Source organism: Balaenoptera ricei, chromosome 7 (genome assembly GCF_028023285.1).
Source record: "Balaenoptera ricei isolate mBalRic1 chromosome 7, mBalRic1.hap2, whole genome shotgun sequence".
NCBI classification, from domain to species: domain Eukaryota; kingdom Metazoa; phylum Chordata; class Mammalia; order Artiodactyla; family Balaenopteridae; genus Balaenoptera; species Balaenoptera ricei.
In genome coordinates this window covers 91,354,666-91,643,023 of record NC_082645.1, presented here as the reverse complement: position 1 = coordinate 91,643,023, position 288,358 = coordinate 91,354,666, and the positions used below count along the sequence as shown (strand labels likewise).

At 45.0% G+C, this 288,358-nt stretch overlaps 1 protein-coding gene, 1 non-coding gene and 1 pseudogene across 3 annotated transcripts; all 3 read right to left on the bottom strand.

Annotated features, from left to right (window-relative positions):
• Nucleotides 1-66,591: 66,591 nt before the first annotated feature.
• Nucleotides 66,592-66,695, bottom strand: LOC132369435 (U6 spliceosomal RNA). The gene has a single exon (XR_009504410.1). It is a non-coding gene; the product is annotated as a U6 spliceosomal RNA (small nuclear RNA).
• Nucleotides 66,696-107,057: 40,362 nt separating this feature from the next.
• LOC132368808 (mitochondrial import inner membrane translocase subunit TIM14-like) lies at nt 107,058-142,100 on the bottom strand (annotated as a pseudogene).
• A 1,477-nt stretch (nt 142,101-143,577) lies between these two features.
• On the bottom strand, nt 143,578-257,994 carry NRP2 (neuropilin 2). Of its 2 annotated transcripts, XM_059928523.1 has the most exons (17): nt 257,067-257,994; nt 243,126-243,303; nt 222,534-222,715; nt 216,455-216,685; nt 215,221-215,376; nt 213,415-213,584; nt 211,425-211,580; nt 198,912-199,056; nt 197,427-197,776; nt 195,404-195,548; nt 191,493-191,609; nt 188,410-188,550; nt 177,606-177,868; nt 175,947-176,043; nt 174,777-174,797; nt 149,115-149,165; nt 143,578-147,089 (listed from the first exon to the last, which is right to left on the bottom strand). In XM_059928523.1, exons 1-17 carry the CDS (start codon nt 257,137-257,139, stop codon nt 146,785-146,787), a joined length of 2,781 nt encoding a protein of 926 aa, XP_059784506.1. In that variant the 5' UTR covers nt 257,140-257,994; the 3' UTR covers nt 143,578-146,784. The 2 variants fall into 2 exon arrangements, with proteins under 2 accessions (XP_059784506.1, XP_059784507.1); XM_059928524.1 differs by lacking the exons at nt 143,578-147,089; nt 149,115-149,165 and adding an exon at nt 161,809-165,276.
• Between the last annotated feature and the right edge of the window lie 30,364 nt (nt 257,995-288,358).

Below are 288,358 nucleotides of genomic sequence, written 5' to 3'. Positions count from 1 at the left end.
TTCAGCCCACTTGAGTAAGAACCGCTGGGCTCCATCACCGATGAACCTGACCTTAGACACAGGGGCAAGGCAACAGCTGTTAAAGCTGGGAGTGGGCCTGTCCATGAAATTTGTGTATCTCCTCAAACATGAGAAATAATACAATGATTTAGTCACACAGGGAATCCATTAGACTTGGCAATTTAATTTCTTCTTCCTTAAGATCTTTTCTTGAGGGCTTGGGTCAGTAGTGTCTTTATAGTTAGCCTAATCTGATTAGATTCCCTGGGGATTCCTGACTTGTTCTTTGGGGCGATTTTAAGAATGTGATTTTTAAAAAAAATAATGTCAGTCTTGTCTGAAAAGAAAATAGGTTCTGAGCCTTGATAACCTATCGTTTCAGATTAACGTTGAAATGCTGGAAGTTGGAGATCTGTCCAATGGGGTAGCAGAAAATATGGTTATCTCCAAACAAGGGAAGTGCGGATTAACAAATTTCATATCCAATAATATTTACTGAGCGTTTGCTTTGCTAAACTGAAAATTCTCCATTCTGAGTCAGTGAGTGTTCAAAGCGTCACAGGATAAATCTGTATTAAATGAAAAATAAATCAATTGTCACACTCGTATGGCCCAGAAAATTTACAGCTGAAGTAAGACAGAGCAAAGTGACCCGCCTACCTCTTGCCTATGGCTTCCGCATCACTTCCCACCTCTGGGCTCTCCTGGGCACACAACAGTGGGTCAGCTCAGGATTACATAGGCACATCGGAGAAGGGTCATATGGGCTCATGCTTCACTTTGTTTTCTCAGGAGTCATCTGATGCTGAGGGATGGAGTTGGAAGCTCGGTGGCTTTATCCAGCCATCTCCTGGCCTCCTTCTCCCAGCAATGCTGTCTTGCTCTTGAAAACCTCAGCAATGTATTTTGTTTTATTTTATTTTATTTTTTAAGTTTATTTATTTATTTATTTTTTGGCTGTGCTGGGTCTTCGTTGCTGCACGCGGGCTTTCTCTAGTTGCGGCAAACAGGGGCCAGTCTTTGTTGCGGTGCGCAGGCTTCTCATTGCGGTGGCTTCTCTTGTTGTGGAGCACGGGCTCTAGGCATGCGGGCTCAGTAGTTGGGGCGCGCAGGCTCAGTGGCTGTGGCTCGCGGGCTCTAGAGCGCAGGCTCAGTAGTTGTGGCGCACGGGCTTAGTTGCTCCGCGGCATGTGGGATCTTCCCGGACCAGGGCTCGAACCCGTGTCCCCTGCATTGGCAGGCGGATTCTTAACCACTGCGCCACCAGGGACGTCCCAGCAATGTATTTTAGAAACACAAGAAAATAAACAGTAGTCTTTTTCCCCAAGTGCTTTAATGAATTCCATTTAAAGCTTAAAAGAAGAGGTCTTATGGAATTTTAGCCAGCACTGTTCTCAGCCACATTTCAAGGAGGGTGGGGGAAAGATGATTTCCTATTCTAGAGTTTGAAGTGGGTGGCATTTTATTTTAATGACTAAAAAAATGGTCTCACAGGGTAGCTTCTCTGAAGAATATAGGGATTTTGCTACCAAGGGCCTCAGGGGTGGGGGGCAAAACACTGGCTTAAGGATCTAGACACTCTGCCCTTGACCTGGAGTGGTCCCATGGGGCAGCCCACTTTCTCCAGTCTTCCCAGCTGGAGCTTTATGAGGTTGGCTTTCTGAGGTCTCTCCTGCTCTAACATTATATAAGTGGCACTTTTTCTGTAATCAGTAGCTGAACTAGCAACTCATTCTAGGAGGAAGGTGGAGCCAGCCCCAGGGTCTGATGGGGAGCTAGCCTATAGAAGCCTGAGGGTCCCAGAGGCTTTTCCTCTGTGGGCACATGTGCCCTCCTAGGGTGAATTTGGAAGAATGTTCTAACCTCTCAGGTTCAGAAGGCATTCCTTGTGAAATTCAACTCTTTCCTTTTGTATCTTGTGGGTCCCACAAGACTTCACTTATTTGAGGTCACGGTATGATCCTTGGACTAGAAGGTTCTAAAAATCTCAGTGCTCGTCCTGCCACTATGGTTGAGTCTTTTCAAGCCAAGTCAGTAGGGGAATAAGAACCATTCAAGTCCTTTGGGAGAAATTTTGGGGAAAAAACTAGTTTCTTTTTTTTTCTGATCGTCAAAGGTAGTGCCAGTGAAACAGTCTAGCTGCTTGTGACGTATACTCATCTAAAAAGAGGCGTTTTAAGCTCCAAATCTCACCTCCGACAAAGACTGAGCTTGTCGAATTCCTGTTTGGCATGTACAGCAGAAGCACTCTTATTATTTTATAGGTAACAATGACTGGCAGTTGGCTAGTTAATCAAAAAAAAACTGGTTCAAGTGGGGGAATCATAAAAAATGTTACATGCATGCCATAAACATTTGTTCTAACTTAAAGCGTATACCATATTTCATGGATGCACATTTTTTTTTTTTTACATTGACCTCTCTGAAATTGGGATTGTTTTCTAATCACTGTGTGCCAGGCAAAATTCAAGATGTAGCTGTCATTGCTAGCATGAGCATGTTAGTTTGCTACTCCTGATGGCACAACTAGACAACTGCAGATCCTCCATGGTTTAAGCCACAAAGCATCTAAGGGACTCCTTGAGGAAGAAACATGAGAACTGGCTGTTGTTGGCAAGCATTCCCATGACACCTTTTAGTAAGATCAAAAAAGGGACAGCATGAAAACTTGTTGATTGTGTGTCAGGGGATGGGGAGAATTCTTGGAAACAATTACGGAGAACTCTTTTAAGAAATGCTGCGTCACCATCACCTTGATGGTCTATTGAGCTAAAAGATACAGACTTTCATGACTCTAGAAGGAAAATGATGTATAAATCAGACTCTTCATGTCAGGTTTTAGGCATGCATTAACCAATTTATTTTGCATATATATGTATATTTAATGCACGCACAAAACTGATGAAGAACAATGTCTTCTATGTCTAAAATGATTTTTTCAAGAAGTGTAATACAAAAATTCTGAGCGATAAGAAAGTTTTGATTATGGTTTTGGCCGTATTTTTTCTTTCTTAGCGGCATGCATAAAATAATGTACATCTTACAGTCAATGGGATCTTAGATTTGATGAAACACAGTAAGCATAAATTTATCCTCCAATCTTGATACGTGGGCAATTTTCTTTGAACGTCAGTTGTACCCCATTGTCTTTCTTGCATCTTCTATGATTTTCAGTTGCAATATCTTTAAAGTGGAGTAAGAACTTAAAGATGGTGAAGAAGAGCGGATTTCAGAAATATTTAAGAGGTAAAATTGGCAGACTCATCTATTGATTGGATGTATGGGGTTAAAGAGAGAAGGAAAGATGGTGATTCCCAAGTTTCTGGTCAAAAGGGTGGACAAATTATGACTCTAGGGCCCCACCTGGACAACTACCTGTTTTTGTAAATAAAGTTTAATTGGAACACTGCCACACCATTCATTGATGTATTATCTGTGGCTGCTTTCACACTACAACAGTGGAACTGAGTAGTTGTGACAGAGACCATATGGCTCCAAAGCCTAAAATATTTATTATCTGGCCCTTTACAGAGTTTCCTAACCCTTGGACTGGGCAATGGCGGTGTCTTTGAGTTAGTATAAAGACTACGAGAGGAAGACCAGATTTATAGCGAAAGATGATGGGTTTGTGATATTGGGCTTCTTTTATGGGTATATCTACAGATGAGCAGTGTTTTTATTTAATGAGAAATCTGGAATTCAGAAAAACAAAGAACTGAACTGAAGGCACAGATATTTTTTTTTAACAGCCTGGAGGGAGGGTGTTAACATGAATACAGATACTTTTGACACTGGTTCTGAACCAGAAGCATGGGAGAGAGAAAACCTGATCTTTCAGGGGTTTCATTCTCAGCCCCCTATGAGGCATAAAGTGTACCAAACACACACACAGAGCACTTCTGCCAGGAGGACTGGAGACAGAAGGGAGACAGTCCCGTGATGTGGAAACTGGGATTGTGGTCTTATTTGAAGTAGTTATTTAGGGTGGTGCGGTGCCAGTGGTATGCTTGGCAGAGCTCTCCAATCAAACATTATCTTGATGAAAGTGATCTAATCAACACACAAAATTAATTCTGAAAGTTAGTTCCATGTATACTTTATCCTCTGAAGGTGAAACCAAAAGCTTTATTTTAGTTGGTTTTACTTGGAGCCTGAAAAAAAGTGAAGCTAAAAAAAACAATGTGAGAAAGCAATTTGTAAGAAGCAAGATGATCAGTTTAAAGGACTCTTTTGCCTTCTGGTTCCTCAGTTAGGATGTAGGAGTGGATTTTATGTATAACAAAAGGTCAGTCATTTCTGGGCTCCAGAAGGATTAGAGAGTTGTCTGATGACATCAGCCTCCGTGCTTCCTGCTGACCACCACCTTAATATTACAGCAAATGGGACGGTGGTGGTTGAGGTGGGGAAGAGCCGGCAGAGGGGGTGGGAGGCGGGGGGAGGAGTGGGAGGTTGAAACACTGAGTTTTAATCCCAGTTTGGAAATCGCTTGGAATGTCCGGGGGAGGGGAGGCCAGTTGGAAACCTAAATAAACTGGCAATTGAAATTCATTAGACAACTTGAGTGAGCTCTGATCAAACAGAGTAGAATTACCTGCATTGTGAAAAATCAAAGAACGCCAGGAAAAAAGAAAACACAGATGAGATAAAGAGATCAACATTAGCTCTCTTCTGGGGAGGCTTGCTAGGATATTAATAACCTGCTTGAGCTTTTGATTTTCATGACTGCCTCTGAAATGAACAATCTGTTCACTGTGGGATGAGGATTTGCCAAACCGAGTTCACCAATTCACCCCAGATAAGCAGCTCCACAAGCCTCAAAGGCTCTCTGCTGCCAGGGTGGGCCCTGCCGGGGGAGGGTCCGGATGGACATTTCAGTTGTTTAAGCTCTTTGCAGGTTTTGGATAAGGAAGGAGGTGCCAGGGACGAGTGAGGTATCCTGACTGCCGGGCCTCTGAGAAGCACAGTGAGGGTTCTAGACAGATGTCAACTGTGTCTTCATGGCATTTATTTCTCGGGGCTGGTTCTCAAAGACGGTTCCAATATTTGCCATGGGAAGGAGAGAGAGAGAAAATGAAGCACGTCAGCCAGCCATCTTTGTTAGACTAACGGGAGGCTGTGATCACCTCTTCAGGGTGACCTTTGAACACAGCTTTATGGAAGTGTAGAGAAATTCCGGGGCGCCTGGCAGCCCCTGTTCCTGTGTATGCGTGGCATGTTGGCGGGCAATTACTGAGCGTGGGGAAAGGGATTGCATTATTAATATATGAATTATTAATTATTATAATTGCATTTGTCATTTATTGAGCACAAGTCATGCACTAGAAGCGGAGCAGACCTTAAGAGTCCCTGCCCAGTGGGAGGTGACTGAGGTAATTACATTTGAAATAGCTGCGATCACAGGTGGCGTCTCCTCCGTGCAGGGTGTAACTCCTGTTCTTTTGCTCTCCCTAGATCCATATATCCTCATTTGGTTTTTCTAATTTGTTTATGTAAAGATGGGGGACGAGCTATTTGTCAAGATGAAAGATGCTGCATCAGGTTATTTTAATTAGTATTTATTACGTCTTCCTACCGGCGATAAAAAACCAAGTGAGAAAATGCTTCCATGACAAAACACGGGCAATCCTTTTTTTTCTGACCAGCTTTCTCTTGGATGACGGCTGATGGTCAGAAGGGGAGTCCATACAAGGGGGGAGGGACCAATCTTGCCCTGTTGGGAAACCTCTTCTGGGCTTACCTGAGCCATGAGCATTGTGTTTGCATGGTATGGGCAGCACATCTTTATAGTTTATTTATTTTTTATTTTTATTTATTTATTTTTTAAAAATAGCTGCATAAATTATTTTACCTGTTTACTTTTTAAATTTTTAAAAAAATTTTTAAAGAGCTCCTGACTTATTTATTTTATTTATTCTTTTGGCTGTGTTGGGTCTTCGTTTCTATGCGAGGGCTTTCTCTAGTTGTGGCAAGCGGGGGCCACTCTTCATCGCGGTGTGCGGGCCCCTCACTGTCGTGGCCTCTCTCGTTGCGGGGCACAGGCTCCAGACGCGCAGGCTCAGTAGTTGTGGCTCACGGGCCCAGCTGCTCCGCGGCATGTGGGATCCTCCCAGACCAGGGCTCGAACCCGTGTCCCCTGCATTGGCAGGCAGACTCTCAACCACTGCGCCACCAGGGAAGCCCTATAGTTTATTTTTAACATTTAAAATGTAGAGTCCTAGAAGTTAATGCTGGAAACCACTTTAGAAATCATCTCGTCAAAACTTCTTTTTTTGCAGATTTGGAAACTGAGCCTCCAGATGTCACACAATCTGCCTGAGGTTATACGTTCAAGGCAAAACTGGGACCACAACAGGGGTGTGTCAATCCCCAGGTCAGGGATCCCACTGCTAGCCCTTGTTCTACTTTCTTTGGAGAAGGAGCTAGTATAGAACTGGACTCATGAATTTGGGAAGGGAAAAACCAAGTTCAAGTCATGAGGGTCATTGTAAGAGTTTTCCAAGCAGACCCTTATCAGTGATTCCTCTTTCTTTTCTTTTTTTTTTTTTTTTTGATAAATTTATTAGTGATTCCTCTTTCTGCTTTCACTATGTTCACAAAGCAAGCCTCCATCACTAATATCATTCATACGTACAATGATTCTCCACCAGGGGGCGCCTGGAGCCTTATCCTTCCTTGGGCACCTTAGTGGGTCCAGGGAAAAGCTTGTGAAGGTTTGTCTCCACCCCATCCAAGTGGAATCTATCCAGACAGAGGAGTAGGTTTCCCACTCATTGTGTCACGGAGATGGTCAGGGGCCCTGGCTGTCAGGGCTCAACAGTGTGACTCCCTCTAGACTGCAACTTTGGCAAAGTTCCCAAAAGGCTCAGGGAAGCACATGAGATCCCGCCACATTTTAGTCTGAACCTCTGCAAATCATTTTGAGACCCCCAACTGCAGAACGTTGCAAGCTTGATACCTCAGAGGATGCATTCGTCTTTTCGTCCAGATGTGCTTGGGGACGGATGTCTGTATGTTTCACCTCTTCCTAGGCTGTCCCTGGACTGGCAAGGAAGAAGACAGCAAAATGATCATCTTTACCTGAGGAACGTTCTTTTTCTGAAAACTGGAGCAACGTAGACACTATGTGTTCCTATTAGTCTTATTGAGCACTCTGCTGGGCGTGGTGGACAGACTCCTGGGTGAACATTCACTTATTTCCTCTTCCTAAAGGAATGTAGTGGGGTATTTGAATAAAACATATGCAGCCTTCAGTAGATGAGTTATTTATTCACAATGAAAATTATAACATGGGAATATTACCTATAGCAGGGTTTTGCCATTCGTTTCTGGGAACACTCTGCATATGTCTCTAGACTTCATCTTCCAGGCAAAGAATGGTCAAGGAATCTCTGCATCAAACTGCTCATGTAACCTGGAAATGTTTGCATCGGTGGTGCAGATCCAAATTCAAGCCTCCAATTTCTTTACACTCAAGTACTACTTTTTTCCCAACTGGACTTTAAAAATCTTAGTTTGCCTGAACACCAGGCTCAGGCCTGCCATGTTGAATGTCTGTTTCTTTCTGCAACGGCGACTCATCACCAATGCCAGCTAAGACTCCTTTCTCAGTTGTATAAATGACCACGTTCCCATCTATTTTTGTAAGTGCTTTGGCATTCAGACTGCATATACGTTTTATTGAATTTCCCCATATTATGGCTTTTCCATTGGAGATTAAGCGGCTAATTCAGAGCCATGTGATTACAGGAAGATGTGTGAGGAAGGCAACAGGGATACGATTCTATAAGGTCCGCTGGGCCCAGACAAGGAATCCATATGTTTCCATTTCCCTAATAGGCAGAGAAAATAAAAAACAAAGAGGCCTAGAGACGTGCACCTGCACAAGCAGCCCAGCAGAAGTAACCTATAAACACATGAGAAGCAACTCTCAACAATTCCATCTGCATTTTATTGAAAGAAACCTTTGGAAAGGAGAGAGAGAAGGTATGATTTACAAGAACCGTGGTATAAATCCTGCCACAGTGCCAATTGCTAAAAGCATTGGAGCCTGGAAAGGAGGGAGAAATCCATTCATTCACTGCCCCCAGAAAATAGGCATCCAGACCAGCCACATACCTCATGCGTCCTGAGGGATTTACACCTCTGACTGATTGCATGAATCACCTTGGATTGATTGCTTCTACAGAGAATGTTCCTTTATAGCGTATATGCTTTCTCATTGCAGAGCTCAGCTCAATTCCATTCTGCAGAGCCTCTTTGGGACACTTTGCATGAGAGATGTGGGAGAAGGGAGTATTTTGTTTGTTGGTTTCTCTGGTACATTTCAAGACTGATTTACTCTTAAGCTGGGTGCAGAGGGAAATTCCATCATTCCCACCTCAAGTGAATCCCGAATCAAGTGGCCTCCTCCTCATTTCTACACAGGACCCTTCATTTTTCTCTTTCCCATATTGTTATTACCATTTAAAAAATCTCTCCTGGGCACATATGTATCTTTTTTTCTTTCCTCTCCTCTCCCTTCTTTTTTTTATTTCCATGGGAAAATAATTTTGTTCATTGGATCTGTCATTCAGCAGTGGCTAGTTTTAATGGTGTGCTCAGGGCAGCTGAATTCCAAGGTTTCTGTTTTTCTCTCTTTACCTCCTTTGCCTATCTCTTCCTGAAACACCGGGTTTCTCCCCGAGGGCTGTCCATCTGTCTCTGCCTCTTAAGGGTTTTGATAACTCTTGCAGTCATTTTGCTTTTTGTCGTCCTCATTCCCGGTGAACGTGTTCAGGCCACCGAAGACCCCTTTGGAAAATCTTTCACATCATCGGAACTGGCCACGTGGGACTGAAGATTTGAGAGAAACAAGGGTCTGAGAACGCTCCCGCGTCTGGCGGGCAGAAATCCATCGCCTCTGGGCGCCAGCTGCCCTCGCCGGAATGTGTTGGTGCCGGCGCCGAGCACCAGGGGGCGCTGCAGGCTCGCGCACGGAAGGGAGGGCGCCCCGCGGAGCAGGGAGGCGGCAGCGGTGCCAGGGTCCAGGGAAGACGCCCAGCTCCGACCCGACACCTGCGCAGCCAGCCCCGCTCTCACTGTCTGGGAGCCTCAGGGGCCGCCACCGCTGTGGCTCAGACTCTGACTTGTGTGAACCTGGCAGGGACCCTCCGGGATTGCGGAGGGCACGAGCCGGAGCAGGTGGGGAGCGTTTTAACAAACGTGGGTCTGGCCTCCACACCTGCAGAACCCCTCTTCAGTTCAGTTGGTTCCCCAGCCCGTTTGTGTGGAACACTCCCTCCTCCTGCAGTGACTTATTCTGACCATAAGAAGTAGTTACGGTTTTCATGAATAAACGAGTGAATGAATGAATGAATGAATGAACCTAAGATCTGCTCTGTAGGAGGTGGCCCTGGGGAATGAGGCCTGAGCTGGGCTGACACTGAAGACTTGGGTTGGAGCCTATTCTCTAAATGAAGAGCCTCGGACAGGTTGCTTACCTCCCTGACTCTCTGAACCTCAGTTTTCTTCTCTGTGAGATGGGAACAATGATGTTGCTATGAGAACGAATCAGACTCAGAGTACTTGAGGCCCCCTCCCTCCCTTCACTGTTTTCATGGCACCATTCTCCTGATTTTTTTTTTTCTTTTTCAGGTTTTTAAGAAGCCTTGTTTGTGGATTTTTCCCCCTTTTCTATAGTTTCTTAAATATAGGTGTCTCCTGGGTTCTCTCCACACCCTTGATTCTTTTGCTGTGCTTGTTGTTTAAGTAATCCTGTGTGCTTTCCCTGGGCAACATTACCCACCAGGATTCGGCTCGCCCTGCGGTTTCCCGGGTCCACAGCTCCACGTCCAGCCCGTGTCCAGGGCTCAGAGCCCAGAGGAGTTTCCGCACAGACCTGCCCGGGGTGTTATGCGAGCCCCTACCTGACTTGATGGCCAATTCCTTCTCTGACCCCCTCCCTGCTCCCGAATTCCTGGCCTCACAAATGACCCCAGTTTCTATCAGGCTTCTAAGGCAGACCCTAGGAATCAGCCTGACCTCCTGCACTCACCCTGGTCCAGGGGTCACAGAGGAGCCGTTGCTTTTCCGAACCGTTTCTCCATCTGTGTCCCTTCTCCTTACAGCCACCCAGGGAGTGGGTCCCCTGCTCTCCGACCTGCTTCCCCACCTCCGGCCTCCTCACACCCAGCCACGCTTCATCCCTTCCCACCTGCAGCCAGAAGGACCTTTCCCAAATGTGGATGCGGTGGTGTCATCCCTCTGCTTCGAATCCTGCCGTGATTTTTGTGACAGAAGCCAGACGTTTTGCCGGGGGCACAAGCCCCGTGAACTCAGACCCCTGCTGGCCTTGTCCTTCCACCTGTGCCCTCCCCAGGGCTGTGACGGTGACGCTCGCAGCCCCCGCTTAGCCGGCCCCGCGCTGCTCTGTGCTCACCTCTCCTTGCTGTCTAGAATCACAGCCGGCCCCAGGACTGGGCTGAGGGTCACCACCACAAAGCTTCCTCAGCTGGCCCCCGCCGGTCTGGGCGTGCACGGGGGCTTCTCTGTCGTGTGTCTGTCGCACTGTGTTCTAAGTTTCCTCCTCCCAGCACGGAGCTCTGTGGGGCAGGGGCACCAATGTCCTTCACTCCTGTGACCCAGCACAGTGCCTGGCACACACTAGGTGCCCAGAGGGTGTCGGGGACGAATGACTGATGGGGAGGGACCCTGCCGACGGTGAAATGCAGTGTAAGTGGAAGCGTGTTGTTGTTATGTGGAGCACCTGTGGTGGGAGAGAGAAAGATGAATTAGACGCGGAACTGGCCTCCGTGGAAACGCATTTTGAAAACCATCACAGAATGCAATGAACCGTTGACACGGCTCTCATTCAGGTTTTCAGATCCCATTGAAGAGCCATGTCATGTTACCTGCTTCCCCATTTACCTCTGCTCAAGTCGTTTTCATGCCCGGAAGCCACCAAGGGGCCCTCTGTTTCTCAGGGATCAGCCTGGGTCTCAAAGGACACGAGCGCCTCACTTACCTGAAATGGTCCGATTGCCTTGCTCAAGGACACCAAGCGCGGCGGGCAGATGACTTCGGCAGGAGAAGGGAGCACAGGAGGGGGGGAAGAAGAATCATTAACTCCTGGGAGACTCTGAAGCTGGGGATGGGGGAGATGTGGAGAGACCTGGACCTGCAGGGGCCTTTTCTATTCACCGTGGACTCAGGAGGGAAGAGGTGCTGGGAGTCTGGGTGATGGGGGCTACACGGTGGCCACAGGCTTATTGCCCTCTTGGGCCTTTGCTATATGGGGGCCGGGTCGTTCTCACTAAAGGGATGTGATACAGGGTCATCTTGCAAAAGTGTTGGTGCCTGAATGACCTCCACACGAGGCCCAAGGACTCAACATTTGTAGGACAACTTCCTGGGACCTCCTGCCGGTGGGAGCCATCTGCTGGCTGTGGGGGACCTCCTCTCGCCCCACTCGGTAGATGCTTAACGTCTGGATCACATTCCATTAAAACTGTTTGGAGTTGATTTTCTGGCAATGTCTCCCAAGTGGCTTGGTATCATCTATAGTTCAAGACTTTTCTTTATGCTCAGATTCTTTTAATCACAGCCAAGGGTCCCCTAGTTCACTAGGATCAATATCCTGACAGGATGCAATCCATCAGCTTGGGCAGCCTGCCGAGGGGAGGGTTCTGAGCATGATGGGGGCCAGGGTGGGCTTGGCTGTGCCCGGCAGCAGCCTGTGTCGCCTCACCAGGCCTCGGACAGCAGGGCCCGTCGGGCTGGGGAGAAGCTAAGGATGGTTATCGTAATGATGCCCGGTCCCCACGGCCCACGGTAGCTCGGCCTTCTCTGTGCACCTGCTGGGTGTGAGATGTTTCTCCTCTGTGCTGCTGTGTGTCTGGAGGGCTCAGCGCTCTTGGGTCATCTGGTCTCCCCTCCCACCAGGCAGCGAATTCCCCAGAGTGTCTTTCCTCCTCTCTGTTCAGCAGTTATACGAGCCTTATGCGCCAGAGTTTCGGCCACTTTCCATGTGGGAATAATTCCACACACATACACGGTTGATGGTTTCAGAAAGTCTGCAGCATCGTATGATGGATGCTGTGTGGGGCGGAGAGCATTCCCTGGTTGGGTATTTTACTTTTCAAAAAAAAAAGAAGAAAAGACCTTAACTTCCTCTCTCTTTTTTTCTCTTTTCAAAAATTAAGTAAACTGAATTGCCGTGAGCAATAGCTGACTCATTCCTAAGTAACCCTTTCGAGTCTCTTGTCTTGATTTTCCTCTAAACTCAGGGTCTTCTGCAATTTTAGGTCTCTTTCCAAAAGTGCTGTCCTCTTTTCCATGGTGCACTATGGTGAATCTAGTAAAAGCAAACCTATGGGGGGTGTTCCTTTTCTCTCTACCCCAGTCGATATAACTTGAAATTACTTGAAATCAGACTGACCTAGGTTGGAATCCGAGAACTCTTCCTTTTTACTGGCCTTGTGACCTTGAGACACTTACTTAACTTCCCTGAGCATCAAGCTTTTCACCTTGTGAATGAAGGGGGCAATGTGGGGTTGATATTATTTCACTGGGTGGTTGTGAGTTTTAATGTGACATTGCATGTCACATGCTTAGCAGAGAGCTTGGCACATTGCAAGGACACTTCTTAATATCTATTTAATTAGATATCAACTTACTATAAAAACGGTAACAATAGGCAGGCCTATAGAGGTGTCTACTGACCATTCTGGGATTGGGTTGCTATTATTTAAGGGGAGAGAGATTCTGAAGGAAGAGTCAGGAGCCCCAGCTCTGTCCCTTACCTCCCTCCCCCTCTTGGCAAGTTACATCACATCTTCAGCCTGTTTCCTCACTTAGCAAGTGGTGGTTGTAGGGATTCAATGAGGCAACGTCTGTAGGAGCAGGTGATTCTGTGCTTGGTACTTTGTGGGCTCTCCATTTCAACCACTAAGGAAAAGCTGTGAAATCAAGTGTTCATTCCTTCTCTTAACTCTCTTCACTTCCTCTTTTTCTCCCGGAAAGAGGCTGAACGACAGCAGCACTTGTCACATTTAGTCCTCACCACCATCCTGGGAGGTGGGGGAGATGAGGAAAGCTCCCTTGACTCGTATGCAGTAACATCCCGAGGGTCATCTCCACCGTGCCCCATGATTCCAAGACACCCCAACTACTGGATTTTGGCAGATGAGCCTTGAGAGTTATAAGCACTTTGAGGGCAGGCGGGGGGCAGAAGGTCTGAAGAAGATGCTCTAGACGGTACCACCGTTTTCTGCGGAAGATGCTTGGCTTACGTAAACTGACTGCGGATCAGAGTCCTGGTGAAATGTGGACCTGTGACTTGAACTCCCTGCGGAAGTGGGTTCAGCTGGGTAGAAGTCAGAAAGGAAAGTCTCTACGTTCATGCTCTCTATCTCCGCCACCTCTCCGACTTGGCTGAGGAAATACCAGACTTGTTCTGATGGAGGTAACGAACAACTGACCATGTTAAATGCATCAGCCCTTCCACAGGAATTTTCATTTTAACATCTGAAGGAAGCCTCAAGTTAGAGGAATGATTCCCTAATAAGTGAATCATAGACCCTATCCAGTGGAGGAGGTATTATTTCAGCCAGTTAAGCGATCCTAACATCACACCAGCAATTCCTGTAGACATACAATGCATTTCACCATTCAAGCTTCAACAAAATGCTTGGCGATGATAAGTATCAGTATTTCATGAATCCAGGACAGGCTTTTTGGAGAAAGTAAAGAGATAAATTAGAAATAGACGTGAATCTGTGCTGGGAATGAGCAGATTCCCTCTGCAGGTAGAATCAGCGAAACGTCCTAACCCACGATTTCAGGCAGGTGAGCCCTTCCCACTGAGCCGAGGAGCACAGCTTAGGGTGCGAGGGGACTGCTCTCTCCTTTTTCCTTCCCTCTCCCTCCCAACTTATTTATTTATTTTAAAAATTGAGGCATAATTGACCTATAACATTATATTAGTTTCAGGTGTACAACATAATGATTTGGTATTTGTCTATATTGTGAGATGATCATCACAATAAGTTTAGTTTAACATCTGTCACCATACACCCTGTTACAAAAATGTTTTTCTTGTGATGACAACTTCTAAGATCTAGTCTCTTAGCAACTTTGAAATATGCAATACAGTATTATTAACTAACATCACCAATGCTGTATGTTACATCCTTGTGACTTATTTATTTTATAACTGGAAGCTTGTACCTTTTGATTTCCTTCCCCCGTTTCACCCACCTCCTGGGACCTTTCTTTTGAGGGTCCTTTCTCTTTTTTTCATTGAGGTAGCATTGGTTTATAACATTATATAAGTTTCATGTGTACAAACTTATATTTCAACTTCTGTATACCCTATAGCTCACCACCAAAAGTTTAATTTCCATTGGTCACCATATAGTTGACCCTCTTTATCCATTTTGCTCTCCCCCCATACCCCTTCCCCTCTGGTAATCACTACTCTGTTCTCTGTATCTATAGGTTTGTTTTTGTTTTGTGTGAATTGTTTATTTTATTTATTTTAAAACTATTCCACATATGAGTGAAATCATATGGTGTTTTTCTCTTTCCATCTGACTTACTTCACTTAGCATAATACTCCCAAGGTCCATCCATGTTGTCAAAAATAACAAGATTTCATCTTTTTTGTGGCTAATATTCCAGTGTGTGTGTGTGTGTGTGTGTGTGTGTGTGTGTATCACATTTTCTTTATTCATTCATTCACTGATGGGCACTTAGGTTGTTTCCATATCTTGGCTGTTGTAAATAATGCTGTCATGAACATAACGGTGCAAGTATCTTTTTGAATTAGTGTTTTCATATTCTTCAGATCAATACTCAGAAGTGAAATTGCTGGGTCATATGGTAGTTCTACTTTTAATTTTTTGAGGAAACTCCACACTGTTTTCATAGCGGCTGCACCAATTTACATTTCTACCAGCAATGTGTGAGGGTTCCCTTTTCTCCATATCCTTGCCAACACTTGAAATTTATTGTCGCTTTGATAACAGCCATTCTAATGGGTGTGAGGTAATATCTTATCAAAGTTCTGATTTGCCTTTCCCTAATAATTAGTAATTTTGAACATCTTTTCATGAGCCTGCTGGCCATCTGTATGTCTTTTTTTTTTGAAAAACGTCTATTCAGATCTTCTGTTCATTTTTAATCACGTTGGTTTTTTGAAGTTGGATTGTATGAGTTCTTTATATATTTTGGATATTGTCTAGAGGGTCCTTTTTCTAAGTACAGTTCAGTTTGGTGCTCCATGGATTCCATGAAAGAAGTCATGGAGTTAGGAGTAGAAAAGAGGCTAAGGAACAGTTCGGCTGATAAAATTGATGGAAACGGATGGTATAATGAAAAGGCAAACCAATATGATAAACTGAATCTCTGTTAAAGACAAAGAGGAAATGCTGGCGAAGCCAGGAGCCCTGTGTAACCATCAAGTAAAGTAAACTATTGTCCTCTCCAAATGAGGATAACTAGTACTCTTGAGTGCAGGAGGAAATACTCCTGAGGAGGGACTAGAGTGAAGAAAGGGGGCATTGCAGACCCTCTGTGGTTGGCAGAATAATGGCCCCTCAGAGATGTCCAAGTCCTAATTCCTGGAACCGATGGGGAATTCAAGTTGGAATCAGCTGGCCTTAAAATTGGGAGATTATCCTCGATTATCCAGATGGGCCCCAGGTAATCACAAAGGTCTTTTCAGTGTAGAAGAGAGAGGATGAAGATCAGAGTAAGAGAGAGATTGCTCTGCTGCTGGCTTTGAAGATGGAGGATGGGGCCATGAGCCAAGGAATGCAGGAAGCCTCTCGAAGCTGAAAAAGGCAAGGAAATGGATTCTCCCCCAGAGCCTCTGGAAAGAAATGCAGCCTTTCCTGACAACCTTAATTTTAGTCCAGTGAGACCCATTTCAGACTTTTGATCTCCAGAGCTGTAAGATGATAAATTTGTATTGATTTAAAGCACTATATTTGTGGTAACTTGTTACACACATTTTGGTGAGCTCACCATTTTGCTCAGGGCCATCCCTGAGAATGCTGACGTCAGTTATTTACATACATGCTCTCTGTAAAGTCTTCACTGCTTTCATTGAAAAATGGGGCTGATACTCAGATGTTTTAAGCTTTAATGAAACACATAACTCGAAAACAACCCCACAGGTAATATTTCTTTGCTCATTTGGAAGGCATTGGCGGACCGAAGATGCCCCTGGATCCCCATTAGGGACATTGATAGCCAGTGGGCAAGCCTGCCAGCTCACAGAAGTTTCTGTTTGAAGGGAGGCCAGATGCACGTGCGCACACAGATTCAACCTTCCACATGAGAGATACTAACACACAGAGAAAGTGGACATCGGGCCCCTTTCCATGGAATGTAAACTCTGACAAGGCAAGACCATCATCATCTTGTGTGTCTCTCAGGCTGTGCTAAGTGGCAGATATGCTTCTTGAACTGTTCATCAAACTATCAAGAAGATCATGGCTTCCAAAGGCAGGCTTCTGAAAGGTCTTCACTTAAATATATATCTCTTGATTTATGGAGGAGAAGGGGAAGCATTAATTGGGGCTGGGACTGAGGTCATCTCCACTCTCCACCCCACGCTAATGCTCTTCCATGGGGCCAAAAGGGCAGCTGTAAAATCAGCAGCAGCCCGCAGTACACGCTCAGCCCTGGTTTTTAAATACACATAGCCTCCTGCATTAGTGCATTATCTGGCTGACCTGTTAATTAGTCCTCTGGTCCCCGTAAAGTCTTTTTACTTACAGGCCAGAATCTCTATTAGCACTCCCACAAAAATAGTCCCTTCATTTTGCCCATTTTATTTTGCTGTGAAAGAAAAAGCACAGGTTTTTCCCATATCTTTTTAAAGGGAAGGAAGAGCAAAAGCACACATACAAATAGGGCAGCTCAGGGTGTCAGCTATGGGCCATGTCTTGGAACACTTGATTAGGTCCAGTGGATGAGCGACTATCTCACGAAGTGACTGTACAAACTTCTTCTGTTCGAGCTTCCCTCTGGGGACTTGTTGGCAGAGAGAATGGAGTTTCTCAACAATAATACATTCTGAAGTCATTATGCGAGAAGAGGAAAAATACTGGGATTTGAGAGGGTGTTTTTATGATAGGCCAAGGTGCTAAAAAATAACTAAACTCAGGCAACCTCCAGACGCAATCAGCACTTCAAAGTCGGCTGAAATTTGGTTGACTGCAACACGACCGACTTACTTAGGTTGTAACCTGAGATACAGGTATGAAATGATGCAGGGACAGAGGTGGCACAGACAAAACCTTCTCTCTAAGAGAATTCCCCACAAATTGTAGAAAGTTTTGTCATGTTAATTTCTCCCTGGCATCTGCTTAGTGCCTCCTCATTTTTAAGGATGTGATTAATTGTCAAAATCAGTGAATTGTAGCGTTGCGAGTAGGTCAGAGTGTGGGGTAATTGGGTGTTTCTTTGAGCAGAGGGGGAGGCTGGGTGAGCGGAAGCCCCCTCGGTGAAGGCTGGGCAGAGCAGACTCGTTGGGTACAGCATGAAGCATTTGGTTAGAGGATAGATGCGCATGTCAATCCACAGGGCAGGAAAACACGAATCCAAACAACTTCTGAGTCTGAAGTGTAGAGGGCGCTGGGTGCCCATTCTGTTGAAGGATATCTGAGGAAAAGTTCTCGAGACTTTCTACCTGGCTGTGGAGTTGGGTCATTGAATGGTTTGATCTTTTCTGAGGTCAGGATGTAAGGTTAGTTAGCTGTATTGAACAATTCATTAGCTATTTTTGAGGACTTTATTAGCGTTGACCAAGTCATAGCTGTGCTTAACAAGAAAGATGAAAACACTTGAGTGTCATTCTGACTTTCTTTGGCACCAGGGACCCAAACTCTTTTTGTTGCCTTCCACTCTTTATCCATTTGTTCCCTGCTCTATTCATTCCTGCATGCCCATATGTGTTCATTCAACAAACATTTAATTTTCTCCTGTAAATATTGGGTCACAGTGGCACTCAATTGCTGAGTTGTCTAAACCCTTTAGAACATGGGCTTGCTGCTGGATTACGTACAAGAGCTCAGGATGGGAGCAGGAGGAAGATGTTAGGAAAGGCATGAGATTGTTCGGCTGGTCTCCATTATGTAGGTGCAGGGCTTCAGATGGGATTTCAATTAGCAGGGTTGTCAGTGACACTATGCACTGAACCTTATCCCAAGCACTTTGGGCCAACAAAAAAGTTACTGTGACCTAATGAATGGGAACAAGATGTTTCCCCCACTACCAGGGGACGTGATTAAATGGTCATTATCATTAATAAGGCATGCAAGGGGCAGGGAATGAACCCCTGCCCTGCTGGGGGGTGTTAAAAATTTCATTCCTTCAGCTTGGTATATATTAATTTTTCATGACACCTGTTACCAGATCATATGCTAATCTCTTTACTTATCTTTTTTGGGGGAGATGTGGAATGAGAGTGTAGGTATATATGTTATACATTCTTAGGGGCTGGATAATATTGAATGTAGTTAACACGACTGAACTGTACACGCAGAAATGTTAAATGGTAAATTTTATTTGTACAGTTCATTGTTTCTAGCCACAATTTAAAAAATTTTGAAGGAGATGACAACTTGTGTCATCCAGGTGGCAAGCTCATGATGGGACTCTGATCCATCCATCCGTCCACCTGTCTGTCCATCCATCCATCTATCTGTCCATCCATCCTTCCATTCATCCATTTTAGAATTAGAATACAGAACAAAGGGAATTTTCACGAGCGCTTTTATTAATACATTTGTTTGAGGTAAAATTAGACCTTTTCTGACTGCAAGTAAGTTTGATTTGGTAGTTGTTTCGATAATAAGGTTTGTTCTTTTTTCAAACTTTATTTTCCAAATAGGTTATGTGGGAGACATTTTTCCACACACTGAAGCTAAACCTTTAGCTCCAAGATTATGATAAAAATATATTTAAAGCATACATCTAATATATTGGAAAATGTGTCTTTTACAGCTATTTAAACAATATAAATTTGGGGTATTAATTTAATGATGTGCAAGAGGAAAATCAAACATGAGACCATGATTTAGAGGGGAAATATATTGGTCATTCCAGTGACCTGCCTCTTTATTTAGAAATTTAGCTGAAAATTAAGAGAAATTTCTTTAAACCTGTAAGAATTTTCCAAGTATTTCTTACACAAGAACAATACATCCAAGTGTAGTGATGATGGTTTGAGGTTTAATTTCTATGCTTTCATCAATAGAAAATGCTTACTAGGTAGCCCCTACTGACAGGGAGAAAGCATAAGACACTGCTTGTTCATTCTCCTAGTCTGTAGTTATCATGTTTAGCAAGGCAACCCAGTAGGCTGCTTATGTTTGTCCTCCTTAGCCTGAAGGCTTATCTTTTTGGCCATGACATGTGAAGGCAAGCCTGAAGGAGCCTCTGGCCATCCTAGTTACCCATAGTTAAGCTTATTTGTTCAGTAACATTTGGTTCTGGTTGAATGGCAGTGGCTGCTCTTATGGGACCCAGGGGCTTATTACCTTGACCCTGCCAGGTTGCTCACTGGCATGATCTCCACTTGAAAGGCAGGTTCCTGGGGTGCAGAGCAAGAAATCAGAGGCCAAACCTGAAAGACAGAATCTGAACCTGGAGGAGGATTCCCAGAACGCCCCCCGTCTTCACTGCACCCTCTCTGGGAGGCTGTGCAGGCATGGTGGCCATGAACCCTGGGGCTCTGTAGTCACACTTCCCGGGTTCGAATCCCAGCTCCTCCACTTTCTGCCTGTGCATCCCTGGGCAAGAGAGCTAGACATATTTGATTCTGCCCTTGTGGCATGGAAGTCAGTGTGAAGATTTCTAGATGAGGCTGGATTCCCTGGGATTGCTGGAGTTTTGAAAGTGTAGGCAGAGAGTCTTCTCTAGGTCTAGAATGGTGTCGGCTCATCAGTTATTTCTTGAACAGTAACCCAGCAATGCAAACGCCACGAACCCTTCCACCATCCCCCCCCTTATTTATGTCCGGGGGAATGGAGAGACAAGGGGGAGATAGGGTTGGGGGAGATGGGAGATTCTAGCTTCAGACAGAGAAAAGGCGTGGAGAATATTCTGAGATGGTTACAGTGAGTGCACACCCTGACATCTCAGCCATTAGAGGGTAGAAGACATCTGGTTTACTGAGAGCGAAAACAAAGGAAGCTTCCTAGGAGCATGAATGCACCTCCTAGTAAACACGAGGAATGTCAATAGGCCCAAAGGTCTTTTTCTCTTTTGTTTTATGATGAAAGTTGTTTCCTCAGGGCCAGTCCCTAAGTGAACTTGTTGAGGTTGTGTCTTCTTGCCAAAGCCACTGCACCTGGCTGTGCAGTCTGTGTACCCCACAAAGGCTCCTGGCTGAGGGGAAAAGTGGGAGCTGATCCCCAAGCCGTGTGCCCTGCTGCGGCCCTGAGTCAGCCAGGAGGAAGGGGGATGTTCCCCCCACCCACGAAAGCATCTTCTACTCTCCCAGCCTCGCTCACTGGACTGGATCCTGAACACCTGTCCAATTTTGGGTAGAGCCTCCATACAGGCCAACAGGGGGTCCCACCCCTGACCTCCATTTCTGTTGCCCTTACTCCACTTCATGGCCTTAAATCTTCTTGATTTCTCCTTTGCTGAAAAATTTGAAAGTATCGTGCATACTAACAAGCAAGGGATTTGACATATGACTTCTGCTGGAAGGAGTGTGTATTTTAAGAGAATGCCCAGGAGAAGGCCATTCTCAATACACAGAAATAAACTGGGACGAAGGATCATCAGGCATCATGGGGGAGGGTTTTTCTGGGGAGGGGGGAGGTGGCAGGAAGGATCAGCTCTTCCTTTTCTGTGTTTTTAAAAAGCCACTAGATTGTTTATAGAAGACCAGGTCTGTCTGCTGGACTTAATAGGGTGTGTTCTCTGTATAAATGTGCAAATATTTGGGATGAGAAGAATTATCTAACAAAGGCCAATGTATTTAGTCAGCAGCTTCCTTGAGACTTTGGATCTTTTCTTCTCCCCACACCTTCTGCTACTTCCCATCTCTCTCTCCCCTCTCTTCTTTCCTGTGAGTCCCTGCAGGAATACAGCATGCAGGGTAAGCACTGACATTTTCCGCTTTTGGTGAAATGGAAGACTCCTTTATTTGCATGATAAATAGATGTGACCAAGAAGGAACTAAAGAGTTTCATGTTCTCTAAGAGATGGATGAAACCCTCTATTTCCTCTATTCCAGTGAGTGAAGAAATTAATGTTAATGAATCGGGTTCTGAATTTCAGATCTTACTTTTAAACTGCTGAGGACATCATCTTTATTCTTTCAGCTAATAAAGATTTGTTCTGTGACTCAAAAGGTAAAAAGTTAGCATCCTTGAGTTTGTGAGTTTTAATGGAGCGGGCTGTGAAGATCTCTGCTTTCTCTCTTGCTCATACTAAGACGGAATTTGGTTATTGTGTTAACTTCACGTCCTTACATGCTGTTATTCGAAATCACAGGTTAGAGAAGGAGAGAATTGCCAACATGCCAAGTGGTATAAAATATAGCTCTATCCTAACCGAAACCTTCTTGGGATGCATAGATAAAGGATTTGGGAGAAAAACCTTTTGCTGTTTCAGGCTTGTCAGGCAAATCCATGTTCTGTGTAACAGTTGGATGACAGTGTCCCAGGAGAGGTGTCACGGCTGCCGAGTTTCCTCCAAGCGTGACATTGGAAGAGAAGCCGGGGCTGGCTCCTGATCAAAATGGCCATCCAGCCAGCAACCACTGAAATCCGCTCCTGGAGGGGACTTCCTGCCTCGCCCAGAGGGTCCGCAGGGAGCAGGTACTGCAGCTCTGGCTGCGTTTACTTAGACTTCCTGGACCGAGAGTAATAAACGTGGTTAACGGCCTGGCTGGCCAGTTAGTGCCAACCCAGCAGAAATAAAACAGAGTAGGTTGAACTGCCACCAAGAAAAGAAAGCTTTCTAATTCTATCAATTTTATCGAGCTGTTTGAAACAGAGAATGGATCAGAAAGGACCCCCTCCACGCCCCCCTCCGCCGCGCCCCTGGCTGCATCTCAGTGCAGAGAGAGCTGGTTTGGCTCATAAGGGCCAGAGTCTTGTCACTGGGGGCCGGTCAGCTCACGTTCGTGGTTGCGACTGAATTCTTAACGCTCAGCAGAGGTGGAAAAATCCTGATGTTTCCTCTCCATAATGGAGCAATGAAACCACAGAGAGTGTGTGTGTTTATGTGTCCGAGAGTTTTAGAAGGAGGGAGCGAATGCACGCGTGACTTATATGAAGGCGGGAAGGCAGGGATGCTGGCCAGAGAGAGGGAAGCTTAATAGCTATTTAACCGTTTTTAAATAAACCATAAAATCATATTGACCAAAGGCCTACTGGGCATTGTCCGTGTCTGAACATCTCCTAGTGAAGTTGTTTCCCAAAAAGAGGGTTTGTTAGCAAAGACTCACGCATCGAGGTTGTCAGAGGCCGGTGGGCTCCACGTAAGCGTGCGATTTCAGATTGGCCCTTGTTAAGATGCTTCTGTAACCCCCTCCGACAACAGCTGTCTGGGGTTTCTTCCACAGAGCCCTGATGTGCTTCATGCTCTCTGCTCTGAGATTCTCTGGGCCCCTAACAGAGGCGGAGCCGGCTGGTCACTGGAGGATGATATGCTATCCCTGCTGTTAGCACAGGCAACCTTGAGCTACATGGGAAAGAATTTTCTGAGACACTAGGGTAAGGAACGGGCCATGTTTACTTCTCATCTTGGCAGCAGGAGTGTTTCTTAAACAGTTTGTGTTGCACATAAGTGTAGTTTATGGAGAGCATTTTGTTGATTCAGCCATAAAAATGTGACCTACAATATGTTTGTTGAGGGGAGTGAGCTCTGTTTCTGTTTTCTATCGAAGACTATAGTTTTCATGATTGAAATCCAGCTTCTCCTAAAGTCCTTTGTGAGATTCTGGTTGTTTTTAGTGCTTCTCTGTACTTCAGGGACAGAGGAGGTGATTCCTACAAAGTCTAATTTCAGTTTGGAGCATGTTAATCTGTAAGAAAGATCAGCTGCCAATGGACACCTGTGACTTAGGAATAAGAACCAAGGTTGGGCATTATACTTGGATGAACAATGGCTCCCAAAGTTAACATGTTCTAATCTCTGGAACCTATAAACGCCACCTTTTTTGGAAAAAAGGATCTTTGTAGGTGTGATTAAGTGAAGGATCTTGAGATGACAACATTACCCTGGATTATCTGGGCGGGCCCTAAATGCAGTCACAAGTGTCCTTACATAAGCGAAGCAAGCAGAAATGAAGGCCATGTGACAGAGATGGGAGTGATGTTGTCACAAACCAGGCAATGCTCAGCAGCCTGAAGAGGCAAAGCACGGATTCTTCTCCAGAGCCTCCAGAGGGAGCATGGCCTTGCCAACCCCTTGATTTTGGCTCAGTGATAGCTATGTCAGGTTTCTGGCCTCCAGAAATGCAAGAGAAAAAATTTCTGTTTTTTAAGCCACCAAGCTTTTGGTAATTTGTTATGGCAGCCACAGGAAACTAATACATATTCTACTCATTAATTTTATTTATGTGAGATATATCTGTATCTAGTTACATGTAAATATAAAATAAATATTTATAAAAGTTGGATTTTGTGTGTGTGTGTGTGTTGTGTATGTGACTATTACAAATAGGGAAGGCACATTGTAAGGTCTGTAGAGCTGTTCTTCTTAAGAGCTTACGGTCTAGTCCCTTGGTTAAGTGCAAGACTCAAACTGCCTTAGGTTCAAATCTATGACTTATTAGCTCTATGATCTTAGACAAGTTAAATAACGTTTTTGGAACGTAGACAGTTCTTTGAGGATTAAGTGCACTAATCCATGTGAAAGCATGGTGCCTGCCCAAAGGTCCTCTGACACGTCCGCCCCAAGGTGATAGACATCTAGGCTGCTCCGGCTACAATCAAGGCAGAATCTGACAACTTCCATATTTATGGAATGAACTAAGTGCTTTAAGAAGAAAAGGGAAAGAAATCACTTTGGGCTGGGGGATTTATGAGAGCATGAGGGACCAGGGAGCACTCAGGTCTAGGACTTCGAGGATGGACAGGTTTTCAGTAGATGAGGTGGTGAGGTGAAGACCAAGGAGACGATCCAGGTAAAGGAGACAATGTAAAAAATGAACCAAGGAAAGAAAAGCCCATGGGGTTTTCATGGTCCAGAAGGAGGGTTTGAGGGATGCAGAAGATAAGTTAGGTAAGACAGGTCAGGACCTGGTAGAGAAGGGTTCTTGAAGACTCGTCAGAATATTTGCCACTCTGCACAGCTACAGCATGACCAGTTAAGTCACAGGTAATTAGACCTCCTGCTAGGAGCCTGAGTAAATTCTTGACATAGGACGCTTAGGGGAGTGGGAGGGAAAAAGAGTCCTCCACTTGTGAGGAGTGGGGTGAAGGAATGGCCAGACTCTCACCGCTAGTCGGGATGAAGGATTGCTTTGGGCCTGGCAATTCATGTCCAGGTTTTACAGTAATTGGAGTGGCGCCTTCTCTATCTACAAGGGAATCATTTTGCTCTGCCTTCAACCATAGTTTTGGAATCTGTGCTATTTAGTGCATTAAAGTATGCCCATTAAATAGGTAAGTTATGTTAGCCGGCCTGGAACAAACACAGAGGATAAATGGACTTTTCACAAAACAAATAGCAAACCCAGTGTCTCTCGCATAGCTTGCTGAAAGTTGGAATTCTCACTGCAGTCAGTTTTCTGGGATTTAGGGGCCTGTACAGCAGAAGTCAAGAAGGGAGGGCTTCAATGTGTAACATTGAAGGGTTTCAAAAGGCAATTGGGGCATGAGAAACAACTCTTCTAGGTTGATAGGATTGAGGCTGGAAGAGTAGCAGCCTATGAGTGGACATGGTGCCCAGAGCTGGCTTGTTATGACAAAGGGAAGTATACGTTTACAGGTATTGGGCTGGCCAAAAAGTTCATTTGGGTTTTTCCGTAAGATGTTACAAAACCCGAATGAACTATTTGGCCAACCCAATATTTCTTTATAGAGAGTAAAACTCAAAAGAAGCCTCCACTTGACAAGGCATCTATCCTTGGCTCCCTGGATAATATATTGGGATTAGCGTGCTTTCTAACGAATGGGTAATGTCCCCGAGTTGGGCTGAGGTCTCCGAGATGTGGTGGGGAAGGCAGATGAAGCCAGGCTCTGGCATCATTACATGGGGATTTGAAAAGGAAAGATTTGTCTCAAGTCACCGTGGATTCAAAATTCTAAACACAGCTTCAGTGGCGTTTCCAGTGAGATGGAGTAGGAGGAAATTTCACTTTTTCTCTTGCTCGGCTAAAGGTGGGTGATAAAAACAAAAGGCTTTATTTATAGCGGAGGTGGGATATTTGGAAGAAGAGGGAAGTGGAGATACTTTCAGTGAAAGATTAGGATGAATTGGTGACAGTGGATCGCAGGGGAGTACTGCGGGGGAGAGAGTTACAGACAGAAGGAAATTCAGGAGATGTTTCCAGCTCCTTCTCTCGGCTCTCTTAACTGTTCATCTCCATTTGTAATTTGCCCCTTTCCCGTTCTGAGTCTTTCCTTTTTGTTGGTTTCCTGCTGATATCAGGATTGCTACTTCTGGAACAAATCCAGGCAGTTTATGATATAAAATATCTGAGGAACCCAATCTTTTCCAATTTTTAGGAGACCCCTAAACTTTCAGGTTAGTTTTATAAAAACCTTATTTAAAAATAAACTAGTAGGGCTTCCCTGGTGGCGCAGTGGTTGAGAATCTGCCTGCCAATGCAGGGGACACGGGTTCGAGCCCTGGTCTGGGAAGATCCCACATGCCGCGGAGCAACTAGGCCCGTGAGCCACAACTACTGAGCCTGCGCGTCTGGAGCCTGTGCTCCGCAACAAGAGAGGCCGTGATAGTGAGAGACCCACGCACCGCGATGAAGAATGGCCCCAGCTTGCCGCAACTAGAGAAAGCCCTCGCACAGAAACGAAGACCCAACACAGTCAAAAATAAATAAATTAAAAAAAAAAAAAAAAACCATTAATATGTGCAACAACATGGATGGAGCTCAAAATAATTATGTGGAGTGAAAGAAGCCAGTCAACAAGATCACATACTGTATCATTCTATTTATATATAACTCAAGAAAATGCAAACTAATCGATAATAATAGAGCAGATCAGTGGATGCCTGAGAATAGAGAAGCTGGGAAGAGGGTGGGTAACAAAGGGACATGGGGAAACCTTGGGAGGTGACGAGTATGCCCACTATATTGATTGTGGTAGTGGTTTTATGAACACACACACACACACACACACATATAAAACTTACCAAATTGTACACTTAAAATATGTGCAATATTATATGTCTATTGTAACTCAATAAAGCTATTAAAAAAAACCCCAACCTTAGCTTTAGAACATCAGCTGGTTAAACATGGGTAAATGCACATGCAGGGAAATAATCAGGTGTCAGAATGCAGTGTGGGCAGTGCTGGGACAGAGCAACTGTGAGCGGAGAGGGGACTTGGACGCAGCTTGGTGGGGATGCAGGGCCAGGATACGCAGGCCAGGTGCCTCTGATTTACAGTGGTCTCCACCTTCTTGCTGACTTCATTGTTCTTGGTCAGGTCCACCTTCTGGAAAGAAGGAAGAAATTCACAAGCAAGAAAGCAGTGTTTATTAGCCTGGAATCCGTCACCCTTATGGTCCGTTCCCTTCTGTCTGGTTGGTCCACACCCACACCCTACATACTCCAGAGATGGCAACCAGGCCTGAGAATCTGGGCCCCTAAAGTGGTCCTTACATTTTGCTGAGTTTCTGTGGCTCATACTCTGAGAAATGGGGGAAAACAGAAGCTAATCTCTGAAGTTCTTAATCCAACTGTAATAGACCCTGGTAGAAAAATATGGGCATAGACATTTAATATCCTAAGATTTTTTCATTTATTCCTAAAGCACTTGTTGAATGTACACTTATAACTGGTAATAAGAGCCATGCTTATAATTGGTAATAAGATGAAAATCATCTCTCATAGCTCTTACTGTTTCAGGCTACAGAGATGACAAATCACCGGGTGATTATGACGTGAGCTCTCTGTATCTACAGCATCTATGTAAGAATGAAGAAGACGCCCCAGGTTGGAGTGGTGGGAAAGCTTCCCAGTATAAAGAGACGATACTTGAATTTCTCTTTATGAAAATATGGAGGATAACCTTTTCCAAGGAAGGCAATCGAGTCCCCTAAATACAGTGAAGATTCTGGAATAAAAACATGAATTTCACAGGCCTCTGAGGCTGCAGTGAGGTCCTAAAAGGACAGGGCCCTAAATGAGAGCCCACTGCAGGCACTGGATTGAATGACAGAAGGATGACAGTGCTTGGATGACAGAAAGATGACATTGTTGCAGTGCACGCAGGCCCGGTGCAATGGGTCTGAGGACCCAGTGGCAAGGAAGTGGATGCCGAGGTGACCCAAAGGAGGCGTGAATGAACACGCTCTCCCTTCTCACAAGCGGAATTGTGAAGACGTCTCAGGGAAAACAAGAGGTGTGGCCAAGACAGGCCATCAACTGGTAACGCAGACCCAGGGGGGAAATATCACAACTCAGCTGGTTTCCAGATCTGCGCTGGGGAGATGCACTCTCCAGGGTCCCTCCTTGGGGTGTAACTACAGTTCATAGCAATAACTGCCCAGTGGACTCAGAGGGGCTGTAGCTGGGAGATGATGGCAGGGACGTCGCTCACCCTCGGTCTGGATGCTGACGTGGCTTCCTGTAATATGCAGGGCTTTCAGCCTAATCCAGGCGGCCCAGGTAGGCTGCTCAGGCTGCCCCCGAGGATGCGGCTGTCTTACAGTTTTCCACAAGCTGCTGTTTCTCTTATCAGGATGGTCACTCTCTGGCTAATGAAAAACATCTCTCTGGTCCAAACATGACCTTGAGGTTTATCTAAATCGTTTGTTGCTCAGCAGAACAACATATATCAGAAGTGAAAGCTATGCCAAAAGACACTTCTAATGCACCATTTATCTTTTCTGTAATTGATTCTCATGCAGGACAAATACCCGGTGGGGATTCGCAGAGGGCTTAACACACTCTGCCATTATGATGACATCATCTCACATAAAGCAGCCCTTCTGGATGCCTGATAGATGACAGGGTCTTTTTTCTTTTTTAAGTGCTGTTCACAGTACCACATTTAACTATGGGATTACAAGGGGCAACTGTTCCTATCATACTTTCCAGCCTTTATTTCCAGCCGGCACTGTCAAGCTAGTCCCACACTCCAATCAAAATAAAATTATTTCAAAATCCATATCCAATTGACTACTCTTGTCAAAAGAAAGTATGGAACAATACATATCCATCGACTTTCAGTTTGGGTCCGTGTTGAGATTTATTGTCTCTAGGCAAATACTGAGCTGGGTGAAGTTTCGGTCAGTTATGTCCTTCTCAGTCAATAAATCTGAGTTGACTTTGGGAGGAGTCAATGCCCATGATGAAGCATTTGTGTAAACTGATGGTTTTAAAAACCACGAAGGGGACATAGAGCCACAAAACCTAGTTCAAAAACTTCCAGGACCCATGGATTTCAAAGAAAAGACTTAAAGATGCGCAATAAAAACTAGAAACAATGTTGCCAAAGGATGCCCCTGAATGTCACTCAGGAAGAGCCAGAAGCCACCTTGCTTTGACGAATAGCCTGGGATGAAAAGGTCTCTGTCTATGAAAACCATTACACGCAGTTATACATCATGATAATATTAATTACATAATCATTGCAAATGGGCCTCCAGGATGGCATTCTCTGACCCTGAGGGCTTCTGCGTGCAAGGCAGTTGAGCAGTGATTGGTAGTTTCTCTAGATTACGTGGAGGGGGTGGGCAGCTGAACCTTACCGCCCAAACTGATGTCTTAAAGTGGGCAGGGGCCCTTGGGAGATGCTATCAAGGCTATTATACCATCTGGGCTTCATGAATTCATTGCAAACTGCGAGAACATCACTCAGCAAAGCATATTTATTCCTTGAAACTTAAGCACACCGTTCCAAGTCCTAATATTGCCTTCAACTATACTTTTCAAGTTATGAAGAGAAGAGGGGAAAAGGAACATGTTGGTGGGACATGCAGAGATTCTCAGCAGAGCCCAAGTAGGTGCCGTATTAGTCAGGATAGGCTGGGCTGTACTGGGGGAACAAATAAGCCTGAACATCTAAGGGGCTCGGTTCAACTGTTTATTTCTCATTCACACCATGGTCTGGTGTGATCTGAGTGGCTTTCCTTGGTGGGCTCCTCCACGTGGGGACTCAGGGATAAATACTCCTTCTGACTTGTGTTCCTACCATATCGAGAGTTTAGCTAATTTCACTTCATGTTATTCCTGCCTCTGCATCCGTCAGCCTGCAAGGGCCTTAAACTGACACCAGCCCCTTCATGCAAGCACATGCCTTAGATTGCAGCCTGCAGAGTCACAGGCAAATGTAAGTTTCTTGGTATGTCTTCTCCAATAGCTCTTGTGATCAACAGTCTCCCTCCCCTCCCAACATCTGTGTGCCTTATGCTTACCAAGCCCGCACTCTTTTAGGTTGAATTGATTAATCCAGCCCTAACCTGGGAGCCTCAACCCATTCTACCCATGCACCCTAATAAAGGCATGTACCCCAGGTCCTGCCGCAGGTGCTCTCTGTGCTCTGCCTTGACCTCCCTGTGTGGTCCCTTGGGACCTGTGAGTGATAAACTTGTCTATTTCAATGTCTCTTGTGGTCTGTTGTTGAACCTTGTCTCACCATCCGGCGCCCCGTGCTCCACTTAACACATGTTAATTTAACAAAGTCATAACATACCATTTTAAACACATGGCCTTCCAGTTAGTCACGGAAGGGAAAGCAAACCGGAGGTTCACAGGGGATGTTCTTAAGGGCCAGACCTGGAAGTGACTTTATATCACTTCTGTCCATCTTATACGGGGCAGATGAGGTGGCTTAACTACAAGGGAGCCTGTGACATGTGGGCTTCCTGGGTGCCCAAGAAGAAATAGAATTGTGAACGCATAGTACTGTACTGTCTCTGCCACCGTCTTTTTTTAAATAAATTTATTTATTTATTTATTTATGGCTGTGTTGGGTCTTCGTTTCTGTGCGAGGGCTTTCTCCAGTTGCGGCGAGCGGGGGCCACTCTTCATCGCGGTGCGCGGGCCTCTCACTGTCGCGGCCTCTCTTGTTGCGGAGCACAGGCTCCAGACGCGCAGGCTCAGTAGCTGTGGCTCACGGGCCCAGTTGCTCCGCGGCACGTGGGATCTTCCCAGACCAGGGCTCGAACCCGTGTCCCCCGCATTGGCAGGCAGACTCTCAACCACTGCGCCACCAGGGAAGCCCCTGCCACCGTCTTTTTAAAAGGACACAAACGCCTGGTGGTGCAGGTGGTACAGAGGCCGCTGCTGCTGCCCTCATCCCCTTGCCACCTCTTAGATCCCCTGCAGCCACAGAGGCGGCCTCTGTGCACGCGGACAGCTCCCTCCTGCAGATGCCCACGTCTCTCTGCTTCTCTGTCTGAGGGCTCTGCCGGTCAGAGCGCAGGGCAGACCCCAGGTGCCTGGAATTTAATGCCCCCCCCCCCCCAATAATTCTTTGCCAAAGGGTTAGGAGTTGATGGGCTTTCTTGGCCTTCCCCGGGGACAATTCCGAGATTCAGTCTACAAGGTTCTCGTGGAGCTGAGCTGCAGCGCCTCACCGTGGTAGCTCACGCGCAGATCACCCTTTGTTGTTCGTTTTTCCCTTCTGTGTCTCGCTCTCCCCAGTGGCTGGCTTATTCTTTCCGGTCTCATTCCCAGCAACCCGTTTATTCTCAAGTCCTTGTCCCAGTGCCTGCTTCCAGGAGAATCCAGACTAGGAACTGATGGACAGAGCTTAAAAGCCAGCCAGAGACTAATCCCGCAGGTGGGCTCATACAGGTCTTTCTTCCCCACGAGAGGGACATGGCTCAGGAGAGCTTCTCAGCAGGGACGATGCAGACTGGATGGGAGGGGGAGGTGTTTGCTGTAGATACCACATGATTAAAGGCTTCAGGATTAAAGGCCTGGGGAGTGGTGGGGCTGGTGAGCTTTGCTAAGTGCTGCTTATCTGGGCTTTTCCAAAATGCAAACATTTTGCTCAAAATTTTTCACCTATAAGATAAAAATTCAAACTCTAGATTCCTTAAGATGGGGTACAAGTTCCTGCACCACCCAGCCTCGACCTACGTCTCCTTCTCTCCCAGCATCCAATCACACCACCTGCGTGGGCCCTGAGTGTTCCAGAAGGCTCTCTTCTACCACTGGGATGTTTGGACTCTTCCTTCAAGAAAGAATTTCTTTAAGACTCAGCTCAATCTAATGTCTTCTGTAAAGCTGTCTCCAACTTCCTCAGCAAGATTTTCATTATTTATTCATTCAACAAATATTTTATTTATTTATTTATTTAATATCTTTATTGGAGTATAATTGCTTTACGATGCTGTGTTACTTTCTATTGTACAACAAAGTGAATCTGCTATAAGTATACATATATCCCCATATGCCCTCCCGCTTGAGCCTCCCTCCCACCCTCCCTATCCCACCCCTCTAGGTGGTCACAAAGCACCGAGCTGATCTCCCTGTGCTATGCGGCTGCTTCCCACTAGCCATCCATTTTACATTTGGTAGTGTATATATGTCAATGCTACTCTCTCACTCTGTCCCAGCGTACCCTTCCCCCTCTGTGTCCTCAAGTCCATTCTCTACGCCTGCATCTTTATTCCTGCCCTGCCACTAGGTTCAGCAGAACCTTTTTTTTTTTTTTTTTTAGATTCCATATATATGTGTTAGCATACGGTATTTGTTTTTCTCTTTCTGACTTACTTCACTCTGTATGACAGACTCTAGGTCCATCCACCTCATTACAAATAACTCAATTTTGTTCCTTTTTATGGCTGAGGAATATTCCATTGTATATATGTGCCACATCTTCTTTATCCATTCATCTATCGATGGACACTTAGGTTGCTTCCATGTCCTGGTTATTGTAAATAGTGCTGCAATGAACATTGTGGGACATGTCTCTTTTTGAATTATGGTTTTCTCAGGGTATATGCCCAGTAGTGGGATTGCTGGGTCATATGGTAGTTCTATTTTTAGTTTTTTAAGGAACCTCCATACTGTTCTCCATAGTGGCTGTATCAATTTACATTCCCATCAACAGTGCAGGAGGGTTCCTTTTCTCCACACCCTCTCCAGCATTTATTTCAACAAATATTTTAAAAATGCGTACCATGTGCCAGGCACTGTCTGAAGTACTGAGGATACGGTAGTGGAAAACCTGACAAATATCCCTGCCCTTGTGAAGTTTGCCTTGCAGCATGGGGAATTAGAATAAGCACCCATCTCTTCTCTGGCGTTTAAGCCCCTCACAGGCAATGGGCACGTCTTTTCATCTATTTATTCCCAGTGTCTAGCAAAGGGCTCAGTGCATCTGCTTAGCGACTATGTTCTTAGCACTGGGAGAACTCTTATTGTTTGTTTGTTTACAATAAGAGGAGAATATTGGTGAAGGACTATTGTAGGATAGTACTTCCTGTGTGAAAGAGTGGGAAGGATTCTGAGAGTATGCATGGGATGTTTAGTGCCACGTTTGCTACTGTACCTGTGTTCCTTTTGGATGACACTGAGTGACAGGTCCCCCTTGAGGATGGTTTTTTTTTTTTTTTTTAATTGATTTTATTTATTTATTTATGGCTGTGTTGGGTCCTCGTTTCTGTGTGAGGGCTTTCTCTAGTTGTGGCAAGTGGGGGCCACTCTTCATGGCAGCGCGCAGGCCTCTCACCACCGCGGCCTCACCTGTTGCGGACCACAGGCTCCAGACGCGCAGGCTCAGTAACTGTGGCTCATGGGCCCAGCTGCTCCGCGGCATGTGGGATCCTCCCAGACCAGGGCTCGAACCCGTGTCCCCTGCATTGGCAGGCAGACTCTCAACCACTGCGCCACCAGGGAAGCCCGAGGATGGTTTTGCTGTGGGTGCCGATTCTTATAGTTTGAAGGGAGAGGAGCTCTCCTTGACAACATGTTTAACTGAAGTCAGTTTAATTGACATTCATTGAACTTAAATTCCATCTATATCAAAGGGGCAGACTTGTTCCTTTGAAGTCCTCCGATATCTCCCCAGATCAGCCATGTGGTGGCTTAGGGCAGATCCCTTAACTTGCCAGGGTCTCAGTTTCCACATCTATAAAATGGACCAGTTGGGCCAGCTGATTTCTTGGACATCTCTGGCTCTGCCCTACTTTTCAGCGATTAGTTCTATATAGATAATCCCATCCACCCAATTATACACCCAACTGGTGACTTGAGTCTATAATTACATTAATAAAGCCCAGAGGCCAAGACAAACACTGAGAACACCAACTGCGAGATCACTTGGAACAAGGAAGATAATGATATATTTTAGGGATGTGTTTTGTACACACATATCAACTCTGGAAATTTGTTTAAGTCCAAAGAGGGTGTAAGAAGCTCCGATTTGCTGCTAATGTTGATAAATATGAGTAATACAATAATAGTAAACATTTTTAGTTTTGAAACAATTACTTTTGTTTTTATGATGTTTAGCACTTTCTCTTTCAGTATTTTTTCATTCTATACTTATTACTTCAACATATATGCATTGAGCATCTCCCACATGTCAGGCACTGGTCTAGGTCCTGGGAATAGTGTAGTGAATCAGACAGACAAAAACCCTTGACCCCATGGAGCTTATATCATAGTGGGGGAGGGAGCTGTAGAACGAGCAATATTCATAATGACCACAACGAAAATAAAACGGGAATAAAAAGGAATAAAGTGAAAAGGAATGGCTGGGATGAAAGTGGTCAACTATAAACATGCAGGCCGAGAAAGGCCTCTCTGAGGAGGTGACATTTGAGCTGAATTCTAAATGGGAAAAATCTGTCCAGGCAAAGGGCATGGCAGGATCCTGAGCCCCACGAACCAAGCAGGAAGCAGATGGTGACCTCATCTCACAGAAGGAGAGACGGAGGCTCAAATGGATTTTCTGATTCCTTGCCCATTGTTCTTTTCCCTGAACCCTGTCGAGTAGGATGAATGCAGATGTTTGATCATCAGTAAAAATTTATGGAGAGTTCATTATACACTAGGTTCTCTTCTCTGGGATACAGCTGGGAACAAAACAGACAAAATCCCTGTTAGCATGGTGCTTATATGGCTATTATTCAAGGGCAACACACTTTGTACAAGTCTTTCCACATGAGTTTTTTTTAGGATTGTCCAGTTAACATCGATGGGGGGTTGTGAACCAGTTGGGTGGAACATTTGGTCTCTGAGCTCCCCTCTGCCACTGACTAGCTGTGGGGCTTGGAGTTAATTGGGAAATCTCTCTGGGGTTCAGTTTCCACATCTGAAGGTGGAGGTGTTGGAGTTAGACACCATCTAAGGCCCACCCACTTTTAATAGAGACTGACATGTGATTTGGGGTGGGGAGGAAGTTTTTATTGTTTTAAAATTAATTTTTATTAGAGTATAGTTGATTTACAATGTTGTGTTAGTCTCTGCTGTACAGCAAAGTGATTCAGTTATAAATATACATATATCCCCTCTTTTTTTTTTTAAACTTTGGGTTTATTTATTTATTTATTTATTTTTGGTTGTGTTGGGTCTTCGTTTCTGTGCAAGGGCTTTCTCTAATTGTGGCAAGTGGGGGCCACTCTTCATCGCGGCGCGCGGGCCTCTCTTGTTGCGGGGCACAGGCTCCAGACGCGCAGGCTCAGTAGCTGTGGCTCACGGGCCTAGTTGCTCCGCGGCACGTGGGATCTTCCCAGACCAGGGCTCGAACCCGTGTCCCCTGCATTAGCAGGCAGATTCTCAACCACTGCGCCACCAGGGAAGCCCCTATCCCCTCTTTTTTAGATTCTATTCCCATATAGGTCATTACAGAGTACTGAGTAGAGTTCCCTGTGCTCTACAGTAGCTTCTTATTAGTTATCTATTTTATATATACTAGTGTGTATATGTCAATCCCAATCTCCCAATTTATTGACTTCCCCCCCTTCCCCCTTGGTAACCATAAGTTTGTTTTCTACATCTGTGACTCTGTTTCTGTTTTGTAAATAGGTTCATTTGTACCATTTTTTTAGATTCCACATAAGCGATAGCATGTGATATTCCTCTTTCTCTGTGTGACTTACTTCACTCAGTATGACAATCTCTAGGTCCATCCATGTTGCTGCAGATGGCATTATTTCATTCTTTTTTATGGTGAGGAATATTCCATTGTATGCATGTACCACATCTTCTTTATCCATTCTTCCGTTGATGGACACTTAAGTTGCTTCCATGTCTTGGCTGTTGTAAACAATGCTGCAATGAACATTGGGGTGCATGTACCTTTTTCAATTATGGTTTTCTCTGGATGTATGCCCAGGAGTGGGATTGCTGGATCATATGGTAACTCTAATTTTAGTTTTTTAAGGAACCTCCATACTGTTCTCCATAGTGGCTGTACCAATTTACATTCCCACCGACAGTGTAGGAGGGTTCCCTGGGAGGAAGTTTTTAGATGACTGAGAGATTACCGAAGGTTTGTCTCTCGTGGACGTGGGGCTGTTCAGAACTTCTTGTTTTGTGTTTCCATAGACGTTGCCATTTCCCATGCCATTCTGCTTGGATAGGTCATGTGCTGTTTTACAGAGGAACCAAGCAAATGTTTTCCTCAATTTTTCTATCAGGATGCCTGGTTAATGCATAAGAGGGCCAGCCACAGGCATTCAGACGGTTGAGATGTGTGGAGACAAGTCTCCCTAAACAGAAGCCGTAAGTTTAATGAGTAGAATTAAAAATGCAAATGATGGGCACGATGGTGGGATAATTACATGATTAGAGCAGCTCCATCAGACAGGGGCTCCAATGGCCTATTTGTGGATCCGTGTCCTGTTTATGTCTAGGCAGCTAGCTGGAGACCTCCCCTTGCCTTGAGCTTGCCATGTCAGGGGGACGCGTTCACCACCTACCTCCTTCCCGGGGGGCTGCAGGGACTAATGAGGGACTTGGAGATTCCCTGATGAAAGGCGCTGTAAAAGTACAAAGTCTTATTACGCTATTACGAAACCACATTTCGGCATCGGTTACCCAGCGACACCCGAGTGAAACTCGACAGCCTCTCAGCCTATTTGTCAAGTTCTGGCAATTCCCCTCTCGTCACAGGTGAAACAACAATAAATAGAAATTGAATGTGTATCCCAGGTATTTTAATAAAGTCGATAAAACAGAGTTGTGCTGGCCCCTTTGGCTGTTGCTAACGCTCGCTCATAAATCGAAACCCCCATGGGGATAGTCACTGACTGGGGTGGGTGCGTGCAAGGTGCGAGCTCAGAGCCCCAGCTGGCTATTTCATTTGGAGGAAAGTGCTTGGTGGATGCGCCTGGGTTACCATGGCGACTGAGGGACAATGCTCTTGGGCGTGCAGACCCCATGTTTGCAGCACTATGCTTCAGAAGGGGGATTTAGAAATGCAGAACAAAACATAATAAAGGAGCGTCAAACCTAATAAGACTAGGGACTGAAAGAAAGCCAGGGACTTCTGTTTAGACACCACAGCATTCTCGCCTTGCGGGTCTGGGAACCAATCCAAGACTGAAGCTTGTTCATTATACCTCCCAGGCTGTGGGCATTCAGATGGGCTCTCTGCATTGAAATTGCAACTTTTTCTCACCTGGCTGAAAAGAGAACCCACTGAGTTTAGAACAGTACAGGAACGAAGAGATTTTCTCATTTAAACAACATCCTTTTGTACCTGGTCGATAAGATAGAAGGAAAAAAAAAAAAAGCTCAGTTCGAATATTGAGCAAGTTGCCAAAATTGAGCCGGGAACAACCCCATGGTGTCTTTATTGGGTAACATGAATATCACTCTCGGATATAGCCTCATTAATCAAAGCCACAAGTGCTCCAAGAGTTCTGATGGAAAGGATGTCGCAAAAGGCGGCTTTCATCATTTACATAATTTTAAAAAAATTCCTGGATTCTCTTTCCTTGTTTGATGCCTCTGGGTTATGTACAGCTGACACCTGCTTTCTGGGTGCATGTTGTTTCTTCTCACAACTTCTCTTTTGTTTCCAAGGAGGGGGACCACATTGCCTTGTGGTAGGGAAGGAAAAGGTAATGCATAATGAAGTGAAGGAATTAGAATGGAAGGTCCATTAATCAAGGAAGCATATGGTAAGAGGAAGAGATTGGGAGGCAAGATGGCTAGGCCTCTGTGGTCACTGACTTGGTGTGCGCAACTCTGGCCAACTCCTGGACCTTGTAGCCTGTGCTGCTCATCAGCTGAGGCTGGGTGATGGACTCTTCTCTCCTGCAAAGTCTCTGGAGATGAGCACTGTTTCTTATTCATCTCCGTGTCTCGCATTGCATGATATAAGTATTTCTTGAATGGCGGTCTTCTTAAGATTCTGTCCCATTTTGTAAGACTCTTGGCCTAGATTTGACCAACAGAAGTCATTTTGTAGCATCCTTTTGGGGAGGTCAGTGAATGGCATTTCCCATGGACCTACATCACCTGAAGCTGCTTCAGAGGTTCCTCAGGGCAGGTGCACGTGGGGACAGCTTAAGGTTGACCTTAGAACCTTAAAACCAATATTTAAATATTGAATTCCATCTTGGAAACTCTGCCTTCCTTCCTGGTTCATGTAACAAATTACTGATAGAGGGCTTCCCTGGTAATTCAGTGGTTAAGAATCCGCCTGCCAATGCAGGGGACATGGGTTTGAGCCCTGGTCCAGGAAGATCCCACATGCCGCGGAGCACTTAAGCCCGTGCACCACAACTACTGAGCCTGCGCTCTAGAGCCCACGAGCCACAACTGCTGAAGTCCGCGTGCCACAGCTACTGAAACCTGCGCGCCTAGAGCCCGTGCTCCGCAACAAGAGAAGCCACCGCAATGAGAAGCCCGTGCACCGCAATGAAGAGTAGCCCCAGCTGAAACTAGAGAAAGCCCGAATGCAGAAATGAAGACCCAACGCAGCCAAAAATAAATAAATAAAATAAATAAATTTATAAAAAACAAACAAACAAAAAACAAATTACTGATAGAACTTGGGCAGCGGGGCAGTTGGTATATTTAGAAGTAGACTTGAAATTATCCCCTCCAGAGGGAGCCTCCCAATTTTTTGACTAGGAAGTCTTCCTCATCGTAGTTCTACCTTTAGTATTTGCTGATTGAGAAAATCTACAAAGTTGTAGGTTGCATTACTGTTCATGATTCTTTGTTCCCTCTCCTAAGAGGCTTCCTGTGTCCCCTGTAGGTGACGTGGCCGCACTCTGTGGTGGGGACACAACATGGGCAGCAGCTTCGGATACAACTGCCTGGTGTGGCCAGGTCTCCTGCAGCATGTCACAGTAGGGGCTGCTCCTTCAGGACGAGTCCCAGAACGGGGAGACACACAGAGCAGAGCAGAACCCAGCTTCAACCAACCTGCAGCTTCCATGTAATTTGGGCAAGAAATAAATGTTGGCTGTTGTAAGCCACTGAAATTTGGGGCTTGCTTGTTACCACAGTAACCAGGCAACAATAGCAAGCAACAGTACAACAAATTGTATCTTAATCATCATAACATCCACAGATGTTTGAAAAATAGTGGGACATAACAGTTGGATTGATGAATGAATGGTTGATTAGGCACATCAGTCATACTTCTGTCTTTTCAAATTAATGGCCCACATTTGATGTCCCCTCTGAACGAGCAGATTCCTTGCCATAACTTGGAAATAGTCCTTGCCATCATTTGGTCTCTGACACCCTAGTTTGGGAATCTCCAATCTAGAACAATTATTCTCCTTCAGATTTGTGGCAATTTGGAAAGAGAATGGATTTTTTTTTTTTTTAACATCTTTACTGGAGTATAATTGCTTTACAACGGTGTGTTAGTTTCTGCTGTATAACAAAGTGAATCAGATATACATATATCCCCATATCTCCTCCCTCTTGCATCTCCCTCCCACCCTCCCTATCCCACCCCTCTAGGTGGTCACAAAGCACCGAGCTGATCTCCCTGTGCTATGCAGCTGCTTCCCACTAGCTAGCTATTTTACATTTGGTAGTGTATATCTGTCCATGCCACTCTCTCACTTCATCCCAGCTTCCCCTTCTCCCTCGCCGTGTCCTCAAGTCCATTCTCTATGTCTGCGTCTTTATTCCTGTTCTGCCCCTAGGTTCTTCAGAACCATTTGTTTTTGAGAATGGATTTTTGCAACAGTTTATGTGGGTTTGGGTCCTGGCTCTCTCACCTATTTCCTTGAACTTGGGAATGGCCCTCAGCTTTTCTGACCCCATATGTTCACTTACCGCTCTTACATACAGCGCTGTTTGGAGCATTAAAGGAAACAAGCCACGTAGATCTTCTTTTTAATGTGAATTGATGGTGCTATTCTTGAAGGAACTAACCCAAGGAGGAAAGAGCCTCCGACACCCTCACTCCTCCTCCTGACCCCCATCTTCCTTCTCCTGTAATGCCCAGCGCACCAGCTGTGTGCTCCTATTTAGATGGGAGTTTGAAGGATGGCACTGAGAAACCCAGAGTCCTTATCAGAGGGGCGGGGGCATCGGCAGCTCTGGCTGGAGCCTGCAGACCTTGTGTTAGAAAAGAACGTTGATTCAGAATCTGATATCTAAAGGAAACACCCAACTTTGTATTGCTCCCTGGCAACAAACGGCCCTAACTGTTTGACTAGTGGTGGCTTCCTCCTTCCCTGCGCCCCAGCAATGCCTCCAGTGGCTCCCCACTCCTTGGACTTGGTCTCTCAGCGCCCAGTGCAATGGAACTCACGGCAACTGAGCTAATTAGGGCCGAGGGGAGAACCACACCCAGGCTGCTTAAATCACAGCCTCTGCATCTTCTCCCCTTGAGAAGAAGCATATACTGCCACCTTGGCCCCTTGTGTCCAAAGGGAGATGGAGGTGGAGGGTTCAGGGTTCCTGTCCTGACGCCAGCCCTCTGGGGTCAAGAGGTGGGTCCCTTGGGGCTCAGATTGGATGGGGGAGTTCTGCCATGTGGAAGTAACTTTAATGAGGTCAGGAGGGTAAGGGGTGTGTCTGTGGGGGGGTTGGGAGGTGGCTTTGAGATGACAGGCGGGAGGCTGGGACCAGCTTTTGGCAATGCTGTGTTTCCAGAGCTTTCACCCCCCATTCACCTCGTTCCTCCCCAATAACCCCCCTGCAGCTCCCCTTTCTTCCCACTTTCCACCCTTACAACCCAATTTGTGAAATGGGGGTAAGATCACCCCAATGATGTGGAGCTCTGGCCACGAGCCGGCACTGTGCTAAGCCCTGGCCACGTGGAGGGTGAACCACGAGAAACTGCCATAGTTGCTCATCTTTGACCTGTAAACACAGCAATTTCAGACACTGCAGTCTAACACGTTTCCTTTCTCAGCCATCTTGAGAAGTCTGGTGATTATAGCTCTACTTTTCAGATGAGAGAATTGAGAAGTTAGGTCACTCGCTCCAAGTCGAGAGTTAGTCAGAGACAGAGTGAGGATGTATGTTGGGGGTCCTGACTGCAGGCCCAGCTCAGAAGCGTCACACTGCACCCATAAACCCACTTGTATTAGTCGATAAGCAATCATAACGGCTTCAGAGGTTACCTTCTCTGCTGGACCCAGCTGGTTCATTAGGCAGTTGCTCTAACGCTGGTACTGGAGGCCACTGGAAGCGAGGGATACTTTCTGCAACCAGCTGAACGTCCCACGATGTCTCTGATTTGATTGAAGAGGGTCGGCCTGTCCCACCTGGCCTGTGAGACAAGTGATGGGATGGGGGATGGCAGGGCTAGTGCAGAAACTCATTTCCTTTAAAACATTGACTGTTTTTCTGATTTAAGAAGTAATACCTATTCAGTGTAGAAAACACAGGAAATGTAAACAAAATTAAATAAATAAAATTAAAATGACCAGCAATCCCTAACTGGAGACGACAGCAATGTCGATGATTGTTGTATGGTCTTGTTCCTCTTTCCTCTCTCTCTCTCTCCACATGCATGTGTAAATTTTGGAGTGGGGCATCTATTATAAACATTATTTTCCTTACTTATTAATTCTCTATTTTATTCCAGAATGAATTTCACATGGTTTACAAGGACACATAAAATATGATATGACAGCACAAACGAAAAGTGAGGGTAAGAAAGAAAAATCCAAACCATAATGACATTCGGATTTTTTCCCAGCTTTATGGAGCTATAATTGACATATAAGATTGTATACAACATGTTGATTCGATCCTTTTATATATTGCGAAATGATTACCAACATAGCATTAGCTAACACCTCCATCCCCGTCACATAATCACCATTTATTTTTTGTGGTGAGAAAATTTAAGATTTGCTTTCTCAGCAACATTCGAGTACATAACACAGGGCATACTGGAATTTTTAAAATCTAACATTGCATTGAGAGTATTTACCCATGCCATTAAATATTTCACAGCATCATTTTTTAATGTAATCCTTTTTATGGAAGTAAAACATACAAACACAGAAAAGTGCACAGATTAGAAGCCAATGACTCCACACAGCATTTAAAAAAAAATAAATTTATTTATTTACTTTTGGCCGCGTTGGGTCTTTGTTGCTGCGTGTGGGCTTTCTCTAGTTGCCGCGAGCCGGGGCTGCTCTTAGTTGCGGTGTGCGGGCTTCTCATTGCGGTGGCTTCTCTTGTTGCGAGGCACGGGCTCTAGGCTTGTGGGCTTCAGTGCGTGTGGCACGTAGGCTCAGTAGTTGTGGCTCGCGGGCTCTAGAGCTCAGGCTCAGTAGTTGTGGCGCATGGGTTTAGTTGCTCCGCGGCACGTGGGATCTTCCCAGACCAGGGCTCGAACCCATGTCCCCTGCGTTGACAGGTGGATTCTTAACCACTGCGCCACCAGGGAAGTCCCCAGTATTGTTTTTAATGGATCCAAACCGGTCCACTGATTGGCGATGTGGCTCTTTAGTCTGTTACCAAATGTTCAGTATTATCAATAAAAGAGCAACAAAGAAACATATCTAGGACTATTTTCAGCAACGCCAGAAACCATGGAGGAATCCATAGGTCTGAATTCCACACTATCCTTGGAAAGAACACATCTTCTGCGGCCTGAATCCAGCTGCTGCCCCAACTGCTTCCTCCCCAAGTTTGAACACTTTTAATCCAAAGCCAAGTCAAGCCGCTTCCCATCTCTGTGGCGTTCCTCCCCCTTGGCCCCCCCCCAAACCCCCGGCTGCCCTTTCACGCCGGCAGCCCCCTGCCCCTGCCACAGTGTCCTCTGAGGGGCGCGCGGTTGGGCTGGCTGGAGGGAACCCTCCCTGTTGGAGAGCGCGCCCCTGAAGTCGGACATTTGGAAGAGAAACAGAGTCAGATACTTGCAGGAGTTGAATGATGGTGAGGGAAATCGCCAGGCCTTCCTTTCATTGTGCTTGAACCTCACTAAGTTTTCTAAAACGAAGATGCTTCACGCTCCTCTTTCTTAATTGCTGAAAAGTGTGTCCACTGTAGTGAAAAGGCAACGGGATTCAAAAGATCTGCAGCGCCGACAACTAAACTGCCCACAAGATGGCGCTGTTGCTCCATCGCAAAGGGCCTGCGGCGGGGCTCCTGAGTTACTGGCCAGGGAGGGGAGCCCAGACATAAGGCAGGGAAAGGGTCAGAGGGGGCCATCGTCTTTCCTGTCGTTCTCAGAGCCTCTGCTCTCTCTCACTGACTATCCCACCACCCCTCCCAGCTTCTCCTTGGGCATCTTTTGGGTGCCCCACAGTCAGCCCTGGCCTGTTCCGTCTCATCATTCCAAGTGTCTCTCCTTCCTGCGGATTTTTTTCCCTCTCATCCTTAACCAGCTGTAATAAAGAGTGATGTATATTTATTCTTATTTGTGTGTTTAATAAGGTTTTAGGTACCCTTCTAAAACTTAAAAAGTAGAAAAGTTGATCTTTTTGTGTTCCTTTATTAATTCTCCTATATAAACAGAAACCCACAAAACCAAGATTAAGGTTTTCCTCCCTGTTGCTTGCTATTTCTGTATTTCTTTTTTTGCAGCTCAGTGGCCCTGAGGAGAAAACCGATGAGACATACACCTAATAGTCATTTAGGTTCTTGATCTTTGAGTCCTTTATGTTCAGGGATGTAAACAAATCTGCACGTGGGGTGGAAATGAGGCAGCAGAATAATTCACAGACCATGGCTCTGATGCATCCAGCGAAGTACGTGGTCCTCCGAGTGCCAGGAAGGAGCCTGAAGGAGGCTCCGTGAGTAAGAGGACTTGGCCAAGGCAGCCTGGATGATGAGGAGGGTGCAGCTGGAGGTCGGTGCCAGGATTCGGTGGCTTCCAGCTCTGTCCTTCAGCTGCTCCAGTAACAACCCAGGAGGCTATACTGGGAGGCCTGGGAGCCCCCTGCCGACTGGAGCAACGTAAGGAAAAAAGGCTGGCTCTGAAGTAGTTTGCACACCCGGGGAATCCTGATTTCCTGACTCCGACTTGGCCTTGAGTCCAGCTGCTGACCCAGCCATGCCTCCCCCTCCCTTCCCAGGACTGGGGGTGTGATTGGATGTCCTGTGTGCATCAGAGAGGGCTAGGACGCTGTAACGCCCGGCTCCCCAAAGGAGATGTGGGGTGACCCCTCTGGGCCATTTAGTTTCCTCACCCAGGTGAGTGTGAGACTGCCCTTCCTTTCTAAGGCTGTGCAGAGAGTCCAGATTCATGCCTTCGCTGGAGGCAAGACAGCAGTTTTCTACAACTGCGCTGCCCCTCCCATGCCATGAGCCATCGCTGGCTGCTGGCTTTCCGTCAGGGAAATGGGAGAGGGGAATCAACCCACATGGCCCAGAGGGTGGTCCACGGGGCAAGAGTTAAGAGAGGAGGCCTAAGCTACTAAGTAGTGGACCGCTAGACGAAAAGGGTGCAGCCCAGCGAGATGTCAACCGTTTACACCGTGGTGTGATGTAGAGACAAGTCCTCCCACGCCTCTGGTCAAGCCCTTTGAACTTTAAGCTTTAGCTCATGGAAGTGAAATTCCTTATTCTCCGTTCAAAGTATTTTCGGCAGTTGCAGGGGGCAAGGGAGATCTTTCCAGGGCACTTGAAATGATGCCATGGAGGTAGCTGTAGCTGTCACGTCACAATTCTCTTTAATAATAATAATAATAACCATAATAACAACCTGGTTCCACAAGTAATTCATATCCATCCTAGAAAATTTGGAAAACACAGAAAAGCACGAAGGAAATAAATTACGACTCTTTTTCAGCTTAACACCTTCAATTTACTTCTCCAAAACAGAGAGAGCAGCAAGAAGGCAATTAGCTAAAAGGGCTATTAACATAACAAAACCACCCCCAGCCCCTGCTCTCTAACTCTGGAGATAGCGCAGACCTGGGGCTTGGAGCTGAGTTTCTCACTCAGGCCTGCCCTGTAGAGCCATCGTTTTTGCCCCACCAGTGACATTTTCTGAGATTCGAAAAATGATTCGCTTACTGGCAAACGCTGTGGTTGGGGAGAGAGAAGCACAGGGGCACGAAAATGGAAACATCACTCGATCTACCACCACACTCGGCATTTTTGTTTTGTTATATTCCGTTTGTTTCCAAAAATAATGTCTTCCTGCTTTGCTGTACTTGGTAAAGGACAATCACATCCAAATTTTTAAAAAATCTCTTTTTATAGGCATTTTCACGAGTTGTTGCATAGGCATTCCCCTAATCTGTCTTCACGAAGAGACGACCTTACTCCTGGGTGGCCTGGGATCCAGGCAGAGAAGGAAGGGTGGGTGTGACGCTGAGCTGGGCCCTGGGGTAGGGAGCAGCCTGGAGGGGGCGGCCCCAGGGGAGCAGGCTGGCCACAGGGTGCTAAGGGAGGGCTTCCTATCCTCTTCATTGGTCCTAAAAGTTGCTCAGCAGTTGTGAAAAATGACATAAGTTCTTTCAAGACACCTTTCAAAATATGTAAATCAAAGTGATTAACCAAGGGCTTATCGTAGCTGTAATTCCCACTGCCCAGAGACGCCTGCTCATAATATTTTAGTGTATCTGTAGCATCTTTTTCATATAGAATATTAAAAATTCCCCTCTGTTCTGAAACCAGCTTCTTAAACTTTAGAATATGTTGTGAGCATTTTCTCATGGAGTTAAATATGTCCTTCTAATACAACTGCCAATGACTGCAGGTATTCGATCATCATTTCTTTAATTCCCACTGTTGGATATTTAGATGTCCCCTCTCCTTGATTTTCGCTAATTATTTACAACGTTGCAGTTAACATACTTGGGTGTATGTCTTGGTACATATCCATAATTATTTCATTAGGTAAATTTGTCTAAGTAAAAGGGTTTGTACACTTTTAAGGTAATTGGTAGGTGTTGCCATAATTTGCTCCAGAAAATTTGCATCAACTCCTGTCATTGCATGAAAGAGCCCCTTTCCCCACATTCTCACCAATACTAGGAATTAGACATTTATTAGTATTTGTCAGTAGCAGTTAGGCAAAAAATAGCATCTCATTGGTTCAGTTTTGATTTTTAGATTATAAAATTGCATCTATTTCTAAGTAATCTCCACAACATCTTCAACCCCTAGCCCACACCATCCTCATTGCTAATATTTATTGAACTTTGTATCAAACACTCGCATGTATTGCTTAGGTTATTTCTTATAGGAGTCCTTATACAAATTGCCCTACGTTACAGAGGTAGTAAAAGACAAATCTGAAAATTGAACCCACACTTGTCTGATGCTAAAGTCCTGACTCACATTCTTTTTTATTTTTTTAACCTGCACCCAATTTCCTTGGGTGTTTGATTCTTATTCTTCACCCTCTTGCCTGCCTGCCTCTCTCCTAGAGCTCACCCGGCCTGAGAGTCGTGTGCCTTGTGTTGGGTTCAAATAACATCAGCCTGAGCGGGGAGAGAGGTGAATGACAGGGGAATGGAACCAGGCAGCAGAAACAAGAAGTGGTGAATATGTTACTTTTTTGGTCCCTTCTCAGGCATAGCCCTTGGCCATGATTAGCAAAGTAGAGTGTGTGTGTTTGTGGGTGTGTGTGTGTGTGTGTAGCTAGGGTCAGGAAGAGCTTTTTGTGACTTGCTGCTGCAGAATAAGGTGGGTGGGGTGATGAACAAGCCCAGGATGAGGATTCAGAACACTTACATGTTTTTCTAAATACTTTATAGATTTGATTCTATTTTTAAATAGTATTTAAAGTTAAAAATTCTTTTTGTTTTTGGTATTTATCAATAGAAATACAACGATTTTTGCATTTTGATTTGTGCCTCCAGCAATCTTGCTAGATTTTCTTGTTTTAATAATTTTAATAAATTATTTTAATAAATAAGTTTTAATAATTTATTGGTAAAATCTTTTAGAGTTTTCATTTAGACCATGATGTCAACTCTGAATAGTGACAGTTGAATTTCTTCCTTTCCCACTGTAGTACTGTTTATTCTTTTTCTTGACTTAGTGCTCTGGCTAGGACTTCCAATACAATGTTGGATAACCATGGCAATATTTCACCATTTCACCCTTGAGCATGAAGTTTACTGTAGATGTTTTGTGGATACATTTTGTCAGTTAAAGAAGTCCATCTGTATTCCTAGTTTGCCTCTATTTTTTTTTTTAATCATGAATGTGTGTTAAATTTTATCAAAAAAAACTTCTGTCGTTATTTAGGTGGTTATATGCTTTTACCCCTTGGATTTGTTAATGTTACTGTGTTGCATTGTTTTCTATACATACATTTTCCTTCATTTTCCCATCTTTTTGAAGATTGGTATTAAGCTCATTTTGCAGATGAGAAAATTGACATGCAGAGGTTAAGTCATTTCCCCCAGGGCACAGAGCTGTGCGTGGTAGGTTTAGATTTTGGGTCGAGCCCGAGACACCCTAAACCTCGTGCTCTTTATAACTCAGCACATAAAGTACATGCCCTTTAGTGAAGGGCAAGTAGTGTCATTTTAGGGCTCGGAGGAGATGCTTCTGCAGGATGGATGGTGAGTCCAGGGGGTCCTCAAAGGCTTTAATGCCTTTGGACTGACAGTGGCTGCCAGATGAGTGGGAGGAGAAAAAAGGATGTGAAAATGTTAAAAAGAAAAGAGAAAAAAAGGAATACCAAGCCACTGTGCTCAGGGCAACTTCCCAGGCCACTGGGAAGTAAGTGTGCGCGTGATGAATGGCTCCAGGTGTCCAGTGCCCTGTGGCTGATATAATTGGATCTGTTTGCCACCGTGCTCCCCCTGCATGGATCCAGGTAACTCAATGTATGCCTTTATTGCCTCAGGAGCACGAATGGTTTTTGGTGCACTGTCTTCTGAAGTCACAATAAAGACTCATTTGAGGTGGTTTGGGGATGGGCATTGGATAATCAAGTGATATCTGGTCCCAGGTGAGTTCCCCATCACATAAGACCATCAAGTAGAGACAGGTAGATGACTCACTGGGGAAAGGGTGGCTTGAAGGGCATTAAATGGGATGTTGGACTAGTTTACCTCTCAGGTCCTTCCAAAGCTAAGGTTTTCTGGTACTAGTGAGAATTAGTAGCATTTTCTATTTTCAGTGAAAACATGTATAAATTAGAAGCAACGTGACTTACACATTTCCCCAAAGTGGGGGGCAACATATGTTAACCATAAGTCAACAGTGTGAAGCTGGTTCCCGCCCTTGAAGAACCTGCTCCCTTCCTGAGCCCTCCCAGTGGGCTTCATGAGGGGACCTGGCATGAGGTAGAATGCACTCTGTCATCCAGGCTCTGGATGACACTTACTCCAAGTGACCACACCCATCTGGGGTGCCAGGCAGCTGTGATAACTCAGCTGAACAATGAACACAAAATGGAAAGTTGATTTGCTGCTCGGTGCCGAGGTGGCCCCTTGCCAGCGTCCCAGTCAGCAGGCCAATGACAAACACCTTGTCCCTCGTCCCTTGGTGCCTCACTCCACCACGGGACAGGGAATCGGAGGGGATGAGCTGACCACACAGAATGTCACAACCAGAATCTATCTTCTTCCCTCTCCATTGGGGCCTGTTCTCTGTAACCTGACGATTTTCCGGCAGCTGCTTGAGAGCCCTGCCCATCTCAAATTTGCCAGTAAGCAAAGTAAGTATATATATAAATAAAAAATTCATCATCAACTGCTGGCCTCCTGACCCAATCTTGAAATGGGTTGCAAATACGCTGACACTTGGATTCTTGTGTTTCATAGCAAACAGCGTTAACCGCCAATTCACACCTGGGCTTGGCTGGGCTGGCCTCCATGTTAAGATGCTCCAGGACCTTCCTCAGGCCCTGGACTCCACAACACATTCAGAATAATAAATCCAGAAGTGGAGGAGGCAGAGCAGGGAGAGAAGGGATCTGCCTTCCTCTTCTAATTCCTTACTTTCAACTTGAAGTGCTAATAATGGCAATGACCTCTCTCCCCTAGGAAGGATCTCAAGCGTACCAGATGCCATTATCTTATTAATCTTTATCTGTGGCTGATGAGCATTGAGTTTTCATTGAGAAGAGCTGCCAGGAGGGGAGAACATGTATCCAAGACTGAGGACAAGGTGACCAGGTAGGAAAGTGGCTCTAAGCCCTGGTTGCATATTAGAATCTCCTGGGAGAACTTTTAAAAAATACCTGGGTATTACCCCAGACCAGTTATTCTTGAACATATTTAAAAGTTTTCCAATAACTGAATTAAATATAATTTTTAAAATTTAAATTAATCCAGAATCCCTGGAATTGGGGCTTAATCAACCATATCTTTCAAAAACTCTCCAAATTAATTCTATTATGTAACCTCGGTTGCAGCCAGGGTTGAGAACCACTAATATATACATCCTGCAGGTGGCCTAAGCACCAGCCTTCCCTGCACTTACCAGTATGTATCACAACAAAATAAAGGTAATATCCAATTTACCCTAACTTAAGTGCCCTAGAAGACTTACCATTTAAGGTTTTGCTCTCTGGCCGCTAAGGAGAAGAGAGACCTATATTTTCCGATTGCTTACTCCATGCCAGGCACCATGTACATATTAGCTCATGTTGGTCTTCATAGCAATCCTATGAGGTGGATATAATTAATTTAACTTTATGCTTGGAAAAGAATTCAAGGCTTGGTAATGCTAAAGTCGTGGAGTGGGGAAGGGCAGAGAGATGTGGAATTTGAACCCAGGTCTGAGTCCATTGAAGCAAAACTGTAAAAGTGTACCGTTGTACATTCCATGTGAAAGCAATCTGTCTCTGAGCCTCTTTTCTGATAGGGATGGAAAAGAACACATTTGTCAAATCAAGCGCCACATAACACGAACCTACGACACCATTAATCAACTCTAGGAAAGAGATCACACCTGACATAATGATTGCACTTGGGGTCTCCACCTGCTGAGTTTGTGGTAGTCAATGGTTATTCTCTAGGCTCTGCCTGGCTTTTGCAGGGGCCAGACTGCTGAATTAAATGGAGATATGATTGGAACCACAGCTTCTGCATCCTTTAGACCAGTGTTTTCCACTGTATATATAATGTGAGCCACATATGTAATTTAAAAATGTTTAATAGCCACATTAAAAAAGTAAAAAAGCAGTGAAATTGAGTTTAGCAATATATTTTATTTAACTCAATCTATTAACAATATTTTCATATGTAATGAACATAAAACACTATTAATGAGATATTTTACACTCTTTTTTGGGGGTACTAAGTATATTTTATACTTACAGTACATTCCAACTCAGATGTCAAAATTTCATCAGAAATACCTGATCTATATTTAAGTTTCATAAAATTTACAATTGAGAAAGTAGACTCACGTACTCAAGTTGTTCCAAACATATTGAAAAGTTTTCAAATAACTAACTTGCGTATGTTTAAAAATTTTATTAATTAAAATAAAAAAATTCAATCGCTCAGTTACACCAATAACATTTCAAGTCCTCCATAACCGCATGTGGTTAGGGCTACCAATTGGACAGTGCACCTTTAGATCTTTGAAAGAGGCCCTGTTTTCTGGCACACTCCCTTGGTATGATTTTATTTTTTATGATGCTGTCAGGGATGTGGCAGGTAGAAGTTTCCACACTTTTGTAGCTCTTACTCTGCAGTCCAGAGATGCAATGTAAGGGTTGTGCTAACCACTGAGTATGTCTGCTCTGATATACATTCAGGGGTTGAGGAAATGACCACCAGATGGGCCAGCAGACTCAGTGGACCCATTGTGAATTAGACTTTGGCTAAGATTCCATTCATTATCTAGCTCCCATTGACCCCTACTCACAATGTCAACCTGGATCCTGTGTCCAAAAGTCCTCAAAATCTTTGGGTAGCCCCTCTCCTCAATTTGATTACCTGAATAAATGTTCAAGGATCCTTTTGGAGAAGAACTGTGGGAATCAGAAGTGTGCATACTTTCTGTGGTTTTGTAGGGTCCTTTTCCCTGGGGATCTGGCCTCTTCTTCATCCAGTGGGCTCTGGGTCGTAAAAACGGACAAGGGATTATGATATTGGAATAACCACCCCTAATCTCCTGACCATCCCTGTGACATTTCCTTAGCTGGTACAAACTGAGTAGTTACCCTTGTTGGCGGCCCACCTATTTTGCCTTTAGGTGCTTCATGTTTTATGAACCAACTGCATAAACTCTATGCAGGTCAACCCCCTCTCGCTGCCTCCCTCCAATCTTGCCACTCATTACAGTAACTGAATCCACCTAGCTCCTAATGGTTATGCTTTGCCAACTTGCCTCTATATTTCAGAGTCCTTTCATCCCATTACTATCAGTGAGCCTATCAGCAGGCCTTTCCTGCTGTCAGCCTTGGCCTAGAGAAGAGACCCACCACTGCATTTCTCAGTGATGCTGGTGCCCCTCTCACTAGCCATTCTTTAGAGTCCTCCCTTGGAACAAAATCACCATGTAGATTTTCTGGCCTTTCTTAGTATATTCACTCTAGCATCTCCACTTTTCTGAAACTTTTAATCCCTTCCTCCACCATCAACCATGGCAATTCTGGCATTTCAACCTCACTCAGCGTGAGCATTGCTTTTTCCATTTTTGCAGCAGCTGTCTAGTTGTAGGCTTATACCAGCTTCTAGGGCAGCAATCCCCAACCTCTTTGGCACCAGGGACCGGTTTCATGGAAGACAATTTTTCCACGGACTGGGGTGGGGGAGGGGGATGGTTTTGGGATGATTCAAGTGCATTACATTTACTGTGCACTTTATTTCTATTATTATTACATTGTAATATATAATGTAAGGGTTATACAACTCACCATAATGCTGACAGGAGGCGGGGCTCAGGTGGTAATGCGAGCGATGGGGAGCGGCTATAAATACAGATGAAGCTTTGCTCTCTCACCTGCTGCTCGCCTCCTGCTGTGTGGCCTAGTTCCTAACAGGCCGCGGACCGGTACTCGTCTGTGGCCCAGGGGCTGGGGACCCCTGTTCTAGTGGTCTTGCCAAGGTGTTAAATCTTTTATCCTGGGAGAGGGCTCTCAAATCGACAAACTCTTACTTATCCAACCTTATATTCCAACCTCCTTGATTAAGCACCTCCAGAAGACAATTCTGAGTGTACCCTCCCAGCTCTTGCTGGTACATGCTGGCTAGGTCTTGAAACTCCTTAAGGGTATAGTTCCTTTTCTTTTCCCTTGTCAGCTTGTCCCCAGTTGGGTTAGGTTGTGACTTAACTAAATCTAGTTACAAGTGACCAGGAAGGGACGTGAGGGCAGATCTTGGGTGGGGCACTTGTGGCCTTGCAGCGGAGAAGACTCTCATAATCTCCAGTCAATGGTGGAATGCAACTTCTTAATAGGGAGGGTGGGCCTCTTCAGCAGTCTCAGAAAGCTCAGGGGAGTCTGTGGATTCAAAATTTGGGAACGGGGGTTAACCCAGCTGTTCCCATTTCTTGTGTCAGGGTCCCATTTTATCCTAACCAAACTCTGGGCTCAGCTATTCTGACAAGTATATCTTGGTCCTGGTCTTCAGCTTTCCCTGCCCTCACACTGCAGGAAATGAGAGCTTCTTTGTATGCTACCAGGAAGGTCTTCTGGCTTTCACACCTAATTTTCAGTTGGGATTAATCCTCTCAGCTTTTTCTTATATTTTTTCAGAGTATCAGTGAAGCTTAATAATAGCCAACATTGGTCTTGTAATTACTACGGCCGCCATATTTCTCAAACACCTGATACACTGCAATAGCTAATATACCCCCTTCCACTGGTATTCATCACAATACAGCACCAGTGGCTGTTTTTTGACTGGACTTGACTGCTACGTTGTGCCATGGGCTAGAAGTGCTCCAGCTTCCATCAGTGTGATGGGGTCTCTGCCAGACAGATGGGAAGTGATGAAGCTCCAAAACCCCTATCTATTCCTCTGCTTTCTTTTAACACTTGTGCTACTAATTGTTGTAGGTTGGGCTCTCTGGGAAGCAGACTCTGAGATGGAGTTTAGCATGTAGGAGGTTTATTAAGAAAGGCTGTTGGGAAGGGAAGGAAAGGAAGCAGAAGTGTTCAGAGGAAGAAATCAAGCTTGGATGCAGGTCTAAGAACAGTCTCAGCTGAATTCTTGTGACCTCTGGAGCTAAAAGGCTTTTCAGATTTATCTAGAAGTGGTGCAAGATGACTGGGCCTTTATATTCCTGCATTGTCCAGGCATTGGATGAGGGCTATCAGAAGAAACTTGTGTTTGGAGTCTGTCTGCCAACAGCACTTCGAAGTGCTGGGACAACAGTTCCTTCACTGAAGGACTATCTGGGTGATGCAACCCGATGTCCACCATGATGTCCAATCCTGAGATTCTTTTTCTAAATTGAAGTATAATTGACATATAACATTTTATTAGTTTTAGGTGTATAACATAATGATTTGATATTTGTATACACTGTGAAATGATCACCACAACAAGTTTAGTTGACATCCGTCACCATTGTAGTTACAAAAATATTTTTCTTGTGATGAGAACAGAGATTCTTAAACTTTTAAAAATGGAGAACTATTGTATGCCTTCTTACATGCACTTCTATTGGAATTAACTGGCTTCTAGAATTAGAATTGATTGTGTTTCTCTGTTTCCTACTAAACTGTGAACTCTTGGAAGGGAGGGACTTTGTCTTAGGTATTCTGTATACAGGGTCCTGAGTAAATGGCCAAAGGCCTAGGATTAGACACACAGCAGGTATTTAAGACCTGTCTGTTGTTGCACATTGAGTGAGGTTTTATGATTGACCACCTTGGATGGGCAGATAGGCTTTTCGGAGTGAAGTTGTTGGTCGTGAGAGTTCAAGTCTATAACTTGAATACTCTTCCCTATTGGCAATTCTGGTAAATTAATTAAGTTAATGTTAATGAGCATTTGCTGAGTGCCAGGCAGGATTCTAGATGTCCTGAGAGATATGGTGATGAACAAGACATTATTCCTGTCCTCACGGGGGTGACAACTTTCAGCACCAGGGCAAGGGGATTGGCGATGTATCCGTTCAAACTTCGAGATTCATCAGTACATTTGGATCTCTCGATTGGGCATCTTTGGGCTGCTCCTTACCATTCTGAGTGAATTCAGGCCAGGTAGGTGTGATAAGTTAGGGCAAGGTCAGTGGAGGAGTTATGTTTAGCTGAGAAATGAGAGACGGTAGACCACCACTCATTTCACCCAACATAGGTGTCTTTATTACCTGGACAAGAAGAGTCTGTGCAGTTTGAGCCTACCTAGCGATGCCTTTGATGGTATTAGGTAGCAGTATACTGAGGTATAACATTGTGAGTAATGGACTACACCTGTATTGTCCACTATGGTAGCCACTAGCCATATGTAGCTATTTAAATATAAAATTAAAATCAATTAAAGTTACAAATCAGTTCTTCAGTTGCACTCGTCACATTTCAAGTATACAATAGTGACATGTGACTAATGGCTACTCTATTGGGCAGAACAAATTTTAGAACACTTCCATTCCCATAGAAAGTGCAAGTGGATGGCAATGGTTTAGGCTATTACTGGCTCATGCAATATTAGAACAGGAAATGCCTTGCTGATTTATTAGGTAAGGACATTGGGACCTATAAAGCTACTAGGACTGGGATCATCTGAGTCTCAGTTCAATGACTCCTTATTTACAGATTTCTTTCAGTTCATAGGCTTGGGAGATCCTCCTTAACCAAGATACCTAATATAATACAAATTATCTATCCATCTATCCATCCATCCTTCCATTTTCTTCCCATCCTCTAACATACTCTACATCTCCTTTTACCTATACTCGTTGCTTGAACTATACCAGCCAATTTGATACAACTCCTGCTGAGAAGAAAATCACCTTCCAACTAAACAGGAGACAGAAACATGATGATGTTACAGTATGATAAGTGGCATAGTTGAGTAGAAGCAGAGTGCAGAGAGTCCAGAGGAGGTAAGTTAAATTCTGCCAGAGGGCTTGGGACAGGCATTACATAGGAGGTGACATTTAAATTGGGTCTGAAGGATAACAAGAATTCTCAGGCAAGAAGGAAGAGGAAATGTTCTAGGAAGAGGGAACAGCATGAACCAAGGTCCGAAAGCATGAAAGTGCACTGACTGTGGGAACGGTGAGTAGTCTTTTGTGGTCCCCGTGTGGCTGGGGGAGGGTGGTAGGAGACAAGCCTGGAAGAGTAGGCTGGGCCCATCCGTGTAAGAACTCGCAGGCCAGGCTGAGAGGCATGGGCTTTATCTAGCAGGCAATGGGAGTCTTTGGAGGTGAATAAGAAGGGGAAGGATGTGACTGAATCTGTGTTTTCAGAAGATCAATCCATAGGGATGTAGGGAATGGATTAGGGTTCCAGGTGATTCAACTCCCTGACTTTGTCCGAGGTGGAGTAAGGCTCCTGAACCTAGTACAATAATGATATGGTTCTTTCTTCTCAGATTTAAGGAATAATTAATACTCCTCCAATTAAGACTTTTTGACATTTCCATCCTACTTTTGCTTCTCCTCTCCTTGACCGCCTTACCCAGCGTCCTCCCACTAAAGCACATTTTCTCCAGCATCAAATCACACAGAGGGGTGGAAGGGATATGGGAACGTGCCAGGGAACATCACCAGCATTGTCTGAGCTTCTCGGGGCCTCTGCAGCCTTAATGCCTCTGGGTCCCTGGTGTCCTCCATGAACCTTAATGAGAAATGCTGCTCCTGTGGTTGCATTTTCCTGACAGATCCTGGGATGAGTCATTCTAACTCCTGGCTGGCAAAGTCCTGAAGTTATGCACAGAGAGTGGAGCTTTCCCTTGATTTTATCCATGAAAATTGAAGGCAGGGAGCTGAGAGGGATTTAGAGAAACCACTTACCCAGTGGGAAAAGATTTGGCCGTGTCTGCATCCCCTTCTCCTGAGGATAGAATGCTTTGTTGGCCTAACAGTTACGTTGGATTAAGAGCTATGACAATATGCAATTAATAGTGAATTTCTTTGTAACAGATAATTGCCAAAACATATTGAAGCCCATTCAGAGAGACAACTTTGAAAGGAGCCTCGGCTGTCCACACACACATCCAACACTGTCATTAAGCCCTCCTGGCATGACAGCAGCTATAGTTCATTATCCTGGGTGGTAGCTGTGGGGGAACTCTATTCTTTACATTCTCTTTGGGAAAAAAATGTCTTTTAAACGTTCATTTGCAACACAACACAGGCAAATAAATGGAAGGGGATGTGGTCTGGTGATTCACGAAGGAACCCAAACTAGGAGGGGCTGTGCTCAATTTCTGACAGCCCAGTGATTTATTTAAAAAGAAAAGACACCTGCCACCCTGACCCCAATTGGATACTTCCGCCGGCCAGAGGAGTATAAGAATTTCTCAGTGGACTCTTAGGTAAATAAAATTGTCATCTTTACCTGTAGATAGAAATAAATGCCCAAGCACACCTTGTAAAAACTTTATTGATTTATTTTTATGAATAAAAACAGGCCTGGTCTTTTCATTTTGATCGTCAGACACGGGTTGCGGATCCAGCATCTATTCTGCCCTCTTCCTTACTAAGGAAGCCTATTTTGTTTAGGGCAATCAAATGCCTTGTTAAAAATCACCCCATTCCTGGCATGGATTCCTTTACTCAGGGGGTGACTAAGTGACTCAGTCTTGGACCATGAGCTGTAAAAATAGCCTACTGGGTGGATTTTTAGAATGGATAGATATATGTTTTTTTCTTGATAAAAGGAGGTGGATTTAGCTGGCACTTATTTTTTTTTTTTCTTCATCTTTTCTCCTTTCTCCTTCTTCCTGCCAGAGAACCAGATGAGATACCCAGGGTGAGGCAGCTAACAGGTGCCCCTCTGCTAGGCACTGGGGATGCGGGGTAAACAGGAGGATTCCTAGCCTTACAACATTCACTGGAGCATATAAACATACAGGTGGATAATCACAATCCAATATCCTGCGTCCTATAATAGGGAGAGGGAGGGATGTAAAATATGAGACTAGCTTGAACCATGAAAAAAAAAGCACCTCAAACTTCTAGGAAACCCCCCAAACTATGGAGTCAATGACCAGGGCAGGCACAGTCCTCATGCTTATCTGAATCCTGGGCATGGGGAATCTAGAAAAACATGGTCACCCAGTCCCTGGGGACTGGGAATAAGCATTGAGAGTGGGAAAGGTCCGAGTGTGGGGAGGCTGTATTTGCTTCTCTGAATTCCTCATTGTGTGGTTCCTGCCTATGTCAGAGCAGTGCTGAGCCCAGCTTGGATGTGTTCCTAGGAACACATGAGCTTTGGCCTTCAGGAAATGTCTCTTTTGGGGATGACATTCTAACCTAGGAGAATGAGTGAATTTGACAGCTCAAATTGGTGGAAGAAACACTTGGACCAGCCTTGAGCACTGCTTGGGCACTTGGCCAGCTGAAATTGGCATGACTGATCACGAAGCTCATTTGGTAACATGAAATGGACAGTTCTATTGGGGTCAAGTGAGAAGGCTGGCTAATGTTCCCAGGCGCATGCTTCCCAGAATCAAAAGCAAAATGATTTTTTAAACAATGACAAGAGGGGCTATGTGATCATTTCCACCATCGTTGGTTTCCTTTCCTCTCCCAATCTTTATAATTCCAAGGATGTTGGTAAAAATATTTAACCATCAATATGGCAATTGCACTAACCAATCAGAAGAGATGTGAGGTTTAATGACACTCAGTGCACCCTCTGAGTGTCATTTCTGCATTGTTCTTTGGCTTCTTTCAAAGGCTCATTTCATGTGTGCAACTCCCAGAGTGCACTGCTGTGTGCTGTGCTTCCAGAACAATGTGCACACAGCTGCCTACTGAACAGTTGTAAACCAAGACAGAAACACCAGTGTGAGCAAGTGGCTCGGATGCTCTGTGAAGTGCTAATCCTGCAAGATGGTACTTGGGACCAAAATACCTTTTTCATGATCTAATAGACTTGGGGAAATGCTTCATCTTCTGTTTTCTTCTTGATGATTCACAATGCACATTTATATACTCATAGCTTTGAGAAATCTTGCAAGAGTGAAACCTATTTACTTTTTACTTTTTACCAGCATTTCCCACCTTTTTTTTTTTTTTAAAACCATGGAGTTTTCTTGCCTTCCTCCCATCCTCAAGGACCACCTGTCCTTGGAACAAACCTTGGCCTTTATCCTCAGATATATAAATAAAAAAATAAAAACAAGAAAACAAGATATAAATAAGCAGCAAAAGTATATAATCATCTGCAAGTCAAGAAAACATCTATTTTCACGTTGGAGGTGGGTTGGATAATTAAGGTATATGTGAATTCCTGCCCATCCAGGCAGCAATCAAATCTTTAGGCACTGTTCAGGTAAGGGAAGTATTCCAGTGATCAATTTCCGAGGAACAAACAACCCTAAAACTAAGTGGCATTAAACAACATTTATTGTGCTTAGGATTTTGTGTGTCAGGAATTGGGATGAGGCTGAGAATAGCTTATCACTGTTCCATGATGATTGGGTGACTTAAATGGCAAGAGATGGTTGGGATGTTTAAACTGGGGCCATATATCTGAGGCTGTGATCTCAGCTGTCAGTTGGGTTTTTCGGTTTTTCTCCATGTCATGTCTGGTGGGACTGAAATGTCCAAGATGGCCTCTTCACTTCCATGTCTGGTACCTAGGTTGGAATGGCCAGAGAAGCTTGGGCTGGCGGGTCATTGTTCTCTATCCATGTGGCATCTTTGCTCACCTAACTTAGGCTACCTCACAGGATGGCAGTCTTAGAGTAGTCAGACTTGCATGATCATTGGCTTCTCCCAGATTGAGCATTCTAAGAATCATGGCAGAGGCTGCAAGGCTTCTATGACTTAGCCTTAGAAGTTCTAGAATATCACTGCCTCTGAATTCTATTGGTCAAGCAAGACATGGCCAGCTCAAGTTCCAGGGGATGGGAAATACATTCCACCTTTTTGAAGGGAGGAGAAACAAAGAATTTGTGGTCATCTTTAATCCACCACAGGTATCTTACTGGTTGGCTCTCCTAAGCATCAAACTTGAGATGCTTAATGTCATCTGAAATGTCAGTTGGGTCCCACCTGGCCTCAGGTTTACCTTAAGCAATGCCTGGAAAATTTCTTTTAGCGTGGGATGCCATTTGCAGAACATAAAAGATTAATTGAGATGACCAACCCATCTAGACACAGAGTACAAAACAGTAATTTAAATGCCTATAAGCACAACAAACAAAATTACTCTTGCATGTGGCTCTGGTATTAATGCCCGTCATCGTGTATGAAGGATGAACTGTTGGAACATTTCTCCAGACTGCAAAAGGGGTCATGGGAAATGGTCCTCTCTGGTTCTCCTCTCCTTTCAGCATCCTGCTCCCATGTTGGCTACTTTTCTGTGATCCTCATTAGTTTGCGTTAGATTTGTCACATTACGGTTTTTCTTTAATTTTAATTTTATTGGCGTATAGTTGATTTACAATGTTGTGTTAGTTTCCGGTGTACAGCAAAGTGATTCAGTTATACATATACACATATTCATTCTTTTTTAGATTCTTTTCTCATCAGGAGCTTGGGATAAACATACACACACTACTATATATAAGATAGATAAAAAACAAGGACTTACTGTGTAGAACAGGGAACTTTACTCAATATTCTGTGATAACCTACATTTAGAGGTTTTACATAAATTACTGAGAATGCTCAGTTTCTGTCTAGAATTGCTCAAGATTATCTATCTATCTATCATCTATCTATCTGATTTGGAGGGAAAAAATTCAGAAGTTTACAGAGAATATATAAACAACATCCATATTCTCACTTCCAAGAATTTACAAATATCAACGTGCTAATCTATTTTCTGAAAGGGTTTTTCTTTACTAAAAGAAATAAAAGATTACAGAGAAATTTGAAGTATCTTTTGATCAAATTTCCCTCCCCCCTGTCCCAGAAGCAACCAGTCATGAATTTACTAAGTAAGATGATATTTTAAGTATAGTGTTTTTGTCAACTATTTTACAGCTCCATCTTTCCCTGTTTCTAATTTACCGCCCTGAAGAAGTGCAGCTGAAATTTAAGGAGGCTGACCCTCTCAAAATTCCCCACTGCTTTATTATTTGTGATTAGCTTCCCTTTCTATACAGCATGCAAGTGAGGGGATATTATCCAGGCTTAGGTGGAAAGAACTACTTCTAGGAAGAGGCACTCTGTAAATATCCCCCTGTCTGAGCGGAAACAATGTTATGCTCGTTCTATTGTATATCATCCAACACCCTCACCACAAATGTTATCATCCAGGACTCCAGTAGTTATGTGTTTCGAGGCTGCCACACCTGTAACTTTTGGGCTATAGGTATGGAAACCACAGCGTTTTGTCAGACAAAATGTGTCAACACTGGCCTGGCCGGCAATTCCAGTATCAATGTCACCTTGTTTCTACAGATACAAAGTGCTGGCATGCAGTTCAACACCCTCTGTGCTATAGACTGAATGTTTGTGTCCCTCCCACCCCCAAATTCCTATGTTGAAACCTAACCCACAATGTGATGGTATTTGGAGTTAGGGACTTTGGGAAGTGATTAGGTCATGAGGGTGGAGCTCTCATGAATGGGATTAGTGCTCTTGTAAAAGAGACCCCAGAAAGCTCTCTCATGTGAAGACGCAGTGAGAAGACAGCTGTCTATGAACCAGGAAGCGAGGCTTCACTGGACACTGAATCTTCTCGTGCCTTGATCTTGGACTTCCCAGGCTCCAAAACTGTGAGGAATCAATTTCTGTTGTTTATAAGCCACCCAGTCTATGAGATTCTGTTACAGCAACTCAAACAGACTAAGACACTGTCGTAGTGATTCTTAACTCTACCAGATGTAACTCCTCCTTTCAAAAATGCTTATAATGCTCTTTATCCTATATCCTTTATAGATAAGATAACCTACCTACACAAATCATTAATAATAATTAATATAATGACCTGGCTACAGCACAAAAGGAAATAATATTTTCCAGTGTGTAAATGCCTGGCTGTAATAATTAACATAGTCAGGTGATAGCTCCTGCTTGTCAATCATCATGAGTGCCAGAGCCACAGATGTAGACTTGATCTAGGCATGGTCATCAGCAGGGTGATTTTCAGAAATAACGAGCAACTTTTGCTAGAGTTTCATACAAAACAAACTACGGATTCCTCAAAAAGCTAAACACAGAATTACTGTATGACCCAGCAATCCCACTCCTAGATATATATCCAAAAGGATGGAAAACAGCTACTCAACCAAACACCTGTACAGGAATGTTCATAGTAGCACTATTTACAACAGCAATTGGTGGACACAACACATATATCCATCAGTGGATGAACAGATAAGCAAAATGTGGAATATATGTACAACGGAATATTATTCAGCCTTACAAAGGAATGAAGTACTGATGCCTGCTACAGCATGGATGAACCTTGAAAACAGAAACCAGACACAAAAGTTTACATATTGTACGATTCCATTTACATGAGATAAAACATTCAGAATGAGTAAATCCATCCAGACACAAAGCAGATGGATGGTTGCCAGGGGCTGGAGGTGGGTGGGTGGCAGGTAGGAAGGGACTGCTTAATGGGTACAGGATTCTCTTCCGGGGAAATGAAAGGTTTTGAAACTAGGTAGGGATGGTGAATGCACAACAGTGTGAACATATATTCATGCCTTTAGCGCATTGAATTATTCACTTTAAGACAGCATGAGTTGTTAATTTCTGTTATGTGAATTTCACTGCAATAAAAAACAAAGTACAATCTTCCCTTGATTTACACGTTAAGTGCATTTTCAGAGTTCAGTGAATATTAAAATCATGCAAGTAATGCTTGAGGTTTTGTATGTAAATACAAGTTAGGGTCCAGGCTCAGATAAATTATAAATAGGTGTTTCTCCTCCAGGATTGTCTGGTGGGACAGTCAAATGTTGGGCAGGAATTTGTTGAGCAGAACAGCCCTGTCCATTACAGAAGGTCTGGAGTCTCCATGCCTGTTTCCAGCATGCGCTGCCCTTGGGGAAGTACAGCTGAGGCCGGTGGCCCAGGGGCGAGTGGCAGTGCTCTGTGTCTTCGTCCTTCCAGCAGCTGCCACAGTCTATGCCCCCACCTGCCAGGTCCCTGTGTTCAGCGCCTCTGTGCTACCTCGCTGTTCTGCTCCAGGAACGGCTAAAGGGAATCCCGGCGAGAGCTGTGGGATAGCATTAAACACTTTACACCCTCACCTCATTTAAAAGAGAAAGCTGGTACTTCATTCCCACGGTGACGATCCTAATGCTCTTAGCAAGCCATTGGCTTTGGGACCTTGTGACATTTTGTTTTTGTTTTCCAAAGCACTAGAGCCAAAGCCAGGGCAATTAATACGCTGTTTCTTTGGTGGTGGAGAAAGATGTTACCGCTAATGCTGTTTGGCCTGATCAGGCTGGCTAGTCTTTTAGAAACTGTGTTCTCTTTGCTTTCCCTGCTTCACCTCCCCAAAGGCACCTTTGGGCCAGACTTTCTCTGCGGTCAGCTGCAAGGCAGCTTACTGACAGCTTGGCTCTGGCAATGCCTCCTTGTTTAACCCACAAACCCTTGGGGAAGAATCTCCAAAATGGAGGTGCTAGGAGAGAGAACGGCCTGGAACGTGAAGAGTGAGACTGGTCAGTTCAGGCACACCCTCAGGAATATGCTCTTCTTTGGTTCCTTTAAGACCTGCACTGTGTCTCTAGCTGCACATCTGAGGCCCCCTGCGAAGGGCCAGGCTGGGAAGGGCTGGGCACATGAGCACCTCCTGAGGACACAGGTCTTGTGTTGATCCACTGGGACCAGGCCAGGGGGACCCTGGGTTGGCCAGAGGATCCAGGCAAGAGGAAGGGTGGAGAGAGAGGACCCTGAACCAGCCCTGAGCCTGCCACTCGGGAAGCGAGAGGGAGGAACCTGGAAAGACCACATGCAGCATCTGGGAGTGATTTCCTCTGTCAAAACCAAAAATGCGTGTCTCTGATGTTTTTTTCTCTGAGCCCAGCTCTCTGCCTCTTGCCATCATTTTCTTCAGATGTTTACCAGGAGCTCTAGGCCAGCCACGTGGCAGCAGCCTCATTTGTTTTTATTTAGTTTGTATGGATTTGCGCTGTTTTGTACATAAAAAGAACCAAACGAACATTAACTGCTAACCACTCGGAACCTGCCACTTGCATGTTCGAGCTTCATCTGCGCGCACGCTTCCTCGGTGGGAACAGACCGTGTGGGGTGCTTCTTCATTCGTTTGCATCATTTCACATACACCTGGCTTGCACTCTAACTGCCCAGGTAGGATTCTTTCATGAGAAAACATCACGGGCACCCTGGGCATCCTTCCATTGCCTGATGTCCAGGGGATCCCAAATCTCCTTTGATGTAAAGAACAATTTTCTAACCTTTCTTATCATACTTGTTATGTATATTCCTCCCAGAAGAAATTGCCAAGTTAAAGCGTATGAACTCTGCCGCTCTATTTAGACGTTCCCAAATAATTCCAGAAGGATGAGCCCATTACTCACTGCCCTTGGGGAACCAGGATACCTCTCTTGCTGTCATCGTTCAATCATTCACCCAGTACAGGTGTTTGCTGAGCGACTACTGTGAGCAAGCATCACGTCGAAGCTGGGGGAATGGTGGCAAACAAGAAGCAGGCCCTCGTCCTTGGCCTTGCTGTGCTCTGCCCCCTGCAGTGGTTTCTCGAGCTACGGTCCTGGAGCACCACACTGGAATCCCCTGGGGTGGGTACTTATCAAAAATGCAGATTCCTGGGCTTCCCTGGTGGCGCAGTGGTTGAGAATCTGCCTGCCAATGCAGGGGACACGGGTTCGAGCCCTGGCCCGGGAAGATCCCACATGCCGCAGAGCAGCTGGGCCCGTGAGCCACAACTACTGAGCCTGCGTGTCTGGAGCCTGTGCTCCGCAACAAGGGAGGCCACGATAGTGAGAGGCCCGCGCACTGCGATGAGGAGTGGCCCCCGCTTGTCACAACTGGAGAAAGCCCTCGCATAGAAACGAAGACCCAACACAGTCAAAAAAAAAAAAAAACACAGATTCCTGGGACTTGCCCCCCCACTACTGAATCAGAATCCCTAGGTACAGAGATCTGCATTTCCGATAAAATTCCCCCATGCACATTACATGTGAGCACAGCTGATCTAATGGAAACGAGCAAAAGTTCCCTTCTGCTCGGAAGGAAACAAGAAGGGCCCCGGATGGAATGTGGGAGACTGGGTTGATGGATCGGCTGGAGAAGGGAGATGACAGAACTGTGCAGGTCTCCTTGACAGAATGTCACCCCCTGCAGGACCCAGACAAAGCCACTGAACCGAGGGCAGGCTGTGACGAATGAGCCAACCGGGTAGATCATTTTATGCTGCAGTGGGGTAGGTCCCTGCTATGGGTGGAGCAGCCTGGGCCACAGAGCGGGATTAGAGCATTTTCTGGCGTCCAGATCACTGTTTCAAATTAGTTGGGTGAAGCCAAGCAGGGCTGGGGAGGGAGAACATGTGGCTCTGCTCAGCGATGGAGTCGTGAGGGGTGCGAGCGCCCACCAATTCTCTGTGCACAACCTGACCATTGTGCATGGTGGACCAGCCAGCCTGTCTAGGAGGATGGCTACGCGGGTCAGGATGGATGAGATGGAGAGATGGAGAGAGGCAGCAGCAGCTGAGGTATCATCAGGCTGCTCTGCCAACTCAGGGGAACGTCCAGACTGCACCGTGTAAACTGGGCCAGGCTTGGACCAGCTGTGTGGGAGTGGCTTGGGCATGCCACAAGCAGGATGGGCAGGGCTAATGCAAGCTGTGGCTCTGGGACAGAGGAGTTATAAACCTGAAATAGTCCAGTGTGGGGGTCCCAGGAATTGCCCCAGACTTGTGACAGCCAGTGGCCAAAATTGAGATGTGCTTATCTTTCTCCAGATAGGGCTGACCCCCTAAATGACATGCCAACCTGGAGAGTTGGTGTTTCCCATAGTGCACAGCTTCTGAATTGCATGGTTTCTGAATTGACCAGACACACACGCCCAAGATTCTTTCGGCATTTTTTTGGGACGCTGCCATTGAATGATGACCTTGGTCCCAGTGGTAGACTCAGCTTTGGTTTATTTCCCTATTTGGAACAGTCTCCTTGAGGTGGTGTAAGTTTGTGCCCCCAAACCAAAAGCAGGAGGGGGCCTTAGTGCATTGCCCTCAATAGATACCAGCATCCCTTTTGCATGGATGGCACGCAGCAAGCTGCGTTTCTGATTTTGCCCAGATTAGCAGTTAGTCCAGCATCCGTTTTCATTAAAGCCTGAGTTACTGCACATGGTACAGTTTGAGTTCCAGTTTGGAGATGCTCCATGTGTGCCTCTATTTCTTAATTCAGGAAAATGATCATCAGTTATTTTTTTCTGGCCTGACCCTATGGTCTGATCACGTAAGGGCAAATTAGTCAACCCAGCACAGGCCATGGATGGTCTTTGGATGTCAAAGTGACTTCTGGGGGCACTGAGGGGAAGGCCTCCAGACATACAATTCCCCAGGGCCTTTCTACCAAACACTGAGATCTGCTCACATCATCTCATCAGGGGCAGCTCACGTTTTCCATCCACTTGGGATGGTGGTGAGGATGAGCCTAGCTATACAAAGACCACGCCAGCACACAGGAGGTACCTGTGACCTCACTCATATGAACTCAGACTGCTTTCCATCTGTGCTGGGAAAGAGAGCATGTGTGTACGTGTGCAAGTAAGTGTATGTTTCCTCAAAGAGCACAGCTGTAGTCTTCGGTTGAAAAGTAGAGAGCTAACACAAACGACTGGGGAAGAACACCTATTGATCAATAGTGATGCTGCATTTGGTACCTGCTTGAAAGGAATCATTAATCGTAAGTCACCAAAAAGAGAACAGAGGAGAGAGCATACACTTTCCACCCTTGAATCTCTCACTGTTGCCTTTCACAGGAACAGTTTCTCATGCAGAAAAATCTGTTTTCAGTTGGACTGAAAAGCTGCCCCTTGAGTCATAAATGTCTCTATATTTGTAAGGCTCTTCACAGTTGACAAAGCATTTTTGCAAAGTTTTCTCATTTGATCCTACCCACAGGGGAGGAGTGGCTAACCCAGGGCTGCACAGCTAGAAAACGGCACAGTGGAGCTGGATTCCACCTCAGAGGAGTCCTTGTTCAGTTTGGGTGGCAGCTGAAGCTCTAAGACCAAGGCTGCCGTGGTAGTGGAGAGGCTGTTGAACTTGACGTAGGAGAGGCCCATAGTTTACATCTTGCCCTGCACTTTGACTCTAGGGAAACTCTCAGCCTCGTTTCACCTCCTGGGCTGAGGGTGGTGAACCAGACCTATCTCAGCAAACAAAAATGGTAAAGTGAGCTTTCTTATCCTTTGTACAAAGGGACTGTGCAAATATCAAAACAACAAAAAATGGAGTCCTGGAATAGTTTTTAGATACAACCACTCATCTGACCCTTTACTCTCAGAAGCAAGTCAGTTTCACCTCCCCCAAAGGTGAGTCATGTCCACAACACCTGTTAGCCCCCCACAAGGAGGGATGACCCCGCTGAACAGCCAAAATCGAGTATCAGCAGATTTGCTTCAGCAAGGATGTTTCCTGGTTTCTGGGCGATTGTTGCCACCCCTGGGACACAAGGGTCATCCTCAGAATCATGCAAGTTAATAATATTCATATGAATATGAAGCAAGGGCCTTTGTAGACTCAATGTTTCATTGTTTCAATGCATTTTGATATTAAATGAATAAGTAATGTGAATTACATCTAAACGACTGAAATATGCAAGTCGGCATCTGTTCTTTTTAAGTCAACAACTCGAGATTATTATTAATACTATTATTGTTAAAGGCTACAGACATAGTCTTTTTCCATAGTCATTTCTTCAATCAGGAAAGTAATCTTTTTAAAAAAAATTTTTTTAACATCTTTATTGGAGTATAATTGCTTTACAATGTTGTGTTAGTTTCTGCTGTATAACAAAGTGAATCAGCTGTACATATACATATATCCCCATATCTCCTCCTCTGACTGGTGTGAGGTGATACCTCATTGTAGTTTTGATTTGCATTTCTCTAATGATTAGTGATGTTGAGCATCCTTTCATGTGCAAAAATATGGAACACTTCATGAATTTGCGTGTCATCCTTGCGCAGGGGCCATGTTAAACTCTGTATCGTTCCAATTTTAGTATATGTGCTGCCGAAGTGAGCGCAAGAATGTAATCTTAATTTGTCACTATCTGATGATCACTGAGCTACATTATTGGTTTCCTATTGATACATGTATTCAATGCCTATCATCTCTGGACACAGGTGAACAGCTAATATTGCTAAGAATGTCACTCTGAGCGAAGCTTCCATTTCTTTTGTTTCCTTTGTAAATAATTATGCTAAATTTGTACCAACCATCTCCCCCATATTTCCCCGAATTTCCATACGTGGAACTGAGCTGATTTAATAAAATAGACCAAAGACGCAGGCACCTTTTTCTTCTTGCCTGGCTAAATTGACCACAGTGCACCTCAGAGGCAACTAGCCATACAGGGCGGAGAGTACTTGACTGCAATGTGCAAGCTGAACTTCAGAGCGCCGACTTCCCCGCTGTTAGACTGACAGAGAGCTCCTCCGCGGGCGAGAGGAGCAGCCCCCTTTCGCACACAATCAGCACCAGCTGTAGTCCAATTAAACTCAACAGTGAACAGGTGTTCACTGTAATGACTTCCACACAAAAGCACGCTTCCATTTAGTACTCTTTACATCCGATACACTCACAGCCCCACTGAAAGGGAGTAGTAGAAAACGAGATGGAATTCAGTGGAGGAAAAACAGCAACCCGCAAACTTGTCCATAATCAGCATCAGAAGCCTCAATTAGCCTCAACATTTCACAGGTGTCCACAGGAGGGTATTTTATGCAGAGCCTACTCGAGTCAATTGTCCCTTAAGAAGTTCTTTGAAAACATTTTGAAGTTTTTCAAATTCAGGTAGCTCACTCATATTACTACCCCAGTACTGTTATTACCACTATTTCTTTTTTTTTTTTTTAACATCTTTATTGGAGTATAATTGCTTTACAATGTTGTGTTAGTTTCTGCTGTATAACAAAGTGAACCAGCTATACATATACATATATCATCATATATCCTCCCTCTTGCGTCTCCCTCCCACCCTCCCTATCCCACCGCTCTAGGTGGTCACAAAGCACTGAGCTGATCTCCCTGTGCTATGTGGCTGCTTCCCACTAGCTATCTATTTTACATTTGGTAGTGTATATATGTCCATGCCACTCTCTCACTTCGTCCCAGCTTACCCTTCCGCCTCGCCATGTCCTCAAATCCATTCTCTACACCTGCATCTTTATTCCTGTCCTGCCCCTAGGTTCTTCAGAACCTTTTTTTTTTAGATTCCATATATATGTGTCAGCATATGGTATTAGTTTTTCTTTCTGACTTACTTCACTCTGTATGACAGTCTCTAGGTCCATCCACCTCACTACAAATAACTCAATTTTGTTCCTTTTTATGGCTGAGGAATATTCCATTGTATATATGTGCCACATCTTCTTTATCCATTCATCTGTTATGGACACTTAGGTGCTTCCATGTCCTGGCTATTGTAAATAGAGCTGCAATGAACATTGTGGTACATGAGTCTTTTTGAATTATGGTTTTCTCAGGGTATATGCCCAGTAGTGGGATTGCTGGGTCGTAGGGTAGTTCTATTTTTAGTTTTTTAAGGAACCTCCGTACCATTCTCCATAGTGGCTGTATCAATTTACATTCCCACCAACAGTGCAAGAGAGTTCCCTTTTCTCCACACCCTCTCCAGCATTGATTGTTTGTAGATTTCTTGATGATCGCCATTCTGATTGGTGTGAGGTGATACCTCATTGTAGTTTTGATTTGCATTTCTCTAACGATTAGTGATGTTGAGCATCCTTTCATGAATTTGTTGGCAATCTGTATATCTTCTTCAGAGAAATGTCTATTTAGGTCTTCTGCCCATATTACCACTATTTCATGGCTTTCAGGAGTCTACCCTGCTAGACATGCATGGGCAGAAATATTAATTACATTCATGTACACCCTAAAAATTTGTTTGGCCCATTGCATTTTCCCCAGAATTCTCTTATATCTGGTGCCTTTGCTGTATTTGAAATAGAGAAATCTAGAGAGCACTTCTTGGGGTAGGATGTTATTACTCCTACTGTATTTCAATCAATTATTGTATGTCCACAGTCTTCATTGCTGTGGAAAAGAGGAATGACAACAGGAAAATTTCATGCTACTGGGAATCAATGCCCTTTTAAGATTGGTTGGCAGCTCAGGACCCAATCAGTGTCACTCCTAGTGGCTCATCCCAGGCTTGATGAAGAATGACTAATTACCAGGGGACTCCAGTAAATGAGGTGGTGGCATTCTTTCTTCAGATCCCTCATCCCATATCTTGGTGATCATATAGCACTAATGATGCTCCTGGAGTTGGTACCTTCTTTGACTTTGCATTTACAGGGAGGACAGCGGAGAAAAGGGGTGAGTAGGTCTGAGGCAGAGACTTCAGAATTCTGCCTCTCAATTCAATTAGGGAGTAAGGCACACTGCTAAATGTAACACAGCCCATGGTGCAGAAAGCTATTTTTTTCTTTTGTCAGAAACAATTTGATAACTCACACCAGAAGGAAACCTGGGTAAAAACCAATCCCAGATGTGGAACAAATGTTGGTGAGGGTGTCAGTTGGTATAACATTGGAAAGCTAGTGGATTTCCATAACTGAAGCTGGACCTATGACCAGACAATTCCATTCTCAGTTATAATCCCAACAGAAATTGTGGTAAGCAGACACCAGTATGGCCCCTGGTGACCCCCACCTCCTGGGATTCATTGCCTTGTATAATCCCCTCTTCCTGAGGGTGGATGGGACCTGTGACCTTCTTCTAACCAATAGAATACCACAGCTGTGATAGGATATGACTTCCATAATTATAATACATAAAATTGTAATTTCTGTCTTGCTAGCAGACTCTATTGCCTTCTTGGCTTGCATGCTTTGATGTTGGAGAGGTCTCCATGGCAAGGAACTAAATGTAGCCTTTGGCCAATAGCCAGTTAGGAACTGAGTCCAGCACTCTTCCAGAAACTGAATTCTGCCAACCACAATGGGAGCTTGGAAGCAAATCCTTTCCCAGTTGAGACTTCAGATGAGACCCCAGCCCTGGCTGACACCTTGATTGCAGCCTTGTGAAAGCCCCTGAAACAGAGGACCTAGCTAAGCTCTTCAGACTCCTGACCCCAGAAATTGTAAGATAATGTGTGTTGTTTGAATTTTTTGGTAATTAGTTATACATTAATAGATAACAAATACAGAAATGCTTAAAAATGTGCCCCCAAGGACATGCATAAGTGTTTTCAGAGTAGCGTTCTTCATAATACCAAAGTAGGAAACAACACAAAGGTCCATGGGCAAGATTAAAGCTTCATAGACCACATACAGCCACCTAGCAAAAAGCTAGTAGTGCTGGAGTTGGAGATGAGGAGACAGGTGTTAGGTAGGAGTGTAGAAGAATCATCCACATAGATGTGATCATGGAAGCTACTGGAACGGGTGAGAACAATGAGATATAAATTATAAAGGGAGAATAATGAAGAGGGCTATAATGCTTATATGTTTCAATTGCAAATAACAGAAAATTCTACACATTATGATTTAAATAATACAAGGAACTTCAGGCTGAGCACAAGACCCCTGGAGCACTGCCCTGTTACCTCACCACCAACCTATCAGAAGAAAGTAACACACTCTGCATCCCTCACCCCAAATTTTGCCTATTAAAAACTTCTCATCAGGGACTTCCCTGATGGCGCAGAGGTTAAGAATCCGCCTGCCAATGCAGGGGACATGGCTTCGATCCCTGGTCTGGGAATATCCCACATGCCGCAGAGTAACTAAACCTGTGTGCCACAACTACTGAGCCTGTGCTCTAGAGCCCATGAGCCACAACTACTGAACCCACATGCCACAACTACTGAAGCCTGTGTGCCTAGAGCCTGTGCTCTGCAACAAGAGAAGACACCGCAATGACAAGCCTGCGCAATACAACGAAGAGTGGCCCCTGCTCGCCACAACTAGAGAAAGCCTGCACGCAGCAACGAAGATCCAATGCAGCCAAATAAATAAAATAAAATATATAAATAAATTTATTTAAAAAAAAAAACTTCTCCCCAAAAACCATGGGGGAGTTTGGGTTTTTTTGAGCATGAGCCACCTGTTCTCCTTGCTTGGCCCTGCGATAAACGTTTCTCTGCTCAAAATAATAATAATAATAATACATTATAAATAAATAAATAATACAAGGAAAAAAAAGTCCATGGGCAATAAGATGGATAAGTACATTGTGTATGTCCAGAGAGTGGACCACTGTAAGCGACAAAAAACGAACCAAACCTAGCCACGTGCAACCCCATGGGTGAATCTCACAAATAATTGAGTGAAAAAGCCAGACACAAAAGAGTACACACTGTATGATTCAATTACATAAAACTGTAAAACAGGCAAAACTAATCTATCATTCTGTTTGAAGCTTAGGATGGTGGTTGTTTGAGGATGGGGGGTGGTAGGTGGTGACAGGGAAGGGACATAGGGAAGCTTTTGAGACGTTGATAAATTGTTCTGTTTCTTAATCTGGAGCTGGTTACAGGGCTGTTTTGCAGCCTTTTCTGTATGTATGTTATAACTTCAAAAGTTAAAAGAAAAAAACAGCAGGTAATCTTTTCAGCCTAGGATATAAATAGATGTGTGGTTAGAGGGGTGCATTACCTTTGTAGGCACAGTATCATTGTACATTGGGGAAGGAGAGCACTGATTTCAAATGCCTCGTTTAACAGAGGAGGTAAACTGAGGTGCAGAAAGGCTCAGAGAGTAAAATGAGTTGCAGAAGTTCAATTTTTGTCAGAGCTGAAATGGCAAAGCAGGTCTTGTCTCTTTTGTACATTCTGGTTAGATGTGAGGGCAATCTGGCTGTGGACGGTCCTTCATGATTCTCTCTGCTTGAGTCCCTTTCTTTACCACCCTATGTGATTGCCTGCTGATGTTGCAGACTCAGTTAAAGAAGATTACTTTCCCAGATTGCCTGGTGTCTGGCTCAGTCTGGTGCCTTAAACAGGCCTATGCCCAATAAGGAAGAGCCTCCTGGTGCCTTGTTGTTTTCAAGCTTCCACCCTGCACCCTTTCACCTGACCCCTCCCTGCCATTTGTTTGCAGACCTGTTTCTTGCACCATGGCTAGTGATCTTTACCTGATCTCCTATCCACTGTCTCGTTCTCACTCAGGGCAACTGAAACTCAACACTCTTCCCTGGCACTGAACTTGGCCACCTTTCCTGGCTTTAATTGGGCCTAATCTTGCAGTGTGTATTTGCTGCCAGCAGCTCTGGGTTACAACCTTGACTGGGAAGACTGCTGCAAAAGAGGAGAGAAGCGTTGTTTTTTTTTTTTTTTTTTCAGGCAAAGATCTACAAATATCCAGTCTCTCCATGTTTCAAATAAGTTTTTAAATTCCATTTTAGAAAAACATCGGCTGGTGTAGGCAGAGATGAGTGAACTTCCTGTCCTTTCCCATTTTCTCCACTTCTAAGCTCTGAGCACTAGATTATAAAATTAACACAATGGATGAGGCCAGCTATACATAAATGTACCTTAGAGACAAAACATCTGCCAAGTCAGAAGAAGGCAGAAGATGAATGTGGCCATTACCCTATGGATAGTATGGATGTGTCTAGAGAAAGAAAGTGCCCATCGGAAAGGGAGTTGGTGATCATAGGACTTAGAGGACAGACCAGAGGGATCTCTGAGAAGTTGGTATGAATATTCCAGTGGTGATGGCTTCATCAGGCCACAGCCACCTGGTACTATTAAACTTTCAAGTCATCTAACTAAACTGCCCTTGCTCTGATTCCAGGCTCACTAAGGAACTTTCGGATTGTAATTGACTTCCTGGGTAGATTTTCTACAGGGAGAAAAAGTGCTGGAGAGAAGAGTGTGAACATTTGATCTTTCTGACAGCTGCACATCCCCTTGTCAACAGAGGTATTGACATTTTGGTGTGAAGTTTTGGTGTTTTGTGAATTTAGTTCACATAAGCCAGCCCTCTCAAGTCAGGCAAATCCTGGAACACTAACAAGATTGAATTTTTGGATCTGTAAGTCTTCTGGCCAGACTTTGGATTGTGAAAAATTCATTAAGATAATACCACTTTGGAAGGGCTCTTGGTAGATAGCCAGCCAGCCATTTCCTGGTAATATTCAACATGGCTTTGGGCCCACTTTCAAAATCCTGATGATACCTAACTAGATTGAGAGGAAGGGAAAGAGCGAGCAGAGAGAAGAGGAGGTGAAATGGGATAGTCCATTCAATTTGGTTTTCATTGGAGCTGCAAATGGAATCTTACTGAAAATGGATTACTTATGTGTTTCTTAAATGGGGGTAGATACCCTTCTGGGAATATGTGGCAACGTGCTTGGGCTGAATAAAGTATGGGATAAAACTCAGCACATCTTTCTGGAAGGTTAATTTTCTCTCCAATTTTGGGAGAGATGGAGAAGTTAAGGCATTAATTTTTTTAAAAAATAAATTTATTTATTTATTTATTTAGGCTGCACGCAGGCTTCTCATTGTGGTGGCTTCTCTTGTTGTGGAGCATGGGCTTTAAGCGCACGGGCTTCAGTAGTTGTGGCTCATGGGCTCTAGAGCACAGGCTCAGTAGTTGTGGTGCACGGGCTTAGTTGCTCCGTGGCATGTGGGATCTTTCCGGACCCGCGTCCCCTGCATTGGCAGGCGGATTCTTAACCACTGCACCACCAGGGAAGCCCAAGACATTAGTTATTGAGGTAAAGACTTACTAGTCTACCCAGAGTTGTTGCTGGGTAATCAGGGACTATATTTCCCAGCTCCTCTTGCATTTAAATGGGGCCACATGATGAATTCTTGCTCCTGGAATGTGGGGGAGAATGGGTGTCAATTCTGAACTCAGGTAATTAAGAAGTGGTCTCTTTCTCCATCAAAATGGAGACGACTCAGAGGCCCTGAAAGAGGGTAGAGTCGCAAGACCAAGGGGCAGACTGTCCACCCGCAAACCACATCCACATGGATTTCAGGTGAGCGAAAAATACATTTCTAAAGTGTTAAATCACTGAGGGTTTGGGCTTGATCTGATAGAGCAGAGAGCATTACTCTGATAGAACCGGTAAGTAAATATTTCTACATGAGAGCAAACAGTAATATGATATCATGTAGATTTACATAAATTCTTAAGTTAAAACTGAGATTTCAAAGCCATATTTTGCTCACAGCAGGCTGCTGGCACTATCCCTGGGTGCCGAAAGAGTGAGCCATTCGTTCTCCTCTGCTGTTGGGGGAACTTGATGGAAAAGTTTGACAAGGACTAGGCAAACTCATGTCATGGAAGAGGAAAAGCTGTGGTCATCCTCTAGACTGTAGAGTCTGTAGTAAGTGCTCATTCAAGGCAAGACTGAAGTAGGCAAAGTTAGATTTTAGATGACCTTTCTTTGGTCCCTTACCCCCAGACTTGCATGGCTCATACTGTCCATCAGAATTCTGTGCCCTGGTCTGTTTTTCAGGCAAAACCTTCATGCTCTGGACCCTTCCTAACTTGTGAATGTCCATCTCAGCTTATATTCCCTTAGGAGCCTGCTCACTGATGGAGCTGATATGACCAAAGGATTCAGGCTAAGAGGCAGGATGCCATATACGTGGCACCCTTCATACCAAACCACTTTCCATATGCACACAGATATCAGTGATTTCCCAGATTACTGCTTTCTGTTGAGCCAGGTGGGGCCTCAGAGCCTTCTCAGGATAGAACTCCGGGCAGCTCCTATGAATCTATTGGTGCTGGCTCTTGAATTGAATTGGACTTGCCATCCTAGATGAATGGTAGATCACAATAGCTTCATGGGTTATCTCTCTCAGACAATATTTGCCTTTCAACACACAGTTTTCATTACTCCATTAACCCAAACGAGGAATCTGGAAATTTCCAATACTCTGGCAGCTCTAGTTGGAGAGAGATTTGGGGCAGGGGACCATTTTTCCATTGCTCCTCAAATTACAACACTAACCTGCTGCCTGTTTCAATTCAATTCAATCCAACAGATCCTTATTTCACTTACAGTAAAGCAGGCTTTGTCTAGGAAGTCACATTTAACTCCATCACCAGCAAGTTTTTACTGAGCACCTGCTGTGTACCTGGCAACAAACTAGGCATTCAAGTGTTTCTTTTGTGACTATGTTGACTTATAATCACCATAGAGAGAAGCTCTGTTGTCTCTCTCTCTCCCTCTCTCTCTCTCTTTCCCTCTTCCACTCCCTCCCTCCCTCCCCATTTTTCATCTAGGGATGCTGACTTCCTGGAGGAACCTTCCCATCCTGCTGTCAGTCAGAAGCTCTTTCACTGCCCTTCCCCAAGCATGCTGAGTGGAGGGACAGGGTTTGCCCTCCTCTTCCCCTCCCCAGTGTTCCTAAGCCATGGCATTCTGACAGGGCCACAACTCTCTCTGTACAGACCCAGCAGTCTCTGTCAGTGGCTGATCAGACTTTTTTTTGTCACTGCCTTCTTCAGGACTGCTTCACTGAAGTGCTGCTAGGACAAAAAGAACAAGTTTTTCTAACCCTTTTTTAAAAATTTTTTCCAGGGGAGGGGGCTTCAGGGCGCAGGACTTCTTTTCCACCCACCCATTCCACATCATGGTCCAGACTGGTCAGGGCAGATCCACCCCTTTCCCCCCCAGTGAATGTGTCTAACTAGATGACCACGGCTGCCAAGCAGAGCTGCAGCTATCCTGGCAGTTTCAGGTGAGATGGGAGGAAGGCAGCTGCCAGGACTCAGGGTTGAAGATGTGCCGCCAGGTGATGGCTGTGTGCACAAACCCAGTTACTAATGCTCCCACTTAAGCTTTGGAAATGGAGTTAGAAAGACATGGCTAGGTGGGCAGAGGACAAATCTCAGCTTCTCCTAATCTGGGCTACGTGTTGGGTTTCCATAAGGCTGGGCTATGGGGGGAATGGGGCTTTGGTGTCCACCATGCTAGCTGTAGGCACAGTGGGAAGGGCTGCAAACATATGATTAGTTAATGAAAACTTGAATTTTGCAGAAAACAGCCAAATCTGTGGAAGGGTGGCAGCTGTTAAATTGAGTAGAAGCCCTAGGAAAGCCCTAAAGTTGTGGATTCTGCATATTTTCCTCACCCCTACCTGGGAGGCCAGCTCAGAACAGTCATTACAGAACTTTCCTGGAGGCATCAGGAAGCCAGGGATGGTGATTTGTTTAGATTTGTCTGCATCGTCGAGGCTGCCAAATCCCACAGACAGCTGCAGTCAGTTGCTCTCTTCGTGCTGTTCAATCCATGCCATGTATTTTATCAGCCGCATGTCTGCTCCACCTTGGATGTCTTGGGAAATCATCATAACTTAGTAGAGAGTCAGAGTCCTAAATGTGTTCCTTTTCCACAACATTGCTACCTTTGTTCAACTGTATCATTAGCTGGCAGATGATAACAGACTGCAGCTCCATCCTTTTTCCAACTTGGGCATTTGTTTATTGAATCCATGTAGGAGAACAATGGGCTATATGTGTCACCTCTCTCCATGCCTCAAACATGCCTTCCAGAAGTGGTGGTGATGGGAGTGAGAAAGAGAAATCCAATTATGTACAGACTAGGAATTCGACGTGATAGGAATTCTGTGGGCAGCCTAGTATTTTCTGCCCAGAATTCCTTTGGGTAAAAGCAAAACACGTTTTCTTTTTCCTGAATCACTCTTTTTGGTCAGTTTGCTGGTAGGTTTGGGATAAAATTAGTAGCTTGACTTTGTTGTTGTTTTTCTCATTTTTGTACAGAGTCAACCTGCAATGATTCTGGAGCCCTTTACTATTTCTAGGAAGGAGGCTGCAACACTGGCAGAGAGTGGAGTTTGGAAGTCAGGCTGTAGTAGTGAGTTTTATGGGTTTCCCTTGTTTGACCATCAATGTGGCTTAACTGAATCCTAGAATCTTACCACTGAGTGGAAACTTGGAAATAATCAATTTCAATCTTTTTATTTTATAGATGAGGTAACCAAAGTGCAGAGAGATGACTTACATTCTTAAAGACTCAGATCAGTGGCAGCGATCTCCAGGTGTATCAGGTATCTAGGTGTATGGAGTCTCCAGGTGTACTGGGTTTCCAGGTATGCCAGTTATGTCTTCTGGTTACAAACAACAGAGACCAACTCTGGGAGTTTACTGGAAGTTCTGAAAGGATATTGGAAGCTTCCAGAAATGGCAGAGAACCTGGAGAATCAGATTGGGAAATGGATCAGAAACAAGGCATCTCTGGAAGGCTAGGAAGGGGGCCACCTAAGGAGGGTCTGCTATTAGGAGCAGTCTGGCTAAGGCAAGATGGACCTCCACTTTTCAGTCTCCATGTAACTCTGCTGACTTTTCAGTTTCCTGGGAGTGAGCATCTACTGGGCTTACCTTGGCTGTGGAACAAGTGTTGTGGATGCACCGATGTTCCCTTGGAGGTCACCTGATTACAGTTCCCTTACGTGCTGACAGCTTGAGGGCACTCTGTCCACAGAGCCACGATCGGCCTATGGCAGATGAGACCGGAAGTGCTGGGAACTCAAATCCCCTAGAGCCATCCTGACCAATGATGTATATACACCCCAGCCTCTGCTCCCCTTGGGGAGACGACCTGAGGAGTGTTCCACACAGTCTCTCAGAGGGTCCAGATGGGAATGAGCCTCAGTTGCCCACAGCAGTCATGTGCTCATTAGCCTACACTTCCCTCCTTTCTTCTCTCACTTCCTCTTCTTCACGTAGTTTCCTGGGTTTGCCTCTCACATAAAATGCTTACTCTTAAATCTTTTATGGTCTACTTTTGGGACATCTAAATTAAGACAGGTGTCTTGCTAGCACCTTGGCTAGAGGAAAACATGGTACATGACGATAGTCCCACGAGACAGTATCCAATGGGGAGGAAATGATTCTCCTAAAAAATGATTCACTTTGCCTTCAGGAAGATGTCTTAGGGGGGACTTCAAAACAAATGTCTGCAACACTAGCCCACCAACCACTTGATTTCATACATTGGTTCGTAGAGTGCTTTTTGACATCTGTGTTCATTAAAGAGCTGACTAATTCTTTTTTCAAAATACCTCATGAATCTTTTGTTTCTAGAGTCCTCACCTGGGGCAAAGACTGTTCATTTTCTCCCAGTAGCCCTTGTCTTTTTCTTCCCTTTAGACATAAGTCACCTTGCAATTCATCCAGTTAATATGATCTGCCCAACTAAAGACATTTCCCAGCTGTCTTTTCAATTAGATGTGGCCAGGGTACCAAGTTTGAATCAATGGGAGGTAAGTTAAAATGATGATGTTATTTCAAGGGTATGTTCTTTCAAAAGAAATTACTTATTACTCTCTCTCCCTTTCTCTTGCCATAGTTTCATATAATTAGAATATTCATAATTCTTCATTTGTCCATACATGGCCACCCATCCATTCATTCATGTAACTATATTTATTTTTTATGTAATAGGCAATTATGAACTCACCATTCAACACAAAAACTAGAATTATGACAATAAGTTACATTTACAGTCCTTCCCTGGTCTAACCTCCTGTTTCTTCCTAACCCAAGTAACCAGTGTCCTGAATCCTATATTTACCATTCCTTTTACTTTCCTTTTTAGATTGGTGTATCTCATTGTGTCAGTCAGGATTTAGATCATAGAAGCAGAACCATAAGAATGGTATAGAATACAGAATTTATGAAAGAGATTTGACTCCATGTAGTTGCCAGAGCTAGTTAAACCATTGTTGCATGGTTGTTTCTGTATCTGGTGATGGGTCTAGCCCAGGAGTTGGAGAAGCTGAAGGAGGAGACCCAGCAGGAGCTGAGGAGGCGTGCAGCTGTACTCACTGGGCCAGGATTCACTGAACGATCTGAAGCTGAAGGAGAAGGTGGAGTTACCATGGAACCACCAGTTCGTCATGCCATTGTGATGAGGCAGCAGGTCAGTGACGATGCTCATGAGCTACAATAGGGCCTGGTACCCCCATGCCCACCTTCTGAAATAAAGAAGGTCCACCTTCAAAAGTCGTTTAACTTTCATTTGAGACCCTTGCTAACCCAGAGGGAATTCTGGGAAATGTAGTTCCAGATTAGCTAAGTTGACATATCATAAACCCAACCATACTCATTCAATCGTATTCCTGCAAAGTAAGTTTTTTTTTTTTAAGTTGTTTTTAATTTGATAAAAAGCATATCATTCTGTATGTATCCACTTAGGACTTACTTTTTAAACTTAACATTATATTTTTAGGATTTATTCATACTGATGTGTATAGCTGTAACTCATTCCTGTTGACTGCTATATTATATTCCACTGTGTGAATATACCATATTTTACTCATCCACTCTCTTGTTGATGGGTATTTGCTTTGTTTCCAGGCGTTTTAATTAGCTCAGGCTGCTATAACAAAATTGCTCCTATAACCATTGACTGAGGGGTTTAAACAATATATATTTATTACTCACAGTTCTAGAAACTGAGAAGTCCAAGATCAAGGTGCTGATCAGTTCAGTTCCTGGTGAGGTCCTTCCTCCTGGCATGCAGACACCTCCCTTCTCGCCTTATCCTCACAAGGCAGAGAAAGAGAGAGCTCTGATTCTTTTTCTTCTTCTTGTGAGGACACTAATCCCATCATGGAAACCCCACCCTCATGACCTCATATAAACGCAGTTACCTCCAAATACCATCACATTGGGGGTTAGGGCTTCAACATATGAATTTTGCATGGACACAAACATTCAGTCCATAACACCAGGGTTTGCTATCATGAACAGCGTTCCTATGAACATTCTTGTAGATGCCTCCATGTGTTTATGGATAAAAGTCTCTTGTAACTTTATACTAGGAGTAGAATTACTGGGCCTGAGTTAGGGTGACCTGCATCCTGATTTTCCCAGGACAATACCAGTTATACCTGCTGCCCAGGAATAATTATTATATATTCCCCCATGTTTCCCCCATTTGTAGCCTGCTTTCACTTTCTTTTGACAAAAAGAAGTTCTTAATTGTAGTATGGCTGAATTTGTAAAAAATTTTAAATTGTTAGCACTTTTTGAATATTATTTAAGAAATCCTTCGCTACCTCAAAGTCTAAAAGATATTTGCGTATGAATTTTGCTAAGAGTTTTAATTTTTTTATAGTTAAGCCTCAATCCATCTGGAATTAATTTCAGTACATGATGTGGAATAGGGATTTAATTTCATATTTTTCCATATGGATGACCTTTTTTTTTTATCCCGCTCTATTTATTTTCTCACTGATTTGGCAGGCCACCCCTGTTGTATACCAAAGACTCATATATGTATGGGTCTATATCTGAGCTCTGTATTCAATACCATACTCTATATTTGTCTGTTCCAGTGCCTATAGCATCTTGTCTTAATTACTGTAGTTTCACCAAAAAAAAAAGCATCATATCTAGTGGGGCAATTCTTCAATTTTTCCCTCCATGTTCATCTTCTTCATAAACGTTTTGGCAATTTTCCCCCTTTTACTCTTTTATTTAAATTTTATAATCAGCTTATCAAGTTCTATAGAAATACATGCTAACATATTGATTGAAACTTTATTGAACTGGGGAGATGGACAACATTATGCTATTGTTTTCCTATTCACAATGTGATATATCCTTTCATTTATTTGGGTCATCTTACTGGCTACTCATAAAGTTTTATAATTCTCTCTGTAGTATTACATGTATTTTAAGACTTATTTCTAGGTTCTTGGTGTCCTTTGAAACTATTGTGAATTTTGTCTTTTCTTTAATTATGTTTTCTGTTTGTTTATTCCAAGAATACAAGAGCATGCATTTGACTTTTGCTAAACTTGCTTATTATTTCTATAATTTGCTCATAGATCTTTTTTGCTGTCCTGTGCAAACAGTTATATCATCTGAAAATAATGACAGTTCTATTTTTTTCCTTTCCATTCCTTCTTTCATTTTCTTCTCTTTTTGTGCTGGCTGGGCCTTTAATACTATGCTGAATAGAAATATAAAGACTTGACTGTCTTGTCTCATTTCTTATTTAAAGTGAATTATTCTAATGTTTTCCCATTTAGGATGATCTTTTAATGTTATTTTATAGGTACTCCTTATCAGACTCCTTTTATAGGTACTTCTTATCAGGAAGTTTTCTTTATTCTTAATTTGCTAGGCATTTTTTGGGAATTTTTTAATGGTAAAATATACATAATACAAAATTTGTCATTTTAACTATTTTAAGGGTACAATTCAGTGACATTAATTACGTTCACACTGTTGTATAATCATCACAACTATGTTTTTCCAAAACTTTTTCATCACCCCCAAAACAAACTCTGTAACCACACCCCACTCCCCTTTCCTCCAGGCTCTTGTAACCTCTAATCTACTTTGTCTCTACAAATTTACTTATTCTAGATATTTCATACAAATGTTCATATAATATTTGTTCTTTTGTATATAGATTCTTTCACTTAGCATAATGTTTTCAAGATTTATACATGTTGTAGTATGTATCAGAATTTCATTCCCTTTTGTAGATGAATAATATTGCATGGTATGTATAGACCACCTTTTGTTAATCCATTCATCTGTTGATGGACACCTGGGTTGTTTCCACCTTTTGGCTACTGCGAATCATTATTCAACAAGGGTTTCTTTTTATACTTATTTATTTATTTATTTTTGGGTCTTCGTTGCTGTGCGCGGGCTTTCTCTAGTTGCGGCGAGCGGGGGCTACTCTTGTTTGTGATGTTCAGGCTTCTCATTGCGTTGGCTTCTCTTGTTGTGGAGCACAAGCTCTAGGCTCGTGGGCTTCAGTAGTTGTGGCACACAGGCTCAGTAGTTGTGGCTCATGGGCTCTAGAGCACAGGCTCAGTAGTTGTGGCGCACGGGCTTAGTTGCCCCGCGGCATGTGGGATCTTCCCGGACCAGGGCTAGAACCTGTGTCCCCTGCATTGGCAGGCGGATTCTTAACCATTGTGCCACCAGGGAAATCCCAAGGGTTTCTTTTTAAATCATGAATTTATGTTGAATTTTATAAATGCCTGTTTGCATCTATTAAAATGATCCTGTGTATATATTTTCTTCTATGCTGGTGAATGACATTTTAAGTCGGGCAGGGTCTCAATCATTTTACTTCCTATGCACCCTTTCTCAGGAAGCTACTGGAGGATATGCTCCACCAAACTGAGGGTGTAAACCAAGAGACAGGAAGACATGGGAGACAGGAAACAGCAGATTCAACAACGGAGAGAAGAAAAGGGAACCGCCAGGACCATGGTGACAGGCATGTACCCAGAAGTTGTTGAGGGCAACTGGAGCAGGTCAGGAGGACCCAGGAGAGATTTATTCAATAAGGTGAAATTAAGAGTCTCTCTGTTGTATATATATGGAGAAGAGGAGAGCTTGGAGCTGAATTAGTGGTAACAACGTTAATAACAAGAAAGGAAAATGAGATAACTATTAACTCCAGACAAAATAAAAAATGTGTGCAGGCAAGGAAAAGGAAAGTAATCACAGGATAGTCCGTGGCTCATCTGTAAACTGCATTTACTTAGTCATAGGTATAAACACAGAACATCAATCTATCTAAAAACTGAGATAGAGAACTGGGGAGCGGAAGGAGTGCGTGTGTGTGGTAGGGGTGAAGAAATTTGGCAAAAAAGAGCTAAGTTCTCATCTTCCATAGTGGGAAGGATAATCAGGAATTAGAAAAACAAACATGTGATTTACTGATGTAGATATACGTACCAAAAGAACTCACAGAAAGAATTGAAATTAGTTGCCTCTGGGGAAAAGATAAAGGGTGCAGAGACAGCTACTTGCAGCAACAAGTCTTTTTTTTTTTTTTAAAGGATGTATACAGCCTGTTTAGACAGGCCATTCTTTTTATTTTATTTTTTTAAATTTTATTTATTTATTTATGGCTGTGTTGGGTCTTCATTTCTGTGTGAGGGCTTTCTCTAGTTGCGGCAAGTGGGGGCCACTCTTCATCGCGGTGCGCGGGCCTCTCACTATCGCGGCCTCTCTTGTTGCGGAGCACAGGCTCCAGACGCGCAGGCTCAGCAGTTGTGGCTCACGGGCCTAGTTGCTCCGCGGCATGTGGGATCTTCCCAGACCAGGGCTCGAACCCGTGTCCCCTGCATTGGCAGGCAGATTCTCAACCGCTGCGCCACCAGGGAAGCCCAACAAATCTTATAGAACGATTTGAGTCATTATGTATCTATGTAACCTTGGCAAAAACTAAATTAAAAAGATAAATAGTACACTTTTTTTCTCTATTATCTTCTCATCCAATCCATCACCAGATAGCTCCAGAATGTACCTCAAATCCATCCTCTTCTTCCATCTCCTTTGCTTATGTGGCTCTTTTAATTTTTTCTATTTCAAAGTAAAGTTTGAAGGGACTATTCAAATAAGCATGTGACTATTTAGGATCAAGAGAAACCAAGGTTTAAACTTTGATTTCACAGGAAGAACAATCCCTTAGATAGGTACCCCCTCCACTTCCTGCCACTAAGACTGTATCCTCACCCATCCTCCCTCCTTTCCTGCTTCAGTGAAAAAGGTGGTTCTCCTCCCATCTAAGGACCATCCCACCACCTGTTCCACCCATTGTCATCCTCTTATGCCTCCTCAGGTATTTTGCTTTCTTGGTTATCTCCTCTCCCTCTCCCCTGGCCCCTTCTCATGGACATTTCAACAAACCTTAGTGTCTCCCATTAAAAAAAAAGCCCTTCCTTGATCTCTCGGCTCCTTCAAACTACTATTTTATCCCTTTACTTGCTCATTTATTAATTTATTCGTTCAATATTTACTGAGTGCCTACTATGTGTCAGTCACTGTTTCAGGCCTGGGGTTCAGTCCCTGCCCTTAGGGACTAGCCTAGATGGGGAGCTTATGGTCTAGTTGGGGAGATAAATCTTAAATATCTGCACAAATAATTCACTGCACTCGGGTTAAGTGATACAGAGGGGAAGCTCAGTGTGCAACAGGATGGTGTAATGATGGAACTTAGCATCATGGGATTGGGGAAGCAGATGGGGAGTCAGGAAGCCTTCACTGAGGACAGCTGAGCCTTGAAGGATGAGTAGAAGTTGGTTGGGCTGTGGGTTGGGATGGGGTGGAGGGAAGAGTGAACTCCAACAGAAGGAACAGTGTGGGTGAGGACTCTGAGTTTGGAAGTGGACCTGAAAGAGGGACCACGTGGCTGAGTCCTACTGAGCAAGAAGGTGATGGCACCAGGTCAGCTTGTGTTTGAAGTTAGAGGTGTGGTCAGGGGCCTCTTAGGTCATGGTGAGAACTTGGGATTTAGCCCAAACTCTTGGAGGGGTTGTCAACACTCACTTCCTTACCCCATATTCACTCTTCACTCCACCATGCCTGGTTCCCACCCTAGTGAAAGTCCTTTTTCTAGGTCACCAATGAGTTCTGTTGCTAAATTCAGTGCACATTTTTTTCATGTAGCAACTATTTATGGAATACTGTTCCAGGCACTGAGGATGCAGCCTCCTGGCACCAGTCGACCCTGTTGACTGTTATCTTGAATTATTGATTTCCCTGACTTTTATGTTTTGCTCCTATTTCTTAGTCTTTAGTCTCCTTTTCAGACTTTTCTTCTGCCCAGTCTTTAAGCGTTGGTGCTCCTAGGAGTTCTGTCCTAGGGGGTCCTCTTATCTTTTTACAGTACTAAACTGATTTTAGTTCCCCAAATTCTCTCAGTTCTGGTCATTTGCATGGGCTGCTCCCTTTGTCTGGAACACTTTTGCTTCCTACTCCTCTACTGCACTTGTTCATCCCACTTACCCTTCAGGTTCTGCTTCATTGTAACTAACATTAGGAAGTGGTTTCCCTGAGGGGATTTGTTAACTACCATGGCTTCAAAAAGCACATTCATGCTCCTGACTCTCAAATGTGGCCATAGTGACAAACGATTTCTCTCTTGAGCTCTGGACCCAACTACCTACATGACAACCATACATGAATGTCCTTCTGACACCTACAAACCAACATGTGCGAAACTGAACTTCTCTTCCTTCCAAACCAGCTCCTCTTCTGGAGTTCTCTATGTCCGTTAATTACATGATCATTCACTTATTTGCTAGGGCCAGAGTGTCATCATGATTCCTCTTTCCTCCAACCAACCCCCCACCCCCATCCATCCTATCACCAAGTCTTCTCACTCCAAAATAACTCTGTCCTCTTTCCTCCATATCAGCTGACATTCACTATCCTAGCAGAGGCAGTTATCAATTATCACCCACCTGGCTTTGGAAGAGCCTTGAGCTGGTCTCCACCGCCATTATTGCTCCTCGCTAACACATTGGTCACCTTGCAGTCAAAGAGAACTTTGGAAAATGCGAATTTTCCCCTCCCTTGTTTCAAATCCTGTTCTGGCTCCTCAGTACCCTTAGAATAAATGTCAAACTCTTTGAAGTAACTTACAAGACCCTGCAAGATCTGTCTGCTTCTTATCTTTCCAGCATCATTTCTCCTAACTCTTCTCCCCACCATCCAGCCTAACCTCCATTTTAGCTCCTTAAATTCTTTTACCGCTGATCCCCTGAGCGTGTGTTCCCTCTATCTTGCACATTTTTTACTCAACCTCATCCACTTCATTTGTTGTTCCTACTTATCCTTCACCCTTCTGCTTAGATGTCACTTCTCCCAGGCAGCCTTCTCTGACTTCCTTCCCCAAGTCTTGATGACTGGTCCCTCCTATGAGCTCTCAAGGATCCTTTATCTCCCTATCATAGCAATTACTAAATTGAATAGTGATTTACTTATTTATTCTCAACTAGGCTGTAAACTCCATCAGGACAAAGACTGTATGTGTCATGTTCACCATTGTGTCCTTGGTCTCCAACCCAGTGCCTGGCACTTGCTAAGGCTCAGCAAATGTTTGCTGATGGACTAGCTGAATGTATTACCCAGTGTTCTATGGGACTTGGGGCTCCTTTGCAGGGGTGAGCCAGGGTGAAGAATGCTAAAAGCTCTGGTCTAAATGCTGTGGTCTTTTATTGTTTTTAAAGCCCACGTGTGGCCACTGACTGTTTTTAAGCCCCAGTGAATAACTAGAAGTAATGGACCTAGTTCGTTAATTCCAGATGTACTCAGCCAGGACATGTGCAGATGGGGAACCACATCAAAAGAGGAGGAAGATGATGCCAGCTGACAGAGGCACTAAAGGCAGGGATGCTCGGCTGACAGTAAAGAGCGTGGTGAGCTGCCCAGAGCAGGGCTGGCTTTGCTCTTTGTTACAAACGATTCTAGCTTAACTGGGTTGGTGTTCATCAGGGACCACAATAATAGAGTCAGGGAGGTTAGCAGGAAATTCCCACATTCTTTTAGAGAGATGTTCTCGAAGTGTGGTCCAGGTTCCCTGGTGGTCTGCTAGGCTGGTCTCCTGCAGGGTTGACGTGAAAGTTAAGTTTTGTCGCTGGTGTAAATTAGTGATTACTTTATGACAGGCCTCATTTGGTGTCTCAGTTAAAGCAAGGCCATTCTTCTCCTGAATTCTCTGTTTCTTTCAAGAGGGTAAGCAGGAGCTGCGAGGGAAGCGTCTCGGTCTCACGGAAGAGCACTGCGAGCAGGGAAGTTTGAGGACCGTGGCTCGAAGAGTGACTTGGCCAACCAAAGGATAGAAGCCAGGAAATCATCCCACAGTTTCTCTCTGTTCCCCGGCAGCCATTCTTCATGGGCTGGCTGCTGGCCTCTAGCGTCTAGCTGCCTGGAGTGGAAATTGTAGGAGGAGACCTGGAATTACCCAGAAAGTGTGCTTTTGTTCTGAGGCTGCCACAGTGCAGCCACTTCTAGGTCGGCAGGAGGTTGCTGTTGATGACAGTGGTGATGATAAGGATAAGTGAGTGCTGAGGCCCATCTCAGCAATGTTCCATTAGGCTCTCTAATAGCAGAAGTGCTCGAGTTACTGTTTCCCATTCTTTCTACTCTGGAAAACCCACTCATTCATTTACTCAGTCACCAATATTTTTTGAGCAGCTACTATGTGGTAGGCACAGTTCTAGACTGTGAGATAACACTGGTAAGGAAGAGAGATTTGGTTCCTGACTTCATGGAGCTTACAGTCTAGGAGGGAAGGTGAATATCAAACAGGTGACTGTTAAACTCAACTGCTTAACGACAAATTGTGGTGTGTGCTCTAAAGCAAGATAGGGTACTCTGAGAAGAAGTGGGGCAAAGTAATTTAGATTAAGGGGTCAGGGAAGATTTCTCTGAGGAAGGCAAAGAAGGGAGGGAAGAGCATCTCAGGTGGAAGAAATACGTGCCCAGGGAAAAGCTTCAAAAGAGCTGAGATCAGTGCAGCTAGATAAAGGGAGCTGCGGGGAGATGATGGCAAAGTGATAGGCAAAGGCCAGGTGACACAGGTCCTCGAAGGTCAGGTTAGAAATCTGTGCTTTAACCTAAGTATGATGGATAGCTGATGAAAAGTTTTAAGCAAGAGAATAATATATTTTTATGAGATTACTTTGGCATCTTTGTGAAAATAAATAGAGGGTGAGAGCGAAAGAAAGCAAGGAATAAAAAGGAGTGAAGTATTGATACATGTTGCAACATGGACGAACCTTGAAAACATGATGCTAAACAAAAAGAGCCAGACACAAAATGTCACCTATTGTGTGATTCCAATTACACGAAAAATCTGTGGAGACAGAAAGCAGATTAGTGGTTGCCTGGGGCTGGGGGTGGGGAGGATGGGAGTGACTGCTTAATGGATATGAGGTTTCCTTTTGGGGTGATGAAAATGTTTTGGAACGATAGTGGTGATGGTTGCATTGTGCATGTACTAAATGCTGCTGAATTGTACATGTTACAATGGTTAACACGGTAAATTTTCTGTCATATGTATTTTACCATAAAATAAAGTAAAAAAAAGTGAAAGCAAGGAGACCAGTTAGGAATCTCTTGCTGTTGCCTTTGTGAGAGCTAAGCACTGTGGTGGTGGGAGTGGACATGGAGAGAAGTGAATGGATAAAGGATATATTTTGGATGTAGAACTAAGAGTACTTGGTGATGGATTGGTGATGAAGGGTGATGGAGAGAGAGGTTTAGAGGATTACTCCTTGGTTTCTGGTTTGAGCAAGCAGCTGGGCTCGAGGGGGGCGGGGTCAGGTGGGAAGACCAGGTGTAGGGAGTAGTGGGGGAGGGCAGGCCCAGAGCTCCTACTTGGATATTTTAGGTTTGAGGTGCTCATGAGACATCTAGAGAAGCTGTCAAGTCAGCAGTGGGTCTGGAAGCCCAAGGCTCAGGGAAATGACCTGGGTCTGAGCTGTGATTTGGGGGGCTGGGGGCCTGTAGGTGGTATTTAAAATGGTGAGAATACACGTGGACTGTGGAGGGGAGAGGGGAGAGGGCCAGGACTGAGCCCAAAGATGTTGGTAGATGCCGAGATGCTGACAAGGAGATTAAGAATGAGAGGGTTAGGCGGTCCAGTGGTTAAGACTCCAAGCTTCCACTGCAGGGGGCGCGGGTTTGATCCCTGGTCGGGGAACCAAGATCCCATATCCCCTGTGGTGCGGTCAGACAAAAGAAGGAGAGGTCAGAGAGGATGGTGGCAAGAAAGCCAAGAGAACAAAGAGCAGAAGGAGTGCTAAATGAGGAGGAAGATGGCAGCTTATGGAACATTCTGTGGGTTTCTGAGCAGAGATCAATAATAAGGACAATACATAATGAGAAAGGCAAATACCATATGATATCACTTACATGTGGAATCTAAAATATGACCCAAGTGAACTTATCTATGAAACAGAAACAGAATCACAGACATAGAGAACAGACTGGTGGTCGCCAAGGGGGAGGGGCTTGGGGGAGGGATGGAGTGGGAGGTTGGGGTTAGCGGATGTAAGCTTCTAGCTATAGTTTGGATAAACAATAAGACCCTATACTCTGTACAGTACAGAGAACTATATTCAATATCCTATGATAAACCATAATGGAAAAGAATTTAAAAAATGTATATATATGTATAACTGAATCACTTTGCAGTATAGCAGTAATTAACACAATATTGTAAACCAACTATACTTCAATTAAAAAAAGAAGAAAAGAGGGAAATTTTTGGTGCAATGGAAGTGTTCTAAAACTGGATTTTATGAAAATTGTGGTGATTGTATGACCATTTGAAGTTACTTTAATTATCAAACTGTACACTTATGATGGTGAATTTTATAGTATGTAAATTATACTTCAATGAAGCTGTTTAAAATAGAAAAATAATAAGGACAATAATTAATATTTAAGGACTCACCATTTACCAGACAGTGAGCTAAATGCGTTATATGAGCTCTCTTCTTAAGAACTCTATAATATCTCCATCTATGAATGAGGAAACTGAGGCATAGAGTAGTTAAACTTATCCAAGATCACACAGCTAGCAAGCAGTGGAGCTGGATCTCACACCAGTTCTCACTGACTCCAGACACTATACACCTAATCACTACCCTCGCAGCCTTGATCCTTGGCCCATATGGGTGACGATGGATGCGCTTTAAACTCACCATTGGTGTATCAGGGGTTAGATAGAGAGGTCTCACACTATTGGTGAATAAACACGAAACAGCATAGTTTTCCAATAACTCCTACCAGCTGTGCTCTGTCGACCACGATCCCTTCCCTCCTGCTGGGGCAGCAGGTTCCCTTAGCAACCTCTCAGTTGGATTCCATAATTTTTCACCCACTTCTGCTTATTAGAACAGTCTCTTTCTAGTTATTGGAATTTACTCTCATTCATTCTGCAACTTCAGCTTCAATCTCAGATTCCATCCAAGGCTCTTTGCCTTCCTCCTGGCACTGGTTGTGTTCATGGCCCCAGTGGCTTGGACAGGAGGTAAAGACGTGGCCTGCCTTCTGTACACCCTCTCTTCCCCATGTTTTTCCCTCTGTGCTGAGAGGTGGGGTGGGAGGGGAGGTTATTCCTACCTGATTGCCAGTGGGGAGCTTGTTTGCCTCCTTTCAGGAGGTCATTACATTGGTGCAGCTTGTTGATCTGGGCCTTGGCATGGAGGGGTGGAAACCCCAAAAGTCCCCAGGCCTCTGGCTGGGGCCTGAGCAGCTTCTGAGCTTTGCAAGCTTGACCACATCTTTCAGACGTTCCCCCCCTCCCACCACCAGCTGGTGGCCTGGTACCATTTCTGCTGATGTCTCTCCAGTTTGGCCTGTGCCTCAGTGGTGTCAGGGAAGCCTGCAGCCTGGTCTCTACACTCCAGGGCCTCATTGTTGGGCCCGCAGGCAGAGCTTGGTCCATCTTTAGTTCTTCTGGAAACTGGCACTCTCAGTCTGGCCACTTGTCCTCAGTTCTTGCTACCTGGGAAGCTCAGGAAGCCCAAGGGCTAAGAAACCAACCAACCAAAATGCCAGCCTCCCTTTCTTGCAGACGCCCCAAAATGTGATGAATGAATCTCTGGGGGGCATCCACTTCCTCGGCCTTGAGAGGGAAACCCTCTGTCTTCTAACTCACAGTCTCTCTGAGTTCCCACACCTTGTCTTTCATCTCTTCCTGATGAAGGCCTGGTAGCCAGGTCTATGGTTCTCCCCTGAGTACTGGAGCCTTCTTTGAATCCAGCCCTGGGAAATGTGGGACCTTCTCTTTCAACAGGGATTGCTCTGTGTCTAGTGTCATTTCCATGACCTCAAAGGTCAGGAGAAGATCCCTTCCAGTTCCTCACACCAGCTTGGTAGAGGGGACAATATTCCTTTCAGAAAGCTCGCTGCTGTGGAGTCTCAGTGATTGAATTTTTAGATTTTAGATACAGAATACCCATCAAGGAGCAGGAAGAGCCTGGGATGTGCCCCTTTAGGCTGGTGTAGAGGGGAGTATGGGGACCTAGCTCTGGACTTTATTTTTTTAGCCCCTTTACATTCTCCTCAGAGATGGGGAGGATGAATGAATGAATGATGTGGCTAGCCCTCTGGGTATCAAGCGCTCCTGAGGGCTATGAGCAGGGCTGAGGGGCCTGGTTTCTTTAGTCACTCCAAGAAAGGCAAAAGAATGTCACATCTTCCTCAGATACAAGTTCTGCAACTGTACATCCAAGACTCCTGCCCCAACATAAGCTTATTTGATGCTCACAGTATACTGTGAAGGAGGCAGGATATTTCACAGATACTGAAAGTTGAGTGCTGACGTGATTTACCAACGGTCGCCTGAGAAGTAAATGGCACGGAGTTCTGACTCTACGCCTCACACCATTGGCTGCCTTTCTGAGGAAGTGAAGAGGTGAGAGAGAGAGAGGTAAGATTGGCCAGGGAAGAGCAGCGTTATGTGTGTGAGAGCATTGTGGACACACATGGGATGTGTGTGTGTATTGTTTCACATGTGTGTTTTCTAGTCATTGCAGTAACTACGCCTCACGAGAGAGTCACGAGGGTTCCTGATAAATATAGTAACTTAGAGACTCCCCTCAGATGCCAGCGAGGTGGTGAAAAGCACTGATCAGAATAGTAGTTTAAGCTTTGGCTTCATCCCTTACTAGCTGTGTGATGTCGGGTAAGTTACTTTACTTCTCTGAGTTTCCTCATTGTTGAAATGGTACCATCCTCTTAAAGCCTTGTGAAAATTAAATTAGTTCGTGTAAGTGCTTAATAAATGGATTGTATTTGATAACATAAGAAATGCTGTTATTATTATTCTTAGTAGTAGCAGCAGTAGTAATATTCCCATGCAAGGTAACGTTCTCAATAATCGAACTGGTATTAGTTAAAAAATGTTCTTTTACATCTACTCTGCAGAGTTGCTATTGAAGCTACAAAAAACGCAGGGCAGGATCTGACCTCTATTTGCAAAGAAAAGTTAATACGTATAAAATGCTAAGCTATGAACACTTATCCTTCTCAAACTCTTCCAAAATACAGCAGAGGGAGGAACACTCCCAAACTCATTCTACGAGGCCACCATCACCCTAATACCAAAACCAGATAAAGATGTCACAAAAAAAGAAAACTACAGGTCAATATCACTGATGAACATAGATGCAAAAATCCTCAACAAAATATTAGCAAACAGAATCCAACAGCACATTAAAAGGATCATACACCATGATCAAGTGGGGTTTATCCCAGGAATGCAAGGATTCTTCAATATATGCAAATCAATCAATGTGATACACCACATTAACAAACTGAAGGATAAACACCATGTGATAAATCTTAATAGATGCAGAAAAAGCTTTTGACAAAATTCAACACCCATTTATGATAAAAAAAACTTTCCAGAAAGTGGGCATAGAGGGAACCAGACTCAACATAGTAAAGGCCATATATAACAAGCCCACAGCCAACATCGTTCTCAATGGTGAGAAACTGAAAACATTTCCTCTAAGATCAGGAACAAGACAAGGTTGCCCACTCTCACCACTATCATTGAACATAGTTTTGGAAGTTTTAGCCACAGCAGTCAGAGAAGAAAAAGAAATAAAAGGAATCCAAATTGGAAAAGAAGAAATAAATCTGTCACTGTTTGCAGATGACATGGTACTATACATAGAGAATCCTAAAGATGCTACCAGAAAGCTACTAGACCTAATCAATGAATCTGGTAGAGTAGCAGGATACAAAATTAATGCACAGAAATCTCTTGCATTCCTATACACTAATGATGAAAAATCTGAAAGAGAAATTAAGGAAACACTCCCATTTACCATTGCAACAAAAAGAATAAAATACCTAGGAATAAATCTACCTAAGGAGATAAAAGACCTGTATGCAGAAAACTATAAGACACTGATGAAAGAAATTAAAGATGATACCAACAGATGGAGAGATATACCATGTTCTTGGATTGGAAGAATCAACACTGTGAAAATGACTCTACTACCCAAAGCAATCTACCAAATTACCAAAATCAAGCAAATTATCAATGACATTTTTCACAGAACTAGAACAAAAAATTTCACAATTTGTATGGAAACACAAAAGACCCCAAATAGCCAAAGCAAACTTGAGAAAGAAAAATGGAACTGGAGGAATCAGCCTCCCTGACTTCAGACTATACTACAAAGCTACAGTAATCAAGACACTATGGTACTGGCACAAAAACAGAAATATAGATCAATGGAACAGGATAGAAAGCCCAGAGATAAACCCACACACATATGGTCACCTTATCTTTGATAAATGAGGCAAGAATATACAATGGAGAAAAGACTGTCTCTTAACAAGTGGTGCTGGGAATACTGGACAGCTACATGTAAAAGAATGAAATTAGAACACTCCCTAACACCATACACAAAAATAAACTCAAAATGGATTAAAGACCTAAATGTAAGGCCAGACACTATCAAACTCTTAGAGGAAAACATAGGCAGAACACTCTATGACATAAATCACAGCAAGATCCTTTTTGACCCACCTCCTAGAGAAATGGAAATAAAAACAAAAATAAACAAATGGGACCTAATGAAACTTAAAAGCTTTTGCACAGCAAAGGAAACCATAAACAAGACGAAAAGCAACCCTCAGAATGGGAGAAAATATTTGCAAATGAAGCAACTGACAAAGGATTAATCTCCAAAATTTACAAGCAGCTCATTCCGCTCAATATCAAAAAAACAGGGGGTGGTGGTGTGATGAATTGGGCGACTGGGATTGACATGTATACACTGATGTGTATAAAAATAAATAAAATAAAATTCAAAAATTCAAAAAAAAAGTTATATTTTCTGAAAAAAAATTATATATATCAACAAGATGAAAAGACAACCCTCAGAATGGGAGAAAATATTTGCAAACAAAGCAACTGACAAAGAATTAATCTCCAAAATATACAAGCAGCTCATGCAGCTCAATATCAAAAAAACAAACAACCCAATCCAAAAATGGGCAGAAGACCTAAGTAGACATTTCTCCAAAGAAGATATACAGATTGCCAACAAACACATGAAAGGATGCTCAACGTCACTAATCATTAGAGAAATGCAAATCAAAACTACAATGAGGTATCACCTCACACCAGTCAGAATGGCCATGATCAAAAATATCTACAAACAATAAATGCTTTAGAGGGTGTGGAGAAAAGGGAAATCTCTTGCACTGTTGGTGGGAATCTAAATGATACAGCCACTGTGGAGAACAGTATGGAGGTTCCTTAAAAAACTAAAAATAGAACTACCATATGACCCAGCAATCCCACTACTGGGCATATACCCTGAGAAAACCATAATTCAAAAAGAGTCATTTACCACAATGTTCATTGTAGCAGTTACAATAGCCAGGTAATGGAAGCAACCTAAATGTCCATTGACAGATGAACGGGTAAAGAAGATATGGCACATATATACAATGGAATATTACTCAGCCATAAAAAGAAATGAAACTGAGCTATTTGTAGTGAGGTGGATGGACCTAGAGTCTGTCATACAGAGTGAAGTGAGTCAGAAAGAGAAAAACAAATACCATATGCTAACACATATATATGGAATCTAAAAAAAACCAGTTCTGATGAACTTAGGGGCAGGACAGGAATAAAGATGCAGATGTAGAGACTGGACTTGAGGACACAGAGAGGGGAAGGGTAAGCTGGGATGAAGTGAGAGAGTAGCATTGACATATATACACTACCAAATGTAAAATAGGTAGCTAGTGGGAAGCAGTCGCATAGCACAGGGAGATCAGCTTGGTGCTTTGTGACCACCTAGAGGGTGGGATAGGGAGGGTGGGAGGGAGACGCAAGAGGGAGGAGATATGGTGATATATGTATATGTACAGCTGATTCACTTTATAAAGCAGAAACTAACACACCATTGTAAAGCACTTATACTCCAATAAAGATGTTAAAAAAAAAAAAAGCTAAGCTATGGAAAAGTCCCAAACAGTTGATCAGTAGTAGGCTACTTAAGGAACCTATGTGTATGTATTTTTTTAATGTATAAATTTATTTATTTTTGGCAAGTTGTGTCTTTGTTGCTGTGCACGGGCTTTCTCTAGTTGTAGCAAGCAGTAGCTGCTCTCTGTTGCGGTGCACGGGCTTCTCATTGAGGTGGCTTCTCTTGTTGTGGAGCATGGGCTCTAGGTGCAGAGGCTTCAGTAGTTATGGCTTGTGGGCTCTAGAGCACAGGCTCAGTAGTTGTGGCACACGGGCTTAGTTGCTCCTCAGCATGTAGGCCCTTCCCGGACCAGGGCTTGAACCCGTGTCCCTTGCATTCGCAGGCGGATTCGTAACAACTGTGCCGCCAGGGAAGTCCCTATGTGTATGTTTTTGATAAAATGTTAATTAAAAAACTTTCCTGGAAGTCTTATACCAAGATGACAAAGATTACAGATGCTAAGATCACAGAAGCCAGATTGAAACTCAACCACCCTGAAAACGACTCTGGGACTGGTCCCAAGCTGCAACTTTTCAGTGTGAAGCAGGCAGAGACGTGAGCCTGCTTTGCTCTGTGGTTTATACACCAGGAAACATTGTAACACAATATCCTTAAACACTCTTGTATTTGCAGTCCTCCTCCCTCCTCCAATCCCCCATTCTATTTAGGGAAGAGATTGGACTGCTCCACCTCTCCCTTTCTGCCATTGAAGTCAAGCTTATGTGTATAGTATGATGAAATGGAAAGATTCCAATAGATACTATATGTCAAAATTGTATCAAGTCCAGCCATACAATCATGAAGACTAGATTTACTGAAACCATAAAGGGCTTCTAAAGTTTGCTATCATTTAAAATTTCTTTCCAGAGGCATCATCTGTGCAGTAGGGTATTTAAATTACAGTTCGTTATTCAAATTTGGGCACATCCTTTTTTTTCAGATAGGTTTAAAAATCATTTCCAGTGATCATAATAGGTCTTTTCTTTCCTAAGCTCAGAAGATTTAACAACAACTTGCTTCTAAATTATACTTTCTACTACTGTGGTGGATCCCAGCGCCCATACCCACTTTGTTATCAGCATCTTATAGTTCCTTAGGGGGACCAACAGTGCATGTCAGTCCATGTTTCAGCTGAGTTTCCCCATTGCACACCTAGAGATGAGCGTGACAGCCAGGTCAGATCAATCAGAGTCTGGTGTCCATGCCACTGTGATTGACTGAGTGATGGACAAGTGTCCCAAGCAGGCCATTGAGAAGCAGTCTGGTGGCCTTGTCTGTAAGTATTGAGAAAGGTGCCCTTTCCACTGGAGTGGGTAAAGGGGTAGACTGTACGACTGTAGGCCTAGAGTGGCTGGTGGTCATCTTGACGGGGCAGAGAGCACGGTCAACACAAAGGAAAGCGGAACTGGGATAAATCCAATTTATCTATCTATCTATATCTATCTATCTATCTATCATCAATCATATATCCATCTATTGAAATTCCTGATGACACGGTGGGAGCACTTGAATCCAGCCATGCTACAGGGTATACTTTCTCTTGGGTATAGAGCTAGGAGTGTATATAAGGAGATTTCTAGGTCATGTGGTAACTCTCTCTGTTTAATAACTTTTTGAAAAGTTGCCAAACTGTTTTCCAAAGTGGCTGCATCATTTTACATTCCCACCAACAATGCATTGTAGGTTCCAATTTCTCCACATTCTCACTGACACTTATTATTGTTGGTATTTTTGACTGTAGCCATTACGGCAAGTATTTTTGTGGTTTTGATTTGCATTTTCATGTGCTTGTTAACCATTTGTATATATCTTCTTTGGAGAACTGTCTCTTCAGATCCTTTGGCTATTTTAAAAACTGGGCTTTTTATTGATTTGTAAGTGTTCTTTCTTTTTTTATTTTTTAAGGACAAGTCCTTTATCAGATCTATTATTTGTCAATATTTCACCCATTCTGTTGATTTTCTTTTCACTTTCTTGATGGAATCATTTGTAGCATGAAAGTGTTTAGCTTTGATATTTTAAATCTATTTATCTATTTTTCTTTTGTTGCTGTGCTTTTGTTGTGATATCTAAGAAACTACTGTCCAATCGAAGGTCATGAGGATTTATTCCTATGTTTTTTCCAACAGTTTTATAGTTTTAGCCCTTATATTTAGGTTTATGATACGTTCTGAGTTAATTACTATGTATGATGTAAAGAAGAGGGTCAAGCTCATTCTTTTTTGTATGGATATCCAGTTGTCCCAGGATCATTTGTTGAAAAGACTATTCTATCCCCATTTCATTGTCTTGGTACCCCTGTTGAAAACAAATTGGCCATAAATGTAAGGTTTATTTCTCAACTCTTAATTCTATTCCGTTGACCTATAGGTCTATTCTTGTGCCAATATCATAGTCTTGATTACTGTAGCTTTATAGTAAGTTTGAAATTAGGAAGAGTTGAGTCCTCCAAATTTGTTCTTTGTTTTCAAGGTTGTTTTGGCTATTCTGAGTACATATGAATCTTAGCCAAAATTCTACCAATTTAAATTTTTGCCCAAAAAAAGCCAACTGGGATTTTGATAGGGATTATATCGAGTTTAGATCAATTTGTGGTATATTGCCATCTTAAAAATATCAAGTCTTCCAATCCATGAATATGAGATGTCTTCCCAATTACTTTCATATTTTAAAATTTCTTTCAATGATGTTTTCTAGATACTTTTGAGTGTCTACATCTTTTGCTTTTTATTTCTAAGTATTTTATTCTTTTCAATGCTATTCTAAATGGAATTGTTTTCTTAATTTTTATTTTTTATTGCTTCTTGCTAGTGTACAGAACTACAACTAATATTTATCAATGCATATTGATCTAATATTCCACAACTTTATTGAACTTGTTTATTAGTCCTAATAGTTCTTCTTGGATTCTTTAGGCTTTCCTATATACAAGAGTAAGCTGGAACCTCCAGTATGATGTTGAACAGAAACGGCAAGTGTGGACATTCTTGTCTTATTCTTAATCTTAATGGAAAAGTATTAAATCTTTTGTCGTTAAATATGATGTTAGTTGTGGTTTTTCATAGATACTTTTATTAGGTTGCAGAAGTTCCCTTCTATTCCTAGTTTGCTGAATGTTTTTATCATGAAAGCTCTTGGGTTTTGCCACATGCTTCCGAGATGCTCATGTGGATTCTGTTATTAATACGGTATATTACACTGATTTATTTTCAGATGTTAAACAAACTTTGTGCTCCTAGGATAAATCCCAATTGGTCATGGTATGTAGTTCTTTTTATTTTATGCTGGATTTGGTTTGCTAGTATTTTGTTGAGGAATTATGCATCTATATTTATAAGGGATATTGGTCTATAGTTTTATTTTCTTGTGATATCTTTGTCCGGTTTTGGTATCAGGTTAATACTGGCTTCATAGAATGAGTTGGGAAGGGTTCTCTACTTTTCTACTTTTCGGAAGAGGTTGTGAAGAATTGTATTAATTCTTCTTTAAATGTTTTGTAGAATTCAACAGTGAAGCCATCTGAGCTGGGATTTTCTTTGTGGGAGGTTTAAAAATTACTAATTCAATCTCTTTGTTATAGGTTTATTCAGAGTATCTACTTCTTTTTGAGTCAGTTTTGATAGTTTACGTCTTTCTTGGGATTTGTCCATTTTGTCTAACTTATCTCATTTTGTTGGCAAACAATTGCTTATAATTTTTCCTTATGATTCAGTTTCTAGTCCAACATGTAGAAAGCTTGGAAGTCATCACTGCCATCCTCACAAAAGCAAACAAGCTGAACAAACTGAAAACCAGCAACTCTTCTTTCATCCTTCAGAGAATTGAGGTCACAGAAGAAACCACTGGCCCCAAAACTGGAGAGAGAGACAGATACCAAGAATCACAGCTTACCAGGAGAAGCAGCTCAGAAGCAGAAGTCAGCCACTGGAGCCAGTACAGGAGGGAAAACTGAAACAGTAATTGATGAATTTCTGTTGGCTCAGTGTGGACTAGCTTGAGAGTTAGAAACTCCAGGGGCCCCTTCTTATGGAGGTCTCCACACTGTTATGAGTTTTACCTTCAGGAACCTCACCAGGTTTTCAGAGGTGAATATTAGAAAATTTCCTTGTACTTCTAACAGGGAGAGGGAAAAAGTAACCATTTTGAAATATGCCCAGAGCATTCTGTGCTCCTTTATAAAAGTTTGTCCTCAAAAGAAACTATTTTTGCCAGAGTCTAGTCAACTTGAGGAAAGAGAAATACCCAACTCTAGCCTCCTTAGCCCTTGATGTGGAGGAAGGGAAATAGCTAACTCCAGCCATCACTAGCCTTCTTGTGTTACCTATAGGTAAGGAAAAACCTGAGAAGAACTTGTGAACCCCACAGCCCAGGGGCACAGACTAACTAAAAGACTGGGGCCTAATCATGGCATTATAGAATGCTTCCCCTCCCACCACACCTTAGCACTATATGAATCAGGCTCCTGTGTAACAACAGTGGATTGTAGGTAAAAGAACTTCAAGGCTCAGACTCTAATAAGCATTGTCTAGGAAAACCTCGAGACAGCAGGGGAACAAAAACAAAGACACTAAAGGAAATTTTGGCCTTTTGTACCTATTGTCATAACAAACAGTAAACACAGCCTAACTTCTAGCAGGATAAACATAAAGCCTCATACTAAAGGCTTATTTACTTCAGTTCCTTTTACCCAGTATGTCATGTATGGTTTCCAAAAAGTAAATTATCAGATATTCTAAAAGGCAAAAAACACCGCTTGAAGAGACAACGCAGGCATCAGAAACAGACTCAGACATGGCCAAGATTTTGGAATTATCAGACTGGGAATTAAAATAACTGATTCATATGGGATTTAATGGAAAAGTGGATAACATGCAAGAACAGATGGGTAATGTAAGCAGAGAAAATGGATACTCTAAGAATGAATTTAAAAAATACTAAAAAAAAAAAAAAATACCAGAAATGGAGAATGCCTTTAATGGACTCATCAGTAGACTGGGTATTGCTGAGGAAAGAACCAGTGAGCTAGAAGATAGAAACTTCCAAAACTGGAAAGTAAAGATAAAAATGAATGGAAAAAATGGGAACAGAATGTCTAAGAATTGTGATACATTACTAATGGTGTAACATAAATTCTTTCATAATTATTTTTATTTTTTAAGCTTAGTAGTGATGTCTCTCTTTAAATCCTGATTTTAGTAATTTAAGTCTTCACCCCTTTTCTTGGTCAGTCTAGCTAAAGGTTTGTCAAATTTATTGTTCTTTTCAAAGACCTAACCTTTGGGTTTGTTAATTTTTTTTCTATTCTTTATCATACCCTTACTTCTTCTTGCTTTGGGTTTAGTTTTCTCTTTCCTTCCAGTTTCTAGAGATAGAAAGCCAGGTTATTGATTTGAGCTCTTTCTTCTTTTTTAACATTGGCATTTTACAGCTATAAATTTACCTCTAAACACTGCTTTAGATGCCTCTCATAAGTTTTGGAATGTTGTGTTTTCATTTTCACTCATTTCAAAGTATTTCCTTATTTCTCTTATGATTTCTTCTTTGACTAATTGATTATTTTGCAGTGTATATTTAATTTCCACGTATTCATAAATTTTTTCCAAATTTCCTTATATTATTGGTTTCTAATTTAATTCCATTTTGTTTGGCAATTTGTATGATTTCAATCCCCTTAAATTTATTAAGCTTTGATTTATGGCCCAACATATATTCTATCCTGGAGAATATTCCTTGTGTGCTAGAGAAGAATATATATTCTTCTGTGATTGGGTGGAGTGTTATTTAGATGTCTGTTAGGTCTAGTTGGTTTACAGTGTTGTTCAAGTCTTGTATATCCTTGTCAATATTCTCTCTGGTTGTTATATCCATTATTGAATTTGGGGTGTTGAAATTTCCAACTATTATTGTTGAATGATCTTTCTCCCTCCAATTCTGTTAACTTTTGCTTCTGTATTTTGAGGCATCGTTTTTAGTTGCATATAGGTTTATAATTTCCATATCTTCTTGACGAATTGATAAGTTTATCATTATAAAATTTACCCTTTTATATTATAAAAGATACATATTATAAAATACATCTTTAATCTTATAACCTAGTGACATTATTTGTTTTAATGTCTATTTTGTCTGATATTGGTAGAGCCACTCCAGTTCTTTCATGGTTGCTGTTTGCATGATACATCCACTGTATTTCCATTCTTTTACTTTCAACATATTTGTATCTTTGAATCTAATATGTGTTTCCTGTGGACACCATATAGTTGACTCTTGTTTCTTATACAGTCTGATAATCTCTGCCTTTTGATTGGATTGTATAGTCTATTCATATTTAGTGTTTCTATTGATATGTTTGGATTTATGTCATTTTGCTTTTTTCTTTCTTTATGTCTCACATATTTTTGTTCCCCTGTTTCTCCTTTGTTACCTTCTTTTGTATTAAATGAATCTTTTCTAGTGTAACATTTTAATTCCTTTAATGATTTTTAACTATAGTTTTGGAATTATTTTCCTAGTGGTTGTTCTAGGACTTACAATATACATATTATATTATATTAAGATTTAGTAGATTTTCTTAAATGGCTGTCTCTCCATTTGATGTGTGTCCTTAGGAAAATTTTCAGAAACTTTAAATGGCTGTTCTTTTATAATTTTTAGTAGTTAAATGGTATTTCCCTGGGGAGAGGGTCTTTGGCACTCCTCACATGGCCATTCCATAGACCCCACCATATTACTTTTTAATCTGTTTCATGCAGCAACATCCAATCTGGGCACATCTTGGGCACAGTTTAAACTAATTCCTGTCTAGAAAAAAATACCAGAAAAGGTAAGTCATTTACTGTTCCACACAGCAGAGTCTCTCTTTATCTTGTGCCAGACACTTTGAACAGAAATAATTTAGAACCACAGCCAAAATAACATGGTGATGAATTGATCTGATAACTTCTTTATGATCACAGCTCTCCAATGTTACCTGTTCTTACATTCACAGGCACACTAATTTAGTTCTGCTTTGACCTTTGAAATTCATTTTAAAGAACATTATGTCTTCTCCTTGCTCTGTGAGTGTTGAGAGGGCCTTTGCCCAATTGCATTAGAGTTTAGATCTATGACAAAATTCACATGCAAGGAACAATTAGTGAAAAATTAGGAACAAAAGTAGGCAATCCTATGTTGAAGTGTAACAGAAGTTCAGATAAGGAAGGTGTTAGTGTAGGTTGGAGCATCTGGTTGAGGGTCCAGAGGCACTCAGCCCAGGCCTTGATTGATAATTAGTGAGAGGGAAAGAAAAATATCTCAGTGTGAAGGACCACAGATTCCTTTCTTCTTACCTGGGGAAGTTAGTTTCCAATTAACATCTATTATTGACTTGATTGAAAAGAAAGTAATGACTTGACCTCTTATAGCAACTCTCGCAAAGGCAGTACATTACTCAAAGTAAATCTGCAGACCAACAACATCAGCATTACTTTGTTGTTAGAGATGAAAATTCTTTTCAGAAATGCAGATTCTCAGACCTTACCCCAGACTTATTAAATCAGAATCTTTTGGGGTTGGCCTGAGAATGTGTGTTTTATCCATTTTACCAGACTTTTGCGTGCTGAAGTCTGACAACACTGTTCTCAAATGTTTTTCCTGATCACTCTTGGCATCCAGGGCATATTTGGAATGAAATAGCCAGGGCCAGCATTTAGGGCCTCTAAGCATGGACCAATGCTGGGCAGGTATGGCTTTCCAATTAGCAGATCATGTAAATGGAAAACTGTGTGATTGCACCCAGGCCAGCAGAGTAGTTAAACAAATAAGTAGAAGGATGCCTGGCTCTCATCTCCCCCAGCTGCCTCACATTTTTCAACCTCAGGCACTGGACAGCAGAAGTAGCGGGGGTGGTGCTGCTCCCTGGCATGAGGCAGTCTGGCTATCTGGGGAGAGGGAGTAGCTCACTTAAAGTGCCCTTATGAAAACAACTCCCTATCAGCAAAGTTATGACTCAGAGCTTGTTCCCCTGACCACAAAGCAGAACCGTAACCAAGACTCCCAGTCATCTTGTCAACCTCATTTCATACTTCTCCTTTATTCTTTTCGTTAACATCAGTTTAGGGAAGATTCTTCTGATTCATTGAAACTCCAAGCCCACAAATCATTGAGTCTTTGCTCCTACTCTAGACAGGATCTGGAGAGTGTGATGAGAACCACTCACATATTCTCAAAATAGTATTAGTTTCTCGACCATCTCTTTTAGCAGAGTAATGCTAAGAGGGACTTAAAGGGGAAGGTCTCCAGGGATCATCAGAGTCCCTTAGAAAATTGGCTAGATCATTTTCCATGACCTGATAATTGGAAAGCCCAGATGGATGAGCTGGGCTTTTCAAAGCCCAGCATTTTCGTTTCCAATGGTGGTTTGATTCAGCTGCCGAGAACCCAAATTAGGGAAGGTTTTGTTGTCACAAGAGGACACTCTGAAAGACTGACTGAAGGCTATGGCCAACCCTAGACAATAAATAGACATATATATGACCCAGAGAAAAAACGTGTGCGAATATATATGTGTAAATGTATATACGTTGTGTTACCAAAGTAAATGTGTTTCTCACAGTCTTTGCCATGTATGAAATGATCAAAACCAGCTGGACCATGTAGTTCTTCATTGAAAGGAATAGGGGGCGTGGAGTTGGCAGTTAAGGGGGTCAGCAGACACACTTCAGCATCAGGCTGACTTATCACTTCTCTGGAAACGGTTAACATGCTTGGCTCAAGCCACCCGTCATGTGGATGTGATGTGCCTCTGAGCAGTTCTATAGATGACAGGTATTTATTTCACCCCCAAATCTGAGGGGCAAAGGGTCACAACACAGGGGAAGCCGGTTTGCTTCTGAGCCAGTTCATTTGCATTTCTCATTAATCCAGGCTAGACCCTTTTTAAAGTCTCTACCATAATTTATTCAAAACAGTTCAAACATTTGACTTTGTTTTGGTTGAGTTTACTCTAATGTGGTTTCTGCATAACTGTCTCTTTTATGGTAATCAAATGTTCTGCCAACATTTCTCCTGCTATGTACACCATCTAAGGAAACCAGATGCTTTGGGTTGGTCTTTTCAATGTATCTGAGTGTTATTTTTGTTTAGAATTTCAGAGGTTTGGCGAAAGAGTACTGTTTTATAAATCTGACCCTTGATGCACTCCATTTCCCAACCTACTAATAGTTTTGGTTACTGCTCACATCTGATTTGAAATTGCTCCCTATCACCATGCGGATTAGCATGTGGACAGACAAGCTCATTTCATTCATTTTGTTCGATTTGCTTAATTTTCCTGTTCATCATTTATTCCACTTTGTAGTGTAAAAAGGATAGGTAGAAGAGTTGAGCAGCTGACTCAGAACCACACCCTGCCTTACCTCTCAACCAATCCCAGACCTGAGTGGGATTGTTCTCTGATGTGTGGGGTGTTCTTTCCCCCCCTCACACCATCAGTGTGGGAAGGAAGCAGGCCAGCTCTCATGGGAGTGTTGGCTTATAATGCAGACTGAAAGTGTTTCAGAAAAGTAACTTGGCATTGGATCAAACTAATAAGTGGAATTGCTTGTCTGTATGGATTGAAAGAAGACTTTCTAGGGCCTCAAGAGTTTGTGGGAAAGAGAAGAGGAGAGGGCTGAGGTGAACTGTGTCAGAGGGAACTTTGTAAAATATGGCACTTGAAGTCCACTTACTAGGAATTATACCTTACGAATGGGGAGATATAAAAGGAAACCAACCTGAGAACTTTAGCCCTTTCTAACCCTGGTGCTACCCTCTTGTTTGGTTAATATGATTCTCTGGTCTGATTGTCTCCATACTGACAACAGGAGAGAAAACTGGATATCAATGGCCGGATTCAGTAACTGAAGAAAACCAAAGAGGATTGAGTGGTCCCCCAAGAGTGGGCACAGGTTACCTGAAAGTATATAGATGGAAGCAGTGTTTATGATGACATATGATGGTTTAGAATGACTGAGCCGTGGAAAACAAAGAGGGAAAAGAGCTAGTCTTATGCTAAACAAAATCAGTGGGATGAGGGGTCCTCCCTCCAAGGATCTTCAGTGTTGGCCCTGAGACCTGGGAGATGAAGCTCTAAAAGACACAGGGTGAAGAAGTTTAAAGTGTAAAGGGAACTGAAGTTTCAAAAAAAGAATAGGGAGCAGCTGTTAACGTCTTAAATTTAGTTTAAGGCTATGAGTATAAACAAATCCAAAGACAAAGCACCAGACATTGGTTTTTCAAGAACAATAGCTATAACCACACACATACAAACTTAAAAGAAAGACAAATCTGAGTCTCCAGAGAAGAGTGTTTAGACCAGTGTCTTGGCATTTATTCCAGATGTTCAAAAGACCGCACTTTTCTGTTATAAGCTTCTGCTTTTGTGAAGTCCACTGACAAAGGGGTGGTCTGTTTGAAATGAGCTCCACACTATCATTATAAAGAGTAAATACCTATTAAGTTCCAACTACATGCCACGCATTGTGGGGAAGCTTGGAGAAGAGAAGTGTGGTGAGGACTAAGCCCTTGCCTTCTAGAAATGGGCTTAAAAAGAGATAAGGTTAGAGATGCAGCCATTTTTGGCAAAACAGCAAGCAAGTGTTGAAAATAAATGTGAGCAAATTCATGAAAAATGGTTCCTTTTTTAGCCAAATAGGACATTATACCTCAACTACAGGCTTTAGATCCAGAAATTACTGACTGACTTTGGGTCTTGTTATAATTTCCAGACATACTTTTGAAAATCCAGGCACATTTTATTTTACTCAAGGGCTCTAATGAAGTTAACAAAGGGAAAACTATGTTGCTTGAGAAGAGATGATTAATTTTGACAGTAGCCATATCAACAAGGTCTGGATTTATGAGTTTTCCAACAATCATGTATGTTTATTATAAGTAGTCAGCGATGGATATACAGCATGAGTGAATGGATTGAAGATGGTAAATATGTCATTTTCAGAGTTTTCCAGGACTTGGCTCAATTGGAAGAAATAAATAAAATGGATTTCAACTATTGTGTTATTTAATTTAATTTTTATTTTTTTGTTTATTTTTCATCTTTTAAAACATTCTGCTATTGATTCCCTTTTCCTTCTAACTTTAAGATGTGGTACCCCAACATGTGCATATATATGCAAATGTTTGTGGAGGGCCAGGAGCAAGAGCAGAGATTTTTACAAGAGACTAAGAGGGTCAAAGTGACTCTCACAGGAGGGGAATGTGGAGGTTTGTAAAGAAACGATTCCAAGAGCCTGGGCAGGATGTGATGAGGAGAAAACAAAAATTGAGATAATACTGAAATTTTGAGATAGGCTGAATGATGATTTTAAATTTCTAAAGTGTAGGGAGCTTAGGGTCTTGGAATTATGACAGTGTTGCCCAAAAGACCAGGCAAAAAGATTATCTTTTTCTTTGCTTGGCCTTATCTGACAGCAGGACATTTATGCTGAGGTGTTGTGGTAGAATGATTAGGAAGATGGCAGATGTATGAACACACCTAACTGAGATCAATCAAGTCAGGCCACATCACAAAACTACTCAGAGCACTCATATACTCACAAGCAATAAAAATTGGTTAGTATTTTAGATCACTAAGTTTTTTTTTTATATAGATTTTTTTTAAACATCTTTATTGGAGTATAAGTGCTTTACAATGGTGTGTTAGTTTCTGCTTTATAAAGTGAATCAGCTGTACATAAACATATATCACCATATCTCCTCCCTCTTGCATCTCCCTCCCACCCTCCCTATCCGACCCCTCTAGGTGGTCACAAAGCACTGAGCTGATCTCCCTGTTCTATGCGACTGCTTCCCACTGGCTATCTATTTTACATTTGGTAGTGTGTATATGTCCATGCCACTCTCTCACTTCGTCCCAGCTTACCCTTTCCACTCCCCGTGTCCTCAAGTCCATTCTCTACCTCTGCGTCTTTACTCCTGTCCTGCCCCTAGGTTCTTCAGAACCTTTTTTTTTTTTTTTTTAGATTCCATATATATGTGTTAGCATATGGTATTTGTTTTTCTCTTTCTGACTTACTTCACTCTGTATGACAGACTCTAGGTCCATCCACCTCACTACAAATAACTCAATTTCATTTCTTTTTATGACTGAGTACTATTCCATTGTATATATGTGTCACAACTTCCTTATCCATTCATCTATCGATGGACACTTAGGTTGCTTCCATGTCCTGGCTATTGTAAATAGAGCTACAATGAACATTGTGGTACATGACTCTCTTTGAATTATGGTTTTCTCAGGGTATATGCCCAGTAGTGGGATTGCTGGGTCATATGGTAGTTCTATTTTTAGTTTTTTAAGGAACCTCCATACTGTTCTCCATAGCGGCTGTATCAATTTACATTCCCACCAACAGTGCAAGAGGGTTCCCTTTACTCCACACCCTCTCCAGCATTTATTGTTTGTAGATTTTTTGATAATGGCCATTCTGACTGGTGTGAGGTGATACCTCATTGTAGTTTTTTTTTTTTAATGAACAACACTTCAAATGGCATGCATTTATCCATAATTATTGAGAATTAACTTACAAATATTCTATAATCTGATTTTAAATCCTGAAATTTATATGAAGGCTTCGATTTAGCTTATGCCAATTTTTAAAATGTGTAGCTTTGAGGCATTTTATTATAAAAAGCTGGTACTCATATATATAAATGAGTAAGAACTTAAAATTAATCATGCATTTACTTCATTTGTTAGCTTGACCTTCTAGTAAATCTTTAGCTTCATTGATTTTGGCTGCTATATAAGGAGATCCTCCCTTGTCTGGGTGATTTAAAAGCATAATTCGTCAATGAGCGTATCTATTTTTCCCTTATTGGCAGTAGGGCTTACACCTAATAGCAGTATTAATGCTGCTTCCCGTTTTGTCATTTTGGGTTCAAACCCACCTCTGTAATAGCCACCACTGAAGGCAGATTTCGGTAGACTCTGAAAAACTTGTTTTACTTGAGGCTCCATATGCTTCAGGTCTTGCAAAGCGTAACGGGCTGCAAATCCTGCAGCAGCAATGGTCAGTCCAACTGCTACCACTGTACTGGCGATGGTTCCTGCTCAGCTCCTCTGCTTCCACCAGGAGCGTGGTTTATCCCACCCCACCAATTCTACACCTCTACCACCCTCATTGTAGTTTTCATTTGCATTTCTCTGATGATTAGTGATGTTGAGCATCCTTTCATGTGTTTGTTGGCAATCTGTATATCTTCTTTGGAGAAATGTCTATTTAGGTCTTCTGCCCATTTTTGGATTGGGTTGTTTGTTTTTTTGAGATATATATATATATATATATATTTTTTTTTTTTTTTTGGATAATATAACTTCTTTTTTTGAATTTTTGAATTTTATTTTATTTATTTTTTTATACGGCAGGTTCTTATTAGTCATCAATTTTATACACATCAGTGTATACATGTCAATCCCAATCACCGAATTCATCACACCACCACCCCATGTTTTTTTGATATTGAGCAGCATGAGCTGCTTGTAAATTTTGGAGATTAATCCTTTGTCAGTCGCTTCATTTGCAAATATTTTCTCCCATTCTGAGGGTTGTCTTTTCATCTTGTTTATGGTTTCCTTTGCTGTGCAAAAGCTTTTAAGTTTCATTAGGTCCCATTTGTTTATTTTTGTTTTTATTTCCATTTCTCTAGGAGGCGGATCAAAAAGGATCTTGCTGTGATTTATGCCATAGAGTGTTCTGCCTATGTTTTCCTCTAAGAGTTTGATAGTGTCTGGCCTTACATTTAGGTCTTTAATCCATTTTGAGTTTATTTTTGTGTATGGTGTTAGGGAGTGTTCTAATTTCATTCTTTTACATGTAGCTGTCCAGTTTTCCCAGCACCACTTGTTAAAGAGGCTGTCTTTTCTCCATTGCATATTCTTGCCTCCTTTATCAAAGATAAGGTGGCCATATGTGCATGGGTTTATCTCTGGGCTTTCTATCTTGTTCCATTGATCTATATTTCTGTTTTTGTGCCAGTACCATACTGTCTTGATTACGGTAGCTTTGTAGTATAGTCTGAAGTCAGGGAGCCTGATTCCTCCAGTTCTGTTTTTTCTTTCTCAAGATTGCTTTGGCTATTTGGGGTCTTTTGTGTTTCCATACAAACTGTGAAATTTTTTGTTCTAGTTCTGTGAAAAATGTCATTGGTAGTTTGATAGGGATTGCATTGAATCTGTAGATTGCTTTGGGTAGTAGAGTCATTTTCACAGTGTTGATTCTTCCAATCCAAGAACATGGTATATCTCTCCATCTGTTGGTATTATCTTTAATTTCTTTCATCAGTGTATTATAGTTTTCTGCCTACAGGTCTTTTGTCTCCCTAGGTAGGTTTATTCTTAGGTATTTTATTCTTTTTGTTGCAATGGTAAATGGGAGTGTTTCCTTAATTTCTCTTCCAGATTTTTCATCGTTAGTGTATAGGAATGCAAGAGATTTCTGTGCATTAATTTTGTATCCTGCTACTTTACCAGATTCATTGATTAGCTCTAGTAGCTTTCTGGTAGCATCTTTAGGATTCTCTATGTATAGTACCATGCCATCTGCAAACAGTGACAGATATACTTCTTCTTTTCCAATTTGGATTCCTTTTATTTCTTTTTCTTCTCTGATTGCCATAGCTAAAACTTCCAAAACTATGTTGAATAATAGTGGTGAGAGTGGACAACTTTGTCTTGTTCCTAATCTTAGAAGAAATGGTTTCAGTTTTTCCCCATTGAGAACGATGTTGGCTGTGGGTTTGTCGTATATAGCCTTTATTATGTTGAGGTAAGTTCCCTCTATGCCTACTTTCTGGAGGGTTTTTATCATAAATGGGTGTTGAATTATGCTGAAAGCTTTTTCTGCACCTATTGAGATGACCATATGGTTTTTCTCCTTCAATCTGTTAATATGTTTTATCACATTGATTGATTTGCGTATATTGAAGAATCCTTGCATTCCTGGGATAAACCCCACTTGATCATAGTGTGTGATACTTTTAATGTGCTGTTGGATTCTGTTTGCTAGCATTTTATTGAGGATGTTTGCATCTATGTCCATCAGTCATATTGGCCTGTAGTTTTCTTTCTTTGTGACATCTTTGTCTGGTTTTGGTATCAGGGTGATGGTGGCCTCATAGAATGAGTTTGGGAGTGTTCCTCCCTCTGCTATATTTTGGAAGAGTTTGAGAAGGATAGGTGTTAGCTCTTCTCTAAATGTTTGATAGAATTCACCTGTGAAGCCATCTGGTCCTGGGTTTTTGCTTGTTGGAAGATTTTTAATCACAGTTTCAATTTCAGTGCTTGTGATTGGTCTGTTTATATTTTCTATTTCTTCCTGGTTCAGTCTTGGAAGGTTGTGCTTCTTTTAGAATTTGTCCATTTCTTCCAGGTTGTCCATTTTATTGGCATATAGTTGCTTGTAGTAACCTGTCATGATCCTTTGTATTTCTGCAGCGTCAGTGGTTACTTCTCCTTTTTCATGTCTAATTCTATTGATTTGAGTCTTCTCCCTTTTTTTCTTGATGAGTCTGGCTAATGGTTTATGAATTTTATTTATCTTCTCAAAGAACCAGCTTTTAGTTTTATTGAGCTTTGCTACTGTTTCCTTTATTTCTTTTTCATTTATTTCTGATCTGATATTTATGATTTCTTTCCTTCTGGTAACTTTGGGTTTTTTTTTGTTCTTCTTTCTCTAATTGCTTTAGGTGTAAGGTTAGGTTGTTTATTTGAGTTGTTTCTTGTTTCTTGAGGTAGGATTATATTGCTATAAACTTCCCTCTTAGAACTGCTTTTGTTGCATCCCATAGGTTTTGGTGGTCGTGTTTTCACTGTCATTTGTTTCTAGGTATTTTTTGATTTCCTCTTTGATTTCTTCAGTGATCTCTTGGTTATTAAGTAACGTATTGTTCAGCCTCCATGTGTTTGTATTTTTAACAGATTTTTTCCTGTAATTGATATCTAGTCTCATAGTGTTGTGGTCGGAAAAGATACTTGATATGATTTCAATTTTCTTAAATTTACCAAGGCTTGATTTGCGACCCAAGATATGATCTATCCTGGAGAATGTTCCATGATCACTTGAGAAGAAAGTGTATTCTGTTGTTTTAGAATGGAATGTCCCATGAATATCAGTTAAGTCCATCTTGCTTAATGTATCATTTAAAGCTTGTGTTTCCTTATTTATTTTCATTTTGGATGATCTGTCCATTGGTGAAAGTGGGGTGTTAAAGTCCCCTACTATGATTGTGTCACTGTTGATTTTCCCTTTTATGGCTGTTAGCATTTGCCTTATGTATCGAGGTGCTCCTATGTTGGGTGCATAAATATTTACAATTGTTATATCTTCTTCTTGGATTGATCCTTTGATCATTATGTAGTGTCCTTCTTTGTCTCTTGTAATAGACTTTATTTTAAAGTCTGTTTTGTCTGATATGAGAATTGCTACTCCAGCTTTCTTTTGTTTTCCATTTGTATGGAATATCTTTTTCCATCCCCTCACTTTCAGTCTGTATGTGTCCCTAGGTCTGAAGTGGGTCTCTTGTAGACAGCATATATATGGGTCTTGTTTATGTATCCATTCAGCGAGTCTATATCTTTTGGTGGGAGCACTTAATCTATTTACATTTAAGGTAATTATCGATATGTATGTTCCTATTACCATTTTCTTAATTGTTTTGGGTTTGTTATTGTAGGTCTTTTCCTTCTCTTGTGTTTCCTGCCTAGAGAAGTTCCTTTAGCATTTGTTGTAAAGCTGGTTTGGTGGTGCGGAATTCTCTTAGCTTTTACTTGTTTGTAAAGATTTTAATTTCACCATTGAATCTGAATGAGATCCTTGCTGGGAAAAGTAATCGTGGTGTTAGGTTTTCCCCATTCATCACTTTAAATATGTCTTGCCACTCTCTTCTGGCTTGCAGAGTTTCTGCTGAAAGATCAGCTGTTAACCTTATGGGGATTCCCTTGTATGTTATTTGTTGTTTTTCCCTTGCTGCTTTTAATATTTTTTCTTTGTATTTAATTTTTGATAGTTTGATTTATATGTGTCTTGGCATGTTTCTCCTTGGATTTATCCTGTGTGGGACTCTTTGCACTTCCTGGACTTAATTTACTATTTCCTTTTCCATATCAGGGAAGTTTTCCACTATAATCTCTTCAAATATTTTCTCAGTCCTTTTCTTTTTCTCTTCCTCTTCTAGGACCCCTATAATTTGAATGTTTGTGCGTTTAATGTTGTCCCAGATGTCTCTGAGACTGTACTCAATTCTTTTCATTCTTTTTTCTTTATTCTGCTCTGCAGTAGTTATTTCCATCATTTTATCTTCCAGGTCACTTATCTGTTCTTCTGTCTCAGTTGTGCTGCTATTGATTCCTTCTAGAGAATTTTAAATTTCATTTATTGTGTTGTTCATCATTGTTTGTTTGCTTTTTAGTTCTTCTAGGTCTTTGTTAAACGTTTCTTGTATTTTCTCCATTCTGTTTCTAAGATTTTGGATCATCTTTATTATCATTGCTCTGAACTCTTATGCAGGTAGACTGCCTATTTCCTCTTCATTTGTTTAGTCTGATGTGGTTTTACTTTGCTCCTTCATCTGCTGTGTGTTTCTCTGTCTTCTCATTTTGCTTAACTTACTGTGTTTGGGGTCTCCTTTTCGCAGGCTGCAGGTTTGTAGTTCCCGTTGTTTTTGGTGTCTGCCCCCAGTGGCTAAGGCTGGTTCAGTGGATTGTGTAGGTTTACTGGTGGAGGGGACTAGTGCCTGTGTTCTGGTGGATGAGGGTGGATCTTGTCTTTCTGGTGGGCAGGACCGCATCTGGTGGTGTATTTTGGTGTGTCTGTGACCTTATTATGATTTTAGGCAGCCTCTCTGCTAATGGGTGGGGCTGCGTTCCTGTCTTGCTAGTTGTTTGGCATAGGGTGTCCAGCACTGTAGCTTGCTCTTCGTTGAGTGGAGCTGGGTCTTAGCGTTGAGATGGAGATCTCTGGGAGAGCTTTCTCCATTTGATATTATGTGGAACCGGGAGCTCTCTGGTGGATCAATGTACTGAACTTGACTCTCCCACCTCAGAGGCACAGGCCTGACACCCAGCCAGAGCACCAAGACCCTGTCAGCCACATGGCTCAGAAGAAAAGGGAGAAAAAAAGAAAGAAAGAAAGAAAGAAAAAATAAAATAAAAAGAAATAAAGTTATTAAAATAAAAAAATAAAAAAATTATTAAAAATAGAAAATTAAAAAGTAATTAGAAAAAAGAAAGAAAGAAGAGAACAACCAAACCAAAAAACAAATCCACCAATGATAACAAGTGCTAAAAACTATCTAAAAAAAAACACAAACGAACAGACAGGACCCTAGGACAAATGGTAAAAGCAAAGCTGTACAGACAAAATCACACCAAGAAGCATACACATACACACTCACAAAAAGAGAAAAAGGAAAAAATATATATATCTTTTGGGAAGTCTGAGGTCTTCTGCCAGCGTTCAGCAGGTGTTCTGTAGAAGTTGTTCCACATGTAGATGTATTTCTGATGTACTTGTGGGGAGGAAGGTGATCTCCCTGTCTTACTCCTCTGTCATTTTGAAGGTCTCCCCTCTAGACCACTAAGTTTTAAGGTGGTTTGTTATGCATTACTATTGTGACAATGGATAAGTGACACATATATCTTCAACAGAATTCATGCTAAAGATCTAAAAGAGATAAAGAACAGAAGCTGGAGATTATACAGACAGTTAATAGAAAAAGTACATGATTAGGTGAGCCACTTATTAGAAAGAATTAGAAAGGATGATCATTGGGCAGGAAGAGAAATAAGAATTTGCCAAGGAGTCATCGGAAAGGTTGGAGGTGATCTACTACATGGAAGCATCTCTGAAGTCTAGACGTCAACCTTCACAGCACCAGAAAAAGTGGTGAGAAGAACACATCTTTGTAGGAAAATTTGTACATCGGGGAACTATTGAGTTTGACACAAAGAAAACCATATAGAGTGATGGACAGAAGCCAGCTTATAAGGTGTTACAGAGGGAGGAAGCAGAGGCAATTCAAGGTCAACAAAGTCTCTTATGCATTCTAGAGGAAAGATGTGGTAACGGCTCAGATGGATGGTGGAATGGAGAGAAAGTCTTCTAGGAGGGGAGGGACAGATGGATTCTTAAACAGAAGGGACACACCAGACAGAAACAGTAATGATTAGGAGAGAGGGTGGTGGCACCAGGGCTATTAACAGATACTCTATAATTATAACTCCATGAAGTCAACATTGACCTGAGGCACTTCAGCATTTGTAGATATTCATTAATTTTGTGAAATTCCTCTGTGAGATTCAGTTACACATTCAAGGTTGGGAGCAGCCCAAGAGCCAAAAATAACATGGCTATCATATTGTTTTACTCGTGTTACAGATGAGTAACTTCAGATATCAAGTAGTTGAATAACTTGCCCGAAGTCAAACAGGAAGCCTGTTATTGAGCTGCTGAAAGATCCCAGTTCTGCAAATAAACTTCTAGTTCACTAGCTTTTCACCAAATGAGCTAGTTAGAAGTCAGATTAAGTTCATTTACTTATGGCTCCATTGACTTAAGAAAAAAAAGAAGTTATTTCTTATGGGAGGTCCTAAATATCTGAATATCCTTACATCTGTGATGGTGTTTACTTTTCCATCTCTTTATTTTATTTTTTTACTCTTTACACAGCCTTTATCTTTTACACAGTCATTTTGGCTTGTTTCTGGGTTTTAACATAGTACATGCGGGGTGTGAGTCATAACAGCCAGTTTTTTTCCTGATCCACATTGACTTTTTACAGGCAACACGAAACACTGCAGGTTAGGTTCTAGAGTCTAAGATTCTTAACTTTTTGCAGAAATCCCTCTTGATCTGCTGGTGAGTCTAGGATGTGAAAAGATGATCATCACTTAGGTGAATTCACTGCTGAAGGCTATAGTTATGCTGATCACTTTGAGGCTTATATTTCTCCCCCAAGATTATCTCTTAACTTTGCTGATTTCCCTTTTCCTTGGTCGGTCCAAGGAAAGCACCAACCACCCAGAGCTTTCTGACCTCTAGGTTCTCTCTAGAAGGAGAGTTTTATACTTTAAATATATATTCTGGTAATCAACTAGTCTGACACATGGAAAGGTAGCATGTTTTATTCTATTTTTACTAGAGATTAAGAAAACTAATGAATATTAATGACCATATGTACTCACCTATGAAATGACATTGCATATGAGGTGCACTCTAGTTTCCAAGACAAATAGGAGAAGTGAGAAATTGAGGAGAGTCGAATGGCAGAAAGGAGAGAGATGATGGACACTAGGAAAGAAAAGTGGACAGAAATTTGATAAGTAGGGGAAAGCCATTAGGAAAGCCAAAGAGAAGAAATGCAGAATATAGAAAGTAAATGGAGTGGAGAGGGATGTAAGACATGGAAAAGCTATATTGATTTTTATATTTTAAAACACTGAAAGAGTTACATTACATGAGTGAGTTGGGTATATATTTATTTAACATTAGCAATAACTTAATTTCAAAGGTTTGAAATGTACTGTGAAGATATTAATTCAATCAGTCCTTTCCTGCTGATTGTGAACTGTGAAAGAGATCTGCTTACTTCTTTTCCTCTGGGGGAAACTGAGGCAGAGAAAAGAATGCCTCACCCTAGGAAATGGGTGAAGCTGGTGTCAGCCCTGGCAATCAAAGTGGTGCCAACTTTGTGGTTCCAGTGAAGCCTGTCCCAGGGGGAAGGCCACTTGAGCTTGGCATTTTCGTAATAATTCATGGTATGTTATTTTCAGTTGCAATGGTTTTATGCATTTTAATTAGTGTCTTAATGTAGTATATTTGGGCCCCAGAGGGCATAATTGAAAGAAACAAAAACAAAACCCAAAAATACATAGAACGAGTGAATGAAAATTCACGACAACCCTGGGAGTTCTTGGCTGCCCAGCTTGTGTCATAACCATTGGATACTGCTGCCTTTCCCAAGCTCCCCACCCCCAATCTTCCGACCCTCCCACTCCCAATCTTCCGACCCGCCCACCCCCAAACTTCCGACCCTCCCACCCCCAATCTTCTGACCGCTCCACAACCTTGTTTTGCCCCCAGCTGCCTGGCTTTTCGTGTTGATTCTGGTCGCTTACAAGGTTAGTTTGCATTCCATCTCATAGATGCAACAAGGAGCAACCACAGCTTTTCTGTTTCTTTGGGGATCAGTTTCAAGCTCCCCCCACAGCCAAATGTATGTTGCTGGTGTGTTTGTTGCCGGTCTCTGCAGGCCCGAGCTGGCTCTCCGCTCCCACCCACACAATCTGCTGCTCTTTTCGTTCCTTATTTGCACTCCCCGGTCCGCTTCTTCCCCATCATGCCTCTGTGGCCTTGCCTCTTTTCAAGTCCAGGTTGGAATCTTTGCATCATGCTGCCTCAGCCTGAAAAGAAGCCTATATTTTTTCTGCTCCTAAGCTTAGATTTATGGCCCGTGTCAGGCCTTTCTGCCATGGCCTCTGGCAGCTCCTGCCTTTCCTAACATCAGATCCATTGCTGTTCCTAAGGTCCTTTAAGATTTTAATGCTAAGTCTATAAATTTCGTTCCCTTTCTGCTTTAAACTTTCTTTAGACCTTCCCATTGTCTGATGGCATGTCCCGAAGGCGTTGATTTGCATCTCTGTTCCTGCAGTCTTGGGTGAGGATTTGGAGGAGGAGGAGGGTGGTTGGAGCGGATGGAGGGGGAAATGGGGAAAGCAACTGATGAATTTAGATTTCCATCAGCTGCAACAATTCACTGGGGTTTGATAGGGATTGACATTTTCCTTCGAAGTTGTGATTTGCTGAGAACTTGTGGTGGCTTTCATTACAATAGTATCTGAGAATTAAGAAAAAAAAAAAAAAAAGAGGGTTGGCTGAACAGATATCCAACCTACCTTAATAAATGCATCTGAGCTTACATTTTTTCTTTCTGTTGTGGCAGCTGGGGATCCTCTTCCATCTCCAGTACACATCAGCACTGCTTAAATCACTCCGATTTCTCTCCCAGGCAGATTTCTGCTGAAGAAACTTTTCTCACCTCAAGATAATAAAGCCTCCAGTTGAGAGAGGTGGAAATAGCAACCGGCTTGAAATTTCAGGGGGGGCTGGGTCATTGTCTAGAAAGAAGGAACTTGCCAGCTTGGGGAAGCATGATGAGTACTTTGGAAGTATAATTTTTGAATTCGTTTTGTCTTTCATTGGCCTTGGAGGTGTTAACAACATCCTCAGCCTAGCTTTTCCTTTACTTCCTTCAGGTCAGCTCTTGTGAGGGGGGAGGTGGGCAAAAGGAGTGGGAAAGAAAGAGAAGAAAGACTTTTGTGTCCAAATCATTTTGATTACATTGCTTGTTCAAGCTTCAATTTATTTCGGGCGACAGTATAAGTCTAGGGAGCAAGCCATTAATGGAATGGTGAAATCTGTAACATATACGGAAGTCTTGCTTCCCCAGGGCAGACTTGAGTGAAATGAAGTCAAGGCTTTTGTCCTTGGATGGTATTTGCCTCTAAGAACTCACTTAGTTTTCTTGTTTGAATTCCACGCATTGGAATCTTGAAGATCCTTGGTGCCTCACATGCTTTTTCTTCAAGTTCTGGTACAGTTTTACATTTCTTTAAGCCGAGTTTTGTTCATGCTACTGTGGTCCCTACTTCTCTAGCTACTCAATGTCCTCAAACCTGGTGCCAGACTTTCCTTTATTCCTCCAGCCTTGGAGACGTGGTCCTCTAAACTCCCACAAATAAGACATTAGCACTTTTCTGAAGCCAACTTTAGGTGGTTTGACACTCAAATAAAGACAGCTTAATGTAGAATATGGCAGAGACTAGCTAACTATTCACTTTACCAGTTCTCTCCTCCTCTTAGGCATACAGCTGGATTGCATTTCCCAGTCTCCTTTGCACCTATAAAATTTGCAACCATATGACTGAATTCTGGCCCATAGAATGTAGGTAGAAGTGTTGTTTGCTGCTTCTAGGACTGGCCCATGAAATTCCTACACAATCCTCCATGTCCTCTCTCTTCCCCTTGACTGATGGTGGGATTTTAAATCTGCCACTAAGTATGGTGGGGAGATCTACACACCTGAAAATGTGCTATCTGATACCAAGGCTCCTGTAACTGCTTTGGAACTCATCCATTCCATCTGCTAAACATTAGAAGAGCCCAGCTGAATTATAAACACTCACTTTGATCTGTGTTTTGTACAATTTAATAAGAGTACCTTGAGTGAAAATGGGTCACATTCCTTAGAAGGAGGTCCTTTGCTCTAAAAAATCATGAAAGCTGGTGGAAAAGATATAGAGGAATTCTTGCCATTTAGGAGTAAAGAGTGAAGAGGTCAACCGTGTAGGGAAAAAGCTGAGGTAGATTGCATTCAAGTTCCCAATTCCCTACTCCTTTCTTTATCTTTGTGTTTTACCATTCAACTTTTTAAAAATCATTCTTATTTTTTTATTTCCAGCTTTATTGAGGTATAATTAACAAATCAAGATTGTATATATTTAGGATGTACCATGTGACTTTTAAAGGTGTACAATGTGATGATTTAATATACGCATTTATTATGAAATGATTTCCACAATCAAGTTAATTAACACATTCATCATCTCACATAGTTACCTTTTATTTTGTGGTAAGAACACTTAAGATTTACTCTTTTAGTGAATTTCATGTATACAAGATGGCATTATTAACTGTAATCACCAGGCTATACATTAGACTCCCAGAACTTATTCATCTGATAACCAAAGGCTTGTACACTTTGACCAGCATCTCCCCATTTCCTTCATCCGTCAGCCCCTGGCAACCATCATTCTATTCTCTGATTCTATGAGTTTGACTTTTGTAGATTCCACATCTAAGTGAGATCATATAGTATTTGTCTTCCGTGTCTGGCTTATTTCACTTAGCATAATGTCTTCCAGGTTCATCCATGTTGTCACTCATCTTTGTATCAATAGTTCCTTTCCCCAGTAGTGGAGTTCGCTTCCCTGCCCTTTGTTTTTGAGTTCAGCCATGTGACTTGTTTTGGCCAAGGGGATGCAAGCCATTTAAATGTGTCTGAGTGTTGGGGTGCCCTCTGGTGCTTCTGCTGTCACTGTGAGGAGAATATGCCCTGTCCAGCCTACTGGTGAGGGGAGGAGAGACATGTGAGGTGACCTGGATCCAACCTGTAGCCCAGAAACAAGCCCCGCCTAGCTCACACTAGATCACCTTACCCCCAGATGACCCACAGATACGTAACTGAGAAGAAATAATTATTTTATAAAACCACTGAGGTGTTTTTTCTTAGGTAAAAGTCACCTAAGATTCAACATTTTAACCATCTTAAAGTATGTAATTCAGTATCATTTAGTACATTCACAATGTTATGCAACCATCGCCACTACCTAGTTCCAGCATTTTCATCACTCCAAAAGGACACCCCCAAACCCATTAAGCCATCACTTCCCATTTCCTCCCTCTCCCCAGGTCCTGCGAACCACGAATCTGCTTTCTATCTCTATGGATTTGCCTCTTCTGGATGTTTCACGTAAATGGGATTACACACTACGTGCCCTTAGCATAATGGTTTTCAGATTCATCTATGTTGTGACATGTAGCATCTCATTCTTTTGTATGGCTGAATAATATTATATTATATGGAAATACCATATTTTGTTATCCAGCTGATAGACATTTGGATTGTTTCTACCTTTTAGCTATTGTGAATAGTGCTGCTCTTCACATTTGTGTCCAGGTTTTGTCTGAACAATTGTTTTCAACTATTTTGGGTATATACCTTGGAGTGGAATTGCTAATGATAATTATCAGGGAGGCTCTGTTAACCTTAAGGCTCATATCTCTAGTCATTTGTTTTCCTTGGGCTTCCTCATCCACAGCTGAATAAAACTGGGCAGGTTTCTCCATTATGTTGCACCTTAATCTCCTCCCCAGTAAAATGGAGCTAACAATAGAACCTACCTCAAGGGGATGTGGTGAGGATTTACGGAGTTGATGTCTGAAGCACTTAGAACTGTGCCTGGCACAAAGCAAGCCCCGTGTAAACATTTGTTAACTGAATTTTAAGAAGTCTTGCTGTAAGGGGTCATCTGCATGGAAGTGGCTGGCTTGACTTGAGCCTCATTTCCTGCCTGGGTCCTCTTCATCCTTAAAGCTCTTCCATAGCCTTCCTGACTTTTCCTGACTACAGGAGGTATGGGAGCACCTCTCTTCCTTAGGCCTTTTCGGTGTAGAATGAGTCCTGCATTATTCTGTCCCTGAGCCTTCCCTTCCTCCGCCAGCCGAGCTTGAGGGAGCCAAGTTGCCAGTGGGTCTCTCACTGGAGCAGGGCTGAGCCTGTGTAGGTGCCTGAGTCACATCAGGTTGTTGGCATGTGCCACTGCTGGAGCCCTTAAAGTGTGGATCAGATCCATCCTTTACCTGAGGTGAAAAATCAGGAAAGGTTTTCATCAGAAGAGCATTAAGTCAATGGTTTCTCCCCAGCTTGTTCATTACATAGTCTGTTTAGACAGCTACCCGGAAAGAAAACAAATGGTTCATCTCCACTTTACCCATTCTTTTTTTTTTTTTAATTGTCAAAGGTTAATACAGCTGCTTTGCTTTCCTATTCCAGTGTTGGCATCTGATAACGGCACAACTGATCTATGGCGGGAGAGCCTGGAGGTGAATTATTTATTCACCCCATGTAAAGGATTAGCTATTTGTACTTTTAATGGATTTTTGCTGCAGTGTGTTTATGTATGTTCAGATGGATTGAGAAGTCCTCTGACCTCCAATGTCACATCACACAAAGCTATTTGCAAATCACATTAAAAGTCTGAATTGAAATTTTTGATGGAAGCAAAGAAATGAAGAGTTATAATATTGAGTCTGTGACCCTAGAGATTTTTCTTAATTTATACTCTTATGTCCCAGAAGGAATATATAGATGTGAGAACAGGGCCAGAGCACAGCAGACTGTATTAAGTTAACCAATACAGGTGTCCAGCTTTCTAGGCACAGTTACCCATCTCAAAGTCCCCATCCTCCCACAGTGGGTAGGGGAAGCAGCCTGGAGGAGAGGGGACAGACTGTTCCAGATGCTGAACTTCCTGGGCACCCACTCCAACTACAGAGCACTGGCAGGTGAATCTACTCCTTAGATAGTCATAAGACCAGATTTTCTTTTCATTTAAAAGAAAGGTGGGTTATCTATCTATATCTATCTATCTATCTATCTATCTGTCTGTCTGTCTGTCTATCTATCTATCTATCCATGTATCTGTCTATCACTTATCTATCATCTATCTATATCTATTTTGAATAGACAATTAAAAATATTATAGTAAAATATTTTCCCTTCATTCCTTGCTTCCTCTCTCCCTTACCTGCCTAATTCTCCATTCCCTGCCATGACCATCATTCCTCTTATTTTTCTCCATACCCTTCCAGAGTTTCTTAATGTAAAACAAATACAAGTATATATACTTATCCCCTCCCCCCTCACTTTTATGCCAAATCTGGAATGTTCTATATACTGTTCTCCTTTGCCTTATTATTTTTAAACTTAGCAATATATCCTGGAGATCATCTCATAAAAGTACATGGAAATCTTCCATATTTTAAATTTTTCATTGCTGTATAGTATTCAGAGTCTATGCTTGTACCAAGGTTTATTTAATAAGCTCCCTATTGATGGACACTTGGTTTGATTCCCATTTTGTCATTTCAAACAAGTCTGCAAATGAATAACATTTTACGTATGGTTTATCACGTGGGTATGAGTTAATCTGTAGGATAAATTCTCCAGTGTGACCTTCTGGGTTGAAAAGTATTTGTATTTGTAATTTTGATAGATGTGTCCAAATTTCCCTCCGTGGGAGCTGTGCTGGTTACACTTCCATCAGCAATGCACGAGAGACCACATTCTCTCACTGTGTGTGTGTGTGTGAGAGAGAGAGAGAAGGAGGGAGGGAGAGAAAGAGTGAGAGGGTGAGGGAGAGAAAGAGGGGTGGTTTAAATTTGAAAGTTTATTTATTTATTTATTTAAAAAAATTATTAGCACCTTTAATTATTTATTTATTTATTTATTTATTTATTTATTTTTTGGCTGTGTTGTGTCTTCGTCTCTTTGCGAGGGCTTCCTCCAGCTGCGGCAAGTGGGGGCCACTCTTCATTGCGGTGCGCGGGCCTCTCACTATCGTGGCCTCTCCTGTTGCGGAGCACAGGCTCCAGACGTGCAGGCTCAGTAATTGTGGCTCACGGGCCTAGTTGCACCGCGGCATGTGGGATCTTCCCAGACCAGGGCTCAAACCCGTGTCCCCTGCATTAGCAGGCAGATTCTTAACCACTGCGCCACCAGGGAAGCCCAACTTGAAAGTTTTGATAGTATTTAAATAAGAGGTATGGAGTGAGAGAAGGAAGTGGGAGAAGCCCTTCTGGGTTCCCATAATGTGAACAAGAAGCAACAGTGACTCTAGATAATAATAATAACACTAATAGCTAATATTTATATAGCACTTATGTGTTTGGCACTAAGTGCGTTACTATATTCACTCATTATTAGATTAGACATGGCTCATTTTCATTTGATTGTCTTGTGATTAAAAAAAAAGTGAGTATTGACTATGTGCCAGACACTCTGTTAGGTGTTGGTTGTTGTAATTTTTGTTGACAGAAGTCCTGCCAAATGTTGACGGAAAGGGAATTTGGGAGGAAGTTCTTACCTACACCAAGATACCTTAGGAAATACCAACAGTGGTTCTGTTTCAGGTGCTGTGTAATGTCTCCCAAAGGAGATTCGCCTTGAGAGCTGCAACACAAAGCAAGGTGTGTGGTTGACTCACCTGGAATATTATGAAGCAGAGCAAATCCCAATAGTTGCTTTACTACACACGTGTATGATGGTCTGTTTGTTTCATGTTTCTTTGTTTAATAATTATGGTTTGGGGCTAGAGATGTAGGAATGGGAAAGGAAGGTTTTTGATTTTGTGTGAGCCGATTATGTGTGTGTGTGGTAATACTAAACTAAGAAATAAATCCAGTTCGGCTACATATCAGATTTAGTCAATAGCTGGCAGTTATAATTAGCACATGCAATGTATCACTGCAAAGGAATATTGAGAAGGCAAAAAAAAAAAAAAATCTGAATGCATATAAATGGAAAATACCTTCCAGTCCTGCAGGTAGATATACTGGAGCTGAGTGGCAAAAATAAATAAATAAATAAATAAATAATCAGAGGCCAGAACTAATTAACCTTGAGAGCTAGTGTCTCCCATTATTTTCTAGTTTTTCTCTCTTTTTTCCCTCTGTCCTAGGTCATCTTCAAGATTACTCCAGAACTCTGTAGTCTTCACTTCTGTCATTGGCTTCCAGACTGTCCCTTCATCTGGGCTAGCCTACCTTCCTGGTCCTGATCCCAAGCTGTTCTATAGTGGCAGGAGATGATTAGTCTTTGTTCATCTGCTCAGTTATCCCTACATCCCATACCATGGGGCTGTAATAGCCATGATACCCTTATCTTCAGGATAGAGTTGAATAATAGAGGGGGTTTTAGGGAGGACCAACTATGGTAGAGTGTTAGACAGTGGAAAATAGTTTTAGGAACAGTATTAATAGCCAGGGAAAGTGTTTGGGGTAGGAGAATAGTCTTCTGGGGCTATCAATGCTATTTGGAAAGGGAAAGATAGGGGATTTTAGTTGGGAAAATAGTTTACAGTAATTGAAGATTGTTTCCAAGTCAGAAGCAGAGAATTGGGTTCTGACTCTAGAAATCTGGTTAAATACTGTTTCCGTCAAGGTCCTTTCAAGTTAATGTAAAACACAATAGGTATTTTAAAAAGTGTGAGACTCAACAGAGGTTCATGGATACAGGTATCATATCTGGGAATAACCTGCCTGAGCTCAGAAGCAACTGCCCACTTTAGATGGGACATGTCCTCTACTATATGCCACAGCCCCTGCTTGGCCCATTAACTGAGCAGTAGACTGGCCAGGCCCTTGAGTGTGTGATCCCTGTCATAGAGGAGTTTGTAGCTAGAGAATCTAGATGTGTTTCTTGGATTAAGGCATTTCACCTTGTTGATGTTTTCTAGGCAGACTATCATTACCTTTTGTTAACCTTTGATGGGTGGCTTCCTGAATTTTTAGACCTATACTTGACACTCCTTAAGATGAGGACCAAGTCCATCCCTTTGGTCTTGGGCCATATTCTTCCCTAAGAAATCCCATTCATACAATGACTTCAATTACACAAGGACTCTTTCATGCCTTCAGCTCAGTCTTCTCTTCTGAGCTCCAGACCTAATGGATGATTTAAAGGCAACTCATTTAACACATGTGAGATGGAGCTCATGTTGTCCCTATGAAACCTGATTTTCTCCCAGTGTTCTCCCAGGGACAGATGCCACCATCTACCCAGTGGCTCAAGTCAGAAACCTGGAGTCATCTATGACCTTACCTCATTTCCCATATCCAGTCCATTGCTAAGTCCTCTTGATCTTACCACCTTAATATCTCTTGAGTCTGTCCTTATTTCTCTAACTCTACCCCTGCCACCCTAGTCTAGGCTACCGTTATCTCCCTCCTGAGTAACTAATACTACCTCCTAACTGGTCTGTCTGCATTTGTGTTCACTTCCCTTCCATTCATTTTCTGACTAACCCTAGCGTGCTCTTTTCAAAGGCATATCTCATGCTAACATATATTTCCCTCAGGGATGCTTTCTCAGCCCTTCACATTACTTATCACTGTAGCAATTTTACAGTTTTGAGTGTGATTCCTCAATTATTGTCTGCCTTTCCCTGTAGACTGTCAACTCTTGAGGATTAGTGGCCATATCTGCTTTTGTTTATTTTTCTCATATCCCTAACCCTTAGTGTGATATATAGCACATAGTAGGCATTCAGCAAATCTTCCCTGTAATACTTAGCACAGAGTTTTGTACTTAGTCAGTGCTCAATAAATATTAGGTATTTATAAATACCAAATATCAATTGAGTAAATTGACATTCAATTCCAAAAAAGAATTAATAATTAGTTATCAACCTATCTAAAAGTACAAAGGAAGTCTGCAAACCTCTATTTTCCATAGGATGTAAAGGAATTCTTGTCAGGGTTTTTAGCTGCAAGTGACAGAAACTGAGTCTGGCTTATCATGCAGGGAAGGGGTTTGTTAAAAGTGTACAGGGGAATTCATGCAATCATTGAGAGGACAAAAGAACCAGGCTAGAGGCTAAACTTCCAAAAACATGCCTACAGCTGTGCCTTCAGACTGGTCTGATGGGGAAGCCAGCGCTGCCACCACCATGCACTTGACACTATAATCTGTTCTGCTGAACGTCTGCACCAGGAACTAGACTTGCTGCTCGACCAGTGCATCTGATTGGCAGAGCCCAGGTCACATGTCTTCCCTGCAGCTGCAAGGGAGATAGGAAAGTGAGCTGCTCCCCAAACATAAGAAGCATATCTAAAACATGTCAGGCAGCCACCAACATGACTGATGTCCTCTCCAAATGGACGGTCAAAGTCTTCACTTGCCCCTAGATCATAATTGTGCATTTGGATAGCAGCGTGTATCAATAAGCATAGTTATATAGGTGAATGGTAAGCGCTTGGCCCAGAGTGCTGTGAACTCCTTTCCTACCTTTATAGCTGATTTTGTATTTCACCGTTAGATGCTTTAGTTTAACCATCTAGAAAATGAATGTAATACTATCTACCAAATGCTGAGATTCAGCAGCAATAGTAATGTATTTTGAGGTCCTGGGATAAAAACCACTTCAAAGATTTACTGTATAATTATTTAAAATAGATGATTTCTAATGAAAATGCTAAGTTTAAAGCGATTGATGGCTTCTCAGGATGCAAAATGGGCAATGCCTGGTATATTAGCTTAATAAAACCAGTCCCAAAAATGTTTGCCTAACTCTCCTTCCCGCTCTTCTGTGGGCATTAAAAGGCAGAAATATGCAGGAATGGTAATGGGCGTAATCAGTCACAACATACGAGCTTATTATATTGGCTGCTTGTACAGTCGGAGTTTTCTAAGGTTAATCAGAGCCCTTTTGCAGAATTCACTGGGTTGGACTTTCTAATACATCTTCATCCCAGGTAGGTAGGTCGAGAGGCAGAGACACTCCAGATGAGGCCCTGATAACACCATTTACATGTGATTCAGCATGAGAGAATTGCACGTGAAAAACACAAATCTCTTTTCTTTTAGCCATGGGATCTGAAATCTTTTCTAACCAAACAATATCAGCAATTGATTCCTCTTACAGCTCCCCTTTCTTTTCTTTTCTAGTTCTATTTTTTTTTTAAGCTTGGTAGCCTTAGCTCCATTCTTCCCCAAGGCTGCCAGTCAGTTCTTTGTCCCTGACTGTTCTTCAAAGAATGGCAGCCCCAGCCTCTTAATCCCTCTCAACCTCTTCTTTTGTGCATTGCCCTCCCCAGAAATGCCTTCATGGATCCTCATCCTTCCCTGGGACACTCCTTCTTTTCTCATTCATCAATCTAGTCTCTAGATTTCCAAGATAAGGTCATGATGCATCTGTGTCTCTTCTTTTTCCAGTCTGTAGCAAGCCCTGGTCATTTTTTCTTTCTCCCTTTCTCTCATCAGCTGGAACAGCTATGCTGTTCTCCCTGTAACAGACCATAGTTCTGCAAGCAAAGTAAATCTCATAACATTGCCCCCATGTTATAAGGTATCAATACTTTATATGGACTGCGGCAGGTTCTCTTTGCCTGTCAATAAAGTGGGGCACGTAAGGATGGGTACATCAGGCTCCTGCATCACTTTATACCAGCTGAACTGATCTCAGTGTGGGAATAATTTAGAGAGACTCTACCAACCCCAGTACACTCAAGCTGATTTGGTGGCAAGCTTATTTGAAGGGAAAAAAGCATCGAGAGTACCTTTTTTTGGAGCAGTCACTAGATGCAGGCACTCAAAAAAGATTTTATGAGCTGAATCCGGCCCCCGATCAGCCAGTGATTGACTTTGACAGGAGAGGGAAAGGCACAAAGCCTCCCCAAATGGCATACAAATTACAGTGGGGTGGCCATAGACTGTGATGTGATGTTGGTGGGAGATTGAGTATTTATTAAAATATCTTTTGTCAGCCAGATTTATTTATGTCTTTCTTCATAAGATGTGATAGTTTAGCATCAGTGCATCTAAATGAAATAATTTGCTAAAGGTCAAATGCAATTCCCTCCAGCCAGTTTTCATTTACCTTCTAATTAATAACTAAATGTTCACACATACATTAGCCTAAGGCTCATGCATAAAATAATAACTGCCATTTATTGATCAACTATTATATCCCAGGCATTTTGAATACGTTATCTCAAATTCTCACAAACCCAGAAGGTAGGAATACCCCTTTAATAGAGGAGGAAAATGATGCTTCAAGAGGCTAAGTGATTTGCTGTTGGTCAGGCAATTAGTGTCTGAAGCCCAATGCTCCATGCTTTCTCATACCATGCTATAGGGCAGTGGCTTCCTGCAAGGGTTTGATGCCTTGTACCATCTGGTGTCACTGACAAATGGGAAGATGAGAGATCCGTATGGAAGACTGTGACTTTCTGAGTCAAACACTTCCCCACTGGAGGAGGTTGCGTTGCCCAAAGCGTGTACTCTTTGATGGCTGTCATGGTGCTAACAGCTGCATAACTAAGGTGGAGACCTTGGAGAGAGGGGCCAGAAGAGCTTCTGAAATGACAAAAGCTTTAGGAAATGGGCCCTCTGAGAAATCTTTGATTCTACAGAGCCAGTGTGGGCTGAGCTTCTCTAAGAAGGGATGTGTCTTAGTATGTCTCAGCTCATATTACTTCTCTGGGTGAATGGGTATCCTGATGGGTCAGTGAAAAATAGATCTTCCTCTGCAGAATCTAGGTAAGAAGCCATTCTTCCTACTTTTCTATTGACCTACAGTAGCCCAGGTATTCCACAAAGGAAAATTACAAAGATTCCTGGTATTGGGACTGTACTGTTACATGGAACTCTCATACTCATAAAAGGAGGGAGAGAAGGAGGCATGTGCATATTTGGGAGGGGGCAAAATGCTGTCCAGTGCTAGGTTCCTTTTCATTCAATTCAGTTTTCTTCCCCTATCTTTTCAGTTGAGGGAGGGGTTGCAATGAAATCAGAAGAACATGCTTTGAACTTGTAAGGCAGATTTAGACATGCCTCACCTGGAGAGGTAGGTGAAATAAAGCGAAATGGAGATTCACAACCAAATAGTGATTTCTAAATTGTGGGCATTAAAAATTAGTTTGAAGTTTATTATCAAGTCATTACTTCTAGGGAGAGGCTGGCAGAATTGAAAAGTAGGTAAAACGAGTTTCTGTAGCTCTCCAGCCTTCTCTCTGGGTTCTGTTTCTATGTGTCCTGGACTTCAAAACTCTAATAAATTAGCCATTATACAAATCCACTGCTTATTTTTCTTCCACATTACTTTTGGTATTGAATTTGTAAAATTCATCCAAATCTCTAAACTCTTAATATTTTAAATTTGAATAAACTAAGTTTTGAAACATTTATTGAGTAGTTATTTGACATCATGTTTAAATGATAAAATCACTACCCTCTGACCTCTCAGAGTTCTCCTTTCCATTATGCCTGTAATTTTGATAAATTTCCATCTGGTGGTAATTCCTTGCTCCAGATGCATAGACCCAGGACATTACCTGCTTCATAAATCATAAGAGTAGTTTCTCAAAAGTGAGATGTGAATTCCTTGCATCAAATTACCTAGGACCTATTTCCTTGTTAAAACACAGAGTCGTGAGCCCCAACCCTATATCCACCTAATTAGACTCTTTGGGGCCTTGGGTTCAGGAATCTCCATTTTTAAAAAGCTTCCTTGGTGATTCTGACGCAGGTAAGTTTCAAGAATCACTAGTTTTGAGAAAAACAGAAATTCAAATAAGAAAATCTAAATATAACTCTTAAAATAGTAAAGGCAATATAGAAAGTGATACTCTGTAGAGAACTTAGAACAACATCCAAAGAACTACTGTAAAAAAATCTATGTTCGGGTTAAGTTCTTTGTCCCACTAGACTTTTTTTTTTTTTTTTTTTCACACACACACACACTGTATTTTATTTTTACAAGAGATAAATAGACTGACACCAAGCATTGTACATGGATGACCACAACAAAAGCAACAATGATTGCAATTACCAAACATGAAACACACTCATACTATGTCATAATATTGACATTCAGTCCAGCAATCCTCCACTGTAACAGCACTAGACTTTGATTATTATCAATCATTGTTTATTTGTAACTTGACTTTTCCTTTTTTCCCTTTAAGCAAAACTTCCCAATTTTCAATTACTCTTAGAGTGTAGACTAATCCTTTGGCCTCTCTTCACAAGCTACTGGCAGTCTTTCTCATCCTGCAGCTTTTACTGGAAAACTTTAGGACACTGACCTCCTTATAGTATCTCATCACCTGGCCAAGATTCAGCCAGTCTCTTCCCCAAGAAATCCTGGCTTTATTAATCTCATAATAGTCCTGAGACCACCTTCCCTCTTCTTGTGTTTCATCACTTTGAAGCAGAAAAAGAAATACATAAATAAATAAGGATAAGACCAAACAGTAATTTGCATAAAATTAAGAATTTTTTTTCCAGTAAGGAAAATGTCCTTTTGGCAACCAAACCACACCTTCCCTTCTGCAACTGGTTCCTCCAGACGTGGCAGAGGAATTATTTTTGCTTAGCTGGATGATTATTCTTCAGCTAAATTAGCAACTACACAAATCCCAGCTGTTTTATTTCCTTCCATACTACTTTGGATATTGAATTTGTAAAAATCAACCAAACCTCTTTTCTCTCTCTTAGTATTTTAAATATTTATTTATTTATTTGGCTGTGCTGGGTCTTTAGTTGCGGCATGTGGGATCTTCGTTGTGGCACGAGGGAACTAGTTCCCTGACCAGGGATTGAACCCGGGCCCCCTGCATTGGGAGCATGGAGTCTTAACCACTGGACCACCAGGGAAGTCCGTCTCTTAGTATTTTAAATTTGAACAAGCCAAACAAGCTTTAAAGCATTTATTGAGTAGTTACATGACAATATCACACAAAATACTTTTAGACATTCCAGGGCAATATATTAAGCTGCTCTGCAAAATGTCCCTCTTTTACTATGTTCAAGACATTTTGTTTTCACTTTCCAATTCTTGATGAAGAAATTTAATATTGGTTTTGTTTCATCTCCAGCTTCTGCCTACTGGGAAAAGAATTTCTAGCAATTATCACAAAGTGTCAACAGAATAAAAATCATCTGAATATTTCATATGATTTTGAAATCTTTGGTTGGCTGCAGGGAGGGGTTGGATTGTCATGATGAGATATTACTTGTATAACCTGGCCATTAAGGAATATGGTAGTGCCTCAACTGACTGATGAGTCATTCATTCATTCACTCATCATTTCAACAAACGTATATCAAGGATCTGTTTTGCTTTGTAGTGTTTTAGGTGCTGGGAAAGAAAGATATGTCTGAAATTGGCTTTTCCATCAAAGTAATCACCATGATTTAGTGGAAGATAAATGCAAAACAAGATAGAAGGTACATATGTATATATTGATACACTTCTCTCACAGAGATACTTGGTTCCTGGTGTCCTAGGCAATACAGAAGGGGAAAAGTTCCCAAGGGAATGTTGGGGTTTGGTCTGACTTTCATACTACTTCTACAGCCAATTCGAATTGAGTCCTGGAGTCTTCTTTTCTCAGTTAAGGAATGCCAACATCTGCCTCTGATCTTGACCTTCTGTGACTCTGGATTATTGATTTATTGGTACTCTTGGAAGTAACTCCTCATCACTCCTCTTAACTACCTCAACCTCTTACATCACTTGGAGAGCTTGTGGAAAGTCTTGAGAGAGTTGCTCCAAAGAGCTGTCAAGTTGTCAAAATTTAAGAAATGTTTCCAAGAAAAAGGGGGTGCAGTCCATACCGAACACTACTGTGGGCCTTAAACAATGGTGAACCTAGTGTTCATTTGACTTGATGGCACAAAATAATTCATAGCCACATCTATACAAATGAAAGTAGGTAGCCCTTACTTCCAAATTAGCTCTATTGTGTTCTGGACAGAGGAAGATTCTGTCGGTAAAACAGCTGAGAAGAATTATTACATTTTAGTTCAATATTATATAGATCATTTACATTAAAATTGGGGCTTCCCTCCTATGTGGTTAATGATTAAGAGTTTGGGCTTTGGGGCCAGAATGTCTTTGTTCCAGTCTGGCTCCATCCTTTATTCACAGGGTAATATTGGGCAAGTTACTTTTCCTCTTTGGACTTCAGTTTCCTTATCTACAGAATGAGAAAAATAGTAGGACCTGCCTTGAGGGGAATCATGAGGATTACATGAATAATTCCTTCAGGACATTGTAGATACCCAATACGTGCAAACTATTATGATTATCTGTAGTTTGGGAGTATTCCACATTCCGCTTCCATTTCTCCGGGTTGCGCCATTCTGGAGACACATGAAGGTGTCTTTTTTTTTTTTTTTCTTTTTAACATCTTTATTGGAGTATAATTGCTTTACAATGTTGTGTTTAGTTTCTGCTGTATAACAAAGTGAATCAGCTATACCTATACATATATCCCCATATCCCCTCCCTCTTGCATCTCCCTCCCACCCTCCCTATCCCACCCCTCTAGGTGGTCACAAAGCACCGAGCTGATCTCCCTGTGCTCTGCGTCTGCTTCCCACTAGCTATCTATTTTACATAAGGTGTCTTTTTTAGACTTGGAACATGTTGTTATTTCTGATTACTACCATTATTACTGATACATTCATCCAACCCATGCATTTAAAGAGATCTGGAGTCCCTCTACTCACAAGAATAGCACGTATTACCCTACAAGGCAGCTGTAAAAGTAGGCACTGGCTCATGTGCCTGAGGCCTAGTGAAGTTCAGGAGGCTGAAGAGAACCTCACAGATCACAGAGTGAGATAACATTCTTTATTTGGCTTCTTAGAAATCTAAGTCCAGTGGCAAGCGCATGAATGGTGAGAAAGAGGACAGTTGTGGCTTCAGTCAGATGCATCTGTTCTCTGAGCTTCTTCCCATCCCCAGGACCTCCACGGAGCAACATGGAATCACTGAGAAATGTGAATGGGAATCCATGTATTGCTTAGAGTCTGCGTGCAGTTCTCTACAGCCCTGAGGACTTTTCTAAATTATTTCCTTTTTTGACTTGGTAACTCATCCACACGGCTCACACATTAAAAAGTAGAAATAGGCATAGAGTGGAAATTCTCCTTCCTCCTTCTTCATTCCTACTAGTTCTCACCACCCGCATAAGTAAACCTCATTATTTATTTCTTATGCAACATTTCAGGTTTACTGCATGGTAACATCCCAGCACCACTGGCTTCATGGCTGTGGAGGACGAATGTGCCGTCGTCACCAGGGCCCCAGGGTCAGGAGGGCCCTGCGCTTGCCTAATGCTCTGCTCTTGTTCTCTTGAAATTCTTAATTTTTCAACCCCCTCAATTTCATTTTTCACTGGACCCTGCAACTTATAGAGCCTGTCCCACGTGCCAGACATGGTTCTTCACTTTGCTTTTTTGCTTAACTGTAGATCTTTTTTTTTTTTTCCCCCGGCTTGCAAGATCTTAGTTCCCTGACCAGGGATTGAACCCGGGCCCTCGGCAGTGAAAGTGCAGAGTCCTAGCCACTGAACTGCCAGGGAATTCCTAAGATCTTAAAGATCTTTTCACATTTATATATAAAGAATTTTCCTCCTCCTCCTCCTCCTTCTCCTTATGGCTGCCCAGTAGTCTATCTGTGAGGATTTAAAAAACTATATACATGGCTACTTTAGAAAACCCCTTAGGAATCCCAATCCCAATTTCCAGTTCTTCAATGCTTCCAAACTTGGGAGAGAGAAAAAGATTTGTTGAGCGAAGTACCGGAGAATCTTCCCTCTGGCTGGGTCCCTCACTCCGCCTGCATGGTTTAGAAGCCCTCAGAAGCACCTCTCATTTCTTTACCAGCTTCCTGGCCAGCAGTGTCCCCACCCCCACGGCTCCTTCCCCGTGACCCCCTCCCTGCTTTACCTTTCAACTCCCAGTTACTGAAATGCTTGATGACAAGGCATCATCTGGGCTCCATCAGTCAAAGCAAACTACTTCTATCTTTGCCTCTATCTGGAGAAAATACTTTGGGCTGAAGGACATAGTGGCCATCAGAGACCCACTTTTTTTTTTTTTTTGGCCAAGTTGGGTCTTCATTGCTGAACTTGGGCTTCCTCTAGTTGGGGCGAGGGGGGGCTACTCTTTGTTGCGGTGCGCGGGCTTCTCGTTGCGGTGGCATCTCTTGTTGCGGAGCACGGGCTCTACGTACGCAGGCTTCAGTAGTTGTGGCACACGGACTCAGTAGTTGTGGCTTGCGGGCTCTAGAGTGCAGACTCAGTAGTTGTGACGCACGGGCTTAGTTGCTCCGCGGCATGTGGGATCTTCCCGGACCAGGGCTCAAACCCGTGTCCCCTACATTGGCAGGCGGATTCTTAACCACTGCACCACCAGGGAAGTCCCAGAGACCCACTTTTAAAACTCCCCTTCCATTCCTTCTCTATTCCTACTAATCATCATTTCTGGATAAATCTATGGTCATGGCTCAACAATTTGCCTGCTTTTGAGAAGACAGCCTAGGCCCTTGGTCCTCAGGAATCTCCCAATGGTGAGAAGGCACCAGAGTAATGTCCTGAAACTCATAACTTATTTTGAAGCAGCCAATAGCTCGGTCTCCATTACAGGCCTACATCCCCAAAATCCCCTCTGGTAGTTAGAGATGCCTGTTCACTCTTTCAGGAAACAGCCCTGCAGAGTAGGAAGTGTACTTTGCCGTAGCCTTTCTGAGCAGCTGTCCCTTTGGGAAGAACAGAGCTTCATATGAAGCCCACATTCCCTGAGAGTCTAGTGCTGGGGGCCTTGTACACAAGCACAGGTCCTGCCTGTCACCCGTCCTCTGCCCATGGCTTGGGTTCAAGGTCATGGATGTGCATCGTTGCATCAGACCTAGCTGTTCCCGTGTGAGTGATAAATGATGAGAGCCCTCCTGCAGAGCCCAGAGAGATGCTGCAAACAGAAGCATGTGGTTGCCACTGGGCCTTGACCCTTCCAACAGCTGGATGGTGCACCCCCTGGTGTGTACTCATGCAGCGCAGACACACAGAAGGGAATGGTGAGGCAGGTGGGTGGGAGAAGGTCCACAGCCTTGTTAAGTTCCCGCCTCTGTTCCTCACCAGAGTACCACAAACACCCAACGTCTTACGGCTCCTTGCTTCAATCAAGCCATGCCCTTGGCACCTGAAAGGAAGATGAACTAGATGCTAACAACGCACTTCTGGAGTCCAATTCCGCTGCCAGGGAAAGCTTCCAGGTGCCCTGAGATTCCACCGGGAGAAAGCAAGGCTGCAACTCCAATTAAACGTCATATTGAGTACTTTGGTCTCAGTACACTCTATTTGTTTAGTTTATTCGAATATTTGATAAGAGAAGTGCTGCGGTGGCAAAAATTAATTATAATAAGAAAGAATGATCTTAAGAGAGAAAGGGGGAAAATGTTAAGAAGCCATAGATGGTTTCTCCCCACACCTGCCAGCAATTAATTAATCACTAATCCGTTCATTATTTTCAACTCCATCCCCTGGACAAAAAAATAAGGTTATTATTTTTAAATGTCTAATTAAAACATGTTGAAAGACAATCTCTAAAATGGGTTTGGCCAGTGCTAATCACATCTGCGACATGGTTGGGGAATGCTGAAGTGCAGTCTTGGGGCTTTCTGGAATTGGAGGAATCTTTTCTCATCAAAACGCTGCACCTGGGCTTCCCTGGTGGCGCAGTGGTTAAGAATCTGCCTGCCAGTGCAGGGGACATGGGTTCGATCCCTGGTCCGGGAAGATCCCACATGCTGTGGAGCAACTAAGCCCATGCGCCACAACTACTGAGCCTGCGATCTAGAGCCCACGAGCCACAACTACTGAAGCCCACTAGCCACAACTACTGAAGCCCACTAGCCACAACTACTGAAGCCCATGTGCCTAGAGCCCGTGCTCCGCAACAAGAGAAGCCACCGCAATGAGAAGCCCGCGCACTGCAACGAAGAGTGGCCCCTGCTCGCCGCAGCTGGAGAGGGCCCGCGCGCAGCAACTAAGACCCAACGCAGCCAAAAATAATAAATAAAAAAAAAAACAAAAAAAACCGCTGCACCTTTAAGGCCTGTTTTCCTCACGGCTCACCATGGGCTGCTTCTCACTCCAGTTATCAGTGGGCAAAGGCAGGGTGAGAACAGTCAACAGTGGTCTCTACTGCCTTCCTGCAGGGGGTGGACGGTGGTGGGGGGCAGGGGTGGGGACGGAGGATTTTTACTGCAGTCATCCTGGGCTACTGGTTGGAATATCTATATTTATAGCAGTGTTAATGAGGCCTAATTCACATACTCTAAAATTCACCCTGCATTCTATTTTAACCCACTGCAATGAACTCAGTGCTGTACCTCCGCTTGGGCTGAGGATGGCTGGATGGAGTTCTACGAGTTTTGTACATTTCCATCTAGAGCCAAGGCCAGAGTCCATCCCAGAGCCGGCAGCCCACACAGCTGCTTCTCACCCTGTTTCTTTATTACCTACTCGCCCTTCTCCGCTCTTGGCAGGTGAGAATGTTTCCCCAAAGTGATTTACAGCGACGTGTGTCAGGACGGGTCTGACACTGATTGAGTCCCTTATCTCCTTCCTGTGTCCTCCCAGCTGACGGCCTCGCCCCCGGGTATCAATCAGTGTATCAGCTCCCCACTCCTGGGTGAGCCAGGAGCTGTCAGAGATGCATTCCGACTGGCATCTTCATCAGAACTGCCGCCTGCCCCTCATGGCTTAAAGAGTCTTTCTAAGGCGTACAGGGAGAAGAGGTGCCTACACCGTTCCCGACCAAACTGTCACAGCTTCGGATGATTCCATGTGTTTTGCACAAATTTGGAGAATCCGGTTTCTAAAAGGCAGCACTGGGGACACTTACCTGCATCAGCTGTTCAACCTCCAAATCCCTGGCAGGATGTTGATAGGGGTGGTGACAGCCTCACCTGGCAAGCTCCCTCCCCGGCCCCCACCTCCCAAATCAACATGATGTCCTCTTAGCAGGGGCTGCAGTCACAGAGAGTTTTGTGTTCTAAGGCTGATGCTTTAGAAGAAGGCAAGTGAGGAGCGTATGAGAGAGGGGAGACATCAAGACACCAAATGAACACAGGAATGGAGCGGGGTGGAGATGCAGCCCCTAAAGACTCCACGGGAGATAAAGACACGGGGAGAATGAAACAGAACATCCGTCTAAGCCTGACTTTTGAATTGGCCCCAAATGCGGTGACATTTTCTTTTTTGGCTGCTTTGAAAAAGGAGGAGAGGAGAAAATGTAGACTCTGACATTAAAGATGGATGGGGCTTAGACAAACTGAACAGTTTTGAAGGTTTGCCCAGCGCTGGCGAGACTGAGGGCAGGTCTCCGTGGGGCGCATCTGGGAGAAGTGTGCTCTTTTTTCCTTAACCCAGAGGAAGCTGCATAACGAAATGGCGGCTTTCAGCCCAGGCCCAGGCAGGGAGGTGTAATATTTAACATCGCATTGGCTGGCGGGCTTGCTGGGGCTCCTCACGCGCTTTAGGTTAACGTTTGCAGCAGGAACCTGGCAGGGCCTCTGAGTGGTGAGGGGCTTGGCAAAGGGGCGAGGCCAAGGTGCTGAGTTTTCTGGCCTCCTGGGGAAGGCACCGGTGGAGACCCCCCACCCCAGGCAGAGACTGTCTGTTCCGGGCCTGGCTTTGCATTTGACTTTAAAAGCAGATTCGGCTGGCTGGCCCCTCTGCGTGTGAATGGCATTTTGAAGGAGCAGAAATCTCATTAAAAGAGAACTATTGACCCCTCTGTCTGCATGCTTTTGACTCTCTGCTAACCTTCCGTTTGTGCCCTGTGATTCTTTAACGTGGGAAGTGGTAATTGGAGAAGAGATTAGAAAGAGGGACGAGACAATGACGGCCTGTGACACTGACTACCAAGGACTCGAAGGCCACTCCATCTATAATGTCCTCTTGGCTGCCACAAAAGGGAGACTTCTTGTTCCCATCACCCCAGATCGTGTTGATCCAGAGAGGCTCCAAAGCCAGCATGTCTTATTCATCCTAGTCTTCCGCAGTCTCCAGTACGGGTTCTAGGCTGGCACCCACTACGTTCTACACCTGTCTGTGTTTACATCTGTCTGTGTCTAGCTGAGAGCAGCCTCTAATGAATTTCTCCTCTGGTAATCATTCACCAGGAAAGGTTAGAAATACCAGGCAACCTGGGGGCCAACAGAGACAAGGCCAGGCACATGGACGGGGAAACACACACATCCAGGATGGAAAGCAAGTGACGTGAACAGCTAAAAAAAAAAAAAAAAAGACATTCTGCTTTAATGGCATAGATCGTCACCAGACTGCAGGGGTCATAGCTGGTGCAGGCGGCAGGGAAAGAATTTCTTGTGGCGTGCAGGTCGAATCTGCTTCGGTTGGCTTTGGCTGCCACGGTGACCCCCTTGTTGATGAGTGTAGCTGAATTAACTCCCCCCTGCCTTTGGGCTCCCCTCCCTCCATGCAACACAGACTGAAATAGTGGGGTGGCAGGCGGTGGCGGTGGGGGGCTGTGTTGGGGAGGGGACCGCAGGGACCTTCCATCTTGTTAATGTAACACTTCCTTACGTGATGGGAGCTGAGAGCAGCCTGTAATGAATTTCTCCTCTGGTAATCATTCACCAGCGCATCGTGACCCGTGTGTTTCTGCCGTGCTACGCCATTTCCAGACGTTCGCGGTGACTTGTCAGCACCTAGTAAAAATGACTCGGACACGACCCATCTCTTCATGCCATGCCCTCCTCAGCTGCCTTTAGTCTCGGTTGAGAGAAGGAGTAGGTGGGACCACCTGGAACAGCAGCCGTAGACTCCGCGGCTGTGGTCTCATTTCAGGCCCATCTCGCAGGCAGATGAGTGCAGGCGTGCCAAGTCCGTGGGCGCTCTTGTTACGCCGAGCCATGTTCTTTGGTCCAAATGGTTCCAAAGTGGCCTTTGCCTTTTACACCTGTTGTTTCTTGCTGCATGGTGAGCCGTTTCTTTTATTGAGAAGGCATGGGTGCAAATGATTGTACAATTAGGCATCTGGGCACCCCATGGGTTCTTACCAACTCTGGTGTGAAGATGCATTGATGGCGGGGGACGAGGCTATCGTCTGAGCGTCGCCATCTGCAACTGTAATTCTAGCCATGTGGTCAATCGTAAGAAGGGGTTTATAACCAGCTTTTACTGCATTTGTGGATCACGGTGATTAAACGACAGATGGGAAATCCAACCAAGATTTCTAATCTTCACCTCTTCACTGATGGAGTGAGTGAGGGCTGAGGGAGTCACGTCATGGCCTGTGTCTAGGGCTGAGTCTATCATTAGGGCAGGCACCCCCCTGATTTTCCGTGCCTGGCTTGTACATTCATTCTTATCAGACCACAAGCACTGATTTTTGCTTTTGAAAGGATGGTTCCTGAATCCTGGAAATGTTCTAGGAAGCCCATGGTGAACAGGAAGCTTCTCAATTAGGGTTGCCAGAGAAAATATAGGATGCCCAGTTACATTCAAATTTTGGATAAACAATAAATACATTTTCAGTTTAGGCATGTCCCAAGTATTACATGGGGTTTTTTCTTTGAAGGAAAAGTGCTTTTAAAACATTGTGGTAAATTTATATAATATAAAATTGACTATTTCAACCCTAAGTACGATTCAGTGGAGTTAAGTGCGTGCACATGCTGTGCGACCATCACCACCACCATCCACTTCAAGATCTTATTCAATGTGCCAATTCTGTACCCGTTAAATAATAACACCCCCCTGCCCTGGCCCTTGATAACCTCTAATTTACTTTCTCTTTGAATTTGCCTACTCTTGGCATCTCATATTAGTGTTCCTTCTGTGTTTGGCTTAGTTCACCTTAGCATAATATTTTCAAAGTTCATCTATGTTGTAACATGTATCACAATGTCATTCCTTTTTAAGGCTGAATAATATTCCATTGTATGTACGTACCACTTTTTGTCTTTCCATTCATCTGTTGATAGACATTTGGGTTGTTTCTACCTTTTGGCTACCGTGAATAATGCTGCTATGAACATTGGTGAGCAAGTATCTATTTGATTCCCTGCTTTCAATTCTTTTGAGTCTATGTGCCTGGATGTGGAATTGCTGGATCACATGGTAATTCTATGTTTCACATTTTGAGGAACTGCCGTACCGTTTTCCACAGTGGCTCATGGAATATTTTTATTTGTTAAATCTGGCGATTCTCCAACTTTCCAACAGTATTTTAATCTGTATATATTTAACCTAAATTATCACATTTAAACAAGTAGTACCCATCTCCACACTGGAACTTGTGGGCATAATCTCTCAGTTCAGACTCTAGGAGACTTACTTCCACATTTTCCACTATGGTGAAGCACAACAGCAATAAGGAAGAAGTAATGCATTTATCTTTTAGTCTGTACAAAATAGGCCGCTTGATGTCTGTCAGAAAGGGGAGTTTATACAAGTCATTCACTCATTCATACGTTCAACAAACATTTTTTGAGCTTGCACAGTAAGAGTCAGGTATGAGTTGGGGGTCCTGATACAAAGGTGAATGAGATGCTTCCCCTTATCCCTCATTTTTGCTCCAGCCAGATTTCCCTCTGCCTCTGAATCTTTGCACCTGCTGGCCCTTCTGCTTGACACGCTCTTCCCTCTGTTCTTCCTACTCCTCTGACTCACCCTGGGATTTCAGTTCCCATCAGTCGCGATGCCCAGGGGCAGCTTCTCGGAGCCTCTCACACGCTCACGGCTCTCTGAACTTCACTTTATAGCTCCTGCCGTGATTGTCATGACAGATTTGTGTGCTTATTGGCTTTACCTATGTCTCTCTCTCTAGATTGTAAGCTCCCTGAAGGCAAGGACCACATCCGTCATGCATAGCATTGTCTCCTGGCACCTAGCAAGGCACATAGTGGGCATTTAATATAAAAACACGTTGATTATATGAATGAATGCATGCATGTATCCTTCCCATAAGAGTTAGTGGGAGATAGACAAGTCAGCATGTCAGTTTCTATGTAAAGAGCTATTAGTGAAGGGCTATGGGAAAAAGAGCAATTCTGCTGCGAGGGATTGGATTTGAGCCAGCTCCACAGTAGGATCAAGCCCGAAGATGCACTCCCAGCCTCTCTGCACGGGGGAGGCATCTGCAAAGCTTTATCCTCACTGCTTTGTACAGCACAGATTCAGACAACCGAAAAGAACTACTCCATCAGCTAGGATGTTAGAGTTTGGGGCTCAAAATTCATTTAACTCAAATGTTCACTATTTTTTATTATTATTGTTGATTTGGTTTTTTATTTTTTATTTTTTTAACATTTTTATTGGAGTATAATTGCTTTACAATGTTGTGTTAGTTTCTGCTGTATAACAAAGTGAATCAGCTATACATATACATATATCCCCATATCTCCTCCCTCTTGCGTCTCCCTCCCACCTGCCCCATCCCACCCCTCCAGGTGGTCACAAAGCACCGAGCTGATCTCCCTGTGCTATGCAGCAGCTTCCCACTAGCCATCCATTTTACTTTTGGTAGTGTATATAGGTCATTACACCTGGAAAACGCCAGATGTACATGGCTTTCCCAAGGTCACAGAGCTAGAGGCAGAACTGAGAACCCTGGGTGCCAAGCTCTGAGACCAGTGTTCTCCCACCTCCTCAGCATGTCCAAGTTCAAGGGGAGAGGAACACTGGTGGATTGCAAAACCCTCTAAAGGTTTCTTTGAACTCCCATAGGGTTTAAAAACAGTTGGCTGGAAATAGAAATGTGAATGCTCAAGGAGAGGTGAGATGAGGGGGTGGAGGAGGGAGAAAGGTGAAGAAAAAAGGCAAATCCAGAAAGGCCGCCTGCCAGGGCCCTGGAGTCAAGGCTTGGCAATGCAGCAGGGCTGCCAGGGCGGCTCGGAAAGGCCGGGCTTCAGTTCCCAGTGGAGGCAGTCAAGGGCTTGGGGATGGAGATTTATTAGTAGAGCTGTGCTCCAAACTACGGCAACCTGGCTCTTGACGGTTCTGAGAGGCCTGGGCAGCTGCGGAGGCTGCAGCCTGCCCTTTGCAAACAGAACTGCCCGGGTTTCCAGGGGAGGTTTGTTTGAATTAGGGTAGAGGAGGGGCCACACCTGACCACAGCTGCCCGGGCCTACTGGTTTGGTGAGGGGCCTGGAAAGGAGCTCCCCCAAGCCCCCCTCCCGACTCCAGGGCTTTACCTCTCTGCTGGTTCAGGACTTTTCTGGGCACCTCTGTGTGCACGTGGGCAAGGCCGGCTCGGGCGGTACCTCTGTGGAGAGAGGGGCCCTGCTCACCTGGCGCCACTGTGCAGGAGGAGGGATGCGGGACCTCTCACCTGCAGCCAAGGGTCTCTTTCTCTTGCTGCATTTGGAAGCCGGCTGTGACCGAAACAGCGCTCCCGCACACAAAATTGTCCTATGGGGTTTTTCTGGCTGGGAAGAGAGAGGACACAGGCATCATTCTCTGGATAAGCTGCAGAAACAACTTGACCCGTGGCTCCCTCGGAAGTCTCTGGCCCCATCTTCAGGGAGAACACGGAAGGCGTGTCCTTCCTCCAGGACCTCCTCACAGGGGCCCCCAGGAAGCCAGGGATGAGGAGGACTGGCCTCGGAGGGTGGGGAGCAGGCCTGGGGCTTCTAGGGGGTGGGAATCCAGGGGCAAGCCGAGCCTGGGCCTCAGTCCTTAGGCTTCTTCGGAACCTTCCCTTTTGTTGATAGAAACTAGCGTTAAAGTTACTGTGAAGCCCATGGGCAGAGGGAAGGAAGCTTCGAGGACCCACACAGGTGACATTTCCTATTCTGATCAGCACCCCCTTGTCTCACAGATCATCCCCCAGGGGAAACATTTGCTTAGGAGTTTTGTTTAGCTCAGCCTGCGACTGGATGCTGGAGCCTGTGAGGACTGGAATAGACTCACCGTTCCATGTCTTCCTCACGCTCCCCTCCCCACCCCGATCACCACCACTAATGTTGCAGGGGCAAAAGCGCCTCGGCATCCAGATGGGTCCTGTTTCCCTCAAGGATGGGCCTGCTCCAGCTTCATTTCACTGCCTCCCCTGAAGATTCTATAAACATTTCCAGAAGGATGCAGATAAGGGGGGAAAAAAAAGATCTTATGTAAACCCTAGATGGCTAGAGACCAGGAGATATTAGATTATTAAGGCTTTAAAAATATCCACAAACTCAACTAAAGGGAAGTAGGAATTTGCTTTCATTTTAACCTCTGTGATTGTCGTTAGGGTCAGTAAAACGATAGAAGCAGGCAACTCAGGAGGCACGTGATATCATAAAGATCACAAGAGGGGCTGAGAGGGAAGCTGCAGAGATATGACTGGGGTGACCTTACTGGCCAGTGAGGAATGGGGGCGGGGCACACTTGAGGGCTGCCTTTTCTGTAAATTAAGGAAGGCCAAAGAGTGATGCAAGGCAGCACCTCCTCACTGCCTTGAAGAATCTTACCTGGCCCCCCAGTCTCGATACCCTTCCCCCCCGTTGATCATGCTCGCTCTTTCATTGCTCTGCTTTGTGGTCATAGGAACACAGCAGCCTCTTTCCCACAGCAGGATCTCTATATGCTGTTCCTTCAATTGGGAAAAGTTGTCCCAGGTCCTTTGCTTAGCTGACTTCCTTATCTCTTCAGGTTTTAGCTTAAATATCACCTACTCAGGGAGGTCTTCCTTGATCAGTCGTTTACAGGGAGTGACCCTGGTAATGCTTTTTAAAAAAAGTTTCCAAGAGATATATTGTATTGATATTATATCAGATTCATTAGGTTTCATTATGATAAGTGTTGTCGACTATAAAACGGGTAAGTTGTATTTAATATATTAACCCAAATCCTGTAACATCAGTAACAAATAGCCATGTTTTGCAAATAGGAACTCAAGTGACACAAATATTATACCTTTAATATCTAGTAATTCTCTGTCAGAGCTACGTGTTTATTGCCTTCATCGAATTTACCATAAGCAATCCTTATCTTATGTGCTTGGCTGTCTGCTTTCCGTCCACTTCACTGGAGTATAAGCTCCAAGAGCTTACAAAATCAGGAAGTGCTCAAAAACATTTTTTGAATAAATGATTGAACCAAATGTGAACAGAGCTTCCGGATGGGGGCAAATTCAGCTCTGGTTCACAGCTTTGAGTCTCTCGTGTGTGGGACAGTGGGAAGTTCATAGTAAGGCTTTTCCTTCCTCATCCTCTGGAAACTTGTACTACCTAAGAGTGTACTTGACCTCCTTTAGTTTTCTCTGGCCAAAGTCTAGTTTGTTTTGAATTCAATAACCCATAGGTGAGAAGATCCCTAATCATTTTGTGAAGCCAAGCTACTTCTCCTTTCTCCTAGACCAGAGGTTCTTAAACTTGAAGGTGCATAAGAACCCCTTGGAGGGCTTGTTAAGCTGTAAATCTCTAGGTCCTCCTCCCAGAGTTTGTGATTCAGTAGATGTGGAGTGGAGTCCGAGAATGTACACCTCTGACAAGTTCCCAAGTGAGGCTGATACTGCCGGTCCAGGGACCACACTTTGAGAAGCACTGTTATAGACCTTGAAATTACCAGAGATATTAACAAGCAAATGTTTGAGCAGGAAGGCAGCAGCAAAGAGTCAAAAATTGCAAGGGACTGGCGATGTCTAGGGAGGAGGAGTGTTTGTAGGGATCACAGTCTCGGAAATCTACCAGGCAAGCCTTTGAGCTAAAGAAGCCCACCTGGCCAGGTAGCCCATTACCCATCTATATCATATTTTCACCTTATAAAAAGCCAGCTAGCCAATCTACCTACTAACTTCACATAAAAGTGCTGAGAAACATTGTTCCAAGAGAATGACGGACCATCCTGATATGGCTGGGATTGAGGGATTTCCCGGGACACGGGACTTTCAGTGCTAAAACCCAGGAACGTCTCAGGCAAACTGGGATGATTAGGTCACCCAGAACCCAAGTCTCTTTGTCTCCAATAAAGAAACACGCAGAAAAATATCTCTGGTATAATGTTTATTTAAATAGTAATCTTAAAAAGGCTTTATACAAATCATATAAACACAGTTTGACATTGTTGTTTATTTTTTACATTGAAGAATCACAGTAAAAGCTCTCAAGTTCCCTTGATCTGGCTCAGCCAGCGAATGGTCAAATACCTTTAACTGCAAACCTTGGAAAAGTTAACCTTCTGTGTGACAGTTTAACTTTTTCCCTTGTGTTCTTGCCATTCATGCTCATTCCTCGGACCCTCACCCCGTCAACTCCCCATCCCCACCGAAGAGAGGAAGCAGCCCTGTGGCCCTGCTGACCGCCTAGTCCGGGAGAGCGTGGAGGTAACGTGTCATTCAGTACAAGGCAAAAAAGGAGATCAATACTGTGAGTAGGGTTTCCCAAAGGGAAGGACTCAAGGAGAGGGGTCAGCTAGCCTACCTGCAGATAGAGACAACCAATGCACCGGGGTGTCCCCTGGTCAGGTTATAATCAGGCCCCACTGTCTTTCTGTCTTCCAGCAGACCAGCCTCCAGTGCTGGTGAGGTATCTACACATAGCCCTGGATGCCCTGCTTTTGTTCAGCATTCAGAGCCCACGCAGGGCCTCAAACCAGCCAATGGTGAATATGGATAAAGGACTTTAGAGGGATGCAGGTTGAGCTGTACATAACTCAGAGGTGAACTGCAGGCCAGAGGCAGGGCTGGTCTTTGGGGAGTTGTAAAATGGCCCAAGGGACATGAGAGGGCCAGGACCTCCGGCGTCGGCTTTGCGTGTGTGTGTGTGTGTGTGTGTGTGTGTGTGTGTGTGTGTGACTGCTCCACGACGCATGTGGGATCTGAGTTCCCCGACCAGGGGTTGAATCCGTGCCCCCTGCTGTGGAAGTGCCGAGTCTTAACCACTGGACCGCCAGGGAAGTACCCCTCACCCCACCCCGTGCTGGCTTTTGAACTCTCTTCTTCTGCAGGCTAACTCTGGAACCCCCTGGACTTGCTAGCTTCCTGAACACTGAGTTACACGGAAAGCCGAAGAGGAAGGTGGGCTAATTAAGAACTTGCTTCTGCCGCACACCCAGCTCAGGGGGGCCTGAAGCTAAGTCCTTGGGCTTGACAGCTTTACTTTTCACCTCTAACTACCACTGTGCCAATGAGTGCCGAGGTCAGCAGTGACTCTCGGGCCCTAGGTCAAAGTCACAACAACATCACTGAGTCCCACGTGACCATTCACATACACAGTAGATACAGAGAACTCAAAGGCTGGCAAAGACACACACACATATGAATAAATAGCCGTCGGTTTGAACTCTCCCTCTCTGCATACAGAACACTGTGACGTTACCATCTGAACTAGCATTTCCATAAGTTATCATTTAAAGGAAACAGCCGGTCCCATTCACCCTTCCCCTTACACCTGGGTATGAGACAAATGAAATTGTGGGTGACCATAGCAGCAAAAATGGTCTGACAGTTTAACCACTGATAAGCAATAGGCTGGGCATACTGTTTGGGTTTCAAATGTATTTCCAGCACGCAGGCAATCCTTAGGCGTTACTACAAAATCAAGATTTGGATCCTGACGTGGACAATCTTATCCTTCACACAGTTTCATGCGATTCCGGATGCCTCCCCTTCTAGAGCAGTTGAGAGTCATCTAGGGCTATGACTAACACTCGGGTGGCAGGGCTTACTCCATCGGTAGGATCAGCTATGCGGGGGAAACTGGGCGTGGAGCCGCTGGGTCAGGGAAGGGGAACAGAGGAATGCCTTAGCTTGTATGGTATTCACTGATTTCTACGTAGAAGGAAAATACGTTTTCTTCATTTTCTTTCAAGGCACTTAATAAAAAAATACATAAATGTGTGTGTGTGTGTGTGTGTGTGTGTGTGTAAGAACATAGGTCTCTCTGGGGTTGAAGCAGAATTAGCATTTTGGTCCGCAGTGCTTGCAGACTTCTGGTCAGAATCAGCTCACGGACATCCTAGTTCTGATGCTTCTGAAAGGTTAAGGTGGCGGCTGTCATGCCAAGGAGGAGTCAGTGTTTACTAGCCTATTGGAGAGACGGAGTTATCACAACGTCTCTTACGGTCCTCTCAGCCTTTGCATGATCCCAGAGGATGGACTTCTTTTTCTCTTTCCACTGTTCACCTTTCCAGCCAGTGGTCGCCAGTTACATCTCACTGATGGAGAAACATACTAGTAGCCTATATTTCCCCAGCCCCATCTCAGAGAATATCAGATAATGCTGTTTCCTGGGGCTTAGAGACCTGACAAATGAGTGCATGTGTATATATGTGTGCGTGCTTGTGTGTGTGTGCGTATGGTGCGTGTGTGTGTGTGTGTGTGTGTGTGTGCATGTGTGTATGTTTTAGAAGAACAAGGAGGAAGGAAAAGGAAAAGCAAAACCACCACCAGAGGCCCCACAAAGTAGCCTCACAGCCACAAAGTCTGGGTCTAGATTGAATGAATGGCTCCTATTCACAAAGCACGTTAAGGCTTGTCCGCTTCTAACACGGAGGCGCTTCTATGGATTTTGACGTGTGAAGTTTCCTTTCTGGTTTGTTTCAAATCTCATGTAAGAAAGAGCTGTTCATGCTGACCCTAAAATGGCAATTTTCCCCTGGATAAAAAAAGTTAAAGGCAACAACATCCTACTGAAATGCTAGGACTGGAAACGGCAGCTTGTCAAGTTGGCTGGCAGAAGCTATACCACAGCAAATCCCGGAAGTCATAAGACGATCAGAGGATGGGATAAACTGAACGGCTTTGTTTTGGAATTTTTTTTCCTAAGGATGGAAAGTCTGAAAAGACCCTTTGCTTTCCAAGTGTTGATTAAAAAGAGAAAGCAGAGACTATTGATCCCTGCTCTACTCTATACTGGAAAAGTCATTCTCTTCTGCCTCTTGAGTTGCTCATAGACCAAAGAAATATAATAATAACAAACTCACAAACAAAATAGAACTGTGACCCCCAAAGAGATGAGCTCCTGTCTTTGTCCCAGCAATGAGTCAGCCACACGGTCCTAGGTGGGTCACAACCCACTGAAAGGCTGCATCTCCCCTCCTCCCTCGACTTGCCTGTCTGTTCTGTCCACACCTTCAGTATTCTGGATCGGTTGGATCAAGATTATGGCATTCAGTTTCCAAAGGAAAAAAAATTGTCATCTTCACTAGCCCCTCTTGCTGGAATGAAACGTCAGATGCGATTTGGGTGCAGTCCGTCAGGCCTCCGAGCAGCACTTCTGGTGGTTCATCTTGACCTTGTGCTTGAGGCCATCATAGAGCTCAAAGTTGTAGTTCTCCAGCGTGGTGCAGCTGCGGGAGCTCAGGCCTGAGTAGGAACACGTGCAGTAGAGCAGCAGCCCTGCACACGTGGCCCCCAGGAGGACGCCCAGCGAACTCATGGCGATGATGGTGATGAGGATGGGATCCAGGGTGTAGAGCCAGCTCTTTTCTTTGTCAGCCAGAGGAGCCCCAGACCCGGAGGTCGGGGAAGAAGAGTTGCTCCAGTCCACCTCGTACTCGTCTAGGACATAAAGGACACGAGAGACTGCAGGCACTGCTTCTTTCGGGGTGAAATAACTGAGGCTCCCCCAGCCCAGTTCAGAGGTTCTTCAGAGCCCAGGACTAAGCTGTAGACTCTGGAACTACATGGCTTGGCTTCAAAGCCCAGGCCTGCCTCATCCTAGCTCTGTAACCTTGGGCAAGTTATTTCACTTGTCTTTGCCTCGGTTTTCTCATCTGTGAAATGGCGTTACTAATAACCTCACTGGCTTGTTAGGAGGTTTAAATGACTTAATATTTGCAAAGTGCTTGGTGACCAGCACAGAGTAAGTATGGTCTAAGGATTAGATACTTAAAGAATCTGATTCACATTAGGTAAGCTCAGATTTTCCCAGAAGCTTCAGGGAGGCTTTGGAGCACCTGGGACGGCCCTGTGTTCTGGGCACGCTTCTTTCTTTGCCTCCTCATCCCTACTTCCAACTGCTTCAGGTTAAATCAAAGAACAGGCTGAGGCTATTTTCACACAGTGAGTTTCCCAAGTTAGCATTCCTGGCCATGCAAGCAGCAGATTTTTTTGAGCCACCAGACCTCTCGACCTAAATCTTAACCTTACTGCTGTGTATTATGTGTCCCACCCCCCAGAATCAGATGTTGAATTCTAACCCCTAGTACCTCAGAATGTGACCTTATTTGGAGATAGGGGTTTTACGGAAGTAATCAATTTAAAATGAGGTCCTTAGCGTGGGCCCTAATCCAGTATGACTGGTGTCCTTATAAAATAGGGAAATTTGGAGACATAAATTTCTGATGTTTAAGTCACCCAGTTTGCGGTACTTTGTTATGGCCACCCCAGCAAACTAATATACTTATACTTCTATAGTGTGGCCAAGGCATGACCATATTCATGGAGAATTTTGTAGGATTTCCTAATAATCCCATGAAGAAGGCAGGGTGATATTATAATTTTAAAAAATAGATGAGGAAATACAGGTTTTAAGAGATTAAGTGACTAGGTGACACAAGTTCCCAGAGTTAACAAGCAGTTAAACTAGGAGAATAAGTCAGGCTTTCTCCATCCACATCCCTTACTCTTTCCACCCCATCTTAGGGCTTCTGCTGCTTGATCTATTGCAGCCTCTCTGTGAAGGCCAGTTGTGCAGCTTTGCCCATAAAAGGAACGTTAGACCGGGCTTCGCAGGGAGAGTCTGCATTCAGTTAACAAGGTGCTGTTTGGGTTAGTCACTCTGTTTCTATAGCTACACTTGAAGTGTTTGATTAAGGTCAGGTTCAAAACAGCTGCTCTATAAACTGCTCTTCTTAAAGGCATCAATCTTGGTCTAAAGCTGTTCTTTGAGGGGAACCTTGGTGATCTCTCTTGGGGATCAACTCTGGCACTCAGAGACTCCCAGAGAGGCCTGCATTGCTCTGAGTCGAGGGAAGATATTACATCTGCGTGTTTGCTCAGTGCCCCTCCAGTCAGGACTCTTGCTTCAGCCTCATGAAGTATGTGTATTTGAAGTAGGAAAATAGAGCTTGGAATAAATACGATAACATGAGATGGGCAGTGTGGACAAGAAACCTAAATCCTGCAACAAGCCCCAACTTGGAGTCATGGAGAGTGTGAGAAGGGTTCCTGAAAGCCATGGAATTGGAAACCACAGCAGGCCTGAGAGAATATTCAGCGACGCTCATTCACTCGGCCCTTTTTGGAAGGAGGTCAGTGGGTTCAAGCAGAGACATGTGTAGAGAAGCCCGGCTTTCACTTCTAAAGGGCTTATTCCGATTTGAAGTTCATCAGTGTCGAAAGTTGCCCAAAGTAGGAGACCTGTTTCAGATTAGGCAGAGGGAACTCAATAAGCTTTCTAAATCGCTAAATTTGACCTTGAGAGAGCTACTGATGGTTTCTTCATTCCTCTCTGGATTCTTTTCACTTATATTTCTGGCCGATAGTTCTAAATTCTGGCCCTCCAATACCCCGGACGTTATTTTTGTATTTATAGCCAAACTTGACTGTCATGATTATCTTCTAAATCATAGCAATACTCACCATCAATTTCATCCTCGTAGCCCTCTCTCCCATGTATTTCCGGGATGTCCACTATAACGAAAGAGAAAACCAAAAAATATCAAGTTATAACAAGTTCTATTGCCGTGGCTAAAGGGCAGAGATGTTACCTTGCTGAGGATGACTCTCCAGCACTGCAGGCAGCTCAAGAGTCACTTTCTGCTTCTAGGTCATTTAGTATGTACATTACTGGATTCTTTCCCCTTCAAATGATTTGTCTTTACTTCCAACGATAACCAGAAGAACAGAAACAATAAGAAAGGCCTCTAGCGCCAAGTAAATGCTCCCGTGTGTCTTTATAGTGACTGTTGTTTACAACCAAAGTAGGTCTGAGTTTTATCTAAGGCACCTTCAGTGGTCTCTCATGTCCGTCATCAGTTGCCATGACTGCGATGTTCATTTCATATAGCAAACGGCCCCTCCTCATATGCATGCATCTAAGTGGGCACAAAGTATGCGTCTTTCTCCTCTGGATTTCAAATAAATGTAAAGTAATTTAAGGAAATCACATTTCATCATTACATGTTTTAATGTAGAACTAGAACTGGAAAGACTGTTATAACGCCTGTCCACCTCCATGTCTGTGCTAATATCCCTTCTCTTTCCTTCCCAGTCTATTTTTCCCATTGGCTTTCTTCATGGTTTAGAATAGATCAAACATGGGCATCCAATCTGACTCGCCCAGGCTTGAACAGAGCTAAGTTAATTTACTCAGAATTTTCCCCAGGATTATCACTGTCTATCTTTTTCTTTTTTTATGATAATCTTTTGGGGAATGGGGAGGATAATTCAGGTCTCTATTCACCATGCTGTCCATCTTATAGAAATCAGAGCCAATGGAAATTACCTGTCTAAAATGGTAAAACACTAAAAAAGAGAATCAAATATGTGGTGAAGAAAAGAGTCTTATCATTTCTTCCTGTCTCACAAGTTAATTATACCTGTCCCTGCTGTCAGGTCAAAATGGCTCCAGTGAATGTATGTGGCCCTTCAGGAGTTTCAACCCCAAGTCAGGTGAACTACCTCGATGTCACCACTATAAATTTATGTTAAAAAAATCAAGGCTTAACACAAACCCCAAATTCCAAACAGCTAGAGTATCAAACAAGAGGAATACAAGAACTTCAGACCAGCCTGAACTTCTCCCTCATCTGCACAACACCTCGGGGGAGATCTACTTGACTATGACCTGAACTGAGGACCAAGCCATCACTGCCATACCTGACATTCAGTCTTTCCCTGGAGGCAGTGGTTTTCATCACGTTCGAAGTCTTCTTCATTCCTGGCCAAAGTGCTAAAGCACATTCTCATCCTTTTGGTCGCCAGTAAGGGATGCGGAAAACCACTTGCTAAGACCCTACTTGAAAAGATGGACGCCACGTGGCACCAATCCTCCATAAATCCAGCCTGTTCCTGGCATGTTTATAGCACAACAACTGGTACCTGCAGGCCACGACAGCTTCCCCACCTCAATGCCCAGCCCCTGTGTTATTCTCCAGGACTCTACAACGCAGGCTGTGTCCTTGGAATGAAGATGTAAAAATGAATCAACAAGAGGCAGGTGGTGTCTGTCATAGGGATCAAATCTGGCTTGTGGAAATCAACCTGGAGCTTTTTTTTTTTTTAACCTTATGAGAAATAAAAAACATGGAAGAAAACCATCACATTTCCAACAATTAATCATTTTTATGGGATGCTCATATGTCTTAACAGCTTCACGGTTAGAAGATGCAGAACATTGGATAAGAATATGTGGATTAGCCCAGGACGAAAACTGTGGGGCTCCTGCCTGTGACTTTTGGGCCTCATCCTGTTCTTGCTTTTAGGGATTCAGTCTTTGCCAAGGATGTGACAAATTCTTGGAGGCTAGAATGCCATCTTGCTCCATCTCACACCCTCAGGGAAGAACTCTTAAGACACTATTGATCATGGGCTGGAAAGCAGTGGATGTGGCATTGATCTCAGTGGAAAATGGGTAAGAGGATGGTAATGACTATGAGAACATTTTGTCCCAGGAGATCACAGCCTCTTGTCTCTGTGGGCAGAGGACTGGATGAGATGACCTCCCAGGAATAGGTCCATTTTTAAGGTTCTATGAAATTGATTGCCCATATGTGGCTGAGATTTCTGCCCCTGCAGGATCAAAGCCTACTTCAGGTGAAGAACACTTTAGAGGCTTGACTTGGCTTTTTGCATAATCACTGCTCCCAGGAGTTTGGGTGAGTGGGAAGGGGTCAAAAAAAGGATAAGTTAATCAACATTTTCAAAAGAGCATCTGTTCACGAAGCCTTAAAGAAAGAATGACACACTGGGGAAAACCCCAGTAAAGGGAACATTTGTACAAAAAGCAATTTACTTTGATAGCAATTTTCTCTAGTCCCCTTGCTAATATTCTTGATATCTGTGTTTGATTAAGAGCTTCCTTTCTCAGATGGCTCTTTGCCCTGCACGGGTCACTTTCCTTTTCTGTTGAGCCCAGGAGGTAAACCTCAGCCTGTTTCCTCAGGATGCTGGCAGGGAGGGTGGATGTCCACCGGGTCCCTGTAGTTCTAGTGAAAAAAAGGCAAGGGCGGGTTGGACGGAGAAGGGGTGACCCAGGAGCTCAAGGCAAAGAGTGGAGGAGGCAGCACCTCCCTGGGAAGGGGACATGACAGCCACAGGATGGAGACCTGGCTGGGGAAGTGAGGTAGATGGCAAAAGACTGTGGGGACCAGGGACGTGGAATTAAATTTTTTTTTTAATGAGGAAAAACTTGGAGAGGACCTTCCAGGACTCTGTTTTAGTAGGTGGGTGTGTTTGTGAATGGGAGACAGATGGGGGAGAATGGAATGAGCCCCACCTTTAAGAGAACACAGATCAGGAATGGATCTTACCACCCACACAACTTCCACTTTCAACCTTTGTGCTCACATGACCCTGTTTCCTTCTGGGCCCTTGTTCGGATTCAAACGCAGATCAGTCTGACTCCAAAATCTGAATTCCAACACTCAGTATTGTATTAGGGCCAGAGGACACCCTCTCCCCTCAACTCCCCCAGGTGTGCACTCAAGCAAACCCCCTATATCATCCCTAACCCATTCCAACAAGGGTGCACCTTGCCTTCATCCTAGTGGGCTGGATACACAGCCCCTGGCTGTTTGCCTGCATTGCTGGCTCACCACTTGGATGGGAACTCATGGAGACTTCTCAGGAATGTGAGGATGCAGTGATCTGAGATTTGGGACTTCACATTTTTCTGTGATAGGCATTCCCCCAGACAGGGAAGGCTGATTTACATTGTTCTTCAAAGGGCAGTTTTCACTTACTGACTAACCAACCGATCAACCAACCCTCACTTATTAAGAGGGTTGACTACGTGCCCGGGAACCACACGGAGGAGTTTGGGAAAGGAAGATGTATGGGACCCGGTGTCTACAATCGAGGCCCTCCAGTGTGATTGGGAAGCAAGGACTCACTCATGCCAACAGAGCATAAAAGAAAGTGGGTTGCCGCGGAGGGGACTCAAAGTGCTGGCGAGTCTGGGGCAGGGATTGGGCAGATGAGGCTGCGCCAAGGCAGGGAAAAAATGTGGGAGGCAGGAGGAGATGGCTTTGGAATGGAGGCTGCTGCAAGGGTGGGGTGGGGATGTGGAGTTCCAGCTCCTTTCTCTGTCTGATGGAGAGAGATGGTCTCAAACATGGCACCTGAGCCTTTTTACTCGTACACTGATCTCTTGGTTTGGGGCTTGTATTCATTTTTATCAGATCCACTGAGGAATTCAGAGGTTGCCCTGCCCGCTCACAGATCTTCCACCCCGTATTTCCCTAAGGAGAGTCAGCCTCTGTCCACCTCCCTGCGCTGGCTGCTGCAGACCAGCAGAGTGAGAGGAAGAAGAACTCATGAGCGCCTGGAAAGGAGTTTAACAGAGTTCGAGAAATCAAGTGAGCAGAGTAGCCACTAGTTAAAAAACAAACAAAAAACCCAATTCAACGAAACCTGGCTGGGACTTCCCTGGTGGTCCAGTGGTTAAGATCTGCTCTTTCAATGAAGGGGGTGAGGGTTAGATCCCTGGCCGGGGAACCAAGATCCCACATGCCAAAAAAAAAAAAAAAAAATCAGTTCCGCCTGGGGAATTCCCTGGTGGTCCAGTGGTTAGGACTCCGAGCTTCCACTGCAGGGGGCCTGGGGGCACAGGTTCAATCCCTGGTCGGGGGACCAAGGTCCCACATGCCGCGCAGTGCGGCTAAAAAAAAAAAAAAAAACAACCACACAAAACCTGGTCATTTTCATATTGACATTACATCTCAGGCTGAACGGTCCCCTTGTTTCCCTTAGTGTCACTGAGAGGTGGGTTAGGTACCCAGTGAAGAGTGATTCAAGGTCTCACCTATCTCTTATTATCCTGATTTTCCAGAGCAAAAGACCCCATAGTGACTAGTTACTAAAACGTCCTCTGGACTGTCTAGGAACCCCTTCCACCCCGGAAGAGCCAAATATTCTCCAGCATCCTTGTCAGTACATTGTAACACTACAGCACAAACGGGGAACAGCCATCCCCAGCCATGAGCTCTGCCTCCTCGAAAAAGCTGTGTTTCTCCCAGAGGGGTCTGGAACACTGCCTGGCACTGTAAGATCACATGCCATGCAAGAGAAACGCCCTAGACACTCCAACCTGCAAACAGAAAATTCCCCCTGAGTGTGGTTTAGGTCTAAAACAAGAACCCCCTCTCTCATTTAGATTTTCCTTCCCACCCTCTCTCTCTCTTTACACACACACACACACACCCACTTTATCTTTTCTCTCTCCCTTATTTTCTTCTTTTCTTCCTCTGAAATTAGGATCCTTTGGGGTTAGTTTGCTTTTCTGCAGTTACAGAAAAATTTCGACCTTCCCTTCCACCACATCTCATATGCCGTGGTTGCTGTGAGTGTATTTTCATTGACATTGTTCTGTTTACTTTCTGCATCAAAAAAAAAAGAGCCTCACAAGATAGTTAGGAGAGTGAGGAGTCCACCTGAAACCACTGGCTACTTTTAGATAAAATGATTTAAGGCCATCTGTCCCCGGATCACTTGCACACTGACCAGGACACCAACATATGCTGGCTTTCAATGAAGAGTCCCTTCCAGGCCAACTCCAAGCAGTGGCTTAAGACGCCTGGTGGAAGCTGATGACAGGCTGGCCATCCAGAACGTGTAGCGGACGCACTCTAAGGACGGTACCCGGAAGGGGGCAGCACGGGATGTGGAGGAGCACTAGACGGGAGCACTGCCCCGGGAGCAGACTTCCTCCTTCCCATCTGAGCTCTGCCACTTCACCCAGGTGTGAGAGCCGGGACGAGTCTCTGACCCTCCCTGGGTCTCAGCTTGCTCCCCTGTAAAGTAAGCACTGATGTTCTTTCCTGCTTGAGAACTCGTCTTTACAGGAAGAAAATGAGAAAGCTCTGATGGCCTTTCTGCTGAGGGTTCCCTGAAAAGGGCGGCTGGCTGTAGACAAGGCAACTTCGACAGAAAAGGGCTCGCCACCCATCTTCACCCCGGGTCTGTCCTCTCCTGGAAGTGGTCACACCTGAAGGCATCCACCTTAAGGTGCCCGTGGAAGGAGAAGACCATGCAAAGGACAGGTGAAAGGAAGCCATGAGGTTCCATGTTTTCCATACTTGCTCGTTTAGCTTAGGAACCAGTCCTGCTAAGGGGCAACTGAGGAACTGACAGAGCTAGTAAATGGTTTCCCCAAGTTTGAAGCCTCCATCTTAGCTGAGGCAGGGCTGACAAGACCTGGTGAGAAGCCAGTTAACCCACACATCCACTCAACCCACCAAACTGCAACCAGCCTTTAAAGCAAGGATTGAAGAGACGCCTACAGAGGAAATCACTGAAACCATTCATTTTCAAGGGTACCAGGGGTCATCGCGTCTTCTCCAAGGAGGAAGAAATTGAGGAAGGAGGGTAGAAAAATGCAGTAAGTCATTGAAGAGCTCGGCAGTAGAACATTTTCGACACCTTGTTTCGGGCTGTGATTTATGTGGGATTAGCTCTTGGCCACTTAGAGCCCTTGTTGAGTTTGATTCCAAGTTCCCGAACCCCCCGAGTCAATTAAATCACATTGGACCTTTCAGATGGGAGTAGCCTTCAGAAAATTCTCTCAGTCACTTTGTTCTGATCCCAGCAGGAGACACAACACTGTGATCTAAATAAATGAGAAATCATGAAGGACTAGCAGCTATTTCTTGGCCCTCCAACTTGTTTAATTCAGTTTAATATTTAGTATTGGCTGAAGCTTCCTACTCCCTACCACACTTAATTTCCCTAATTCAGTTTGTTCATCCCCTGTTGCTATAAGGAGCCAAAAGTTCAGATGTAGATCGAATGTTTGCCAAAGCTCCTCCATTACAGTCAGGCTACTTGAGAGCCATTCATCCCGTGCTGGGCTTGGCTTGAGTTTAGAAACACCACCAGAAGATCCTTTATCGTGGGTTTTTTATCTCTTGGGCTATAGCCAAACCTACGCAAAGTCATGGAAAAAAGTATTTTTTTTTTTGAAGTTTTCAAATGGTTTCAAGCTGGAAAAGAAAAGGGGGCTTGGTTTGTGATACCAGAAGACTTTGAACATGATTTTCTATTATTTTTAGTTGAATAATCAGGAGGAAACACTAAAAAGAATTGGAAATACTGACTGCAAAGGAGAAGGCTGTGAAATGACCTAATGATACTTTCAAGTGTGGAGGCAGATGAGCAGCTGAGGCCAGAATGGCTCCACTGAGCCCCAATGATGGTGTGAAAATAAGAAAAAGGAGGCGCCAGAGAAATGTTTAGTTATAAACATAGGCTTCATGATTGTGTAGGCTGGAAAAAAAACAGTAAGGCTGATGGAGGAAAATTCTGGAATCTTTGCTTTGCTCTAGGTCTTCGAGAAATCAGAGATATTCTCCATTACTGTAAGTGGGTATGTCCACAAGAAAGAGGCCCTTCTTTTGTTGGCTACCTTCTCTGAGGGTATGAAGGTGGGAAAAAGAAAAGCTTGGAGAAAAGTGTCCCCCTTCCACTGCATTCTTGATTTTTTCCTGAGATGTTAGGAAAAACGTCTCATATCTTCACATTTCAGGGAGTTCGCCAATAGGCTTTAACATTTCTCCTCTCCTCCAGTCCCAAGGTTCAAGAAGTGCATAAACTGGAAACACTGCACAGGTGGAGAGGTTTGGTGTTACCTGGGACAAGTGAAAGGATGGAGGAGAAGAAACAAAACTGCATCCACTTCCAACGTGAAAAGCAATGTCTTCTTAAAGATTGCCCCTCTGTGTTGTAGGTCCTTGGGAAAAAACTCTCTATACACATGTATCTCACCAAGAGAGTTTGCTTTACTTAAAAGCTGGGCTCTTCTGAACACAAGGATCCATGACCTTGTGATAAGATTTCAGGGCTTCCAAAGAGGTACCTCTCTCTGCCCATTCAAGAGATGATTTCCCCCAAAAGTTTGCCAGTGGCTGAGAACTGTGGTTATAACATAAGAGAGTAATTCCTCCGACCTTAGGTTTGGTCTCCTGTAAAAATGCAGCTACTTGGAGGAAGCAAGCAATGAAGCCTCTGTGTTGGGAATCTGGCAGGAGGCCTTGGCAGAGGGAGGTGGAGAAAGTGCAGGAATGCCAGAGGAGAAGAAAAGGAGCCACCGAGAGAGGGGGCAGCTGCAGAAAGGGGAGGGTGGAGGTTGAAGATGAACCACACCCGACCCAGAGGTAGATAGATAGGTGGAAACAGGTCTTTCTTGGGGAAAGAGGAGGGGACAGTGGCCCTGTGAGGAGTTCAGAGCCAGGAAATGATGACGGCGGTGAGAGCTCAGGGCTTCCCGTGGACGCTATTCCCGAGCTCACGATCTTGGTCTGCAGTTGGCCGAGGCTAATGAGGCACCTTGGGGGCTCCTTTGACAACCCACGTCAGCCCCAGTCTCCGTCCTAGTGACTGTCTTCCCACCTCAGTACCAGCTGTCGGAAGTGCCCCAGAGAAGCGATACGGAAGACCACATGGCCCTCAGGGTCCTTGTATCCCTTCTCCCAGCCCCTTGGTGGCAGTAGGGAGATGCAAAGAGAGGAAAAGATTCGTAACAGACTGTGCTGAAACGAGCCTCAGTAACCAGCAGGCCGACTGAGAATAGGACTTAGGTCAAGGCCACCTCAGGCTCAAAGCTTTCTCCGCATTCCCTTCATTACTGGAGTTGGCTGCTCTCTAGCGAGTTCCGGAGAACTCCAGTCCAGCACCCAGTTAATGAGTCCTGCCGCCTGAGAAAGAAACTGCTGCTGTTGAAAGCCAAGACGTGGTGCCCTATCATTCCCGCTCTGGATCAGAGCCTTTGCCTTTGGGTATGTCAGCTAATGATACTAAAAGGGTTCAATTTTGCACAATTACACAAAGAAGACAAAACAAGCTTGTGTGTGTGTGCGTGCCCATGTAGCTCACCCACACCTCACTCTTGTGCTGCTTTTTCTTCCCCTGAGCCACCAAGAGTTATACCCAAGTCTCAAGCCCTAGAAGCAGCAGTCCTGGATTTTTGGCAGGTTGGAGAAAGCTGGCAAAGCTCATATATGGCCGTCACACTATCCATTATGCTCAGTCACATTACTTTGACCCCTTGGCCTAAACGCACAGTAGAAACAAGGGTAGCAACTCTTAGAAGAAATGGTGTTTTGAACTAATGGGTCCCTTGGCTTCTCTTCTACTTGTCCTTCCTCTCTGGAGCCACTTGGGGCTAGCAGCTTTGCCTGCACATTGAAACCTCCCACTGGAAAACCACCGCACTTCCTACTACCTTTCCTCGGGTCACATTAGCCCTGAACCTCCTCAGAAAGAAGCTGGGTGCCTCCTTTCAGCCAGGCAGACCTGCCCCTCTCAGGGCCGTCATGGGGCCCTTGGGCACAGGCCACAGGATTAGGGACTTTCTGTTGGCACGTGAGCCTACTTGTGGCTGTTGGAATATTTTTGTCTGCAGCACAATAATGTGCACTGACCTTAAAGGATGTTTTTGACACGAATTTTTTTAGTAGAAAACATAAATAAATAACGGCAAGGCACAGCAAAGTCACTCTTTGAAGAAACCAAGTGGAACTCATTAATCATGGAGAACAGGGCTCTGCCTGCTGAACCAGGGATAGAATTAACTCCCAGGCCACAGTGGCCACAGCTCCAGCGAGCTGCATCTTATAGCCAGGCTCACATTCTCCACAAATCAGCATTAAAAAAAGTCCCTGTGATTAAAATTCCCTTCAACTAAAATTGTCCTCAGTCTTCCCTTGCAAGCACTCCACCCACTTTAGAGAAAGAGAGATAGTCACAGAGATTATGTAGCTTCTGCACATGACAGGGGATATAATGCAGGGTGTTCGCTGGTTTGTTACCCTCTCAAATGGGGGCAGGTTCATTTTAAAGGTAAAACTCAGCCACCTGAAGCATCTATTACAATGTAAACAGGCACACCATTTGACCCAGATATTCTATCCCTGAGAAACTTGCACAAAGAGGCAACGTCAAGGATGTTCACTGCAGTATTGTTTATCATAGAAAGAAAACCTAGACACAGCCTGAATGACCACCAGTAGGGGAGCAGTTAATAAACTGTGGAACAGCGACATGATACAAAATGCTAGACAATAGCTGAAAAGGATGGGGTAAACCTGTCGGTGTGCAACAAAGTATCCTCAAGGCTTTGTCAAATGGAAAGAAGCATGTTTTCCAGCAAAGTGAGCAAATGTTGATACTATTTACACAAAACCAAACTAACCCCAACCAAAGCAAACTACATAATTAGACATGAACATACACATTTGTAAAGGTATAAAACAAGGCCTGGAAATATATACCTCGAACAATTTCTCATGGTTCCCTCTGGGGAGGGGCTTGGGACTGGTTAACAACGAAATGAACTTCTTTTTAGAAAAATTATTTGCAATTTTTGAGGATATAGTTACGTATAACTTGTAAGTTAAAAAGAAATGAAAAGAAACCTAGCCAGAGACCATCTTAAAATTTCCCCCAACCACCTTTTTCAGTATCATAATGAATCCGGTCATGAGCCTCCAAGAATAGGTGTTTTCCCCACCCAGGGCCAGTCTTGCCTCCAGCACATCTGTTGCTGGCTCTTCAAGTGGCCTTTCCTATTTCTTGGTCTGATGCCGTGGGACTTTAGTTTTATTGGGAGCTTGAAGGTCAGTGACGGCAAAGCCCAAGAACAATTACTTTACTGGAAAGAGAACAGAAGGATTCTGGGTCTCCTGTCCACTGGGCTTGGGGCAAGAATGGTTTCTGCTGTTTGCCCTGAAGCACCAAGATTCTGCCCTGTGCCATGCAGAAACCATGCTAAAAGGGGGTTTGCTCTTTGGCAAGTCCCCAAATCTTGTATCTCTTCCATGCTTAAGTTTGGGGCCAAAAGGAACTCCTCCACACAGGGCAAATGTAGTCTGGCTGAGGCCTGTGGCCTGACGCCTTCTAAAGGCGCAGGTTTCTGATTATATTGAACCTCGAGACATACTCCAGTGCACCTGATCTGTGTCAGGCTTCATTAAATCCTACACTGTTCCTAGCTGTTAATTTATTTATATAAGCCGATCTTTCCCCTGCTGATTATAAGACCATTGGCTGGTGTTTCCCTCTCCCCTCCTTTTTCCCCTGGTTGGATTTCTTTTGTGTTTTCTTTGGGCCGTCATTGAAGTGGATGAAAGGCAAATTACAGCTGCAAGAGCCCCAGTGACGCACACAAGCAAAGAGAGAAAACAAGCCGCACCTACAGATCTGTAGTTTGGCTCAGATGTAGAGCCCACAACACGGACAAATTAAAACTTAAAAATGAAGCTCTTTTCATCAGAGATTACAGAAAGGCCAACAATGTTTGTGCAAAACAACTGCAGAGTCAGTGAAGAGAGGTGATGAAGACAAACACAGGGCCACAGCCGACCGGCCAGGCTGCGGGTATCTGGGCTAGGAGGGCAGAGTCTTGCTTCAACAGCGAGAACGCACATTTAAACTATCATAAGGGCCAGGTAGGTGCCAAGACAGACGATCCTGGGCCTTGACATCTGGTGTTTATGACCCATGGAAATACAATTTCTGTAACATTTATGCTTGGGTTAGGTCTGAAATACCATACTGATAACAGTGCTGTGTTTGACGCCTAAGATCGGAATCGTAACAGTCTGCTATTTTGGGGAAGAGAGAGTGCACATAGAATAAGCCTTGGGCTCAGAACCAAGGTGGGAAAAGCAATGATGAAATTCTCAAAGGTGGCTCCAAAAACAGTAATGCTAACGAAGCATAAGCGATGGCTAATTCAATTCACTCTGGCAAATTTGGTCCCAGGCCAGCTCATGAAAATGTTGACTGAGCCTGGCTCTTTGCTGGAAATAAGTGCTTTTGAGATGCTTTCATTTCATCTTTTGCTAATGGTAACAAATGGCTTTAAGAATAGCCAAATGTTATGTAGACAAAATGGGTAATGATGCTTGTCATTAGAGGAGCAAACAATGCTCTAAACATGGACATTCTGCTCTTTTCTCCTGCGGAGGACAGACAGTGACATCTATACTGAGCCCTCTGTACTGACAACACATCCTGTAAGATCTGAAAACCCAGAAGCCTGTTTCCTTTAACACCACTTGGTCAGGTTTATAGCTGTAAGAAGTATTCCTTCCTGGATCTAGGTTTAGAAAGGAAAAAAAGCAGGATTCTGACAGAAATAGGATCTCCTGGACAAGCCCCTTTTCTTGGGACCTTTAGGGATGTTCTCAGACTCTGAGGAAGGCTCCTGGGTTGATGGAATGCTTCTAATACATCCCACAAATAGGGAGTGATGGAAAATTCTTCCACCACCTCTTTTGACCACCATCTAGAAACACTGAATAGATGGGAGGCTGTCTTTCCTGGATTTTTTGCCTCTAATACCCCTCAGATAGAAATATTTTATATAACTGTATCACTAACTACTCAAGAAAGAGAACCAAAAGAAAACTATTCGTCAATAAGCTCTGGCTTTTGAGTTTCCCCAAGTCCCCCTCCTCGAAGTTGTTATAGAATTGTTCCTTTTATAAAATGTTCCACCATGATATTTCCAGGTTCACAGTAATCATATGATTATCTTCCTTACTCGCTCCAAAGTCTGGAATATCTTCGAGCCTGAACATGCTACAAGTTCCCGTTTTGTCTGGGAAAGTGCTCATAAATTGGAGATCGACGTGTCCGTGGAAGTAATCATTTGGTAGGCAAGGGGTAAGATGTCACCACTTCTTCTCCAAAGGAAGCTATCTGTCTCTGCAGAGCTGAGTACATGATTCTGCTTCGCTCATCCCACCTGCCCCCCCGGGGCCCTTTGAAAGTAGAGTCCAATCTCTGGGGATTTGCCATCAAGAGAAATTTTGTGGAATCACATTGAGTAATTTAGCACTTAGCAACTTTTGCAAAATCCCACACCAATCACAAAAATTGGCTCAGCTGCACAAATTGGATAAAACTCCTAACAAGCAGTAATAAAAAAATAAAAGAAGGAGAGGCTGGCATTCAGCCTCAAGGAGAACCTACCTCCCACAGAAATGCCCTGTGGCTCAGAAGGCGATGTATAAACTTTGGAAACATCAGTTCTTTCACAGCCTACATTTCATCTTTGTTCTCACAAGCCAAGGTGAAAAAAAAACCCCAGATGTTTGTATAAAAATATCATCACTTTATTACATTCCACACAATACACATTCAAATAGTTTCCAACGTCCACAAGTTATTTTGACACACAGGCAACTGAGCAATGCAAGAGATGTCACAGTTACAGGGCGAGGGGATAAGAATAGGAAGTAAAAATCTTTAAGTTTTCTTGTTTTGTTGTTGTTCTTTGGTAATTTTCGATTATTTAGGTGTTTACTTGCCTGCTAGTTTCATTTTTAAAGACAGGGTCTTCTTAAAGATGCGGTATATCAACCTCAGAAATATTACTGGATTTCCTATCCTATTCTGGCTTCAATCCCAAAAATGTGGGACAAAGGAAAAGACAATTTATTTTCAGCATTCTGTTTTGTCAGTGGCAATGCTATGATCCTTTTTATTCTTTTTTCTGTCTTCACCGGCAATTAGGGGATAGCAATTGCTAGCGTAATATCAAGGAAGGGATTTTTAACCCAGAGGTAAGGGTTTCCCTCCTGGAGCTGTTAACATGAAAGCTCTACTAAGGCAAATACTGTACCAGCCTGAGCTAGACCTTCAATTCATTCATTCAGTAATTTTTTAATAGTTGCCATCACCTCTTTGTCTTCTGAGCAGCAACTCTAAACATGCATGCATGCATTCACCTGTCCAGTCTATTTTTCTTAGAAGAGAGGGACCCTTCCCTCCCTCCATGAAATACAGAATTTTGCTTTTTAAAGCTGCAAGGCATGACATTTAATAGAAGAGCTTCCCTTTTAGCATAGTACCTGGATAATACTATGAAAGTCGCTTGGGCTACAAGAGCGGAGAGAGAGAGAGAGACAGAGAGAGAAGTGTGACATCCCCAGCTGAAGTGCATCATGGGATTCACAGAGATTTGAGCAGTCTCATATTCTCAACGACAGCTTGTACATAAAGATGATGCCACATGGGGCATCAGATATAGATACAGCAAATTTCACAAAGTTGTTGTCATCTTCTTTTAAAGAAGGGAAATCCTCAGGGGTGTATGGTAACTCAGACAGTTCCTACACTGGCTAGACTTTCCAGGTGTAATTTCCTGACACCACGCCTCCATGGGGTGCCTATAGGGATGTCAATCATTTCAAGGGATGCCTGACCCCAGATGCATCACTGGATACAGATACCTGAGACAAAAAGCCCTTAGTGATTGGCATGGAAGTCATCATAAGGTATCCATGGTATCCTGCCACCCCTCCTCCCCTTCTCCGTCTTTCTTTCTCCATCTTCAGCTGGGGGTAAGACACTTCTTGAAATCTCAAGGTAGCTCATGCTCTAGCCTTTCATCTTTTTTCCTGGCAGAGCTGCTGTGGTAGAGACAGACCAGCTCTTTGAAATAGAATAAGAGTGGGAGAGCACCATTCTTTCAGGAGGATGAAACAAACCAGATGCAAAAGTGTGTGTGTGTGTGTGTGTGTGTTGAAGGGATCTATGTGGATATTCCGAAAGAATGCTAAGAGTCTCTCTCTCCCAAGCAGCCAAAAAAAAAAAAAAAAAAAAAAAATCATTAGTATTTTGTTCTCAGAAGGTACCTGGACGTTTTCAGTCCAGGCAACCATCTTTGGAGAGAATCTTACACTTCCTCAGTGGATTCCTAGCAGGAAGGTGAGAAGTAAACACCCCCCAAGGCAGAGCCCCAGTACACTGAGAATCTCGTTAAAATACGCATTTTCTACCAATGAAATTGACTTCATTATCGAATCCATCCTTCGTACAATATCATTAGGCAATTTATCTCTAATATCCCTCTCCCTGCGTTGTTTAGAGAGGACGAATGGGCAGCAAAGGATTTATCTTCATTATACCTTCTCCTGACGATGCAGCAACATCTGGAAATGCCAGGCCAGCCTATAAAGGTGTATTTGCCAGATGCCATGAACGCTTTAAGGGGTAGTACACTGGTACATTTAAAAAAACTGATAACTTTTTATTCTCTCATAATATTCAAATAAGTCAGGTGAACAGCCATATATTTTAGTGGCTATATATTCAGGCACCCATTAACACCATAAAAGGAAAGCAAATGACCCCTTTCCCCCCATGTTTTACAAATGCTATTACAATGATCAATATGATACCAAAGAATACGTTTTTTAACCTTCTTCCTCTATCCCATCCTAAGCGGGGCACAATGAATGCCCAGGGGGTGAGGAGGTTCTTTAAAGACAACATTTCATCCTTCCTTCTCCTCCTGCTCACAACAGGCTACTGCTTTTCCTACATCAGTCTCAGATCTGTTATTCTCTATGACTTATTCCAAGATTGGACTTAACCAATAAAAGCTAAACATTCATTATGAGCTTCTCTTTTATAAGGCAACATGAGACAGATTTGCTTCAGGGCTGGAAGTAGAGATGGTCCCACACGCACCCAATGGCTGTTATCATGTGACTTCAAAGATGCCCGAGACAGGACAAGGGGTCATGTCGGAGTGCAGTGGGGGAACCTTCCTCTTGGGTCAGGCGGGTTGGGCATGGGGACTGGAATGAGAGCGGCCACACTTCTTTTCAGGTGGCCTCTAGTTTTTTCGGTACCTGGAGATGACAATGGTAGCCAACAGAAACCCAGCCAGAGCTAGATAAGGCAACAAAAAGCTTCAATCTCTTCTCCAAGTAAACAAAACTAGTACAGTATATTATTTTCTGGAACATGTACCCCCGGAGAAGTAACACAAGAGTTAAAGGGGGCCCTCTCTGAACACACCCACACACGCCCCCCCCAACGAGCCAGTCTCTCTCTCACACCCACGCACACACAGAGCTAGGCACACGCGCAAATGTATACCACGTACAGACACACAGATCCAGGTCTCCCCTCAAGTCTCCTGGCAGACTGACTGCCCACCGAGAGGAGGGATGGGATAAGGCAAGGGGAAGAAACAGGGAACCAGTCTCTGGAAGGAAACCAGCTGAGCCTTGAGTTGTGAAGTGCTTAGGGGTGTATCTCTTCTCGTATTCCAAGATGCAGCATTAGAGCTGGGGTTGGTTGGTTTGGAATCAACAAAAGGAAAACAAACAAACAAAAGAACCCAAGGAGAATGGTCGGGATGGATACGAGCGCACAGGGTCTGGGCCCCGAGAGAGAGATGTCTGAGCGTTCACACAGAGACTAGGCGAGGAGAAAAAAGTGCAAAATCGAGGCAACGTGTTTGCAGTCTTTCTTGTTTGTTTTGGGTGCCGTCCTTGCTTCGGCCCTCAGCAGTGCGAGCTGCGGTCTTGCTCTAGTTTAATGGTTAGGGTGGGCTCCACCGCCAGAGGGGCCCCGTTGGTGTAGTGGGAGGTTTTGTAGGTGATGGAGTGATCGGTCTTCTTGGCCGCATAGCGGAACCGGTGGTAGTGGAGCACCAGGGCCAGCGCGACGGAGACCAGCACCAGCACGGCGCCCCCGGCGGCCATAACGTAATACCAGTAGGCTGGGATGGGCTGCACGGGCACCGTGTCCACTGTGGGCTCGGTCCCCGGTAGGAGGGTGCCCCCTGGTGGAGAGACACAGAAGAGTGTTGCTAGGCTGAGAGCATGCAGACTAATCCAAAATTAATTTAAAAAAAAGAAAAGAAAAGAAACACACACATGCTTTGGAGTGGAGAGGGAAGGGGACAGGGGAATAAGATGGTACTGAGTATTTAGTGGGTGCCAAGCACTTTTCAATGATTGATATTATTTCCTACTTACAACCCTATGAGGTAGGTACTGTCAGACCCATTTTACAGACGAGGAAATAGAGGCTCAGAGAGGTTAAATGAATGGTTATACAGCAAGTAAGTGGGAAGTTCGATATTCAACCAACCAAGAGCTGTGTGATTCCAAAACTCTTTTCTTCTTTCTGTTAAACCACAATTACTGTATAATATATAGAAGCATTATGATTCACACACATCACACACACATGCGTGCACACACACACACACACACACACACAGAGGAATACATGCAAGTAAGTGATGCTGATATGACTTCTGGGATTCCGTATCACTGATCCTCCGAATGGGCGGAAATACAATATTTGTTCTGGCTGGCCACAATTCTCAAACAATGTATTAATTAGGCTGGCTAGACTTGAAGGGGAATTCCACTTTGGTCTGCCAAAGCTTCCATGCCCACTGAAAATCAGCCTGGTCTTGTCTAAACAGGTCAATTACCACTGTCAAGCAATGAGTAGTGCATCTTCATTTTTTAAATTGAACGGAGGATTTAAAAAGCTGATTGGAAGGAAGCTGCAACCAAGAAATGTTGAGTGCAAAACGATAGTAGGTATGTGAGAGCGAGAGTAAGTGAGAGCAAAGGGAGGGAGATCATTCTAATCACAGAAAAGACAGAGGACGGAAGAGAAGCTAGCAGAGGATTTAGAAGGCAACCACATTCACTGGCTAGCTTCTGGTTGCCGTGGAGATGATGTTGTAGATTTAAGCCCAGGGTAACTCTGGGGAAAGACTGGCTAGAGTCCCATTTGATGCAAAACAGTGCTACAACTTGATTCTCCCAACCATTTACATCAGATGAGAATCTGGCCCAGAATGGGACTAGGAGCTTTTGAGCTTGCCAAAACCAGACATGATCTTTACTTCTGAAAAATGATGTATGCTTAACCTATGAAAAATGCCTCCCTAGCTGCCTACATCAAGTAGGGGTGGCCAGAAAGATGTATCCTCTCCATCCATGCGATACCCCAGGTGGGAGCCACGGGCGGGAGGTGCTGCTGTCCTCTCCGTGCACCGTTGGTCCTACTCTGTGGGTGGATCTCTGCTCTAGACTCAGACAAGGCTCATTTATATTTTCATGCCTCCCTCACGAGACGCAGAGCTCTCAAGCAGAAGAACTCGCTTTCATCTTGGTTTCTACCTCAGGGTATGCACCAAGAAGGCTCTCCATAAATGCTCGTGATTAAAAGACTGAACTGAGGTGAAGACTCCTATTTCTGAGTCAGCGTTTGCCGGCTCCTGTAACCCAAACCCCAGAGCACCTCTTTTTGATTTGGGGACTAGCTGAGGGGTGAGTCAGACCTTCTGATGTCTTCTCAGAAGCGCTAGAAAAATGAGAGCGTTTTTCTTGGAAAATCTTTCAGAGCCTGCCCACCTTCCCAGCTTTTAATCACTCACTGGTTCCTCTAGTTTTAGGGATCCCCTTCTGCCAAGGTACAGGGTTCATTGGTGCCTCTTGGCCCAACAGAAGTGCCACGGGGCTGGAGAAGCTGTGACAAGGATGTGTCACCCAGCATACACTCTGGCAGCCGCAGGCACAGCCCCTGGGGTGGAAAGGATCCCAGAATCCCAGGATCACCTTTCTACACTGTCTTCTTCATTACCCGCTACTCTATGTTTGTTTATTCCCAGATCATTTCCATCTTTTAATCATTTCATTACTGTAGCTGAGAAAGCTCCCTTCCTCCTTTCCTCCTTCCCTCCTTCCCTCTCTCTCTCTGTGACCATATTGAAAATTATGCACAGAAACAGAAAGAGAAAGCAAGGCACTGAAACTGGCTCCTTGAAATGGCCAGCTCGGGAGTCACAAGGAACTGGTGTCAACTCATTATTCAGGTCACCAAGAGTATCTGCTGCCTGGCAACCATCCTGCCATTGGATTTTCATGTGGGCTCAGAAGAATGCGCGAGTAACAACAAAGTGTGCAGGGATGGGCTCCAAGTTCCCCTGTGCCACCGCCTCTCCCCAGAGGGTGTCCTCGGGTCTGCCTCTGATTTCGATTTGGCTCCACGGTGAAACCCATTCTCTAATGAGGCTGCAGCTCACCGTGAGAGGAAAGGAAGGTGGTAAATCCACAGGGTTTAACTTTCCCCTCTGAAGCCCTGACTAGACCACAAAGCAGGAGCACAGATTTTTGTCAAGCAGAAAACTGTCACAACTGCTCACGTTCCTACCAACACCGCATAGTCTCAGTTCAAAGGTTTGCTTTCCCTCAGCCAAAATGCTGATTCTCAACGTTAAATACATCCCCTAGGGCTCAACGCGCCGGGGCTGGGGCCTTCATGTGACTCCTAAAGTGTTGCTTATGATAGAGACAAAGTTGGGGCACGGTGGGGAGGATCTAGGGACCCGCTGGAGAAGGAGAAATCGCATTCTGTGGATTACAGATTCAGAATCAGAGATAGACCCCTCGCCTCAAGTTCTGCTCTGCTTTGGAAGACAAACTCCACTTTACTATAAAGCCCTCTTCCCCTTTCCCACTAACACTCCCCTCCCCAGAAATGATTGCCATGTAGAAAACTTTAGTGACAAAAGCAATTTGGTGGACGTCACATTGGTTCCTTAAACTTTTTCCTTGGACATTTATTTGGAGAAATGAGAAAACATACTACATGAATTTGTGCTTTTATTGTTAAAGGAGTCAGAAAAGAGAGGATACACCTAACAGCCCTCCTCTCACCCCCCCTCAGGCAATTTTTGATGACCTGCAGTTAGGGGCCAGAGTTTCTTAGGACATTCTCCAGCTAACGAGACTCAGCTCCCACAGGCTGGTGGTTCGCTGGTTTGGAACCTGGCTCTGTGGCAGTCTTCAGGGGCTGTGTGTTAATGAGGCTGTGGTTTGCTAGCCAGAGAAAAGGAAGGTGATAGATCAATAGGGGTTAAATCCCCTTTCAAAGCGCCTTTCCAGATAACAGCAGCAATCCCAGGAATGTCAGATGGATGGATGGATGGGTGGATGGGTGGATGGATGGGTGATTAGATGAATGAGTGGACAGATGAATGGAGGAATGAACTTTGGACCTACATTCAGACTCCCTGGAAAAAATGTTGATGACCTAATGGTACTTCATAGAATAGTTATTCTTGGAAAGTGTTAGATTCTGTTAGCTCATACCATGCCTCTATGTCAAGATGCAAAAAGGTGCCCCCTTTGGGCAGATGCTGCCTGCACCAGGTACCCAGGTTGGTGAGTGGCTGCATTTTAGCCCCACTTGCCCCCCTCAGCCATATGGGATGGCTGGGCCTTTGCTTCACAACACAGGAGCCAGGGCCATGTCCCCCAGGATGGCAGAAAGAATGCAGGTGACTTCAACCTTGCCCAACATTGGTGATGTGTGGACCTGAATGTCCCCTCTGATTGTTCTAACGTCTCCCATTTACTCACATACCTTGTTTTCCCCCCAATTGAAAAATGCTTTCAATGTCTCTTCTATTTCTCATTAATTTCCACCTTCTAATTTTCGATAAAGTTTTCTCATTGTGTGAGATAATGAGAAACAGAAATTTAAATAGTCAGTAACTCCAAGTGTATTTGCAAGGTTGGGCAGGCTTCCACCTGTAAAGTTCTGAGCCCCCTGGAGAAAGCGGTAATGTGAAGGTGGAGAATTCGAATTTTGAGAAACAAATTCTAAGAAGCCATGCATGGAAGGAAAATAAGGGGAAAAAATGACACTGTCGGTAGCTTTCTTCCATTCCTATTGTGCAAATAGGGTTACAGAGTTAATAAGCAATTAGGAAATGTGACCATAGCTAAAACTATAATGAATGGACACTTCCGGGGCGCCGGGCATTGGGCTATACGGTGAATCATCTTTATTCTTCGTGACCCTCAGATAGGAGAGCTGAGAACCTGAGAGGATAAGTGATTTTTCTCCCAGTTTTACCTGTAGGAAAACTGAGGAGGAGGGCGGGGGGCAGCCCACAGTGAAACCCTAGAGATGGCCCAGAGCCCTCAGAGGAAGCTCACACACCGCTGGGAAATGGCAGGGACCACGTGGACCAGATCCTCCGCCCGTGCTGGAACCCAGAGGTCAGATAACCAAATCTGGCTCACTGTCTATTTCTGCACGTCTTGGAACACGGCCACCCTCATTACATACGGCTTCTGGCTGCTTTTGTGCTACAGTGGCAGCGAGTAGTGGTGACACAGAGTGTCATAAAGCTCAACATATTTACGATCTGTCCTTTTAGAGAAAAAGTGTGCAGACCCCTGTTCTAACCGCGTAGGGATGGAACACGAAGCAGCCCTCCCCCTTTCTGCCTCTTACTTCTGTTGGAAGCTGTCTGAGGATTGTCTCAGTCAAGTTCTCACTGAATCACCGGAAAGAGACAGCATCTCCTACAGCTAAGTTTATGACATGTCCTCCGGACCTGGAGGAGTCACCCAGGTTTCCAAAAGAAATGTTTCGAAAGACACCAAAGGTAAATCATCTCTCTCAGAGGGGAAAAAACAAAAAGGCTCATTGCAAATCAGAACTGTTTCAGGCCTGGCCTGTCTGCAGTCTTTTAGGTATAGGTTGAAAACGAAGAGCTGGAGAAGGGGCATTTCAGATGAAAGATTTATGTAACTTGTGAGATTAAACAAACAAAAGAGAAGGCTGGCTCCTCTAGAAAAGTCTACAGAAGAGAGTCGAAGAATATGGTCACGCCCACTCATCTGTTGGGAAGAAGAATGCAGAAGTGCCAAATTTCCCAGTGAAATGACTCTTCTGGGTTGCCTTGCACTCGGTGTGTGTGTGGATCACCGGAAGGTTTCCACTAGGTTAGCAGGAGACCTGGTGGTCTCCCACATCTTTCTAAACACCCCCTAAACTCAGATCTGTGGCTGGCTGAAGTCTCAGACACTTGTCCTCTCTTTGGTGGCACTTAGGCTACTTCTTTTATTTATTTTTATTTTTATTTTTTTTAACATCTTTATTGGAGTAGAATCGCTTTACAATGGTGTGTTAGTTTCTGCTGTATAACAAAGTGAATCAGCTATACGTATACATACGTCCCCATATCCCCTCCCTCTCGCGTCTCCCTCCCACCCTCCCTATCCCACCCCTCTAGGTGGTCACAAAGCACCGAGCTGATCTTCCTGCGCTCTGCATAGGCTACTTCTTTTAAACTAAGGCTTCTCCTTCCTGTTCCTGGAGAGAGGAAAAGACAGCGAAAAGAAATTCCTTCTCCCCTTAGAGAAACTGACGTTGGCAGCTGTTTAGATGAGTGGTAAACGTGCGGGGGGAGGGAGGGCGTCAGGCCTCTGTGACGTGGACCTCACAAAGGATGCCTCGGCGTCCCCTCAGGCGAGGAGCCACAGCCAGGCGGCGAGCGGGCCACACACTTCCCATCTCCAGGCTTCCCCGCTCAGCAACACCTAGCCCTGATCTGGCAGCTGGGCACGTTGGGGGGAGGGGGCCAAGGAGAAGGAGTCACACCCCACAGCTGCCTATCTGGAGCCCTGGCAGGGTTCAGGAATACTTCGCCTTTCATCAGAGGATTACTGCAGGAAGGCCGATGAACCCTCACTGTGTTTCTCAAGTGCTTCTAGTCGAGACAGCCAGGGAGCCGTGGGAGGGAGGGACGCCAAAGAAAGAGGGAATTTGAGGCCAACCCCACGTCCTGTGCCCTGGGTTGTGGGTCATCACACTGGGGGACAAAGCCTCGGGAGGCAGCCGACTGGTAGATCGACGGGGGACGAGGGTGGGGACAGAGAGATGGGGGCGGGAAACGGCGGAGATGGGCCAGTTGGTACCAAATAAACAGAACCGAAAACCTGATGCATAGGGTCAAACCCCAGCCAGCTCTGTCGTTAGCCCAAAATGGGCCCCCTCTATGCCCAGGAGATAGCCTGTGCTGTCCACTTTCTCCTGGTTTTACCTGGTTGAAAACTGCCAAGGACCGCACAAGGTGAGACCCAAGAGATGGGCCCGATGGCCCTCAGAGCTGGTCTGAGGCATAAAGCCCACGATCACAGCCTTGAACAGGAGCTACTGATGTTCCTTTTAGCATCCATCAGTGGTAGACGCAGCATTTCTGAATCCTTCACTCTCACTACCTCGCCCCCCCCCCCCCCCGACCCGTGCCCGGGATTTCCATGGGTCTCTGACGGGTAGGGTACCAGACTCTGTCTCTTTGCTCCCGCTTTGTTCAAAGCCCACAGCCTCTAACATGAATAAGAACTCTTGCTTCCACTGCGACCTGCTAAAAATAACCGGCTGGTTAACAACTACAGAACTCTGATTATGGGCTTTATGTATTTTTACTGGCTTCCTCATTGCTCTTTTTACTTTTATTGAAAGAAGAAAGTGTTGGTTAAGAAAAAATAATCCATCACCTTAATTACACCCCTTTTCGGTTTTCCCCCATCCCCCGACCCTTACAGTTTTTCATTTGTAAAAGCTCAAATTCTAGAACAAGATACATGACGGCACTTTGTCTATAGCCAGTGCTTTTTAAAAAGAAAAGAAAGAAAGAAAAAAGAAAAGCACACCCAGGCTACATTGTTTAGAACAACAGCAAAAAAGTCTCTTTAAACATCACATGACAACACAGCTTATTTACTCTCTCCTCCTCGTCCCTTCTCTACATGGCTCTCTTTTTCTCCGTGGCTTGTTTCTCCTCACTACTGACTCATACCCCGGTATGCAATCAAAGTATACACCCCGAGCAGAAGACACAAGGCGATTTGAATTAAAAGAGAATGTTCTATGGCAAGAAATGAGTAAGAGGCAGAAAATGAAAGACACTTCAAAATATAAAAGATCAAGACTATCTAATAAGCCCCGGTCCAGAGGCCACTTTTGTTGCATTTCCTTCAAGATTTACCTAGTACACACAGATCTCTCCTAAAGCATAAGATTGCTTCTGTCTCGTGGTTAATATATAATGGAAAAGAAAAACAACCCCAATTCAAAAAAACATACTAACAATATATATGCCTGTTGTTAATATTGTTTCACCATCAACTTTCCATAGCCTGCTTGCCCCAAACCTGATTTCTCTGTTTCTCTTTTTGAGTGAAAGCCTGGTTTAATCCCCAAGGCATCCACACCCCCAGCAAGAGAGGGCTCCTGCTGCCCTGACCAGGAGAGGTGAGTAGGTTAGATAGAGCGAAGGGTCCTCTTTCCTCTCCCAAATGGAAGGCTTTGCTCAAGTCAAAATCCAGAGGTGCCTGCTGAGGTCAGAGGGGCCTCAGCCCAACAGAAGCCTCCCTGGCCCTGGGTTCATCTGGCTACCAAGTCAGAGTTCCATGTAAAACTTGCCGATGTAATTGAAACTGTCCATTCTCAACTCCTATCCTGCTATTGACTCCTTAGCCAAGTCTCTGCTCCCCACAGCTTGGTTTCCTCCTTCCAAAGATGCTCGTTATTTCTCAAGACAACAGCCGTGGGCCAATCCATGCCACTCGTGGGCTGCCTTTGCTTAACCCCCAAAGCAGCCCATCGGGAGTGCACTGGAAATTCTTACCTTCGAGTCCCTAAGCCCTGTGTTTATTTGGGCTAAATGAGCACTGCGGCTCTGAGGCTGTTGTATTTATATATATTTTTTTTACAAGAGAACATGACGGGTCTGTGACGCTCATGGTAAACACAGCCTCCGGGACAGCACATGTGCCCTGGTTTGTTTATTCTCTTACAGAAGCAAAGTGCTTAGCCACCGTACGTGTCATTCATGGACCCAGACATGTGTGCTCACACAGCACAGTGTCTGCAGCAGGGGCTGTAAGTCTGTAACCAGCCTTTCCTGGGAGCTTTGAGTCTCAACAATCAGTCAAAGTCACGTGAAACAACATAAGCAAGTTTCACTGCCCGAGCGTCAACGTTACCTTGGGTCCCGAAAGTTAGAACTTGAATTCAACTGTACTCCAAGCCGTTCAGTTTTGATCTCAGCTTTCCTTCCAATACTTTTAGATTCACATTAACATAAATCTCACACCCAAGGAGCACCAACAAATGCACATGAATATTCTTAATACTTTAAAATGTGCAGCGGGGAGAGTGGGGATGGAGGCAAGGAAAGGTGAAAAAGAAAGAAAAGATATTCTACGTAGGTAGGTCTGCCATTCCCCGTGCTGCTGTCCTCCTCCTCAGCTACTGTCTCAGGGCTGAGGAGTGGCAAACTGGGTGAGATGATTTGGAGTCAGAGAGCACATCTAGGTGGCAACCCAGGAAGTCATCTCTCTCCAACCAGGAGCTGGACAGATTACTGAGAGTGAAGATAATGAGTCTAGACTTCAGACACAAAAATGACTTCCCTTACCTCTGAAATGCTGTCACCTGTGGGGTTAAGGCCAGTCAATACAAACAGGGCACCGAAACCCTCACAACGGTTTGCATAAAACGGGTTCCGTCCTTAGGTGAGGGTGAGTGTCTCTGAGTGTGCTTTTCCCTCCAGCCAACTCAAGTGAGGCATTTATAGAGTGGCTTCTAAATGCTTAGCATTGGAACCCGGGTGGAAATGTTAGCGGTGCCAACCAAGAGGACTGCAAAGAGGGTGAAATGTGAAATCCACTGCAGTAAACAGCACAGATATTAGCATCCCCAAGTTTGGAGGTCTTTCTTCCCTCCCTGGATAAGGCAAGCATCCCACATTCCTCTTTCTTTGCCCTGCTCTCTATTTACCTTATTAGGGATAAAATGCCCTTTTCTGTTCTTCCGTCTTGTATTTCAAGTGCTCTAACTCCAGTCACCGAATGGGCCTCCTTCTTCCCTTAATCAGACACCAGCTCCTGAGTTTTGCAACTTTCCCCCCCTTTGGATTATCATTCCTTGTGTGTTTCCCCTAACTTTCTTCCCTCACAAAACTGCCCACCAGTGTACCTCACTGAGGGTTAATTGAGACCGCTGCCTTGGTACCCTGTGACTGGAAAGAAACCATCTTCAGGCGAAAATAAATCATTGCCACCTCATTTCACTTTTAATTTACTACTGACTTTTTTTTGTTGTTCAGTCTCCCCACGGCCTCTCCTTTCTCACCACTCATGCATTTTCAGCCTCATGGCTCTCCGTTGGACAGCGCAAGGCTGAAAGGTTTATCTGTAACCTATTTGTCTCTATTACAGGTTTCTAAACTTTAATTAAAGAAGAGACAGCGAGGATCTCAATCCCCCTTTCCCTGCATCTACAGGTGTTGTTGGCGCCATCTAGCGGTGAGAAGGTGTGGCATCTATTTTCTCTTGTGAGCTTTGTCAAATTTGGAGGCTTATTGCCTCCACCAAATTCATATCACATGGGGGGAAGGAAAAGGCGTGCAGAAATTTAAAAAGAACTTTTTTTTACCTTTAAAATTCTCACCTGCAAAAGCTGAGATGGGTTCTGGAAAAAAAAACAGAAAAAAATTTGAGTTAGATAAGGGGAAGAAATAGGGTGAACAAAAGGGTATGATGAAGATGAATTTCATCAAGCTTTTTTATACTATCCCACGGAAAGTATCCCATGTCCTCCACATGCTCTAGACCATGTCTAACACATCATCATCATGGGGGCCGGGTAGGTGGGGAAAAGATTCTCAAAGTTGCTTTGGAACAAAAAGTCCTTTACAGAGTAATGGGTCCCTGAAGCATTGTAATCAGTCACTTACCACTGATTACTTTCTCAGAGCCTGGATTACTTTTAGATGCCTGGAGCCCCGAGAATTGCCTGAAGAGACTAGGGTGGTCCCAGGTGCTCTGACATCATCAGGCACACACACACCTGGGACCCATGTGCCAAGAAAAGCACTTGGTGAGTTATTATAATTACTCTGCAGACTGAAAGTAGGTCTCGTTCCTCCTCAGGATTTCCTCTTGCTTTGGGGAATGTCCATGGCTCTGATGGGCCCGTGGGGTGAACTAGGTAAAATGTGTGCATCTCAGGTGGGCTAGCTGCTCAGCACTTCTGTCCAAGGTGACAGTGTCCTTCCTATGCTGGTCACCTGGCAGGCAATGTTTAATCTTACAACTTTGGCATCTTGGGCATTAGAGATATTAGCCTCAAAGCAAAACCTAAACTCTTACTTCACATGCCATAGCTTGCCCTGCAATTCATTCATGTAAAAGAGCTACTTGGGTAATTGTGTTATCACTCTGATATAACATATGTACTATTTTTTGCTCACCAGTGAAGGCTTCCATTAAATCCATCAAACCTTTCCATCATGTAATTCTGACTGACAGTTGCTCTCGTCCTCTAGCATTTTCTTTGCTAAAAGCTGGAGTGTGATGATGGGGTCTTGGCACCCTGAATCTTCATATACTTAGTGCGTGTCTATTTCTGAATGGGAACGGGGATATAAGACTTCACCTCATCTCACCCCTCTCCCGTCCTGAATGCAGCCCAAGCTATAACTGCACTCACACCTCGCCTCCCGCACAGACTGGAGCTGCCCCACCCACTGGGTAAGAGCTGTGTTTGAAAACGATGTGCTGTCTCTTCTTGTACATCCCAGCCCTTGGAAGGGCCACAAAGAGACAGATATGCACGTACCCATACAGTTCTCCAGCGGGACATCGGTGCTTATCCGAATGTCATCAATGGCAATTTCTCCCGAACGTCCTTTTCCTATAACTCCCTCGAACACAATCTAGAAGCCGGAAGAAAAAGAGCCATGGTTAACTGAGCTTCCTCGTCCAAACAGTGCAAAGATTTCCAATTTTCTGTTAACTGCAGCTTAAAATGTATGTGTGTGTGTGTGTGTGTGTGTGTGTGCGTGCACTTACTGCACCTGGTACACATCTGTTGACCACATGGCTATGGTGCTTGAAATCTTAATTTAAAAAGAGTTGGTTCAAATCAAATGCATATTTGAGGTGATTAAAAAATACGTATATAACAAAGTGATGGATATTGTTGTCCAGTAACCAGAATGTATTGACTACAAGGGCCACAATCAGAGCGTGTTTCATGGAGAATTGAAATTTCCCTAGCCATTTTTGGTATTTTTTCTCATAAATCTTTCAAATGCCCAATCCAGGTATTTGGAAACTCAGAGGACACGAGCAGGTGGGAGTAAGGTGAGAAATGTAGTATACAGGTTTGTGTCGCCTTGGGGGTGTCACTGTCATATGGCTCCATTATTACAACGAGAAGTGAAGTGATTTTCCTTCAGCACTAGTTTACTGAGCACCTACTACGTGCCAGGCACCACGACAGTGACAAAGCCTAATAAGACAAGACCCTCTGACCAGGAAATCTCACCGTTTAGTAGGCGAGACAAAAATGTCAACAGGTACTGGCAACACCATGCTCTGAGGTTTATAAGTGGGAAGGCAGGTGGGGGGTGGGGAGGGACTCAGGCTGCCTAACAAGCTCGAGAGTGACTGCAGGCTGCTCACAGGAGCCCCCCTGCTCTGTGGTCTCCGTTCCGCCCTCATTCTCGCCCTCCCCAGGTTCTCTCTGCAAACGAGCACATGTCCTCTGGCAAGCTGAGCGCGCAGTTGGCTGCCTCACCAGCCATCTGTTGCTGCTTCTTGTCTGGGGAAGACCAGGTTAATCTTTGGCTGGTTCTTAGTCACCTCTTCCACAGTATGCCTACTCCTACCCAAGTTCCAGCCCCAGCTGTGCATACCCATCTGTGCCTCGGGCTCTTGCTCTGTGGGGCAGAGATAATAGAACTCAACTCCTGGAGCTGCTGGGAGAGATACCACTCACTTAGGAGTCTCTCTGGTCTGCCGGCCACTGAGCACCAACAGCGACCCTCCCCTTCCCGTGTTCACACTTGCTGGGACAGGGGTGGGAGGCTGTTTCCCTCTCCTCCTCGGAGTCTGAGGGGCTCCACAGGCTTCTTCCCTTGTGTGTGGAGGGTTTGTTTGTGTTTATTTCCCTGGCTTCTGCGTCCCTTTGCCAGCCTACCTGATAGCAATCTAAAATAAAATGGAAGAGAAGAAACATTTGTTGGAGAAGATTTCAGCAATGTAAAAGGCAATAGGAGGAACAAAGAACCAAGTCTGGGTGTAGAGATAGGCACATTCTGAATAACAAATAAGAGTGTCATTTAGTTGCCATGGCAACGTGAGAAACACAATGAAAACAGCGGCGCTTAACCGCGTTCCCTAAAGATGAATGGGCACGGCCCTTTGAAATATTGAAACACAGATCACAACGATTCCCTCGGATCTCCGCAACGGTCTCCCGTCGCCACCCCACCTGGTACTCCATGTCATAGCTGGGCAAGATGATCCGCCCGTGTTTCCACTCGCCGCCCTGGTCCTCGCGGATGACCCAGAGGAGCTTGCTCTCCTGGCTGGCTTCGCGCACCACCTGCAGCGCCACCCCGCGGCCTCCCGTGGCTTGGTACTGGAACTCCATGCACACGGGGCTCCGCGGCAGGTGGACGGGGGGGCTGATGAGCCGCGCGTACTGGCCCTCTCTCCCGCCATCACTCTGCAGCCGCAAGAAATTCCTGTCATCTGGGGGGAGACAAACCCAAACAGAGGTTCCAGGTAAATTCTTGGGAAAGACACCAGTTGGCAGCTGTGGTCCCTCCGGGGGGAAGCTGGGGCAGAGTTTGGGTGTCTTTTGTTTATTTATGAACTAGTTCTCCAGGCCCTGTGTCCCTTTCTTAGGGCTCTAGAGCCCAGACTCAAATGCTGCATCCTCTTGAAGCCCTTTCTTGAGTCTTTACGTCAAGAAGGTCCCTCCTGCCTATTTCCCCGCATCACTTCTTTTGTGCCTTTTACATATGGCACCCGGTGCCGCTGGCCGTAGGTCTTGGCTGGTTGTATTTGTACTTGTCTTTCCCCGCTAGATTCCGAGAGGCCAGACCCACGTTTTACTCATCATCGGCTTACCCAAAAGGCCAGTGCACTCTAATGAACCGGATAATAAAGGGGTGAAATGGCTGCTAGACCAGAGGATGTTTCTGGCCAGGTAGTTTATGATTCAAGCCTTTATCATCTTGGCTGGGCACTGTCCAAATGGAAGACATTTAAAAGCTTCTGTCTCCGATGGTGCTACTGGATGGTGCCTGGGCTCTAGTAACTGCAACTCGGAAGACTCACATCCCTGTTCAAGCAGAACAGGGAATGGTGGCAGCACAGGGGTGATTCAGGGGGCCTGAGACCCCAATCCCTTCCCTGACCAGCCTGGGGAGGCCTGAACTTGGCTTTCCTTAGAGAGCCAGGCAAACACAGCCCCAATGAAAACAAGTGCTGTCATCATCACTAACAAAGGCTAAGTGTTTAGCAGAGAACATACACATATTGGGAAATGAAGGTTTCACCCATCCAAATGTTTGAAGAGCGTGTCTTTTGGCCGATTAGCTTTCAGATACATCAGGTACTGTGTGGGAGGCCGAGTTCCCATTCCTGCTGGCAGACCCCATGCCTTGCAGACACAGGTCTGGGGACCCGCACCAGCAAATCCAGCTCGTGCAGGAGCATTCCGGCCACTTGCACAGAGAACAGGATGGCATCTGAGGAGAAAATCTCACGGCCTCCTTTGGGCCCTGAAACATCTTATGCCGAACACTTCTGCAAGATGGCGGCGGCACTTTTGCACCACATACCCAGCACATCAGACACCTCAGGATCATGTTAATCTGAGATGTGGGCACAGAGCTTTCTTACTCAGCAGGGACTGTGAACACCCTGGGCTCGTCAGGGAAGGACAGGCGGGCACGCCAGAGCCCTGAATCAACGGGGTACTCCTGGACCACCGGTTTGCTGTTATTCCTGCTGACATCATCTTTCTAGTGAGAGCGGAGCCTGTGACACTCATCAGTGGCCCAGCAACAGCTCTTTCCTCTCCTCCTCCTGGCCACGTCTCTCCCTCCTCCCTGTCTCCCTTAAGTCCCTTCTGGTTAGATTCTCCAGGGTTATTGCTCTAGAAGCTACCGTCCCCTGAAGTCAAATTAGACCAGCTTAGGATGCATAGTTGGGATTCCAGTTTGGGACTCCTTAACCATCCAGAACCACATTGGTCTAATATCCCACAACACGGGACCTCTTCAAGGCCAAAGTCAGCACAGATAAGTAGGCAGCTGTCTGGAGCAGAGAATTTTAATGATGGTGATCTGCTGAGGGAGGAGACACTGGTGCCACAAGCAGACACGCAAAGAACTTCTGAACCTATGCTTCTCCTATCAGATCTCATTACTGCCACTATTAATGGTAATAATTATAAGTCATATTTGCATAATGCTTTAGAGGTTCCAAAGCATGTTGATATGCATTCATAATTTAATCATTGCTATATGCTTGTGAGCTAGGTCTTACTAATCTTATTTTGCACAAGATGCAGAAACTGAGGCTCAGAAAGGTTCAAGTGACTTTCCAAGGGAGAGAGGCTAGTGAGTAGCAGAGCTGGACTTGACTTCAGGTTTCCCCACATTCATGCAGTAGGCCCTTCACTTCAGCTGTGACCCCAATACCTTGTCCCAAGTCCGTGTGATCAATCACATGCTATTCAAGGCAAACTGGCTTCTCTGCTGAGTGCTGTTGCCTTCTCTCCATTTACCTGTAATTCTCTGCTCCCCAACCCCCATCCCACCCCTTTTGCTAGTTCTTCTCCTAACCATTCTGGCACATTTCAACATTAATTCCTCTCTTCTCTCAACAACTCGAGCATCTACTGACCACACCACTGATTTTACCTTGTTTTAAAAAAGACTGGAGGCCATTTTTCATGCGTTTCAGCGGGTAAACACCCACTGCCTTGCACTGTAATTTAACTGTTTGGTGTGTGTCTTTCCTATTGCCCTGGTTAGATGTAAGGTCCTGGCCTCACACATAGAAGGGTTAATAATGCTTCTTCTCCCTGCCCCTAGACAGTGACAAATATATGCCATCACTCAGGAAAATTTTGTTCCCATGAATGAATGAATGACAAACACATGGATAAAGAATGCTGTGAGGCTGTCTATTGGAAACAAGAACAGAGGGGGAATCATCTGGCCTCTGGTAATCCCTCAGGTTCATATAATCTCCTCACAGTTCCCTCCCATTCTACTGAGCCAACAGCCTTTTTCAAAGGTGAGGTGATTTTGTTTTGAGATGCTCTGCTTTTTATTAAGAAACATTTATACTGAATATGAGTATGTATAAAGAAAACAGTACAATAGCTTTTGCAAAGTGAATATACCTACAATCAATAGGCAGATCCAAAAACAGGGTGACCTGTGGAAGCATCCAGCCCACTGAGCTACCGGTGAGAACCCCCCAAACGCTCCCATGCTCCAGTCATCTCCAAGCCTTTACTGTTTCCACTCGTATATAAAGGAAACCAGATTTCAGAGACTTATTATTCAGCCGTCTTCCTTCACAGTTTCACAAATAAGACCCACTGGCTGCCTGAAAATTGCTTGGCAGAAATACTGTCACTTGTGTGAATTTACATTCTTAAGCAGCAGGGGAATCATAGCATAATGGTTAGAATTTAGTAAGTAAAATGTGTGTGGAGGTGTAAAGAGCCGGGCTGGCTGGATTTTATCCGGTCTGTTTTATTTACCCATCCTGTTGCTAAAACTTCAGGCACGATGAGGCCAAAGGTTTCACAGACTGTCTCTCCCGGGGACCTGAGCTTTCTCTCCCTCCCTTTCCTCTCCTCTCTTCTCTCTTTCTCACAGTAAGATGGTAATGACTGTGCATGATTTAAAGGACCACTGGAAGACCAGGGAGTTAATGCTGGTGGCATGCTAAGCACGAGCAGCTAAAGGATCATAATTCAGTGCTGACATCTGAGCTAATCCACTAGTTTGCAGAATCTCAAGACAAGCAGGCCTCTGAATTTCACTTAGTGAAATCATTTGTGCCCCACTTGTCTGTTAAGTGCTATGAGCTCGAGGGAAGAAAGATGATATGTAAATTTAAGGAATTAGCAGTAGACATCAGTCAGAGGGACGCTGAGCTGCAAAACGTCCCTGCCTGTCACTGAGAGAGGACTAATTAGAAGCAGGACATCATGAAGGAATGGCTTCGGCCAGGAAAAGCCCAGAGATGGGGAGAGGAAGAGTAGGGGCAAGAGAATTGTTGTGACCTGAGCACCTCTGTGTGCCAGATATATCACACTGGCGGCTTGGTTGCCTTCCATAATCTTCCCTGTGAATTAAGTATTATGTTCTCCATTCTTACCAAAAAGGAAACAGAGGCTCAGAGAATTGAAGTCATGTGTCCCAGACCACCGCTAGAGAGTGATGGAAGTAGGATCTGAGCCCTGATTGGACTGAGTAAAATCGCCAGGAACTCGCCTCTCATCTGGGCTGGAATGTTCGCTAGTCTTTTAAAGCCTCAGTCTTCCCATATGTGAAATGGATATAATAACAGCAATACTGCATAGAGTCGCAAGGAGGAGGAAATGGAAAGAGCCTTGTAAGGTGCTTTGCATACGAACAGGGACACAGTAGACGCTCCATAAATGCTCTGATCTTCATTTCCACTGCCATCACTAAACCCACTGCCTCCTGTGCTGGCCTTTTTGTTCCTTTTAGAAAGAAAAAGGGTCTGAAGAGCACCAATAACCTGGGAGGACCAATCCAAGACTCAAAGGAAGTAAGATTTGGCTCAAGGACAGTAAAGATGTTCTCTGGAATAAGATGGTTCCCAGATCCATCCTAACCCCAGAAACCAGCCAGCCTCAAGCTGTACATCAGACACTGTTTACCACATGCTTTTGGGTCAATCTACCGTAGATGCAATAAAATAATACATGATTCTGGAATGAGAGTGGGACCTCAAAAGACCAGTTAGATGGGGCCAGCCCTGCTGCCCAGAGGAACCACGCTGAAAACATCTCCAGAACAGCGGTCCACCCTTCGCTTTAAATTCTCCAGAGGAGGAGCTGCCATAGGCCATGCTGGCAATGTGTTTTCTGGGTCACAGCCCTAACTGTCAGAAACTTCTTAAATTCAGTTTTAAGTTTTCCTGCTGTCATTTAGACACCTGTCCTCCTTCTATTCCCGATGGAGTGCAGCCAATTTCTGTCCTCTGACTTAGAAACATTTTCACTCGTGAAGAATTAAGACCCTGGTCTTCACTTCCTCAGGAAACACAACGCTTGCCTCTTTAAATGTCTGCTTTCCAGGGCTTTGGTTGTGGCAGGTCTCCACATTGACCCTTCGCCAAGCTAAGTGCTTCAGTTCTTTGAAGTCATGGCACCCATATATGTGCCGTGAGCGAAGCACATGTGCTATCAGTGGAGTTTGTTCTTCTAGAACATTCTAATTTATGGCCTACCACTGCCAATCACAGAGGAAGTTTTAACAGACAGTGGCTGTTGGTGACTTGATAGAGCAAAGGGTTGGCCTGGCATGGGTGGGCTACTTTATTGATTTACTTAGACTTTAGGGGAAAAGCCCTTTGGATTGTTAAGAGGTCCCCAAACATGACAATTGGCCAGCTAAGAATCAGCTCTACCTGCTGGAGGCTGTATTCTTGTTTTCGTAGCTGATGGCAGTGATGTCGGCAATGGATAGCTTCCAATGGGAAACAATGCAGAGGAGATACATTTAGCAGCAGAAAGAGAATGAAGAAAAAATGTTCCAGAGATACAATCCCTCTCCCCCCAGACCTGACATGTTTGGGAGGCATTTTGCTAGGTTCTTGACTCAAAACATCTGTTGTTGCCCATGACGCAGGGAAAACAATCACATGGGAATGAACAACAGGAGTTCAAAAGGGCAGAGAGGAAGTGCAGAGGACAAGGTCATTCAGCGTCTTAACCTGCTGCTGTCTCTAGAAAGGGTCTCCTGACATTTCACCTGGCGATTTACGACCACATCTGGCTTCAGCTGATCACGTGACCACTTCTGGCCCAACAGCAATGGAATCAGTGGTGCCGACACCTTACCAAACCCTGAAATAAATCACCAGTCTCATCCTCCAGGCTATCGCAAAGCCAAACACACCATCTGTCCAACACACGCATCTCCTGGCTAGCATCTTGCCCTCCTACTAGAACAACCATCTGAAAGAATATTTAGTGCTGCAGGAGATGGAGTCTCTTTGTATAGGTCATGCTTAAGACATGAGTCAGCCCCTCAGCTGGCCTCCCAAGGTCAGACGATCTCTGCTAAGGTCCTCAAATTAACAACTGGCTAAGGGAAACATTGACTTTGGATGAACTCGGCAGGATGTTCTCAAGGTTTACAATTGACCATCTTGTGGACATTTGAGGTTTCAGGCCTGGGCTTTGCAGGAGTCTATCTTGAGCTGCTTTTTTGGTATGTCAGCTTTCATGAAGGTTTGCAATCGACTCAGTCTTGTTATTACTCTGCCCCTTCATTATCAATCTTACACACTCAACCAATCATGACTTTCAGAATAAAAGGAAGAGCTTCTCCTCTCTACTGCTGTCTTTTCTACAAAGTCAGAGATGTCTGCCTTCCTACGTTCCTTAAAGAAGGGCCTCTATGCTTTCCTTTTCCAGTTGAAGTTATTCCTTAAATATGGCTTTCTTTTAGCCCAGCTCTTCCTGGTCTTTAATTATCTAGCCTGCTCTAAGCCTGAGAAGTTCCCATCTCCATATTTGTAGTGGCTGTGCCCCAGACACGCCACAGCAACCTCTTTCTGAAGGCAGTTCTGTCACTTCCATGATTTGAAGTTACTGAAATGAAGTAATATTGTAGTCATACTTCATTAGGTCAACAAATATATGAAAGAACACACATTTAGGGTGACCACACACTTGAGGATTCCGAAGCTGACCTGGAACATACCCTTTATCTCTAGTCTTGTCTCATTCCTGAAGATAATAACAACAACAACAACAATAATAATAAAACAATTATTACTATTATTGCTATTACTTAGTATTTACTCTTTTTGATTGAATGAAATAGTTCCTATACTGTCTAACAGTATGTTACTTGCTTACTTTACTATGTTACTCACTGAGGTACAATGACAGTGACAAAAAATGCCAGGCACTGAACACTCCCACCAAGGGATCACGGAGAAGGCACATCTCCCTAATCATTTCCTCTTGGTTTACACCAAACCAAGGAACAAGAGCATCAGCAAGCACCCTGGAAGTTACGCTTCACGCCAAAGGGTGCTCCAGCCGTGCTGACCAAGACAGCATCCTGTGATGATGGACGTGTTCTCTACCTGCACCGTCCCACACAGAGTGGGTACTGAGCTCTTGAAATGTGGCTGATGTGATGGAGGAACTGAAGTTTTATCTGTATTTAATTTTAATTAAAATTAAAATAGTCACGTGTGGCTAGTGGCTACCGTATTACACAGGGCAGGTCTAGACACACGGGTTCACCACGGCATCTCAAGGAGTTTTTGCCTTGTTCCTTAAAGAGCTGAATCTGATCTTCCTCAGAATTCTGTTTCTGATCAATGCACTTGAGAATATCTGTGGGAGATACAGCGGCTTCCACTAGGGGAGACATTTTCTGTGTCATTGCAGTTACAGAGCAAAGGCAAAGTGCTTTCTCAGAGAGCAAGGTACTGGCTTCTCTGCAACCACCAGGGGTCACTGAATTCGGACCAGGGTCCCCAGGGGCTGGTATGAACACACTGCAGGCTTCTAAGCCACAAGCAAAGAGCTAAAAAAAGAAATTCTGAATGTCTTGAAAGACTATCTTGAAAAACAAAAACAGTGGAATAAAACCAGTGGGGGTCTTGTCAGCCTTAAGCAACTATTACCACTAGCCAAAAGAACAGAACTAATTGCTTACTTAAAAGGAAAAGAAACAAAACATGAGAAAAGAACTAAATCAGAAAACATCTAAGGAATGTAAGTAGTTTCCACAGACACTTCTAATCAAGTAGCCTGTGTATGATATTTCAACATGGCTGTTGCCTTTTTTCTTTCCTCCCTTCTCCCTCTGCACTTGATGGGGACACCTCCTTTCTTAAGTGTAATTACTTTTGTTTACCTACCTAACAAGGAGATAAAACACATGGCACACTTTTCTTAAAGACTGGAGCGGTCTCCTCTTTGTGGAGGGGCGAAGCGTGGGTGACACAGCACTTTCAGGCTTGACTTGGAAGGTCCCGGGACTCTGAACCCGTTAGCATTTGCCCTGCCCCTAACCAAGCACAGCTGTTTCCTTTCTCCCAACTGCTCTCCTCGGGCCCCAATTTTTTTTGAAGAAGAAGAAAGGACCACCCTGAACAGAAAGGGCTCTCTATCCTCTCCTGCTTAGAGCCCAGTATCATGTTTTGTAAGGGGAAGGACAATGGGAAATACAGCAAACGATTTTTAAATCATCAGAGGATGGACAGAAGGGCTCTGAAGACGATATTATGATTTTGTTTTCTGGAGGCAGCATCCAAGGGCCACTTTTCCGAACTTCAGGGATTCCTCTGGAACAGGAAAATAATTATTTTCTTTCTCGATTTCTTAAGGGAGAAACAACATTAGGTCTAGCAGTTCCTTATGGCCCTAATTTTCTTTCTGTCCCCAGCCAGCCAGCCAAAGGTTGGACTTCTGCCCGCTCTGCAAGATTGCTCTGAAGAGCCTTCCCAAACCGCAGGGTATAATGAATCAAGTGGAACGCGGGCAGGATGAGGATTCCCAGCCAGTAGCCGGGGTCAACCCATGGGGCATCAGGTGAGGGTGAGGGCTGGGCGAAGAGGGGGCAGAGGGGAACCGCGTCAAATGGAGAGTAGCTTAAGCTCTCCCCAAAGTGTCACTTGCTAACTGGTGGCCTTGGAGTCTGGACAGGGCTGACCTCAGGCATTCTTAGAGAAAATCTGCTCAGAAGAGTGCAAGGGAGGAAGTGGAATTATTAGAAAGAACCTGAGGATGGATGCTGAGTAAGAGCCAGTAAATCTCCCCTTGCTGTATCATCTACATCCCTTTATTCAACGTGCCTTTGCCAAGCTGCCCCCTTATACACACACCTCACACACACACACACACACATATAAACCACAAACACACTCAAACATAAACATACAGACACACACATACACATGCATATAAACCACAGACACACTCAAATATAAACATACAGACACACACACACACACAGATTCATACATGCACACAAACTAAACGAATGCATATACATATTTACAAACACACAAAATCTACACATAAAAACAACATATGCACATACACACAAAACCCACAAATACCTTGAGAAAGAAAGACATACATACACACAGCGCACAAATGCACACGTATAAACATCACACACACACAGCGCACAAATGCACACGTATAAACATCACACGTACACACACGGTGCACAAATGCACATGTATAAACATTACACGTACACACACAGCGCACAAATGCACACACATAAACCTCACACGTACACCACCCCACCCCCACGGCAAATCTCCTTTACGTTTGGATAAAAAGTAGAGGTTGGGAAAACAACCAATTAATTGGGCCAAGTCTCAAAGGAGAGGAAATGAAATGAAAAATCCAGGCTGGGTTATAAAAATAAGTATTTTTTTTCCAACGTGCAGGAGGCTCATTATATTAATTAAACATTATTGCAGTGAGCGGGAGGGGGGAGGGTGATTAACGCTGGGACGAGGGTAAGTGTTCTCTCCTGTTGCCTGAGGCCGTGGTGATCTTCAGATATTAATCTCTCTGAGCACTCAAATCCTGAAGAGATAAACACTTGAAATATGAAAATGTTTTTCTCCGGAGCAGACGCTGTGACCCTCCGGGAAAGCAAGCGCAGGAGGCGGCCCGCGGAGAGCGTCTGTCCCACTGCCGTCCCTGGAGACAGGGGGCACGGCCAGTCCTTGGGGTGAGGGGCAGCAGAGCAGCTCTGGGCGACTCTGAAGAAGGGGAGGTCCCTCCCTCTTTTCATTCTCTAGACAGGCAACATATGATCTACTAATTTCTAGAATTAAGTCCTTCCCTCTCAAACGCTTACGGGGCCCCAAGCTCCAGGAACGCTGAAAGCTAACGCGCGATGTGCTAGAGCAACGTATGCTACGTACTGGCTTGTGAGAGCCAATTGTGGAGTCTTCTGGAATATTGCAAGCCTACTGTGAAATGCAAGCATTGTTAACAACTGAATTACATAAAGTTGCAATGAAATAAAGTATATTAAAAAAGAAAGGAAATAAATTCTCAAAATGCTATACTTCCTAATTATTTTAATACATTTTACTGATATGCATGATCCGGAAGTTATTTTTATCTATGTTATCTGTGTGAGGGAAAAAAAACTATCTAAGGCTGTGTAGCTGTACTTCTCAACTCCACCTCCGATGATGTCACGTTGGTAGCTTGCGTTCAACCACAGTGGGAGGATTTACACCATGGAGAGTGGCAAACATTAATTACAAAGCAGATTTTTTTTTTTTTAAACCTGGAGAGCCGGTCGTTAAACACTTACCAGAACATCACTGTAAAAGCATGCCACAATGGAGAGAGTGGACAACTCCTGCTTAGAAGGGCTAAAGGCAACCCCTCTCTACCAACAGTGCCAGGAGAGGCTCTGGAATCTGGCTCTCTGAAACCAAGAGTGCGGCTTCACAATATTCCAAGGACTGGCAACAGCACCCTTCAGGGGGCCAAGTGCCCGGCAGCTCTGCTAGACACCCACGGGTGTGGCAGCATTTCAGGCCCTCGACTTGGTCTTCAACAGAAGTGATGATACCCTCCAAAAAGTGTCACTCAAACTTGGGGCCAGCAGCTTCCCAATGAGCCATTTTAGGAACAATATCCAGCTTGGAGTCACAAGGGGCTCTGTGATGGTGGCATCGAGAGCTGGCTACGGGAACAAAGGGACATTGACTCATCCCCTCTCCTAGGACCTCCTAATTGCTCTTTCTTTCCTCTTCTTTGATCTTGGCCTCTCTCGCTCCCTCCCAGCTTCCAGGCTGCTCTGTAATCACAAGAGAGGGCCAGGAACCGCCAACCAGCTATTCCGTCGGGTGACATTGTCAGTAAAGGCCGGTGGTTTGCGGGCAAAGAGCAGAGGACGGTTCCGTGAAGTCATGAAGCTTGTCAGGGAATGTGGAGCTGAAAAACGTGGCGCAGGCTGGCCTTAACCCTCTCATCGCTTAATTCGAGGCTGGCTTACCTGGAAACGTCCGGTCGCTGGGGCCGGAGCTGCCGGTCCAGGTGCTCTGGAGCCACTTGGCACGGTCGTACATCCAACCACAGGGCTCCTCGGGGAAATCAAAGTTGCAGTTGAATCCTGAAGGGAGCTGCAAATCTTTGTCTAAAAGGGAAAACAAAAACCCCGAAACGAGGCAAATGAAATGGGTTCGGAGAACAGCCACAGTGGTGCTATTTAAACGGCTGGCAGGGCCTAAGGGGAGAGCAGAGAAAGAAATGGCTCCCTTTGCTTATTCATTTAACTCATCTTGGCGATTGTTGGCTTTCGGGTCAGCCTTTGGTCTCATCCTTCCCAGGCATGAAAGCCAAGTCTGCCAGTGGTTCCCATAGTAAGCAATTATAAATGAGGCCACCAAATGGCTTCAGGCTCTAATCGGCCTCTTCTGTCCACCCTGGAGAGCAGACAAATGTGGAAATTGCTGTTCCTTAAATGCCAGAGAAGAATGTCTCCCCAGTGCCTCAGTGGAAGGCAGGATCCTGCCAACCTGGCTGTCAGCAGTGATGGACAGCCCGTTGGCATCCAGAGAGGCTGAAATTCAAAATGCGGGAGGTGCTGGCCAGGGAGGAGAAAGTGACCTTGGAAACAAGGGAGGCTTGTTTGCTCCCCTTCACCTCCCTGTGCCAGGCCTCTTGTTTCAGAAGACCAGGTCAGTTCAGCATCCCCAGGGGAGGCACTGCCAGGCGGGCGATTTGGCATGTTAGGGCAAATCGAGGGGACCAGACCAGCCTGCCGCCCAGCTCAGCGCTGACCAGGAGGAAAAATAATTTTACATGGCTCAGAGTGCCTGAAGGCCAGGATTCCAGGGACAGCAGAGAATGGAAATCTAAGAGACCACACACTGGCTTGCCCCTGTCTGTTCGGCTGTTCACCTCTAAGCGAACAGACCGAACCCAAAGGGTTTCTTTGGAGGTGCCACTCAGCTCTAAAAATCCAGTCTGAGCTGGTGCCGAACATGTGATTAAGTCGGGGGTGGGGTGGAGGTGGGGGAAAGAGAGGAAACGGGAACCCAGATTTGGACTCTTGTCCACAGTAGCTGCGGAGACAGCGGAAAAGTGTTGGCTAACGCTGGTAGCAGGGAGGAAGTGGGGTCTTTGGCCTTTTCACTTCCCTTCTCAGGGTTCCCAGAGAGAAATTTCCGTGGGGAAGGCAGGTTAGGAAGTCTAAAGGGAACAGCCGACTGGTAGAAACACATTGCTCCCAACCCGGGGGTGAGGACGGCTCACCTCTGAGGGGAAGGGCACTGTTGGCCTTGGTGGCAGGTTGCCACCGGGTCCTGCTCGTGACTCCCCTTCCCAAGAAAGAATATTTAATATTTGCCCACCCTTGGCCAAAGTCAGCTTGAGTTGAGGAGAAACACATGGAATCTATTACTGAAGCATCAACCTGTGGCTTGGAAAAGTCAGCCCTTAGCCCTCCCCATCCCCTTTTCCCGACAACTTCTAAGTTTCTATTTTTCCGTTCAAAAATATGGAGTAATTCAATATACCATAATTCCTCTCTAATGTTTATACGCATACCGTATCTCAGGAACCCAATTCCACAAAGAGATCTTTAGCAAAAAAAAAAAAAAAAAAAAAAAAAAAAAAAAAAAGCGAGAGGGGAGGAACCACCAAAGAAACCCCAAATGAAACAAACCACTATAAAAGGGAAAATTATATTAAACTTCTGAAAGTCCTTACATTTTCCTTTGGATTGCCATTTAGACAAAACCCCCTCCTTTTGCCCTGCACCAAGCAAACCCTGCTAATCCAACACCACACAGTAAATGAGAGCGCTCCACTTTTGGCTCTCAAACTCTTTCAAACATGTCTTGGAAGATTCTCCAAGTCTCTTTCTCCTCTTCATAAAACAAAAACAAGTTCATTAAAATGTCAGAATTCTGCATTCAACTATCCCTGACCAAGAGTGTCCCCCGGCCCACGCAATGTACAAAAGCACATTCCTGAGAGCATATGCATTAAATTATCATTTTGCAGTCACACAACTTCAGCATTTATTTTTGGCTCCCCTCCCGTTCTTCTTTGTAGCCAACTTGGGGAGCCGTCCTCGGCATCCTTGCAGTTTCTCACACTGTCAAGTGGCTAAGGGTGCGGGGTCCACAGATTTCACCATCTACCTACTGACTCGGTGCTATGTCTTTATGTCTCCATCACTTCCCAAGCCTCTTCACCAATCTTCCCTCATTTGGTTTAATGAACGTTTAATAATGATCAGTAATTTACTGTAAATTGAGGCTGTCAAGCATTAAATTCTAGCCCAAAATGCCAGGTGTTCCAAACTTTGTGGTCTGTTAGGAATGTCCTCATATTCTGTGACCTTAGCAGGAAGATTTAAAATGTGATGTCCTTTTGGGCTCTGCCAATTATTGTTTTTCTCTAACTTGGATATGCTTAGAAGATAAAATGAAAATGCTACAGATTTCCCATGTGAAGAGACTGATCGTAAATGAGGAGGCCCTGAGTTTTGAGGAATGGGTGAGGTGCCTTTTCGTACCTCTGTCTTTGTCACTGACCTGCGCTCGCCTCGTGGAGGATGGGGTGCCCTATCTTATAATCCTAATTGTCAGGCTTTCTCAACCGGTGGTGGTAAAAGACACAGGGCAACGCAATTAAATCATGGTTAACTGCTGAGTTAACCTATCATGCTCCACTGACCAAGTCACCCAGATGACAGCCAGATCTTCCCTTGACTGTGCCCCGGAGACAAGCTTAGCAGGAGGGGCGATCACAGCTGTGGATTCTAAAGACACGAAGTGAGGGCTGGGAAAGGAGACTACTCAAAGGAGGCATGCCCTTGGATGGCCCCTTATCTCAGCTGATGCCCAGTGGGTTCACGCCCGTAGGGCTGTCCTGGTTGTTCCAATATCTGAATGCTTCTAGATTGGTTGGAAATAGCCACTGCCCCAAGCCCCTAAGTACCACACTTCCCTGACCTCTGACCTAGGGGACCCCCAGGTGCCGGCCCCAGCCGTGGGCCAGCCTCCACTGCGACTGGTCGGCACCCATACCATCCCGGATGCAACACGGCTCTGGCCCCATCCTCACCATCCTCAAAGCTGCAGTTCCCCCCGCACTCCGTGGCCTCCTCGTCGATGGGGTATGGGGTGGTGGTCTCTTCGCTCTTCACGGTGGGTCCCAGTGTCTCAACCGTTGGCTTTGAGTCTGCAGAAAGGCAAAGGAAGGGGAGTGAATACCACATGCAGCAGCCTGTGTCAAAACCCAGCAGGAAGATGCCAAATACTAAGTCTCCTCTCCAAGGGTGGGCCTTTCAAGAAGGAAGGAAAAAGGAAGTCCAAGATGGACACACACACACACACACACCCATGAAGTCACTTCTGTGTGCTGTGATGAAGTCAGGACCATGGCCTGTGTTAAGGAGAATGGTCCCAAGCTGTAGAAATAGCCGTAACGGAGGCACGAACACAAACCCACACTCTACTCCAGAGCAGAGGCCCTGAGGCCAGCACAAAAGGCCAGGCACGCTGGGCAGTAATGAATGTGGGTGACACTGACCACAGGCAGGGCTCAACCATGCTCTGGGTGCTCTGTTTCAGACACCGGTGTGGGTCACACAACACACATAAGCAATGAAGGACACCCATCAAAAATGGTTTGAAAAAAATCGGGGTTAACGGAGTGAGCTTCCGTTCCTGTGGAAAACACCTGTCTGTGCACAGCCCCTTGGGAGACTGCTGTCGTGTCTCGGGCTCAGCCCTGCTTGCGCGTGGAACAGGCTTTCTCTTCTCTGCCTTCTCTGAGTCAGACGGAACCAAAGCTAACCCGACCTGGGGGCCCACCTATTGCAAGATAATCAGAAGCACAACGGCTGAAGTCATAGCCAAGCCAGACAGCTTGGGAGGTGCGACCCCAGGCATCGTTGTTCGTGTTTGCACAAAACCGGATGGAAAAGAATATGGCCTCAAAGTGACTCAGACTCCATTCAGTGGAAATGATTTGGGGCTGTGCCTTTAGGTCCGGGTGTGGCAAATTCAAATGCTTCTAGGAGGCTGACTGCTACTGTAAGGGAGGGTGGCCTGCTGGGGGCTGGGAGAGTAAAGGCTGGGACAGGAGGTGGCAGAGGGGTCCTGAGGTGGCAGAGGGGTTCTGCACACCTGGTTGAAAGGAGGCCACCACGTGACTGGTTCCAGCAGATTGAAGAGCCGAGGGGAGGTGGCCCAGTGTGGCCAGATCTTGCAAAAAGATTTTTTTTTTTTCCCTCGCATGAAACAAACAAACAAAATCTCCAGGGAAAATCTCCAGACTTGTCAATGTTGGCAACTTATTCAAAATACAAGTAGCAGGTGACCAAACCTGGCTGGGCAAGTAACCTCGAAGCGTCCTAACTTGTAAGTTCCTATTTGTTACTGTGTCACAGAATCTCAAACTCCATTGTAAAGCAGACTATGGTCAGCAAGGCAAGAAGTAATCATTTGAAATACAAACAAATGAACAGGTGAAGAAGCTCTGTCAAATTATTTAGCTGCAGTAACTCAACCCAGCCCATTATTTTCCGTGTTATCCTTTTGGGGTAGGAATGAAGAAGGGAACAAGGATGAGTCACAGAAATGAATGGAAATTTGACAAGCAGAAAGCCACGTGGCCTGGGAGAGCGGTTCCTGGAAATGTTAGGTAGCAGAGTGGGTGAGCTGGGTGGCAGAGAGATAATGTTAAATCCAGGGGCACAGGGGGCGGGCGAGGCAATGAGAGGGCAGGGCGTGTGAATGAAAGTGAGGAAACAGTAGCCGGCCTCCGTGCCCACTGTGTTTGTACTGGACACTTAGAGGTAACTGCCCATCAAACTACGCTCCCCGGCAATTGAAACCAGATGTCAGAGACTTCAAAGGGAAGGAGGCTGGGCGGAGGGTATCGAGCCCCTACTCTGATCTTCCAAGGAATGGCCAGGAGGACTTTGAAATGAGAAACCTGCTGCTGACCATCGCCGGTGTAATTTGGGCCAGCTTGGCGGGGGGCAATAGGAGGAAAAGGCCATTAGCAATTGTCCAGCCGGTCATAAAGCAGGGCCAGCCTGGGAAGAGGCGTGGCACGGAGGACCGGGGACAGGAGGGAAGTATGAGTCAGCCCTCAGGTAGCTGATCGGCCTCCGGCAAGTGGCTCCTCTCTCTGGGACTCAGTTTCCCTCTCTGTGAAAGAGGCATTGGCCTAGATCGGTGGTTTTTTTTCAAACTGTATGTCACCCTTGTTAACAGGTTGTAGATCAATTTCATGAGTCAGGACTAGCGTTTTAAAATAGGGGCTATAATATTTCAGCGTGTACTCCCGTGGCAAGGAAGAGCACCGCTTTGGGAACCTTTTGTTTCAGTCACACTTACTTATCATAACAAGTTTATTAGGTGCCAAGCAGCAGGCTAAGTATTTTATATCCATTATTTTATTGAATCCTCATGACAACCCTGGGGGGTGTAGATATACTATGGTCACCCCCGTTCTTCAGCTAGGATAACCGAGATCGGCAGAGGCAGGACTTGAACTTGGCGATCTGTCCCCAGAGTCCAGGTGCTTAATGATATACTATATCCCATAAGCACACACGTGTGTGTGTGCTTGTGTGTGTGTGCACGCATGCTTGTAAGTCGAGTGGCTCGTGATATAAATTTATTTTAAATTGTGGATGGTGGTCAGAAACGTTTGAAAGCCACTGGCCTAGAAGCCCTCGGGTCCCCTGCATCTCTAAGCCTCTGATTCTGGCCAGAAGAAGCCAGCTGGTGTCACCGTTGGAGGGCAGTTTTCAGCGCCTGCAAGAGGACAGGTGAGGAACACTCAGCAGCCTGCAGGGAACCTGGCCTCACTCCGTGATGGGGAGTAAAGTGTCTTCCCACTAAAATATGTTCACTGGGGCTGCCTTCCATTGAAAGGTGAGAAAGGCTAATTTGGGCCCGATTCCCAGCCTTCGTGCCTCAACGGGACACTTCCTCGGCGCCATCATAACGGCTCACAGGCAGCACTTTTCTCCCCGGGAGCCAAAAGCACTTCTCCGACATGCTCTTACTAATCCTTCACGATCCCCTGCTGGGTGAGCTGCTGACAGGTACGGCACAGACAGGAAAATGGAGATACCTGGGGCCGGGGTCCTGCCTGCTGCGCTTGCTGCCACTGGCTCGGCGCGCCCCCCCCCCCCCCCCCCCCCCCCCCGAGCTCCGTTTGGCAGGCAGCGAGCGAGCTCGGGCTCAGGCTCGGGCTCGAGCTGGGATCTGTGCCAGCCCTGCCGGGGGAGGAGGGCGGGGCCTGGAGGGGAGGCGGACCCGACTCGGAAGGATGGATGGGGTGCTTGCCGGGAAACCAGGAGGGTGGCCATGATCGGCGGGCCTCATCTTCGTTCAGGAGACTCGGAGGTGCTCCCAGGGCCTGGGACGCAGGGTGGAGACCAGCGAGCCTCCTGCGGCACACGGGGAAGAAGCCGGGCTCTCGGCAGCTCCCCTGCAACAGGGTCCCTCCTGAGCAAATAAATGCCTTTTACAGATGTGGCTTCGAAATGAAAATGAAGTCTCTTAGCCACAGACATCTGGAGGCCAGATTCAGACATAAACCGATTACTTTATTATCATGAGCATTTTTTTTTCTTCCCTAAATCAACAGCCACAGCCCTCTGGCCTGAAGAGTCAGGGTCTAATTGAATTTGGGTGGGCAGTGTGTGGTTATGATTTGTTTTTGAGAGACTGGGGTTGCAGGACTGAAATGATCCTTTACAAATGACACAGCACATCCTTTGAGAAGCTGTCCTGAGTCCAGAGGCTGCAGTGCCCGTGGTTTGAGGTAGAACAAGGTGGAGCCCAGGGCAGGCAGGGGGCAGCAGCGTTTTGAACTGATGGGGCTTCACCCCAGGGTTGGCTGCCCCTCTGCCCCGTCCCCGTCGTGGTCTGACCTCCTCCCAGGCCATCCCAGGAAGCCGGGGTCATGAGACCTTGTGAGTGAGACCCGCAGTGGAAAGAGGGCCTTACCTGTCCAGTCACAGCCCAGCACCTCCAGTCGCATCCCAATGCCCGCAGGGGACCACCTCTCAGGGTACACCCGCACGTACTGCGCCAGGACAGGGTCAAACCTCCGGATGTCAGGGGTGTCGTAGTGCATGTTCCCTTCAAACAGCTGCAGGGGGAGACAGGCTGCTCAGCCCTTCTTAGGTGGGAGCCCTCCTCACTCCTCCTTTCTGCTCCTTCCTCCCCCCTTCCCACCCCACCCCTCACATCCAACCAGAAGGCAGCTTCAGAGTTAATTCATGGTCACTGTCCGTTTTGGTCCGTGGGAGCCCCATTCTCAGACCAAAGTTTTTATTCATTTGGGAGGTCCCAGAAACACGGCAAATGGGGAGCAGATGAAAGTGGCAATTGCTGGGTTCTGTCCTCTATCCTGGGAGTGAAACTGAGGACTCAGAATTCGGCTCTGAGTGAGTCTTAATTAAGCTGGATTTGGCTAGAGAGGAGTGAAGGGCATTTAGGCTGTCTTGCCTGTTCTGAAGTTCTCGGTTTACTAGAAAAAGAAGTTCTTCCCCAGATGCTTAAAAGTCTAGATTTAGAAAGTCCCAGCTTGAAAGTCTAGGTTTAGAAAATGCCAGGTCACTGAGAGGCTGAAGGGAAAGTGACCATCCCTTTTCTAGGCTAATGACAATTTCCACTGGTCACACCCTGATAATCTAAGACTGTGTTTCCCCAACCTTGGTTTAGTGGAAGAAATTCTGTCAAAAGGAACCTCACCTAAAGCCACACTACATAAAATTGATGACAGTGGGGCTGCCCTGGCTGAAGCCAGGTGGGGGACCCAACCCAGAGCATACCTGTGAACCAGTGACTTAGGGGACTGTTGGTGTGCAGGTGTGCCAGGGGCTGTAGCTGATTAGCATCTAGGAATGCAGCAGAGCCACCTCATTTTGCAGGATGCCCACAATTCCAAAAGGGGGGGCACTGTCCTGGGGAGGGCAGGCTCTGACCCTGGCTAAGATCATCTCCTTTCCCAGGCCCCCAGAATAGTCAAGAAGAGCCAGGGTCAGCTGTCCCTGGGGGAGCCAGTGGTCCGACTTCTGCTGCATCCACTGAAGGTTCCAGTTACCAAGCACTGAGCCTTTCCAAGCCGCTGGAATTATGAGCTGGGAGTTTACATCAGCACTGCAAAACCTCCAACCCAGCCCTTGCCTCTGCATTAAGAATGGAAAACATTTGCTAAACAGAGACATGTGATACCCCTTCCTTATTAGGGGCCCTGCTCTTCTGAGGAAAATGAGGGGTAACTTAGCAATGAGGATCGGAACGCCTGGCTGATTGGGAGATTAACCTGGAGAGGGACAGGGGTGTGATGTCCTCTCCCTTTCCTGGGGCTCCTCGGTGCCCCTCGTTGAGGGCTGACCTTCACTCCTCCGATGGCAGGAGGGGGTATTACACTGGCCTGCACTTTGGCCTGGTGTTAGTTTCTCTTGCCTCTTCCCAGCCTCTGTGTGAGAGGCAAGAAAGATCTAAGCAGTCAAGCCCAGGAAAATACAAAGGAGTGCAGCAACACTCAGAAAAACACAGTTGTTTTTGGAAGTAATTCACTAGTTTCTATAGTTGAGCCTCCAAAAACCACATCCCCTTTGGATGTCTGGCCAGTTCCAAGGACACTTTACCTGAAAGAGGGTAGAAAGAGTGTCCAAGACACTAGAAAGGCAGTGTTGAGTAGTGGTTAGGCGTTTGGGCTCTGGAGTGAGACTCGTGTCTGAATCATGGCTCTACCACAGGTACTGTATGACCCTGGCATGACATCAAGCCTCAGTTTTGTTATCTCTAAAATGGGAGGGACGAAAGGACCTACCTTCTAGAGATGTTGTAAAGGTTAAAATAAGGCATTTAGCAGAGGGCCTGGCACAAAGTAATCTCTCAGTTCATATCTGTTTGACTGGCAGGGGTTGGTGATGACCGTCTAGATGGGAAATCAACATCCCCCAAATCAACCTCCCTGTTTGGGGCAAGGTTAGGGAGTCCTCCGGGAACATCCTACCTTCGGCTGCTGGGTCCTGGGGTCCTGGACGTGCTCCCAGTCTTTGCCATTTAGGCTGTAGGAGACTTTGAACTTGCGCACAAACGCCTTGGCTTCCACGGCAGTGATGCTATCTCCTCCGCGGGCCCCCTGGATGATGACGCCTTTCACGGTCTTGGGCGCTCCCAGGTCTACCTGGAGCCACTCCTCGCCCGGCTGGGCCTGAGGGATCCGAGGGAACCAGCCTGAGCGGCTGCTGACCAGGCGGGCAGCACTGGGGCTCCAGAGGTACTCGCGGGTGGAGGAAGCAGAGATCTGGGAGTCGGCAATGAGGCCCGAGAGCATCCCCAGCATGTCGGAGCAGGGGGCGTCTGCGGAGAGGGAGGAAGATACAAGAGGTCATGCTGGTACCCTACTAACTGGAACCACCCCCAATCAGTAGGGAACTGTCAAAGGACCTGACTATCAAACACTTTTAAGTCAGCACTGATTTCTTTGCGTTTCAAGGTGGGATAGCACTGTGGTTACGAGCCCGGCTGGGCACCAGACTGCCTGGATTCACATTTGCTTTGTCACTTACTAGTTGCGTGACTTTGGGAAAATAATTGAAGTGCTCTGTGCCTCAGTTTCCCCAAGCCTAAAGGAGGGCTAATAGCAGTACTTACCTCTTGGGGGTTGTTGCGTGGATTCTGTTAGTTACAATATAAAAGCCCTCAGCATGGTGCCTAGCATGGCTGAGTGTCTCACGTTGTTAGCCAAGGACTCTCACATCCTTGGTGACACACTCCCCACTGACCCTCTTAGGGGCGGTGAGTGCAGGGGAGCTCAGCTGAGCATTGAATTGTTACCTGGGGGATTATTTCCCCAACTAGATGGAACCCTTCCTGGGACCAGATCTTAATTTCACATGTGTTACCCCAGCTCTTTACTGCCTTGCATCCTGCCAGCATCCTGGAACATGCTGTTCCCTCTACCCAAAATGCTCTTCCCCTCAGTCACCATCAGACTACCCCTTACTCATCCCCGAGTTTAAGTGTCACATCCTCAGAGAGGCTGTCCCCAGACTTTCAATCAACACTCAATGAGGTCCCCTCACTCACTCTCAGAGCCTCCTGTCCTTTTCCTTCACACACGCATCTTAGTGTATAATTACCCCTGTACTTACATTTGTTTATTATCTATCTTGCCCACCCGCCTGAAAGTTCCAGCATGTCAGAGACCCCATCTGCTGGTTCCCTTCTCTTATTCACTTCCAGCTCCCAATGTGTGGCCTGGCACACAGCGGGCCTCCCGTAAGTATTTGTGCAGCGAATGAGTGAGTGGAGCGTGCGTGAAGAAACGGTAGCCGGCAAGGCAGGGTCTAGAGTCAGTGTGCATTCAATACCCATACAGGGAGTTACGGGTAAAAGCCAGCCTTCTGTTAAGGTCACGTGGTGCAATCAAGCCGTTTGCAGAGGGCTGGAAGGGGGCGCAGAGCTCCCCAACCTCACAGGAGCCCCACTTCACCTGTGACCCGGCAGCCGAAGAGCTCCAGGCGGAGGGCGATGCCCGAGTGCCAGGTCTGTGGACGGACCCTGACGAAGCGTGTCAGCAGCGGTGAGTGCAGCTTGTTCAGAACCACCTCCGTGGCATCGTTGTTGGCTTGGAAGACCTGTAATATCACACACGAATCCAGGTTATAGAAATCCCAGTGTGTAGGTGAGCCACGCAGTCTTTGACGGAGAGGGAAAGGTCTGTTCAATTTCATTTCCCTTAAGCTTAGAAATAATCAGTGGGTTTGTTGTTTGGTGCTGTTTTAGAAACACCATGAAAAACATTTAATTTCTCACACTGCTCTAAGTTGAAAACAATACATGGTCTTCACAAAAACTTTTGGAGGGAAGGAAAATTTTGCCTCTGGGCCTGAGCGCCAGCAGAGGAAGGCACCATGAAAGGAAAACACTTTCAGAAGTCAAGAGAGAGAGAGAGAGAGAGAGAGAGGAAAATGAAAGTAGAATATCCTTTAACAATGGGGTGACAATGTCATCTTTTAGGGTTGTGGACCTCTCTCACTAGCTTGAACTTGACTTTCCCTTTTCCTCCGGTTTCAGGCCTATAGAAAGATTTCCAGGGTATTTTATAATCAGAAAGTGCTTCACAATTGTTTCTGTTAGTTCCTTAGAGGTCTCCCTGCTCCATGGATGGGTGAGAGGGTGGAAGCACTGTCGACCCCCGGTGCCCCTGTGTCAATCAACACTTTCTTGGGTTTTTCTGGTCTTTGTTGTAGGGTCAGGGTTGCAGACAGACGGTTGGAGTCCTGCTCTGGCTTTCTCTCACTGTAGTCCCTGCCCTGTAATGAAATCCATCCCTGTCCCCATCTGACCAATGCATCTCTTATGGGAGGAAAGGCTTTCCAGAGTAGCTTCTAATCCAACATGGTAGGAGCAAGTCCTAGCTTACCAGATGGCCCAAATCAATAACTGCCATATGGACCTTGTGCTTTTTTTGTGTTCTCCATTAAAAAAGGAAAAAGAGTAGCTGGAACAAGTATATGTAAGTTTCTCTTGGTTTCCCCGGATAAGAGTGAAGGGAAAGACCAACTAACCATCACTTCTAGATCATACCTGTCATAGCTCTTAACAACCAAGTGACTGTAAGTCCACTCACAGCCAACTCTGCAACAACTAGCAATTTCTCCTGGGCAGGGGGACCAGCTCCTTCAGCTCACGGCACCTATAACATGCGAGCTGTTTGGGCACTGACAGGCCTGGGACAAGGGGAATGGGGAAACTGGTGTACTGGAACCTCATTGAGCCAGACACTGTGTAAACATAATTAGGCCTACAACATCCCCGGAAGTAAGTACTATTATTTCCACTTTATTGATGAAAAAACTGAGGCTCGGAGATGTCTGTCCAGATCTCAAGCCCTTGTCATGTTTTTAGACTTCAGGCTTATGGTTTTCTCCCTTGACTCTCATCTCTTCTACTTCTGCAGTGTTTATGTTGGTGGCTAGGAGTCATGGAGCCCTGAAGGTCCCCAAGCATGGGTGGAACGGAAGTAGAGCTGCTGTTCAGTGACGTGCTTGCTCCCAGGGTGTTTCTAATCCCAACGTAGAATGATCCGAGTAACAGCGAAGAGCAGCACAGAAGCTTAGAGCTAATTAACAACGCGGTCCTTGCTTCCTTAGGAACTGTAATCAGGAACTCTGCCATTTGGCAACCTTGAACCTTCTATATTTCCCACGTATTAAGGTCAAAAGTTAGAGCTGTTAAGAGCGCCCCACTGATGGTGGGGGGGAAGGCTAAGAGCCATCATACCTTTTGCCAAATGAGGGGAAGTGGCCTGTTTAAGAGAAACAGAGGAAGGGAGAGGAGGAAACAAGTTCTCCCTGGACCACGGCATTCAGTTGAAAGCCCTTGCTCCTGGTGTCGAGCCCACTGATTCCAGGGCAGCTCCCGCACCAGCCTTGCTGTCCCTTCTCCTCCCCTGGGGAGCCTCTGCCCCGGTCCCTGTCCACCAGTTTCCTCCTCTGCTGCCCGGCTGACTTCAGGGAGCACCGAGGCGGAACCGCTTGCCCACCCATCTCTCCCAGCTTCGGGTTGGCTGCTTCCTGCATAGTGATTGAGGACAAAGTGAAGGAGGAAGAAGGGCCACAAAAGCAGAAGGAAAGAGGGTCAGTTCCAGACACCTGGGAGAAGGCCTAAGGGAAGAGAGAGGCGCCTGAACCTCTGTGATCTAATCTGGGGAGGGACCACTGGAAGGAGGGCCCAGGGCCCAGCATGACCTAAGCCTCGCCATGCCCGTTCCTTGGCTTCCTCTGAAGCTCTGAGGAGAGGGATGGAGGGACTGAATCCAAGGGAAAGAGATTAACCAGTTCTCCTAGAATTCGGCGTGAGGCAGAGGCTCTTTGTTCTGTTTTGTTTTGCTTTGGCAGGGAAGAAGCAAATGCAGCCCTCTGCTTATTTCGGACGGGTGCTGTGAGCAGTGGTGGGTCCCCACTGGCCTACTCCCTGAGAATGGTGATGGTGGCTGTGTGTGACCTCCAGCAGGAGGTGCTAAGGAGTTCGTAAGCGGGGGGGGGGGCAGGGGCAGGGGCTTGATTCTCCACGTGAATATATAATTGGAGTGTTGAGTGGATCTGAACTTTCACACAGCTGCTAATCCACAGCGTACACACCACGCTGGTACCGTTTAGAAACACAGCACGTCTCGTGTTTTTAATATCCAATTTTATCTCATCTGACCCCTTCATTTCTCAGCCTTGGCAGACAACACCAAGAAACCTTTCCTTTCCTTCCTCAGTAAGGAAATGACTTTGTCTCTGGACTGCCTTGGGAAGGCTGGCTGCCTGCGGGCACGGGGGGCACACACGTGTGGGTACACGCCTGGGGAGGGGCTGGTCTTCCCATGGATGCGTGTGGCCACAGGCTTGGGTGAGACCCTGGATCTCTGTCTACAATGGCATCAGCCAGAAAGGGAGGCAGGCACATGTTTTATGTCCCTGCGGACATCTACCTGGTGCTCAAATTGACCTTCATTCTGCTATTCAGTTTTGCTCACTCTTCTCCCACCCCTGGAACCAAATGAAGCCTCTTTCAATGTGACCTCAAGTTATCCTTCCTGTTTCCAAGCCTAGGTCCTTCTCGGTGTCTTGTTTGCTCTTGACCTTGTTCTCATATCTGCCTTCCGCTCTCTGGACCCTTGGCTGAAGGAATACCATCTTATTTTAGTAAACTTTTTGTATACCTCTCACTCTGAGGGGGGTGTAGTGGGAAAAAAAAGTCCAAACACCACTGAACCAGGAGCCAGACTCTGCTGTTAATTAGCTCCTAGGTGTGGGCAAATATCTCTACCTCTCCCAGGCCCCAATTTCCTCCTCCATTAAATGAGAGGATTGTATGAGCTGATTTGTAAGGTCCGCTCTGGCCCCCAGATTCTAAGGCTTTCTTCACAAGAGTTTCGCATTTAGAACTGCCCCGGAAGTGTCCACTTTCTAGCATGGCATTTTAGTTACCGTTGTCCCTTGTAGCCTAAGTGCTTTTGTGGACAAGTGATGTGGATTTTCATATACTTCAAACAGTGCCCAGAACACATGATGACTGCCCCGCTCAGAGGGAGAATATATCTTGTTGATGTTTTAGTTCAATAACAGTTCAAATGATTAATAACGAAGAGTAATAAATAACAACACCTTAGTTCTGACATATCGTCTTTGGCCCGAAGATATCAAAGTGCAATTTAAGAAGATCCATTTTTAATGAAATATTAAGCAGTTTCTATTTCTCCTGACCCAGTGGATTTCCAAGGTCTCTATTTTTTCTCCCTGCACTGCCCTATTTATAGCTGGTAAATGCTATCATACATTATACATCTTTATGACTTTTTCAATGCTTCTGTGGTTTCAGAATCACCCTTCATATGTTTTCTGATCAAATTCTCTGAGATGGATCCTTGGCTTCCAGTGTTGGCATTGCAAGGTAAGGGGTTGTGCGCTTGGGAGATGATACCAGGGAATTGGTTTTACTCCCTATTCCCTTCCGACTCACTGAATCACTACAGGCCAATCAATAAACCTCAGATACCTTGATTTCTCCTTCAGGAAAATAAAGTCGATAACACGCTTGCAGGTAGACACTCAACTCTACCAGCCCTCCCTGCTGGCTCCAGTGCCTGCACGATACCCAGGACAGATATTGGACTGGAAACCACGTCACAAGCAATAAATAGGTCTTTGTTCAACTGGGGAAGTTCAAGTTCTGAAAGCCACAGACTCTCAAGTCTCGTCTCAAGGCCAGGAATTTTCAGGCCGTAACTTTGCAGTGAGGAGTCCATATTGCTGAGAAAACTCAGTGGTTTGTCAGCATATGGCATACCCAGATAGACGTATATCAAACGTGGTGATCACATTTTAACATCTGCTTTAAAAGCTGGATGTCACAGACGGTATACATTTTTGTTAACTTTAAAAGAGAAATGTTAATATGGCTGCTTTCTTGCCCAAAGGAAAACCAGAGGTGTGTTCAAAGTGACCCTAACCTTCTTAAGAGGTGGGGATAGCACTGATTATGTTGTAATTACTAATACATATATATATATATATATATATATATATATATATATATATATGAAGCTATGTTGAACATAAAGATTTCTTCAAGTGCACTTCTATAAACCAAGTTTAAAAAACAATTCAGGACACGAAGTGGTTTGGATAATCCATTTGGTGCCTTGCTGAATTCTGAACATAATCCAACACTTTCCAATTGATTCCTGAGACCTTTGGTTTATTTTCAGTAAGACAGAATCAGAAACCAGCAGCACCTCATGGATTTTCTGATTTGCACCTCAGGGGGGAGGGGGGGGCCTCTGCCAGTCAAATTGGCTGCTTTCCAATATCCCAATTTGGTTATTATCTACAACTTCACCCCCCAACCCAATCTTCTCCCCCCAGGGAAAGAAAATCAACATGTTTTGACCACTCCTGTGAGCTTGTAAGTCATGGACTATAATATTATGTAAAAAACAAAGAAAATAATATATAAACTCTAATAAGAAACATCTAGCCAGAAAGCATCACTGAGGTCATCTTTTCTGTCTTTCACCCCATTTCTAGTCACACCACGTCTCCCTGCTGACCCCTCCCAAAGTCCTCTTTGAAGAGTATGCAGTGACTCAGGCACTGCTGAGAACAGTGAGCGTTTCACGGCCTACCTTGGAGGCCTCTATGCGGGGGGGATCCTCTGCCAGCCCTACATCCCTCTCCCATACACCGCTCATCTCTGCCATCAACATCCGGGTGCCCAGGCCAGTGTAGATGCTCCGTGTCCGTCAAAGTCTTTGAGCTCCTTGGTGGAAGGACACGGTGCAGGCTCACAGCGTTCCTGGCTGTCTAACCTCCCGCCACGAGGCAGGCCCTCATTCTGTGCATAGCCTCCCTCCTGATGGGGCTTCAGTATTGCATCTGCGCATGCCCGTCTCTTCATTCCCTATGCTGTGACCTGTAGTTTATTTCTATTTTGCTGCAAATATCTGAACGTGGCCAGCTCCAGGGATTGCACAGAAAGCATGAAATCTTTCAAAGACAACACAGTGTTGGAGCCCTGAGGTAGAAACCGTGCAGGAGATATTCTTCTTCTTCCTTTTTTTAAGAATAAATATTTCTCTCCACTAATACATGTTGCGTTGCATCCAAAGTTCTCCTTTTCAATCTCCTTGGCACAGACACTGAAGGAGGAGAACAAAGCAGGCAGAGAAGAGAGATGACAGGAGTCGAGGGCAGAGACGGGGGAAACCAGGAGCGCATTTAAAAAATCTGTCTCAGAAACAATGGTACCGACTCATCCTCACTGCAGAACCTACGGCCAGCCCTCCCACTCCCACCTCCTTCCCTTGCATTTTCTCTAAAACCAGCCGTCGGGGCTACACGTAGACATACATTGTTCATCAATGAATGCCATCCTGTTTAATTAATTTGTTGCACCAAACAGGCAAGGGTGTGGGTGAGGGTGAATGCTGCGCTCGGGGAATGATGCTAAGGTAATGGACCTTTTTTTTCCTGTTTGTAAATCATGGTCCTGACATTTCTCTCTTAAAACTCTTCCTTAAAGACTAGAAAATTTTTTTAAAGCTGCTTTTATTCTAGTGAATGTGGGAACTTAGCCAGATACAGAATCAGAAAGGATGTCTCTCTCATGTATAAATATATATATATATATATATATATATGAGAGATGAGAGACAGAGAGAGAGAGAGAGAGAGAGACAGAGAGAGAGAGGGAGAGAGAGAATTTAAGGGAGGGAAGGGATGCGGGTAGGGCAAAGAAATTCCCTAACCACCAAATGCTCGTTTATGACCACGATGCCCTCCTGTCTCCTCCTCCTTTACTTCAGGGCTGTTTTTGTCATCAAGCAGTTTTGCTGATGTGAGGGAGGAGATAGAGGAGCGGGAGCTGGCCGTGGGGTGCAGGGCAGGGGAGACGGCTTTCTTTCTGGGGCTGGGGGCTGAGGTGGGTGGGATGTGCACACCCCCATCTGTGTGAGCCTGGCGGGGCCCGTTAGATTTACTGCGGGATTATGTTACCCCCATGAGACACTGAGCCCTGGAACACAGCATACTAACAGGATTAGGGTTTCAGGATTTGAGACAGGAAAGCACGAGGGAGGAGAGGAGAGGAGGGCAGCTCTGGGATTTGGGGCTGAAGGAGAGATGGTGTGGGAGAGAGTGGAGCATCAGAGCAACGAGGGGCCGGAAGTCCTCCTGGGAAGGTGGGGCAGAAACAGACATTCTACCTGGGTGGGAAGGGCCTCCACGCTGAAAACCTCCTACAAAGACACCGCCACATTATTTAAGGAGGCACCTTTAACTTCCAGGTGGGGAAAAGAGAGCAGAAAAGGTACAGGGAATGAGGCTGCTGAGTCTACCTGCCACCTGCACTCCTTTTCCGGGTGAAATCGCAGGAGAGCACAGAGCAGGGAACCGGTGATGGCAAAGAACCTGACAGTCCACCTGGAGAGGTGTTCACCCCACTGCTCATCTAGGGGTGCTGAGGTTAGGGCAAAGCGCGTGTTTTCGCAGCCCAAGCAAAATCACAGCGCCGTTCCACATCCCCTGCTATCTGCTCTGTCCCACTGGCCCCTATGCACAGTGGGGCCTGGGAAGCACGAGGAATTTAGCATCAAGGCTGTGAGCACCAGGGAGGCTGGCCTCAGTTCCCGGAGACAATTCAGCACCCATGGGAGTTGGGTGAAGCCAGCCATGGGAGCCTGATGGAGAAAAGGTTCCAAGCTTGTGTATAATGAAAATTTCCCTGGAGCTTCCTAAGTGGAGAGGCTAAAGGTCTGAGCTCATCCCATGGCAAATGGATAAGGGACAAACTTAATTACCGAGGGCCCTGGATTATTCTTGGTTATAATTGAGGGGGACAGACAAACTGGGGGGACTTGAATTTGAAAAGGTCATCAGCCCTCTTCTAAACATATATAACCCTAGACGATGCAATCATATCCATGACTTCTAAAGTCTGATGCCCATTGCTAGCTGATGGTTTGAGTCACTGTCTTAATCTTATATACAGTAAACAAAATTATTACAATAAAAAGGAAAAGGAAAAGCCAGTCATCCACCAGGAGGCTTAAAAAAAAGGTATTTTTTGAAAACCTAAAAATTTTCATTGGAGGAATAATTGCGCTCCTAACTGAAGAATGAGGGGTACCGTTAATCTGAGGCAGCTCAAGTACAGGCCCCATCAGATGCAGGGAGAAGTCTGGACCACTCATCAGGTCCCTTCCAGACCTATGATTTTAAAGGAGGCAGTAAATATCCCATGGGATATCCCTTGTTACTTTTTAAATTGATAACTTCCTTCTGTTCAAGAAGAGCTCTGTGGGTCTAATACATTAGTTATATCTGCAGAGAGCCTTCCATCCACAGATCCCAGAGTGCTCTGCCAACAGTAGCTACAGCACCATTCCATTAGGGCAGGTGGAAACACTGAGGCACGGAGCTGTGAAGAGAAATTTCCAAGGTCACGTAGTGCATCATCCAAGAAGATCTGCAAAAAGACACCGCATGGTTCTAACCGTTAGCTGACTGATTTGGGGGGTGTGGTTTTATGACACCACTCTCTCTCCTCTTAAGTCTCTGATAATTTCACAGAGGGTTTTAAATTCTCAAATGGCTCTCACAACGATTCATTTTAATTTGGAAAATAAATGTAGTACAGAGGATTTTTGAAGCGGGGGTTTATTTGTTCTGAAGGGATGTGGCCAAATCAAACGCAAAGCAACTTCATTCAACCCTGCATCTCAGGATTCTATGATGGGGCCCAAAATCCAAAATGCTGAGCCCCGCGCTTGGAGCCATGACCTTCAAGCACGAGTTGACTTCAGATCTCCGTGAATATGCACCCCTCTCGACCCGTGGACGGAACATCGAGGAAGCCAATTTCCCTCTGGATGCAAGATGGTGAGCCAGACCTGGATCAGATGATGGAAACACTGGCCTGAAGTCAAAGCCTGGTGACCGGTGCCTTCCAAGGGACTCCACGGTTCCCCGTGTCCCTGGGGCAAATGACTTTGCCTTGAGAGCTTCAATTCCACAGTCTGAAACACTGTTAAACTCTGAAGCAAATGGGCCTGTGCCTGAGGGTTCTCCAAGCCCCTTGGAAGTCATCATTACATTAATAGGATGAGCTTAGTGCACTTCTGTTACTCATTACAGGGTAATTCTGAAAACTCTTGGACCCAAACCTTACCTGATCCCCGCCCTCACCCTCCCATCCTCAATCTGGCCATCAGGACACACGTAGCATCCGACAGACTCTTTCTTTTAGCCGGGATTTCTTCCAAATACGTCAGAACAGCCTAGCAACACCGTGACTAAGAGCAAGGTAACCAGAGCAGTGTCAGCAAGAAAGATGCCCATGTTTACCAAATAAAGGAGAAGTGAAATCAGGGGCTTTTGCCTAGACATGTAAGGGCATGGCCTCTATCCTCCTGCCCGGACCCCAGCCTCAGCCCCACTGCCTCCAGTGCAGACTCACGGAAGCAGCATCTCAGAGGTGAGCAGGATCTTGACAAGGCCTCGTGCCTTCCAGCTCCCCCCATCTTTCTCCACGCCCCTCCCTTGGTTCGTGTGTTCATAATTGTGCCTATAATTATAGACACACACACGAACCTTCTACTATTGTATTTACAACACTCTGTCTATGTTTGGGGTGTTATTAATACAGCTGGTGAAACCAAAGCAGTAGTTTTATGCTTGTGGTTTCTGAAGAAATCTATGTGAAGCAGTTTGTATAATCTAAGGGAGCGTGTAGACTGGCTGTGGCCTCTGACAGGCAGAAGAGCTCTCTGCCTTGTGGTTACTCCATAAATACGCATCAGGAGGGTCCCCCCAAAGGAAAATCATAGGTTCCGTTTTTTATGGCACGTGGAGCTGGACGAGGATTTGGGGATGTGCTGTACACGTGGGCTGCGTAACTGGGCTGCGTTTTGCCAGGAGGACGTTTGCAACACTCCCGGCCACAGTGTAATGCCTTTCTCATCGGCAGCCTCACCGTTACCTGGTGGATGGAAAGAGACTAAGAAGAGGCCGCTCACAGGCTGTGGGAGACTGCAGAAGAGTTTCTCGGTCGTCCTTGCTTCCCGGCCACGAGGGAGTCTTCCCCCCATAGGCTCAGGCCTTGCCTCAGCCCAGTCTGGGTCCAAACTGTAAATACTGTTTTGCAAGGGACTATCACAGCCATCCTCCACTACCCTGAGTGCTCATGAATCTTGTTTTTCTCTGACTTCCCCAATTCCCTGGTCTTTGGTATACCGCACTGGTGTTGACAGTGACCAGGGGATTGGAATCAAGTTCCCACATTTCTGCCCCAAATATCACCGTCCCCTCCTCACACCCTGTGCCCTGGTTCGTATCCGCAAACCCTCCCCCTGCCCCACGGAGTAGAGCAGCCTGTTGCCTCCACCTCTGCGGGGCTTTGCTCGCAGGTCCTGCTGGCTGAATTCTGCTTTCAAGCCCACCACTTAGCACCGTGAGCACAGCGCCCACCATCCCGCAGCTACAAAGAGAAGCTCAGCGGTAGAGCCCCGGGGGCATAGACGAAGCCTCTCCCCGCACTGCCCCCAAGTCCCCTCCTCACCCCGCCTCCCGTTCATGGCATCGAATCAAACTGCAGCAGACTTGACAAATCTATTTGGCACGGTTCACTCAACTATTTCAACCCGAACAGCCAGAGCGCCGCGCTGACGCACCATGAACGGTGCGGAATCTGCACATGAAATACAGTCGGCCGGCGTAGATCTGCTAATGAAGGAGCAGCAGAGATCACCCCCGGAGGCGAGAATCTGGCAGGTCTCCTAGCTTGCCTGCCACACCCGAGGGGCGACGAGGGAGCATGGGGAGGGGGCGATGCTTAGTTGTCAGGCTTTCCATTCTGACCAAGAGAATGAATTTCTAATGGGGACAGAAAGGGCTTTTCCTCTGCCCCAGCGTCCTTTATGTGGGCAGGACTGATTCGCTAAAAAGCCAAACAACAACAACAACAAAACAAAAATGAAATTACCCCTTGGCTCCTAGGGAAAGAAATTTAGCCACAGGTGAGAAGAGGAGGCAAAGGAGAGAGAGAGAGAGAAAAAAAAAAAAGAGAGGAGGATGTATCTGATATGAAGAAGTTGAGAAGAATGGTTCTAAAGGAACCCAGAAAGCTAAATTCCATCCTCAGGAATATCTTCCCTGCAGAACGAATACCAGGGACAAAGCCAGGGAGGACAGCATTCTATCAAAATGTGCAGTGCTAAGGTATTTCCAAAAGCAGATTTCCTACAAATGGTGTTTTAAATAGCATCCCGGTCCATCTGCACGCTTTTAAAATTGGCTTATGCTACAGTATCCCTCTGGCCAGTGCTGCTTAGTCATTGAGTCTAGACAGGGAGATGGTTGGGGGAATCTATTCCCCCTCCCCTGTACCCACCCCGACCCAGCTGCTGGCTGCTGGCTGCTGGCTGCTCCCAGCTGCTCGCCTGCCTGGCTGACCTTCTGGGTTCTACCAGTTTCTTACTGAAAAGGGAGGCTGGAGAGAAAGGGTATGAAAAAGAGGAGGCTGGGATGAGGACTCAGTCCAGGGTGCTCCCAGCAAGCCATGCCAGACTCTGGCTTGCCATGTCCAAGTGACATTTGGTAACTCTTCCGGAAACAAAGGCAGGCAATGAGAAACCAGACCTGGCTCAACTCGTCAAGATGGGGAAGTCTTTCAATTGCTAAGTCTCTCACTTTATCTGTGAAATGGGGTGTGTGTGTGTGTGTGTGTGTGTGTGTGTGTGAAAGAGAGAGAGAGAGAGAGAGACACCTGGTAATATCTAGAAGCCATGATTTCAGATGAATGGTGCCATGTTACTATGGCGATTTTAATTTTTAAAAATCCACTCCTTTAAAAACTCACATTTCCCGAGTGAAACAGTGCCAACGTTATAGTTTAGGATTTTCTGGGTCCAAGGTTTCCAGTTGCACCAGCAACAGCAAGCTGCCTTGGGGCAGTGACAGGAGCCAAGGGGGCCCTGTTTGGAAAAGACCTTTGGCTTCTCCAGGTTGGACCACCTGTGTTGCCTTTTGATAATTCACACCTGACCGACCAGGGGGCTGCTGGGACTGTGGCAGGAAGAGGAGAGACCCTTTCCCTCAGTTCCCGATTCCACTGGGAAGGATGAGCACTCTCCTCTGGGACCCGAGAGCCAACCCACAACGAACGGAGTTCTCGCCCTGCCCACGTGAGACCACCGGCCGTTTCCAATAAGCCCCCCATGCGCTGAGTCTACCTCACACCCAGTATGTACCTCGCGGGCGCCAGCTGCGGGCCTGTTCACCGCCAGAGCGCCACGTGTCTTAGGAAAGTGGAGTGCCAGACATTCATCCACATGTACAACAAAAGCCCCACATCACCCATGCGGACACACCTCCGAGGGCCCCAGACACTGAAGGCACCAGCCGAGCGAACTCAGCGCCTCGCTGCCACACGAATGCCAGTTCAGATCCCATCCCCGACACACCGAATTTCTCCTCATTATTTATTGTCCTCTTTCTTCTTCGGGACATTGTGATTCCCTCTCAGGATCTGTGCCCTTTTACTCCCAGACCTCGGTAACTCCCGAACGGCAGTTTCATGGTGTTTTGTGACTCTTAACCCAGCATGTGCAAGGGACTCAGGCCATAAATGCTCAATGAATCCTGTACGGGGAGACTCAGACAGCGAACACACTTTCTCCTTCATTTGCAGTCAGAGAGCACCCTGCAAGCTCTCTTCCTCTCTCTGCTGTGCAAGATGTGACAGCAGCAAGGCTGTCAGAGAGACAACGGTGTTTTTCAACCACTTTAGCGTAAGAAAGAATATTCTCAGGGCCAGCGTCTCCGGTGCCTCCATCAATTATTGGAGCCTCGGGGAACAAGGCCTCCTTGTCCGCGTGGGGTGGCTCTGCAGCCCTTCTTGTGCCAGCCCTCCTGCCCCACCCCGGCGTGCCCCTGCGGTGGGGAAATGGGTTTACCTTGTGGTTCTTGCCGTGCCGGTACACCATCCAGTCTTCACCATTAGTGCTCACTTCCAGCTTGTAGGATTTGACATAGTAGCCATTCTGGGTTTCCCTGGAAATCGCTCCCTGCGTGGCGATGGCCGTGAGCACGGTTAGAAAACGTAGGTCCACCTGAGGAAGACAGGCGGAGAAGGAAGGGGGCCTTGACTCTCTTGACACAGGGCTGCATCTGGCTTTTTCTTCAAAGGACACAATTGTAATCCTTAGCTCACAACCCGTGTCTGTGATTCGCTCACAGGTACTGGTGATCAGTATCCATTTACGTCCCCTGGACAGTTGAACTCAACATATTCGAACTACATTGGACACCTTTGAAATTGGAACTTGATTTTTTTTCTTTTCTCTTTTTTTTTGCAGATCTGAACAGACAGGATTATGTTTATCTTAAAGGAATCACTGAACATCTAGAACTATGACCCCTTCTTACTAAACCACGACCTGCCTTGGATAGTGAAAGTGGATGCTGGGAACAATGGCTAAATCCAATCCAATCCACTCCGCTCTGATCCAGTCCAATTCAAGCCAATTCACTTTCGATGCCCTAGTTGCCAAAGTCTCAGCTCGGAGCTGTTTCCCCTCCCCTCAGTTCCTCACTCCATTGTGTATTTAGTGGCTCAGGCCACCAAGGGGTCAGAGGGCATGCAGAGTCTGCCCAAGCAATTAAGCTTATGCACCAAGTCCTGACCTTTTGCCCGATGAGGAGGAGGGCCAACATTTTGAGGCACTTCCCCTCCCACAACACCAAGCACATTTGGAAATTGCTGGATGTTATTCCTTTGCTGACCACAGTGTTTCTTAGTGGCAATCTCTGCGTGATCAAAATTTAGCCAGCAGACACCAGTAAAATTTGATTCAGTAAGCATTTATTGACTACTTAGTATGTGCTCTGCATCATTAAGCATTCAAAAGGAGTACACAATGCTGTATATGTGTACGATAAACAGGTGGAGAGCAATAAGAGAAAGTATATGATTAGGACCCAAAATGAGGACTACAATCAACAGAATGCCGGCTAGAAAGGAGAACTTTCTGGAAGCTCTGCAAGATGAGAAGCATTATTGGAGAAGCAGAGGAGAGTGACAGATGGCCTCAGGGTTGGGCGTTAGAACCTCTGTGGACCCCCTGGAAGTTTCTAAGTGGTCTTTCTCCCTTTCCTGTTGTCTGCTCTGCGACGTCCTTCTCTCAGAGTAGAGGTCGCCGTGTCGCATCAGAGCTAGGACAGTGGGTCTCGAGGCTGTCTGCCGTGTGTCATGAAAGCAGTCATTGCTCTAGCATGGAACTAGCAGCTTGCTCTTCCCTGGGGATGAGAGCTGGACCAGTGTGTAATGCAAGGGAGGATTACTCAACAGGAGCTGCAAGTCTTGAAAGAAGGAAAGCAAACAATAGTCTGAAAAGATGCTCAGGGCATCCGAGCAACTGGAGTTTCACTCCTGGTGGTGACATCTTCCCATGTGCTCTCCTGATAGCTGTAGGCAAAACCCTCCTGGGAGGGCTCCCTGCGGACAGCAAAGATCATGAGAAGCTGCTGTGCTTCTCATGCCTGCCCTTAGGAAGAATGCCCCCTAAGTCTCTGATGCCTCCCTATGCTAAGAATGAGGACACTCTGTAACTGTTTATGGAAGTTCCTTGGATAACTATAGTGAAAGGGCAAACAGCTTCCCAGCCAAGCAGCTTCTCCAAGGCCTGGTAGTCTTCACAAGGGCAGAGGCATTGTCCATCTTACTTGTTATTTTATCCCAGCACCTAGCGCAGTGCCTGGTATAGTCTCTGTGTGCCTGGAATATGCATTTCTCTGGATGGATGGATGGATGGATGGATGAAAGAAGTCCTCAAGTATGTTGTGTTTATTTTCTTTGTGTTCTTTGTCCACTCTAGCGAAGGAGCCAGCCCCCTTGCCCACCAATGCACACACACTCTGCACACCCTCTGGTATCTGAGTCAGTACCTGGAGATACTCCTTGCTGGAATCCAAGTTGGGTGTCCAGCCGTTGTCATCGCCATGGAGCCGGCTTTGGTGAGGGGTCCACCTCCCATCAGAGTAGGTAGATGAGGCACTGATCTGTTCATTAGCAATCCGGCCAGACTCCATTCCCAGAGGGACATTGCACTGAAAGTCTGGGGGATGGAAATGGTCAAGGGCAGAGTTAGGTCTCTTCACCTTAAACCCCTGGGACCCCCCAGAACGCTGCTCCCTTCTAGGGATGAGTCCTTGCAGGCACTCCCTCATCTTAAAGACCTAATTATACACTCACATTTTAAAAACAACTATGCCAAAGTCACGGAGATTGACAACCCCTCTGGGTCTGAAAGGAACTAAATTTGACCTGAAAGAAATCAGGCTGTGGATAAATAAGAATCATCATACAAATTAAAAATACAATCTAAAGCACAAGAACTGTTAGTGCTACAGGCTACGGATGCTCACAGTTTTCAGACGCACTATTATTGAAATACAGGTAAACGTGTGATAGACTTGGGTGGGCTGATACATCGTGGGAAGCCTGCTTTATTAATAAACACCCAGGAGGCACTTTTGCTTCTTTCTTTCTTTCACTCAACTGTCTCATGAGTTCTGGCACAGAAGACAGACGTTACAAAGCAATAAATACCTGTCTTTGGGAGACCCCTCTGTAAGCAGAAGTGTGTCACTCTGTATTACCCTGCACCACCTGTCTGGGCAAATGGACCCAGAAGTCACTTCCCCTGGCCTTGCGCTGTCAGTTTAATTGCTGTCCTTCCTATGGATCCCACGGACACTGGTCAATATTTGTGTGTGCATGTGTCAGATAAGGACCAGCAATCTTTTTCATGTATCAAACCTACTCTGTAACTCTGTGACCGCACTGGTCATTTGCAGAACTTGGTGCAACTCACAATACTGTTTTCTTGTCACTCAATCTTCATGAGCTCTTTGAAGAAAAAAACAAAAGCAAAACCCAGAACAAAACCCATCAGTCGGCCAGGCTGCCACGTGTGCAGGTATGCAGGTGGTAAGCTGTCTACAGCCATAGCAGGATTTGCCCAGCTCCAATCATCCTGAAAGTGTTCCTTTAGTCCTTCAAGTTATCATTTGGGTTTCTTGGTGAAAATGGCAGCACATCTTAAGCACATGTCCAAGAGGAGCTGATTTAAAGATGTAGCTCAGGGCAAGAGACTGATGGTCTGGGTTCAAAGACAGCAGGTTCCATGACTGCTGGGGTCAGGGTTATACTTTCTCTGTTTGCACATAGTAGAAGCTCAAAAAACTGGGTTTATTAGAAGAACGAACTGAAAGTCCAAGCAGTGTACCAGCCTAGTGAGAGAAACTCTAGCCAGGGCCAGAGATGTTTAATGTCAAAACATATGTATTTAGAGAGAGGTTTAAAATTGCTCAGTTTTTTGACAATGGTCACTGAGGCTTGGAGAGGGAAGAAAATGGCCCCAGACTCAAAAAATGTTAGCACAGGAGGGGACTCGATATAAATATCCTAACTAACCTCCCTTTCATTCTGAGCCTTGAGATGGTCCTGCGGCATTCCACTGGAATAACTAATTCTTGGTATACATACTTTTTCTTTAAAGAAATGAGTAGCCAAAGTGACATTTATCCTATTTTCATTAATCTCTGCCTAGCAAGAGGACACAGCTCCCATGCCACTGCAAATTCTGGAGAATTCCCATCTCCTTCTCTTGCAGGTCAGCCTCTCTTCCCCACACACCCTCACAGCCCTGATGGGAGGACAGGACAGAGGTTCCCAACCGGCCAACTCACTCTCTAGCGGCTCTTGGTGAACCAGGTAGTAACGTGCAGAGAAGCCATCCTTGGCCACTGCCATGTCCGTGTGAAAGGTCAGAGAGAGGATCCCAGTGGCCGAACGGAGTTCAGAAGGTGTTTTGGTCCCACAGTACTTGCCAATCAGGGGTCCGACTGGACATGCAGGACAAAGAGAGGTCACAGAAATGGAAATGCCAAACCCCATTGGCCATACATTCTCCCTTCCCACAACTGCAAGTCATTCAATGGGGCATCACTTTGGATGCCTTGGCATAAAAGAGCAACCAGAGATTTGTTTTAAGAACAATGGCTAATATTTTTCCTGCACATTAAAAAGTATTTTCACTGACCTGGGCTCATTCTGTTTTCACAGCCCTGGGAGATGGACTGGAAAGGTATCATTATAATGTCTGTTCTACAGAAGAAGAAATTGAGGTTTGGAGAGGGCACGTGACTTTTCTTTGTTCATACAGCTAGGAAATAGCAGAGCTGGGACTCCAACCCAAGTTTCCTGACTAAATCTTATGCTTTTCTCAGGAAATGAAATTGCTTAGCCATCAAGTCTTCCTTACAGTGCAAAATACTTAGAACGACTACAAACGACTACAACAGTGAAAGATTGGTTCCCTTGCTGATCCTAAATATACCCAAGACTTATGCTGGTCTCCACCTGAGAAGTACAGGTTCCTCTTGGCCTTGGGGGATGCACCTTTTATGCATCTATGACTATATAAATGATAAGAAAATTACAGTAATTATAGTGATGATAATAGCAGCTTATTTATACAGATAAGACACAGAGAGGTTAAGGAACTTGCCCAAGGTTGCGGAGCTGTTAATATGAGAGCCAGGATTCAAACTTAGTCAATCTGGCTCTAGAGTCCTATTTGGGCATAGTGGGTGGTCACTGAGTCACTCTCTATGGCAAGCCTGATGACTTGGAGCAGAAAAGAACATTACCTATAGGTTTTCTCATCCTCATCCAAGTATCTACTCAGTCTCCTCCTATCCCTCTCCAAAGAAATATCTCCAAGAGAGAAAACTGCCTTTCTACAATGTCTCTGAAGTCATCCTTGGTGAAGGATAAGAAGAGAAAGTCATCATGGGTCATAGAGAAACCCCGAGGAACTTTAAAGTCTTTGTTCTCTCTCTTTTTTTTATTGCTCCTAAAGCAATTAGCAGGCAAAGGGGAAGCTACTGAGAAGTGCCTGGTGATGGCGCCATCACTCACCATGGGGGATGCCATCCCAGATGTCCAGCCAATCGTATTTGCAGTCTCCCTCTCCCACCTGCAAAGGGTCGTGCTCCAGGTCAAAGGTCAGGAACTGCAGGATGATCTCCATCTTGGGTTTGGCCAGGATGGTGAAGGTGCAGTCCAAGTTGTGTGGGTACTTCTCGGGAAACCCGGGGGACTCGATGGTTCCGTTGGGGCTTGTGAAGTTCTTTGAACAATCTTCGGAGCCTGTATGTAAATGAGAACCATAGCATTAAGAGAGTGGAAGAGGATGCCTTTCTCTGTTGCCTCTGTCACATGGGTTATTTAAATGTTTGGACCCAAATTTCCCTACTCACGAAGTTTTTGTTTCCACTGGAGTGGCCCTTGAAGCAACATACTTTTCACATCCACGTTTCAAGCCCTTAAGCCAGACCATCTTTAGGAGAGAAATTAGGGAGTAGAGCAGGCTTGCTCTACGTATTAGAGTAAGAACAGCAACTGAGGATTTGGGAGGGGGGTGGTGTAGAGAGAAGTGTGTGTGTGAGATACAGGGAGGGAGAGAGAGAGATGGATTCTCTTGAAAAGAGGAACAGAGTCTTCTTTCTTAATTACTCAGCTGCTTGCTCCAGAAATGTAAGTTATTTCAATCCTCAAGGAAGGCTTGCTGATTGCCAGCAGGGAAAACAATGTGACCCCTTATTTATTGCTGACCTCAACACTGGCCCCTATTGTACCAGAGCCAACTTGGTGCCCCCATCTCCCTCCAAGATCCAAGGTGCCTCAGGGGAGGGGCAAAGGGGAGTTCGGGTCTCATTCATGTCATGACTATATTAAAACTAGCGGCTCTGTAGTGGCCAGACAATTAACAATTGAGGTTTGTAGCTGGTGGATCACAGCAGGGTTTAGGGATGTTAAAGGCCACTCCAGCAGCAAGTTTGGAAAAAATGTGGCAGTGCACTGACATTTGGAAGGCTTCTGGTTCTTTTGTGGTGGGGATGGCCTTTTTTCTCTCCTAAGCTCTTGTGTCTGCTTTTTTGGGGCTCACGGAGGCGTCTTATTAAATGCTGCACACATTCGCATCCTGGTGCAGGCTTGGACCGCAGCGGGAGGGAGCTCGTAAAAGGATTACAGCCACTGTCTCCCCTAATGCCTCAAGGTGGAGTCACATTAAAAGGGCCCTCATGTGCTGTAACCCAGCCACCATTTGCCAGGGTCGCCTGGGACGGTCCCAGGACACTGCAGCCCAGACCATGGGCCCAGGGAGCTGCACGGAGCCAGAAGTTTTGCAAGTTAACGCGATGACTGTAAATGCCGCACAATTAGCATTGATTTCACTGCGTTCTGATTTTAAAATTGAAAAAGGGAGCAGGATTTATGAGGGGAATAATAGGCACTCTAAGCATGAAGAAAAAACACAGAAATACTAGATAAACTAGGTGTTTACTGGCAGGAAGTGTCCTCTGGGGATCCCACTGAAATATAACTGTGTGATGTCAATACGCTGATCTTAGCCCGCAGCGATGTCTTTATCCGTGGCTCCTGCAGCAGCCCCCCTCTGCGAGTCTCTTTATTGATGATGGCTTTCTGGAAAGCGGCAAATGTCTGACTTGGAAAAGGTGCCATGCAAATAAGTGGGGGAGGGGATGGAAACTTTTTTTTAGCATCAGACAGGAAGTTCCAATATCCCTGCTCACCCTTCCATCACCTCCGCCCTTCCAGCCAGCACTGAGCCTTGGCAGGGTGGGAACCCGGGACACCTGGGGCGAGAGCTAATCTTTTCAGGATTCTTCTTCAGAGGCTCTCTAATGCTGCATCCCAGAGGCTCTGCGTTCCATCATTCTGAGGCCAGGTGGCCCAGTGGGCAGCCAGGCCTGGAGGCAGGAGATGAGATGACCTCTCCCCCAGTTTGTTTACCACGGAGCCCCCAGTTTTGTTTTGTCCATCAGGACCCCAGCTTCTGAAAGCCTCCTCGACGGTCCAGGATGAGGCAGTTTAGCAAAGCCAAGCCAGCTGGCAGGTCTTCAGGTGGCTGAGAGGGATTTTGAAAAGGTTAGTGTTTATGGCTGCTTTGCCAGAGGAAATTAACTCTATTCACAAGTTGCTTCTAGAAAAGGCATCCTGACACTCCCTCCTAGTGTTTGCCCTATTGTCATTCCTTTCCAAGGCAAGGGGAATCACCACCACCCCCCCAGCCCCCGGAGTGGGGAATTTATAGTGGAATCTTTCTTTAGTCCCTGTCATCCATGGGGGACAGGCGCTTCCACAAAGCACACTTAGAAAGCCCAAGAGAGGCCTGGAGAATGTGAGATTCTAAAGTACCCACAGTTTCCAGGGTTCTGTGGTCCTGTAATGGACTGGAGAGATTTTTTTCAATCTGACGTCCTTAAGGCAAAAAGAAAAAAAAAGTGTGTATCTATCTCTGACATGTGGCTATACACGGGTGTATCCTGTGGCTTATTTTGAATGAAGTAGAAAAACAGTTTTATCCTTTTCATGCAGAAAAATCAAGCCTGTCCATTACAATCGTGCATCCATCTATAATTGCACCATCTTGCTGTTTGGACTATGGTCAATGTCAGAAAGCAGGCAGCTGAATATCAAATGTGGAGAAGAGATCTCAGGAAAGGGTGACCATCCCTGGGACAAGGGTTGAGTCTTGCAGTTATCTACCTAATCCAAGATGCTTTTCTGCAATGTGTTAAAAAGGATTAAAGGTTAAAAAATAGCTCAGTCAATAAATACTCAAGTTCATGCAATGCTAAAATTGTCCATAGAACCTGGGGGATTTTGGCTGCAGTGAATGATTTCATACCAAAGTACTCTGGTATGAAAAATGCCCACTCCGTGGTTTTTCACTGTAAATTGTACAATAACTCTGCAAGCAGAAGTAGAATCTGCACACATAAGGCTATTGAAAACATGGTGGATTTATCCAACGATGAGTTGAGGCTGACCACAAAGGTAAATCCAGTTCTTCAATTTAGGAAGTGGGAGTAGGGGGCACCCCAGGTTTTCTCTGTCTGTGAATAACCCGAGATTTCAGTTTCCAAAATGTCACTGGGCACCACGAAAGAAAACTTGATCTTGAACTTTGGTCAGAAGACAGGAAAGAAACACACAAAACCCCCCACATTTTCCAGTGATTCAGTTTCCAATGTTACTTTTTAAATTATTTTAAAATTCCTTTCTCTGTTCTGCTTATGATTTGGTGATTTGGGATCACTTAAGTCAGGGAGTTGTTTGGTTTACCCTTTTATATGTGGACCGTCTGGTCATACACAGACTCTTTCATAAACCACTTCACTCAGGGCAGAGGTGAACCTCCCTCTCCAGCCACTTGCCCCCATCTGTACTGAATTGTGAGTTTATTTCTGTCAGTATAACTCTGCAGCAGAGCCCTGTCTGGGCGATGTGCTGTCGAAGGCTTCCAGAGTCCTTTGTACAGTTGTGTATCTGTTTACAGTTCCCCCTTCTCTCTCTTTATGAATTTGACTAGCAAACACAACTGTGTTTGTTTGGATTTCTTCAGCACGTTCATGCGTTTCTTTCATGTTCTGTGGATGACATAACTTTGTGTATTTTCTCTCAGGGCTCCAACAGTGGAGATCTGGGTGTGGGACGTGGCACCTGGAAGAATGCTCATCTTCCTAAACTTCTCAGTTTTGAACTTGGCACACCCCGCCCCCTGCACATATATGTGCTCATAAAGAGGGTTGACTTTCAGGCTGAGAGTTGCTCTTTCCAACGGGCATGATGGCACGTGTGAACAGCGCCGAGGCCACTGGGCTCTCACCTCTTTCTTACATTCCCCAGAAGAATGGCTGTTGTTGGCCGGTCTGTTATCTCCCGCTGCTGCAGTAATCTTTTTCTTCCTTCTGTAGGCAATCCCAGGCCTTAAAGTAGACTGCCCCACTTCTCCATGCCCGAGCCACCTTCCTTGGCTGGCTCCTTTGTTTCTAGGCTTGCTGCCTCATTCAAAATCCTACATTAGCCTGTCCTCAAAAGAGCAATGCTGAGTTATGATACCCTCTGTGTGTTTTGTCTTTTAATATCGACTCTTCAAATTTGCATGATGGATAGAGCTAACATTCACGTGTTTGTGTCGATTTCTGGAGGATGTGGCACCATCCTTTGTGAAATACTAAGTTGGGAAACATGAAACAGAGATGAGCTGGAATGGTCCTCCCCACCCTTGTTCTGGCCTCCGGTGGCTAGCTCCCTGGATGGCCTTGCTTGGAGCTGTTTTCCTTTCATGGTCAGCACGGCGGCGCTGACTGGCAGCTTTAGCATTGGGGACCTAGCTACCTAATAGGCTTCCCAGATAACCTGCCGGCAAGCCACTCAGTAGCTCCCTCATTTTCACATCCATAGCATGTTAAGCATACCTTCACAGTTATTCACTCTGCCTCATATTATAACAATAGTTTACCTTGCAATTTACATATCAATTTACACATATTCATCCAATAACATATACTGTGCATCTGTTCTGTGCTGTGGCTTTACACACTGTCTCCCCAACCAGAAGAGGGCAAACACCCCGTTTCCTCCCTTCCTCTCTTCTCTCTCCCCATTGCTCCCCAGCAGAGGATGGTATAATGAAGGGTCCATCAGCGCCGGTGGCGCTGACTAATCTGACTCTCACACAGGACCCAGGGGAATGTGGATGAGGCGATTTGGGAGCCCCACACCAGCCCGAGCCACTGGACACACAGATTGTCAGTCCCTGTGACCTCATGTAGTCAGGAGCATGACGACCCGTGGCAGACGGTCCTTCTTGGGACTCGTGCCCTGGGACACTCCCGGCTCCCACTCTGGCTCCAAGCAGCTCCCTCAGCCCCAACCTTTCATTGGATTCTACGATCTTGTTCTCAGGCAGACAAATCTGGCAAATATTTAGACAGAGTGGATATAAAAAGTGCTTTCAGCAGCTACCACTTCCTTTCAAGAATTGTTTGGCGAAAAAGAAAATATATATGAATAGTTCCCCTCACACTGAACTCAACAGGCGCCGGACTTGGGCCCCTCGATGACAAGGCTGACAGCCTCCCCTTTCAGCAGACTCTGTCCATGAGTTGTAAAACTTGGGCTGCTGGAGAGGGAAACACAGTCGTAGACGGGGCGGGAGCCCCTGAGGTGGGGGGATGGGCAGGGGTGAGGGGAGAACTGGAGGATAAACTTCACGTAGCCTCAAGATAATGAGCTCACACATGGGAGGGAAGGGCACGTTGCTTGGAGTGCTTCCGTGGAGATGCTGAACCAGCGACTTGTGAATCAAAGTTGTCTCTACCCGGTTATGCATATTACGCATTGGCCCATATTCTCAGGATCTAAAGTAATCTAAGGGGGACCTAATGGAAAGCAAGTGGTCAACTTAAAAGAAGGAAATGTGCTCCTCCTCTCTTTCTGCTGTCTTTTTCAGGGTGTCGGCTTCATCGGCATTTAGGAAGTGTGGGTTCAATGGGTAGACGTGATGCAGTGGAACAGCAAGGGGAAGTCCTAGGAGCCATATTTGGGTGTAAAAGCTACTGTGTGACTCTGTTGGTGGTAGTGGTGGTGGTGGATCATAGTAAGACTTTTAGAGACTCCTAACGCTGAAAAGACGATGTCCTTCCATCCCATGTAATTCCAAAGAAAGGCTGTGTTAAATCATGAAGTAATTAGGAGGACATTTAACCAAGTTTTGTTTTTACCATGAAGATTATTGTGATTTAAAAAAAAAAACACACAAAAATCAAATTCTTTCCAAAAGTGTTTTTCTATGTAACAGGTTCTCCTATTCTTTCGTTGCCACAAACAATGTTTATCTGCCCAACATGCTGCACCCAAGCACTAACCTGGCAGCTCGCCCTCTTAAATTGGCTGGTAACTTAAACTGGCTTTTCACCTCAGGCTGTATCCAGGTTCACCTTGAACCTCTCTTCCCTCCATCAACTTGCTCAGGCTGGATAAAATTAGAACCCTTACCACCTGTGTCAACCCACTGGACTCCATCTATGAGCACATAACTATTACGTAGTGCCCGCACACAGCGCCCCGTGGCCAGACACAGAGGGCGGAGTCCCATCTTCTCTCCACCCATGACCGCACTGACCTGTCTTGAAGATCTCATAGCGGAGGGAGAAGCCTGCCCCCTGCCGGGCATAGTCGGAGGTGAACTTGATGTAGAGGACCGAGCCCGAGGAGATAATGGTGGGTGGGGCGATGTTCCCACAGTGCTTTCCCAGGAGGTCTGCGGATTCGCTGTCCCCATCCCGAATCTCAATGAAGTCATACCTAGGTACGGATGGCACAAAGGGGTACATATGAGAAAAGATCACTTTTAGGAGATGAAAAGGACTATTTTCTCCCTCCAGCTCAGGTGCCTCCATCCACTTCTAGACATTCAGGTGTTTTGTATTCATCAAAGGGCACTTACGTTTGCTTGTAGAGACTGGCAAACATAGATATAGGAAGTTGCATTGCTTTCTGAAAGCCACACAGAATGAGCACCTCAGCGGATGGCTAGACTTTAAGGCCTTATCTCTTGCTCACATGAGAGCAATAGCATCATTCTATCAAATGTCTCAAATGTCTCAAATATTTTTTTCTTCGTGCAGTAGCACCATTTTTATTTCCATTATGATCTCTCTTAGTCTTTTCTTCTTAGCGCTGTGTCTCTGCATGTTACTTAACCCCTTTGAGCGTCAATTTCTTCATCTGTAAGATGAGGATAAAAATATCCACTTCAGGGGATTGGGATGGAGATGGAATGGAACAATGTAAGGAAGGTGCTAGGCACCGAGTCAGGCACATGGGGGCTGTTTCAGAGAGATTTGTTTATTTTCCTGCCTCTTCCCCAAGTTCAGTTCTCTCCTGGGTCATCTGCTCTTCTCTTTAACGTTTAGTGACAAAGACTCCCCAACCGTGGGCCACCTGCCTCCCTGAGATGACTCTGCGAAGTTCACATCAGCAGTGTCTATCTAGTCAACAACACGTTTTTAAAAGGAGTCAGCACCATATTAGATAAGGCAATAAAAATCTTTCCCCAGGGGCTTCCCTGGTGGCACAGTGGTTATGAATCCGCCCGCCAATGCAAAGGACACAGGTTCGAGCCCTGGTCTGGGAAGATCCCACATGCCGCAGAGCAACTAAGCCCGTGCGCCACAACTACTGAGCCTGTGCTCTAGGGCCTGCGAGCCACAACTACCGAGCCCATGTGCCACAACTACTGAAGCCCGCGCACCTAGAGCCCATGCTCCGCAACAAGAGAAGCCACCGCAACGAGAAGCCTGCTCACCGTAACGAAGAGTAGCCCCCGCTCGTGGCAAGTAGAGAAAGCCCGTGCGCAGCAACGAAGACCCAAATGCAGCCAAAAATAAATAAATAAATATTTTTAAAAAACACCTTTCTCCAAAAGCAGGGGGTGAGTCCCTGGGGACCCAGCATCTCTGAGCATATAACTATTAGTCTCAGCAAGAGGCAGAGCGGGCTGCCTTCCCCACCCTGAGGCCTGAGTTCATTTCAAACAGAATGAAACTGGCCCGGGTTGGGGAAGACACCTCAAAGACATCCTTGGCTAGGTTCACGGGACGGCACGCCTACTGCGCCATTTTCTGTGTACGGATGCACACTTTCAGCTTCGGCGTGTGGTCTGGCAACCCTCACCGTCCCGCGTCTGTGCTCTTGTCTGGGCTCCCAGGGAATACTCCTGTCACAACTGTTGACGTGGAACATTTCTTCCCCACCAGCTCCCTCAAATTGCTGGCCACTGTACCATTATTTACTGAAAACCATCCATCTCCCTCTCTCTCCCTGTTTATTTATTTTGCATCAACCTGTTAAAACAACATGTCCGAAATCTCTTCCTTTGGGGTAAAGAGAGGGACTGGGAAGGCTACCCTCCCTGGGATGTGCCACACACACAGGGTCTGTGGGAGCCGGTGGCCTGCAGGAGTGGCTTGTTTGAGCTGGAGTGGCCTGAGGCCGCACCACCGCCCCTGGGAGCCATAGTTCGGATGGCTCAGCCACTTCCAAATAAATAGGCCTTCGAAGGGAGTATATGGAGTGGACCAGGGTTAGTTCATTCTTAAGCCCAGAGGGCTGGAATCCTACAGTCCAGAGAATCGCAGAAGCTGGTTAGAGGCCAGAGAAGAGGAGATGGCAGGGTTTTCCCCCAGGAGCTCTGGAGAGATGGACACAGATAGGGAAAGGCGGGGGTGGGGGAATCTGTTTAGGTCTTGTGATTTCAGTGTGGGAGATGGTGCTGACTTTGAAAATGTGCTTCCTCACTTCCAAAACAAGAGTGAAAAGACACTTAGTTTGTTCTCAAAGGAAATTCCCCCAAACCTTCTGGAAAACCCCTCCTTTTTATTTCCACACTGTTGGACAGTCACTCTCAGCTGAGAAATGGTGATGCCTTCTTTACCAGGGTGCACAACGGTGGAGAAGCACCTATATCCATGGAGCAGATATTACCCAACTCGCCTGGAGGAGCCAGTGTCCCCCCCCAGCCCACCCCCATCCCTAAATTAGACAGAACAGGGTTTGGGTCCCAGCTCAGACTTATTAGCTGGGTCCCCTCAGGCAAGTTACTCAACCTTTCTGAGCCTCAGAAATGGGGAAAATAAGAGCAAAATAGGGATACTAGAATTTTTCTCCTAGGGTTTTTCTGAAATTTAAATGACCCACATCATTATATAAAGTGTCCCAGCACATGCTTCATGAGTGTTCACGGGGATTTGTTGTATTTTCACACCCATTTCAGAGGAGAAGCAGCTGAGCCATAGTGCAGAAGCAACTTTCCCTAAGGGACAGAGCAAGTGAGTAGAGATGCAGTATAAGAGGGAATGTACAGCTGTTCAAACATTTTGGAGGGCATTTTGGCAAAAATGTGAAAAGAGTTAATATGTACACACCCTTTAATCCTAGCAATCCCACTGCTAGGATTTTTTCCTAGGAAAATAATCAGATAATTGTGCGAAGATGTTTATGCATCTTTGTGTGTATATATTTTAAAAAGCATGTGAAAAGTGAAAAGATGCTTTGTTTATAAACAGCATTGTGTCTAAACGTCCAACAGCAGTGGCGGGTAAATGAATTTTGGATATTTATAAAATGGAATACTCCACTGCTATAGTAAAAGTGCTATAGGTCTAGTTGTTTTATTTTTGCTTTTAAGGAAAAATGTCCACGATATATTGTTACGTTGAAAAAAAGTAGATTTTTTTAAAAGTATGCTTTAAAATATATATAAGTATATATATTTCCTTGCATATACATACAGAAAAAGTCTGAAAGAATATAGACTAAAATAGGGACTTCCCTGGTGGAGCAGTGGTTTGAAATCCGCCTGTCAATGCAGGGGGCACGGGTTTGAGCCCTGGTCCAGGAAGATCCCACGTGCCATGGAGCAACTAAGCCCGTGAGCCACAACTACTGAGCCCGCGTGTCTAGAGCCCGTGCTCCACAACAAGAGAAGCCACCGCAATGAGAAGCCCGCGCACCGCAAGGAAGAGTAGCCCCCGCTCGCCGCAACTAGAGAAAGCCTGCGTGCAGCAACGAAGACCCAACACAGCCAAAAAGAAAGAAAGAAATTAAAAAAAAAAAAAAAGAATATAGACTAAAATATTAACAGTGGTGAGATATATGGATGGTGGGATCATTTGTAATTTTTACTTTCTTCTATTATCTGAATTGTTTACAGCAAGCCTGCATTTCTTTAAAATATATAAAATAATGATACTTGCATAAAGAATTTTTTCCAAAGTAGAAGAGCTGAGAAAAATAATCCAGCTCTCAAAATTTTGCAGATAAAAAATACCATCGTCATCATGACAATCATCATCCATCTCACAGAATCACCGTAAGGGCTAAATAAGACATAGCTTGTTGGAGCACTTAGAATAATACCAGGGACATGGCCCACACTCAGTGAATACTTAAAACAAATTTTTTTAAAGACTACCAGATAGCTCCAGTGTTTGTGTTGCCAATTTCTATAGGAAGGACCAAAAAAAGTCCCTGACATCCCACTGGCTTGTTCATCAGAAGGGGAGGGTTTTATCTGGTTGCCTAAATACCCGTGGAGTAATTTAGGGGATTAACAGAATCAGTGACGAAGCAAGGCTATCCAGCACATGTCATAGTTATAAACTTGCCTCAATTTACTCAACGGATATACCACCCAAATCCTTTTGGGTAACGCGGCCAGCTGCAAATACATCCTTACATATCTACGTACACATATATAGTGAAGAGAGGCATTTTTGAAAAAGGTTCATATAAATCAATCATATCATCCAGTTTCTCTCTGAGCTTGTTATTTATAAATTTTTATTTATTTATTTATTTATTTATGGCTGTGTTGGGTCTTCTTTTCAGTGCGAGGGCTTTCTCTAGTTGTGGCCAGCGGGGGCCACTCTTCATCGCGGTGCGCGGGCCTCTCACTATCGCGGCCTCTCTTGTTGCGGAGCACAGGCTCCAGACGCGCAGGCTCAGTAATTGTGGCTCACGGGCCCAGTTGCTCCGCGGCATGTGGGATCTTCCCAGACCAGGGCCCGAACCCGCGTCCCCTGCATTGGCAGGCAGACTTTCAACCACTGTGCCACCAGGGAAGCTCTGAGCTTGTTATTTAAAGGACCCCTCTGGTGAGTCCTTTTGTGAAGTAAATAATCAGTCCTTACTTGAACTTCTTAGAAAAACTGGATTTTCCTATCCAGTTTGCTTGAGGGGAAAGCGACCCAGAGTCACAGTTTGGCAGCTAACACCCCCCCCCTTCCCTTCAGTGTCGGGGTTCTGCCCTGTGGACAAGCCCCAGCTAACCACCAGGCCTTCTGGCTGGGGTTTTTGTATAAAGGGCATACTCCAAATGACATGCTGACTCCACGCAGAATGTCTCATTTACCTCCTGTGTGACTGACTCATTTGGGGAAATTTTTTCTTATCAGGGATTTGCTACAGCTGGAGTAAATCTCCTTAGAAATTTCAGTGTTGTCAGGTTCATTTGTGAAGACCTAGCGGAGACTTAGGAACTTTGTGGCCTTGGAATAGATCTCACTTTGCATCTAGCATCTAATCACCAGCATTTGTTTGGTAAAGGAATCTGGGCTGCAAACTCAGAGCTCACCCCAACGAGAGTCAAGTAGGATAACCTGAAAAGCCATTCCTCCTATTCATTCTCTGGAAGGAAAGAGAAACCCGCTCACAGACATATTAACTATTGTGTTTGCATTTCATTATTCCTAATCTCCCTCAGATGAAAAAATTCCTTTCAAAGCTTTAACACTACCTTTTCTTATTTTATTTATTTACTTTCCTAAGCTGAAGTAGCCATCTCTACTCCAGTTCTTTTTTTCTCTCTAAAATGGTTCCCCGAGTGCCTTTTTACTTTTCTCTTCACAGATTCCAACATCTGTATGTTGAGCATTTGTCTAGAGAATGCTTTCTGTACTTTCTTTCTTGACTTCAAAGTCTTAATTTCTCTCCCCAAACCCACATTTTGGGCGTGGGAATCTTGATGGTGGAATTAATTATAAGAGTCCACAGAAGAGGGCTTCCCTGGTGGCGCAGTGGTTGAGAATCTGCCTGCTAATGCAGGGAACACGGGTTCGAGCCCTGGTCTGGGAAGATCCCACATGCCGTGGAGCAACTAGGCCCGTGAGCCACAACTACTGAGCCTGCGCGTCTGGAGCCTGTGCTCCGCAACAAGAGAGGCCGTGATAGTGAGAGGCCCGCGCACCGCGATGAAGAGTGGCCCCCGCTTGCCGCAACTAGAGAAAGCCCTAGCACAGAAACGAAGACCCAACATAGCAATCAATCAATCAATCAATCAATCTTTTAAAAAAAAAAAAAAAAGAGTCCACAGGAGAGATATGAGAAAGCAGCAATCTCATCTCTTCTTCTCATCACTAGGCAGGCATGAAAAGAAGCTTTCTACCTTCCATAACTCTATCCACACTTGACGCTGCCCAGCAGGCCACCAAAGGCTGGGTCAGCCAACCGAGCCTGTGCTGGAAGATTTACCACGTGGAGGCCCCTTCTCCCAGGGCTGGATAATGTCTAGCCCCATCCAGAGTCTACCTTTATGGATGTCACATAGAACTACTTGTGAGGGGATTTCTCTATCGTAGGCAGAGTACTTAGCTGCTCCAAGGAAGAATGCTGTGCCCATTCTATGGGATTTGTCTACACATCTAAGCACCTCTGCACCCAAGTCCTGAAGCCATAAACTTTGCCAACAGGCAATGCCTCCTCTCATGCTACTTGCATCATGAATGTTTAAGCCATTGCGTTTTGGACATGGCAAGTTCTTTCCAGCCCCTGGGCCTTTGCACTTGCTCTTCCCTCTGCCTGCAATACTCTTTGTTAGCTTTTGCTCTGTCTGGTACTTTCTCATTCTTCTGAGTGCAAATGTCACCTCCTCTGAGAAGGCTGCCCTGATCACCCCATTTCAGCTGGCATGCCCTTATTTTCTACCTCACCACCCTCTCATTGCCTTTCTGGCTGTTACCATAATCTGTAAGGTTTTGTCAATATACTTTCTTTGTTTAGAATCTGTGTCCTCCACTAGACACTAAGCACCATGAGGGTAAGAACCTCACCTTTTCACGGATGAATTTATAATACTTGCACGGTGCCCAGCACATAGGAGGGCTCACTAACTTTTTGTTGAGTGAATAAATGATTGAGAGACCTGAGGTTGACGTTACATGTTAAGAAGAATGAACTCTGCTTTCTGAGGGGTTCGGTCCGTTTTACACTCTGCATTTGTGCACCAACACACTCACTGAGCTATTCTGGCTGTATCTGGAAACCAAAATGTTGCCTTGTGACTTGAAAACATGAAATATAACATTTTGAGTGGAAGAAATATCTCAAATCATGCTGACAGCATTTTCTCTATTAGTGGCAAACAAATCAAGTATAATTAAAATGCTGTCAAAGTGATTTGAGATTTTTCTCACACTTTCAAAGTTCCATATTTCATGAGTAGATTATCCAGGCCAGAGAATTTACCACCTCCTGGAGTGCCTTTCTTACAGGAAGCTCAAAGACATCTACAAACACTGTCTTATTAATCCTTACATTAAAACCTGCAGGGACAACAGGAGGAAAAAACAACACTGTCATGCACAACTTTCTCAACAAAGAAGCTGCCTGAGATCCTAAGAGGCTGTGAGGTAGGTCTGCATGATGCTGAAGTTTCTGGTCAATTCAGGCCCAAAGCCAGGTCGCCTGGTCTCCAGCTTAGCAGGGACATCCAGCTTTTCTGGAGAAATCAGCTAGCTGTCAGGTCGGGTTTTTTAAGAAGCCAATTTTATTTCCTTGAATTTCTCCCTTTCACTGGTACCACTTTTATAAGAAGCTGGTATATCAATGAGAAGAGCTCCCATTTACTGAGCATTCACAGTGGGCTAGATCCTCGCTCTGTGTAGACACTATTTCATTTAACCCTCACTTAATATACACCAGGCCCTGATATGATTACCATCCATTTGCAGATGTAGAGGCTGAAGCTCAGGGAGATTAAGTGACCTGCCCAAAGTCACACGACAAGGAAAGGTCAGAGGCAGGCTTTGCCCAGGCGGTTTCACTCCAGGGCACACTGACCTCGCCTCTGTCCTCTGGCCTCGTTGTTGCATGAAGATTGGAGAGCAGTGGGAATGCCAGATTGCCAGAACACTGTAACATTAGAAGGTGCCAGGTGCAAAGACACCTCTCCGTCTCAGTTAGAGACTTAACAGAATCTCACTCTTTTTATCTAGCTGTTTTGTTTAAACAAAGCCTGTAGGACTTGCCAAATTTAATAGACAAATCACCCATAGATGCAGTGAATAGATTTGGAATTCACGGTTTCAAGACTCATCCAGTAGAAATCCAGCTTGTAAGTGTTCAGATGGGATCACATATTAATTTTTGTAACTGAAGAATTTTTATAAGCACATATATACCCATATGTGAACATATGGTCCATTGGGTGAGAACACAGTATCCTGTGTATTTATACGCTCTTATAGTATCATCCAGAGCACATATTTTTCAGCCCATGGATTTCCAGTAGGGCCCACAGATGAGTCTCAGTAGGTTGGGGAAACCCTACAATCCTACGCAGAAATTTTGTGTGTTTGTGTGTACGCACATTTTCCTAGGGAAGGGGTCTGGGACCAAAAAAAATTTTTTTAATTGCACAGAAACATATCTGTCTACAAGGGTGTGTGTACTCCGGGAAATGCAGTGCATGGGTTTTGTGGACAGACCCAGCTGGCTCCTGGCACATGCTAGTGGTATGATTTCAGGCAAGGCATTTATCTTCTCTGAGCCTCAGTTTCTTCATCTATAAAATGGAAATAATAAAACACCCCACCTTGTGGGATTGTTGAAAGTTTTGTGAAGGCATATACAGGCCCAGCACAGCACTGGATGCCTTAGAAAGTGCCTGCGAGGCACTGGTCATTTTGATTATTACCTGGGTTCTACAAAATAGGATGGCAGACTTGGGGGAGAGAAGAGTTACACACGATGCTTTGGAAACTGAACAGGTGAAAGTGAAATGAAAAGTAATAAATTTAGACAGTCTCAATGTTCCCCAACCTCAGTGCTATAGAGGGTGGTTTCGAAAAATCCTCCTCCTGTACAAACCCATCAACAGTGCTTCATCACTTGAGTTTTTGAGAATTCGTTTCAGTCTCATGTTTCCGAACCCAGGCTATGGGACCAGCCAGCCAGGCTGGGTTCAAAACCACCTCCACTCCCACTCCCATTTGCTGGGTCTTCAAGAGCTAGGCACTCAACCTCCCTAGATTTGGTGAGTTAATGCACGTCAACAGCTCAGCACAGGCCAGGCACATAGTAAATGCTCAATAAATAAACGTTACTTGTTATTGCTGCTGCTGCTATCGTTATTTGTTGTTGTTGTCTAACTCCATATCATTATTATGTCTTACCTAACTTATTACCATTATTTGCTCTCTAACTCCAAGGACTCACACACCGCTTCGGTTTGTGTATTTGCGTGGTGCCGAGTGCCTTCTTAATAGCGGCTGTTGGCACTTTCATTTTCTTCCTTTATTTCTTCCCATCCCGAATCTCTGATATTTTGAGCTTATTAGCAATCCCCTCACAGCCAGGGTCACCAGGGCTCTTTAGAAGGGAGGAAATCTGACCACCCAGCAAAGGAAGTATGCAAAGAGAACAACCCAAAACAAACTGAAGGAGTTATTCCAAAAAAACCTTGAAGGCAAGAAAATGGAAACTACGAACAACATCTATTTATAATGGCTGGTCGTTTCTCCGCAGAAGCCCTGGGATGATGGAGAGGGCCCGCCGGTCTCATTGTTCCTGGCGCAGCAGCCTGCCAAGAACTCCTCGCAACGTGAGGAAGGAGGCCGCTCCAGACACCGTGTCTGATAAGTCTCACTGTAGATGAACTTACAGAGAGTCAAGGGCACACAGCAAGGCCTGCGTCACTTCTCCCTGACCCTCTGGCCAAACACCACTCCCTCCACTGACCAGCTCCCCAGGAAGCACATTCCTCAGGTCCTTCGGCCACAGATCTGCTCTGCTCCTGCAGACAGGCTTGGATGGAACCTATTTGCTTATGCAAGGAAGGATTTTCGAAGCAACCGGTGCTAATGTGAAGTTTAAGGCTTCTGGGCAGGCTGTTTTCAGCAGGACTGTCGAGTGCTTCTTTCTGTCCGCTCTATGCGTCTATAAAATCCTCACCCTCTGCAGTCAGCTCAGAGGACCCCATGCTAGCATTTTGCAACCATATCAGGGTAGAAAGCAGATAAGAGTGGCCCACAATTTGTGTCCATTCACCACTAGGCTGGTGCTCAGATGGGAAGGTGAACTGCAGCAGGGCCAGAGACTCTAAGCTGGCCTGGGTCAATCGAACATGCCTCAGTTTGCCTCGTCTCATAAATGGCTCCAGGGACCGTGCCTCTGTGCCTCTCAGGGCTGAAGGGTAAGGGCAGAAGGTGAGTGGAAGCCACTGAGGGGAAATCAGAGTACACCATTCCTCGGCCTGGTGTGCCGGCAGCGTTCCTGACCCTGGCCAGGTGAACGGTTCCCTCTGGGACGGGTGCTTACCAACCCTGGCTCCCAGGGGGTCTAATTGTGAGAGTGAATCATAACCTCTCCATCTGTACGAAAAATGGGAGCCTGCTGGGAACGAGGTGTGCTGGGCACTAGGGAATCAATCACAGCATCGAAAAAGTCCTCTATGTGTTTTCCTGGGATCAAGGCTCCCAGTCGTTTTTCTAGCCCCCTTTGCTGGCATCCAGCCTCCATAACAGAAGTCGGAAAATACAAAACTTGTCTGAAAAACGTGCCATGCGGAAATGCAAGCAGGGGACAGCTTGGGGAGTAGGTGGCAGGTGTGACGGGCCCTGTCCTTGCATTTCATTCACCCTGAGCTTCAGGTTACAGAGCTCAGAGGTTCTCCCCGGCTCCAGGAGCAAACTTGTCACTACCGTGCAAAAAGCACGGTGGTGTGGAAATGATGGGCCTGCACTAACGTCCAAGCAGGAAGGGGCTGCTGCCACGCCAGGGTGGAGACTCTGAGGCCAGCGCTCCCGGGCCAGTCAGCTGGGACTTCTTCCACCTCTCAAACGGCCGCTGGCTGTGTTCTGAAGGCCCCGGGGCTGTCAGAGCAAAATCAGGCCTGTTCACGCAGGACACGTGAAAGCACTCGCCTCTCCCCATCATGGAAACGGCCCTCTGTTCCGAAAGAACCAGCTGCCGTTTGGGGGTGGGGGGAGTAGAAGCTGTGAAGGTTCAGAATGTTGGATGCTCTTGGCTGAAGCCTCAGTCAGACCAGAAGGAAAGATGCCTAGAAAGGACACCAGCTCCTGCAAGAAAGGGAACCAGATTGCAGGAAGTCTCCTCACGGGATGGGAACGGTGTGAGTCAGACCCTAAAGGACTTTTATTTATCCCACAGCCAGAGCAGGCTGTTTGCTCTGCGTGCAGAGCTGCTGGCTGGCGCCAAGGCCACCTCCTTGCGGTGGTGGCCGGCAGGGTCCTCACAGCGTGGGGAGGGACCGTCAGCGCCAGGGAAGAGCTCTGGGGGCCGCACAGGGAGAAGAGCCCTTGCGGGCGGTAGGACAGTAGAGACCGATCCCCCACGCCGCAGAAGAGGAGTCAGTACCCCGACATTTAACCCAGCAGCCTGCCCGGAGGCTGGGACTAAATCCTGTATCTGCTTGGACCTCAGTTTCCCAGCAGATAAGACCAAAAAAATAATGATACTTTCTTACCCTCCTACTGCTCTCAAAGGGATGACGCAGGGATAAATCACTTTGAACATTTAGATGAAAGGTGCTCTATAAACCCGAGGTCTCATCAACTGTAATTGTTACGGTAATTATTTTAATGATAATAATGATGATAATGGGCGGAGGGGGTATGGGGCTGGGACGAAACGTCCTACCTTGAGACCAAGAAAAACCCTCCCGGTAAAGCCCACGGCACGGATTCCTTCCGCTCCTAGGTCCCAACCATCTCTTTCAAACTGCCAGTTCCTGGGCTGAAATATTATTTACTCCTTTCCTTTCCAACAAAACAATGATTTGTTCCACCGTCTTCCCTCTTGCTCACTCCCCGGTGTGTCTGGCTTCAGCCTGACAGCTCAGCCCTGGGCTGTTTACAGGCCTCGCTCACCCTCCACGACTCCGGTGCAGCTCCACTGACACTAAAGGCAGGAGAATTCTCTCTGTGTGAGGAATCAATTACTTCCGCTGACACTCTATTACTAGCCCTCACATCTTCGGATTCCAGAGGGAGAGTGAGGTGATGGGGGAATGGCAGGGAATTTGAAGAGGATGGCGAGGGGGGCTGTGCGGGACAGGGGCGGAGGTGGGTGACAGGGAGGCAGAAAGAGACAACTGACTGAGAGGCAGGCCTCCAGCTTGCATTTAAAGACACAGAAAGATCTCTCTCCCTCCTTGACTGCCCTGTCGGCATCCGGAGGTGACCACATGGCAGGAAGAGGCAAAGAAAAGGAAGAAAGAGAAAAGGAAAAGAAAAGACTTGTCAAGTATATCTAAGGAAATCAGAGAGGCCCCAAATACCTAAGCCTTGGGACAGCAGATGACAGCTCTGGGCACAAGGACACAGGTATACGAAGGCAGCTTTGGGCAGCAGGCTTCAAATCCCAGGCCTACCATTACCATCTGTGTGCTTTCTCTGGGCCTCAGTGTCCCCATCTGTTAAATGGGAATAACAGCAGTACCAGCCCCAAAGCATTGTTATGAGAGTAACACATGGAAAGTTCTTGGTGTAGTAGCACCTGACACCTGTCAGTAGCTTAATAAATATTTGCTATTATTGTCCAACCGACAATCCCTCCATACCACCTACAAACATGCGATGGAGCCCCTAATGGGGCAGAGCAGAAAAATTTATAGAGACTGCCAAGATGCTTGGCTACAAAGCCAGGGAAAAAGCATAAAAAATCATGTGAATTTTCCTTTATCATGTGGAGTTTTTTGCTGCCCTCCTAAACCTAAGCCCAACTCACACTTCTTCTTTTTCAAGTTTTATTTGGAACCAGTTAACATTTTTCAGGGATTTTCCTTCTAGGAAAAAAAATTTTGATTATGTAAATTAAATACAACCATCTACTCTGCAATCAACTGAGATGAGTTGTGAGGTGTAGGTCTCATAATGAAGGACGATTATGGAAGCTCTTTTCTAGAAGGAAAGACAAGGGCAGCTAATTTTTTTTTTTTTTCTGGGATGATTTATCCAGGCAAAAGTGGAAGAATGGAATTAAATATTCTGTTGAGTTTCTCTTGATCCAAAGGTTTCAACTGCCCTGCCACTAAAAAGGACAAAACAAAGAGAATACATTTTTTTTCTAAAGGACTCATAACTACCGGAAAACACACAAATCCCCTTTTAGAAAAATCTAATTTCTCTACTTCATCTATTTCCTTCTCCTGTTTATGCCCTCCACACCCAGAGCTCCCACTGAATTTCTTAAGACAGACTCTCACCCGGTGTAATTAGATGGGAGAATTACATGGAGCTACATGGGGTGAGATGCTGGGCCTCCGGGACCTCTGGGTTCAGAGAAGGTGCCAGGCTTGAGAGCCAGAACAAGTGGGATTGTGTACTAGAAAATCTCAAGGGATTTCCTCAATGAGAAGATAAAAATGCATTGTTAGGAAGGACATCCACAGTGAAGCTTGCATTTGGAGAGTTGGGATTGCAACATCGCATATTTAAAAACAAACTGCCAAAAATAACCGTTGTCCCAACTGCTCTTTAACCTTGGTAGGCGGAGAAGAACAATCTGCGGTGTTTCCCCCACTTCTTCAGCGAGCTAAAGTGCTGGGTGGAGTCCTTGGTCAAGGCTGGTGAGTGTGGGGTTGGCTGCCAGCTGAGCTCGAGGCAGCAGGACTGTTCCCGTTTATTGCACCGCGTACCTGGAGAGGATCTGTTTCTGTCATTAGCAGGGCTGCTGTGATACAGAAAAGTATTGCTGCTCATTGGTTCCTTGGGGGAATCAGAATATTTCTGTGGCTGAGCAGGCAGTAAATCTGTAACAATGTCATGAGTAATCAACCTGAGGGTCTCTCCTGAGTGCAGGACACCCTCTTGAACCACACAGAACTCTCACTCTGCTCTGAGTTCCAGAGACTCAGGCGGACACCAGCTGAAGCCACACGTCTAATTGGGCATTGTGCCCTCCTGCCCTCTGTTCGTAGGAAAGAGATGTGTGTTCACAGGGAGTCTTGTGTAGGAGTAAACTGACGAGCGGAGCTTAATGCAGAGTGTTACCCGGACTTCCCCAGGCCATACCCCACTTTCAGGCATTAAATTGGGGGGGGGGTCCCTGGATATAGGGTAAGAAACTGTAGAAACTCTCTGACCAGGGAGAGTGGGACAGCAGAGAGTCCCCCTCATCTCACTCTTTCCTGCTCCCTGACCACAGCCCCTCTCTGAGATGCTGGAAGTTGTCTGGCCAGGAAATAAAATTAAATAGCATTGCCCAGTCATCTCTTCACCGAGAAGGGGGTTTGTATCAACAAGCCACCAGGATGGCCCTACATTACTGTGGTTCCTGAAGACATCAAATTCTCTCCCCTTCTTGCCTTTGACATGATGCTCTCTGCCTGGGCCACCAGCCCTACTCACATCCCCTTTGCCTGGCTAACTTCTTCAGGATCAGTGCAGGCATTGCCTCCTCCAGGGAGCCTTCCCTGATCTCCTCAGCCAAGGGTAGATCCCAGGGCTCATATCACGTCCCAGGTCAGAATGCATGGTGTTGGCGGAGGCAATAGAGCATGAGAGTAAAGAGCTCAGGTTGCAAAGTAGTGTGTTCTGGTTTCAAATCCCTTCTCTGCACTTTTTTTTTTTAACATCTGTATTGGAGTATAATTGCTTTACAATGGTGTGTCAGTTTCTGCTGTATAACAAAGTGAATCAGCTATACATATACATATATCCCCATATCCCCTCCCTCTTGCGTCTCCCTCCCATCCTCCCTATCCCACCCCTCTAGGTGGTCACAAAGCACCGAGCTGATCTCCCTGTGCTATGCGGCTGCTTCCCACTAGCTATCTATTTTACATTTGGTAGTGTATATATGTCCATGCCACTCTCTCACTTCGTCCCATTCTCTGCCACTTTCAAGAGTGCAAACTTGGGGGGCTTCCCTGGTGGCGCAGTGGTTGAGAGTCTGCCTGCCAGTGCAGGGGACACGGGTTCGAGCCCTGGTCTGGGAAGATCCCACATGCCACGGAGCAACTGGGCCCGTGAGCCACAATTACTGAGCCTGTGCATCTGGAGCCTGTGCTCCGCAACAAGAGAGGCCGCGATGGTGAGGGGCCCGCGCACCGCGATGAAGAGTGGTCCCCACTTGCCGCAACTAGAGAAAGCCCTCGCACAGAAACGAAGACTCAACACAGTCATAAATAAATAAATAAAAGAACGTGAATTTCTTTAAAAAAAAAAAAAAAAAAAGAGTGCAAACTTGGGCCAGTTGCTTACCTTCTTTGAGCCCAAGATTCTTCATTTGTAAAATGGGAAGAGTAACAACGACTTCCCATTTCACCGTTTGTCGCAAGGACCAAATGCGATGATGCATGTAAAGCACTTGGCAGTGTCAGGCTCATAGGTGATGCTCCGTATGTGGCAACTTTAATCAGTAACCACACATTTTTTTACTTGCTCCCTCCTTCCAAACTCTAAATTTCATAGGGTCAAAGAGTACAATCTACTTACTCATCACTGAATTCCCAAGGCTATCATCACGCTTGGCACATAGTAGATGTTTAATATCTAGGAACGAATGAAAGGTCTATTGCCACTTTGCTGATGAAAGATCAAGTCACAGAGAGCTTAGTAACTTCTGTGATCCCGTGTCTTATCTTCCTGCTGTCATTATGTCACATCACAAGATGGATGACTAGGGAAGACACCTCTGTTGACCTTCCAGTGTGGGTTCATGCCACGCTGACTTACATCCTGGCAACTCAGATGTAAAAATCTCACTGACACAATCATCTGCATGCCCCTGCTCAGCCCCCTCTAGGACTAGGCACCTTAGAGGGTAGAGGTGAGACACATGCGGTCCGTGCCCTTAGAGAACTTACGTGCTCAGAACACAGGATGACCACACACGAACAAACAGCAAGCAAATCAAGGCAATATGCAACGCCTATTGGGGAGTTCCGAGTAGGGGGCCCTAAAAGAGAGCTGGAGGAATCAAGGACTCCAAGGGGGAATGGAGGGGATCGTGCCATGGGGCACTGGAGGGGAAAGGGAGGAGGGTCTGAGCCCTGGCCCTCACAGGGTCTCCTGCAGATGTAAGGTTGTAGTCGGAGGATGTTTATTGAGCACAGGGAATCTTCACTGGCCGGCTGGGGAAGGGCCCGATTACTGAGGTCTGGTATGTTCCCTCTGCTTCCTGTAGTCAACTTATCAACCTGGGAAAGTGCCCCCTTCCTAAGATAGCATCCCCTACTTTGGGAGAAGCACACGTATCTTCTAAGATTTAGAGAGCTCCTCTGGTCGTAAATAAACACAAGGGCACTTTGTTTATCCGGCACACTTAGCTAGAGGCTGAATATCCCCCCAAACCTCAAATATCCAGAATGTGGGTGGGGTGGGGTGGGGGGATGGTTTCAGAAGAAAAGACGGTGAGCAGCTCAACTAATGCCAAGGACTGCATGCACTGATGCCCTTACACTCTGCCCCCGGGAGAGCACACTAGGACGCACTCCGCTATGAGCGTGGCCGACTAAAGCAAACCAGACGTGCTGGCCCTGGGACTGCACCGGCCTGGGACAAAGCTTAGACCCCAGGACTAAACACTTCCCAACAGACACCAAAACCTCCTGAAGCAAAATCCATACCCACAATAAAAGGGTAAAAAGAGGGCAGAGGGGTATAGTCATAACAGAAGATGACAGCAAGAGTATTGATAGAAAAAAGTCACACATTCCCCCAAAGTACAAAGATGCTAATAACCCAGTTGCGAATTTATCGTGTATCTACATAAACAAGAGACTGAAATCTCGCAAAGTAGTTACCATTGTCCAAGTTTGGCAGATGAGGACAATGAGGCCTGGGAAGTTTAAAAGGTCAACAAAAACTCATATCTAAATACCCAAACATGACATTACCCAGCCTCTGTCACAAAACGTCAAGTTTAGAATTAGAAGCCTGAGTCACTGAGAAAAAGTTGACTCACCTTAGCATTAATTTTGTTTAAGAAGACGAGGAAGCGTGGCACATGATTTAGAACGTTCTTAATCAGAAATCTTTCTAAAGAGGAACTTTTGGAACTTTATAGGAGTATGTTTTAGAATCTGGAAATGTCAATGAGGCATGGTAAATGAGATTTGTTGTGCTGAACATACACATGAAGTTATCAGTATAGGTTTCTGTGTGGGTTTTTCAGCCTAAGAAATGTTCTCTCAAGTCTTCCTAGTGGTTTTCGCACTTTCTGAAGCATGTTTGTCAAGATATCCATCTGGAAATAACCAGTTCTTAAAAGGACCTAGACTCTTGATTCTGGTTTTATTTGGGCCTCCGGGATGGGGTGGGATGCTAGGCTTGTGCGAGGGCTTGTGAATAAGCTGTGTATCGTACACAGGTGGGTGTTTTCAAGAATACACATATTTCAGGTCTCAGAAAGGGAAAAAAGAATATTCAAGTTTGCATGCATATGCTCCTAAAGCCCTAAGGTTCAGCCACTTGGCTGATGACTCAAGTGAAAGGCAGTAGGCACGATGCTCTTCCCCACCGCAGGGAATGAAGTGGCTTCTCCCTGTTTGCTCAGATGGCCCTGAGTCCTGCCCTTTTGTCCCTCAGCCACACCGATGTGGCTAGGCCACAGGGGTTTCTGGTTTCTGCCTACAGTCGGTGACTAGGCCTCCGAGCAGCCAGTGGGTCCTGGGGCTTGGATTCCTGCAGACGGCCAGAGGGAGGAGTTGGGAGCTCACTGCAGATGGTGGCCTCGGACTGTACTGACTCAGGCAAAACTGGGGCTGGTGAGTGAAAGTTTCCAAGCAGACGGCAGACTTAAATGGAACAAAATTAGCAAGCGACGGTTAGGGGAAAAGGTCTGTCTGTCTGGGGTTTATTCACCAACGGGCTCCACCTTTAGGATGTGGATTTCAAGGGACAGGGAGCCAAAGGCTCAGGGGCCACCGGCCAGGCTAATCCTCTCATGGCAGGACCCATTCCCAGGTCACGGGGCCATCTTTGCAGTTAATCCTGCACAAAGGAAGAAGAGGGGAAAACAGAAAAGGGCAGGCACGCTGACCACTGCCTTTTTTGCACAGCGGGGCTGGGTTTTTTTTTTTCCCTGACGTTCTTACTCATTTTTCTTTCTGCAGGGGTGTTGCTGCTGCAAGCTCTCCTCAGAAGGACCTTTGGGCCCTTTTCTCTTGGTAGGTGTCTACCCTACGGGCCTTGAGAGCCAAATCCAATTGGAAACATGCGCCGAAATGAAAGGAGAAAGGATGCTAATTTCCTTTGATAGTAAGTGCTTTCCAACCCGGCAGCTCCCTTGGAAGGCAAGTGAGAGCGGGAGAGAGGAGGAACAGGACAGAACCTTCAGGACTTCAATTAGATGAACTGTCCCCTTCACAAGAAAGTGAAACAAGGCAGTGGGGGAGGAGGAACCCATTTACCCTGAATGCAGATGGCAGTGAAGACTGTTGAAAATACCTTGCAGGGTGAGAGATGGAGAGAACCGGATGTGTCTTTCTAAGTAGAAAAATTAATGAGAATGAGAGAGAAATGGGGAGTGGAGGAGAAATGGGGGAGGGTACGAGAAGTAAGGATGAGGTTAAGTAGCAGAGGCGTGACCCCAAGAGCATCTTGCTGACACTTTGGCACTGGGGCAAAGAGACTCCAGAAAGATCCTTTTCTGACCTCCCTGAACTTTTCGGTTCAAGCTGGAAGCATGGAATTGGGGGAGTGGGGAGAAAAACAAGAAGCTACTTGGTACAGACGGTAAGTACCAGAAGCTTCAGAATAACCTTGTAACTTACCTGCTTCCCCTACTCCAACTCCAGCCAGAGGCAACGTCTTGGTTCCTCTGTTCCCAGTGGCTTCAGAGACCTTGTGCTCGCTCCATCCTTGGGGCTGAGTCCTGAGGGCAAGGGGTACGCCACAGCCCCAAACTGGGCAGGAACATGTTTCCCTGGCCTTTTGTGCTTCCAACATGTTTTAAGCCATGCTTACCAGCTCCTGAGTTTTCCCTTCCAAAAGCATGCCTTCTCTCTCTGCCACTATGAATATACATGAGATGACCTCTCAGCAATTTTCCTGGGAGATCTGCTGGCATAAGCATAACAGATTTTGGCCCTCCATTGAGACAGGTGATTAGTCAAAGTTCTCTGAGCTCAGACCCAAGCTCTCAGTACATCACGCTTCAGTCTGTGCCAACCTTCTGTAATCCAGACAGAGGCACCAGAAGCCTTATACCTTATAAAGAAGCTCTTCTAACAGAAATTTTTGGTAAAGTTCACTGGCAGGGAATTGGCAGCCTTGAGGTGCTATGCAAATATACACAAGGCTGTGCATTTAACTTAGACAAAGAGGAACTGATTAGTTACCCTATGTCATCCATGGAGTCAAGAGTGGATGTGGGATTATAACTCCATCTTATGACTCTTTGTCACATGAGGCGTCCACCCGGGAAACCCTTCTGTTTTCAACAAAGACTACCTCTTGTTAGGAAAAAACCATTACGAAGGTGCAAAGGAGTCCTAGGAAGATAACAGTGACATTGACTCACTGCGCCCCCCGATTGAACTCTGGTTAAAGAGGAGCCCTGCTCTCCCCCACAAGGTAGCACGGGCCCAGACCTAGGCCTGCTCCCTTGGACTTCTCCTGCTAGCTGATCCCTTTATTAATTTTTCAGTCCTCACAATGCTTTGGTCACAAGGAATGCTCAGACTACTTATTAATCACAAGGGGCCACTGAACACCCATCAGAGCAGTGGCACGTTCTAGGCACTCGTTTGGAGCAGGATATGATCGTTGGCACATTCTATCCTGCATAGAAAACTCTCACTTTGGTTTCAGCGAGGAAAGACCTTAAGATGGAGCCCACTAGACAGTACAAAGGGCATTCACACTCTTGACATTGCAATGCTGCTTCCTCCCTCACCTTAACTTATAGGGACCTCGGTGTTAACATGGTGTTTCTTTTTGCTTCCTTTTTTTTTTTTTTTAAATATTTATTTATTTGGCTGCGCTGGGTCTTCGTTGCGGCATGCGAACTCTTAGTTGTGGCACATGGGATCTAGTTCCCTGACCAGGGATGGAACACGGGTTCCCTGCATTGGGAGCGCAGAGTCTTAGCCACGGGACTACCAGGGAAGTTGCGACATGGCATTTCTAAAGCACTCACAGATGTCTAAATGTCTGCTTGGTCTCTCCTAAGCCACACATTTCCAAGATGGAAGGACCAATGTTGTGAGCCCAGCTGAGACACCTCGGGTGACTTAACTTCTCTGGGCTTTGGTTTTCTCATCTACAAAATGGAGGTCATAATGGCACCAACTTCCCAGGGCCATTGTGAGAATTGAATGGATTGATATTTACAAAGCAATTAGAAGAGTGTTTGTTAAATAAATCCATAGCACCTGCTTTGAGACTCTAACCTGTACAGCACAGATACCAAGAATCAATGCGAATCTCAGACCTGCCAGTACAGACTCAGATTTTTAGCTCTCTTTCTATAAGGAAACCTGCTGCTGCTTCATGAAATAACAGCCTGACCCTCCACGGCTGGATACACAGGAAGTCTCCACTTGGGGATCTGGCTACTGTTTTATTAAGGAAGCTGCTTGGGGTTCCTACATGTGGGAGAGGCAGTGGAAATGGGGAGATCTCCAAGGGGAAAGTCAATCTTAAAGTCAAGAGCTGGCATTGTGTACTCCCCCCCCCTGCCCCTACGTGGAATTCTCCTCCACTGCCAGCCTTTGAATTTAGGGTGTATTCTTTACACTCTTCACTCAGGAAGGCGCTTTCCTCCATACTATGGGATCAACTAGGCTTTTATTTCCACTGCAAGAAATAAATCTCTTGAGGTTTCCCTCTGGGGCCAGGATCCACCACTGTTCAGCAGGTCCTAGGGCCAGGGGTGCTGCCATGAGGCGGCAGGCATGCAGAAGCCTGGGGAGGCGGGTGGGGGGGTGTGTGTCTCGTGGATGTACATGGCACAGGATAGTGCTTACTTGCAATCGTGCTTCTCGATTTCGAAATGAGGGTTGAAGTTGAGGACAATCTTCTGGTTGGGTTCGGGGGCGTAAACAATCCACTCACAGTTCTGGTGGGATGGATAATCCTGGGGGTACCCCGGGGAGGTGATATAGCCAGCATCTTTGGAATTCAAACGACCTCCACAGGGTTGGTCTGGAAGAGAAGGCACACGAAGTAAAGAACTTCAAATATGTTACAGTCTGTTTTTTTTTTCCTTTCCTTGTTTCTCCTCTCTACCAGTGGCTGATTAAAACAGTTTTACAGACCTTTTATGGCAGTCCAGAAGACTAACCTACTTACTCATTCAGTGGAAGAGATTATTTCAGCTCATCCTCCCCCCTACTCACCCAAACCACACACACGCACACACACACACACACACTCGCCAAATGAAAATATTCCAGAAAATGCTCATAAATATTCCCAATTACATGGTCTGAGATTTTAAAAAACCAACAAAGCTGCAAACTTAAAATGCCTCCCTGCCTATTCCTGTCTCCCCTGCTTGGCCCATCTTCTCCTCGTTCAAACCTCGCATCTCTATCTTTATCTCATAAATCCTTCATGTGATTTGGTGTCCCCCAGCCCAGCCCAGGCAGCCAGAAGTAAAGACTCCGGGAACTGACAATAGTGGTTTTGTGGTGCCGACCCACAAGTGAGCCTGGTAACAATTACATGTGATGCGGAGGAAGCATTTTCAGTTTTGGGCCAGAACAGGCCCTGGAGGGTGATTTCAGCTCTTTTTTTTTTTTTTTTTAAGAAAGAAAAAGCAAAACCCCCAAACACTTAATTCCAAATACACCACAAATTTGATTTATTAGTTCATTATACACTGAGTGGAAAAATCTGCATGAGAGAATCCACTGGCTCTGACCTCAGAGGTTTGACAGAAGTGCTTTGTGCTGAGTGGACGCCTGTGTTTTCTCCAAGCTTTTTGCCGCTGTCCCTCCTGCCCGGTCACCACCACCAGAGTGTGCTGCTGCTTTGTCCAGTGGTGACCAGCCTTGGAAAGGAGGCTGCAAGGCAGTAGCTGCTCCCCTCCCCCTCAGCAGTGCCAGCTGGAGGTAAACAGCTTCATGTGGGCCAGGAGGGAAGGGGGCGATCTTCAAAGGCAGAAGAGGTGGGTGATGACATTTGAAGCATCTCATATTTGGGAGTGAAGCTCTGTCATCCCCAGGAGGGGTTCCTGGGAAATGGAGGGGTTCGGCTTAATACCACGGTAGAACAGAAGATGGGAAGGCACAAGAGACCTGGAAATATTCAGAAGCCTCTCGGAGAACTTCCTAAGATGTGTGCCTCTCTTAGCATCAATCACGATTTAATATCGCCATCTGCATGGAACAGCACGGGGTCCGTGAATTATGCATTCTGGCTCAGCAGCTACCCTACAGGACGGGGCTTTCTCCTGTGCTCACTCTTTGAGGGAAAGGGTCATGCATTTTTTAACTCTACAGGTGCACTCTCCTATTCCCCGTGTCTGTTGGCATTACTGTCGTCCAGACCTCTGCTTTAGATTACCAGCCTGACAGGCTTTAAACGCATAAAAGATGGGCACCCTGCACAGTGATGGTTGGGACACACAAACCCACACAAGTAGCCTCTTAGGTATCACGCCTCTAAGAGCTCAAACTGTGCCGCGTTGAGCTGCCCAGAATCTAATGGATTCAGGTTCCATTTCCTACTGGGTGGAAAACAAAAGCAGGCCATTTCCTCTGGTTTGCAGAGACCACATCATCCTCTAACTAATGACCCCGCACCCTCCCCAGTCCAGGAGGACAATGGGCCCAGCCTTCCCGCCCAGACTGAGATGAGGCCAGCAGTTAAGCCGGGTGCCGCCCGTTCCTCTGCAGTCTTTCCAGGTGTCCACACCACTCCACCATGCTGGGCACCCAACGACTTCCAGCAAGTCAAACTGTGGCCCGTTGGTCCTGGTTCGTGGGCGTGAAATAGGGCTGAGAGTGGTGGCCCTCTGAAAAGGTTGAGGTGTGGGGATTTAGATCACCAGCTGCTCGGACCCAGCTAACGGGAGAGGAAACTTTCTGCTGGCTACAGCTCCTCTGCCAGCTGTTTTGCTGAAAACTGCAGCCTTGCCACCAACTCACCCCAAACCACATTTTTCACCTTGGAAATCATCAGATGGAATCTGAGCTGAGCTCCTGTTTTGTAACCAAGTCATCCAAACTCCTTCCCTCCTTCTTTATCCCTTCCCTGCTTCCCTCCAAATACTCTTCAAAGAACTTCTCTCCCTCAGTTCCCTGCCCCACCCCCCAAGTTTAAGCTTTTAGTCATTAGACCAGGCACATGTAATCAGCAATAAAGACAGGAAACTTCCTCATAGAAAGGTTTCATTTCTCACCCACACCAGGAGTAATCATTTCCCCACTTAAAAAAAAATTAAACTATATATATCCCATAGCAGAGAGTCTGCATTTTCAGCTGTTAAAACTCACTTAACCAAAGGAAAAAGGAGTAACCCCTTTCTTTTTTCCTGTTCTTTCTTTATCTGAAGAAAATCAAGGCACTTATTAAAATATTTAAGAACTCATTAAAACATCTGCTTTGCTTGCGTGTAGTTAACCTTTTCAATATCCAAACATTTATAAACTCACACTCTTGTTTAGATGGCACTCACACTCAGAAACACACACAAACATAGATATCGAGCATATATCCAGTACATATGCATATTAGAAATTCACACTTTAGTCCTGTACACACTTTCACACCCTCTCGTAAAATATCATACATCATTTGCACAGACATATATCCACCAAGATAAATACTAGAATTTCTGTCTCTATTTTTCTTGAAGAGAACTGAATTCTTGAAATCTATCATCAGTAAAAATTGTAAAGAAAACACACTTAATCCTTCTACACTTCCTCTTAATAACTGATCTTTCATTTCCAGGTTTGGGGACCCTTCCATTTCTGAAATACAAACATGCCCCCAATAGAAATGAGCTAGACTTTCTTCTGAAGAGCTACACCATCTGGGGCTTGGGAGGTCTCTGTCAGTTTCCAAAAGGAACAGCATAAGTGCTCTCTATCCTGTTTCAGAGGAGTCCAGCCCAGCCAAAAGGGGGCTGAACTCAAGGGCAAACGCCTTTAGGCCAATCTCCACATACAGAAGGGAAGCTGACCCTGTTGAATTTTTAGCTACTGAGCCTGTTTGGCAAGTTGACAAGAGACTGACTTCTTTCTCTATTTTGTGAAAACCTTTCACCTGGGGCAAATTCACTTCCCAAAGAGAAGTAGGCAAAGCCAGGCCTGGACGGTTCAGAGCGGGTTTTCCCCTACATCTGGGAAGGAAACCTAAGGGATGGGCCAGGTCAGGTCAGATGAAGAGGCCCACGGATGAAAGGATTCAAGTGACACCTCTGGACATAATTTGAAATCAAGGGAATGCTAAGTTCTAAAGTCACAAAGGCCTGATTTTTCCCCCATAATGACTACTTAGGTGTTTTAATTTGACATATAAAAGGTCAGATTATTTCTGACCTTCATATCTTTCTGTCTCTTTTTTTGTTTGTTTTTCTCACATGCCCTTGTTTGCTGGTGAGCTAAGCACCATCTGATGCTGCCTAGGGGTAACCTGGCCCGGGATCAGGTAAAGGGATACTGGACCCATCCACTTACAATTCTAAGGCCAGTTTCAGAAGGAACTCACCCTCCTATAGAACCCAATTTAAGACGAAGCACTAGTTCTTTCATAATATATGATATTTAGGAAGTACTTATTAAGAAGGAGTAACAGATCTTCTTTAAAAACCTGGTCTGACTCCTAAGGAAATTCAGCTGGAGTTGTTTTAAAGAAACACTGGATGGCCAGGACTTGAAAATAATCAGATTACAATGGCTTACTTCACGATGGCCAGAGACACCAGGTGACAGCAGGCAACAGGCTGTGGGGCTGTCCCACAGTAAAAGAATCGGATCACTCAGTTTAGCTGAACTGAAAGTAAAAGTCCTTGGCAAAAACAGGAAACTTAGGCTGGCTGGATACGGGATGGGAGAGTCAGGTGATGTCAAAGGTGGGTCTGGGGTAAGGGGACCAGATTACTAGGAGGGGAGGGGGGCTGACATTAGCAAGAAGAGGGGATGCAGCACGTGGACTCTCAACTCCCTGTGACCTTCCTGTGTCTCAGCTTCCTAAACTGTAATTCAATGAGAGGACTGAATTAAGTGTGTAGGTTTCAAAGTTATTTTTAGAAGTGTTTGTGTTTTCCTTGATCAGAACTCTATCCAGAACTCCAATGTGCAAAGCAGCTAAAAGTGGAGCTCTTCTTGGGTGTGGGGACGGAGGGTGACCAGAATCAGTGCAGTATCCCCGCCATGAAGTCCCTCCCCTCCTCTCTGATGGGGCTTCTCTGTAAGAACATCAGGACTTCCTGGGACTGGGTTTGAAACCCACTAAATCTCAGTTCCCTTGTTACTTTAAAATGCCATAGAAAAGAGAAAGAAGGATTAGAAGACATCAATTTCATATATATACCTGAGGGCACTTGGTGGAGAAAAGCAGTCTCATTTCCCCCAAAATAATACGCTTTATTTACTTTATAATTTATCCTTTATTCACAACACAATCCCATCCTGTTCCTATTTCCACAGCATTGTTTTTAGTTAATTATTGGTAGCAAGGAAAAGAAGCAGCTCTTTCTATGATTTCAAAAGAGATAAGTTTTGCCACTTAACTAGTAAGAAGCCTTGTATTCAAGTATGGTCTCCCCACTGACAAGCTGTGTGACCTTGGGTAAGTTAGTAAACAACTCTGAGCCTTTGTTTTCTCATCTATAAAATGAGGGGAGTAGTTCTAAAGGCCAGTTCCAGTTCTAAAATTCAAAGCCTGTATAATGAGGAGGGAGTAAAAATCCTGTAACCCATAGATGAACCCCAAATTTAAAAGATTCTCTACCCTCCTAGACAATAAGATATTTACACAAGGTGTTAATTTCTGTTTCATCTGCTTAGTGAGCCTGAAACAAAACTCCAGGATTCTTCAGATAAAAGTATCTATCCTGCATTATGGAGAGTTCAAATGTCTCTTTCAATCACATTAGCTCTACTGACCTGCGTTTCTTTTCTTAACTGAGTCTGTGGCTGTTTATTTATAAATATTAGGGATACACAGTTCTGTGCGTGAGCATCTCAACAACAGTGATGCATGAAAAGAAAGACCAAAAAGAGAGTTTCTTCCGATCTCTCACTCAAATCATCTAAGTCCTGTGCTCAGGGTTTGAACCAAATTTTGCTCACTAACCTTGGATAAGCTGCTTTTAAAGAGTGATTTCTGTGGGCTGAGGCTGGATTTTGTTTTATTCAAAGCGACTTCAGCCTGTCACAAGACAGTCTCATAAAATCTGTATCTTGGCTTAAGCTGGGAAGAAATGAGCCAATCCATCAGCCCAGGAATGTGGCTGTTTGACCACTTCCTAAGGCAACTGGGAAGGGATGCAATCTATTCAATTTATGGGGCTGGATGGCAGTGAGTGATACGCTCCTGAAGGCGCAGCAAATGCAAATCCCTGTGAACTTCTGCAATGGTAAAGTTCAAAATCTGAATAAAAGAAGCGTCTGGGAGGGCAGGACGGAGGGAATCAGAGAGCGGGACAGGAAGCCAGCACATGAGCATGGAAAAAGAAGTGAGGAACGAGGCAAACTTCCTCTTCTGAAACACCTCCGATGAATTCACCAAGGAGAGAACTGGAAGTTGGGTCTGGAAATAGGGCCTTTGGGAAGTCTCTTCCCCTCAGTCTGGATGCTAAAAATGAACCTTCATTTAATCTTTAAAATGTAGTTTGAGGCGATTACCTTCCCTGACCTCAAATCATGCCACCTGTGGTAACCTCGTTATTTGTCATCTTATATCATAAACAAACACAATTCCAATAGGGCAGCCAATATAATATCATTAGTTTATATTTATGTCCACTCTTTCCCAGCCCTCATTGCAAATGCAATTTTGATGCCATTCATGAGAGATCTGGGATTACAATTCCTGACCCTTTCAACAGACATTTGGGGAAGGAAATAGAAGAAGAATAATTTTAGGGCCTCTCCAAAAGGTAATATAATTTTTTTCATTTATTTTGATTAACTGAAGGCTTCTGTTGAAACTTTCATGGCTCCCCATTGGTTAGTAAATGAAATCTAAAGCCCCTGGCCCAGCAATTTGGGCCTTGCATTTGGCACAAGCTACTATATCCAACCTGATTTGCAATTATTTGCCTCTACACCATCTAAACTGCAGTTTCTGAGCGTTCCCCAAACAAGAAGTGTTCCCTTCTCTGCTCCCATTTCCCCTTCCCCTGGTATGCCTTTCCTAGCTCTAAATCATCTATCCTCTCAATCCAGGCTCACACGGCACCTCTGCCCTCCCTGATCTCCCCACACCACGAGTGACCTTTCCCAACCTCTAAGGCTGAAGCTCTTTAGCATCTTCTAAGGTGTGAGAGAGCCTTACCCACGCTGCTGGACCACCTGTTCATCTTTGGCAAACCATACAGCATCAAATCCAGAGTCTTTCCCAAAAGTCAGACTCAATGAGGCTTGATGAATTAATGAATTAATAAGTGACTGGCGTAACACCAAAAGCATCAGTAGGTATCACAAATTCTAAGAAAGCCTTGTCACAAATTGTTCTGCTTATCCAGCTACTACCCTTCCTTCCCGACCCACAGCTCCTATTAAATGCAAATGTTTTTTAATTGGTGAACCGAGAGTTTAGAGGACTTGTCTGGGATAATAATACCTAGTCATAGATCAAGGTACAGCTAGTGTGAACTATATCTCATAGGACACAATAACCTCAGATAATAATGATGAAGTTCAAAAGATATTACATTTTAATTCTAATAATGGTAAAGTTAATTTATCTGAGGGTTTTCTTGCCCCCTCACTCCATCCCCCTACCCTCCCAAAGGCAAGCTCCAGATATTTGTTTTCAGTAGCGCCAAGAAGATTCAAACTACTGCTTCATCACTAGACTCTTGCTGGGTCTCAGTTTAGTTCTCTACCCATCCCTCCCCGGCTCCCTTCCCCTGGCCCCCAATTTGCCTTTTAGGCACATCTGTTTTATTTTTCCCCTTTATCAAAACAATTATTATCGCCGCTTGGTCCAGTAATTTGCAATTCCCTTTATCTTCTTCGCTGAAAGACTGGCCAGAACCTGGATCCCTGGCTATCACGGGATCTTGAGAGGCGGTGAGCAGGGTATCCACTGGCTGTGTGCATTCAGCTGGCCAGCAGCCCTACCCACTGCACGCCTTCCTTTTGTTATTCCCAGCCTCCTCCCTTTTCTTTCTGGATTAGATCATGACTCCTTTATGAAGACCCAGAGGGAAATGCGATTATTAAGAATCTTGCTGGGTAAAAGCTATTTTGTCTTTATGACGACTTTTTTGAGTTCAGCTGCTGAGGGGCCTTAATGCCAGAGTAGAAGTTATTACACATTCAGGGAGCCCCTTCCACGCAGCACTCCCTGCTGAGCACACTTTCAGGGATGAAGGATGGAAGAGGAGGGAAGGAAAAGAGAGAGATTTAAAAAATCAGTAGAGGCGAGAACACTGAAAGTAGAAAACCCAGGTGAGAAAAAAAAATGCAAAGAACAGAAGTAAATCTAAGATGAGAATCCAGCAGAGAACATCCGTCTCTGAAGAACAGTGTGCCGAGAGATCATCTGACGCTTATAAATCCAGACAAAGGTTTAGTGGGGTAAGAGCTGAGAATGCGTAATTACCTACTTCTTTTTAAAAAAAACTCATAAAAGTAACATCAACTTACCACATGGGTGTTAGTGTGCTTTCTATCTTTCTGCGATCACCAGATACTGTTAACTCCACTGAAGCTGTTTTGAAGATTAAATGACTTCCGAATAGACAGCTTAATATGTACTAAACAGTACTCTATGTAATCTGACATAGCCCAACAGCCCTAGAAATCAGCTATTATTATCAAATACATTTTCCAGATGAAGACACTGAAGTACAGAGAGATTAAGGATTCTGGATCACCGAGCTGTCAAGTGGCTGAGCTGGAGTTTAATCCAGGTGGTCTGGCTCCAATGCTTCAGAAGCTGGGAAGTCCGATGCAGGTCTCCCCAAAACATTTCAGTGACAAACTTATTTAGTGGCATTTAGGGCAACAAAAATGTTTTGCCTGTTTGAAAACTCCCTTTTCTCCCCCGTGCCAGGAATCTGTGTGTGAACAATGAGAGATGTGTTTGAGGCTGGGGTGTGAGTGAGCTGGAGGCACTGAACAGTTTCCACTCCTGGCACACCTCAGATCCTTGTCATCCTGGCCCTCTTTCCTGCATCCTGGAAGCCGGGGTGTGAGTTTGGGGGAGGGTGTGGTAGGGGTGTGACTAGATGGCTCAAGTCTGAAACTATGTGTCACAACATCAGAGGGTTTTTTTCTCCGCAGCTGCCATTTCTCTCCTGTCTCCTCAACCCCATTCTTCCCCATCCTAAATGCCACGTGGTTATTGTTCTACCAGAGAGGAGCAGCATTTTCAGAGATGGGGGATTTATTTTTATCGCACAGCTGGTCTGCCAAAGGTCACATAATTTGGCAATGTTCCCAGTGGTTAAAAATTAATTTCTCCTTATTAATACAACCAAGGTCCCCTAGGATCGGAGCTCAGCCTTATCTAAACTTGACAGCTTCCTAAACCTTTAGAAGATGCTTTCTCCTGGAGGGCCAGCCATGCTTACAAGGCCACTGTGTCCTGGAATCCAACCCCACTGAATCCTGTTAGGTAATGAGACCATTAAGCCTTCAGCCATGTCTCATCGAAGCAGATAAAGCTTTGAAAAAGGCTGTAGGCTCCCTAGGACAAACTTCCGCAATACCAGGAATGGGTTAATTAAAAAAAAAAAAAAAAAGTGAATGCCTTACCTGGAAGGAAGCATACAAAGACTAACTTCCAGGGATCAAACACAAATGTGACACTCAGAGAGGGTGCCTCAAAGCTTATCCAGTGGCAAATGATGGTCAGATGATACAATACCTCAAATATGTTAATGCTACTACAAACTACTGCCCAGATGTCACTTTTCAAGTCTTTTCTTGTCAGTGCAAGAAATTAAAAAGATATTATGCTTCTGCTCCATCTTTTAAAAAAGGAAAGTCGCATCTCTATTTCCTAAAGTCTTACCAAACTGGACTTTGGGGGAATATATTCTGAAAACTCTTTACCAATGAACCTGGCTCTGAATTCTGTCAACTCAGAACTGTCTCACACTTGGGTCACCCAAAGTCAGCTCCTTCTCTTGACCGCTTTAATGAGCAGTTGAGTCAAATGAAAAACACCAGACAGGGTCCTCAGAACCATCCAGTCTATGGTGTCTCTCCCCACTGATCCCCCGGGGGCCCCTCCCCAACTGTTATTTGCTTTCATGCCTCATTGCATATGAATTGGCATTTGGACTCCTAGACTCGACTACACTGTGAAGATACGAACTGACCTTCCGGGTGCAGAATATGAACTATACATTCAACAGCAGGAGATGAGAGCCATTTGGTAGACAGCAGGAGTCCTGTCTGGATAGCCTGGGGTTCTCGTCACTGCAGCCTTCCAACATTTCACTTTCCCAGTTGGGTGCTCTGTGGCTTAATCTGAGGGCTCCACCGCATGACATAAAAGTCCAGACCTGAGGTGCTGCCTGAGCATACACAATTCTACCGGGCACAACTTGGACAAGAAGGGGCTTGCCCTGGAACCCTCATGGGGAGCTCTTCCCTTTCCACTGTTTTGCACTGTGTGCTCTGTTGGCAACTGGCACTAGCTTCACTACCTCCAGTGGCTGCTTATGGGATAAAGTTGACTGGGTACCCACTGAATGCGGGCACGGGACCAGTCCCCCAGAGCCTAGAGCAGGCTGTCTGTGCCGAATCCAGGAGTTTATAGATCTGCTTGCAAATTTTTATGCCTGCCCACAGCCATCCCGCAATTCCGGGGAGACAGGCTAAAAGGGAAACCCTCTTCAAACTCTTATCCGAGCCTAGACTGCCGTTGCTTCTCTTTCATGATTTGTTTGAACCAGACCTGTCTCCCACAGCTAATTTACACCTCTTATCTGATCATCCAGTCCAGACGGAAGGTTGAATTGACCGCGTTTGCCAGTGTCCGTGGCAATGGTGTTAAAACTCAAGCACAGATCAAAGCTCTCCAGGCAAGGGGCGGGCGGGCGGGAGGGGGGGGGGGGCGGGTAGGGGAGGGGCAGTTATTGGTTACAGAGTCCGGGCTCTTTTGGCCCCAAGCGGTGTGTCCCGGAGGTGAGGACACGTTAGGGCTGGGAGTTGCCACTATCTGAAGAAACCCATTGTCAGGGCCTGATGATTTCCTGAGCAAAACCCAGTCCCCCGCTGACCACGAGATTAAGTCCAGCAAAGGGGAGTTCCGCGGCCAGGCGCTGACCGGGAATGGCTAGCGCCAGGGGGCTCTCCTCTCCGTCTGAAACCGAAAGGAAGGGAGGTGGTGGGAGGGAGGCGAGTGGTGAGCACACGCCAGTAAACCAGAGCGCCGATCTCATCCCCTTCCAGAGAAATTCAACCGGAGCCGCAGAAGCGGTGACACGGTTGAGCCGGATCCCCTAAGCTTGGCCCGGAAAGCTGATTCCCACACCCATACCGCAGAGGTTCCCGGAGGGGCGAGCGGTTCATTCCACCCCACCACCCCCGCCAGCCCCTGGACGTTAGCTTTGTGGATTCCCCCCACCCAGTCACCGGGCGCCGGGGACCTGGTGGGAAAAACGGAGGTGCGCTAGCCCAAGGCGAAGGCTGGGGGCAGCCGTTTAATCACAGCTCGCCCCGCCTCCATTAACTTATGTTGATATTAAAGAGAAATCAATCAGTGAAAATGAAGCATTGGCCGTGAATATTTCTTTTTCCCTAGAGGAAAAGCAAAGAGCGAGATGGCGGGGGAGGGGAGGCGGAACTCGCCGGCGACTGCAGAGGTTTCTCCGCAGCGGCGACTTAACTTTCTGGCAATGGGCAGCGTTGAGGAAATGCCGCAAGCTTCTCCCTGGAGGTGTCCTTAGTCAGGAGGGGGAGGGGACAAGGCTGCAGGAGTTGGAGGCGGCCCACTTAGCCCAGGCTTGAGCTTCGGTTTTGCTTTCGCTGGGAATATTTTTCCCTAATAGAATGTTTATGGATCGCTCGGCTTTGTTTCTGCTGCGTAGCCCAAACAAATCGATGCGGCGTTAGAGACAGCGCGGGGTAGGGGGGAGGCTGGGGGGCCACCACGTCCCCACCACGTGGAATGCCCGCGCGCCGCGTGCTCTTCACCTGTTCGCGCGCACCCGCGGGCGCCCGGCGCGCAGCGCTACTAGAGGCCGCGCAAGTCGCTCGCATTCCCGCGGCTCAAGCTGCCTCCTTTGCGCCTCCAACCTCTGCTCCGAATCCCACCCAGTCTTCCCGCCACCCAGCTCGTCCAGCGCTCGGGCCCCCAGCCCCTCAAAGCCGGCTCTCTGGGGGCAGCAGGGGTAATGCAGCGCAAAGTGCAGTGCGGGAGGCAGGAGGGGGCGCTCCGGGCAGGGCCCTCCGAGCGGCCCCGAGTCCCCGAGCCCCCGAGCCGGGACAGGAGGGAGACAGGCGGGCGGCGGCGCTGCGATCTGGCAAGGCGGCCGGCGCGGCAAGGACAGGGGGAGCCTGGTGCGCGACGCCCACTGGGCCTCCCAGCCGCCCGCCAGTGCAAGAGGCTGCCCGCCGTGGCCACGAGGTTATTTGGCCAATTGCTCCCCGGCACGGCGCCCTCCCGGCCAGCGCGCACCGGGTGAGTCAGAGGTCTAGCTGGGCCTCGCCCTTTGCCACCCGCTGCCGGCCCCGGTGCCAGTCCGCTGCTCCGACGAAAAGCCGGAACGGCCCGCAGCTTGCGATCGCCTTTTCGGGTGAGGGAGAATACCCACCCCGGGCGGGTCCCAGCTCCGCGTCCCATCGGGAGGTCCCACCCTGGGTCCGAGGCTGCCTGAGGCCTCATAGAGGGCGACCAGCACCGCGCTCCGCGCCTCTGGGCTTCTCTAGAAGTGACGCAGCGCGGCCCGGGGCTGGGGTGGGAGGGGGCTCTGCAGAGAGCGCGGAAGGCAGGTGGCAGAGCGGGAGTGGGTTTGAACGGACGTCGCACACACACGTACACACTCCGCGCAGTGCTCGGGGACAGATGTGAGAACATCTGGGGTAGGAGATGGCCCCCTAGTCTTTACTACCCCTACCGCCCCTCAGAGCACACGGACCCTTAAGTTGTGTGTGTGTGTGTCTGTGTGTGTGTGTGTGTGTGTGTGCGCGCGCGCCGGTGTGTGCGCCAGTGTGCGCGCGCTCGCGCGCCGGGGCCTACCAGAGTCCGTGCCTGAATACATAATGTACCGTGGGCATCCTCACCGCGCGCGCACGCGGGCGCACACACACACACACACACACACACACACACACACACATATACACACAGCGGATCACACATATATAATTTATGCAGCTTTCAGGTCTGTGGGAGGTAATTTAATTTCGCTTCAAGCTGGGAACTTAGAATTAAGGCAACAGGGAATGGGGAGCCACAGGAAATCTCCCCAGGTGGGACCTGAGCCCATCTCTTTGATACGATCTTCAACTGCTTTGAAGACCAGTTATGGCAGAGAAGACGCAGCAAACGTGTGGATTTGGATAACAAGGGCATTCGCGAATCTTTCTCCCTCTCAAATAAACACCCAAGCTTCGAGTGGGGTGCGTGCCAGTGCTGGGGAGTGAGAATTAGAGCCCCGGGCTCCCCCAGCGGGCTCCCACTAGCCCGCTGTGATGGGGGAGGGCCCGGGAGGCTGCAAGGGGTTCGTGGTACCGCCGCAGTGGCAGCCTCCGAAGTGCCTGCGGGTAAGGGCACTTCAGGAAGGATTTTTCTCCTCTCTTTCTTTCCCCCATTTCCTCCCGGGATGGTTTCCCCACTCTCAATCACCTGTAGCAGCTTTTAAGAGTTTTGTCAGACTGCAGACACTGTTGTCAGAGGGGAGAGAGGCTCACCCGGGAGAGTGGTATGCAGAAACAAGAACATGGCCCACTGGATCCCCTGGAACCAGCCCTTCTCAGAGAGTGTGCCCCTAGCTCACAAATACTGGCCCCAGACGGTTCTGGGCCTTGCAGTACTTATCTCTGCAGTCTGTCCACGCACCCTTTTTGGCAGTGGTTGAGAACAAATTCCACTCAAAAGTTTCTAACCACTTCACAAGAATGAGAGACCTTTGAGGGCCACATAGTTTGTGTTATCTAATAATAATTTTTAAAAGAACACATGATTTACTTCCCCAGAAAATACAGCAGGAAAGAGAGCTGAATGACCAAACGCCTTGGTTGCCAGAAGCGCCCATCCCCAAGCCCCTAGCTCAGCCACAAGACAACTTGCTCCATCAGCCTAAGCCCAATGATCCACACATTCTGCAAACAATCTACAGCACTGGAAAACCCAAACTAGACTCTTGTAGTTCCCAAGCCCTTCAGTTAACATTGCTCAATGTAGCTAAGGGGAGGGAACGCAAATGATTTATATTTCGCTGGCTAGGTTGAAGAAACTCAAGGGAGATGTGTTCTGCTTCAAGACAGGGGAAAAAAAATTCCCCAAAACTGTAATGCAAAAGCTTTGTAGTATTTTTAAACCTTTGATTCAGTCCATATGTGACATCTGAACACCGCCAAATTCTGTCTATGTTTCAAAACACACACACACACTCACACACTCCTAGCAGGAGAGAAAAGTTGGGTTTTAGCAGCGGTGGTGGTGTAGGGAGGGCCGGCTGGGATCTCTCTCTAAATTATTCAGTATTGAGAGATCTTCCTTCTTTGCCATTGCGTGTGGCCCCCTGCATTAGCAGTTGCTTTTAAAGGTAAAGGCATACTGAAATGAATAGAAAAAACAAAAAACAACTTTCAGGGGCTTACCTGGTTGGCCTCTCACTTCATGTCCTGAAAAGTAGAGAGCTAAGAAAATCCAGGTGAGAGAAAACATATCCATTTTGGAGAAGGAAGCTTTCTCCAGAGCTGTTTTTGCAGATTTCTTGCTTAATTATAAGTCTTTGTATTTTTCTCTCTCTTATGTTCTTCCTTACAGTATCCTCTGCAAAGGTTTCTACTGGTCAGTGTTTCCCTCCTGGGTCCTGGCGGCCCGTCTTCACCTTTATTCTTGCTGGATCCCCACCTCACCAGGAGGAGGGTAGCTCTTCAAATCAGCAAAGAGGGAGCAAGTCGGGAAGAGAGGACGGGTTTCCTCTCTTAAAAACAAAACGCATCTATGCCCTCTCCAGTTCCTCAAAGTATCATTTCCTTTATCCTACAACATCACGAGTATTTCCCGTAAGCCAAGCGTTAAAAAAAGGAAAAAATAATAAAAATAAAAGCCAAGACTTGTCTTGGGCATCACACGGCCCCCAGGCAGCTGTGTGATCTCAGAGGCGTAAACTGACACACATCTCCCGGCACTCGGGACCGACACGCGGGTGGAGGCACAGACCGCCGGACGGCCCGAGCGGGAGGCGGCCGCCCAGCTCTTGCCCTCACCGGGTTCCTCTAGCGGGAGCCTCCCCTAGAGGCTACACCCGCTTGGCCAGCCTCAAGAGGGGAGTCTGAGGAAGGAAGCTGCTGCGGCGGCGGCTGCTGGTGCTGGTGGTGGTGGTGGTGGTGGTGGTGCGGCGGCGGCGGCGGCTGGGATCGCCTGGGAGCGAGCGAGCGAGCCGCTCTCCGAGTTCGCTCGCGCCCGCCCTCACCTCCACCTCGCCTAGCGCCTTGCCGAGTGTCTGCGCGTCTGAGGATGTGCTGGGGGCGGGCTGCGGGCTGCTGCCTCGCTCGCCTTCTCTGCTTCCCCTCTGGCTCCCCCCTGCCTTTTCAGGCCGAGCAGCGGGTGGATGTCAGAGCGGCGGCAGAGCTATCCGATTACGCGCCGGCTCAGGGCCCGCCCCTTCTGTGTTCCTGATTAAAGAGGCAGCCGCGGAGACGCGCGGCGAAGAGCAGAGCGCGGCGGCACCCGGCTCGGGCGGGGCGGCGGCGGTGGTTTCCCCCTCGGCCGCGGCCGGATCAAAGTTAAGGCAGCTCCCACCCGGTCACCACTCTCCCACCCTGGGCACCTCCGCGCCTGGCTGCGCCGGGCCGCCCGTGCGTAATGCCCTGGAGAAGGAGAGCCCCCGGGCACCTCCAGGGCGCGCTGCCTTTGGCCGCCTGGCCCCCGCCCGAGGAATACTCCGCGGGAAACGGAGGAAATTCTTGTTCTCCCCCGATTCCCCGACTCCCGTGCCACACACGTAGAACCCAACACAATGCCACGCGCAATGGCGTTACAAGAGGCGTTGGGTGGCGTACGGTGTTTGGAGTAGCGAGTCGGGCGGCAGCTCAGCCATGCGTTCGCACAGGCAGCAGTGCGTGGCGGCGACACACACGGTCAGCCCCGGCTGAATAAAACCCCAAACACTCCCTGCGTTTACTACTCGGATCCTTTGTTGTATCCCAAACATACTCCCGTCCTCTCTGGGTGAGGATGTAGTTTCCCCTGCGCTCCTGACTTGTAACTATCAGAAGAAGAGGAAAGACATTCTTCAAAGAAATTTTTCAGGTAATTAAATTGGATTCCCCCAACTGTCCAAAAAAAGTCCAGGTACATGAAGGTTTCTCGAAATGCTACTGTAACTACTTCTATTCACATTTCCCCATGGAAATGTGGACACAACGCCGAGAGAAAGAAAACAGCATTATGCCAACTATTTTTAAATGGAGGCGTGAAGCCTGTTTAGAGGGAGCCTCGAGCTAACAGTTGGGAAAACACTTGTATCTTTGTTTCTAAGGATGGCTTTGTGGATTCCGAACTGTCTTGCTTCACTAGGCTCCTATTACTACATTATCATAAAGACTCTTAACAGGAACAGTCTAAATAACACTTTGCGTATACCTTTTCTGCCACTCTGCAGATTAAGAAAAATAAAGTTTCGGTGACAAGAAACACACACACATCTGACTATCCCATTTATTTCTTTGCTTGTGCTTGTGGATTCTTCTGGGTGGTTTTCCTCCTTATCTGGACTTGCCATTAGCTTTGTTTATCACTTTTAGTGTTTGAAAAATCTGTAACTCCCACTTAACTGTTATTTACACTGAGATAACCAAAACAAAATTGAATCAGAAGTCATTTGCAAATAGTTGAGCCAAGCCGTGCAAGGATTTTACAGTGCTGTGTAGATCCCCTGGCTGCATATCACACTGTTAATCTTAGATGCCTGGTTTGAAAGGGCATTTAACCGAGGCCTGGTGAGTTTTTCCAGTGAGCATGTTCCCTGGCTGGCCTAAAGACTACCTCTCATTCCTTTCATTTTTTCTCTCTCTCTCCTGTCCTTCTTTCCCCCCTTCCTTCCTGGCCTTGAGAGCACATCCGTATTATTAAAAACTCCAAGTTAACTTTTTTTCCTGTTTAAATGTCAGTTGTAAAGAAAGACCACTGCTCCCCAATATTTAATGGAGTAAAGAGGCGGTCTGGATTTTGAAACTTAATTGGAGATCTCGGCTTCTATCATTGCCAAGGTACTAACTTAAGGACAAATAACATTATCTACAGTGACACAGGTTTAATAAAGAGAGTCATTTAGGATCACCTCCCCACCACCAACCAATCTAGCAAGTGCCGAACATGGAAGAATTCTGTTTCTGAGAACATTATAGAGAGTTCAGGTGAAGGGGAGACAAAGAAAAAGTAAACTGAAGCCCATTGGGAAACCATAAGAAGGAAACTCTGGACTTCTGCTCTCAGGTTCTCAGGGTTGGAGGTCCCTATCAGGATGCTTCGAGGGTCTTTGGTCTGGTAGGGAGAAGGGTCAGTTTCAGTGTTCTGTTCCTGGACCTGATTCCCAGCATCATGGATTTTAATTTTTCAGAGGAGTCATTAAGAAGGAGCTAACTTACTTCCTGGGAGTCCTCAGTATGACTGTTGCAAGAGTTCTAATCAGTCCACCTGAGTCAAGTCCTGATTTCCTGCAGTTGGGTAGAGGATGAGTCTTTGGTTCAGAGCCTTGGGGACTCCCAGCGGCCAGACCATTTTGAATCCTCTAGGGGGCAGCACTCAATAAATAATGGTAACAATACCTGCAGTAGCACTTCTGGCGGTGCTTTTACTTCCAGCTCACAGCCCTTTAAGATCAGACCAGGGCAGATTTAGACTGAGACCAGATCTCCCCCAGCTCACTCTGAACAAGAGCCCACGGACTCAGGGGGGACTTAGAATTGCTTTAATTCAGGACTTCCAAGAACTCTGGGGACTCAACACAAATCCCACCTGTGCCCTATGGAAAATGAATCTTTAGGGAAATTCTCCAGAATGGGACTGGCTCAGACCTGCCGGCCCCAGTTTTTGTCTAGACTGGAATCTCAGGGGTTTGGCCGCAATTGGTTTGGTTTCGACCAGAGGTGCAGGGGTGAGGAGCCAGTCACCGTACTTTTCATTATTTTGTGAGTCCACATCTTTCACTCGTGTGAGTCCCATAGAGAAGCCTGCCTACTAAAGACTAGTAGCATTGACAGAAACAATGGGCTAGTTAACAGAAACACTGAACTGACTAGAAAACAGCTAACTAGTGAAGTCGAGAATCCTGGCAGAATCACTGACTCACCTAGGACGTTTTACATCATTATCCTTCATTGTGAAATAATAATAGATAATCCCATCCTACATTCCATTCCTTTGACAAGAAGGGATGTGGGGAACATAAACAGGTTTGTAAAAGATGCTAGGGGAAAGCTGTAACCTAGCCACACCCCAGTGGAAAGATGGGCATTTCCAGCTCGACAGTTCCAACCCGAGGTTACATCAGAATCACCTAGGGAAAGTGGTAAAAATTCAGATCCCTGGACAATATCCTCCTGCAGATCAGATTCCTTGGGTTTGGGAATCTGTATTTTTAACACGTTTTAGGTGATTCTGATGTAAATGCTCATCAGGCCAGAATTGAGAACCTCTGTTCTGAGACACTGTGTTTGCACATAACCTTTGATATATGCCCTTCCATTGAAGGACCCCTGGACAAGTATTTCTTCACTTTTCCTCTCCAGGAACTTTTCAGATAGGGAATAGATGTTTCAAGTATCTGGGAAAAGCCCCTAAGAACATGTTCCTTTAAATGCCAGAGTGGTGGTGTTTCCAGGTTTATGTTGTAATATTTATTTAGAAGTGACAGCAAAGAGCCTTTTGAAAACACCAAGAGCCTCACCTCATGGGTGTGAGAGGTTTGCAAAAACATGTTCAAAGTGCCAACTGGTGGGGTTTATGGAGCTGGATCCAGCCCTTTCACCACCCACCCACTCACCCATTGGTTGTTGCTAGAGGTTTGTTTCAGGTATGGTTTTCTGTCCTGTGTTTATTGCAGTGTGCTTATTAAATGCTCGTGGAAGCATGACTATGCAGGAGGTATGCAAGCAAGTAAGACATTGGGGTCTTGCCTCCTGGGAACACAAGATCTAAGAGTTCCAGAAGTTTCATGCTTCCACAATAGATACCACCTGTCACATGGTGCTTCCCCTTATCTGAGCCCTGACACTGACAAGCTCTCACCCCGAAAGAGGGAGATAGGAGACATAATTGCATCTTAATCTATAATTCACTACACTGCCCTAGTTAATGTTTAGCTGCATCTGTCTCAGAGGCAAAGCTTCAGTTAAAATGTAATAGGTCTTCATTTTTTATTCTCTCTTTTGTTTGAAGCTGAAGTCCAGGTTTCTGGTCAATAGGGTTTTTTCCTACTCACTCTTTAAACAATCAACACCACCTCGTAGTTTCTATTTGATATTATTTTTGGTGGGTTTCCAGAATCCTCGCAGATTTCCATAAAGTACTGAGATCTCCTTCACTCTAAACTGTGTGTGTCTCTCATCTCTTTCTCAGACACAGACACTAGATCAGGTAGGGGAGACTTGTGAATGAAAAAAGAAGAAAAAACAAAAACAAAAACGAGTGAAACGTGTAAAATTCATTCAAACATCCCTGAAATCCTTGGCAAAGAAAACTAAAGAAGTCATAATGCTCTCGCTACTCTGTTTGGTTTAAGCATGAGGCAGCTCTTCCTCTGTTACACTCATTTTTATACAAGTTGAGGCACCAGTGCTTCAAAAAGGACCCTGTCAACCCTTCACTTTAAAGCAGCATTTTCCAATACAACTTTCTGCAATGAAGGAGGTATCTGTGCTCTTCTCCTGGCTATTAGGCATTTGAAATATGCCTGGTGTGACTGATAACTGAATTTTAAATTATATTTAATTTTATTAAAAAATTTTAATTTCCTAGCCTCTCAAAAAAAAAAAAAAAAGAGAGATTCCACATGAGTTTAAGGGCTAGTGAACATATTGGACAGCTCGGGTTTAGATAATCAAAAGACCAGAGCAGGAGATTACCCATAGAAGCCCTAGAAATTCACACCTTTGTTAGTCTCTGAGGCTACCTCACTTGTTCACCCAAAAGGGAACCCCAGTATCAGCAGAGGTATCATTTGAAAACGTATGGTGTCTGCTTGGCGAGGAAGAGAAGGGCTGGCTTGTATTATATGTGCCCCTTCTCTGCTCTCTTGGACAGTTTTTCCAGAGCACTCACCAGGAATCAGCACCTTCACGGCGCTCCAGGATCTTGGCCTCAGCTCCAGCCCTCAGTGGAGAGAAGCAGGTTGGGGCAGCAGAAACCTGAGGTCAGGGCAGATGGGCCTTAGGTCTCCCCTACCCTTGAAAAATCTGATAACCAATTTGGAACCAGTTTCCTCACATGTAGAATGAAGGGGTTGGTTTGAATGACTTCCACCCCTTTTCAGTTTTGTATTTTGGCTTGGGATTTTCCTGGACTTCATCCTCATTCATGAATTTAAAGCTGGTTTTAGTCTTCAGTTCATAGACAGATCAGTCATTGAAATTGATAACCTTTTATCCCCCAAGAAGATGTAAATGCATGGATGGGGCTTAACTGGATATTCCATTTTCATACTATTTATATTGGGTATCTTTTCCCAAAGAGAAAGTAAGTATGTTAGGCATCTTGGCAGGGTTTTCAGAGGAGATATTTTTGGATTTTTGGACAAAGGCTTTTCCTAGCCCCTAAAAAAATACAGATTCTTCTTGACAATCACAAACACAGGCCAAGAACTTATTTGTAACTTCGTGGCATTTATAGGTGATGTGATGGGAAATTTTAGGGTTATGATCTGAAATTTTTTACCAGTAAGGAAAATCATATTTTGAACTGAGGATTCCCATTCTCTCACTAAATTCATAGACTAAAATTCCTGGAAATGTGCATCTTGCATCCATGAGGGTGCATTCCTTTTCCTTCCTTCACATGCATACCTACACTCTTAAAGTCCCACTGATTTGTAAGGTTATTTTGGTGTTTTTGTTTTTGTTTGTTTGGTTATTGCTGTTTTCAGATTTGTAACTTGTGACTTAAGGTGCCTTAATTAGACATCTACATGTCAGGTGATTGTTACATTATGATGGCAATAGTTGCTAATTTGAGCGTGAAAGTCGTGACAGAAAGGCAAGTGTCAGGGAGCTGACCTTTTGCTATTGAGGATACTCCAGGGTGGGTTAATTTACACCCACCATAGTCATTAGTTCCCACTCTCCTACTTCATATTTACTCTTATGCAGTTTACTGAGCTGCCAATCAACTCTTAGTTTCCAGATGAGATCCCTGATGGCGAGGAGGATTGGAATGATGCTTGCTTTCTGCAGGGTTCAAGAAATGATTTGTAGAGGCTGTCTTCTTTTCCATCTCCAGACTTGGATTCTATTTATTTTCTAAACTTAAAAAAGAGAATAAGTAATACATGTACATCATTTAAAAAATTTCAAGCCAAATGTATTCAATGAAAACTTAAACTTTCCTCCCACCCTGTCTCTCAGTTTTGCAGTTCACCTCTCCAGTTCACCTCCCCATTGATACAGGTTTTGGGTATCCTTCCAGAGATACCGAGACTACATTCCAAGTTAAAAGCAAAAGCACATTTCATATTTTTCCCCAGCTTCCTTTCTCCAGCCCAAACCGTTAGGGGGCAGCTGTGACCAGAAAAGAAAACAATAGGAGCAAACGCAGAGCTAAAATCCAAGAGGAAGAGATGTGAAAGGAAAGGAATTTAGGAGAGAGATCAGCAGAAGAGAAAAATGGAAAAGAAAGCCGAACTGAACAAATGCAACACATCACACAATAAAAGGAAATGGAGCAGGAAGTTGTAATATTAAAAAGCTAAGGGGAGTTTATGTGTTAAGAGAGGGGACATTTATAAAAGCTAGGGATTATTTGAATTTTTTTTTTTTTTTTTTTTAAGCCAACCTGTAGAACCTGAATTGGCTCAATGTTAGCAGAAAGCGGGAGGTTATTTTCTTCTGAACCGGAAGGCATTTATCATGCTGGACTTTACATTCTTAGGACCTGTTCCAAACTGAGGGGTTCAGAGCACCCTCTGTCCATTTGGGCTTGTGACGTGGCCGGTGGGGATGGAGGACCAGCCCCCGTCCCTTCCATCCTCAAAATGCTTAAGAATGCTTTCGGCCCTCAGCAAGGCAGCGAAATTAGCCTGAATATAAAGGTGTAATTCTATTTCTCAGTGCAGCAGGGCTCAAAAATGAGGGACCACGTTTTTTTGAAGCCGATGCCATAATCAAAGTGCTTTCAGGTGTAGTTCAGGCAAACCTCCCCTGGTTTCAGCAGGTTAACTTCATTAAAACTCCTCGCTACTGCTTTAATGTTTTCTAGGCTTTCCCCCTGGGTACATTAGGCAGAAACCAGCCCTCTTGGGAGTTCTGTACCCTGATGTTTTTCATTGTGAATGGAATGCAGGGGCAACATTTATGCTGGGATAATATGAAATGGAAAATTGCTTCTAGAGCACAATTAATATGATCACTTTTCATTTAGTCTCCAAACTTCCCCTCCCCAACTTTAAAATAGGCAACAAAAACTTGAGGAAACCCTGGTCTAGGGTCACTGGATAAAACATGGCATGCCTGGCATTCTGTATTTATTATTTTCTGAGTCTGATTCAGAAGACAGAATATTCCCAGCCTGTCCCAAACCCTACACCCAATGTCACTCATCAAAATCCAGTGGAAACTTTCCTCTTAGGATCAAAGGCACTTGTTCTCAATCACTTGCCTCTGATGTTAGACTCATTGATTTACTGAAGACCCAGGATGGGCAGGGGACCCTTTGGGCTTGCTGCGGTTACCCAGAAAAAGCCTGGGGTGCACTTGCCATGAGGAGCCCTTTAACCCTATGCCAGATGAAGCTGGGTTTTCTCAAGTCAGCACTGGAGGTTTGGTGAGTTGGGGTAAGTTGCCATATGAGTTATTTCAAAAGTGGTCGTTTGGCAGAATTTGGGCTTTCATCTATAGCCTAAAGTCAGAAGCTCTCTCCAACCCTCTCTCTCTCTCATTCTCTTTTTCTTTGACATGGAGTCCTGGAGTTTAGTTTCTAACAAGTTTTAAAAGTCATACTGGAAACTTGGCCAAACAAAAACCTCTCTGACCAGAAGCAATTTGCTTCCCTTTAAACAAGCCCCCCAAAATTAAATTACAAAGCAAGTTTGTCTCTTTGTTAGAATTTGGCTAGGATCTAGGATGTAAAAACACTTCCCATTTGATTTCCCATTTGATTTGATCATAATTTAGAAGATGGAAATGTAATTTTTGACCTTTCAACACATTTGGAAGCATGTTTTCATGTTGCTATACCCTATACACAGGCCTCATCTTCTCCAACACTGAGCTCCCCTAGTCCTTGGAAAATAGAAAAGTTGCGCTTTGGGGGTGAGGAGTATTCTAGGGCAAGTCAGACTAATAACATTAATAATTGGATTAACAATGTAAGATGACAGACATGTCAGAGGAAACTCAGGGCTCTGAACTGGGTCAGGAGACCTAGTTTCTGGTTCTTGCTTTTTTGTTGATGCCATGTATGTTTCATGTCAAATCGTTTCATTTCTCTGTGATTCTGTTTCCTTACTCATCAGAGGCATGTTGTTATTCCAAAGTAATCTGAAGCAGGGTCCAGTTTAGAGCCCTCAAGGGTTCAAAAAATATTTATTGAGCAGGTACTATATGCCGAACTCTGCATGGGTGGAATGATGGTGAGCACCTCAGTGAAGATGACTGTTCTCAGGAGATTTACCTCCTAGTACAAGTGATAGATAACACCCAAGTCAACATGAGCAGGGTCATTTCAGATGGTGATAGTGAGTTCTAAGAGGAAAACAAAACAAGATAATGTGATAGAGACCAATAAACAGCAGACAGGGAATGTGGGTTAGTCTTTCCATTAACCAAGACTCTATAATAAGCAAGTAACCTAGCTCAGGCTTAATCTCTTATCTTTAAGATAAGGGGTTTTGTTACACTGGTGTTTTTCAAAGTCCAGTTTGAGATCCATCAGTGGGTTATGAAATCAACTCATAAATTTGTGATCAACACTTTTTAAAAAATGCAATAGATCAGAATGAAATAAGAGCATTTATTGTTTCATGAAACCTGTTTCCATTTATATATATATATTTCATACACACATAAACACATGTGTTCTAGGTCACATGTAAAATATATTTCTTTCTGTGGGTTGCAGTGGATTAGGTGATCTCTAAAATATTTTCAAGCCCTCAAATTCTGTGATTCTATTCAATCTTTATAGCAGGGGCCCAATGGAGCATAGTTCTTGCTTAATTTTACTTTTTAATCAAATAAATAGTATTGCTCATCAGAGAATCCCAGGGTTTAACCCAGTTTCAGGCACATGATTGGTGCTGGCTAAATGCTCTTTGAATGAATGGAAACATGATATTTATGCACTAGGTCTTAAAATAACTACAGCAACATGAATTACCAAATAACTTACCAAAGTATCAACATAATTTATTATATTTTTCCAAAATGTCAACCTTGCAAACCAAATTCAAAATTATATTGCCCTTACGGTGTTAGGAATTGCTTTTTCTTAGAATTCTCAGAAACTCTGTTACAATTAAAAAAAAAAAAAAGCTTAACATGTTCTTCTTCCAAGTAGGGCAAACTGCCTTCTTTCAACTTATAACTATAATTCAATAAACCTTTAGGATGTTTACAGAAAGAAAAGAATTAGTGAGGAAATGTTTCTATTTTTTGTCCCTGGGGATCCAGATAATTCTGGCTTCCTAAAACTAGTCTTGTGAGTTTTCATTTAAGTCACAATTTTCTAAGCAGCAGTAATCTTACTTTAACACATATTATTTTTTCCTTAGTTGTGGCTTAAGTAGTAGGCTTCTCTGTCTCAGAATAATTTTTTAAAATTATGCATTTGATTAGAAATAGATGACCCAAGTCTTCCATCCTTCCTTGCCTGGAACCCGAGTTGACATCCTTTGAGATGGGAGAACCAGACCGAGGCGATCCCATTGAGGAATCAATGATACATCACCCTTAAGAAAGGCAAGCGCCAATGGACCCGCACAGGGCCCATTGCACATGCCCACGAGTTAATTTTCAAGTCCATTTACTTAATTGCCTGAAAATCCGTGGCCAGGCAAGCTGACTCAGAGTTTAGGATTGCTATACCCAACCTTTTGTGTCCATCCCCTCCGGCCTTCCCAAAGCAGAGCAGACACACACATACCAAGAAGAAACATCAGCACCCAGACATCCCAGTCACATTTCAGCTGCTTACCCAGGGCAGCCCAATGCAACGGCCATGGGGTTGTGTTTCTATCATGGGGTACCTTGCCTCATGCAAAAAATGTGCTCTTGAGCTAGAATATAGGAAATCACATTGTTGTGAATCAAAGTATATTATAAATAATCTAAAAGAAGACACTGTTTGAAGGGAGTCCCTATTTTTTAAGTGAGTAAGGACCCCAGTGCAATAAGTATAGATTGACCTGGAACTAACTATTTGCTTGGAATCAGTTCTGAAACTACTACTGTTTAGATCAAAATGTGTAAAAATCATGAAAGGCTTCTGCGTCATTTTATGGTAATCTTTATTTGTATTGTTATTATTGTTTTTACCCCCATTAGTAATGACAAATTTTTCCCGGGTCGGGAAAATTCAATGTATTCATGTTTCTTGTTTTTGCCAAATATAAGTCATATCAAATGCAAACCCATCCCATACATTTTTCTATGTAATTCCAGTTTTTGTAGATCTTCTCCTTGTAGAATGTTTCATAGGATCATTTTAACAATGACAGTCTCGTGTAAATATGCTAAGACTCATATTTTTTTTTTTTTTGGGTAACTGAAGTTAACTGTGTTCATCATTTTGAGATGCAACACCCAACCAACACTGAGAAATGGCAGCTTTCAGTTAAACAAGTGCAAAGCTGTATTTAGACTCTTCTGCAACATTGTGATGGGAAGAATCAAAGCCTTTTCTGCTACTATTTTTAAAATACTCACCTGGGCAATTCCATCAGAAATACTGTTATCATCGCTTTTGTATTTTGATCCTTTCTGTTCAAGGGGAACATGTTCAGAGAAAACCCAGATCCAATGAAAACAATTTTAAAAAGTCAATGTGTGCAAACGCTGCTGCGATATTTGTTAGAGTTGAGAACAACAACAAAAAATTCTCAGGCTCTCTTAAAATGTGGTGGCGGGAGGGTTGTTTAAAGAGGAAGACAATGCTTACAGTCAGTGGAAGGAGTGTCAAGTCTGGGATCCTTACTAAATGTTTCAGACAAGACTGTTTACCTTTTGCTAATTGCAAAATAAACAGATCCCCCTGCTCCAGAGCTGTGTAGACAGTCTTTCTGCCTATGGGTACAGGACACCAGTCTATTTATCACACAGAGACTTGTTGGCTGAGCAGGAAATTAAGCTCTAAACTTCTGACACCAAGTTCTGTACTTTCACCACAGGGCAACACTCAGAGTCCAAGCTCCAGCTCTCCCCATCTCTCTCCACGTGGTCTGTTTACCCACACGCCTGCAAAAGAACTTGGGAATAGATGCCAAAAGAAATCTTGCAACATACCACAAATCAGCAGCAGTTGGCCAAACTGGGGTCTGTCACCAGGATGTTGATTTTTTTAAAAAGACAGTTATCACCACTGTAGTAAAAATATGTTGCCAAGCAATAGCATTTACTAAGCACCTAATTGTTCCCTGGTTGGGGCCATGCAAAGAGATGGCTTGTCCTTCAGTATATCTATGACACAGAGTTAGATTGAGCAAGACGGGGAAAGACCCAGGCCTGGCAGGCATGGATAGTAAGATACACACACCTACCCGAGTGATAACTTGCCTATTGTTGGTGTGGCAGATCTCTCCAGGAACAAGCAGATAGGGTGTGCTTGGGTGAGGAGAACCACTGAATGTTTTTTCTACTAGCTCCACTGGGAACTAGGTTAAATAAACCGACTCCTATCTAAATGGGAACAAGTTGCCATTATTTATGATGTAACAGTCTCAAAAATAGAAATATCTCAAATATCTTTTTGTTGGTTTCTTGTTGCTGAAAAAAATTACTGGAAAAAATTAGCCCAAGGAGGAGGCATGGTAAAGCAGAAAGTGTTGCTTTAAGGGATGAGAAGTCTTTCTGTCATTCATCAGCCTTGCAAGCAAAGTTTTACTCGATGCTTTGTCTGTATATCTGTATCTGTATCTTCCTCTATAAAACAAGGGGATTGGAATAGATTGGTCTCCCTAGAAGATTCGCCTTCCTTCTCCTCCATGAGTCTATAAAGCGTGAGCTCAATGGACATTTGTTATCAACAGCCCTCTCTCCATGTGTGTCCTTTCACTAGGTGGCTGGCTTTACATGATTTCAAATGGTCGTTCATCCTCTAAAAGAAAAAGCTTGGCAATTCATAGGTTAGCACTCTTTGTCCCAGAGCAGCAGGCTTAGGCACAGGGGCAGGACTGCAAACATCATGAAGGTCAAAGATCATGATCTTTCTGGCTGGAAACTGAGACAACTGCATACCTGAGTGGTCCTAGGGTCTTGACCTGGGCCAGCTCAAGGTCCCTTTCCACTCCGGGTATAGAGGGCTCTGCACCAGGGGCAACTGGGTGGTGTAAGCAGTGTTCAGGCTGGAGTTCTTTACGTGACTTTAGAAATATAATTTGGTAGACTGAAAAGGGAAAGTCCTGGTGCACATATGCATTGTTTCAGAGATGATTTAGAAGTGTCAGAGGGTGGTAACACCCCCAGGCTATTTGCCTAAACTATGTGGGGTCTTGACCAGTGATGTGAGGCCATGGATGAATGACAGGGAACAGTGCAATGCTGCGAGAAGCACCCGTGGGCACAGGACTTTGAAGATACTCATCTGTACCTGCAGCTTCTGGGCAGGAGGAAGATCCCGAAGAGTACAAAGAAACAGGGGCACTCTTGGCAGAGAGGAGAAAATGTGATGGTGGTGGAGGGGTGAGACAGTTCAATGGATGTGGAAGGTTCCCTGCCTCGGGCTCCCATTTGATCAAGAGGCAGAAGGGATTTCATTTACTGCTGAAAAAAAAATGTACAAAAAGCAAAAAAAAAAAAAAAGGAACTCATGCACATACACACACTGAGAAATCTTAAAAGTGCAACTACTGGGCACATCTCTCAAGGATAAATTAACAGAAAAGTAATTTATATGTAACCAAAGTTGTGAAGGAGACAGGTATCCTTTTAGCCTAAGAAGGTACAAAAGCTTTGCTAGTAGGGAGAATATGAGTCTCATCTATAAACTCAGGGAAACCCTTTGGCAGAAGATAAAGTCTTGCAGCGGGAGATATCTGATTTATTTAAAAAGTGACCATAACCAAAGACATTCAGAGAGAGGGCGTGAAGGACATCAAGCTGTCTAAGCTGTCTCCTAGAGTCCAGCCCACACTATGTCCTTCCTTCCTTCACCAGAAGGACCTGAGGCTTTCTTCTTACCTCATCCAACAGAGGAAATGGGACCGGGCAAGAGCATCTGTGCCTTGTACCCCTAAAGATTTCCAAGGCACAGAAGGAGGCTTTAGGAAGGACTAGAGCCTGGGAATGAAGGGGAGGGAGCATGTGTGTGTGTGTGTGTGTGTGTGGTGAGGAGGCAGGGAGTGACGAGTGTGGCATAAAGAAGGGACAAGAAATTCTGTGGAGGACACACGATGCTGCCTGAAGAAATAGCAGTGAGCTGATGCCCCCAAAAGCTAGACAGTGAAACTCCATGATACTTTATAGTTGGAATAAACAAGTTAGCGCCCCTGTGGGAGCCTTCCCCAAGCTTTAATGTCACCAACTGAGACATTATATTATTGGTCCCAATTATCCACCTCGTTTGCTGCGAAAGGGTTACATCCCTCTTCGTTCTGTGGTGTGCAGTGCCTTCTCTAAGGTGTGGTTATGTCTTCGCCCCTTTGATATCAGACTCAGCCATGAATGTGCCTTGGCCATTGGAACAAGAGTGGAAGTGACCAATGTCACCTGCAAGAAGACACGTGGAGGGCCATCGTGAGGTCCAGCCACTGCCCTTTGCCTCTGCCATGAGCGAGAATGGCATGTGCCAGCGAAGGGCTGCCTGTTAGCCTGGATCCCAGCATGAAGAGGACACAAGGAGCAGAGCTGAGCCGCAGGTGATATGTGCTGGCGCATGCTGTGAGCAGTACACAAACCTTTGCGCTGTAAGTCACGGAGATCTTGGGGTGACAACAGCATAATCTAGTGAACTCGGATTATATAAATCTACTGTACATTGTAAGGATGCTTCCTGTGATCCTGGAACAACGTGATAGGATGGGCTTTACTACAGGTCTGAGGGAGGATGTGTCCTTGCCAGAAGGAGGTGTCCTTGGCCCACACGGTGGGCAGGGAAATCAGGAGATGTCTCTTGTAACCAGCCCACCAACTAAGCTGTCAGATCAATGTCCTTGCCCACATTTTCCCCTCCCCAAAGGGGACCTGTTGTCACTCCTTGTGGGGCTAAGAGAAGGACCTTATTCATAGTTACAAAGTCTTCAAATAACTGGGAGAATTGACCCAGAAAAGGGGAAGTTTGGGGCAGGGGAATTCTGTGGCCAGAGTCCAGGAAGTTCTACTTCAGAACTTCAGAGTCAGAGAGTGGGTGACAACGAGATAAGCAGTTTTTGTCAGGCGGCAGGGGATGGTGGTGGAGCTGGAGTTCAGAGAGCAAAGATTTGTTTTTCCAGGAACCTTTCTTAAAAGGAAGAAAAACTGAAAGAGGGGTTAGAAATGCCTCAGGTGTTGCTATTGAGAGAAAAAAATGCTATCGTCTGATAGTGGCAGTGGGAAATGATCTGGGTTATTTGTGACAGACTCTTCCCAGATAGACTCAAACTTTTCTTCACTCACTAGGAAACCCACCAAGTTTTGTGTCCTAAATGAGGGCTTCTCATAGATCATTTCATGAGAAAAGTATTGTGCAGTTTCTTAGTCATCTGTTACAGAGTGTAGGTAGAAATATCTCCCCATTTCACTGGACAAGATATGGTAGAAGCTATATTGGGAGGGAGGAAGGGCCAGATAACCTCTCAAACTCTTTCAACTCAAAAAGATTAATATTTATTATTTAATGCTATAACTTGTGACATTAAAATGTCAAAATTGACTTAATTAGGGCAAACAAGTAGAAGTAAATCTGAAATGCAAACATACCATTTTATCATCTTTATCCCTGCAAGACACATCAAATTGTTTATAGGAATGAAGCAGGGTATAAATAAGTGAATGAATGAATAAAATCTTGTGTTGCAGCCTAATGCCACATTCAGACTAGTATGAGCAAACAGTCCAAGTTTTGAGAGGTTTGAGAGCATGGAAATGGGACCTTCAGTCATGGGGACAATTCTAATAGATTTGGGCGAGGAGGGAAAAAGATTGACAGTGTGTGTGTGTGAGGTTCATGAGTTCCAACACTTCTACAAAATGCTGGCAATGATTCAAAGGAAAAGTGAACCATTAGGTGGTTCACAGCAGGCCCCAGTGCATTGCTGTGGCTTTACATTAATTTTTTTCACCCCCAAAGTTCATTTTAGTCTCCTGAGAGGGTTTTTCCCCCAGTGTGACAAATTTTCCAATTTTGTAATGGAAGCCAGGAGAAAATGGAATTCTCTTTATAGAAATCCATTTTGTAGCCAACTTTCTTGAGATGCATCTATCCCTGAAAGCAATTTCCCTCATCCAGTAGAGGCAGCTGAGGTGTTTGGGCCCAGCTAAGTGGATCGCTGACAATCCGCTCCTAGAGCTTACGGGAGATTTAACAGCAAGGTCTTGGAGGGAAGTGCGGCAAGGGCCGTCCTCTCCAGGCCCTTCTCAAGCTGCGCTGAGTTCTGTTTTCAGAGCAGAGATTTTTCACAAGGCAGCAGGCAGAATATGGGGCGGCGGGGCTGGGAGTAGCTTCCACACCCAAAGGCATCGGGTCGATTACCCTTTGTATGTCTCCAGCTTGCTCTGGAATCTGGCTAGAAACACACATACCTCACCAGTGAAGTACACGGAAGACAAGTCAACAGACAAGAGTGGCATCAAGGTATGTCCCTATCACAGATCAGAATGGCCCCTGAGGATTGGCAGGAAAGTGGAAGGAGCTGTCTGATGAGACTGGAACTTGTGTCTGGCTGGTTCCTTGCCCTGACTTACATTCCAACACTGTCTCTTTGGGGGCACATTAGTGATTATGCAATGGAGAAGCAAAGCGCTTGGTAGTAAATTAACCAAGTTTTATCCTACGTGGGTGCCTTGCATGCAGTATATACCGCTAGGCTTTGACGCATGCGTTCCAATGTGGGAAATGTACCTGAAGCATAACAATTGGCTCTTCCTCATCTGTTCATGGTCCCCATTTGACTCATCCCTCCTCTGTAAATACTCTCCGACTTGTTAGCAAGCGGAACAAATTTCAAAGCTCTGTGAATGGAGTGCATGGGGGTCAGAAGTTACCTTGTGGGAGGCCTCCGAGGACACATAAACTTTCCCTGTGAATCGTCTCATCTGTTTGACACTCGTGAACAACTATGTCTCTCATGCAAGCAAGGGGATGCAAATGAAGATCAGATCAGTGCTAGTGGGGAGGGAAACTGGCGAACAAGTCAAAGTGGTATGTCCAAAAATAGAGAGTGAACACTTACCGTTGGGACATGATAAAGAAAAATAAATGTTCACGAAGGTAACAAGCCAGAAAAACATTGACGAGCACGAAAAGAAGAGCTCTGTGATTCTTAACTGAAACCTGATGCGTGTCCTCTTGCTGGTTTTCAGAACCGCGTCTCAGACACCATCTGTGACTCGCCGTGGTGGTGACACACCATTGTAGGCTGTCCTGAGCCTGCCACCTGCTGCCCAACCCCACAGGACAGTGATTCAGGGTGGAGAAACAAGCACCTGATTTCCCAGGCAAAGCAATCACAAGAACTATTCAGTGCCCTCTGTGTAGCAGTGAGGTGCTGATCGATTCTGTGTCTACACACCCTCCCACAGTTGAATGAGCATTACAGGCCAGACTGCACTCTTCATACTAGCTTACATTTATTAAATATTTGCCATGACCTGGGCACCGTTCTGACTACTTTACAGGTGCAAATCAATTTAAATTTCACAATAATGAGGTGGGTTTATTTTTTGCCTATTTTTACAGAGAAGGAGAGCAGGATACAGAGAGACAATAATTAGCCCTAAATGATACAGTGTGGCAGGATTCGAACTCGGGCCATCTGGAACCAGAGATGGAACTTATAACCATGCACCCGTGCAGTATACATATACCCCAATCCAGTCACCAAAAAGCCTGTGAGTTAAAACACACACACACACACACACACACACACACACACACACGTTACTCTTAGATATCTTGACTGGTCTAACCAATCAGATTGATCTCAGAATAAACAAGTCATTCTTTTGTGCCTTAGCTTTCCCTTAAATCTAGTGAGCAGTATGTCACAGCCAATATCAATTTAATAAATGCAAAACCCCACTACGTATCAGGCAGCATGGTATACTTTTAGGGGCTCCAAACTTGTTCCCAAAGAGCTTTCAATCTAGTCACGAGACAGCACCAAACCCTATTGAGAATTATATGATGCAAATGGCAGAACAGAGAGAACAAAGACTTCTGATGGGGTAAGAGCAGAAGAGACGGGGAGGCCCAAACAGAGGAACTAATATCAGGAGAATAGTTACTGGTTGACAATATGGGTTAAATTGCAAGAAGCAGGCAAAGAGAATGGACCCCAAACTTCTCATGATGCCCAACTGACTTGTGAGGAGGTTGACTACATTCTCCTAAATGAAAAGGTCATTTCAAATCACTTTTCTATCTACTTTATAGGTACTGTGAAAAGATTCACAAAGCACCTGCTTCCACCAATCATAGAGGCTGGGGTTATGAGGCTCACCTCCCTTCCAAGGGTGAACTGATAACTCTTGTCTATTCTTCACTGGTAAGTTCACTCCTGAATTAATCAAGCCTTTTACTTGATTGGAACAGATAAGGAACTTGACAAGGACTTGTTTACTTGACAAGGAACAGATATTCAACCCAAACTAGCTCAGGTAAAATGGGAATTCGTTGGCTCAAATAATCAGGAAACCAGGAGTCTCCCTGTGCACCTGGGCCGGGACCCAGCTAATGTGGTCAAGGCATTGCCATTGCCCCGCAGTACACACGTGTACTATGTGTAACGTCCTCTCTTGCCTCAGTTTGTTTCTGCTTGGTGACATTCCCAAACAGGCTTTGTTCAACTGGCAGGCAAAACACATCCTTCCAGCTTTGCAATCTCAATGGAAATAGGACTTCTCTTTCCTAACATCTGAACATCAATCATCGAAAAGGCTCTAATTGGCCATGCCTGAGTTGATGCTCATTTCTTCGGCCAGAGGATGGAGTATTCTGATTGGCCAGCCTGTGTCATGTGCTCACTCTCACAGGAGGGTGTGGATGAGACTCCACACATGAAAGCCCCACCATGACGACACAGTGTTGGGAAGGAATTCTCAACAGAATTAGGAGACTAGGAGATGAGGGCGGTTGGTGTGGGGTAGCGGGAAAGAAGCTAGATCAACAGAACCATAACTGCTACAATCCATCTGACAATGCCTGAGGATTTCAAGTCTTAGAGCTCTTCAATGTCCCTTATCAGGGCTGCTTAGCATGGATAATAATTAGTGAGCCACACCTGGAGATGGCTACCTCTGTGTGATTATGATTATGAACACGTTTGTCATCATAGAGCTGTGGGGTTCTTATGATGACTTGCTTTCTGCTCTTAGCAGCCACTTACATTTGTGCAGTTTTCATGGTTTACGAAGCACTTCCACATAAAAATGATCTCATCCACACAACAACATGAAAAGTACATAGAACGGCCATAATTACTCCCATTTTATAGATGAGGAAATGGGGCCTCAGGGAGGTTAGTGGCTCATCCAGGGTAACATACCTGGCACGTGGTCAACTCATCTGAACACCCAGGTCTTACAGCTCCGAGATGAACATCAGAGAAATTGGGAGTTTTATGCGAGCTCAGGGAATGTTTCTGAGATCACACAGCGACTCAACCCCTTAGATAGGATTAGAGTTGGAAATCATGATTTTCCTCCCAGGTTTTCATGACTAGAATGTTGGTCTCCTGAGGAAATTCCTGACTTAAAACCTGTCCAGATCTGATGCCAGAAGTTCTGTTTCAAAACACATTTGGTGAGGACTCTGCAGGCTCATTTGTCTCCAGCACTCACTGGAATGCTACACATGCTCACTTGATTTCCAGGCTCCTTTTAAAAGGAGCCAATACAAGAGATTTGTGCTTATGAATTACTGCACTTGTAATGAAAAAGGAATTACAGAACATGCTTGAGCTGCTCATATGTTAGACAAGCCTGCAGCTTCTAGATTGCTAACATGGCGTCTGACTGTCCATCCTGTTAATAATCCCATTAAAATTTTTGCAAAAGGTAAGTCAGCTTCTGGGGTATGCATGGTGAGAGACAGGTACAAACTGTTACTGGAATTACAGATGCTAAGGAATAGGATTAGATGGTATAGTCAGAACACTGTAACTCGTTACAGCTGCTAATTGGGCTCTCATCTGAAAAGCACCTTACTGCTTTACAGGGGCGGGAGAAAAAAATAAAACAAGCAGCCCAGACGATTAGGGACCAAACAAAATTAAACAAGTCTTTATGGCCATGAGGATCGGGCATAGTGCTTTGCCTTGCTTTGTTAGCAAGTCATGTATTATGAAGCACTTAGGGATGCTTGCTAATGGGGTCTCTCTCCCTCCTGGAGGGAGACTTGAACATTAGACTCTGTGACTCAGGTGCAGAAACTCTGCTGTATTAGCGAGGGCAGAAGGACGCTCTCCTTCCTCACAGGGGTGTAGCGAGGCTTAATTAATTGTTGGGAAAGCACTTTGAGATTCTGGGATGAAAGGCACTATAGAATGATAATAATCTGCATCGACAAGGTACATTTCTTCAGTGGAATTCCAAGCACTTTATAAACATTAATTAATCCTCATAACACCCTGGCGAGGTAGGTAAGTTTTCGCAGGATACACTAAACAAATCCACCATGTTATAAGTGGGAAGGAGGCTACTGCTATGAGCTCACTTTATTATTTATTCTTGGTGAGAACTTCCAGAAAGGCTGATGAGGACCCTGCTTCCCATTAGTCTAAACGATTTGCCATTCGCTTTTGATTACCCACAAATATCGTATTCTGCCGGAGCGCTAATCATTCTGCTTGGGGGACACGTGTCCTGAGCAAAGCAAGTCATAAACAGCTGTCATTCCAATGGATATTAATGCCCATTGTCTCCCATTCTGGAGCTCGGCATCTCCCTTACGCAAAGAGAATGGCAGAGGAGCGGGTGACATCTGTTTCAAAGGCAGTCTGCAGCCATACTGGAGACATGCACCTGGCTTCCACTTCCAAACCTGTGTAACCCGTGACTTCTTGGCCTTTCTTTGTCACCAGCACATTTTCTATTCTGCATTTGGGGTTTTCATCTCCACGCAGCATGGGGAAATGGAATTGAGGGGGGTGGGCGGGGGACGGAATTCTGAGTTGCATGTAAACCGGGCAACCAGCGTTTCCAGAATCAAGCATCTGTTACAAATCAGCAGTGCAGAAGCAGCTCAAGTGTCAGGTCCCAAACAGCTCCCCCAGACCCCAACCATCCCGCCACTGAAATAAACCTGAAGGGGGAAGACAGTCCTCCAGCTAGACAAATGATTTCAACATGCCGAGCTGTGGACTTGTCAGTCTTGAGTGGCTCTCTGATTATACCTCTGTTCCCGTACTCCTGGCTTTAATTCTGCACACATTCATTGACTGCAGCTTTTCAGATTGAAAAGGAAAAAGCAAAGAGCAAAGAAACTTGCTTGCTGTCATTCTGCACGGGCACCCACGCTTTAAGACAGTTGTCTCTCAGCCGGCCTCCTGGGCTGCAAGGAGAGCGTGGGACTGAGGAGTCAACGTGGTGAATCAGCCAGGGTGATGCAAATCAGATCCCCTGACAAGACATGGAAGCATTGTTTCATGGCTGCCCTGTGATCAAAGGGAGGGTAAGCACCTCCTGGCTGGGGGTTGGATTTTGACCAAAGGCAATCCCCAATACGGATCTGGCAAACTCTTTGAGCGAGTCACCCCACTCCTGTAGCCTCAGTTTCCTCCTTTTTGAAATGAAGGAGTTAGAACAGATCATTTTCTTAGGTCCCCTTTTAGCTTGAATAGTCTGTGGTGGGATGACTGGGTAAAAATCCCCCTACTTCCTCTTCTCTGCAAAGCCTCCCAACCGGCATGCCTCGAAAGGGACAGAGTGTGGATAGGTACTCAGCCTACTGATCCCCTCAGCCCTTGAGAGAGTCGAAGCACCTGAGAAGGTCGCCTCCCCTTACTTGTTTACTGGTTCCTAGAGTTCCTGGGATGCTCTTACAAATATTTGTATTTTCTCTGTTTTCCATGACATGAAAAAAATTGGGAAGTGCTGCTCTACTTATTGGCCCACAGGTGAATAAACTAAGGCAAGGAATGCTCAGGTGACTTGCCTGTTACTAAACAGCTAGTGAGTTGTGGGTCTTTCTGATTCCAAAAACTGAGCTCTTAACCAGGAATTCCAATCCTGGCTGCCCATTAATACCGGTGGAGGAATTTTTAAAAATACCTGTGCCTGGCCTCAGACTTTCTGATTTTCCTAGTCAGGGTGGGATCTGGGCATTGATATTTCCTTTAGTCTCTCCAAGTGATTCTATGTGCAGCCAGCACTGAGAAACACTGGGCCAGACGATATTGCTCCTGCTACAGCAGTTTTAACCAAGGGATTGTAGTCTGCCCTTGTAAAGTCCACGAGTAGCTACGAATCACCTACCTGATATGGTAGAGGCAGTCTTCTATTTTAATTCACATATAATGAGAACTGAAAATGTGTTTAAAAGTAAAATGTCCAAAAAGCAAGCCATAGAATTTCATATTATAATGTCCAGAGAGCTAAACAATTTAAAATCCTGAATTATGTCTGTAAAGATTTTGATCTCTCCATCAAATCTGAACAAGAACCTTGCTGGGTAGAGTATTCTTGGCTGCAGGGTTTTCCATTTCATCACTTTAAATATACCACTCCCTTCTGACCTGTGGAGTTTCTGCTGAAAAATCAGCTGATAGCTTTATGGGAGCTCCCTTGTATGTTATTTGTTGCTTTTCCCTTGCTGCTTTTAATATTCTCTAATTTTTGTCATTTTAAAACTACAGTGCATCTTGGTGTGTTCTTCTTTGGGTTAATCCTGTATGGGACTCTCTGTGCTTCCTGGACTTGGATGAATGTTTCCTTTCCCAGGTTAAGGGACATTTTCAGCTATTATGTTTTCAAATATGGTCTCAGCCCCTTTCTCTCTCTCTCTTCTCCTTCTGGGACCCCTGTAATGCAAATATTAGTGCACTTGATGTTGTCCCAGAGGTCTCATAAATTGTCCTCGTTTAAAAAAAAACTTTTTTTCTTTTTCTGTTCTGTGGCATGATTTCCACTGCTCTGTCTTCCAGCTCACCAATCCGTTCCTCTGTATCATTTAGTCTACTGTGGATTCCATCTAGTGTATTTTTCATTTCAGTTATTGTATTCTTCATCTTTGTTTGGTTATTTATATTTTCTAACTCTTGGTTAAAAACGTCAACTTCTCGCTCTGTGCATCCGTTCTCCTCCCAAGTTATTTGATCATCTTTATGATCATTACTCTGAACTCTTTCTTGGGTAGATCGCCTATCTCCACTTCACTTAGTTCTCCTGGGGTTTTATCTTGTTGCTTCATCTGGAACGTGTTCCCCTGCCGCCTCATTTTGCCTAAGTTGCTATTTGTATTTTTCTGCATGTGGTGGGTTAGTTATGTTTCTCGACCTTGGAGACGTGGCCTTCTGCAGGAGATGGCCTGTGCCCCCTAGCAGTGCCCTCCCCTCTCATCACCCAAGCGAAGCGCTCTAGGGATTTCCCCTAAGAGGGCTGCGTGGGTCCTTCTGTTGCAGTGGGCTGACTATGTGGGTGGTCTGGTAGGCTTGGTTGGCCCCTAGTCTGGTTGGTTGCCAGGCCCTGCCTTGTGTGGATGCTGCTGGCTGCTGTTTAGTGGGGCCTGATCACGAGGAGGCTGCTTGTAGAACCCTAGGGGGCCCCGGGGCTAGTGCTGGCTCACTGGTGGGTGGAGTCAGGGTCCCGAAGACTCTGGGGCTGTTGCCCCCCACTGGAGGGTGAAGCCAGGTCCTGGGGTTAGTGCCGGACTACTGACAGGCAGAGCTGGTTCCTGGAGTCTGGCTGCACGGCCCAGGGATCCCAGAGCTGGTGTCAGATCGCTGGTGGGCGGGGAGGGTGTGGTTCCTGACACAGCTGGGTCCAGGGTCCAGAGTGTCCTGAAGCTCGCGTTGGCCTGCCAGTGGGCAGGGCTGGGACGCAGGGGATTCTGGGACTGCTGCTGGCCCACTGGTGGGGGGAGCTGGGTCCTAGGCCCTCTCATGGGCAGGGCCGTATCTAGAGGAGACTGTGGGCTCAGGAAGTCTTTAGGCGACCTGTCTGCAGGTGTCTGTGGCTGTGGCCCTACCCAGTTAGTTGTTTGGCCTGAGGCATCCCAGCACCTGCGCCTGCAGGCTGTTGAGCAGCGCCAGGTCTTGGCGTTAATTTGGTGTTAATGAGCGAGAAGGAGGAGCCCACCTGACGCACGCCAGCATCCACGTGGAAGAACGAGCTCCCAAGTATGGCTGCCGCCAGTGCCCGCAGCGTGAACCACAGCTGCCCCGCCTCTCCGGGAGACTCTCCAAGACCAGCAGGTAGGTCTGGCTCCTATCAAATTACTGTTTTTGTCCTGGGTTCCAGTGCACATGAGATTTTGTGTGCACCCTTGAGAGTGAAGTCTCTGTTTCCCCCAGTCCCGTGGGGCTCCTGCAAGTAAGCCCCGCTGGTCTTCAAAGCCAAATGCTCTGGGGCCCCCGTCTTCTCAGGGCAGGAGCCCTGGGCTGGGGAGTTCGACGTGGGGCTCAGAACTGTCACTCCTGTGCGAGAACCTCTGCAATATATTCTCCAGTTTGTGTGTCGCCCACCCCAGGGGTTAAAGGGATTTGATTATATCATGAGTCCACCCCTCCTACCTGTCTCGTTGTGGTTTCTTCTTTATGTTTTTAGTTGTAGAAGATCTTTTCTGGTAGGCTCTGGTCTTTTTCATCGGTGGTTATTCTGCGTTGTGATTTTGATGTGCCCGTGAGAGGAGGCGAGGTTAGGTCCTTCTCCCCCGCCATCTTGGCCGATCTCTCCTGAATTAGGTTTTAAATAATTTGGTAGGTAGCTGCGAATCTTTCCTGGTTCCTGGAGTTGAGGATGGAGGTTGCTCTGGGCTGCTTCCTTTCTCCCTAATCATTGAGTTGGAGAAGTAGTAGAAACTGGTGGCATGTCTGTTTCCCAGGCACTGGGACCCGCTCCCTCATTTCAAACTAGAAGGTCCTATGGAGGTTTCATCTTCGAATTTCCTTCAGTGCCTGGATAGGCGTCTGGAGCCCTGGTGAAGGAAAGGGTCAGGTAGGGCATTAGCCCCCTGCCCCATCCCCACTTGACAGTGAGGCTCTCTATGCTGCTGCCGATGCCTGTGTCAATGAGACCCTGGTTGGGGGGGCGAGGGAGGGAGAAACAGCATTTGCATCAAATGAATGGTACGGGAGTTGGGGCGGGTGATGCAATGCTGCTCCCAGGGAGGAAGTAATCTCTAACATCTCCAACCGGATGGTGGCTCCTTTTGGAGAAGGCAAGGAAGGAGGACCAGAGCTGGACTTCACTGGGAAAAGGGTAGAGTGCCCTCCAGAGCTCTGGTCCGTCAGCCAGCCTCAGAAACCTGTTGCTGCCTTGGCGGGGAGGCAGCTCTGTCTCCCAGCTGTGAAGTGCCACAAGCCTCATCGGGAGGAGCTTGAAATGGTAGGTTTTATCACCTCCGTTTTTTTGAGGTGAAGTAACAGAGGCCCAAATGGTGAAGTGATTGGCACAAGTGGCACAGCTGGTAATAAGCAGACTAGCTAAGGCTCCAATCAGAGAGAGCACTCAAGTGCTCTGATTTCTATAATTCAGCATGGTGGTTTGGAAAGAGCATGGAGTTCGTGTTCTCCCACTTTAGTATTTGTAGGGCCTTGGACAAGGCACTTGAAGTTATAGTAGAGATTAGGTGAAGTAATATAAGTGGACGTGTCTACCACAGTGTTAGCAATAATAGGAGCTCAATAAATGTGCTAGGCATGGCAGGATGGAAGTGGGGGAGGTAAAAACACTGCGAAAATAAGACTGGGTCTTGGCCCTTAGGAAGCTCATTGTTATGAGGGACAAGGTAGCACAGCAGTTAGGCTCATGGACTCTGGAGCCACATGACCTGGTTTTGAAGGATGGCTCGCACTCTTCCTAGCTGTGCCATTTTGGGAAAGTTACTGATTCTCTCAATGCCTCAGTTTCCTCACCTGTAAAATGGGCATAATTGCAGTATATACTTCCAAGGTTATTGTGGAGATTAAATGAATGATTTCATGTACATGCTTTGGCCAGTTCCTGATACATAGAAGACTTGTGATACATGATAGTTGTCAGTACTTTTATATAAATATGTAAAAATGTAAATAAAAGATTTAGGTAACAGTCAACAAAAACAATGGAAGAAATGACACAAAGGAAAAATGAGAAGTTCTCAAGTATGTTCTAAGGAAAAAATTTCCTGCTATGTTTGGAAACTCCTGCAGGTACAATTTGTGACCAGATGGCAAATGATGTCTTTCTTAGTTGGTCACAAAACGGAGTCCAGAGGATGATGCCAAATCTTTCTTTTAAAAAAAGTTGTCTTCTTGAGTTGTTTCTGCACTTGTGCTATGGTTCTCTCTGGGCATCTTGCTGCAAGGTCAGGGCCTCTGAACTTTCCAGGTTCCATCTGGAGAAAAACTTTAGTGTAGAGCGTTGTATTATTTTCCTGTTGCTACTGTAACAAATTAATGAAAAGTTAGTGTATTAAAGCAACACGAATTTATTATCTTATAGTTCTGAGGACAGAAGTCTAAAATCAGGGCTGCACTTTTTCTAGAGGCTTCAGGGGAGAATCTGTTTCCTTGCATTTACCAGCTTCTAAAGTCTGCCTCCATTCTTTGATTTGTGGCCCCTCCCTTCATCTTCAAAGCCAGCAGTATGGCATCTTCTCTCCTCTCTGACCTCCTGCCTTCCTCTTACAAAGATCATGGTGATTACTCTGGGCCCACCAGGATCATCCAGGATAATCTCCCCATCTCAAATTCCTTAACTTAATCACATCTGCCATATAATGTTACATATTCACAGGTTCTGGGGATTAGGATGTAGACATCTTTAGGAGGCCATTATTCAGGCCTATCACAAGCATCTATAAGTCAAACACATCTTTCTCTTGCTAATATGGGCAGCCTTGCTTAGAATAACTAGCACAAGCTGATACGCAAATTCTCCACCTCACCACCTGTAAGGAGAGGAAAAAATGCAGATGGTGAGTGGGGAGTAAGAACTCTGTCCTACCACTCATCCATATAATAATTGCTGTGGGAATTCTGGTGGGCACAGTAAATAAGGGCAGGCTTTTTATTGGAACTAAAGATTTGAAAATATCTTGAGAAAGGAACAGGTCCAAAATAAATTTTATTTACTCATCAAAACACTTTTGTAGAACTTGATGTATGCACTGCTCTAAGCACTTCATACAGAGTCATGCAATCCTCTGACAGCCACATGAGGTGCATTCTGTTATCATTATCCCCATTCTACAGATGAGGAAGCTGAGATGCAGCCAAGGTTAAGGGATGTGCCTGAGGTCACACAGCTAGAAGTGGTGGCTCTGCATGAAGTGGTATCCGATGATGGTGAACTGAACCCCGGGTTCCAGTGACCTTGGGCACTCACCACCCAGGGCTTTATGTGTCCTTGAATCCACAGTTCTCACAGTGTCTCATCAGGGTGGCTTTTGGTTTAGATGGTACAGCATGAACATGGGGAGAAGTAGTTTTCACCTAATGGAATATCTTTGTCTCATCTCTGGAAAAAATAAGTGCCCCAGGAAAGAAAGGAGAAGGTACATTTAGAATCCAAGAGCTGGAACAGATTTTAATGATCATCCTGATTATCAAGGTTTCCCAGACTTCTAACCCTGGAGCAAATCAAAGTAGCTGAGCTAGCCTGGAGGTGGAAGTGTTTGGCTTGGATCTTCAGCTTCAGTCAAGAAAACATCTTTCAGGACTCAAATTCTTTTTTTAAAAATAATTAATTATTTTTTTATTGAAATATAGTTGATTTACAATGTGTTAATTTCTGCTGTACAGCAAAGTGATTCAGTTATACTTATATATACATTCATTTTTTTATATATTCTTTTCCATTATGGTTTATCACAAGATACTGAATACAGTTCCCTGTGCTGTACAGTAGGATCTTGTTCTTTATCCATTCTATATATAATAGCTTACATCTGCTAACCCCAGTCTCCCACTCCATCCCTCCCCCAATCCCCTTCCTCTTGGCAACCACAAGTCTGTTCTCCAGGTCTGTGAATCTGTTTCTGTTTTGCAGATAGGTTCATTTGTGTCATATTTTAGATTCCACATATAAGTCATATCATTTGGTATTTGTCTTTCTCCTTCTGACTTACTTCATTTAGTATGATAATCTCTAGTTGCCTCCATGTTGCTGCAAATGGCATTATTTCATTCTTTTTTATGGCTGAGTAATATTCCATTGTATATAGGTACCACATCTTCTTTATCCATTCCTCTGTCAATAGATATTTAGGTTGTTTCCATGTCTTGGCTACTGTGAATAGTGCTGCTATGAACATGGGGGTGCATGTATCTTTTTGAATTAGAGTTTTGTCAGGATATATGCTCAGGAGTAGGATTGCTGGATCATATGGTAATTCTATTTTTAGTTTTCTGAAGAACCTCCATACTGTTCTCCACAGTGGCTGTATCAATTTACATTCCCACCAACAGTGCAAGAGGGTTCCCTTTTCTCCACACCCTCTCCAGCATTTGTTGTTTGTAGATTTTCTGATGATGCCCATTCTAACTGGTGTGAGGTGATACCTCACTATAGGTTAGATTTGTGTTTCTCTAATAATTAGCAGTGTTGAGCATCTTTTCATTTACTTTTTGGCCACCTGTATGTCTTCTCTGGAGAAATGTCTATTTAGATCTTCTGCCTATTTTTTGATTGGGTTGTTTGTCTTTTTTTGATATCGAGCTGTGTGAGCTGTTTGTACGTTTTGAAAATTAAGCCCTTATTGATCACATCATTTGCAAATATTTGCTTCCATTCTGTGGATTGTCTTTTCGTTTTGTTTATGGTCTCCTTTGCTGTGCAAAAACTTGTAAATTTGATTAGGTCCCATTTGTTTACTTTTATTTTTATTTCTATTGCCTTGTGAGACTGACCTAAGAAAACATTGGTACAATTTATGTCAGAGAATGTTTTGCCTATGATCTCTTCATAGCTTTATGGTGTCATGTCTTATGTTTGTCTTTAAGCCATCTTGAGTTTATTTTTCTGTATGGTGAGAGGGTGTGTTCTAATTTCATTGATTTACATGTGGCTGTCCAGCTTTCCAAACACCACTTGCTGAAGAGACGGTCTTTTTCCCATTGTATATTCTTGCCACCTTTGTTGAAGATTAATTGACCACAGGTGTGTGGGTTTATTTCTGGGCTCTCTATTCTGTTCCATTGATCCATATGTCTGTTTTTGTGCCAATACCATGCTGTTTGGATTGCTGTAGCTTTATAGCATTGTCTGAAGTCTGGGAAGGTTATGCCTCCTGTTTTGTTCTTTTTCTTCAGGATTGCTTTGGCAATTCTGGGTCTTCTATGGTTCCATATAAATTTTAGGATTATTTGTTCTAGTTCTGTTAAAAATGTCATGGTTAATTTGATAGGAATCTCACTAAATTTGTAGATTGCTTTGAGTAGTATGGCCACTTTTGCAATATTAATTCTTCCAATCCAAGAGCATGGGATATCTTTCCATTTCTTTGAATCATCTTCCGTTTCCCTTATTAATGTTTTATAGTTCTCAGCGCATAAGTCTTTCACCTTCTTGGTCAGGTCTATTCCGAATTATTTTATTTTTGGGGGTGAGATTTTAAAAGGTATTGTTTTTTTACATTCCCTTTCTGATATTTCATTGTTAGTGTAAAGAAATGCAAGCGATTTCTGTATGTTAATCTTGTATCCTGCTACCTTGCTGAATTTATCAGTTCTAGTAGTTTTTGTGTGGAGTCTTTAGGGTTTTCTATATATAGTTTCAAGCCATCTGCATATAATGACAATTTTACCTCTTCCCTTCCAATCTGGATACCTTTTATTTCTTTTTCTTGTCTGATTGCTGTTGCTAGGACTTCCAATACTATGTTGAATAGAAGAGGTGAGAGTGGGCATCCTTGTCTTGTTCCAGATTTTAGCAGGAAGTCTTTCAGCTTTTCACTGTTCAGTATTATATTGACTGTGGGTTTGTCATAAACAGCTTTTTTTATGTTGAGATATGTTCCCTCTATACTTACTTTGGTAAGAGTTTTTATATGAATGGATGTTGAATCTTGTCAAATGCTTTTTCTGCATTTATTGAGATGATCATGTGGTTTTTGTCTTTTGTTGATGTGGTATATATATCACATTGATTGATTTGCATATGTTGAACCATCCTTGTGAACTTAGGGTGAATCCCACTTGGTTGTGGTGTATGATCTTTTTTATGTGTTATTGGATTTGGTTTGCTAATATTTTGTTGGGAATTTTTGCATCTATCTTCATCAAAGATATTGGCCTGTAGTTTTCTTTTTTGATCAAGGCTCAGATTCTAGCTTAAAAATTCATGAAGCCTTTTTCATTTTAAACTTGTAATGAAGTCTTCTTCCAAGAATAAGTCTTTGAATAAAATTATCAGAACATTGTGCAATGTCTATCTGGTGATTTTGAGTGTCCCCCCAGACCCACCGCTGAGCTGAACACCCAATTTCCACACCTATTTGAGAACATAGACTCTAGTCCCACCCACTCATAAGTCTAAGCTCTAAACTTATCAAATGATGGTTTAGACCTGGCTTGGACACACTCGCTGAGAAGCAGAAGGGAACTGATTGCCAGCTCATGAAATGCACGAGGCACTCTTGTCAATCTAAGTCTTGGAGCTAAGGGCTTCTAGAGTCACCTCATGTCAAATCACCCAAGCTGGTATGAGAGTAAAGGCAATAGCAGTAGATGGGGACATGGAGACCTTCCCTTCACCTTGGGCCTGGCTGGACTCCTAGGGACAGAACGGCTATCTTTAATGGAGAAGCACCAGTGGTTGAAGCCATGGGCAGAGAGTAATAGTGCTGAATGCCCTTAACGACTCAAGGCATTTCTAGCTTGTGCTAGAAGTAAATAGCAACTGTTTTGTGGCAAAAGAGAGCCACATAATTCAATTCAAGTTCAGTGGGTATTCCCAAGCAGAAATTGTAAGGGCTAGATTTAGGATGGGGGATGGGGTGGGGTTGGAGCGGGTACAAATACACTAAATAAGTCAAAAGTCTGTGTTCTAGTCTTTAGTTGGCTCGTGAGGTGCATAGTAAATTCCTCTTAGTGACTGGCTACCTTCAAGTCTCAGTTTACCAAACAGCTCATACATTGGTTGCTTAAGATTCCAGAGGCCTAAGGTCATCCTGTGGACAGCTTGTATGCACCTGCTCAAAGCTTCACAAGACTTTTCATTAATGTTTGGTCTCGGCAGTTGGC

Excerpts from the sequence above, each read along its gene's own strand:
- NRP2 (XM_059928523.1), bottom strand. The coding sequence starts at position 257,139 with ATGGATATGTTTTCTCTCACCTGGATTTTCTTAGCTCTCTACTTTTCA. Across the intron at positions 177,869-188,409 it reads CAGCGACCGGACGTTTCCAG|ATGACAGGAATTTCTTGCGG; the intron begins GTAAGCCAGCCT and ends GTCTCCCCCCAG. Across the intron at positions 147,090-149,114 it reads CTACGAGGATGAAATTGATG|ACGAGTACGAGGTGGACTGG; the intron begins GTGAGTATTGCT and ends TTTATGTCCTAG.